The sequence below is a fragment of the Rattus rattus genome, chromosome 3, assembly GCF_011064425.1.
Source record: "Rattus rattus isolate New Zealand chromosome 3, Rrattus_CSIRO_v1, whole genome shotgun sequence".
NCBI classification, from domain to species: Eukaryota; Metazoa; Chordata; class Mammalia; order Rodentia; family Muridae; genus Rattus; species Rattus rattus.
Genome location: NC_046156.1, coordinates 199,781,369 through 200,042,170, shown reverse-complemented (window position 1 = coordinate 200,042,170; position 260,802 = coordinate 199,781,369). Strand labels below are relative to the sequence as shown.

General features: G+C 41.7%; 4 protein-coding genes across 5 annotated transcripts in view; 1 reads left to right on the top strand and 3 right to left on the bottom strand.

Annotated features, from left to right (window-relative positions):
• Positions 1 to 10,079, bottom strand: part of Ankdd1b (ankyrin repeat and death domain containing 1B) — a 64,611-nt gene extending 54,532 nt beyond the window's left edge. Inside the window, exon 1 of the mRNA XM_032896882.1 lies at positions 9,856 to 10,079. Within this exon, the coding sequence (XP_032752773.1) occupies positions 9,856 to 10,030 (175 nt within the window). The 5' untranslated portion in view covers positions 10,031 to 10,079. The remainder of the gene's footprint in view (positions 1 to 9,855) is intronic.
• Positions 10,080 to 19,489: 9,410 nt separating this feature from the next.
• Positions 19,490 to 77,924, bottom strand: Polk (DNA polymerase kappa). 2 transcript variants are annotated; one of them, XM_032899005.1, is made up of 15 exons: positions 77,553 to 77,924; positions 56,245 to 56,407; positions 54,465 to 54,584; positions 46,167 to 46,319; positions 42,268 to 42,399; positions 38,977 to 39,130; positions 35,039 to 35,278; positions 33,748 to 33,872; positions 32,168 to 32,334; positions 29,144 to 29,176; positions 27,688 to 27,784; positions 25,007 to 25,178; positions 21,892 to 22,809; positions 20,812 to 20,845; positions 19,490 to 20,624 (listed from the first exon to the last, which is right to left on the bottom strand). In XM_032899005.1, exons 2-15 carry the CDS (start codon positions 56,374 to 56,376, stop codon positions 20,540 to 20,542), a joined length of 2,562 nt encoding a protein of 853 aa, XP_032754896.1. In that variant the 5' UTR covers positions 56,377 to 56,407; positions 77,553 to 77,924; the 3' UTR covers positions 19,490 to 20,539. The 2 variants fall into 2 exon arrangements, with proteins under 2 accessions (XP_032754896.1, XP_032754897.1); XM_032899006.1 differs by lacking the exon at positions 35,039 to 35,278 and having other exon boundaries at positions 19,506 to 20,624.
• A 182-nt stretch (positions 77,925 to 78,106) lies between these two features.
• Cert1 (ceramide transporter 1) lies at positions 78,107 to 181,400 on the top strand. The gene is made up of 18 exons (XM_032899008.1): positions 78,107 to 78,481; positions 85,644 to 85,778; positions 113,573 to 113,689; positions 138,654 to 138,761; positions 139,786 to 139,924; positions 145,600 to 145,683; positions 152,570 to 152,727; positions 153,927 to 154,019; positions 156,141 to 156,227; positions 157,782 to 157,874; positions 158,309 to 158,386; positions 168,168 to 168,263; positions 170,322 to 170,454; positions 171,846 to 171,916; positions 175,272 to 175,400; positions 176,114 to 176,243; positions 176,788 to 176,924; positions 178,340 to 181,400. The coding sequence occupies exons 1-17, from the start codon at positions 78,386 to 78,388 to the stop codon at positions 176,913 to 176,915; spliced, it is 1,875 nt and encodes a 624-aa protein (XP_032754899.1). The 5' UTR covers positions 78,107 to 78,385; the 3' UTR covers positions 176,916 to 176,924; positions 178,340 to 181,400.
• Positions 181,401 to 191,892: 10,492 nt separating this feature from the next.
• On the bottom strand, positions 191,893 to 213,036 carry Hmgcr (3-hydroxy-3-methylglutaryl-CoA reductase). The gene is made up of 20 exons (XM_032899004.1): positions 212,661 to 213,036; positions 208,387 to 208,574; positions 207,751 to 207,862; positions 207,429 to 207,516; positions 206,396 to 206,480; positions 205,097 to 205,202; positions 202,297 to 202,403; positions 202,075 to 202,191; positions 201,400 to 201,560; positions 201,054 to 201,301; positions 200,783 to 200,958; positions 199,020 to 199,214; positions 198,403 to 198,561; positions 198,108 to 198,265; positions 197,411 to 197,516; positions 195,582 to 195,752; positions 195,042 to 195,182; positions 194,799 to 194,957; positions 193,879 to 194,033; positions 191,893 to 193,530 (listed from the first exon to the last, which is right to left on the bottom strand). Exons 1-20 carry the CDS (start codon positions 212,665 to 212,667, stop codon positions 193,476 to 193,478), a joined length of 2,694 nt encoding a protein of 897 aa, XP_032754895.1. The 5' UTR covers positions 212,668 to 213,036; the 3' UTR covers positions 191,893 to 193,475.
• Positions 213,037 to 260,802: the final 47,766 nt, after the last annotated feature.

Sequence of the window (260,802 nt, the reverse complement as noted above, 5' to 3'; positions counted from 1 at the left end):
TAGAGATACCTGGGAGAGATACCTTACTGCCTGGTCGGGTGGGCACTCCTGAGGCTGCAGAGCGGAAGAGACCACCAACACTGCCCACCCCTGCCCACATCCCTGACCCAAGAGGAAACTGTACAAGGCCTCTGGGTTCCTGTGGGGGAGGGCCCAGGAGCAGCAGGAGCCCTGCCTGAGACACCGCCGGATCCTGAAGGAAACAGACGGAGGAAAATACCGGAGGCCATCTGAACCCTGGTGCACGGAGGCTCCCTGGAAGAGGCGGGCGAGATCTTCCCGGTCGCTGCCACTGCTGGGAGAGCCCGTGGGCAGAACCCCCGAGCGAACCTCGAGCCTCGGGGCCACAGGTAAGACTAACTTATCTGCTGCAAGTGACTTGCCTGGTGAACTCAAGGCACAGGTCCACAGGAACAGCTGAAGACCTGTAGAAAGGAAAAACTACACCTGAAAGCAGAACACTCTGTCCCCATAACTGACTGAAAGAGAGGAAAACAGGTCTACAGCACTCCTGACACACAGGCCTATAGGACAGTTTAGCCACTGTCAGAAATAGCAGAACAAAGTAACACTAGAGATAATTTGATGGCGAGAGGCAAGCACAGGAACCCAAGCAACAGAAACCAAGACTACATGGCACCATCGGAGCCCAATTCTCCCATCAAAACAAACATGGAATATCCAAACACACCAGAAAAGCAAGATCTAGATTCAAAATCATATTTGATCATGATGCTGGAGAACTTCAAGAAAGACATGATGAACTCCCTTAGAGAACAAGTAGAAGCCTACAGAGAGGAATCGCAATAATGCATGAAAGAATTCCAGGAAAACATAAATAAACAAGTAGAAGCCCATACAGAGGAGACACAAAAATCCCTGAAAGAATTAAAGGAAAACACAATCAAACAGTGGAAGGAATTAAAATGGAAATAGAAGCAATCAAGAAAGAACACATGGAAACAACCCTGGATATAGAAAACCAAAAGAAGAGACAAGGAGCTGTAGATACAAGCTTTACCAACAGAATACAAGAGATGGAAGAGAGAATCTCAGGAGCAGAAGATTCCATAGAAATCATTGACTCAACTGTCAAAGATAATGTAAAGCGGAAAAAGCTACTGGTCCAAAACATACAGGAAATCCAGGACTCAATGAGAAGATCAAACCTAAGGATAATAGGTATAGAAGAGAGTGAAGACTCCCAGCTCAAAGGACCAGTACATATCTTCAACAAAATCATAGAAGAAAACTTCCCTAACCTAAAAAAAGAGATACCCATAGGCATACAAGAAGCCTACAGAACTCCAAATAGATTGGACCAGAAAAGAAACACCTCCCGTCACATAATAGTCAAAACACCAAATGCACAAAATAAAGAAAGAATATTAAAAGCAGTAAGGAAAAAAGGTCAAGTAACATATAAAGGCAGACCTATCAGAATCACACCAGACTTTTTCGCCAGAAACTATGAAGGCCAGAAGATCCTGGACTGATGTCATACAGACCCTAAGAGAACACAAATGCCAGCCCAGGCTACTGTATCCTGCAAAACTCTCAATTAACATAGATGGAGAAACCAAGATATTCCATGACAAAACCAAATTTACACAATATCTTTCTACAAATCCAGCACTACAAAGGATAATAAATGGTAAAGCCCAACATAAGGAGGCAAGCTATACCCAAGAAGAGGCAAGAAACTAATCGTTTTGGCAACAAAACAAAGAGAAGAAAAGCACACAAACATAACACATCCACGTATGAATATAACAGGAAGCAATAATCACTATTCCTTAATATCTCTCAACATCAATGGCCTCAACTCCCTAATAAAAAGACATAGATTAACCAACTGGATACGCAACGAGGACCCTGCATTCTGCTGCCTACAGGAAACACACCTCAGAGACAAAGACAGACACTACCTCAGAGTGAAAGGCTGGAAAACAACTTTCCAGGCAAATGGTCGGAAGAAGCAAGCTGGAGTAGCCATTCTAATATCAAATAAAGTCAATTTTCAACTAAAAGTCATCAAAAAAGATAAGGAAGGACACTTTATATTTATCAAAGGAAAAATCCACCAAGATGAACTCTCAATCCTAAATATCTATGCCCCAAATACAAGGGCACCTACATACGTAAAAGAAACCTTACTAAAGCTCAAAACACACATTGCACCTCACACAATAATAGTAGGAGACTTCAACACCCCACTCTCATCAATGGACAGATCATGGAAACAGAAATTAAACAGAGACGTAGACAGACTAAGAGAAGTCATGAGCCAAATGGACTTAACGGATATTTATAGAACGTTCTACCCTAATACAAAAGGATATACCTTCTTCTCAGCTCCTCATGGTACTTTCTCCAAAATTGACCATATAATTGGTCAAAAAACGGCCTCAACAGGTACAGAAAGATAGAAATAATCCCATGCGTGCTATCGGACCACCACGGCCTAAAGCTGGTCTTCAATAACAATAAGGGAAGAATGCCCACATATACGTGGAAATTGAACAATGCTCTACTCAATGATAACCTGGTCAAGGAAGAAATAAAGAAAGAAATTAAAAACTTTTTAGAATTTAATGAAAATGAAGGTACAACATACCCAAACTTATGGGACACGATGAAAGCTGTGCTAAGAGGAAAACTCATAGCGCTAAGTGCCTGCAGAAAGAAACAGGAAAGAGCATATGTCAGCAGCTTGACAGCACACCTAAAAGCTCTAGAACAAAAAGAAGCAAATACACCCAGGAGGAGTAGAAGGCAGGAAATAATCAAACTCAGAGCTGAAATCAACCAAGTAGAAACAAAAAGGACCATAGAAAGAATCAACAGAACCAAAAGTTGGTTCTTTGAGAAAATCAACAAGATAGATAAACCCTTAGCCAGACTAACGAGAGGACACAGAGAGTGTGTCCAAATTAACAAAATCAGAAATGAAAAGGAGACATAACTACAGATTCAGAGGAAATTCAAAATATCATCAGATCTTACTATAAAAGCCTATACTCAACAAAACTTGAAAATCTGCAGGAAATGGACAATTTCCTAGACAGATACCAGGTACCGAAGTTAAATCAGGAACAGATAAACCAGTTAAACAACCCCATAACTCCTAAGGAAATAGAAGCAGTCATTAAAGGACTCCCAACCAAAAAGAGCCCAGGTCCAGACGGGTTTAGTGCAGAATTCTATCAGACCTTCATAGAAGACCTCATACCAATATTATCCAAACTATTCCACAAAATTGAAACAGATGGAGCACTACCGAACTCCTTCTATGAAGCCACAATTACTCTTATACCTAAACCACACAAAGACCCAACAAAGAAAGAGAACTTCAGACCAATTTCCCTTATGAACATCGACACAAAAATACTCAACAAAATTCTGGCAAACCGAATCCAAGAGCACATCAAAACAATCATCCACCATGATCAAGTAGGCTTCATCCCAGGCATGCAGGGATGGTTTAATATACAGAAAACCATCAACGTGATCCATTATATAAACAAACTGAAAGAACAAAACCACATGATCATTTCATTAGATGCTGAGAAAGCATTTGACAAAATTCAACACCCCTTCATGATAAAAGTCCTGGAAAGAATAGGAATCCAAGGCCCATACCTAAACATAGTAAAAGCCATATACAGCAAACCAGTGGCTAACATTAAACTAAATGGAGAGAAACTTGAAGCAATCCCACTAAAATCAGGGACTAGACAAGGCTGCCCACTCTCTCCCTACTTATTCAATATAGTTCTTGAAGTTCTAGCCAGAGCAATCAGACAACAAAAGGAGGTCAAGGGTATAGAGATCGGAAAAGAAGAAGTCAAAATATCACTATTTGCAGATGATATGATAGTATATTTAAGTGATCCCAAAAGTTCCACCAGAGAACTACTAAAGCTGATAAACAACTTCAGCAAAGTGGCTGGGTATAAAATTAACTCAAATAAATCAGTAGCCTTCCTCTACACAAAAGAGAAACAAGCCGAGAAAGAAATTAGGGAAACGACACCCTTCATAATAGACCCAAATAATATAAAGTACCTCGGTGTGACTTTAACCAAGCAAGTAAAAGATTTGTACAACAAGAACTTCAAGACTCTGAAGAAAGAAATTGAAGAAGACCTCAGAAGATGGAAAGATCTCCCATGCTCATGGATTGGCAGGATTAATATAGTAAAAATGGCCATTCTGCCAAAAGCGATCTACAGATTCAATGCAATCCCCATCAAAATACCAATCCAATTCTTCAAAGAGTTAGACAGAACAATTTGCAAATTCATCTGGAATAACAAAAAACCCAGGATAGCTAAAACTATGCTCAACAATAAAAGGACTTCTGGGGGAATCGCTATCCCTGAACTCAAGCAGTATTACAGAGCAATTGTAATAAAAACTGCATGGTATTGGTACAGAGACAGACAGATAGACCAATGGAATAGAATTGAAGACCCAGAAATGAACCCACACACCTATGGTCACTTGATTTTTGACAAAGGAGCCAAATCCATCCAATGGAAAAAAGATAGCATTTTCAGCAAATGGTGCTGGTTCAACTGGAGGTCAACATGTAGAAGAATGCAGATCGATCCATGCTTATCACCCTGTACAAAGCTTAAGTCCAAGTGGATCAAGGACCTCCACATCAAACCAGACACACTCAAACTAATAGAAGAAAAACTAGGGAAGCATCTGGAACACATGGGCACTGGAAAAAATTTCTGAACAAAACACCAATGGCTTATGCTCTAAGATCAAGAATCGACAAATGGGATCTCCATAAAACTACAAAGCTTCTGTAAGGCAAAGGACACTGTGGTCAGGACAAAACGGCAACCAACAGATTGGGAAAGATCTTTACCAATCCTACAACAGATAGAGGCCTTATATCCAAAATATACAAAGAACTCAAAAGTTAGACCAAGAGGGAGACAAATAACCCTATTAAAAAAATGGGGTTCAGAGCTAAACAAAGAATTCACAGCTGAGGAATGCCAATGGCTGAGAAACACCTAAAAAGAAATGTTCAACATCTTTAATCATCAGGGAAATGCAAATCAAAACAACCCTGAGATTTCACCTCACACCAGTGAGAATGGCTAAGATCAAAACTCAGGTGACAGCAAATGCTGGCGAGGATCTGGGAGAAAGAGGAACACTCCTCCATTGTTGGTGGGGTTGCAGACTGGTACAACCATTCTGGAAATCAGTCTGGAGGTTTCTCAGAAAATTGGACATTGAACTGCCTGAGGATCCAGCTATACCTCTCTTGGGCATATACCCAAAAGATGCCCCAACATATAAAAAAAGACACGTGCTCCACTATGTTCATCGTAGCCTTATTTATAATAGCCAGAAGCTGGAAAGAACCCAGATGCCCTTCAACAGAGGAATGGATACAGAAAATGTGGTACATCTACACAATGGAATATTACTCAGCTATCAAAAACAACGACTTTATGAAATTCGTAGGCAAATGGTTGGAACTGGAAAATATCATTCTGAGTGAGCTAACCCAATCACAGAAAGACATACATGGTATGCACTCACTGATAAGTGGCTATTAGCCCAAATGCTTGAATTACCCTAGTGGCCTAGAACAAATGAAACTCAAGACGGATGATCAAAATGTGAAGGCTTCACTCCTTCTTTAAAAGGGGAACAAGAATACCCTTGGCAGGGAAGAGAGAGGCAAAGATTAAAACAGAGACTGAAGGAACACCCATTCAGAGCCTGCCCCACATGTGGCCCATACATATAGAGCCACCCAATTAGACAAGATGGATGAAGCAAAGAAGTGCAGACCGACAGGAGCCGGATGTAGATCGAACCTGAGAGACACAGCCAGAATACAGCAAATACAGAGGCGAATGCCAGCAGCAAACCACTGAACTGAGAACGGGACGCCCGTTGAAGGAATCAGAGAAAGAACTGGAAGAGCTTGAAGGGCTCGAGACCCCATATGTACAACAATGCCAAGCAACCAGAGCTTCCAGGGACTAAGCCACTACCTAAAGACTATACATGGGCTGACCCTGGACTCTGACCTCATAGGTAGCAATGAATATCCTAGTAAGAGCACCAGTGGAAGAAGCCCTGGGTCCTGCTAAGACTGAACCCCCAGTGAACTAGACTGTGGGGGAGGGCGGCAATGGGGGAGGGTGGGGAGGGGAACACCCATAAGGAAGGGGGGAGGGAAGGGGATGTTTGCCAAATGTACATAAGAAATACTCAAGTTAATAAAAAAAAAAAAAAAAAAAAAAAAACAACTGTCCTCTGAGCTCCACAGGCATACTGCAGCACACATGTGCCACTGTCACATCATACATTCAACATGTGCGTACACGCGCACACACACACACACACACACTCGCATGCATGCACATTCGCACACACACCCATTTGTACACACTAAATAAATAGATTTATAAAAGAAATGAAAACAAAGAACAAACAACTTTCTGCCCCCTTCTCAAAAGAAAAAAAGTCCCCCCTTGGTTAACTGTAAATAGAGAGAATTTCCTCATTTTGAAAGGGTATCCGCAAAGAATTGACAACCAACATTGTACTTAGTTTTTAAAATCTGGACTTCTTTTGTTCCTATGTTGAAGAATAAAATGATATTTCCACTCATCTCTTCGTTTACATGTTGTGCTGAAAGTTATAGTTGGTACGGTACGTGAAGAGAAGGAAAACGGCCTCGTCTGGCTTCAGACCACTTGGTGATTTACGTATAAAATCTCAAGCAATGCACAAAGCAGCTCCAGAACTAGCAAGTAGGGTTAGTAAGCTTGCTGACTACGAGATCAATGCATAACGATCATTCACATTTCTACATATTGGCAAATGAAAACTAAAATTTACAAAGCTCTATTTACAACTGATCAGAAACCAAAGCACATATAAAAGCAAGAAAACATCATATACAGTTTCTCATATATATTGTCTTCTTTTTTAGAGCTAAGGACTGAACCAAGGGCATGCATATTATATATAATATATATATATATATAATATGCATGCTGGAGAGCTGGCTCAGGGGTTAAGAGCACTTGCTGCTCTTGCGGTGGACTCAGGTTCAAATCCCAGCATTTACATGGCAGCTTGCAGCCATCTATAACTCCAGCCCCAGTGGACCCCAAGCCCTCTTTTGACTTTCAAGCACAGGAGATGCAAACAGTGGTGCACATACACACATTCAGGCAAAACATTCAATTGCATAAAATAATAAACTAAATCTACAGAGAAAGAGAGATGGTTGTCAAAAGGTCTCAAAGACTAAATCATGGGAAGATATAATAAGTCCCAGGGTTGGAAGTGTGAAGGTCATAAGCTGTTGACTCCCCCAAAATTTGTCTATTGATTTAATGCAATTTAAATGAAATGTTACACAAACATATTTGTATTGTGTAGTTCCTACTACCCTGCTTTAAGGTCTGGGCAGACCATACTACCAGCCCTAGGCAGCCCTCAGATCCTTAAATCACACACACACACACACACACACACACACACACACACACACACACTCACACACACACTTATTTTTATATGTTCAACGGCCAGACTCTCCTAAACCTCTCTCTGCTAGCCTGCCCTCTTCATTCCCGGCTCAACACCTCTAACGCTGCCCTTAGCTCAGCTGCTCAGTGTTGCTCAATTACCCCTAAATCTGCCTTGAGTTGCCTTTCTAATTTCTTGCCTGCACCCCAGGCCCAGTAAGGGAAGTGGCCAATGGCCACTCCACACTAGATCTCACAGGTCTGGTGGCTGGTGATCCCTCCAAAGCATGGCAAAAATCTTTTTTCCTCTCCCTTGTCTGTTAGACTTCACATGGGAAACCGGAAGTCCCACCTATTCTGCCCAGCTCATTGGCCGCTAGCATCTTTTTTGATCAACCAAGAACCAGTTGGGGAACAGGACCTTTCATGTTCTCATGCAGATGTCCAATCAAAGCATTAGAACTACCCCCTACACATATTGTAGCTATTAGCAAGTTCATTAAAAATATTTAAAGGCAAAGACAATTCTGAGAGACCATATTGACTTTGAAAAAGAGAAGCAATGTTGGAAGAGTCACATTATTTAATCTTCATGTATAAGAACTGTACAGTAGTGTGCAAGAATCGCATAAGTAGGGTGTTTAACAGATAGAGGGACATACATGTCAACAGAATAAAATGCATGCTCTAAAAATAAGCCCACACAAATATCAGCTATTTTTGGACAAATGTTTGTAGGTTTTGACAATGGAGTGGATAATCATTTCAACAAATGATATTTAAATATTTGGACACAATATTGAGGATCAAGACATTATGGTTGTGACTAATATTTCTGATAATGAAATACACCCAGAGTATTTACTTCTCAATGTTTAACAAACCAAATTAAAGACCTCAAGAGAAAAAGAGGAGCCAAAGTGATAAAATGTTACCACTACCCGGAGGCAGACACAAATTAAGACCACCAATGCAATACCAATGCGCATTGACCTAAATGCCTGAAATTGAGAGAAGTACAATACCAAGTTTGTTTCTTAAATGCTTCTCTCTTAGGGGGATTGGGCTGGTCCTATCTACTGTCCAGTGTTAGCAGAATACCTGAGACAACTGACCCAGAATGAGAAAAGGGTTACTTTGTCTCAGACTCTCAGAGGTCTGTTCCATGGCCACTTGGCCAGGCTTTGGGGGAGGTGGGGGTAGGGTTGCTGCAGCAGCACAAGAGAGCACAGTGGATACTGCAGTAGAAAGGAATCCTCTTTGAGGTTGTCCCTAGGTTATAAGAAAACCTCCTTCCACTAACCCCACCCACTAAAAGACGAACTAGTCTTAGCTAGTGCCGAGCTTTTAACCCTTAGGAGACATCCAAAGTTCAACCCTCTCCAATCTCAGTAGCTCTCAAACGTCATTCACCATGCTCCAGAATGGCTGGGCATCCTCCTCATTTTAAACATAGGGACTCCATGTCTGCATCTGCTTGTCTCTTGCTTGCCATGGTTTCTACCTGAACCTCCGACTGCTGGCTGTTTTCTCTCATCTGAGTACCTACCAAAACATGCTCTGTGTCCTGACCCAAAGTCCTCCTGTGCCCTGATACCACCCAGGTCACCTTGTTTCATGGCTTTTCCCTAAAATTGTCACCCCTGTAACTTCCTTGTTTATGACTCATCAGATTCCTTCACAACAGAAGTCGAGCTCCCCAGACGATGGAGCTCCCTTACCCTCTGCATCCCCATATCCGAAACACCTCTTGCTAGCTACTAACTGCACATTATACTAAGGAAACGATACACAGTTTCCAAGGTTGGGGCTTCAGGAAAGAGCTCATCTTCGTGAGCCCATGGTGTGCCGTTAAGAAACGTTGAGTCCTTTATTTTCAACTCCTGAAGACTTCCTCAGTGTAGCCTCAGTTTATGCTATTATTCCCAAGGTATAGCTGATCTATTCCCCGTGCTTTAGAAACTTAAACGCAACAGAGTGACTTAAAGGCACACAAATCGTGATTTAAGACAAAGGAACAAGGAATTCTTTTCTTATTTGGACAAGGGCTTACTCATTTCCTTAAACAGTCTCCTCGACTTGGAAAAGTGACCCTCCCATCCACAGTATAGGGTGTGGATCAACACTCAGTGGGAGAAGTCAAAGCTGAAAACCAGCCAGCAGGGGGGGGGTGAGGGGGGGGGGAGTGGGGGGGGGGGGGGTGGGGGGGAGCGTTGGAGAACATCCCAAGGGTCGCCAGGCACCTGTATCTTTCCAGGCTGCAGTGAGTGCTCTAAGTGTCTTGTCCTGAACCCACCCTCTGCCCATCAGACCCTGTCCCAGGACTCACAGCCCTCATGTCCTGCAGCTACTGCCTCCAGATCCTGCACCTCAGGCTTCGGCATCCTGGCCAGGCTCCTCCAGGGCCTGGCGACTGCATCCTTCAGGTTGGCCTTTAGGCCCCTGGTTGCCTGGAACATCGCAGGAGTCCTCGCTCCGTGGCCCGGGCCACTCTCAGGGTTCATGGTCACCCTCACTGTGGAGACTTCACTGCGGAGCTGGACTGCAGATTCACCCGGCAGGAGCACAGGACTAAGCCTGCTGTCTCTGGAGCCAGCGGATACGCACAGGCCTTTGGTTCTCCAGCTCTTCCCTGGCTTGGGCTGGTCTGCGGTGTCCGCCTTTAGGTGTGGTATGCCAGCCAGGTACTAGGGTTGGGCTGTACACAAAAGGAAACATTTCTAGAAATCTACAAGCCCTGGGAAATGCTCAGTCCTTTATACAATTTAAAAATGCCTGGGCTTGATTTATAGTCAATACTCACTAGTGGAAATTCAATATTAAATAATTCCTAGCTGGGATTCCAGAATTTCCTCCTTGATTAAAAAAAAAAAACAAAAAACAAAAAACAAAAAAAAACAACCTGAATTTCTCATTTGATAATCATGAAATTTTCAGCTTTCTTGGCTGGTCTGTTAGAAACTAAAATAATACAGAAACAGGTCCAACAAATCCTGACTCATCAAATAAACTTCAAAGAGGTATTTCATGAGATGTTTCATTTTAATATAATTTATATACTATTAGGGCTGGAAAGACGGCTCAGTGATTACGAGCACTTACCACCCCTGCAGAGGACTAGAGTTTGGGTTTCAGCACCAGCCCTGGGTGGCTCACTCCCAGCTGTAACTCCAGCTTCAAGGCACCCAAAGTCCTCTTCTGGCCTCCACGGTACACACGTACACTTAACGTGTACTAATTTTAAAATTGTATATCAATGTACATTTAAAGCATGCTCTCCTTTCTAATTATTGTGCACCGAATTTTAAGTATTAAATTCAAATCGATGTTTCTCAGTTTATCAAGGAAAAAAAAAAACCAAACACGGCAAAATGTCTCTCGAGCAGAGCACCATTTAGAACTTTTTAAAAAGAAAAGCAAATAGGCCTAATCTTATAGTAGGGTGCTACGATCAAAACAATAGTAGGTATTCAACAATGAACACTGATAGAAAGATAAGGCAGGACTAACTTAGTTAGTTAGGACTAACTAAGTGGAAAACAAGGATTCAAAACGATATAAATAAAATTCCAAATACCAGATGAAAATGCGCAGTAAAAGTGTCAGCATGTTAACAGTGGAAAGCAGACCAATTTCCACAGAATTCTGACCCACGTCATCCTAATAAGTTACAGCACACGACTCGCTTTCAAACTCCCAACTGGGCCCTCGCCTTATAGCTCTCAACAAGGTAAAAAGCGTTGTGATTTTATGCTCTGCACAAGGGATTCTCAGCCTTCCTATCCCTGTGACCCTCTAACACAGTTCCTCATGTTGTGGTGACCCCTAATCGTGATATTACTTCTTTGGTACTTCATAATCATAATGTTGCCAGTTACGAATCGGAATGTAAATACCTGACATGCGACCCACGGGTTGAGAACTACTGTTCTATACCCTTCTAGAAATGGAGTGAGGCTAGGCCTCCTCTAGCAAAGGACGAAAGACCCCTGCCAAACATCACATGGTGACTACTGCTTGATTTAGAGCTTGGACAAGAGGGGAGCCATAACGCATTTAATGCAATGTTTTCTTTTTCAAACTGCAAGTGGATGATCTCAGCATTCTGATGCGTCGTCGGACACCTGGCAGGGAATGGGGGTGTGGGGTGTGGGGTGTGGGGTGTGGGGTGTGAGGTGTGGGGTGTGGGGTGTGGGGTGTGGGGTGTGGGGTGTGGGGTGTGGGGTGTGTGTGTGTGTAGGGGTGGGGTGTGTGGGTGTGGGTGTGGGGTGTGGGTGTGGGGTGTGGGGTGTGTGGGGGGGGGTGTGTGGGTGTGGGGTGTGGGTGTGGGGTGTGGGTGTGTGAGGGGTGTGTGTGGTGTGTGGGGTGTGGGGTGTGGGGTGTGGGTGGGGTGTGGGGTGTGGGTGTGGGGTGTGGGTGTGGGGGTGGGTGTGGGGGTGGGGTGGGTGTGGGGCTCTTCCTATCCCTGTTGCCTCTCTGGAATCTCCTGCTGCAGGGCATTCAGTTTCCAGTTCCCTCTCCACAGAACCCATCCCCTGGAACTGCCCTTTATTTTCTTCTTCCTCATGCCCTCAAACTGCCACTTCCTCAGAGGAAGCGCTCTGATCGCTCTATTCTAGAATATTTTGAACACTTTCCTCCGTCTCCCTCTTCATTTCCTCATGCTTCTCTTCCCCGTATGTTACCTTTCCGGCCATAACGATTACTGTTTAGAATGTATCTGACATTAAACATTGCAAAGGCAGGAGGTTCCTCAGGCTTCCCCTGCTGTACCTCCAGTCCTTACAGTAGCACCAGGCTTACGAGCGATTTGTCTAATAAACGTGGAACACAGTTCAGCCGGGGAACACTGGCCACAGTTCAGTCCCGACATCTTTAATTTCTCTCTTAAAGCTTGGCCAGGCATGTGGCTAAGAATGGCTATGAATAAATGTGTCCTAGCCCCAAACCACAAACACACTTAACATGTTAGGAGATTTAAAACAATTTTTACTGCCCCCCCCACCTATGTTCAAGTGTGTGGTACATTTGTGTTTGCACATGTGTGGGCTTGTTTCTCACATGCACGTGCATGTGGAGGCTGAAGTTGATGCCAGAAGTCATCCTGGATTGTGTTCCCACTTTATTTACTGAGGCAGGGTCTCTCAACCCTGGGTTCACAGGACATGGCTAGTCTCTCTAATCAGTTTGCTCTGGGGAGCTCCTGTATCTGACTTTCTGTGACTGGGATTATGGGCAGGACACCAGGCCTCCCTGGCCCTGAGGCTCTGAGGACCCGAGCCTGATCCTTGCACTTTCCTGGCAAATACTCAGACCACTAGCACGTCTTCCCAGCCCCATCTGCCTGATTCTCAAGTGTGTACTTTGACGTCAGCATTGTGTGTCCGTCTGGACATGCCTGGTTATGTTCAAATGTGTAGTAAACTTTTAAGTCCAGACTTTCAAGAATTCTTTTCTCAACAATAACAACTACAAAAGCATCTATCTTTCCTTTACTGTCTTGTCAGATGTTGTTTCCTCAGACTCCCACACCACATATTTGGCCTGTCACAGTCCCCCTGTCATTGAGTAAGTGTCACCTAAAGATGTTCTTCAGTCCTATGAACAAAAACTATCTTAGTAATCTTTATAGCCTCTCTCAGGTAGGATTCAACTATGATAGGAAACTGTCTTATAAAAGTCTGGAAGCTAAAGTCCTCAGGAGCCAGCCCCTCCAGCCTGTCACACCATTGTCCCCAGGTGTACCCCCAACTTTGATGTAAGGTAGTGTCTGCTTCCAGGAAGTGGAGGCCAGAGGGAAGAAATAGGAGGACAAAGAGGGTGCTAGAGCTCCCAAAGAGGAGGTTCTAGTACACTGCCCAATATTCCTCACACAGTCCACTGGCTAACCTTTAATCACACATCCATACCGGCTGTAAGGGAGTACGTTACAAGCTTTGCTGGACTGATGTGGATTCTCCTTGAGATGCAATGGATTCACTTCTGCTCGTCAACAAATGACCATTAACCCCGTGTCAGGCCACCACACTGGGGATTTGGAGATAAATCAGAGCCCCACATCTCTACAGCCTCCAACCACCAAACAGTGACTGATTGGCAGTCACACCTTAGAGACAAAAGACTTTTCCTTCTGGTTTGTGCTGTTGCTCTGGGACCAGAATGAGCTTTCTATGACCTGCTGACCCCTTCCCATCAAGTGGAAACAACTCACTTTTCAATAGGCTCAAAGGCCCCTTGGGGAAAGGATGCTCCTCCCACTTCTGGAATCTACCCCGAAGCATTATTTGCTGTGGTTTTCTGTGTGGTTCTCTGCTTACCAGATTGTGACCCAGCATTAGAAGTACATGACGGACATTGCTACAAGGCCAGGTCTTATTTTTCTTAATAGCCATTATGTTTCCAGGAATTTTGACTGGTCAAGGTTCTATAGCTTGTGTCAAGGCGGGAATACTGCACCATAGAAGGTTCTAGACACAGACAGGTTCCAAACACAAAAACACCAATCTTTCCTTTATCATTTCTCCCAGACCTGAAGACTTAAGAGCATTTGTAAAACAGTGACAGGGCTGGAGCGATGGCTCAGAGGTTAAGAGCACTAACTGCTCTTCTGGAGGTCCTGAGTTCAAATCCCAGCAGCCACATGGTAGCTCACAACCATCTGTAATGAGATCTGGTGCCCTCTTCTAGTGTCTGAAGACAGCTACAGTGTGCTCACATATAATAACTAAAAAAGAAAGAAAAGCAGCAACAACAAAAGAAGCAACTCGACATGATATTTTGAAAACACTGCTTATGACTGATCCTTTAAATGGTACTCAAGTTGTTTTAGATCAGGGAAGCCGGGGAAGCAGTTGGAATGTCAGCATGAAGGCAACGAGTAAGTTTCACAGAAGGAAAGCAATATTCCTAAAAGGCTCTGCAAGGACAGATGGAGTTTGGTGACATATTTAGGGTTGACAGTAGAGCCAGAAATGGGGGTGGGGGTGGGTTGGTGAGCTGACACATAACCCATGGAGAATGAAGGCATTTAAAATGAGAACAGTAGAAGTGTCTCAGTAATTGATGTCTCTCTCTCTCGGCTTCATGTTGAGTATTGCCTATATTCTCTTAGCATGGAGTTCCTTCTTTAACTCAGCAACACAACTGTGATGGTTTGTATATGTTCGGCCCAAGGGTGGCACTATTAGGAAGTGTGGCCTTGTTGGAGTAGGAGTGTCACTATAGGCCTGGGCTTTAACATCCTCATCCTAGCTGCCTGGACTCCTGCTAGCGGCCTTCAGATGAAGGTTTAGAACTCTCAGATCCTCCTGTGCCATGCCTGCCTGGATGCTGCCATGCTCTTGCCTTGATGATAATGGACTGAACCTCTGAACCTGTAAGCCAGCCCTAATTGAATGTTGTCCTTATAAGAGTTGTCATGGTCATGGTGTCTGTTCACAGCAGTAAAACCCTAAGACAATGACTTTTACCTTTTCAGTGTAGAAACCTTTCTCTTGGAGATCACTTCTTATAATCCCATGCTAAATGCTAAGTCAAAGCACTCAGAGAGAAAGGTCTGGATTTACAAATGGCTTCTCATAACCTTCTATTATCACAACAGACTGAGGCAGGATGTCAAGCCATAAATTACCAGAACAATGAAACGGACATACTAAGACATCTTTGTCTTTCATGGAACAGACTGTTGTACAGGCATTCAATCACTAGGCCTGTTTGCCACAAACATATAGGCCAGAATCCCTTAAAAGGTTAAGATTTGAGATTGTTTTCTGCATTAAAAAAAGGCAGAAAAAAAATGTTACCCTAAGTGATCCTTATCTTTTTATTCTTTATTCAAATACAGTTCTGATGGACATTTATTTTGCAAGAAAACTATGAGGGTTATCTTGGTAGATTCAGGTTGCTCAACTCCTACATTTTGCAAAGAAAGACCTCTCTCTTCTAAAGAACCAGCCTCTGAGTCCTTGGCCTTTAGAAGTCTGATAAGAATGTTTCATGTCCAAAGCATTGGGCCGCATTGTATTAGTTTGAAGAGACAGCTTATGTTAACGACATGCTTACACTGAAAGCATGCCATTTGAAGATGGAGGCCTTGGGCCAGTAGCTCCCTGGAAGGTTTAAGGTTTAGTAGCTAAGGTCAGTTGGGATGAAAGAACTGCCTGCCTGTCACAGACTTCCAGGAAAAACCCTGAGTGGCAAGTTGGGCAAGGTGTCTTGGTTGGTGGTATTTTGCATGCTGGCATATGGTACTTATGGGAGAGTCATGTATACCTCCTCAGATGCCTCCCCTGGAAGCATGGGACTCTGTTAACCTCAACCCCATACTGTGCATGTATCACATCTAGGATCGTACATTTATAGACAAGCATCCTACTTCTGAGTTATGTCTAGCCTCTTTGCTTATATATATATTTTCACTCTTACAGACTATAATCTGGGCTGTAGTTTTTCTCAGTTATTAGTCCTTTGAGCAAATAATCAGACAGAGAGTGGTCTAGGGACTCCCAGCAGTTAGGCTCCATCAAATTTAACTTTCTTTATGAGTTATTAAGCACAGAAGGGCCGTTTACTTAACAGTCAACCCTTTTCTCACTGGGTTATTTAAAATGCCCCTCACATTTATTAGCACCACTGTTAATACTTTATTAACTGCTACAAAAAATTTAGTATCTACTTATCTCTTGAGACAGGGTCTCACCAACCTGGCCTTGAACTAAAAGATCTTCCTGCCTTTGCCTCCAGAATGTTGGTATTAAAGGAGTATGCCACCAAGCCTGACTTCACTTATCAGTTTCTCAGGGGTTTTGAATTTTATTGTATGTAACACTATAACTGTTGCGGGTGTGGGGGTTAATTTTATATAGCCATTCTTCCTGTTCATCAATAAGATTTTTTCATTTATTCACTTGTACCATTTTTCTTCCAATACTGTGACGTTCCCAAATCCCTGAACATCTTCTTCCTTCCGAGGGCCCCATGATCAACAGGGTTATTTTTATTCTATTTCCTAATTGGTTCTCACTGTTTTATAGGAATAGTATTGAGTTCTATAGACAGCTTTATTGAACTCTGGAAAAATGTAGATTTGTTTAAAAACTAGGCAACTAAAAATAAAGTTTCTCTTAAAAAAATAATGTCGGCAAACACAGTGACCGTATGTAGTTTTGTTTTTACTTGCTTCTGGTTTTTCCTCACTTATTTGTTAAACTGACTAAAGGACAAATTGTTTTCCAAAGTGATTATCCTCACAACGAGGCTTTAAGTCATGTTTAAAACTTGGTGACACTGGGAGTTGGGAATTTAGCTCAGTGGTAGAGCACTTGCCTAGCAAGCGCAAGGCCCTGGGTTTGGTCCCCAGCTCCGGAAAAAAAAAAACAAAAAACCCACAAAAAACAAAAAACTTGGCGACACTGAATCGTTTCTTCTCGTTAGCGTGGTAGGGATGTAATGATGCCTCTTCACAGGTTTGTTCCAGGCCCATATGATTGATATGGTTGAGACTGTTTTCATGGCTCTTGGTCATGCAGGTTTTCTTCTATGTGAGATGCTACTAAGTCTTTTGTATCACCTTAGAGAAACTATTCTTCTTCCTGAGTCTTAAGAATCAATTTAATATTGCAGATACTAGCTTTCCCCTACCAATACCAGGCATATGCGTCACAAACGTGGTCTGTGGTTTGACTCTCTAAGGTTATGGGTCCTCGTTTACTCTTCTAAGTCTCGTTATGCTTTTTCAAAATGGCTATCCTAGAGTAAACATATATAATAAGAGATAATAAAGGATTTGGGGGAGTCCAGACTGAGAGAACGAGGCTGAGATATCAGAAAGGCAGATCAGGGATGCAGAGAAAGCTGGGCATGGAGCAAGCAGAGAGTAAGGCAAGCACAGTGTTCCTCTCCAGGCTTTGCCCTTGGCTTCCTGCCCCATCTTCCCTCGGGATGAACTGTGACCTGGACGTGCAGAGGGACAGTCTATCAGCAACCAAGTGGCAGACGGCCCGTGGAAGAGGATGGTTTGTACGGTATGATTCGAACTTGAGAAGACAGACAGAGGAATGCGAAAGATGTGGCTCTTGCACGGGGACTGGAGAACATCAGCTTCCTTTCCGGCTTAGGAGTCTCTAGTGAGGAAGCAGCCACTCCTCTAAGACGCTGTTTTCTCCTTCTGAGAAGGGAATGTAAGAGTCCAGATGATGCTTCTACACCATAGCTCCTGCAACTAAGGCTCAAGAACACTGTGGGAGATGGGGTGATGACACGGTGAGCGCCAGAGGACTGGGATGTCCACTCTGATGGTGTCTTTGCATATGCCAAGGAAGTTATACTCACAAAAGCTCAGCAATACAGTCACTCAAACAAGATCTGCACAATGACAGTGCTAGTTAAACATGGCAACCTGGAAGGGGGAACCCCCACAAGGCTCCTCTCCTAGATGAAGAGCTATGTGTACTTAATGACTGCTGGGAGAGGGTGATCAGTATTTTCCAGGGACGAGCCATGAGTCATCTGGTTTAGTCAGCCGTAAACACAAATGCATATGAGCTACACCAAATGAGCCCAGCAGGTTACCGTATGTGTAACAATGTGTGCATATGCACACACACAGAGACACACACACACACACACACACAGACACAGACACACACACACACACACACACACACACAGACCCACACAGACAGACACACACACAGACACACACACACACAGACACACACAGACACATACACACACACACACACACAGACACACACACAGACAGACACGACACACACACAGACAGACACACACAGACACACAGACAGACACACACACACACACACACACAGACACAGACACACACACAGACACACACACAGACACACACACACAGACACACACACACAGACACACACACACACACACACACACAGACACACACACACAGACAGACACACACACACACAGACACACACACAGACACACACACACAGACACACACACACACACACACACACAGACACACACACACAGACACACACACACAGACACACACACACAGACACACACACACACACACAGACACACACACACACACACACATACACACAGACACACACACATACACACACACACACAGACACACATACACAGACACACACACAGACACACACACAGACAGACACACATACACACACACAGACACACACAGACAGACACACACACAGACACACACACACAGACACACAGACACACACACACACACACAGACACACACAGACACAGACACACACACAGACACACAGACACAAACACATACACACAAACACACACACACACACACACATGTAACAATATATAAAAAGAGGTCATAGATTTGAGAGGGATTGAGAAGACAAGGGTGGAGTTGGAAGACAAAGAGCAAGAGAAGAAAATAATACAATATGCATGAAAAAATTCTTAACTTTAAAAAATTTTAAATTATTATTAAATATTGTATGACATTCAATTAAATGTAGCATCTACATGAAAATAATTTATTTAATGTTGAAAACAACAAAAAATAAACTTCAGATGGAAGAAAATTATAAATACAGTAATAGCTATTTTTCAATACATTAAATCTGTTTCGTTGCATTTAATTTGATAAATAGTTTATATAAGTAAAAGACAATCAATAACAACGCACCACAGTTTGGAACTGTTGTGGTGTGTGATATCAGGTCAGGGTCAGCTATGTCAGCAAGCTGTTAGCCCATTTTTAAGTCATCTAGCAATTAAAAGTCAGGTTGAGTCTGTGGCATACAAGGTTGGTCCTAAGGTCCCTCAAATATTTCTCTGTCTACAATAAATGCATTAAAATATACAAAGAGAAAACTATAAAAGAAGAGTCAGGTTTGTTTCCTTTTTCCTTTCTCTCTTTCTTTCTTTCTTTCTTTCTTTCTTTCTTTCTTTCTTTCTTTCTTTCTTTCTCTCTTTCTTTCTTTTTCTTTTGGGAGGTAGGGTTTCTCTGTGTGGTTCTGGCTGTTCTTTCTGGAACTCACTCTGTAGACCAAGCTGTCCCCCAACTCCGAGGTCCTCCTGCCTCTGCCTCCCAGTGCTAGGATTAAAGGCCTGAGCCACCACAAGCCAGAGCCAGCAGGAATCAGTTCTTAAAGCAGTAGCAGGAAGGGCTTTTTGATAAGAACCTGTGGGTGGCACTCCATCTGCAGCAACCTCTGAACTGCTGCAAAGCTTTCTTCCACAACCATTAACAGGGGCACAGAGAAGTAGCTACGGCAAGGGCAGCGCCTCCTAGGGGGTCATCTTCAGAGCCGTCTATTTGTCCTAAAGAGGTGGATGAAAACCAAGGGACTTATCTTGTTTACTGCAGATCTGTAGCAAATATAGCCGGGAAGAAATTAAAGTACTGAGTTACAAAAACAATCTTGAGTTTCAGACTAAGCATTTCTCTATGCGAACCAAGTGCTTATTGATAAGTAAGACGATACAAATGACAATGGTTTGAGCCAGGCCTCTGAACACAGGTAATACTGTGCATCGCTTCCTGAAGGGAGCAGCCATGCCCACACCCTTTCTGTTAAGCTGAAGCTCTTCGTGGTGATCATGGCTAAATCTAATTACATCTGCTCACGAGCAGTACAGTCGCATAAACGGCAACACGGTGGCCAAGCACTGAGGAGCTGACGCTGAGGTCACTGCAATGGCTCAGAGTCCGTGTAAATATTTTATACTCATTATAAAATTATCTTCTGACCTCACTTCTTACGCTGTCTCTAATACGACTGATTTCCAACTGATTATATAAATTTCATTCCCAGTGTATGTATATATATATATATATATATACACACACACACACACACATACATATATATTAATATTCAGTCTATATTCTTAAAAAGGTCACGTGGGGGAGGTATTATTATTGCACTTGTCTTCCTTAAAGGAACATATTTAAAGTGAGGAAAAATAAATACATTGACTATGAAAATAATAACTACAATTAAAAATGTTGACAAAATGTTCAAAGTTCATTTAAAAAATCCATCAAGGGTGTGTCTGGGATCTCGGGGTTTTGTTCTCTTGGATGTTGAGCCCTTTGTCTTCCGGCCTGCCCTGGAATGAGAAAGAACACACAATTCCTATGCAGAAGGATGGAAATATTTGGAAAGAATTCTGTAAAAACAACTTGTAAAAAAGCTTTTAAAACAACGTTACTTGGTTTGTTTAAAAAAGCAGAGGTGAGTCCCTAAAGCTCGAGCAAAACACGAGCTCTCTTTACTGAAGCTCAAGCCCATCATACCTTTTTGTCTTTCCTGAAGCCTTCTGAAGTCTGTCTGCAGGGGAAAGAAAAGCCAAGAAATCCCATGAAGGAAAAGATAAAATCATTAAAGAGCTATAAAAAATTATAGATCTAACAGATATTGACTAACTTTTAAAAGTATCGTTACATTAACTAACTAGTGCACACACACACACACACACACACACACGCACGCACACACACACACACGTGTGCACACATGAACACATGTATAGAGTGAGCAGGTAACTTTCCGAAGTCAGTTCTTCCCTTCCATTGTGTGCTCCAGAAATGAAGCTCAGGTTGAAATGCTGGGCTGCGAGCACCCCACCCTCAGAGCCACACTGCCAGCGCCACAAAGTTGATTTTACAGTACTGTTTCTTTATAGTTTACCAGCTCTGCTGGCATTAGACTTAATTTCTGCAATCTCGGCGCAGTCAGCATTACCAAGAAAGAAGGGAAAAAGGCTTCCTGGTTCTAAAAATAAAGCTAATTTGTGGCAGCATCCTGGCAGACGTTCCCTGAGGGGATTTCTTTTTTTGATTGGGTCACTCAGATTCTTCAAACTTTTAACTTCATTCTATAATAAATCAAAACTAAACTGGAGTTTCCCCTCAATTCAAAAGCTCATTTTGACTTATTTCTAGCCAGGGTAAGGTAGGTAACAGTTCCTAAATGAGAGCAAACACAAGCTACCCTTTTAATAGAATACATTTCAAATGTAGAGTTTTAGTAATTTTAATAAGACATATCCCTAGAAAATCACATTCCTCTTATTTTTTAAAATTTAATTTTAAGTGTATCGATGTCTTACCTACACATATGTCTGTGTACTGTGTGTGTGTGTGTGTGTGTGTGTGTGTGTGTGTGTGTGTGTGTGTGTGTGTGGTGTGTCTAAGGAGGCCAACAGAAAAGAGGGTACCAAACTCTCTTGCCCTGGAGTTACAGACGGCTGCAAGTCACCATGTGCACTCTAGGGACCAAACATAGGCCCCACATAAGAGCTGCAAGTGCTCTTAGCCACTGGCCTGCCTCCCGTCCTCTCCCCAAAACATTCCTCGTAACGACTACATGCTCACCAGTGCTTCTCGTGCTCCCTTTGGGTTGCTTAACTGAGTTAACTTCGCTGTTTCTCAGTTCTTGGATGATGCCTTTATTTAAGCAAATGTCCACGTGGATGTTGAAGAGGGTGAGATCAGATGTCTCTTGTTCTAGGTTACAAACGGGACAAACTAGAGCTCGTCCTGTCACTACGTCATCTATACAGGGCTGGGCAGAGTCTTCCCTACTTAACGTGCTGACAGTCTCGTTTGCGGGTGACAGAGGGCAGGACTTGCCCTGACTATCAGGATATCCCTCCCCTTCGCTGTGATTATTCCCTACAGTGTCCATGCTTGCTGCTTTCGGCGATCTGTCTTCAGTCTCTGTTAGATCTGCACCATCTCCTGAGGTGATCTCTCCGTCTGCATGCCCCCGCTTCTCCCACAGTGGAACAGCACGGTGTGCATCTTCCTGCTGACCAATGTCCGCAGACGAAGCATGTGAGTAACTGGGCATCTCTGAGTTCTCACTGGTGGACGGTCCGTCGAGACATGCATCTACATGTTCATTAAAGGCTTCCAGACTGATGCCTTCTTGCTCCCTAAAGCAAACTGGACATATAAATGTCTGAGGGTCATTTGAATTCTCTGAGGTTTTGAAACTCTCGCTCATCTTCTTCAATGCTTGGGATGGTTCCGAGGCCTGCAAAGCTTGCTCACCCACGATTTTACATCTGGGTGGGTCTTGACAGTTTGGGATCCTTTCTGATCGCTTTTTATCAAAGAAACTCTTCTTACGAGACGTTTCTAAGGGCTTTACGAGCTCAGTTTTGTCAGTTCTGTCTGCAGTACACCCAGTGGGTGACAAGCCTTGGTTTCCAGCTTGTAAGAAGCCAATGATGCTCCTTTGTTGGTGCTTCCTGTCATCGTCGTTGGAGAAAGTAGACATCCGAACACCTAAATGAGACCAAAACCAGTCAGTCGCAAATTGTATAGACATTCACTCAAAACACGGACAAAGCATAGAAACAACACTATTATGACATGTCTAAACTAGAGAGAAATAAGTACCATGGGAGATGTACACACAAATACAACATACGTTTTTAAGTGCTAAGGTTTGGGCTCATATATAGTCTTTCGAATGTTAGACATATAATTTACCACTTAGCTACATTCTCAAACCAATATTTTTCAAATTAAAGGACATTGGCATCATGGCTGGTATTATGAAGAATAATTTACTTTGCCTTATAAAGCTGAGTATCAGTAAATGTTAAGAAGCTATTGCGTTTGGCATGATTATATAGAACTTTCAATGTCATTAACTAGAAAGTAATTAATTGGAGTCAACTACAGAGACTCCAGTGCTGATCTGTTTAAGAAGTGTTTCATTTTTATATGACAATTGAACAGAATATTCCCATATATCATCTGTTGTCATTCACAGCCGGTACCACACACACAAGACCATCACCCAAATGCTATCATTTACCTAAGAAATTCATCTTGATAGTTTTTATTCTATGAGTTTAGATGTAGTTATAAAGACATATATTCATCATAATGGAGGCATATACTGCAGAGGGATTTTAACCCAGCAACATGGCTGCTCTGGCTAGAATATAGACACATTGTGAGCACACACCTTTAATCCCTCTGGCTGGAATACAGCCATATCTTAGTACACACCATTACTCCCAAACAATGAAGGTGAAATTAGTCTGTAGAAGGAAGCACCCATGATTGAAAGTGATGTCTAACTGAGTGTCAGACAAAGTGATGAATCAGAGAAAGATTTGACAGGATAGAATATGCCCGCCTCTCATGAGAACAGAGAGCAAAGAAGCGACATAAGAGGGGGCATGGCTGAGAGAGGGAAGAGGCAGGTTACCAAGACTGGGTGCAGAGAGAGAACAAGCCGAGGAAACGAGAAGGAGCCAGGTCAGAACAGACTGCCAGACTGAGGCCCAAGCCGAGCAAAAGTCAGAGACCGAGACAGAAGCCAGGTTGACTCAGTCAGCCTGGAGAGGAGTTTGAGTCAGAACAGCTGAGTTGGGTGCCGGCTAGAGTTCAGAAAGAGCTAGAAAGGGTGAGCTTCTCTGAGGCTTACTGCCTCAGCCACGACAATACACCAGGGAATAAAAGTCACATCTACAATACACAGCTGTTTCACTAGCCCCCAGGCCTCTCTTTTCACTTTCCCCTCCAGCAGTACTGTCTTTCCTGCCTCTAAGGTTTTGTTTCCTTCAGGATGCCAATCATACAATACTGGCTTCTTAGACGTACGGTATTTCCTTAGGTTTCCTTCATGTCCTTTGTAGCTCATTCACACACAGAACATTATTCTGTTGTCTGGACATACCGTTTATCAATCCACTCAAGTATGTCTTGCTTGCTTCTGAGTTTTAGGATTCCACAAAAAGTCTCTATAGACACGTCTCTTTGGCTCTTTTTAATAGACTGCATGCAGTGGTCTCATTGTACGCTTTCTCTCATTGTGAAAGTAACACTAACGAACCCCTCTTGGCACAATCTCTTCCAGGTCACTAGGAAGCATGGCTTCCTGGTTTGCTCCCTACAGACAGTGGCTGGCAGTGTGGTTTCACAGTGCCATAATCTTGATTTGTAATTCTGAAATCCAAAATTTCTAAACCGTAGCCCAAAATGATAAAGACTAAATTGGCGTGATATAATTTAATGTCCCATAATCTAAATAACGAACTTGCTGTTGTTTAGTGACAGAAGCATCCACATGTTCTGTCACGGCGCTCCAGATCCCCGAGAGAGGATTACGGGATATAATCAGAACACCCCGGATCTGTTTCTCAAATCTGTTAAGTTCTGAGTCTTGAAACATCATGCCTCAAAGACTTCAGACAACATAAAGATAAGAACAACTGCCATTGGCTCAGACAGAATTGAAATTCCATCCCTCACATGCATCCAGTTCCAGGAAGCTCTTAAACAGTTTTAGAAATAAACGGAGGGAAAAGATTTCCAAGTTGAATGCTTTGTCCTTTTATAGAGGGGGGCATTATTAAACATATAAGGGGGAAATAAATAAACAAATAAATAGAGAGACAGGAAGGGGGAGGGGGAGGGGGAAAGGAAGGCGGGAAGGGGAGGGGGAGGGAGAGGGAAGCCTACCTACCCATCAGTCTTAGCCGCAGGGGCTGTGGAGAGCCTGCAGTGACTTCTGTCCTTAGCAGCTCCTTGGCAACGGCAAATATGTCCTCTGCAGTAGAAATGGCAGATGGGACTGTAGATGCGCGGGTTTTTACTTCAAAATCCACGTTCTTCAGCTTGATGGTGACAGTTCTGCCCTACAACACACGTGGCACGTTAACATGGAAAATTTCAGAGCTTGTAAAAGAAGACTGCAGGTTAGGGGAGTTTAGGGAGCCTGTTTGTACATAAGCATACAGAAGTGTAATCAGCTGCTTATAAAACTGTTATAATTATGAAAACTATCATAACTACAATCCATGTCTGAGAAATACCACTTAGCATATAATTACTATTCTCCCCCCAATTAATTAAAAATTACCTTTATATGAAGGGCAAGCTTAACTAATCACCTTTACTTTTTCTGTACATCTCCCTAAGGGTGATTCAGTGTTGAAAGTCGCAGAGTGATTAGCCCACACTTACTGCATGACAGCCACATGCCAGAGTGCTTCGCCAGACACCTGCAAAGGTCACCTTTATGGCTAGTGTCTGGAGGCCATGAGGTTTCAGTTGGGGAGGACTGATGACAACTGAGTGTTTCCTTGGGTGTGTGTGGAAGCAACCGGCAGCTGTTTCACTTGAGGGTAAGTTCAGCTCCTGACTCATTTCCTGACTAAGAATTAGTAACTTCAGACAGCACGGCCTGCCAAACGTTCCCTTCACCAGGTGATGACTGTGACAGGAGAGTATGGGAAGGCCACTTCGTCTCTGTGCTATTCTTTCTAAACACCCACAGCCTATGACATGGGGCAAAGGTGACAGTGGCATTCTATAGGCCACGTGGCCACTGGCCATCGAGACTGTCAGATTTACAAAGAGGGAAAGGCTATCACACTGGGAGAGCAACCTAGGGAGACAGGACAGTAGTCACCATGTGGTTCTCTGGGGAAGGAAATTGGTACGAAGACAAGAGCAAGCCAAATGCCGTCTGAAGTTTGGTTAATAGCAAGTGCTGATGTCACTTTCTAGTTTGACAGAATCTATGGTGTATGAAATGTTAGCAATCGAGGGAGCTGGGTGAGAGGGATAACGGAAATCTCTGTATTCTTTTGGAAACAGCCCAGTAAATGTGAAACGATTCTAAAATTAAAGTCCATTAAAAAACTCAAAGATAAACTATTTTACACTCGAGTTAGAGAAGAGTTAGAAGTAAAATCGCTCCTCAAACACTCCAATTTTCTGCAGTAACTTTTTAATATTTTTGTATTGCACTTTGTAATAGCTAACTCGGGCCTGAGGGGACTGAGCAAATAGTAAATGTGGACCTTTCTGAAAGGAGATGACAAACCCCGCAGTCCAGAGCATTCCTGGCTGCTGTTCACAGTGTGTTTAGCAACTACGATGAGCCCTGAAATACGGTGCCTGTAATAGAAGGCCACTGTCTCCGTGTGCAAAGCCTTCTAGGATGATCAGAAAAGGATTTCTGCTCAGAGGGCATCATAAACAGGCCTTCCCTTTACCTGCGTCTCTCCTGCCACATGACTCCAATGTAACAGCAAAGATCTAATGTGTGACTCTAATGTAGCAATGATCTAGTGTGTGACTCTAATGTAGCAGCAATGATCTAGTGTGTGACTCTAATGTAGCAATGATCTAGTGTGTGACTCTAATGTAGCAGCAAAGATCTAGTGTGTGACTCTAATGTAGCAATGATCTAGTGTGTGACTCTAATGTAGCAGCAAAGATCTAGTGTGTGACTCTAATGTAGCAATGATCTAGTGTGTGACCCTAATGCAGCAATGATCTAATGTGTGACCCTAATGTAGCAATGATCTAGTGTGTGACTCTAATGTAGGAGCAATGATCTAGTGTGTGACTCTAATGTAGGAGCAATGATCTAGTGTGTGACTCTAATATAGGAGCAATGATCTAGTGTGTGACTCTAATGTAGCAATGATCTAGTGTGTGACTCTAATGTAGCAATGATCTAGTGTGTGACTCTAATGTAGCAGCAATGATCTAGTGTGTGACTCTAATGTAGCAGCAATGATCTAGTGTGTAACTCTAATGTAGGAGCAATGATCTAGTGTGTGACTCTAATGTAGCAGCAATGATCTAGTGTGTGACTCTAATGTAGCAGCAATGATCTAGTGTGTGACTCTAATGTAGCAATGATCTAGTGTGTGACTCTAATGTAGGAGCAATGATCTAGTGTGTGACTCTAATGTAGCAGCAATGATCTAGTGTGTGACTCTAATGTAGCAGCAATGATCTAGTGTGTGACTCTAATGTAGCAATGATCTAGTGTGTGACTCTAATGTAGCAGCAATGATCTAGTGTGTGACTCTAATGTAGCAATGATCTAGTGTGTGACTCTAATGTAGCAGCAATGATCTAGATTCTAATGCAGTGTTAAGGGTACAGAGCTGCCCTTCATCACCCTGGAGCCACACATTTTAGCATCACAAACTGCCCTTCATGGAGTGGCCTCATCCCAGACCTCATACACAGACGTCAGATCTGTTGTTTCTGACTGATGGGGATAGGAATGTCCTACTTTATTCATCTCTAGCTTTAGTAAACGTGTGTTCTCTTCATGTAGAGTAGTAGCTCATAGTGAAAAACAAAACCAAGAACTAAAACCAACCCATCAAAATCCAGTACCTTAAGTCCTTCCTTCTGGAGATCGTGGGCGAGCTCAGTGCACAGTTCTTGGCACAAGCTGTACTGTTCCTCTGTTTTATTGATCTCACTGAATGTCCTGGAGAAACAAGAAGGATGTTGGTGCCCAACGTGAATGCAGCTGAATAAATTTGGTAATGACAGAGTACATTCAAATATCCTTGCACTGTAATTTCTTTGGCATAAAGTTTTCACATAACCTAATACATAATTAAGTAAACATATCTGAATGAAGCCAGCGTCTCAGACCTGATTGTGAACTGGGACCTGTCTCCCTAGTTCCATACCGAACTTGATGCCCTAACACATTTTTGAAAACCCAAGGCGAGTTTTCAGAAAGAAAAAAAAAAAAAGGAAACCAGGTAGTGGTTCTTACATGTCTCAATAGAATGTTGATGTTTTGAGGAAATAATTGAGGAACTTTAAAAAATACACACATTTCTCCCTAACCAAAGTTCCATTAAGAGTTCACGTGATTCCAAACAAGATTCTAAGCCCCCAACACTAGACACAACCTATGGGTTGTGACGCCTTTGGAGGTTGGTCATTCCTTTCATGGGGGTTACCGAGAACCATCGGAAAACACAGATATTTACTTTCCGGTTCATAACAGTAGCAAATTGAGAGTTACGAAATGTTAATGAAAACAGTTTAATGCTGCGGTCGCCACACTTGAGGAACTGTGCTCAAGGGTTGCAGCAGCAGCAGGAAGGCTGAGAAGTGCTGCCAGGCCTTCCTTTTCCAATACCGCCTCAGGCGCCTCCCTTTATCTGAAACACTTAGGAAGCCAGATTTGGACTGGGGTAGTTTTTGGTTTTAATTAGTTTTGTAATATCGGTTTGCGCACAGTGAGGTGTCCTCGGATGGCACCGGGCTTTGAGAACGGAAGTCATTGTTTTGTATACACCTTACACATACTGTGCCAATGATCTGTGTCTGACTGCGACCCGCCCCATAAAATGAGGAGCGAAGTTCCCTCATACAGCACAGCATCTCAGCACTCAGGAAGCCTGGGGACTTGGGACATTTCACACGTCAGAAATTTGTATCAGACATGCTCTCCTAAAACTTAAAACCTGTGCTCAGATACTGGCCATTATCTGAAGCTCCTGGAACGATCCCGTCTTAGGATTGTCAGGTAAACATCTAATTGTTCTTATAAAGAGATTAGAAGTCCCAAAGTGTTTAGTTTTCAGGAAACAGGAGTAGCATCGGTATTAAAAAATACAAATGCTGGCCATGTTGTCCTGCTGTGAGTACAGCAACCAAGGAGTGTGTTGAGCTTCGGTTTCCCTCAGGAGTGTAAGCGGCCAAAGCCTGTGGAGCTTTTTACGGTAGTGAGACTTTACTAACAATGAACTTGAAACAGTTTAACATACACCACATACATCATACGTCACGAACTTTATTTTTATTTACATAAAAGAACAAATATTACCTTTCAACGCTCATACTTTTCCTTTCTCCATCCCTTGAAATGAGAGAAAAAAAAAAAAGGTTTATTTCTATCTCAAAGAAAGCCGAGTGGCTTTTGGTCAACAAGAGAATTTGATATACTCGTTTTAACTAATTAATTTTATGTGTGTGTGAGTTTTGCCTGTACGTATGTCTGTGCGGCGTGTGTGTTCAGTGCTCACAGACATGAGAAGAGGACGTTGTATGTCTTGAAACTGGAGCCACCGCCCGTGAACCGCCATGTGGGTGTGCTAGGAACAGAAACCAAGACCTCGGGAACAATGGCCAGAGCTTTGAATGCTGAGCCGCCTCTACATCAACTCCTACCCCAACACTCTCCTTAAATGTGTCATTAAAACACTCTTACCTTACAAAACCCACTGAGGGTTTCTTTTAAATCTAAAAATGAGACTGTCACTATGACACACATAGATAAGATGCTAATTTGATTTCATGTTCATAGACCGAGTATGTACAGTAGAAAAAATTAAAACTACACCTTGCTTCTATTAAAGTCTGAATACTAGAATACACAACTTATGAAAATTGAGGCAAGAGAAAAGCAGTTGTCAGGCACAGCGTACATGTACGTCCTACATAATTCAACACTGCTTCATTCAGGGGCTGGCACACCAAGTCCTCTCCTACAGGTCACCCATGTCTCATTCAGAACTTGGTATAGAATGATGACTGGGAATCTAAATCAACTACTCTGACTGGACTCTAGCCACTCTGAAGGGGGCCACTGAACTAAAGAAACTGAAGTAGCGTGCTTTATTCATTGTCCAACTACTTAATGGATGTGCTCTGCCTAGAATGCTCAGGCACGTGGAGAGAATAATGAATAAAATATAAAATATACCCAGTGCTTGTCTTAAGACACTTACATCCCAGTGGATATAAACAAGGACGGATTAAACACGGGGCCCGAGGAGATAGCTCAGTCATACAGAACTTGCCCCACATGACCAAGGCCTTGGGTTTCAGTCCTAACAGCTCAAAAAATAAAAACAAAACAAACCCAATCAAGTGGAAGAAGGCCGGCCTGATGGCAGAGTTCTATAAAAATAACCCTCGTTACATGGGGAGCCAAGGCAAGAGAACCACAAGTTCAAGGCCAGCCTGGGCTATACAGTGAAGTTCTAAATCACCTGGTTAATTTAAGTGAGATTCTATTTCAAAATAATATGTAAAGAGAGAGGGCATGAAGCTCAGCGGTAGAGCACATGCCTAACACATATCTATTACAGATGAGCTGTACATGTTTTCATCTAAAAGCCTTACTGGCCTCTAGATACCACAGAGTATACTGTATCAAACTATGTTACCTTTAAATCTATCTATCTATCTATCTATCTATCTATCTATCTATCTATCTATCTATCTATCTATCTATCTACCTACCTACCTACCTACCTACCTACCTACCTACCTACCTATCTATCTATCTATCTATCTATCTATCTATCTATCTATCTATCTATCTATCTATCTATCTACCTACCTACCTACCTACCTACCTACCTACCTACCTACCTACCTATCTATACCTTTAAGCATCTCTTTGATGAACCTATTTGGATTAAATAAGAAACTGGATCATTTACAGTGTTGTGATTTTATCTTCCATTATGTGCTCTTGAGATCAAAATCTGTTAACTGTCACCTCAAGAGAGCAAAGGGGCAGGATGTGAGAATGGTACCACCAGCTTTGCTGTCCAGTCTCCTCTCTGACAGACAGGGTCTCACTGTGTTTGTAGCCTAGGCTAGCCTCTAACTCATTATCAGACTTTGCAGGGTTTTTGTAATTAATTTTATCCATATCCTCTTTGATTTTATTGATATATATACATATATATGTATATGTAGATAGATAGATAGATAGATAGATAGATAGATAGATAGATAGATAGATAGATAGATATGAGAAGCCAGACATGATGATATACATATCCAATTAACATTTAGGTAGGAGCATTGTAACCGGATCTCTCTACACTCTCCCCTGATAACCTGACATCATAAGTCTTCTGAAGGCTTGCTAACAGGACAGATAGTGAGAAATGCACTGCCTAGGATTGATGTTTATGATTTCCACTCTTCTCTCCTCCTTTTTATTCATCCACAAGAAGCCCGAGTAAGAAAGCGCAGAACTAAGTACAGGACTTTTACTTAGGTGTCCCACCTTCTAGGTCATGGTGGAGATGGTCACTACAGTTTGCATGGCCAATTCCTTCTGGCCTCCAACTCTGGATGACCTTCTCAACCCCACATTGACCTCTGATGTCCCTGATCATGCCCTCACTCTGCCTGACTTTCTTCATCTGTTTCTTTGGTCATTTTTTATTTCTCACACTGGTGTGTAGAGTCCAGCCAGGCAGGACCTTGCCCGACCCACTGTCACTAACTCCAGTGCCCACACCAGGGTCAACAAAGGCTCAGTGCTCACTCACTCACACACCTGGAGACTAAATGAACTGCAGCTAAGGGCTGTCAAAGAATCACGACATCTTGCTTACAGAATAAACTGTGAAATATAAGCCACCTGTCTTTCGTCAACAAACTGAACACCAACTGTCTCTTACAGTCTGGGAACAACGGGACAAGCAGGGGACAGAAGTAACCACCGTTCCTCTCACTCAACTTCCTCACTGCAGAAGCCCACATCTAGAAATGAGACATTATCTCTTTTTCCCACAGGCAACCTGATAACCTTGGCTAAGACAGAGACTAAATTAAAGCAGTCCGAATGAACTTAACATTTCTTTCTTTTTTTTTTTTTTTTTTTTTGGAGCTGGGGACCGAACCCAGGGCCTTGCGCTTACTAGGCAAGCGCTCTTCCACTGAGCCAAATCCCCAACCCTTTTTTAACATTTCTTTTTTTTTTTTTTTTTTTGGCCGAATGAACTTAAAACGCATTTTGAAATACCCTTTTTGTTGAAGGTTCAAACCAACACTGATAAATAATAATGAAAACGACAAAAGCTGAGTAAGTCTGTCCCCATACCTCGCCAGGTCTGTTGAACCCAGGCCCAGTGCGACATGAAGAAAATAGTGCCAGGATGATTCAGAGAAAAGGAGAGAAAGCAACGCTCTCTGTTGGTAGAGTTCTGTGCAAGTAACAATCCCGAGAGCCAGCAACATTTTCTCCGTAACTTTTCCTATTCCAGAAACCTAGAAGAGAATCCATATTTAGCGAAATCGAGTGTGGTACAGCATAGATGAACCCGTATTTATAACTTAGTGCGTGCGCGCATGTCTGAAGGGGAAGGTTGTTGGTGCTGAGGCTTGAACTCAGAGTCCTGAACATGCTAAACAGTCAGCTGCTGAGTAACAGTCCCGGGGAAGATTATAATCTTCCGTCGCTAACAAATGGTGTGATTATTTTCACATGTCGTGCAAGAAAATGGTCATTACTTTTGGTCACGTAGCCTAATTTGGTAGAATTATTTAAAGACATTTTTCAAAAGACTTCTGTGGTCATACAGATTTTGGAAATGGTAGAGCAAACAAATGAAACTTTTTAGTATAATATTTATGAGTCTTTAATATGCTAATTCCTACACTTCCAAGGAATGTAGGATTTTGTCTTTAACAAAGTTAAACCAAAGTATTTCACCATCTCTAAAATGATAAAACTTTCTATAATTTAACAATGGAACTGTACACTACATGATAGTCTAGGGCCTGTTGAAAATAACAGACAAGATTGAACTTCTCTAAGGTATCACTCAGTGTTCAAGCAAAAGGCTGCAGCAAAGTTCACAGTGTTAACGATTCCTGGATACTAGACACATGCAGTAGCTTTTTCTAAGACACGAATAAGTGTTCTGCTTTTTAAAGTTCTAGTTCAAGTATTAGGTAAATTCAGATATTGGCGATATTTTAAAATCTCATTTAAAAATCATTACTTATACAATAATAGTTTGAAAATCTTCACTATAAAAGTAGACATAGAATATAAAAATTCAGAAGTTATAAATAACAAAATGTAATTTCTGGAACCCTGTGGGAAAATTTATCTTTTCAGAGATGGTGAAGTACTTTGGCTCAATTTTGCCAAAAACAGAATCCTAACTCCCTCTGGAGTTCGCACCCTCTCATCCGTCAGCACCTGGACTGGAGGCTACGACGGCACAGGCTATGGCTGCGGGCACTCCTGCGTGTGCTCGTTTTATGTCCTCTCTCCTAGGTGGGGACGTACGTAAAGTCTGCCATCTCCTGCTTACGCCAAGCTCTCCCGCAGCAGAGCTTCTTGAGCATTATTTTCAGTGTTCCACAGGAAGTTTCACGTGCACATTCAACCACCCGGCAAAGTTCTCACATGCTACCTATGGTTCTACGACTATTCAGCCGAGGTCATTACTGTCAGCCAAGGGTTCTCAACCTTCCTAATGCTGTGACTCCTTATACAGCGCCATATGCTGTGGTGACCCCCAAACATATGCTACTTTTATAACTCGTAATATGAAGATCTTATATGCAGGATATCTGGTATGTGAGTCCCAGAGGGGCTGAGAGGCTCTGGGACTCTGGCTCCTCTGCAGAATTCAGGGTACACACATGATAGCTTCCCTAAGACCTTACCTTTCGAATAGGCAAGTCCTTGATGAAGTCCATCACCGCGCTCCTGCTGGGGACGATCTGGTACTGTCCATTTGGTTTATTCTTATCACTGCACACTTTTGCTAACATTGTATTAGGGGCGATGCCTTAAAAAGAAGAGCATTCCGGGGTTGGGGATTTAGCTCAGTGGTAGAGCGCTTGCCTAGCAAGCGCAATGGGTTCAGTCCCCAGCTCAGGGGGGGGGGGCATTCCATTCACCCCAGAAAGCTGCTCCAGGGAGTTAATTATGCGATAAGAAAACAAAAGGTGAAGCAAGTGCTCTGGATGAGACATTTGGGTACTGAAATCTCCCCAGAGCTCTCTGGGGCTTCAGGAAAGGGAATGGATTAGCTATGGCAGCAGGTGACATGAGAAATAGTTCAGCCCCCACATCTTAGAATCCAGGAGCAATTTCTGAGCCAAGTAATATTAAGCATCATTACTTATGACTGTACTAGGAATAAAGGATCGCTTTAGCGGATTTTTAACTATTTCTCAGAAAAGATCTAGAATATAGTTTATGATGTTTAATTTTTAAAACCTTTTTCTCAACGTAGAATTTCTACATCAAAAAATTAAGTATTCCGACTTACATTAAAAGCAATAACAATATAAAACCTTTAATCTTTATCGCTACAAAGCAAACACCACACTTGTTTTACAACTCTAGGAGTCTTATCAAGACAATTTATAGTAGGTGTACCTAAATACATTCATTAATAGTTCATTTCAGTTTTTATAGATACTTCCCTAAAGCCAATTATGGTTTGGAATAGAAAGCATTATGACTTTAAGACAAGCAAGCGGCTTTTGACAGATGGTGCGGCCATTGTTAGTCATGCTAAGGCCACGATGCTCCTAGGGCTTGTAAACATGGAGACCGGGGGACATGGTTGGTTGCCTTTCCCTTTTTTTCTTCTTTTTTTAACCAGATGGTCTTACGTTGCTACACTGCAAGTTGATCTTTCCTTGGTGGAAGCGAGGAGAGGTTTGCCAACCTGCATTTATGCTGGCTTACCTCCTCCAAAGCAGTCTAGGGCAAGTGCCAATCAAAAATGCTGTGGAAATCCAACGAAAATATATTTTGCACTTAAAGATCACAATTCTAGACTTAATGATGGCTTTTGGGCCTTGGGCACAGGCTTTTTTCTTAATTACAGCTTACCTGTGGCTGAGCAGGCCTCAGGAGGTGAAAGCTACCAGTCGTCACATCCAGTGCTACCATCTGCTTACAGTGAGAACAGCTAGCGTTAATATCCCTTTAAGTAAATACCTGCGCTGGCTGTTAGCGTTGTTTTCTGTTCAATTCTGAAGCGAATTTCCTTTACCACTTCCTCAGCTGATGTTCCAAAAACAACTGGATTTTGGGCTATTTGAGGATTGTTTTGTTCTTCAGAGTTCAGTTGGAAAGGACTTCCTTGGGGTTGCAAATCAGGAGGGCTATCTTCAAAAAGCAGTGGGGAGATGGAGCGCTCCCGCTCAGTCAGCTCATCAGCTTCCTGCCCGGGTGTGTCTAAATCACACACAGGAACAGCACGTCAGCTTCATTTTAAGAAGTGCACACATCTTAAGTTAGGTCTCACTCTACTCTTTCACTTCCTCAATGCTTTCCCAGCGCATCCCTGTCCACTGTGTAATTCTCTCTCTGCTCCCACCTCTCTGTGTGCACGCTTGTCTGTCTGCTTGCAACAGGCTACCAGCCCACACTGGCCCTGACTCCTGACGGTGGCTTCCAAGTCATCTACCAGTGGGGTTGCAGGCATCAGTGCCCCGCTCTCCCCACACCGCAGAGGACACAGCAGTTCAGTTGTCTTCCTAGGATCCATGGTAACAAACGCTACCTATCATTTATCTTTTGTAGCTATTTAATACAAACAATGCTGTCTGAGTTTGCTCAAAAAGAGCGGCATCCATTTCCTTAGCACAGGTTTTAAAGGCAACATTTTAGGCACAACCCATTAACTTACGACATTCACTGCTTTTTCTATAACAAAGGAAATATTTTTCACTTTACTTTTCTATAAGGAGAAAAAGAACCTTCTTAAGTTAGAGTTAGGAATGAGGAGGAAATGCATTAAACAGTAGGACTAATTGCAAACAAAATTAAACCTTGCTTTAGGAAAAGAGGGAAAAAACTCTGAGTCCCAGGACAGCCAGAGCTGTCTCTTAAAGAGAGAGAAGAGAGAGAGAGAGAGAGAGAGAGAGAGAGAGAGAGAGAGAGAGAGAGAGACAGAGAGACAGAGACACAGAGAGAGAGACAGAGAGAGAGACAGAGAGAGAAGAAGAAGGAGGAGGAGGAGGAGGAGGGAAGGAGGGAAAGGAAAGAAGAGAGATATTAAGAAAGTGTTTAAAGATAAGTAAATAACGTAACGGTAGACTTGATTAGTTTCGACCTTTAACTATGGCGTATGAGTTACTTTAAGGTAGAGTCATCTGAATCCACCAGCCAGACTCAGTACAGCCTATTCTTAACACATCTGTGCCTTAGGCCATTTTCATTTTCACATTCTGATTTTTAAATTTTAGAGTAAGGGATATCTAGAAGCCTTTTCTTCCAATCAGATGAACAGAGGTCAAGGAGAAGGGCTACAGCCAGAATGCAGGCCAGGTACAGCCTGGTCAGGCTCCCGAGCCCCTCTGAAGGAAAGGTGCTGTCTCTGGTGCACTGCCAGAGCCGCTACAGAGAGGGAGCAGCAGCCATCTTTTCACCCTCAGCTGTACTTTACTTCTGTGTGGCCTGGCTGGGTAACCTCCTGAAAGAAACACCTTTACACTCTCCATAACTGAAGCCGCCAGAGCAACGGACCCAGAATATAGCGCTCCATGTAAATTGCAAGCACTCAAGGGCGTAGCGTTTGAATTTCCTACACAGCCTGACACTTGCCAGCTAGATTTGTACGGCAAAGCAGAAATAAAACAATGCTTAATATTCTGCTTGCAAACAAAGACAGTAGTTCGCCACCTATTTCTAGAGATAAAGAATCTTTTATAAAAGGGCAAACGGGAAGACGTCTGACTTTAAAGAAAGATCCATCAATCACCTGCCACTTGCAACACCCTGTAAATACAAGGTTTGCTATCATAAGAGTGCAGCCCACAGGGAATTATGTCTAAGAGACAAAAGGCAAATCATTTCATCGGCTTAAGAACATGAAATAGGCGAAGAGAACACTATGCAAACAAGCAGACTGTTGTGACGTCACCTCAGTGTCGTCAGCGTAGACATTGAAAGAGCATCAGCAGAGGTGAGTCATTTACCTTAAGCCTAAAGCACTTTTAAACACAAGGAAAGAGTTAAGGGGGTGATCAAAATCAATCAGTGATTTCCCTCTCCCCTTCTCTCATAGATGCTAAGGAACTAACAGAATGAGGTTTGCAAGCGTCAGACTTTTTACCTCCTGTGCCCAAACAATAAGGTTATGTACACCAAAAGAGCAAAGTCTTTTTGTTGTTGTTCCAAGCTTCTGTGTCCAGAAACTATTATTGTTTTTCTGATGTTTCCATCAAAGAAGAAAGAGAGACCTCCTCCCCCCCCCCCGCCCCCAGGAAATAAGATAATCAGGCTTTGATTTGATGCTGTATTAAACTTGCTGCAAACAAGGCGAGCTCCTAACAGTGTTAGGCTTAGAATCTGATACTACTGGGTGTGGTGGTGCAAGCCTTTAATCTCAGAGTTTGAGGCCAGCCCAATCTACACAGTGAGTTCCAGGACAGGCAGTGCTCAGAACTATGTAGAAAAACCCTGCCTCAAAAAACAAAACAGAAAACAAACAAAAAATTGCGTTTCCATCGTTCACCCATTATTTTTGTTCAAGGAATGTTGCGAGCCTGTTTGCCCACCACTGGCTAGCCAGCCCCTCTGATGCTGTGAGTAAGATACACACATGAAATGTGGCTGTGGCGTGTGCGTGAATCCCCTTGGGTCACCTTTACAGCTGGGTAAACTTTATTCATGGATTCAAGACAGGTCAGGCATCTGAAGTAATAGCCCATTTGGCAAGGGTCTGGAGACAGAATGTGTAACATCTGAATGTTTCATGGTATCGTTTTGGATGAATAATACAAGGATTGCTTCAAAACTGAGGAGTCCTGAATCCTTTACTAGAGTAGAAGAATCCTGGGAGTCTGGGGAGACGTCTCAGTGGGCAAAGAGCTGGGCAGGCAAGCCTGAGGGCCTGAGTTCAGACCTACAATCCAGCATGAGAGCTAGGCATAGTGGACGTAAGGGTGACAGGAGGGACAATGACAACAGCAACAGATCCCCAGAGACCTTGCCTCAGAAAAAGATTAACATAGGAAGACATCCGGGCCTACTGCTGCCCCTCCCCTACGTGTTACAGCAAGATCTATGATGAAGAAGGGAGCGGAGTTCATGAATGCTTGCAGGGTGGAAAACGGCCACACGACTGTGTTAGAGTTAGATTATAGAAAACCTGGGGAAAAAGAACAAAATCACCAAAGGTTTTGGTGTGTTTGGGGCTAAACTTTTAAAAAATCTGATTCCTATCAACAATAACAACAAAAACCACTTTAAACAGAGAGTTTCCTTCACTTCAATGTAATCTAAATGCTTTGATGTTAAGAAAATAACTGTTTTGCAAATAGTCTGAAGAAGTCTGTAAATTCTTAAAATCTGGAGATCTAACATTTTCATCTGAGTTTAGAAGAGATTGCAGGGCTGGAGAGATGGCTCAGGGGTTAAGAGCACCGACTGCTCTTCCAGAGGTCCTGAGTTCAATTCCCAGCAACCACATGGTGGCTCACAACCATCTGTAATGGGATCTGATGCCCTCTTCTGGTATCTGAAGACAGCTATGGTATGCTCATATACATAAAATAAATAAACCTTTAAAAAAAAAAAGAGAGAGATTGCATATATTTAAAAAAAACCCGCGGTTCCTCTCTCCTGCTCTTCCCTTCTTGCTCCCGCGCTCTCCCCATTCCCTCCCACCCCATCTCCCTCCATGTGCTCATGGCCAGCCTCAACCCCCCCACCCCGCCTTTCTCTGCCTCTACTGCCCTCATGACTCCCCTTCTCGTGCCCTGAATAAACTTGTATTCTATACTAAAACAAAACAAAACAAAAAAAACCTATCGGTATATTTTGCTTCTGATTTTTCATTTTTACAAAGATTAATCTTATTATATAAGTTAGTTGGTTAATTCAAAGAGCTGCTTTCTATTAGTTGGTCGTTTAAATATATTGCTTACCAATTTTTCTACAGCTTCCCATTTTGATGAAATATCTTCTTTTGTCCTCAGGCCACCCTTGCCTTTCCTGTAAGTGCTGTGTTATATTCAAGTAGGCCTCGTCCAGACTCATGGCCATAAAATTGGGATCATATTCAGCGAGTATCTCCTTAACCTTCGAAAAGAACAACAGCAAGAAAGTCCGAAATGTGCTGCCACAGCAAAGCCTCCTGTCTTATATATCTGAAAAGAAGCACGAAATATTCTTACTTTGCAACTATATTAATGATCCTACAATCAATAGCTCGTGGATTTAAGGAATAAATAATTTACTACCAGTGGATATTTGTCAAATTTTCTCTTGCATTAAAATAGATCACAAAGGCAGAAGACCATGAAATAGCTTCATCTGAGGCAACCTGAATCCAGCATCCTATATCTAGAAACACAAGCAAGCCAAATCAATCTCAGACAGCATTCTGGTAGGAGCAGGAAAAAATGACTGAGCTTTAAAGTCATAGTCAGAAGGAGTGGGTGAGACTGTTCTCTCTGTGTCTGTCTGTCTATCTGTCTAGCTGTCTGTCTGTCTCTCTCTCATTTCATTTGTGAAGATGATTGTTTGCTTTAATCAGGAACGTAAAGCACTACCATACTTTAGAGAACAGTACATTTCAGTTAATTGTGATAATATGAACAATACTCATAGAAATAGAGCTATAATTCACAGTACTGTGGACTGGGAAAGATGATGGATCTATAGAATGATTCCATGTTCACTTTACGTGATAGACGAGGTTTGGACTTGCAGCATGACATGGAAAATATACACAAAGATTAGAATCATAGCTAATATCATTCAGAAATCCGTTTCCTATGGAATAGCGTTATGGCACAAAAGCATGGAGGAGTGTTTCTGCTGTTGGTCTTAACTACTAAAGAATTAGCTGCAATAAGAGGGAATGGTTGCCAAACTAACATACCATAGACAAGGTCTTTGCTGAATTCTTCTTTTTCTAACATTGAAAAGCTGTCCTATCTCTAGAAAACTTCTTGTTTTATATAAAAAACTGTTCTATCTGAACACAGTCATGAACAACGAAGGGCAAATTTAGAAAATAGTGATGTGAACTAGCATACTCTTATTCAGAGTGTCTTAAATAGCTTTGTTCTGGTAGAGGAAACCAGTCTGTAACAGATACAAACAGTATCTTTCTAGAGAAAGCGACATTCTGGAAGGTTTGTACCTGCAAGCCTTTCTGACTGACTGAGATGCTCCCTGGAGATGTCGCTCAGACCTCTCAGTGCCTGTTTATGGGGCACTGCCACAAGAACTAAAATAGACTGTTCCCGGAAACACCAAGCACTTAGCTCTAAGAACAGAAAAGTTATCCTGATGTTTGGACAAAACAGAAATGGACGATCCTTAAACTCACTAGCCAGGCCAGGAACATTAATGTTTCAATACAGGTAAAACTTACTTGGTATATTAACTAGATAGATACTGCTCAAATTTGAAGATTTTTTTCTAACTTACACAAATAATCAGATGACATTGACAGATAACTGAAAATCATTTAGCACCATAGTTATACCATCAGAAATTTTACTGTGTAGGATTCAAGAGCTTTCTTCCAAAGTCTTTTTATGATTTTTTAAATTACCAAAGCCTGTACTTAATAGTGTATTTATTTTAATTATAAATACAGAACAAACAACTATCAAAGGTATGCTCCTTTTGCCTGCCACTTTTTCAGAAGTAAGCATAAAGCAATGGATTTAACAGACTGTTTCAAGTGAATAAAACTGTCTTAATATAGGGATGATATTTCTAGGAAAATTAAGTAGAATAAAAGTAAGTGGATTTGAAGTTCCCCTGTATGTCTAAATGGTAGTGAGTACCGCGCCAGGGCTGCAGAGATGGCCCAGCAATTAAGAGCACACACTGCTCTCCCAGAGATCCAGAGCTCGGCTCCCAGCCCCCATCCAGGTGTCTCACAGCCACCTCTCAGTCTAACTCCAGGAAGTTCACTGATGTCATAGACATCTGCACACGTATGCCTACCACAAAAAGGCACACACACACACACATATATATATATGTAATTAAAAATTAATAAAATATATCTTTATATCAAGACAGATTCTTCATCCTCTCCCCCTCCTCTCTCCCCCTCCCCCTCCTCTTCTTCTTCCTCCTCCTCCGCCTCCTCCTCCTCCTCCTCCTCCTCCTCCTCCCTCCCTCCTCCTCCTCTTCCTCCTCCTCTTCCTCCTCCTCCTCCTCCTCCTCTTCCTCTTCCTTTTCCACCTCTTCTATTCTTCTTTGATACAATTTCATAGAGCTCAGGCTGGCCCATAATGACTAAGTAGTTGAAGCTGGCCTCCACAGAACAGGATTACAGGTCATGCTCACACAGTAGTCTGTGACCACTGCCATTTTATAAGAGCAATCTAAAAGTGGTGCACTCTTTGATTTTAACTCAGGGATTCAGTCTCCACTCTGTACGACAGATCAGTTTTAATGAAAATAGAAGAATGATACCTTTTCACATGGACAGTTCAGAGTTTTCCTGAGTAAATAAATCTCGATACTTTACTCTTTCCACAGTACGGAAGCATCCCCTTTCCTGAAGGTCTACTGGGCATTACATGGTCACATAGCTGGGAAGACTACGAAGCAAGCAAAGCCACTAAGCAGCTAAGTGAGTTTTGTTCAGAAGCAGAGACAGGCGTGGGGACCCATGCCTGCAACCCTAGCCCTCAAGAGCTAAGCTTAGTCTGAGCTACACAGTGAGTTCCAGGCCAGCCTGGAACAAAACAAGCAACAAAAAACAACAATTAGAAATTTATTTAGAATAGATTGAAGTTATTAATGATGAACATGAAGGTTCTATATATTAGAAATATTAGACTGTTCTAGAAAACATTTATACATGGAGAAAAATATTGAAAATTAACGTTGTTATAATTATTAAGGCTATGCAAAATTTTGAGGGATTATAGAGGTTTGACAGATTGAGAGTAGATGAAAAATACATGGAAGGCAAAGGGTCGGAGACAGACAGGGTGGTTTCTGCATACTGTACACAGCTTGACATTCACTATGGTAAGACCAAAAGGAAACAACGGTGTGTTCTGCAAACTATTCCCAGCTCACCATGCACTGTAGGTGAGACCAACAGGAAACAGGGCGGTGTGGTCTGCAAACCATACCCATTCACTATAGATAGGCCGACCAAACCCTGACAGGCTGAGGCATATGGAGTTGCCCAGGTGACAGAAAGGCATAAAAGGGTAGGGGTGAGACATCCTTACCTCCTTACTCACAGCTCTATACTTGTCAAAGTTTGGGGGCACTATAATAAGTTGTGGGCAGAGTCTCTTGGCAATAAATCCTGGCATGGCTGCGCGAACCCCAAACCTCCTTGCGTGGTAATTTGAAGTAGCCTGAAAGAAAATGGACCGCAGAGGGAAAAATAAACAACCCTAAGTGGACACATCGATCAGGGCATTCATAAGAAACACATTACTGATATGCATTCTCAATTCAAGGGCATTTCTTTTATAAGCCGCTGTCTTGAACCACATCTTGACTTTCTTGAAAACCGTGACCCTGTCTCACTGTTACTTCTAAATTTATGGCATGATATCAGGTAATAAGCAGGACTGAACAGTGAAAAACTCTTCAAAGTGGATGTGGGGGTGGATAGCTGTAATTCCAGCCATTAGGAGTCTAAGGCAGGAGAACGACTGGTTTGAGGTTCAAGGTCACCCAGGGACAGCAAATAATGGCTTTAAATAATTTAATTAAGCTTCAATGGTTTTAATATATACTGCATATATTATATATACACATATATTATATACATATATGTAATATAGTATATACCTAGGCCTGGATGGTAGTGGAACCAATATGGAACTAATAGTAAATAAAATGGAATGGTCATGAAGTGATAGGAAAAGACCAATAGCACACGTATTATGTGAGGTAACACGGATAGCAAGTATGAGTATAATATAATGCAGGAAGAGGGTCTCTGTTTAAACTGTTTTGGACTGGAAGCATTTCATATTTAAGTTTTTATATTTGGGAATATTTATATAGGTTTTTTTTCTAGTTAACCATCCTTGATTGGGAAGTCTGAAATCAAAAATGTTCCAAAACCCAAAACCTTTTTGTGCTTGTGTACATATATGTACATGTGTTCATGTGTATCCATGTGCATGTAGGTGAAGGCCCCAAAGTCAAAATCTTTAAAAATGTATTTCATATGTTTTGGGTTAGACACGCTCAATCAGTAGTATACATTTGTCCTATCTGAAAATATTTTTTTTTATCAGAACAAACAATTAAAGGCCTAAAATCTGATCAACAATATTATGTCTCTAAAACAAAATGCTTAAAAAATTAAAAAAGGACTTTAAAATTGAGTTTTTCTCTTTTTCTTTTTTTTTTAAGGCTTGATTTTTTTTTCCAAAAACACTTTGGCTAGGAAATGAGATTTAAAAGTATGAGAATCAAAAAATGAGAGTGTTTAGTAAATCCTGCTCATGATGGTGTTTGCCAGTGGTCCTGGTCAAAGTGCAGGACCGCAATATCATTTACAGCAAAGTTTAATAATGAATAGAGCCTTTGTTTGGAATCTTAGTGAATGCTAGAGAAATGCAGGCCACATCTATCAAATGAAGGAATTATTTCAGAAAAAAAATATCAGATTTCCTTTAATCATTTTGAAAAGCCATTAAAAAAACCTCTTGACAGAACTCCAAACTATTCTGATCCTTACCCAGTGCTCTGGAAGAGAAAGTGCAGATGGCGCTAGAAAGGCCAAGCAGTGCTTTAAATAAATCAGTCTTGAGGCCAGTGAGATGGCTCCGGACTCCAGTAAGAACCGGCTGCTCGTGAACAGAGTCTAGGTTCAGTTCCCACACCACGAACCCACACCACGGCCTATAACCATGGCTGCTCCATTTCCAGGGGACCCAGGGCTCTCTTCTGGCTTCAGGAGCCCCCAGCCACCAGGAGCAGTTAATTGTATAGGCATAGGTGCAGGCAAAACTCTTAGACACATAAAGCAACAGCTTATTAATTCTAAGTAAATCCCCTGCCACTGATATGGAAGCTGGATCTAATGAAGAAGCAAAGTTTTACAAGGTCGAGTGCCTCACATCTTGGGTTTGCACTGCAAAGAGCAGCCGCAAGACTTCTTCACTTAACTCTTCTCAGAAGGTGGAGTGTAGTTCCTGCCCAGCCTCCCACAACAATGAGGAAGGGATGGTGCTGTGGGTCCTGCAGCCTTCGTCTTGAGAGCGGCAGCTTCCACTTGGGAAGCTTACGGCTCTGCAACTACTGCAAAGTACTTAGAACATGTTAAAGGGTAAATCGCAGTACTCGGTGATGGGCTTCACCCAGGGACAAGGAAGTATGAGGCGGAAGCCATTCTAATCAGCACTGCAGATGTGCCAGACCTGAGTGAGTCCATCTTGGATTTCTCAGGTCCCAGATGACAGAAAACACAGAGCCAACTCACCCCTACTGCTCTTCGCATAAACTGAAGAATTAGGAGGACAAACAGAGTTGTCTATGAAAAAAGAAGCGTTGCTTATGCAGCCCTGGATGCTGCTATGAGGTCCAAGTGCTGATTCTCAGTGTCAACTCAGAAAATTTCAAAAAGCCCCGAAATTCACCAAAGCATCCTATGAGTAGCAGACTGAAGAATCAGACATGTAGCACTCCTGCTCACATACAAGCTTTTATGAGTCTACTAAATAAAAACTATTAGTTCAGCAATTTTGAACTTGAAGTTTTAATTTTTAGGTGGGTTTCAAAAGCACCAAGTTTAGCTCAAACACATATATGTACATGTACATGTACAAACACATATATACACATATATGTGCAGAACATGTGTGTAAGTATGCACATATACATATATGTACAGAACATGTGTGAGTATGCACATATACATGTATAATACATGTGTGTAAGTATGCACATATACATATATGTACAGAACATGTATGTAAGTATGCACATATATATGGGCAGAACATGTGTGCAAGCATGCACATGTACATATATATGTATAGAACATGTGTGTGAAGTATGCACATACACATATATATGTATAGAACATATGTGTAAGTATGCACATATACATATATGCTTTATTGCCTTTCTTTCAGATTTCATCAGTGGTTTATAGGAAAGGGAAATAACATTTTAACAAACACTGCTTTAGGACCAGATCGTTAGTCCCCTGCATGCTCATGATACATTACAGATACATAACGAAGTAATTGGAGGACCTAGGTTTATAGCTAACTACGGCGTTGGAAGGAGTCTGCCACAGGGAGCAACTCTCCTTGTTTCTCTAGCATTTTTGTGATATTGTGATACAAATGCCCATCTGTCCTAGCTGCCACTTTCAGAGGAGATGTGTTGCACCGAGTGCCGAGGCTGTATAGAGATGGGCGCCTCCGATTAATGAATGCGTCTTCAGCCACGGGCAAGTCTCCTGTCCCCTCGCTCTGATTTAGGAGAGCCAAAAGAAAGACATCTTAGTGGTGACAAGACAAGTGACTCTGAGCTGTGGAAACATTAACTACACTGTAAATGTATCAACACGCTATGGTGTAAAGCAGGGCTGGCCACGCCCCTGTGAAGCTCCGAGGCGTAATCACTGGGGGTTTTGCAGATGTGCTGTTAGCGATTATTAACTCTGTCCAGCTGTGTTCTTTGAGGTGACAGTACTAGTAAGTGCCATCGTCATTTGTCCTAACACGGTCTCTTTACAAAACGTGAGGACAGGCCAGACTTGGTCTGCAAGCCAGTTTGCAAACCTTCAAAACAAACATTTCCCTTGCCTTTTCTTCCACTCTCTCTAGAACATGTCTGAAAACTTGATTTGCAGTGGAAGAATGCAGTGCTACTCTGCGGTTTTACTGGGTTGGGAACTTTGGCACAGTCACCCATTTTCTCTCTGATTTTTTTTTGTTTTGTTTTGTTTTGCTTTTTGTTTCCATTGTCGTTGTTCCTAAGTGGAAATGAAAATGAGTGTGACCAGTTGTGGTGGCAGGATTCAGTAGCTGAGCGTACGTAAGCCACCTGGAACCACGAAGAAGTACTCCGCAAACCGGCAAGCCTCAGCCCTTGGGCTTAGCTGAGCATCCTATGACATTCCCTTTGCTTTTGGTTTTCACCTACTTACCAGCATGCTCATGGATCCTACGGCGATGGGCTTCTCCTTCAGTTCCGGGTTGTCCCTCATTTCTACAGCCGCATAGAAAGCATCCATGTCCACGTGAACTATGGTGTTGTTCAAATTCCGGTTCCGTTCTAATTCCATCGCAAATCTGTCAACCTAATTTTTAAAACATACTTTTAGACAATATGATATCAAAACATCATTAATCATTAATCTTAATTCAGAAGGTATCTTTCTATCTGCCAATCTTCTCATCTATCCATCCATCCACCCACTTACCTAGTAGGTATATATTTTCTTTTATCCATGGGTATGTAATTTATTGTTGTTTATTAGTAAGGTTAGTAGCTGCTTTTATTTTTCACACAGAGCCTATTCCTAGTCATTATCTTTGAGTTTGTGTGTATGTGTAAGCGTGATGCTTACCTATGCATGGGTGCTTGGGCTGCAGTGCCCTGGGTCTCTTCCTCTGTTGCTCTCCCCCTTGTACTTTGAAACAGGATTTCTCAGTGAACTTGGCGCCTGTTGCTTTGGTTGTGCTGGCCACTGAGCTCCTGGACCCCCCACCCCCAAGCTCCCCACCCAGTGCTGGGGCTACACACATGATGCCATACCTGACTTTCACATGGTGTTGGGGGTCCAAACTCAGATCCTCATGCTTATACAGCAAGGGCTTTACCCGCTGAGCCCTCTACCCAGACTGACAGCCTATGTTTAAATGGAACTTCCTGGCGATTCTTTCTGTTCTTCCAGGAATATAGCAGGAACTTGCCAAGTGTTTAACAGATAAGTGAGCTATCCCAGTCACCCACATCAAACGATGCTACTGCTGAACTAACTTGAAGAAACTCATTATAACTGAAAGTTTCTATTTAGGCAAATTAAACAATTCCCATTTGACTCAAAGTGTTAATGTCTTAAAACAGAACAAAGGAGATGCACATAAGAGATTACACCTCTGTGTGTGATGTAATGCCATGTTAGACAAGTGAACACGCTGAAGTACTATAGATATTCCTGCTGCAAAACTCCCTCTCAGGGCTGTCCTGGTTAAGGTTTCTATTGCTGTGCTGAAACATCAGGAAGGAAGGAAGCTTGGGGAAGCAGGGTTTATTTCACTCAGTTCCAGCATCATTGAGAGCAGTCAGGACTGGAACTCACACAGGGCAGGGACCTGGAGGCAAGGATTGACAGAGGCCATGGAGGGTGCTGCTTACTGGCTTGCTTCTCATGGCTTGCTCAGCCTGCTTGGTTTCTAGAACCCAAGACACCAGTCGAGGAGTGGCACCACCCACAATGGGCTGGGCCCTCCCTTGCCAATCGCTACCTAAGGAAATGCCCTCCAGGCTTGCCTATAGCTTGATCTTATGGAGGCGTTCTCTCAGGTCAGAGTCTCTCTTCCCTGATTCTAGCTGGTGTTAGGTTGACATAAAACTAGCCAGGACAAGAGCTAATATCAGAAATTGTTATTCTATACAAATATATAACAATGCAGAATTGTAATCTTTAAAAACTTTTGGCCTCTTCACAGAAAAACGATCGGATTGAACAGCAAAAAGAGAAATGAATATAGACAAAATAGGTGAGTCAAGAAAAGTTTACATAGCAAACATGCTCGTACCCTGTTTGTAGGGGCTGCCTGCACTCATGCTTTAAATGTGGGTTCCAGCTTACCCTGCAAAGGGTGACTGGGGACAGTGTTAATTTTAACAACCTATAAGATCTAACAAGAGATAGTGAAGGAAGAGGGAAAGGATGAGTCACACTGTGAGGCTTCCTCTGGGCAGCTGCACACTTTGCACCAAGTACAAGAGAGAACTTCACGGAAGAGACTGTCCCAGCGTTAATGGTGAGCATGAGGAGTTTTCCCTCCTGGTTTGCATTCTACATCATAACGTAAATCACAGCAGATAGCAGCTGTAGAGCAAGCACAGCACAAACAGAACATAACCTGCTACTGAAAGGATCGACAGAGGCAAAACACAGCAACCGAGTTGAGAGAAACCAGTGAGCTCTTAAATGAAAGCAACTGTGTCACGTGGAGAGCCACGAAGGTAGGCTGTGCCTGCCCACCTCCCAGGCCCATGCTGTCTGCAGCCGCGCCCTCATTTACAGAATTCTTGTCTCATGGTCTTCCCTAGAGCACACACACTTGCCACCCACTAGCTGGAGATTAAAATTGCAATTCTTCTCTTAGAAACAAGGCCTCCGAATTCCATCTGCCCGTAGCAGGCACTGACAGTGTACAGAAGGCCTATCTCCTGCTGGGTCTGCCACTCTCGCTGACCTGAGGGACTCTGCCCTCTTGGACTGCCCGTATCTAGAACACCTCTCTGAGCTCTGCCACACCTCTCATCGGTCAACTCAAACTTCCCGTGACACTCAGGTGCAGCCTTGTCTCTGTGCCAGAGAACCAGTGTTTTCTTTTTTTCTTGTTTCCATGTGGCCCTTATTGTATTAGATAAGCTATAATAATTACAACATGCCTAAAATATGAATGAAGTAAGAATAAGGGAGTGGCATCTGAAATATTTTGGCTTGGAATAATATAGGGAAGCAAAAGATGAGTAGAAAGCAAACCACAAGGGAAAACTCCTCACTCGTGATTAACGCTGGGACGGCCTCTTCTGTGAAGTTCTCTCTTGTACTTAGTGCAGCTGCCCAGAGGAAGCCCCACAGTGTGACTCATCCCTTCCCTCTTCCTTTACAACCCCTCGTTAGTCACCCACCCGTCCTGTCTGAATGCTTTCTGTTCTCCCAGATGCACAGTGTCTCAGCTTCCAACGTTTCTCTCCCTTCAGCTCCCATTCATGCCTCAGTTATCACACTTTCCCCTGAAGGCCTTTCACAGGCTACTCGGGGTTGTAACGTCTACCTTCTTCCTCCTGTTACTTCTGGGAACTTGTGTGTCACTGGGGTTAAAAATAGGGACTTTCCTCTGTGTCTCAGCGATGCCTCTCATTAGGCACATGACCATGGTTACAGTAGCCCTCTCTTAGATCCTTATTGATAATAGGCTAATGACAAAGGTTGCTGAAGGAATGAAGAGAAGCTTGTAAGTGTTCTTGGAGAGAGATACGGCAAGGGCTTGCTGACTTCCCCTCGTTTTAAGGTATTAGGGACAGTTAATGAGTATGTCATGTAATATGTTAAGTGCTTCCCATATAAACTCACTAGTCAAAATAATTCTGAGATCATAATTATTAGTCTGATGAATGAGAAAATGAAAGTTTACAAAGATTAAGAAATTTGTTCTGAGTCATAGAGCTGACAAATGGGAGAGCTGGACTTGAAAACAGGCTACTCTTTCATTGTCCTATGATCCTCTCTAACACAGGCTTTGGCTTTGTTTGTTTGTTTGTTTTTTGTTTTTTTTTTTGTCTTTGTCGTTGCTGTTGTTTGTTTTGGAGTAGTCCTGGCTGTTCTAAACCTACTATGTAGACCAGGCTGGCCTAGAAGTCACAGAGACCCACCTGCCTCCTGGGGTGAGAGGTGTGAATACCACATGTGGCTAACAGACTGAATAGTCTTCAACGCTGAACAAATTCAGACCAACTCTAGTCTTTTTTTTTTTTCTTTTTTTTCGGAGCTGGGGACTGAACCCAGGGCCTTGTGCTTGCTAGGCAAGCGCTCTACCACTGAGCTAAATCCCCAACCCCTTAGTCTTATAGTTTATATCTACACTCTATGCTAATGTAATTTCTGTTTTTAAAATCATCAATTTCTACTACATTTAGGACAATATTTGGAAATACTACTTTTTATTTTGACTTAGTTTCTCCATAAAGTCTACTGAGATGGTCCAAGTTAGTAGAGGCAGCTGTTGAAATGGCCAGAATGCACTGATTGGCTGTGCAGACTTCACGTAACGAATGCGGATGCTTGCTTACTCAGTTTATGAGCTCATTAGAAGATACTTTATATGACAACAGTCAGGTGACTGTGCCTTCCAGGAGTGTATGAGAGTGGAGTCCAGTGGAGAATATTCAAGGAGGGTCCAAATGGACGGCCCGGCTTCTGCATGCAAACTTCTTCCCTCAGTCCGACCAGCAGGCATTTACACTATCATGCCACACAGAATAAGATCTAGCATGTGGAAAATGGGAGTCCAAAATAGAAACATTTCCTGTGAAAATATCTCCGTTCTCTGAGACCTTCTTGTCTCCTTGGAACTTCCTCAGCCTCCTCCCCTGTACACAGCTTCTTTTAGAGGAAGCTCGACAAATGAAACGATTAAATAATCAACATAAAACACATTTCCTACCACTCCTGTTCTGAGAGATGCCAACGAGGCTCCCATCAAACACTCGACCCAACTGGAACCAAATCTGAGATTCTGCTGCTCAGTGAAAAGCACTTTCTGTTCTTTCAGGTTATCAGCAGCTTGAACTGCAAAAATCCGTACGAACCCCCAAAGTCAGAGCAAACACACCAGCTATGTTCCTCTGTGTCCGTAAAGCTTCTAGCAAAGGTACGTGTAGATTACAGATCAACAAAACTCAGCAGCCCAAAAGCAAACTGGTTACAGAATAAAGGCAATTTAAAGACAACATTGTTTTCAACAGAACACAATTGTTTAAACTTGGAAAAAAAATCCTTCACACTTTAACTGAAACATTTTGTATGTCTGCTCAGTGAAAGTTACTATTAAGGGAGTCAGTCAAAAGATAAGTTAAACTAGAAGAAAATATTTGCAAAACCAGAGCCAGTATGTGACTGATATCCAAAATACACAAGGGATGCTTCAAATTCAATAAAAAGCAAAATAAAACCCCATGATCTGATTTAAAACTAAGCGTAAGGCCTTAACAGACTCCTCACCAGAGATGTCTACATGACATCTAAGCATACGAAATGCGACCCCTTACTCTTCGCAGTGAGGACCTGCAGGGTAAAATGATGTAACACCACTGTCCTGCACATTTCAGGGTGGTCTGAACGGAGAACAAATAGCAATGGGGCCCTCAGCCTTCACAGTGAGAATGTCAAACATTGTGGTCATCTTGGAAGATAGTTTGGCAGTTTCTTATAAAAAGTGAACTTTTTTCTAATCACATGGCCCAGCAAATTATATTCCTTTGCATTTACTGAGTGGAGTTGAAGACGTATGCCTATACGTAAATGAGAGCATGGGCGTCTATGAGCAGCTTACTCACAACTGGCAGGACTTGGAAGTCAGCACAGCGCAGTAGGGACATGGACACTGTTAGACATCTAGATAAAGAAGAACATACAGCGCATGACAACAGTGAGCTATCGAGCCAGAACAACACAAAGTCACTGGAGTCAAAGAAGCCAGCCTGAAAAGGCTGCGTGTGTACTGTGTGGCTCCGATGCTGGCCAGGGTGACGCCTAGGACAGGGTGAATAGATCAGTGCAGACCAGGGATGAGTAGGAGACAAGGATGGAGAAATAGACCACAAAGGACTTTAGGGTGATAACTCACATTGTAATGGGGTTACCGATGTTGTAATGGTAAATGTGTAGCACTATGAGCTTGTCTGCAACTTTAAAGCATAAAACTTCGGTAATAAGTTTTTGATTTTGCATGATGAAAATATGCCATAGTAGGCTCGTTAATTACAACAAGTGTAGTGCACTTCTGGGAGAGAACGCTTGGCTGAGGCTAGCCCATGGGAGAGAACACTTGGCTGAGGCTAGCCCGTGGGAGGGCAGGGAGAGCTTTACTTTCTGTGTAGTTTTTCTGTGAACCTAAAACAAACATCTTAAAAAGAACAGCACTGGGTTTGACTAGGTAAGTTTTAAAGTATGTGATCAAAATTATAGATGTATTGGGAACACATTTAGGGTACATAGTTAAGAACATAATCTTAATACCTAAGATCTCATAAATGAAGAGAAATTGACAATAAACTCTAATATGGAAGGAGTAAGCATTGGACTGTTTGTTGAACCTCCAAATATATCTCTCCATTCTTTCCACTAGAAAGAACAGGCTGGGCAGACGGACGCCCAGCTAGAGAGTGCATTTTATAGCTTCTCTTGCAGCCATGTGTGGCCCTGTAACTGGAGTTGCTGCCAAAAGGACTTGAGCTTAAATATTGTTTACGACTTCTTTCTCGCCTGTTTAACAGCGAATTATTTGGTTTTAATCCAAGCCCCTACCCCCATCTTCCTCACCAAGAAATAGAGTACGGATTATTTTTGTCAGGCCAGTAATTATGACCAGGAGATAATAGAACAGTGTGATTTAAGAAAAATTTGTGTCAGAAATTACTATGGTAATCAGAGCCAAGGATGCTATGGAACTGTAGGCATGGCGTACCTAATAGTATCCTGAAATCAGAACAACTATGACTACAGGTAAGAGACCCTCTCGAGATCCACCCTACTGACATTCCCTCCCAGGAAGAGTGGAGAAGAGGTAGCTGGATCTCACTCTAGACCACAGCACTCACTTCTTGTGCACTCCGTTCCCCATCTGTATGAACTTCTGCTCAGCTACTCAGGGTCATGGGAGGTGAGAACAACAAAGGGGGTTAGCTGAAGGAGGGAGGGATTCCATCTACGCAGCATAGGCCATCGCCCCTGCTGGACCACAAGTCATTCACCTTCCCATAGGTGACCCCACTCTTTCTCCCTCGCTGGCTCACCAGCCCAGGTGTTTATGGGCTTGTTTCTTCTGTTTGTCAGCCATACCTACCTTAGGTGAATGTATGTCTGTTCCTCTCTCCACAGGAACAGTAATGTAACAAGTGATTTCTTCTTATTATATAAGAAGAAACTTACTTTGGGTTTTTATGCCACCCACTTAACCTGCCTCATAACAAACAGAATAAAAGAACACATCTCATAATGAGAGGGGAGTTTCTTCTCTGACTCAATAAAAGGCAGTTTAAACAAGCATGGACAGTAACAAAATGGATGAAGTCTGGTTTTAAAGGAGCACCTGAGGAAAGCAACACTTACACATCAAAATGTAAATCAATATAATTTTTGATGAAAATAACTATACCAGAGTGCAGAGATAGAAGACTATCGTCACAGAGGTACGTATACAAGACTGGAACCGAGGTTGGGTAATGTAAGCGTTGGGGTATCTCTACACAGTGGAATGCAGTGAAGTGTCAAAAATGGTGACTGAGCCAACACACGGGTCATCTTTTGTGAGAAAAGCAGCCACTTAAAAATTATCTTGTACCTGGGTCGGGTCCCTCACACCTGTGATCTAAGGACCCTGGAGGTTGATGAAGCAAGAGGATCATCAGGAGTCTGAAGCCAGCTAGGGCTAGAGTGTGAGATCCTGTCACATACAAACACACAAACAATAAAAAAACAAAATACCTACCACCACCACCACTACCAACAACAAATTAAAATAATACTCAACAAATTAAAATGATACAGTTCAGAAAAGAAAGTGCATGATCTCTGAACTCTATGTAAGATCTTTTTCTGTAGCATGCTATATCCATATGACAATTTTCTTAGTATGCTCAGCTCTGGGTTACATGAGTTACTTTGCTTTCTATGGCGACCTCCCCATCTGTAAAGAGCGTTTCCCTGTATCCAGTCCTTTGTTAACACTGAGTCGGATTTTAATAGAGAATGAACTCATCCACAGCTTTAGTCTGAACAGCAGAAACATGGTTGCCTTGAGCTGTCGGTCTCCCATAGGGTCCCCTGAACCCTGGTTCCTTCCAAACTTTTCCATTGAAATAACTTTTAGTAGCTAAGAGAACTTTGAATTATCTCTTACCCGCCTCAATTTCTGGAGAACACAAAACCTCTCGGTGTTTAGAAATCATTTCATTCAAAAAAAAAAAAAAAAACTTATGTACATTTGGTATTTAATTTGTAGTATAACTTTTTTTTTTCTTTCTTTTTTCGGAGCTGGGGACCAAACCCGGGCCTTGCGCTTGCTAGGCAAGCGCTCTACCACTGAGCTAAATCCCCAACCCCAATAACTTTTTATTATACTAAAAAACTGTCACTCTAATATAAAAAGTTATAGGAATCCTCACCCAGTTCCTCCCCCCTCAAATCAGCCATATTTGTCTTACGGCCTTGTCTAGCTGCAAAGCACACATACAATAAAACAACATATGCTGTGGGATGGTCAGATCCTGCTCCTGCCAACTGTCTGTCCTGTGAAGCCAGGCAGGTAACTAAGACTCCAGTTCCTTGTCTGCACAGGGAAGGTGCAGGGCAAGGCTAAGCGAGCATGCGTAGCAATGCAATGACCACTTCTGCCTCACTGTTTGCAGTTGTGAGGGGACAGTGCTGCCCTCCTGCTGTTAATTCCTATTCCACCAACTTCCCCAGCAACTGAACAAATACCTGTAGCTGGGCCTTCCTTAGTTGCTGGCTGGTAATTTGCGCCTTTTGCTGCATCATGTTTTCAATCCGTTGATTGACTTGCTTTTCCTTCTTGAGTTCATTTCCATAAAATCTGGACCCCTGCAGAGAAAGCAAGGCATACGAAAGCTTCAGAAGGAAAGGGTCAATCACTGTAGGATGTCACTTAGTGGCTAAGAGTGTGACTCTGGAGTCACACTGATTTCAAAAGTTAGTTGGGTAATCTGAAAATTACTTCACCTTTCTGCATCAGCTTCCTTGTGTGTAAAGGATGCTTCCTTAGCATTCACGAGGCCCTAAACACACACACACACACACACACACACACACACCCTAAATCATGTAATCCTTGGGAGACAATACTATATGGAAGCAATGCAAGTTAAGATTTGTATTAAAAATCGAACCAACGACAGCAAAGCTCCTCACAGTGGTGTGTCCGCATGGCATATTCGAGTCGCAGCAGGGAGCTCATCAGTTCTCTCTCTCTTCAGAGTGTTAGTGTTAAGTCATGAAAGAAACAGACAAGCCACTGAGTCAATTCTCAATGGTTCCACCACTGAACACAGTGGCTGCCACTTGATCAGGTTGCAGATGCTGAGTTATTATCTAATTTGACTCTCATGAAAATGCTGGGATAGAGCTTTAAGAACAGTTTTGCATGGACAGACATTGTCATTCCTCTCAATATGCATTCAACAGCATATTTCTGTGTCTTACGGCAATGCGTGTTTAGCCCTTTGAGGGACTGTCAAGCTGTTTTCCATGACTTTGCATATGAAGATTCCAGCTTCCTCATATCCCTGGCTACACTTCCCGTTGTCTTATTTATTGTAGCTATTCTGGCTAACACTAGTGCGGGTGGCATCTCCCAGGGATTTTTAAAGTTGCCTTCTCTTAGTAACTAATGTTGCTGGTATCTTTTTGTGTTTGAGACGTGTGTGTGCGCATCTTCTTCACTTGAACGCCTACTCATATCATTTGACCATGTTGACTGAGTTGTTAGTGCTAAACGGTTACCTCAACTTGGCAAATCCTAACGTTCAGAGCCACGGTCTTTTCTGGCAGTTTTGATATGGTGATATATAAATTCATATAAATAGACAAAGTGGCTATTTATCTAGCAACTCATAAAAATTGTATACATGTCATCTGTATCCTAGAGAGCAATTCCATTTCAAGATATTTCTTCTTTAGTTGCACTTGCACACATATAAAAATAGTAAATCTAAGACAGGCATGGTGGCACATGCCTTTCATCACAGCAAGGGCAGGAGGATCTTTATGAATTTAAGGCCAGTCTGGCTTATATAATGACTGCCAGGACTTTATAGGAAGACCCTGCCTCAAAAAAAAAAAAAAAAAAAAAAAAAAAAAAAAGAAAAAAAAAAAAGTAAACTTACTGTAGAACTGTTTATAAAAACAAGAGATAAGGATGACTTATTTGTCAATCAGTAACAATTCCGATTAGATCAATAAACTACATCCACATATATAAGCATAATCCCCCATCCAATTATAATACTCACTCACATGGGGGAAAAGGAAAGGAGGAAACAAATGTGCATCCTTTTGCTTTTATGTGTATATTATACAAATTCAAAGTAGAAATCATGGTAACAGGAACAGATTTAAAAGGCATTTACACATTTCATAATTTAATGCTACATTAAAATATTTTAATTAATAAAAAGGATAGTAAATCAAACTTAATGGCTTTATACTAAGTAGATCATAGATATTCAAAGAGGCAAGAACACACCTTTGTGGCTTCCATGATAATTTTGTTAATTTTCTCCTTATCCAACCCTTCCATGCCTGCCTTGTTATCATTTAGCCCCATGCGGAGCAGAAGGGCGTCTTTGAAGTTGTTCTTTTCCTTTGTGTTATCCATGATGCAAACGCAGCGATCTCTTCCTTGTGATCTGCAAAGGCACACACAATATACATTGCTTTTAACAGTGTCCACTGAGGGGCCAGAGATGACAACCATTAAGTAGAATGCTGGCACGGCATGCAAGAGGCTCTAGGTCCCATCCTCAGTACAGCATCCGAGAGAGGTGGCCTCCGAGAGAGGTGGCCTCCGAGGGAGGTGGCCTCCGAGAGAGGTGGCCTCCGAGGGAGGTGGCCTCTGAGAGAGGTGGCACACACTTGTCATCTTAGCACTAGGGCGGCGTGGAAGAACAATCAGAAGTTGAAGGTCGTCCTCGGAGATACGATAAGTTGGAGGATAGTTCGAGCTACATGCAAACCTGTCTGAAAAAACATTCCTTAGTACTTGTCGGCTGGAGACGGTGGTGCACGCCTTTGATCCCGGCACTTGGGAAGTAGAGGCAGGTGGCTGAATCTCAGTGAGTTCGAGGCGGGCCTGGTGTACAGAGTGAGCTCCAGCGGAGACATGGCTACACCGAGAAACCCTGTCTCGAACACAATCCCCACCCCCAAACAAAACCAAAACGCACTCGAATCTTTTCCATCGTTAGCCTAAGCTTTTTATGCTTCTGGAGACAAGGAGTGAACATGGCTTGCCTGTTTTGTGCCAGCTGAGCTGTTTGCTGCCCTACGTATACATGCTAAATGGCCCTAAAAGACAGATGTTACTACTCCAGATATAAAAGAGGAATCTCAGAACATGTCTGCAACGTAGACAAGCAAAAGACCAGCAAGACAAAAAAATGCCGGATCAAAGCCATTCGAAACTAAGTCCACAAGACACTTTGTTTTGTTGGCCATCTACTGCTGGGTGTGGGGTGTAGGGCCTGCCCTGAAGTGGGGTTAATAAACCCAGTGAAACTCCACTTGGAAAATGCATTTTCGGTTGGAAGCAGATATCAAGTACAGATAGCTTCTTGGTGAGGGTTGGGGACTCAGGTCCTTTCCCATTCTCAGCAATGGGACCATCTCGGCTTGAACCTGTATGGGCAGAGTGTGTGGCCACAGTTTCTCTGAATTTATATGTGAATCTGTCCAGTCCAGAGGACCCTGTTTTCCTGGACTCATCCATCCCCTTTAGCTCTTGCATTCCTTCTGCCTTCTCCTCTACCGAGTTCCCTAAGTCCTAAAGAAATGGCTCGATGAAGACATCCATTTACGACAGTGCTCCAAAATCTTTTACTTTCTGCACACTGTCCAGTTACTGTTCTCTGTGTCAGTTCTCATCTACTGCATGGAGTTGTTTCTCCGAGGATGGCTGAATACAGGACTAATGTATGGGTGTAGCACGATGTTATTAGGAGACGTTTACTGCTTTATAGAATACTTGGTTAGAACAGTGGTTCTCAACCTGTGGATCACAGTCCCTTTGGTGGCTGAATGACTCTTTTACAGGGGTCACCTAAGACCATTGGAAAACACAGATGTTTACAATTCATAACAGTAGCAAAGTTACGGTTATGAAGTAGCAACACAAATACTTTTATGGCTGGGGTCATTACACCATGAGAAACTGTATTTAAGGGTCAGAGCTCCAGGAAGGCTAAGGACGACAGCTTTAGAAGAACAGTAATATTAGGTTTTCCCTTAGGCCCAGGCCCCATCTAGTCTGGGGTTCTTGGCCACCACAGTGGTGTCAGACACAGGTTCAATTTCATAGAGTGTGCTTAAATCCAATCAGAGTGGAGGGTTACTTCCAGATGTTTGTGTCACTATTACAGGAGTGGTAGCTGATTGGTAGCTACCTTTCTCCTCTGGTAGCACAAAAGAATACTTTCCAGTTCCATGAACACCAGGCATTCAGCTTGAAGTCTTTAGTTACGCACCAGTTCTACTTTGCCACGTTTGATGAATTATTTAAGTGCTGTGTCAGCAATAGAGACTTACCAACAGTTTTGGAAAACAAATAGCTTTGGCAACAGCCTGAGATGCTTGGCAATTTCTTTGGTGTCACTTTGGCCAATGATTTAAATAGATGTAACCTATTCCTGGGACTGGAGGTTTTACTTGGTGACATAAGATTCTAGTTGGGGCATTGTCTCTTACTTAGTGACACCACTTTTGATTTCTTTCATATATGTATATATTTTAAGAAGCTTCAATAGTAATAAGTTTCCACATGGTCCCTCGAATGGCTTTTCAGTTGTCCCTCCCTACATTCTCTACTTCACTTCTCTTCTTTCCTCTTCCCATTTAGTCCTCCCACCCCAGAAAGGCTCCCTCTTACCACTATCCCTTTATAACAATATATCCTAAACTCCCTTCCCTGGGAGATCCTCTATTTCTCCCAGTCCCTTTCTAGGTGCCTAACCTCTGTGGTTATACAGACTGTAGAACACATATTGAAAGCTTAAAAGCTAAGACCCACATATAAGAGAAAACATACAATATTTGTCTCTTTGGGTCTCGGTTTCTAGATTCATCCATTTATCTGAAAATTTAAAAACTTTTCAAAACAAGCAGAAGATTCCATCCTGTAAATGTACCACATCTCATTATTTAGGGATCAGTTAATGGACAGCTTGGCTGTTGTACATCCCAGTATGATCAGAATATCCATGAACAAGTATCTCTGTGGTGGGATGTAGAGGCCCTTCGGGTATATGCCTAAGAGTGATCTAGCTGGATCTTCAAGTGGAACGATCTCCAGATTCCCGAGGGACCATCACACTGATTTCCACAGTGGCTGTTCAAGTTTGCACTCTCATCAGCAATGAGGGTTCACTGTATCCCACATCCTCACAAGCATGGGCTGTCATTTGTTTTACTGCTCTTGGCCCATGTGACTGGTGTGAGGTGGAATCTCAGGGTTGTTTTGATCCGCATTTCCCCGATGACTGAGGATGTTGACCGCTTAAGTGCTTTGCAACCTTTTGTTTTTCATCTTTTGAGAACTGTTTAGCTCTGTTCCCCATTTTCAAATTATTTTCAAATTGGGACACACACACATATACTCAGCTACGTCGTTGACACAGAACTTTTACATTGTGTAGACTACTGCTTTGCCCAACTGGCAGTGTCCTTGGCCACACAGAATCTCTTCAGTTTTATGAGGTTCTATTTATTGTTGGTTTTAGTGCCTATGTAGTAGTATTTAAGTGTTTTCCTGTGTCATGAGTTCAACACTACTTCCTACTTCTCTTATCAGAATCAGGGCCTTATATTGAGGTCCATTTGGAGTTGTTTTGAGCAGGGTGATAAATATAGATCTATTTACATTCTTCTACATGCAGACATCTGGTTTAACAGCACCATTTGCTGAAGAGGCTATCTTTTTTTTTTCTTTCTTCCCAGTGTGCACTTCTGGTTTGTTAGAAAGAAAAAAAAAATCAGGTATCCATAGGTGTGTGACTTAAACTAAGTCTTCGATTCAATTCCATTAATCAACATGTCTGTTTTTATGCCAATCCATGGTTTTTATTAATATAGTTCTGTAGTCCTACTTGAGATTGGAGATGGTGATTATTTCTAATAGTTATCTTACTAATCAGAATTGTTATAGTATCTTAGTTATCTTGTATTTTTTTTAGTTTCTATATGAAACTGAAAACTGGTTTTTTCAGTGTTGTGAAGAAAAGTGTTGGGATTCTAAGGGAATCGTGTTGAATCTGCAGTTGCTTTTAGTAGGACGGCCATTTCCATTCCATTGATCTCATCAGTCCATGAGCAGGAGAGATCTATCCAGCTTCTGGTACCTAATTTATTTCTTCAATGCCTTAAAGTTTTTATTATACAAGTCTTTCATTTGCTTGATTAGAGTTACCTCAAATATTTTCGAGGCTATTGTGAAAGGTATTTCCATTTTCTCAGTTTGATGGTTGTATATAGGAATGCTGCTGCCTTTTCTGTGTTTTGTATCCTGCTACTTTACTGAAAGTGTGTATCAGCTGTGGAAATTTCCCAATGGGGTTTTTTTAATGCCCATTATGTATTGAATCATATCTGCAAATAAAAACATTCTTTTTTTTTTTTCTATTTGTATCTCCCTGGTCTTCTTCAGTTGTCATATTGCTCTAGCTAAGACTTCGAGTACTGTATTGAATAGGTGTGGAGAGAGTGGGCAGTCTTCTTGTTCTTCATTTCGGTACAAATGTGTGACATTTCTGTCTAGGTTGGCACGGGCTGTAATATATTGCTGTAACATACCTTATTATGTTGAGGTATATCCTGTGTATTCCTAGTTTCTCAAGGACTTTTAACACAAAGGGATGATGGATTTTTGTCAACGACCTTTAGGCATCTAATGAGATAATCATGTGGTTTTTACCTTTTGGTCTGTTTATAAGGTGCATTATGTGTATTGATCTATGTATCTTGAACCATCTCTGCTTCTCTGGGTTGAAGCCAAGTTGATCAGACAATTGGACAATCATTTTGATATGTTCTTAGATTTGGTCTGTAAGTATTTTATTGATTCTTTTTGCACCTGTGTTCATAAAGGATATTGGTTTGTAATTCATTTTGTCGGTCTTTGTATAGTTTAGGTATTGGAGTAATTGTGGCTTCATAAAAAGAATCAAGGAATGTTACTTCTGTTTCTACTTTGTAAAATAATTTAAGGAGTATTGACATTTCCTTTTTGAAGGTCTAATAGAATTCTGCACTGAATCCCTCTGTCCGTGAGCTTTTTGGACCAGGAAACTTTTAATTACTGCTTCTATTTCATCAGGGTTTATGAGTATGTTTAAATTTCTCATCTGATCTTGATTCACCTTTGAAAGGCCATATATGTCAAGAAATGCATCCCTTTCTCGTTTCTTTTCTGCTTTCCAGTGTCGTAGATTACAGATTTTTTAAAGTATGTCATTATTCTCTGGATTTCACCGATGTCTGTTGTCCCCTTTCCATCTCTAACTGTATTAATTTGGATCTTCTCTTTCTTTCTACTAGCTAATTTGGCTATGGGCTTGTCAATCTTACTGATTTTCTCAAAAGAACCAACTATTCCTTTCATGGATTTTTTTTTTTGATATTATTTTGTTGTTGTTTCTATTTCATTGACTTCAGCCCTTAATTTATTTTTTGCCATTTTCTTTTGAGTGTTTTGTTGTTGTTGTTGTTGCTGCTGTTGTTGTCATTGTCGTTGTTGTTGTTGTTGCTGTTGCTGTTGCTGTTCTAGAGCCTTCAGTGCTACTAAGTTACTAATGAGATCTATCCAATTTTTTGATGTAGACACTTAGTGGTATCAACTTGCCTCTCAGAACTGACTGCATCCTGCCCACTAGGATAGGATGTGTTGTTTTCATTTTCACTCAGTTCTAAAAAGTTTTAATAGTTTCCGTCTTGATTTCTGTCTTGACTCATTTTTCATTCCATAGAGAGTTGCTCAGTGTCTATGAGCTTGTAAGCTCTCTGCTATTGATGATATCCAGATTTAATCCACATTGGTCAGCTAAGCTCCAGGGTCTTAATTCAATTTTCTTGTCTCTGTTGAGACTTACTGCTTTGTGTACAAGTACATAGTCAGTTTTTGAGAAAGTTCTATACGCTTCTGAGAAGAAAGTATATTCTTTTGTGTTTGGGTAAAATGTTCTGTAAATACAGGACTATTGATTTGTGACATTTGTGACATTTAACTTCAGCATTTATCTGTTTAGCTTTTGTCCGGATGGCCTGTTTATTGGTGAGAGTGGGGGTACTGAAGTCACCCCCATCACTGTGCGAGGGTCAGTATGTGATTCCAGCTGTAGTGGTGTTTCATTTATAAACTTGGTGCTCTTGTTAAGCCTCGAATTTTTATCCACGTGGAAATATTTTATATGTATATCCAAAATAAAATAACAGTACTATATATGTCAAAAGTTCTCTACTATCTATATACACACTAGAGACCTTCACACAAATCTTGATGCTCAACTCTCAATACGTACAAAGCACACCTGGGAGAGTTGGTTACTGGCCCTGCGGTAGGCATGTGCCTTCAGTGCCCTCCCAAAGTGTTAGGAAAACAGAGCTGCTCTCTCTAACGGCCTGCATCTGAAGGAATATAGGCTGTTTATCTGCTTTTATGATTTGAACTCTTTCCCCTCCAATGTTACATTCAGTCTAATATTTTATTTTAGCAATTCTGTTACTTGACATTGTTCTAGGAAAGCAGGCAAACATAATTCAATTATAATTTTACCATAACATGCAAAAGAATTCCATTAAACAAGCCTTGCCCTTTAAATGTTAAAGCACATGAAAACGTGCTGCATGACTATGATTTTATGTATACTTCACATACTCACATATGTATATTTGTTAGCTGGCCAAACCTTCAGAATTGCCTTGGGTTCTTAATTGTATCAGAACTTTGCTGTCCGCAGTATTGGAGAAAGGTAAAGTTGGTTAACAGCTCCCTCCCTGCCTGCCGATGCATTCCTTTCCATCAGGATACACTCAGTGTGGCTTACATGCCAACACCGTCCAGGCTAACAGTGCTGGCTCAGTGCCTGCCCGGCACCATAGACTTTAGTACATCCATGAAAGTGGGAGGGACTTGCAGGGGAGACAGCAGCAATCCGAGAGAACAGGACAGATACAGGAGAGTAAGCGGGGTGAGCACGACCCAAATCCATTATATACATCTATAAAACATGTACATGTATAGAAAACATGTATAAAACATGTATAAAAATGTTTCTAAAAGTTTAACATGTCCAGAATAGAACTTCCCTGCCCAAGCCAGCTGCTTCTCTCCTTTGAGGTGAGCCCAAGACCTTCCGACTGCCCAAGCACATGGCGTGGGAGTCCTTCCGGATCCTTTCCTTTTCACACATCCATATTCAAACTACCAGGAAGTCCTGTGGACTCTTTCAACACACATTCTGAGTGTAACTGCTTCTCACTTCCCTAACTGCTGAGATCAACTAGGAAGTCCAACGGATTCTATTTATTTCTCCTCCACCCTCTTCCCTGCAAGAGAAATGGGCATGTGGGTGTGTGTGTGTGTGTGTGTGTGTGTGTGTGTGTGTGTGTGTGTGTGTGTGTGTGTGTGTGTGAGAGAGAGAGAGAGAGAGAGAGAGAGAGAGAGAGAGAGAAAGAGAATGAATGAATGTGTGTATGTGTGAAAGAGAGAATGTGTGTGTGAGATAGAGAGAATATTTGTGTGTGTGTGTGTGTGTGTGTGTGTGAGAGAGAGAGAGAGAATCTCTCTCTCTCTCTCTCTCTGTGTAAGAGAGAGCGGATGTGTGTGTGTCTGATTTGAATGTGTGTCTCTGTTTTGTGTGTGTGTGTGTGTGTGAGAGAGAGAGAGAAGAATATCTCTCTTGTGTGTGTGTGTGTGTGTGTGTGTGTGTGTGTATCTCTGTGTGTGTGAGAGAGAGAGAGAGTGGATGGGTATGTGTGTGGATTTGAATGTGTGCACACACGGGCATTTTGTGGAGGCAGAAGCTGACATTAGGTATTCCTCTCATTGCTCTCTACTTTACTGAGACACAGTCTCTAGCTGAGCCTAGAACTCGCCATCTCTGGATAGTCTAATTAGTCAGTTTTCAAGCGTGGGGGGCCCTGTCTTTGTTTTCTGAGTGTTGGGATTATAGATGACCACCAGAGCTAACACCTCTCTGGCTTTTCATGTGAGTTTTAGGGATCTGAACGCTGGTCCTCATGGCCAGTGAACCATTTCCCCAGATCCCCAACAGGTTCTTTAAAGACACAAATTAGATCACACCACTTTTGGCTGAATAGTGTACAATGTCATTCTATCTCATTTCAGAATAAATTCTAATATCCTTAAAATGACTTCCTCTGCTCCAAAGAATCTAGATTGTTGCATGTGGTGGTGCACGCCTTTAATCCCAGGAGTCAGAGGCAGGTGGATCTGTGAGTTCAAAGCCAATGGCTCTACATTGAGTTCCAGGACAGCCATGGATATGTAAGATGCTGTCTGGAAACAAAGAAACAAGCAAACAGACAGAACACTTTCAAGGCACAACAAAAACAGCTAAGAATCTAGGCCCTTGCTTCCTCTGAGGCTTGCCTCCTCTCTCACTCTCTCTTTAGCCACAATGTCTTCCTTGCTGGTCCTCAATGAAGCCTGTCACATTCTAGTCTGGAGACCTTCGGCACTGTCTAGTCCTACATGGGACTTCGTGGATGTCAGAGATCATCTTGGTTAAATTTTCACCTCTCTTTCAAGCCTTTGTTGAAACATTGCCTTCTCATTGAGGGAAGTATACCCTGACCTCCCAGTTTTCAATTGAAACTACGTCTTTTTGATTATTTTTACTTCAAAGAGAAAGTTATTAGACCAAGCTAATAGTTATCCATTGTGTTCTGAGTATTCTCTAAAAGCTTCATCTCTGAGGTGACAGTGTGAAGAGTGGTATGACTTTTAAAGGAAAGGGGTCTAACGGCAGGTCCCTGGGGGTGGGTCATCATTATGTCTCCATCAGTTCCTAACTACAGCTACAGAACACAATCATGGACTCGACTCCCCGGAGCTGTGAGCTGAAACAATCCCTTTCTCCTTACAGGGTGCCCACCTCCAGTGTCTGTCAGGACAAGACAAAAGGCCTGATGAGTAAAAGCACACGAGGTTTTACTGTCTTTGAATCACCAGGAATTTTTTTTGACATCATCATCTACATTACTGGAGTGAGTCTGCTTTTGCATTTTATGAGTATTTGTCTAACTCTTCAAGTTTTCTTAAGTCTCTTATTAGTTCTGGTTATCATCTTTTTGTTACTTCTTCAGTGAGTGTATCTAGAAATTTCTGGTGAGGATGTTCATCTAATATCACAAGTATAATGACTTGCCCATTTCCACAGGAAGTAGGTTGTCTTATTTCAAATGCCTTCGTTAGACCAGCAGATAATGGTAAGGGCTCAGCATGGGGCCTGATATGTGATAGACTCCAAGTCACAGTTATTCTTGTTGTGTTATGACTCTTAAGCCAAACTTCCAGAGCCGTGAGGTCTACTAAAGTATTACTTCTCTCTAGGTAAAGACTATCAAAGGGCCTGGGTAGGCATCACCCAGGGAAGCTGAAAGCTCACGGATAACACAGGGGGGTTTTCTTTATACTCGAATGAGTATTTATGCTCTGATTACCAAGCACCATCAACAGTAGAATAAACCAGATGACAAATACAATGGCAGCCTTGAAAAGGAAGACGGTCAACATCTGTAAAGCCTGTAATTACAGCATATAGTCTGGTTCACTAAGAAGCAAATAGAAATGCACGATTCTCAGCGTGCTGACTAAAGGACAACCTGCTTCTGTAAAACAAAATAAAACAGAAGTGTGCAGCTCAAAGGGAAGAATCCTTGGTTCCTGTGGTTTGGGACAGTGGTTGAAGAGCACATTTTCTCTGGAAATCTTCGAATTCCCAGTCTGACTCTATTGCTGACTGTCAGATTACCTCTTAAAAACACAAAGCAAACCCTGTGCTTTTGGTGGGAAAAAGGATGGAAGCTCGCAGTGTTTCAAGTGGAATTCTAAGGAAGAGGTCTTAGGATAGGGGCTTCTTCTAAAAGGTACACAAAAGCAAGCAAACGGTATCATGCGTACTTGGCATACTGACCAAAGGAATCTGAATGAATTTATCAGCAAACGCGAGAATAACCTCACCCTGGGAAGCAGACGGTGGGAAGGGACAAAGGGGAAAGATATGAATGGAGACAGAGCGAAGGCGGATCTTGCGAGGAGCACGTTTTCACCTCCAATGTATTTGGATGAATCAAGGCCCATGCGGAGAAAACCTCGACATATATTAGACTATCATTTCTACAACTCCCAGGTGTTCAAGTGTTTATGTTTTCATCAACAGATTAAATACCTTGCTCAATACTGCAAATGACAATTATTCTTTTGCCATCTGATTTAAAATACAATGAATTGAGATTATTCTAAATTTAAGTCTTCAAATTAATAATCAAGGAATTATTAATAACTGTAAGTTCCCTCTTCGTTTTTATTTATTGTAAGTTATACCTTAAACTTTAAAGATAAGTCACAGCCCCGAGGCATGAACAGATTATTTTTCCATGTTTCTTTCAGACTATTTTACATACTCATAAATGAAACCATATGTCCACAGTTTTATATAATGGGAAGGAAAACACAGATGCAACACTGTGTTTTCAAAATGCAGAACACTTGGCATTTCGAATTCTTCTTTTAAACCTTGTAAAAGCTGCTGTGGATGTATGTCAGCCGTATGAGGCTTGCTTAACAAGCCCAGATCCTGGGTTTTGTCCTGAGCATTGAAAAGGGAGGGAAATAATTTGGCCTGAATTATTTTTCCCATCTATAGGTATCGTATAGAAATGATACAAATTACAAGCCCTGCATGTTCTAAACTAAGAATATGTATGTAAAAGAAAACTCAAGTTTTTACCAGAGACAGAAAACTGCTTTTGAGGACCTGTGGTGGTTTGGATGAAAATGGCCCCCAGAGCTCGTATATTTGAATGTCAAGTTCTCAAGTGGTGGAGTGGTTAGGAGAAATTAAGCTGTATGGCTTCAGAGGAGGTGTCACTGGGGGTGGGTTTTGAGGTTTCAAACAGCCAGGCCCAGTCTATCTCCCCACATCCCTTCTCTGACTGCAGATCAGACGTGGGTCCTCAGCTACTGCTCCAGGGTGCCAGGCCTGTCTGTCCGCTGCATCCTCCACACCACAGTGATCACGGACTCTCCCTCTAAACAGCCAGCAAGCTGCCCGTTAAATGTTCTCTTTTATAAGCTGGCTTGGTTACATCTCGTCACACCAATAGGTCAGTGACTATTAAGATACTCTTACTTATTGATTTAGGGCAGGGTCTCACTCACTATGTAGCCTGAATAACCCTGACTGGTGATTCTCTTAACGCCTGTACCTCCAGACAAATGTCAAACGTGCAGCCCCATACCTAATTCACATACTCTCTGATTGTCATTAGCCTATTTATTTAGCTGGTTCCAGTGAAGAATGAGATAGAATCCAGTCAGTCAAAATATCCACTCTTATCTACTTACCCCTACAGAGATAGGATTGGAAACTACCTTTCTGTCCCAAGCTGTCCTTGAACTTTGGATCCTCCTTCCTGAGTGCTGAGATTCCAGATAAGTACTAAGTCCAGGAAACCTATCTTCTTCAGTAAAGAATAAGAAATACTCTGGAACCCATTAAATAATGTGTCAATTCAAAAGTAAACTCCTAAGTCCAGTTTATGCCTTCCTATTTTACTAATGAGCTGCATGTTTTGTAAACGATTCCTGGCTCTCTCTGTAACAGTGAAAACGTACCCAGGAAAGAAGTAAACACAGTCAGAAAAATTTAAGGCTATGAAAAGCTAAATTTGTGCTCTGTGTGTATGTGTGTGTGTGTGTGTGTGTGTGTGTGTGTGTGTGTGTGTGTGTGTACGCATACACACCTCGGGTGCTATTTCTCAGGCACCATCTGCCTTCGTGCGTATATGTGGTTGTGTATGTGGAGGTCAGAGAACCATCACTCCTCAGGCACCTTCCAGCATTTGCTTCTGAGTTTCTGGTTGGCCTAGAGCTTTGGTCAAGCAAGCTAGATTGGCTCTCCGGCTTCCCAGAAGTCCCTCTCGTCACTGGATCCAGGCATATGGCACAATGCCTGGCAGTTCACATGGGGGCTGGGGATCTGAACTCTGTCCTCACGTGGACGAGGGAAACATGTTACCTATTGAGCCATCACCTAAGCCCTGTCTACCTCTCATTTGTGACAGGGTCTGTCACTGGCCCGGAGCTCATCAGCGATGGCTGGGAAGTGAGCTCCAGTGTTGACACCTGGTTCCTTTTAAAAAAAAAAAAAATGGTTTTTTAGGATCAAACTCAGATTTACTGATTGAGCTATCTCCCCAGTCAGCAAATGTATATTTTACTATTTTGAGGATTGTTGACTCTGGGGAAGCTAACATGAAGAGGCAGGCTGACAAGTTCTTAGCTATTAGATCATGACAGCAAAAATATCTGTCCATGGGCTGGAGAGATGGTTCAGCGGTTAAGAGCACTGGCTGCTCTTCCAGAGGTCCTGAGTTCAAATCCCAGCAACCACATGGTGGCTCACACCCATCTGTAATGAGATCTGATGCCCTCTTCTGTTGTGTCTGAAGATAGCTACAGTGTACTTATATATAATAAATGAATAAATCTTAAAAAAAAATCTGTCCATATAAAGGAAATGCTGAGTGGATGAATTCTGCTTTATCTGAGATTCATGGTAAGGTACACAAATTCTAAGGAATGTGAACTTATGTCCTTAGAAGAGGATAAAAAGAAAGCTTCTGCTATAGTACTTTTTCTGATACTGTATTGTTACTAAGTTTAATTTTACAATCTATGTTTACTATTCAAATATAAAATGACAAGTGAAGGCTGGGTGATGGGGCAGGGTTATGTTGTTAAGGAGGAGCTGAGTTATCTGTTACTGGAAGGAAACAAGTAGCTTCTAAACTCAAGCTTTAGATACAAGTTGTTCTTTTCTTGTTCTTTCAGGACCCCCTCTTGCAGACAGCTCCAAGGCTGCTTCTGTGTCCTAACCTTGACATGGCTCTCTGGTTCACTGTAGTTGATTTGAGTTTTCCCATAGCACTATCTGTGTACTGCAGAGGCGTCAAACTCCTTAACAACATACCCTTTCCCAAATGAGAGCTCAGACACAGCGTCAAATTGATGCCTTGGTTTTTAGTGTGCAGTGCTCTATAATTTCATGCATTTCCACCATTAACACAACAGAAAGCAGACAACTCAGCCTGACCTTTGCTTCCTTTATCCTCTAAATGCCTCAGCAAGGTCTGGATGGGGCCAGCGAGACCGTTCTGAGGGTAAAGCACTTGCCACATTAGTCTGATGATAGGAGTTTGATCCCTGGAAGCTGGGGTGGAAGGAGAACTGACTTTACCAACTTGTCCTCCGTGTATCACTGCTCCTCTGTAACAGAGGTCTCCCTTTTTGAATGTTAGCATTTTCTCTGGGGACAGATTCTTCAGTAAATGTATGCACTGCTTTAGGGCGTGAGCTCTTCCACCGACTACTTCCAAAACCACAGCTCTCGCAGAAGGGTCACTTCACAAAAATCAGCACATAAGGCAGTCCAAGGCAGACAATAAAGTCATCTGAAAGATTAAAGCAAACTGCCAAGGCTTGGGGCATGCATATACCTGTAATTCCAACCCCTGGAAGATAGAGGCAGAAAGGATAGCAGATTCAAGGCTAGCCTGGGCTACACAGTAAGAGCCTCCAAAACATAAAAAGTTTTTTTAAAGCAATATAAACAGTTCAGAATAACAGATTAAGACATGGAAACATCAGCACATACTACCGATAACAAGAATACATATTAATAAAAGAATCCATCAATCTAGATGAAGCGTGGGTTGTCAGATATAAAGGAAAAGCAAGCAAGGTAAAAACTGGCAATGCCTATTTAAAATGTCCACCTCTACACTACTAACCATCTAGTATCATAATTCCCCTTAAGTGACAGAAATATGACACTGACAGAGACTAGCTTTGAGAGCAAGGGCCTGGGAAACTGGAGGAAGGATTCATGAGCCCCTGGAAGACTGATGTGGGGACCAGGATGGAATTGAGAGTCTACAACAGGTGAGAGGATAGGGACTCACTCCACGTTATGGCCTCTGATTTGCACACAGGGCTCCGAGTGTCATTCCCAGCACAGAGAACAATAGAAAACAAAACAACGAAACCCACCCAATAGGCATGCATCCCCTCTCTAGTCATTTAATTAGGACACCAGGTTAGAGTTTTCCCACCAACCTGTCACTGACTGGTACTCGATGACCACAAGAAGGGCAACAGGGACATAATATACAAGACCTTAAACAACAGCAATGCAAGGAAAAAGGGAGTTATGAGAAATGTCAGCATAAGCAAAAAGGAATTCTGTAGCTATTGGGCTGTGGGATTATTCTTATGCTAAGATTAGAGACTGTAATGGTCAATGCTACTTTCAATCACATAAATTTTATGTTCTGCACTACAAAGGTTTATTTATCATTTAAAAACCTTTACAAATCCCCTTCAAATTTATTACAGATTACTAAACTTGGGTTGCTTAAACTGATTATAAGCCTACCTTCGTGTTAAGATCAAAGTCTAACTGAAAACCATTAGTTTGCAAAGCACACACACCACATGAAGCCAAAGTCTTTCTGTGTGCGAATACAGATGGCAAGATAACATGTAAGCAGTCCTTACACTATGCCCACGCTTACTTTTTATGTCTGTAATCAGTTTTTGTGAGTATATTTACAAGAGTATTATATTCTTTACAGTGTTATCCATGCTAAAGATAAATTACATGGGAGTTTCTTGAAAGACCTTTATTATTTTTGAAATTACACTTTCCATTACTAGAAATATAGGTAGATGGATTCAGTACATTTTTTATAAACTAATACCTACCTGCATATACTTATACATAAGTTGTCCTCACAACAGCACAACTGAGATACATGCAAAGTGAAGAAAAATTATTATAGCAATAGTGCTATTATTAATAGACATACAAAGTCATGGTTATTACAGATTAATCCAGTTAGGATTAATACACAAGACCATTCACTCACTTGGAACCTAAGGCAAATCACCATAATATTAGAAGATTTCGTGATTTTTAACGGGACTGAGAGGAACACTGACAGAGGCTACAGTGACTTATTAACCAGAATAGAAAAAATATAAAATAGTGCAGGTTGAATTGGAAAGTCAGAGAAACTTGGAGTGGGAGTTTTGTAAAAGTGTTTCTGAGCTTCATGCAGGGGCAGGGGCAGGGGGACAGAGGCAGAGGCAGAGGCAGAGGCAGAGGCAGGGGCAGAGGCAGAGGCAGAGGCAGAGGCCGAGGCAGGGGCAGAGGCAGAGGCAGGGGAAGAGGCAGAGGCAGGGGCAGGGGCAGAGGCAGAGGCAGAGGGGCAGGGGCAGGGGCAGGGGCAGGGGCAGAGGGGCAGGGGCAGGGGGCAGGGGCAGGGGCAGGGGGCAGGGCAGGGGCAGGGCAGGGGGGGCAGGGGCAGGGGCAGGGGCAGAGGCAGAGGCAAAAAGATCTCTGTATGAGTAAGGCCAGCCAGGGACACATAGTGGAGCAGTCTCAGAAAATTATTTTTTAAGAATTTCATCTACAGATCATACCAAACAAGCCACCGAGACCCGCAAGTTTTGATTTTTATTCTACTGTATGGTAGAATAAGACCTGGAAACACAAATCATCTTTTCTTAAAAATTCCAAATGAACACTGTTTTAACTAGGATGGCTTAGGGCAAGTGGCCAGAGAGCTCTCTTTAGATAAGAGAACTGAAGTAGTGGCTTTACCACTCTCTAGTAATAAGAGAAAGTGTAGGTAGCTTCTTTTAACTTACAAAACAGCAGTTTAAAAATTAGTGACATATGCACTTTTTTTTTTTGGTTCATTTTTTCGGAGCTGGGGACCGAACCCGGGCCCTTGCGCTTCCTAGGCAAGCGCTCTACCACTGAGCTAAATCCCCAACCCCATATGCACCTTTTAAATCTAGTTTTCTGCTATAATTTCCTTGAGAATAAGAACTCCAGTTCCTGTCTACATTTTTTAAACTTTACTATATTCAAATTCCCATAGCAATCAATATAATACCTTGTATGCATATGCTTTTTAAATTATTTGAAACTCTTACACATTTATTAATTATATTTGATAACCCTTATGTGCTCATTACTTATTAAATTTATTTTACAATTATAAAGTATTAAAATTAATTTAAAATTAATTTAATTTAAAAGTAATTTGATTATTAAATAATCAATTATTTAAAATCATTTAATTATTTAATGAAAGTATTAAAATTATTTTTAAATGGTTGAAAACAGAAATTTGTTCATCAACGGAACTCAAATTCTAGTGAGAGTATGTAACATATGCTGCTTGATGCATACATTTAAGTCTTTGTCATATGCTAGTATGCTTTTTAAAAGGATGATCAGTATCTGTGTGGACCATATCCATAGGTTTTTACAACTATGTTATTCCTTGGAACTTCCCCTCCCAGCTCATACAGTTAAAACCAGACAATAATGGAAGTAATACACACTGGATATGCTGCTGATTGCTTCTAGTCAAAGCCCCACTACCAACAAACCGAATGCACGCACACGCACACACACACACACACACACACACACACACGCATGCAGCACACACATCAGCCTTAAATACCATACTCTTAGGGAAAACTGATTACAGCATCGGCTGGCCAACTATCTGTTTCTCTTTGCAAGCTGAGAATTGAAAGACAATGAGACCACAAAAACTCACAGATAAAAGATGCCACTAGGCCCCGTAGGCGGACAGGAAAACACAAGGCCTCATTTTAAGTTTCCAAAACACGTAAAATGGGTTGAATATGAGATTTCTTTTTCATGTTGGAAATAAATTAAATCTATGGCTGCGTCTTCTGGTCAACCATAATAAGTTGTTTGACTGCTGTTCCCTCTGTGGCTCCTTCTGAACCATGACAGCCCGACACCATCTCCTTACAATTTCTTGTTCTGGAGCCAGTCTGCTGAAGTCACTCTGCTGGAAACCGTTTGGCCTGAAGCCATGCGGGAGAACTCAAACACACTATGATGGAGTGTGATCTAATACGAGCTTTATGAAGGACAATATTACAGTGTAAATTAAGAGTTCCAGTAGGACCGTTTTGAAAATCCAACCCCCAAAGAGATTCAGCCAAGTACACAAACAGACAAAGCGACATGGACAAATAACTAGGAAGGAAACTATTGGTTATTTTATTTTATTTTTTCACTTTAGTGTATATACATGGGAATGTGCCATATAATCTTTCTGGGTAGGCGGTAGTTGCAGAATAACTGTCATCACCTATGCATTATAACATAAATTATTCGGGAGAATAAGGCAGGAGGATTGGCAACAGGTCTAGGCCAGCTTGGGCTACTACATGAAGCGTTGACTCAAAAAAACTAAAAACCAAACCAACCAAATACCCACAGAACAAACAAACCAAGAAAACCCTACAAATGAAGATATGGACATCAACAGGGGGGCGGGGAATGCTACAATCGTTACTTCTCTCAATCATGAATAAGAAAATGTAGAGGATACAAGAAACTAATAACCCTAAGTTAAAAGTTAATTTACACGACTGAATTTGAGGTGCTAGGACACTTTAACTAGTAAAAATATCCACCTGCCCATGCAGGTATTGGGCGGGGGTGGGGGGGGTTTCCACATAAAATGATACAGAAGAAAACTTGAATGATCAATTCTATCACCTTGGTAATTACTCCAGTCATGAAAAGACAGTTGCCAGTACAGCTGTATTATTAACATGCTATATTCAGTTCTAAAGATTTGTTTACTTGGGTTAGTGAGACAGGGTCTTGGTATGTAGCCTAGGTGTGGCCTCTAACCCACACTCCCCAGACAGCCTCTTGAGTAGCGGGATTAGAGGTGTTGAGCACCAAGCGGCTGGTTTTGCCGCCACTGTTCATAGATTACCACCTCTGTTTCAAGTTAACAGCTTTAGCTCGAAGTTTGCAAAATAGTGGCTCTTCAGTTTTTAACTGGCCGTGGATTTTAGAGGTGGGAACAGCTTTAATAAGGAGCAATCAACTTTCCGGATTAGCTAAGAAGGCATTATTTAATTCAAAATGCATCTTCAATCTGACAATTACTGTAGTAATATGGAACACACAGGCTTTGTGGTGGACTGACCTGGCTTGCCTGAAACTCGTCTTTCAACTGTCTGTCATTGCTCTCTGTCGTTGGTCAGTAAAACGGCAAACATTTCTATTTCCAACACCTCTAGGGATCAGGGCTTCTGGAGGTTGGCGGTGGAGACACAAGGCTCAAGAAGACCTTGGGATTGCTCATGATTTGGTGTGGCTCCTATGAGAAGTAGGTGCGTTAGAAGAACCAGGAGAGCGAGTTGAGGGGAGCTCTGAAATCTGGATGCTTGGGGCTCAATCCCCAAATACATCTTTACTTTGACTTTTTGGAAAAAATGTTTAACCTTTCTGTGATAAAGCTTCTTCATCGAAAGTATTATAAGTAGAAGGTCATGAGCTCTAAAAAACTGATGGTGGGCAAAATAAGACAGCAGATGAGGAAAATGGGAAATGGTAAAAATCAGTGGCTGCATTAAAAGCATTGTGGCATGGACACCTTTTCTGTAGGATGCATTGTTTTATATAGTGGCTTGGAGGTACTCATCTCCAGAACCGTTTTTATACACTCCCTCCCAGTTAGGTATGAAAATGCACAGAAAAAGGTTTATATGGACTTGAAAGTAAGATACTTAGTATCAAAAAGCAGAAAAGGGTTTATATGGATTGGGATGTAAAAGAGACATAGACTTAGGTTCAAATCCTAACTCTGCTGCTTAGTAGCCATGAGACACAGGGTAAGTTACTTAACCTCCCAGTGCTTCAGTTCATCCTCCTTTGCAGGATAATAGGCCCAACGATGCTCCACTTACATGACTTTTGTGTCTGGTTCACACAAATAATACCATAAGTATGTATTGTCTTCACTAATAAAGTACATTCATAATTCAAATCTTCATACTTTTTTATTTTCTGTATACATAATCTGTCTCTTTAATGGCTGAACACTTTCACATGGATATGTGCATATGCACCAACAGGCGTGTGAATGTGTATGTACGTTGTGTGTGTGTGTGTGTGTGTGTGTGTGTGTGTGTGTGTGTGTGTGTGTGTGACTGTGGAGGCTAGGCCAACTTTTGAGTGTTTTCCTTAATTGCTTTCCACCTTGTTCTTAGGGACAAGGTCTCTCACACAGCTTGGGAATACATCGTTTCAGCTGGTTTGGCAGGCTCCTGAGCTCTTGGGATTCATGTGTCTCCACCCAGACAGCTCTGGAATTACAGATGTGCACCATACTGCCTGGCATTTCCATGGATGTTAGGGAACTGAATTCAGGTCCTTAAGTTTGAGCAGTATCTTTCCAGCATCAAAATCATCCCACAATTTCTCAATTAATTCGATAAGCTCTTTCATAGTCTTTTGGAAAACATTAAAAACATCCGAATGGAAAAGAAGACCAGGACAATTTCTTCATTGTCTATATAAAACCAAACAGCAATTAAATCAGTACAGTATTGGTATAGATATAAATATATCAAAGGAAAAGAATGAAGCCCAGTGGCAGGGCTATACATCGGGTTTTGTATATGTCATAAAGGTGGCATATTTGTGTAAGAATAAGAACAGTCTGTTAAGGGTGGTTGCTGAGGTGTATGCCTTTAATTGCACAGCACTTGAGAGGCAGAGGCAGGTGGACCTCTGTGAGTTCAGGGCCAGCCAGTCTACAGAGCAAGTTCCAAGATACCCAAGGCAACACAGAGAAACCAAATCAAACCACCAAACAATCAATATACTAAAACAACAATAACAACACCCCCCTACACACAGACACCCCTCAAATAAAGAATAGACTTCAATAAAATGCTGGGTCCAAATGCCCAGTTGCAAAAAAACAAAAACAAAAAACAAAAAACAAAAAAAACAAAAAACAAAAAAAAAACCCAAAACAACAAAAAAAAAAAACCCAAAACCAATAATTAATTTCTTACTTCATTCTATACACTAAAGTAAATCCCAAGCTATACAAGGTCTAAAACTAAAGCTAACGAAAATGTGGAGCACTGTGCAAGGATTCGAAAAGACAAGACAGCTGAGCAGCTATCGATTTTGTTATGGAGTAAAGAAAGCCGTGCCTTTATTCCTGCATGGCTATTCCACTAACAGTAATAATGCAGGCCATAATTTCTAACGTGGTAATCTAATCACCATACAAAAACCTTCCTGTGCTTAAAATATTCTGGCCTTTAGTACAATGGACCCACGTAGCAAGGCAGTTCCTCATACAGCAACACTAAATAGAAGGAAGCAATTTTCACCCGAGCAAGCGGGAGTTGGGTGTTGGTAGTCACAATTACTCAAAACCAAAATGAGTCACAAAATAAATTGAAGGTTTTATTTAAAAATTAAACATAACATTAACATAATTTCTGTTAATCTAAATGGCATTGTGAAGTGAATTCCTCAATGTTTACGAGCATGTTTATTTAAGAGCAGTGATTCTAAAACCTAGTACAAGAATCAGAAAGTCTTAAACATATTTGACTCAGAAAGGAAAGCAAACTATTCTAAATGTATACTCTTGTAATTTACAAAGTCTCTCTCTCTCTCTCTCTCTCTCTCTCTCTCTCTCTCTCTCTCTCTCTCACCTTGGGTTATGTTTTAACACCTTGACAAGGTATTCTTAAAAGATTTATCTCTTAAGATTTTAATCATTTGAATGGTTTTCAATTATGTTTGTCATGACTTTATGATGGAAACTCATTTGTATCTGACATACAGTAGATTTAGACTCTACTGCATTTAGTGTCTCCACTAACGCTTCTACACGAGTATTTCTCAGGGTTACTGCCTATCATTACATAGAGTGTAGGACTCTTCTATTGCTCCCAGAGTTTTTTGTTTGTTTGTTCGTTTGTTTCATAATCATTGTGCCTTAACACCCGAAACACTCAAAATTTCCTCTTACTTTCCCATCTGGGTAGCAAGCAGAAATTCTTTTTTACAATTTAATAAGGAAATTCAAAGTTGTAAATTATCAGTAATTTGATAGCTATCTATTGTCTAATTCCTTATTATTTAGTAAAACTCGCGTTTTGATCTTAATGATAGAAAGTTTCTATTCAAACTTTCCTGTCTTTCGGGGAGGAAGAAGATGGTTAACTCAGGGTCTCCAGGGGAGATACTTGCTTACAACTAAGAGAAAACTTCAGGATATAATAATATCCTTATATCTGCTTTTAAAAAGTTCTTTAAACGTCATTTGTTCTCTGACAATCTCAACATTACTTTCCACAAGATAAAAATTCTATAAATTAACAAAGCGAAAATAGCCTGAAGGAATTCTTCCTTTGACAGCAGTAAACCTCAAGTATTAAATCTATTTCCGAAGACACAGACAGTAGTCCTTCGGAATTAGCAGTGACTGTTTTAGAGAGGGAAAAAAAAATCTTCAGTTTGCGATTGGAGAGATCATAAACTCCTAACCTGAGTAAAGCGACTGAGCCTCTATCATTTTTTTGACCAGGCAAGTTGCAAAGATGTTCCCGGGCTTTCCGGAAAGCAGCGTCTCACCACCCAACATCCTCACCTGAGGGTTCTCACGTCCCGATTCGCAGGCTCGTCATAAACACGCAAGGCAGAATCGGAAGCCAGGCTGGACCGAAGGGGCACGCAACTGTCAAAAGAAGCCCACTTGCCCTCAGAAGGTTCCCCTAGGCAACCAGTCTTCCGCGCGCCCAGGACACACACACCAGTTGCCTAGGATTGCGACTACAACTCCCAGGAGGCTGCGCGGCGGACAGAGCGCCGGCCTTCCCAGAATGCAGCGCAGCGCTTTCCCTGTTCAGCTCTCTCCTTTCCCTGCTCCGCCTCCTTCCCTACCCGTCGTCACCCGGGAGGGCCGGAGGTAGGGAGCGTCGAGAGCCGCCGGGAGGGGCCCGGGGCGGGGTGGAGGGAGGATGGGAGGACGGAGGGGAGGGAGCTGAGAGAGGAGGGAGGGTAAATAGTGGACCCGGCAGGAAGATGGCGGCTGTAGCGGAGGTGTGAGTGGATCTGGGTCTCTGCTGTTGGCTTGGCTCTTCCCGTCTTCCTCCCCTCCTCCCTCCCTGACTGAGGTTGGCATCTAGGGGGCCGAGTTCAGGTGGCGGCGCCGGGCGCAGCGCAGGGGTCACGGCCACGGCGGCTGACGGCTGGAAGGGCAGGCTTTCTTCGCCGCTCGTCCTCCTTCCCTGGTCCGCTCGGTGTCAGGCGCGGCGGCGGCGGCGCAGCGGGCGCGCTTCGTCCCTCTTCCTGTTCCCTCACTCCCCGGAGCGGGCACTCTTGGCTGTGCCATCCCCCGACCCTTCACCCCAGGGACTAGGCGCCTGCACTGGCGCAGCTCGCGGAGCGGGGGCCGGTCTCCTGCTCGGCTGTCGCGTCTCCATGTCGGATAACCAGAGCTGGAACTCGTCGGGCTCGGAGGAGGATCCGGAGACAGAGTCCGGGCCGCCTGTGGAGCGCTGCGGAGTCCTCAGCAAGGTGAGCAGCCCGTGGGGCCATGGATCCACTGCCTGGACTCACCTGCCGCGAGACGAGGGGAGCCGCTCGGGACCTGGGGTGGGGCTGGACCGGGAGGCACGGACTGTCCCCGGGCGGGGGCTGCGGAATGTGCTGGGGTGCGGGGCCGAAAGGTCGTTTTGGAATGAGTGCCTCGCCAGGGATGGGATAGGAGGTGCTTGGGACTGTCCTTACTCCTAGACCCCCTAATCTCTGGATCTTGTCAGCTTTGGTCGAGGACCTTGGAAAGCTTGTGTTAAATCTACGATCTAGTTTGGAAGGCAAGGTGCATCTGGTATCTTGGAACCTAAGGCCGCAGCTGTCTGGGGTGTAGGAATCTGGGTTGGGCAACCGTGGTGTCTGAAGAAGTACTGGACACGGGGACAGTTAAATCGACCTTTAAAACTATCTTTTGGAGCCCCCCCCACCCCCCACACACACCAGAATGGGGGGAGGGGTGTTCAGCTCTAATGGGTGTAATTTAGGCAAACCAGTTGATTGGCTTTGGCCTTGAAATCTGAGATCGTAAACTTCGAGGTGTGAGTGATCTTTGGTGTAGAAAGTGTGTGCGGCACTTCTGTACTTTGCCCCTCCTTGTCCAAGTTCAGAAAGGAGCTATTGAATTGGCACGCTGTGGATAAGAAATATTAATAGTAAGTTGAAACGTGTCAGAGTGAAGACCGACCTTTAGTTCAGGAAAAGGAGCATTTTTTTTTTTTTAAGTAATTCAGTATTTGTGCAGAAAAGAAAGACATTTTTTGTTGTTTTATTTTCCCTCTGTACTTTTAAAAACTCTTCAATTTTCTTTCTTCTTTTCTTTCTTTTTTTTTTTTTTTAAACCTAGATTGCATTTATAGGGTTGAAAATGAGTGGTCTTGTTAATATTTCACAGTGTGTTGTATTTTACGTTTTTGTTGTGGGGAGACCCAGTTAGTCTTTTTGACTTCCCTGTCCTTTTCTGTTAAACTTTAAGAAATGCTTAGAGCAAGCAGTTAGTTTCCAGAGGGAGAGTCGGGGCTGGTCCCTTAGCAAGCTGGTCATAAGATACCAAGTCATGTGCTAATGGCCATTAAGAAATCATTGTACTTCTAATATTCTTGAACATCACTTCTGGAATTGTCTGAAATTTAGGCTATTACATAGTCTTTAGCTGAAAGGGCCTGGGATAGACTTAAGAATACAAGGCTTCTAAGTGTTAACTTATTTACATAGTAGAAAATTATGTTGTATTTAATACTGTGATTATTTTTGAAATTTTAATGTAATGCTTTAAGTAAAGTGAAGCTCTCCAGTGTTTATTTAGATTTAATGCATCTTTATAATTTAAGACTCTATTGAACATGATGTGTACTACGTTTGCATTTTCAAATGGTTATAAAATGGGTTCTTTGTCTCTCCTGATTGTGATAGTTTCCTTGTCTTCAGATGAGAGCCAGAATGCCATATTAGTATTTTGTTCAAGAATTTTATGGAGCAAACTTTACTTTTGACTTGTTTGTTTCTTTGAGACAGGGTTACTCTGTCAAGCCATAGCTGTCCTAGAACTCACTTTGTAGATCAGTCTAGCCTTGAGCTTACATAGATCCACCTGCCTCTGCCTCTGCCTCTGCCTCTGCCTCTCTGCCTCTCTGCCTCTCTGCCTCTCTGCCTCTCTGCCTCTCTGCCTCTCTGCCTCCTCTGCCTCTCTGCCTCTCTGCCTCTCCTGCCTCTCTCTGCCTCCCCTCTCTCTGCCTCCTCTCTGCCCTCTGCCTCCCCTAGTGCTGGGATTAAAAGTGTGGGCTCCTGATGCCTGCCTTACTTTTGACTTGCTGATCATCACTCTTTGGATGTTGAAGAATTGGAATGGTGAAAAAAATCATACGCTCTGTGATCTGTTGTACAGAGCAGGGCGTGACGTATAGTGTGACTCTGAACCTGGGACATGGCAGAGTTGGGTTCACTTAATCCTAGCACCCAGGATGCTGAAACAGGAGGATTGTGAGTAACCAACCTACCTATCTAGTAAAGCCTTTGTCTCCCAAAATCATTTTTGAAAGAAGGATTCTATTTGGCTATGTCCGTGAATTTTGACTATTCTGTATATATACAACCAATAGTAGTAAAATCTTACCAATAGCTGTAAAGAAAAATGTCCTGAAATTTATGGGAGGCAGAAGCAAGTGGATATCTGAATTCCAGGTCCAGTGTGTGTGTGTGTGTGTGTGTGTGTGTGTGTGTGTGTGTGTGTGTGTGTGTGTGTGTGTGACTGTGTGTGGTTATACATAATGTTCTATGGAGATTTTATTTTTATATGTATACGTGTTTGCATATGTACATGTGTACATCTGCTTGGAGGCCAGAGATCTAAAACTGAGTATCTTTCTCAATCTTCTGCCTCGTTCCTTGAGACACGGTCTCACTAAACCTACAGCTTGTGATTTAGCTGGACTGGTTTTAGTCAGCAAGCCTCCTATTTCCATCTCCCCACTCCTAAGATTATAGGCATATATGCCACCACTGTGCTTGGAATTCTTATGTGGATATTAGGAATCAAACTCAAGTCTTCATGCTTACTTAGCAAGTGCTTCACAGTCTGAGCCGTATGTCTCTCTTTTTTCTAGAAGGTGCTTTGTTTAGTTTGGGACATTGTTAGAGAGCACCAGTGGCATCATGCATGCTAGGCAAGTGTTCTGCTATACTATGGCTGTAGCCCCATTAAAGGAACCTTGCACTGAATAAGTACATGCACACTGGATGATACATGTTTTTTAAGGTTAATGTCTTTTGTAATTTGAACCCTTTGTAATTTATCTGATAATTTAAGCAAGAACTAGTTTTCAACATCTTTTCTTTTTCCTTTTGTTGAATTATATAGATAAGTTCCAATATTAATCCTTTTTTTATTGTCTCATAAATTTGGAATGGGTTTGGAATTGAGGGGATTGAAATTTGTATCAAAAATAGGCCCATCCAAACCTTTTTCTTCCTTTTAACATGGTAATCAGAAATACCTATAAGACAGTTCTTAATCATGTTGTTTCCAGAAATCCTTGATAAGTTGTAATTGTATGTAGTTATGAAATATAAGATGGAACATGGTTGAGGAAGGTTTGTACCTTAGCACGTTAGAGGAACAAATCCTGGGTAAATGAGAACTTGGTCAGCTTTCCTGAGTCTCTCCATGGTTACCTTACGTCACCACGAATTTGTTAGCTGCTTGTTGGCTGACTTGCTTGAGATGAAGTCTCACTAGGTAGTTCTGGCTGGCACAGAACTTGCTATTAAGAAAAAGTTAGCCTGAGACTTACAGAGATTTCCCTGCCTCTTGTCTTTCTAATGCTGGGAGTTAAAGTGTAGGCCACCAGTTCTGGTTCTTTATTTTGAGACAGAGCTTTGTTAAACATGCCAGACTAGCTTCTAACTCATAACCCAGCTCCCAGAGCTTCATGTTAGGATAGACATGACCTAGCGTACTTGGCTGTTTGAGGCCATCCCAAATGCTGTCCTTACAAAGCCTTTTATTACATAAATAGTATCTCTTTCCATTGGGTCCATTGTGTGGACATTTTGGTTCTGACTTTTTGTCGTCGTCCTGTTGTTGTTGAATTCGTGATTGTCAAACTTAGCAACAGGAAGGAGTCTTTGTTTTCTTATAATATCTAAGATGCAATCCTTGTTAACTTGGTGGATGGACCAAATATGGGCAGAAAAAAAGGCAAAGTCCTGCTTTCTTGGGTGTAATAATAGCAAATAACATTATTGAGTCCGGAAGCCTATGCCATCTGTTGATTCTGCTATAAGAAAATAATGTAGATTATAAATGTATACCAGAGTTCCTCTTTTACCTTAGAAAGGTTCTAGAGAGAGAGGTTGATGGCTAAGCTTCCTTATCTGTGCATAATTACACTTCAAACTGAGTTAATAGGACAAGCTGGGCACTGTTCTAAAATTTTCTTATGTAATCTTAACACTAAGAGAGAGATTTGATTGACAGCAAAACACAGAGAGGGCACATGGCCACAGTTACTGGTTCATAGAGGGTAATGATGGGCAGCAAGGTAAGATTAATCTATGGAGGGTCTTGATAAAGATTAGGAAATTGTCCGTGTAAGTTTCAAGGCTGGAGCCTCAAGTAAGGGGGTACGTTTAATAGTATAATAAGATTACTCTTAAAAGGAGAGGTTAAGAGGGGTAATGTTACTAAGAGGTCTCTAGAATCTAGGAAACTGAACATTTTATTGGACTCATTGAAAATTGGGAAGACAAAGCAAATTTAAGGTTGATGGCAAAGAAAGATTAATAAGATTTGGTGATAATCTCATAAAGATTAATAAGATTTGGTGAGGAAGGGAATAGTCAAGTCATGAGTATCCTGTATGACTTTGCTAGTTATTTTCATATTCAGCCATTCAAACAACATGTGAAAAAGAAAAAATTAAGTAACCTGCGTGTTCCCCCAGCTCAGGTAACAAAATTGGGTCTGTTTAGTTGTGTCTGCTGTTCTATTCATACATCTGATGCTAAGCCAGCTTTAGTCTTCATGACTGTAGTAATACAATCAAAGAAAACAGTAAATAGGGAGGAATCTACCTTACAGGAGATGATTTCAGTTGTGTTTGTTTCAAGTGCGTACGTAGCTAAGTGCTGGCTTAGTCACAAGCTGTTAGAACTAAAGAAGTACTGCCGAGAGACCCCTCAGAAAAGAGTGAGCTAAATTATCAGCATGGGTGAGCTCCCAGAAGTGGCTTATAATAATGAAGATTAGATTTAAAAGCAGAACCAATCTCAAATGTGCCTAATTTCGAAATAGAAATATAAAAGATTTCTCAATGGGTGAAGAGCCTCAGCTATACACTGTTTAATCCTCCAGCTTAAATTAGTTTGTAGAATTGTTTGTTAAAGCACCAGACATAAATAAAATTTAGAAAATCAAATATTCCTATGAAATTAAATTTCTACCTTTGTCAGTTTCTTTTCTTTTTCTTTCTTTCTTTTTTTTTAATTAACTTGAGTATTTCTTATTTACATTTTGAGTGTTATTCCCTTTCCCGGTTTCCAGGCAACATCCCCCTAACCCTTCCCCTCCCCTTCTTTATGGGTGTTTCCCTCCCCATCCTCCCCCCATTGCTGCCCTCCCCCCAACAATCACATTCACTGGGGGTTCAGTCTTAGCAGGACCCAGGGCTTTCCCTTACACTGGTGATCTTACTAGGATATTCTATGAGGTCAGAGTCCAGGGTCAGTCCATGTATAGTCTTTAGGTAGTGGCTTAGTCCCTGGAAGCTCTGGTTGCTTGGGGTCTCGAGCCCCTTCAAGCTCTTCCAGTTCTTTCTCTGATTCCTTCAACGGGGGTCCTATTCTCTATTCAGTGGTTTGCTGCTGGCATTCGCCTATGAATTTGCTATATTCTGGCTGTGTCTCTCAGGAGAGATCTACATCTGGCTCCTGTCTGCCTGCACTTCTTTGCTTCATCCATCTTGTCTAATTGGGTGGCTGTATATGTATGGGCCACATGTGGGGCAGGCTCTGAATGGGTGTTCCTTCTGTGTCTGTTTTAATCTTTGCCTCTCTATTCCCTGCCAAGGGTATTCTTGTTCCCCTTTTAAAGAAGGAGTGAAGGATTCACATTTTGATCATCCGTCTTGAGTTTCATGTGTTCTAGGTATCTAGGGTAATTCAAGCATTTGGGCTAATAGCCACTTATCAATGAGTGCATACCATGTGTGTTTTTCTGTGATTGGGTTACCTCACTCAGGATGATATTTTCCAGTTCCAACCATTTGCCTATGAATTTCATAAAGTCATTGTTTTTTGATAGCTGAGTAATATTCCATTGTGTAGATGTACCCACATTTTCTGTATCCATTCCTCTGTTGAAGGGCATCTGGGTTCTTTCCAGCTTCTGGCTATTATAAATAAGGCTGCGATGAACATAGTGGAGCACGTGTCTTTTTTTATATGTTGGGGCATCTTTTGGGTATATGCCCAAAAGAGGTATAGCTGGATCCTCAGGCAATTCAATGTCCAATTTTCTGAGGAACCTCCAGACTGATTTCCAGAATGGTTGTACCAGTCTGCAATCCCACTAACAATGGAGGAGTGTTCCTCTTTCTTCACATCCTCGCCAGCATTTGCTGTCACCTGAGTTTTTGATCTTAGCCATTCTCACTGGTGTGAGGTGAAATCTCAGGGTTGTTTTGATTTGCATTTCCCTTATGACTAAAGATGTTGAACATTTCTTTAGGTGTTTCTCAGCCATTCGGCATTCCTCAGCTGTGAATTCTTTGTTTAGTTCTGAACCCCATTTTTAATAGGGTTGTTTGTCTCCCTGCGGTCTAACTTCTTGAGTTCTTTGTATATTTTGGATATAAGGCCTCTATCTGTTATAGGATTGGTAAAGATCTTTTCCCAATCTGTTGGTTGCCATTTTGTCCTAACTACAGTGTCCTTTTGCCTTACAGAAGCTTTGCAGTTTTATGAGATCCCATTTGTCATTCTTGATCTTAGAGCATAAGCCATTGGTGTTTTGTTCAGGAAATTTTTCCAGTGCCCATGTGTTCAAGATGCCTTTGGCAGTTTCTTGATTGTTATCTTAACTATATCAAGACCTGAGCAAATCATTTTAAATATGCAGTCATCTGTTCTATAGAGGAAGAGTTAAAACTGATGTGAGCTTAGTAAAGATTAATGATGTAGACTTTTTTCTTTGCCGTAGTTATGACTATTATACTATTGGTATATGGGACTGGCTTACAACAAGAGTGGAATTTTGGTGATGACTGAAGTAGACGTCTTTAGGAGGCTGAGTTTGTGGTGTAGGAGAGAGCCTGTGTAACCGAGTTATTCCACGTTACTTTATACAGGGACCAGAGCAATTTAAATGTCAAGGTGATGAAGAAGGGAGCCTGAGGGGATGCAAAGATCACGGCAGAACTTTATAAATGTACAGGAAAATGTTAACGTTTTGTTTTCTAGCTATTAAAGTAAAATTACTGAAAGCCATCATATACTAGAAGTATCTTAATATTTTAACTAATTATTTTACTGTTTATTATAATTGATATGCCTTTTTCAAAGTTTTGTGTTAAAATTTTGGAAAGTTTCAATTTCTAAAATACTGACTTATTTTTTTTCCCCTTTTCCTTTTTCTTCTTTCTATCCCTAGTGGACAAACTATATTCATGGGTGGCAGGATCGTTGGGTTGTTTTGAAAAATAATACTTTGAGTTACTACAAATCTGAAGATGAAACAGAATATGGCTGTAGGGGATCCATCTGTCTAAGCAAGGCTGTGATCACGGTGAGTACCTGTCCCCATGCAGTAAGTGTTCACCAGCAACGACTGCATATCAGGATGGCTTTGGGTGCTACGAAACCTTCACCCTTCTGTAGAGTACTGCCACATGCTGCTGTTTTGTATAAACATAAAGGTTTTATTTATTCAGTTGACTTTGAGAACAAAGAGTAGTAGATTACTTCATAACTGATGAGATTGGGACAATTTATAGGTTATTTAAGAAGTAAAATTGAAAAATATCTGTTTATTTAAATGATTTAGCAAAGCACATATTCATTTGCCGCCTTTTCACACAGATACCATGACTATGGAGTTGAGGGTCTGTGCTAACTATATAGTTAGAATGCACGATCTGCAGTTCAGTTTCTATAACAGGATAAACTTTTGTTTGTTTGTGTTTGTTTTTGAGACAGGGTTTCTCTGTAGCCCTGGCTGTCCTGGAAATCACTCTGTAGAGCAGGCTGGCCTCGAACTCCTAAATGCTGGAACTATAGTCATTGCCACTACCTCCTGCCGGAAGAAACACTTGAAATAAAAGTATAAGTGCTTTCTAAATTTTAAGGTTTCCTTTGGTCTCTTTTAAAGGAGTGCCTCACTTTTGTTGAACCATTCTTGGTTTCCATAGACACACCTTTCTTGTCTTACAGTGTGTGGTCATGACGTAAATAATGTTAATGTAAATGATGCTGTACAGCGTGAGAACAAGTGCACTGGCACAGACCAGTCTAGAAGCTGACAGCTGACTGTTTAAGCATCTAACTCAACTTCTTGGGATCAAAGTATGTTATTAGAACACATTAAAAAGGCTTATTGGTTGAGTGTGGTCAGCCAGCATGCCATAGACATTTGTAATCAAAGCAAAAGAAATGTTAGCTATGGCAGGATAGTTAAATAGGAATTAGCTAAGAGAGCCACGTTGTAAAATCTAAAAATATGCTGAGACAAAAACAATTGAGATTTTATTGTTCCACTCAAAAGTCTAGTTCTCTTATGATAAAATTGCTTATAGAAGTAGAAGGTGCTCTTGGAATTCCTCTTACTGTCTACATTTGACTGCACATTGTTGATGTTTTATATCAAGAAAAAGCTTGCAGTATTTCTCCATCTGTTTTTGTATGTTCTATGCACCACTTTCTTGTGTATTCAACTTAGAGAACAAAATCTTAATTGAACGTCAGATTAGCTAAACGGGTTGTTTGGAAGTGTCTGACAGTCTGTCTGGTTTTTTGGTTTTTTTTTTTTATCATTATTTTTGTGGACAGACTAATGAGAGGAAATATTCTTCATAATCTTAGTCTTTTTATGGTCCTTTCCCATCCCTCTTCTTTTGCATATTAATTGCAGTATTGATTATTAAAATAGGATTTAAATTTTGTTTGTTTCCTAAGTCGCAGTATTCCCAGAATGGGTTTAGTTGTAGTTATTCTGTTTTGCACTATAGAATGTACTAACTGTATTTCTGAGGAAGGAGTAATGATAAGCACATTCATTCATCTGCTGGGGGGAACAGGTCACTGCAGATATCTTTGTTACAGCTGTATTTGTATGCAGAATGGCTAGGTTTACTGGGCTGCGCCACAGTAAAAAGACATAGTCATAGACTGGCCTTTAGATACTGTAGGTAGATACAGGAACAAATGCTAGCATTGATTTTTGTGGTTGTTTTCAACTTCAGTCTGTTCCTTGCTTTTAGGCCTCATGGTCTTTTTGCCTGTATTCCAAGGAGATTACAAAAATAGAAATACATATAAAAACTTCAGAGTGAAATTTACAAATAAGTAGTTTTAACTTTTTAAAAGAAAACTAATCTAATATTCTTCGTTAAGTAAGTATCCGTTGTCGTTTTTAGCCTTACTGTGCGTGGGCTGTTGTCTCTGTCACCTCCTCTCTGGTGATGGAGTAAATAGTGACATAGAACTTGTTGTGTGGTGCTGTTATGAAATTGATAGTAGTCATGTAAGAACAAATCTGGACTTGAAGAGTCATGATCTGTATGTGTGATAGTGAGGATTGAACTCAGAGCTTCAGTCTCCACCACTGAGCTGTTCCCAGATTTCTTACACACTTGTGTAGTGATGGTGTCACGGAGATACCCAGGCAGCCTCTCAACTGGGAATATTCCAGCATCAGCCTTCTGAACAGCTAGGATGACAAACCTGTAACACTAGGCAGACATGCTTGCACTGTAATGATTTTAAAATATTATTTATTGGTAGATGTAGTTTGTGAGCTTTTTACCTTAGTTATGGAGCCTAATCCATTATTGTCCCAATCCAGTCCATATAAAAAAACTTGGTCTTTGGCCTTGTGATACTTGGGTGAAATTATTTAAAGAAAGTGTTTTCTTTGAGAGGTTTTTGTTTGTTTACTTATTAGGTATTGGATTAGGAATATATGGTAAAAAACAGTGCCCGTTTACTTTGTAAAAAGGAGCTTTTTATGTATAATGTGCATGGAGAAAGATGACTTTCTCAGTTAGTAAAGCTTAATAGTTATTTGCTTAAGATCCAGCATGTCTTATAAAACTTGTCATATGTTTGTTATAATCAACAGCAAATGTTTGCTAGGCATGGTAGCAGAGTCCTGTAGTCCAAGCACTCAGGGATGACGCAAGGAATATCCTTAATTCTCTATCTAGCTGGACTGCAGAACAAGACAGACAGATAGACAGACAGACACACACACACACACACACTTAACTTTTAATTTAAAATTCTTTAAAAAAATAACTGAACATTATTTAAAATTATTTTGCTACTTAAAAGTTACAAAGTAAAAGCATAACCATTTTCCTTATTCCTGCAGTCAAGAAGCATCCAGAGGTCTGGTTTTGGTGGTCCTTCCTGAGACTGTAAATGCTTTTGCAGCATTTTTATAGTCTTGAGTTTTACTTTCACTGGTCTCTTATTAAACTTACTGGTGTACTCTTGATTTCCCTTATTGTAAGGAGTCCCCCTGCCTGCTGTGATGGTGCTCTTTCAAAAAAGCATTGCTGTCCTTGTAGATGCTCACTCTTGTAAGGCTCCCAGCACTGGGAGGCTATGGGAGGAGTGTCATAGAATTTGAGGCTAGTCTGGGCTACACAATAAAATCTTGTCTCAAAATACAACAAAACACTAAAAAAAAATGGAATGCTACTTTTACGTTAAGTATCAAAGTAGTTAGGTTTAGGAAAATATTAAAATACTTGTCAAACTTTTAGATTAATGATGGGACTTAATATTCTAAGTTGATTATTTTATTCATTAAGTTTAATGACTTTATATCTTCTAGATCATTTTTATTCTTCAACTTTTATTTAATTTTTTAAAAAGATTTATTTATTTTATGCATGTGAGTACACTGATGCTGTCTTCAGACACACCAGAAGATGGCATCAGATCCCATTATAGATGGTTGTGAGCCACCATGTGGGTGCTGGGAATTGAACTCAGGACCTCTGGAAGAGCAGTCTGTGCTCTTAGCTGCTGAGCTGTCTCTCCAGCCCTAATACTTTATTTTAATTTTTGTGTATGAGCATTTTGCCTACAGTATTATGTGCTTCATGTGTATACCTGCTACTTGTGGAGGCCAGAAGAAGATGTAGGATCCCCTGGAACTAGAATCAGAGTTGTAAACACCTGTGTGGGTGCTGACAGCTGGGTCCTCTGTAAGCAGCCGGTGCTGGCTCTTCATCAGCAGCTGTCTCAGCCCTTATAAGTCCTCACATGTCTGTTTTCTTTTTTCTTCCTATTTTAATCATTTTTACACTAGTGCTCTTACTCAAAGACCATATTGCCTCATAGGTACCTACATTTTCATGTTGATGTGATGTTTGAATTTTGATTATTTGTTGAAATTATTTTACATTCAAGAATGATAGGAATTGTAGCTTCTTATTTTCCCAGCTAACTAACCATGCATTTTAGTACCATTATTTCATACCCCTTTGAAATTGCTAGTTTTAGTATATATTATAAAGTGTGTTTTGAATTTTTTACTCTCTTATGTTCATTTGGCATATATATGCCTTTTTAAAATCATATTTAAAATTGCTTTGATATTATCTCATCAGTCAGTTCCTTAAACTGCTAGTAATGTTTGTGAAGAGGAAAGAAGTGGAAAAATTATTTATCTGTTTTTGTTTGCATTTACTGAAATTAGAAGATGTTTTGTGAAATATGTATAGAGATTTTTTGGTATGATGAAGCCTGTGATATCTTTAGAACTGGTGTATTTATAAGACTAGCTCTCATTTTGGACAGTTAACTTTGCAAATTAATAATCCTCAGACCTTTTAAATACCAAGTGAATGGAATTCCTGTTCTTTTCACCAGAGATTGCTTATAGGGACACTTATTACCAATTCCATGTTATAAGATTTTCAGAAAGAAACTGATAAGAAGTGAAAATATTTGCTGCTGGAAATAAAAATAACATTAAAGCCAAATAACTCCCAGGTCAATAGGGATTATGAGAGTGGGAGTTGAAAGATGTGGGCAAAAGTAAAGAGGTCGGGGCGAGCAGTAAGGCTCAGCAGGTGGAGGAGGAAAGGCGCTGACTCTGAGAGCCCCATGGCCTGACTTTACTCCCTGGAGCAGAAGGATGGTGAAAGTAGGGAGCCCAGTGTCACACAGCTGTGCTAGGACCTCCACACCACATGCCGTGCCGGTGTCTCCACACACAAACGGTAAAGTCGGGAGCTTTTCATCTTAAAATTAAAGAGACTGATTAAGATGTAAAAAGGTAAAACAAAGAAACATTAAAATTGAGAACATTGAAAATAAGTTAAATAAAGAGAGTGGTATCTCAATATTTTTTTCTTTTTTGTTTTGTTTTTGAAAATATACAATATTTTCTGATTATCGTTTTCCCTCCCTCAGCTCTTCCCAGATCCTCCACACCCATCCAAATGCATACCTTACTCTGCAGGCAGGTCACTAGTGTAAGTCAACGGCTTTGTGCCCGGGCCGATGTCTCCCTCTCTCCTCTAGTGCTCTGCACAGTACCTTTCTTTAGTACCATGAGCAGTACTTTGCAGGGTGAAGGCTTTAGGTAGGCATCAGCTCAACATCTCTGTGCTGAGTGAATTACCACCACTGCTTTTGATTATGCTCATTCTTTCTGCTGATTATGAGAGAAAACCTGTTCCATGCTTGATCATTTAATGTGTTCTGTGATCTTGACTTTTATGTTCATGAGACATTCTCCCTTTGTGTTTGTGTGTCCAAATTTCCCTTTTTTTAAAGGACACATATAGGAATAGTGACTTATTCTACTTCGGTATGAGCTCATTCTAACTAATAATAGTTTTGAATAAGGTCATGTGCTGAAGTTGTCAGTTGTAAACAAATGAGTTTGAATTGACATCATTCACCCATAACAGTGCCATGCTTATATATCTGCTTCCCAGTTATGTTTTTTATCACACGCATGAACATAGATAGGGAAAATGACTGTATGATGCATCTTGTTTCATGCAGGACATACAGGAACATGACTTAAATTCTTAAGGAATCTCTTTAAAATTTTAGTTTGATTCTTTTTAAAAATGTATGTTGTTTGAGAATTTCATGCATGTATACAATGCATTTTGTCCATATCTACCTCCGCTCACCCTTACTCTCCTTGGACCTCTTCAAATACTTTCTTCTCCCAACTGCATGTCCTTCTTAAAAATAGCGCATTCAGTCTGGTTGGTGCTACTCAATGGACATGAGTGTAGGGCCATCCACTGAGCATGGGCAGCACACTAGGGCTCACACTTCGGAAAAAATCCTCTCACTAACTCCTCAGGTAGCGCAGGCCTTAGAGGCCTCCCTCCCATCTATCATTTAACTTTGATTGGCTTGATCTTGTACAAGTCTTGTGTAGGCGACCACAGCTGCCATATGGGCATGAATGCAGTGGTCCTGTCGTCTTCAGAAGGCACTGTTGATAGTAATCTTCCTGGAACCCTGGCTCTTAAAATCCTTCCGCCTCTTTCATGAAGCTTCCTGAGCCTTCAGAGGAGGAGTGTGATGTAGATGTTGCGTTTAGGACTGAGCACTCCACCATCACCCAAATCCTGTTAATTAGTTAATGTCTTATTTTCTAGATTTTTCTGAAAATCATGTTTTATATTTTTTAAAAATATAAAATATCATGAATAAACTACAAAATCAAACCTCAGTTCAAAGAGCCAAATTCTACTTTTGAGATTAATGAATATTCCCAAGTTTCAGTTTCTTTTCTCCCCTCCCTTTTAAAAATGTTTTTTTAAAGTAATTTTTTGTTTTATACATGTGTACATCTTACTGGGATTGGGATTTAGCTGGCTGGTAGAGCACTTGTCTAACAAGCACATGGCCTTGGGTCCCTGGGGGAAACAAAGAGCTAGAGCAATGTGTGTTTCACATCTCCTTCCACGGTCTTGGAATTACAGGCCTTTGTACTGTACTTGGTTTATGTGGAACCGAGGATCAGATCAGCTCTTTGTACCTGGTTGGCAAGCCTTCTGCCACCTGACCACCGTCACTGACCTAACCCATGCCTCCTTAAACTGGGAGATAAGACCAAGCATGGGATGATTATATGTTTAAAAGAAGTATTAAAGTTGTGTGTGTGTGTGTGTGTGTGTGTGTGTGTGTGTGTGTACTGCACATAATTGATTATCAATTTTCTTTGTTTTGTGAAAGACTTGTATTAGAAGCAAAGCCTACAATTCAAAAAAATGATAAGAGAAACTGACTAATGAAGGGAAACAGATTCTGTTGACACAGTAGAGCGAGAATATGTTCTTTCATACCATGAGTAGATTCTCATGCATTTTTTATGAGTTCCTTTTATCAAAGAGTATTGTTTAATAACTTTATAAAGTTGTCTGTGTGCGCGCGCGCGCGTGTGTGTGGCATATGCACATTGATGTACAGACTTTTGTGTAAGCACAAGCTGACGTCACAGCAGTGTCCTCTGCACCTTACTATCTGGTATCTTCGTTAGGATTACCATTGGTGTAATGAAGCAACATGACCAGGGTTACTTGCAGATGAAACAGTTTATTAAGCTTCCTTACAACCATGTGTCACTAAAGAAAATCAGGACGGGAACTCAAACAGGACAGGTACCGGGAGACAGGAGGAGGCTATGGAGGAGTGCCCAGTGAATTGGCTTGCTCCCCATGGCGCTTGCTCAGCACCACCAACCTGGGGAATGGCACCACCCACAATGGGCTGGGCTCTTCCACATCAATCCCTAGTTAAGAAAAATACTTTACAGCCTTGCCCACAGCCCAGTCTTCTGGAGAAATTTCTCAATTGAGGTTCTGTTCTCAGATTACAACTCTAGCTTATGTCAAGTTGCCATAAAACTAGACATTGCACCAGGGGGCAGAATCTCTCACTGAACCAAAAGCTCAGCAGTTTGAGTAGGTTAGCTAGCCAGTGAGCTTCAGGGATCCACCTATTTCGCCTCACAGGCACATGCCAGCATGCTTGGCTTTACATGAGTTCTGAGTATCCAAGGTTGGGCCCTCAGATCTGCACAGTAGGCTCTTTACCAACACACAGCCTTCTATGCCTCTCCGCCCATTCTTTATGCAGAAGCTGGTGGCTGTGCTATTCCTTTCAGCAGTGTGAATGGACAGTAGGTGCAGAATGGTCAGACTAAAGGAAAAGGATCGTTATAATGATCGTTCAGAAGAGATGAACAGAGCAGCCCCTCTTCTAATCTGCTGCTTTTCTGACTGGCACTTTGACACTCATTGCTGATCATACAGTTTCTCATCTGGAATGCCTTTCCTGTTTCCAGTCTCCTTTTAAGACACAATTTTTCAATTGAACCATTCTAGGTGTATGTGCTTTTAGTATAAGATTTTCTAAAAACAAAAGAACCAGATGATGTTCATGTGCTTAGCAGTGCGCTAGATATTTTGCAATTTATTAAAAGGTGAAAATCATTATTTCTGTGGAAGGAAACTAAAGGTTAGAGAATAGGTACTTTTCAATATTATATTTAAAAAATCAATTTAGTACTTAAGTTGTATGCATGGCCTTCTGGATAGCTGAAGGTAATGGTTAACAGCTTTTCAAAAATTATCTCTTTAAAGAGAAAATAACTATATCTATAAAATTTTTATATACTACCACCTTCAACATTACTTGTAGACAGATAATGCCAAACTACAATATAATTACATTTTAATGTGGAAACAGTCTCCTACAGGCTTCCTTCCCACTGCTACAAGGCCTTGTGAGCAAAATTAGACATGTGTCACTGAAATAGAAGGAGCACTAGTAAAGGGAGAGTTTGAAGTGTTACCAGAATGACTATTCATTCATTCAAAATCTAAATAGATCTTCATCAAAGTCATGAGGTAGATCAATCTATAAGCCATTTAAAAGCCAGAGAACTGTATAAAGAGATTAATTTTTGTCCAATTTTTGTTAAGGCAGTAAATGTGATTTAAAGACATAGTTGTCTAAATAAAACCTTCCTAAGACCAAAACCAAACAAAGAAACAAAACAACCTAGAGTCCGTTAGACAGGATCTCTATTTAAAAATAAGACAGAAACAAAAGTTATAATGAGCTATTGCATAATATTGGGAAGGAATTTACAAATCAAGCGAGGGAAATTCCTCACACTTTTGAAATAACGATGAAACAAAAGAAAACTAATGGCCTGTATTTTAAATAGAATTAAGCACATTCATTGAGGATATGAAAATTAATAAGGATTTTCAAAGACTGAAAAGAGCCAAGAAAATAAAAGTAAGGCAAGGTTAATAAGGCTATTAGTAGGAATGATAGCCATAAGAGCAACTAACACTCCTGTTAAAGGAGAAAGTGTTCTAACCCAGGAGAACTTTGGGGGACTGGGAAAGACTTACTTTGCAAAGGCTCACTAGGTAAGTATCTTGAATGTTGAAGGTGTGCTATCTTTGCGTGTACCTCAAAGAATGAGCCAAGTAAGAACTGAAACTATTAAGTTTAAGTTGATTATTTCAAGTATTTCACCCCAGTGTCCGAAAATAATTCACCCAACAGAGTGAACTCTGAGACATATACTAGTAAAACAATTAGATTTGAAAGATAAAAATCCTTATAAAGGAATGAATATAAAAGCAAAAGAATTAAAACTATCTTAAAACTTATTTGGAAGCACAAGAGACCTCAGAAAGCAAAGGCAATCCTGAGTGGAGAGGAATGGTTGGCTGTAATACTGTATCTGATTCATGTTACATTACAGAGTCATAGTAACACACACACACACACACACACACACACACACACGCATGCACACACACACACACGCATGCACATGCATGCACATCAATGGAACAGAATAAAAAAGATTCAGACATAAACTCACAAAGATACAGCCACCTGGTGTTGAGCAAAGATACCAAAAGTGCTCACTGGAGGAAAAACAGTTCTCAAATAAACAGTGCTGTGAAAACTGTAACTTTCTGGATACACGAAACTAGATCTTTATGTCTCACCCTGCGCAAATGGTAACTCCACATGGCCAAGGACTTTAGCATAAGACCTGAACTCAAGGTTTGTGGATGAAAAAGTAAACTACTTGAAGATAAAAGCATAGATAAGATTTTTCTGATAGGACTGCAGCCATTCAGGAAATAAAGTCAGTGATCAAAAATGCCACCTCGGGAAGTTAAAAGCTTCTGACAGCAAATGAAACGCTTAGCCAAGTGAGGAGATGGTTTACACAATGGGAGATCTTTGCCAGCTCTGTAGCTAAGTGTTCCTATCTAGAGGAATCTAAAACTTGAGGTGGAAGGCACTCCAGTCTTAAAGAGAAAGACATAAAGACCTAAAATCAGGGTTTTCAAGACAAATGGCCAAAGAAAAGTTTTTTAAATGTTCAACATCTTTATCAGGGAAATTCTAAACAAAACTACTTTGAGACTTTTGTTACATCTCAGAATGGCTATTACAAGAAAGCAAATGAGAACACATGCAGGCGAGGGTGTCGGGAATGGAGGTCCATTATTCACTGTTGCTAGGAATGAAAACTGATGTGGCCACTTTGGAAATCAGTGTTGAAGTTTCTCAAAAAGCCAAAAATCGAATTACCCCATTGTATGACCCAGCTATACGACCTTTGGTTGGCTATACATTCAATGGATTCCACATCTTATACAGACACTTAGGAGATTCTCATCTATGGTTAGTGCTATTCTATTCATAATATCAGGAAGTGAAATCAACCTATGTGTCTCTCAACAAAGAAATGGGTAACGAAAATGTGGTACATATGCAGAATGAAACTATCCAATTGTAAAGGAAAATGAAAGGTGACATTTGCAGGAACATGAGTGAATCTGAAAAATACTACGTGAGATTTACTCAGGCTCAGAAGGGTAAGCATTATATGGTATCTCTCACATGTAGATCTTAGCTTATAATTTTTATATATTTTATTTTCGTAGGAGTAAGTGGGTATAAACAACAGAAAACTTTAGGGGAATTCCCTAAAGTGGAATTAGGGGAGGAAGGTTGATTTGACTCATCCGAGTAGAAGGGAAACACTGGGAGCAATAGGATTTAATTAGTAACTGATGACAGGGTCATGGGGAAGGTGAACCAAAAGTAAACATGAAAATGCCATAAAGAAGCCTGCTACTTTGTAAACTAACTTAAAAAGAGACAGCACAGCACTGGATGCTCTTCTGGAGGACCTGAGTTAATTCCTAGCACCCACATAGTGTCTCACACCATCTATAACCCCAGTCCTAGGGGATCTGATGTGCTGTTCTAACTTCTGTGGGCATCAGGTATACAAGTTCTTAAATCTGAAAAAAAATGTTAAGTAAATCATTTTTGAAAGATAACTTCAAGTTAGGTTTTTATATTTAGAGAATTAGTTTGGAAAGAATTTGTTTTAGGGGCTCCTTAAGGTCATTGAAATGTCTGTGATCAAGTAATTATTATCAAATAAGTTCTGTTAAGTTCTTTATTATTTCCAGTAGACTTATCATTTTAAGGATATATCTTAAGGACTCTTCAGTCATATTTTTAATGTAATCTTTACACATTATAAAATAAAAGGTGTCATATCTGACCTTGAGAATCACAATGCCTACCATTTTGTTTCAAGTTGAATAATAGCAGCAAACCCTTATATTTCCTCCATGAATTTGATTTTCAGAAGTAACAGGTCTGACTGAATATAATTTAGCTCGGTGCTAGATGCTAAATAGTTATTTTTTGGCCAAAATAGGCCAGAGTTAGGCAGAGTAAAGCATATCCAAGATGTGTATTTATAGTCATTTTTTGAACATTTTTGTTTTGGTTTTTATTTTTGAACAGGTGACATAGACCTTAAATGCAATGAGTTCCATATATAATTTATAAGCACGATGGAAAAAGTATACTGCATTTGTAACCCTGAAATGAAATTTGGCTTTTTTTTTTTTTTCCTTTTTAAATTATTTTATTTAATTACACTCCAGCAGTTGTCTCTCACCCACTGCATGTTCCTACTCTGGCAGTTCCTTATCTCATTCCTTCTCCACTTTGCCTCCGAGAGGGTGCCCCCCCCTACACACACACACACCATGCATCTCCTGTCCTGTCCCTAGAGCCTCAAGTCTCTCAAGATTATAAGGATCTTCTTGCGCTGAGGCCTGACCAGGCAGTTCTCTGCTGTATGTGCTGAGGGCCTAAAACCAGCTCATGTTATGCTGCCTGGTTGGTGGCTCAGTCTCTAGGAGCTCTCAAAAGTCCAGGATGGTTGGGACTGCAGGTCTTCATATTGGATTGTCCTCCCTTCAGCTTCTTCAATCCTAATACAATCATAGGGGTCCCCGACTTCAGTCCAGTGGTTGGGTGTGAGTATCTGTGTCTTGTCTCAGTCAGCCTCTGGTAGGGCCTCTCAAAGGACAGCCATACTAGGCTCCTGTCTGTAAGTACATCAGTAGTGTCAGGCCTTGGTGTGCCCGCAGGAAATAGATCCCAATTGGGCTCCTCCACTTGAGACCCTATCTAGCTCCTGGAGATAGACTCTTCAAGTTCCCTCTCCCCACTGGGCATTTCAGGTAAGGTCACCCCCATTGAGTCCTGAGATTCTCTCAGATCTCGTGTCTCTGCTACATTCTAAAGGATCCCTACAACTCCAAACCCAGAGACTGCATATTTCCATTCATTCTGTTGGCCCTCCGGACTTCTCTCCTGTTAGCCCCCATTCCTGATCCTTTTTACCCTTTCCAATCTCTTTGCCGTTTCCAACCCAGGTCCCTTCCTTTCTTGTCTCCAGTGATTATTTTCTTCCCCCCTTTTCATGGGATTTAAACATCAACTTTTGGGTGTTCTCGCTTGTTAAATTTCTTACAGTCTGTGCATTGTATCTTGGGTATTCTGTGTTTTTTCACTAATATTTATTTTTCAGTGCGTACATACCATACATGTCCTTCTGGGTCTGGATATCTCCTTTAGATAATCTTTTCTTTTCTTTTCTTTTTTTTTTTTTTTTGGTTTTTAACTATTGACTCTGTTGATAAATATTTAAATACTGAACAAAATAAAACAAATAAGTAGGTAAAATATTGAACAAGATAAGATCCACAGATCTCTCTGGCCATGTGCCAGTGTGACAAGGAGCTGCAGGCCCTGCAGTGCACAGCAATCCTTAGAGCCCTGAGTCCCAGCTGTGAGGGGTGGTCACCATGCCGCCTGGATGAAAAGACTGTAACTCAGCTATGATGGCATGTTTTCTGTATTAAAACTGTCTTTCTTCATTTATTCAAGTTCTGATTTATGTTGTCATTAGTGAGAAATTTCTTGAAAACCGTAATTTTTTTGTTAGAAACTTTTTTAAATTTACATTTCAAATGTTATCCCCTTACCTGGTTTCCCAGCCATAAACCCTCTATCCCATGCACCCTCCCCCTACTTGTATGAGGGTGTTCCCTCTCCCCAACAACCCACCCCTTCCCGCCTCCCTGACATTCCCCTACACTGGGGGTTCCAGCCTTGGCAGGATCAAGGGCTTCTCCTCCCATTGACTCCCAACAAGACCATCCTCTGCTACGTATGCAGCTGGAGCCATGGGTCTGTCCATGTGTACTCATTGGATGGTGGTTTAGTGCCTGGGAGCTCTGGTTAGTATTGTTGTTCTTAAGGGGTTGCAAACATGTTCTGCTCCTTCAATCCTTTGTCTAACTCCTTTCAAATGGGGACCCCATTCTCAGTTCAATGGTTGGCTGCTAGCATTCCCCTCTGTATTTGTCATGCTCTGGCACAGCCTCTCAGGAAACAGCTATATCAGGCTCCTGTCAACATGTACTTCCTTGACATCAGCAGTATTGTCTGGGTTTGGTGGCTGTGTGTATATGGTCTGGATCCTCAGGTGGGGCAGGCTCTGAATGGCCATTCCTTCAATCTCTGCCCCAAACTTTGTCTCCATATCCCCTCCTATGGATATTTTTGTTGCCCCTTTTAAGAAGGACTGAAGCATCCCCACTTTAGTTGTCCTTTTTTTTAAGCTTCATGTGGTCTGTGGATTGTATCTTGGGTAAGTCAAGCTTTTGGGTTAATAACCACTTATCAGTGAGTGCATACCATGTGTGGGGTTTGTTGTTGTTGTTATTGTGTTACTTCATTAAGGATGATATATTCTAGTTCCATCCATTTGCCTACGAATTTCATAAAGTCATTGTTTTTGATAGCTGGGTAGTATTCCATTGTGTGGATGTACCACATTTTCTGTATCCATTCCTCTGTTGAAGGACATCTGGGTTCTTTGCACCTTCTAGGTTTATAAATAAGGCTGCTATGAACATAGTAGAGCATGTGTCTTTGTTATACATTGGAGCATCTTTTGGGAATATGCCCAGGAGTGGTAGAGCTGGGTTCTCAGGTAGTTCAATGTCCAATTTCTGAGGAACTTACAGACTGATTTCCAGAGTGGTTGTATGAGTCTGCAATCACCCTAACAATGGAGGAGTGTTCCTCTTTTTCCACATCCTCCCAGCATCCGTTGTTACCTGAGTTTTTTATCTTAGCCATTCTCACTGGTGTGAGAATCTCAGGGTTGTTTTGATTTGCATTTCCCTGATGACTAAGGTTGTTGAACATTTACTTATAGAAGCTTCTCAGCCATTTGATATTCCTCAGCTGAGAATTCATTATTTTCCTCTGTACCCCATTTTTTAATAGGGTTATTTGACTCTCTAGAGTCTAACTTGAGTTCTTTGTATAGATTGGATATTAGCCCTCTATCATATGTAGGATTGGTAAAGATCTTTTCACAATCTATTGGTTGCCATTTTGTCCTAATGACAGTGTTCTTTGCCTTACAGAAACTTTGCAATTTTAAGAGGTCCCATTTGTCAATTCTTAATCTTAGAGGATAAACCATTGGTGTTGTGTTCAGGAAATTTTCCCCAGTGGCTATGTGTTTGAGAGTCTTCCCCACTTTTTCTTCTATTAGTTTGAGTGTATCTGGTTTGATGTGGAGGTCCTGGATCCACTTGGACTTGAGCTTTGTACAGGGTGTGATAAGAACGGATCGAACGTGCTGAACTCCAGTTGAACCAGCATCATTTGTTAAAAATGCTATCTTTTTTCCACTGGATGGTTTTAGCTGCTTTGACAAAGATCAAGTGACCATAGGTGTGTGAGTTCATGTCTGGGTCTTCAATTCTATTCCATTGATCTACCTGCCTGTCTCTATACCAATACCATACACTTTTTTTTTTTTTTTTGATCTGGGGACCAGGGCCTGTCTCTATACCTCTACCATATACTTTTTTTTTTTTTAATCACTATTGCTCTGTAATACAGTGTGAGGTCAGTGATGGTGATTTCCCCAGAAGTTCTTTTGTTGTTGAGAATAGTTGTCCCTATCCTGGGTTTTCTGTTATTCCAAATGAATTTGCCAATTGCTCTTTCTAATTCTATGAAGAATTGAGTTGGAATTTTGATGGGGATTACATTGAATCTTTTGGCAAAATGGCCACATTTACAATATTAATCCTGCCAATCTATGAGCATGGGAGATCTTTCCATCTTCTGAGATCTTCTTCAATTTCTTTCTTCAGAGACTTGAAGTTCTTGTCATATAGAGCTTTCATTTGCTTGGGTAGAGTAACACCAAGGTATTTTATATTATTTGTGACTATTGTGAAGGATGTCATTTCCCTAGTTTCTTTCTCAGTCCATTTATCCTTTGAGTAGAGGAAGGCTACTGGTTTGTTTGAGTTACTTTTATATCCAGCCACTTTGTTGAAGTTGTTTATCAGGTTTAGGAGTTCTCTGGTGGAATTTTTGGGGTCATTAAGTATAGTATCATATCATCTGCAAATAGTGTATTTTGATTTCTTCCCTTCCAATTTGTATCCCTTTGACCTCCTTTTGTTGCCCGATTGCTCTGGCTAGGACTTCGAGTACTATACTGAATAGGTAGGGAGAGAGTGGGCAGCCTTGTCTAGTCCCTGATTTTAGTGGGATTGCTTCAAGTTTCTCTCCATTTAGTTTAGCTACTAGTTTGCTGTATATTGTTTTTACTATGTTTTGATATGGGCTTTGAATTCCTGATCTTTCCAAGATTTTTAACATGAAGGGGTGTTGAATTTTGTCAAATGCTTTCTCAGCATCCAATAAGATGATCATCTGGTTTTTTTCTTTGAGTTTGTTTATATGGTGGATTAGGTTGATGGATTTCCATATATTGAACGAGCCCTGAATTTCTGGGATGAAGCCTACTTTGATCATGATGGATGATCATTTTGATGTGTTCTTGGATTCAGTTTGTGAGAATTTTATTGAGTATTTTTAAGTCATTATTCATAAAGGAAATTGGTCTGAATTTTCCTTTCTTTGTTGGGTCAAGCTGTTAGTGTGTGCTCTCTCCAATTTCTTTTTGGAGGCATTCAGAGCCATGAGTTTTCCTCTTAGCGCTGCCTTCACAGTGTTCCATAAGTTTGCGGATGTTGTTCCTTCATTTTCATTAAATTTTAAAAAGTCTTTAATTTCTTTATTTCTTCCTTGGCCAAGTTATCATTGAGTAGAGCATTGTTCAGCTTCCATGTGTATGTGGGCTTTCTGTTGTTTTTGTTATTAAAGACCGGCCTTAGTCCATGGTGATCTGATAGGATGCATGGGATTATTTCAGTCTTCTTGTATCTGTTGAGACCTGTTTAGTGACCGATTATATGGTCAGTTTTAGAGAAGGTACCATGAGGTGCTGAGAAGAAGGTATATTCTTTTGTTTTAGGATGAAATGTTCTATAGATATCTGTTAAGTCCATTTGGTTCATAACTTCTGTTAGTATCTCTGTGTCTCTTTTTAGTTTCTGTTTCCATGATTTGTCTATTGCTGAGAGTGGGGTGTTGAATTCTCGAAATATTATTGTGTGAGGTGTAATGTGTGCTTTGAGTAAGATTTCTTTTATGAATGTAGGTTTCCTTGCATTTGGAGCATAGATGTTCATGATTGAGAATTCACCTTGTGGGTTATTTGATGACTTTTGGTTGAAAGTCAGTTTTATTGAATATTAGATTGGCTCTTCCGTCTTTTCTCTTGGGATCATTTGCTTGGAAAGTTGTTTTCCAGCCTTTTATCTGAGGTCACTGAGCTGTGTTTCCTGTGTGCAGCAAAATGCTAGGCCCTCTTTTCGTATCCAGTCTGTTAGTCTTTTTATTGGGGAATTGAGTCCATTAATATTAAGAGATATTAAGAAATAGTGATTGTCGCTTCCTGTTGCTTTTGTTGTTAAAGGTGGAATTGTGTTTGTGTGCTTTTCTTTTTTAGGTTTTGTTGCAAAAAGATTAGTTTCTTGCTTTTTCTAGGGTGTAGCTTACTTCCTTGTGTTGGGCTTTACCATTTATTATCCTTTGTAGGACTGGATTTGTAAAAGATATTGTGTAAATTTGGTTTTGTCATGGAATATCTTGGTTTCTCCATCTACGTTAATTGAGAGTTTTGCTGGATACAGTAGCCTGGGCTGGCATTTGTGTTCTCTTAGGGTCTGTATGACATTTGCCCAGGATCTTCTGGCTTTCATAGTCTCTGGTGAGAAGTCTGGTGTGATTCTGATAGGTCTGTCTTTATATGTTACCTGACCTTTTTCCCTTACTGCTTTTAATCTTTGTTTTGTGCATTTGGTGTTTTGACTATTATGTGACAGGAGGAGTTTCTTTTCTGGTCCAATCTATTTGGACTTCTGTAGGCTTCTTGTATGTTTATGGGCATCTCTTTCTTGAGGTTAGCAAGTTTTCTTCTATAATTTTATTGAAGAATTTACTGGCCCTTTAAGTTAGGAATCTTCACCCTCTTCTACACCTATTTTCCTTAAATTTGATCTTCTCATTGTGCCCTAGATTTCCTGGATGTTTCATGTTAGGAGCTTTTTGTGTTTTACATTTCCTTTGATGATTGTTTCAATGTTTTCTATGTTCTCTTCTGCCCCTGAGATTCTCTCTTCATCTCTTGTATTCTGTTAGTTATGCTTGCATCTATGACTCCTGATTTTTTTTACTAGGTTTTCTCTCACCAGGGTTGTCTCCCTTTGTAATTTCTTTATTGTTTCTATTTCCATTTTTAGATCCTGGATGGTTTTGTTCAATTCTTTTACCTGTTCCGTTGTGTTTTCCTGTAATTCTTTAAGTGATTTTTGTCTTTCCTCTTTAAGGGCTTCTACTTGTTTACCTGTGTTTTCCTAACCTTCTTTAAGGGAATTATTTATATCCTTCTTACAATCCTGTGTCATCATCATGAGATATGATTTTAAATCCAAATCTTGATTTTCTGCCTGTGTTGGGATATCCAGTATTTGCTTTGGTGGGAGAACTGGGCCCTGATGATGCCAATCACCTTGGTTTCTGTTACTTAGGTTCCTGTGCTTGCCTCTCTCCATCTGGTTATCTCTGGTGTTAACTGGTCTTGCTGTCTCTGACAGTAGCTTGACCCTCCTGTAATCCTGTGTGTCGGCACTCCTGGAGACCAGGTTTTTCCCAGAAGGATCTGGATACAGAGAAGAGAGCTGTCACAGGCTCAGCTCTGGGTGCAGGTAGAAACAGAAACTGTACTTTTTTTTTTTTTTTTTTTTTTGGAGCTGAGGACTGAACCCAGGGCCTTGTGCTTGCTAGGCAAGCACTCTACCACTGAGCTAAATCCCCAACCCCTGTACTGTTTTTTAAATCCTGATTTAACTCTTCCTTTGAAAAAAATTACTGTTATAAGAATGTACATATAGATGTTTTATATTTTACATATTAGTACACCATATATCATTCGAAATGCCTCTCCTTTTGTATATGCAAATTGTGTTTTATCATATTTAATCCTTTTCGTAATTCAGAAAAAAGAACATATTATTATTAACATTATCCTTCTCCTCGATGAAGAATTGAAAGTTTATATTATCTAAGGTTAATATACCTGGTCTTAATAGGTTAAAACTTAACATGTAAAGGGAAAGTTCAGTGCATAGATATTAATCAGCTGTTCTAAGAAAGCCTCAGTTAAAGATTGATAATTGGTAAAAGAACACTAGCTTGCCACATTTGAAGTCTATTGTAACAATTCCAACAATGGGAGGCTAAGGCAGGTTGCAGTAGTTCAAGGCCATCCTGGGCTAAAGTGTGAGTTCTGCCTCAAAGGGAAAACTGAAAATTTAAGAAGAAAAAACCCTCTGGCAATAAGTTCCAAAGGGATTCGTAGTTACATGTAACAGAACAAAACAAAACAAAATGGATCTTTGGCAGTTTGAGAAAAAGTGACCCTTTCAGGTAATGCTCAACCACTGACACTATGACACATTGCTGTCTGCAGATCTTTTCATCAAGAACTTCAGAATTGTGTCATCCACCACCCCTCCCATCACACACTGAGAATCTTGGTGTTTTAAAGAGGCTTACAGTTAGGTTACATTAGTGGTTCTAGGCCACAGGCATGTGTCACCCCGTTTTTGTGAAGCATTTGGGGGAGAACTGATGGAGATGTTCCTTTCCATATATATTTTTAAATATGTTGAAAAGCCAAAGTGAGCAGTGAACAAGATTCAAGCATTTAAAAGGAAAGTTAGAAAAACACTTGCATTATGTTTGGTGCTTCTAGTCATTAAAATTAGGTCATCCAGCTCCTTACTTTAATTCATGATATTTTTTCTATATAGAATTATTACAAGGGACATACTTACCATATGATTGAGATATGTTTCTTGCCATAATTAATTTGCAATAGGATATGTTCACTGATATAGCCTAAAATCCCTTAGATGCATGGTTAGTTAGACTTAATCTCTCTGTATATGGGTCAATGATACGAACTAGTTTCTATATTTGAAGAACATTGTTTTCATTCCCTGGACTGTGGGGACTTTCCCAAGATGGTGATACCTGCACTAGGTCTCAGCATAGCCCTCTGACCTTCTTAACACCTCTGCTTTCCTGGATGTTACCCTGTACAGTGACAGTAAATTTATGTATTCTGTGAGAGGGCATGGCTTAGCCACAATGCAGCTAAACTTAGTCATTGGATAAGTACTTGGAATCATTTATTTTTAATAAGTTTCATGCTGCTCTACTGTCTTCTACCTGCTTAAGCTGTAGCTTCTACTCTCAAGTATATTTTCATTGCTCTTTTACTTGATCAGTGTGTAAATAGTATTAAAAGCTAGCACCTTTTTTTCGCTGCAAGAATAAGCTGTCCTTAAGACATTCTGCAGGAGTAGAATAGCTCCCACATATAATCTATAAAGGCCAGATACTTAATTTTCTCTCTCTACCCACCATCTCTCTATGGTTACCTCCCTGAGTAGCATATAGGCATAAAAATTAGCCATTTATACTGCTTGTTATACTGTGTGTGTCCCCCACACACTTTGATTCCTCCTTGTCTCCTCTTTAGACTTTTGATTCTAGAACATTACTATAAATAGAAGCAGAGAAGGAAGGCTGGGGAGATAACCGTGTCAGTAAAATGTCTGCTGTACATATGTGAAGACCTGAGTTCAGGTCCTAGTATCCACAAAAAAGCCATATTGACGTATTCCTATAACCCCAGTGTTAAGTGAGCAGGGCGTGGTGGCAGGAAAATTCCTTGGAGCTCATTGGCCAGTTAACTTAACCAAATTGATGAATTCCAGGTCTAGTCAGAGACTGACTTAAAAGAAAAAAAAGATAACAATAAAGGAAGGCACCTGACAGCCAATTCTGTTCCCACATTCAGGTGAGGACCACACACGCACACCACGCACAGAAGCAGCAGACGTGGGACATCTTCAGATTGTGCTGGCATGCCATCTTCTAGTCTCTGGTGTCAGCAGTGCCAGCATTGGCTGGCTTGTGAGCCAACAGCAAGTGGCCCTGCCATCCAAATGCCATAGGCAATGCAGTCTCAGCAAGAACGTTCTCTATTTTATCTAATTTGTGCTGGTTCTTTTCTGTGCATACGCATTGCAAGCTGCCAGATAGTTTCTCCATAAATTCCTCACGTGAACAAGAAGATCAGCTTATGTTGTCTGTAATTTACGGTGCTGATTGATTCATGTTATTTGAATCTAATTGGAGTTCTTTAACTGCCTTTGTGTTGGGCATAGCAATTTAAGTCTTGGTGTTTGTGGAAAAGAAGAAGATGCTAAACTTAGATAATTACACGTCTTTCATGAGTATTTGCCAAATATTTGAAAATTGGGCAGAACTTAGGTCAGATCTCTTGCAAAACCAAACCAAAACCCAGCTGTCAATCTTCCTGACTAACAGAACTGTGACCTTTTACAAAAGGAGGCTGCTGAAAAGTGAGACAGGAACCCCAAAAATGAACCAGAGAAGAGAAATCTCTCTGTAGGACAGATACAAGAAGCCAACCCAAGATCTACATGGTCTATTAAGCTTCCCGCACAGTACCAACTGGAGTCACTTGGCATTGCCAGCTAGAACAAAAGCAGTCTTTAGGAGAGTAATGAGACAGAATTCAGAGTTTAGGGTCCAAAATCCATGGTGCCCAGGATCAGCTCAAACCTTCACATAAGAATAAGCCTAGAAATTGCTATTGTCTCAAGGAGAAAGACCTGAACAAATGCTAGATTCAAGGTAAACCTTCTCTTAGAATCATTTGACAAGTATTATGTTCAATAAGACTTTTAAAATGTTCATTATAAATGAAAGACTGAACAGTTTCACCAGATAATTCAATGGCTAGTATTTCCACGTGACTTTTTCCTCACTAGAAAAATCCCTTTGCAAGCCTCTTGTCATATGTTCTAGTCTAGACTGTTGAACTTTCTCCATGACTTCTGCTGCTGCTCCTGCTGCTGCTGTTTTTTGATGTCTATAAGAAGTCCCTTTTCTTCTTTCCTTGGTTGTACTCTCTTCAGCTCAGACAAGAGAGAGAGAACTCTGTTGCTTGCGTTTTTAAAAGTCTAGTATCAGAACACAAGGAGCTTGTGCTCCTCAATACTTGAGCTAATAAGGATGAGTGGTAAATGTACAAGAATGTAATCTCAGGAGCACAGAGCTGCCACCAGGGTTCTGGTTGGGTGCCTCACAGGAACCCTCCGTGAAACTTCATTGCATATAGGATCCTAACTACTAACTACCCTTTATCTTTCTTAGTCTACTTCATTAGTTAGGAAAACATATCTTGAGCATGGGTCTAGTAGACCTTCTGGGAGGCAAGAAAGGAATCCTTCCTTCCTCTTACCTCACCCCTTTTTCCTCCTCATCCTTTTTTTTTCTTTTGAGTACTAGGCTTTACCTACACCAGACAAGTGTTCTACCACTGAGCTCTGTTTATTTTGTGTTCTGAGTTATGCTCTGTTTATTTTGTGAAAGGATCTTAATAAGGTACCATGCTGGCTTTGAACTCACTGTGCATCCTGTATCCCAGGAAGACCTTTAACCTCTGATGCTTCTGCCTCTATTTCCTAAGTGGCTGGGATTATCTAGCATGAATCCTGGCAAACCTTTTCTGTCTTTACCTTTCTGCTGCCTTCAAAATGTTGCCACATTGCTGTTTAAAAATATCTGATTGAGGATACAGAAAATGTACATCTACACAATGGAATATTACTCAGCTATCAAAAACAATGACTTTATGAAATTCATAGGCAAATGGATGGAACTGAAAAATATTATCCTGAGTGAGGTAACCCAATCACAGAAAAACACACATGGTATGCACTCATTGATAAATAGATATTAGCCCAAATGCTTGAATTACCCTAGATGCACAGAACACATGAAACCCAAGAAGGATGACCAAAATGTGAATGCTTCACTCCTTTAAAAGGGCACCAAGAATACCCTTGGGAGGGAATAGGGAGGCAAAGTTTAGAACAGAGGCAGAAGGAACACCCATTCAGAGCCTGCCCCACATGTGGCCCATACATATACAGCCACCAAACTAGATAAGATGGATGAAGCAAAGAAGTGCAGGCCGACAGGAACTGGATGTAGATCTCTCCTGAGAGACACAGCCAGAATACAGCAAATATATAGGTGAATGCCATCATTAAACCACTGAACTGAGAATGGGATCCCTGTTGAAGGAATCAGAGAAAGGACTGAGAGCTTGAAGGGTCTTGAGACCCCATGTGAACAACAATGCCAAGCAACCAGAGCTTCCAGGGACTAAGCCACTACCTAAAGACTATACATGGACTGATCCTGGACTCCAACCTCATAGGTAGCAATGAATAGCCTAGTAAGAGCACCAGTGGAAGGGGAAGCCCTTGGTCCTGCTAAGACTGAACCCCCAGTGAACGTGATTGTTGTGGGGAGGGTGGTAATTCGGGGAAGATGGGGAGGGGAAGCCCATATAGAAGGGGAGGGGCAGGGGTAAGGGGATGTTGGCCTGGAAACCGGGGAAGGGAATAACAATCGCAATGTAAGTAAGAAATACCCAAGTTAATAAAGATGAAAAAAAAATTCTGATTCAAAAACTGGTATAATGGCTTGGTGGATAAAGTTCCATGGAGTGTGGAACTGGCATTTGGATCTGTAGAAGCCACATAAAAGCCAAGTGAGCTTGTAATCCCAGCACTCCAAAAGCAGAGATAGGAGATGTCTGGGTTGAGCTCTGGATTCATCAAGAGACCTCTGATGATGACATTAAAGGTCATGCTCCTTCCTTAGTTCCCTTATAGATAAATTAATGTATTTTATTTGAGTATTTGCATATGTGTGGGCGCACATGTGAAGGTGCACCTGTGTAGGAGCAGAAGGTAGTTTGTCACCATGAGCAGTTGCCCCATTCTCAGTTCCATTCGTGGTTTTACCTTCCAGGATTTCTGATAGCCTTAATATCTTTGTTTTTCCCACATTACATATCAGTTGCCTTGGTTTTATCTTTTCCTTGATTTTTAATTTTCAGCTTTGAGGGCTTACAGTTACTGGGTTCCATGATTTTCTTCTATAATATCTAGTGTTTATGTGTCTTGTTCTTATAACGCTATTCTTAATAATTATGTAAGTCCTATCTATTTGGAAATTTCTTATCTTAAAAGCACCATTGAAGTGTTTAATTTACCTCCTTTTTCTATTCCTAAGTAATATCATGTATTACTTAAGCAAACACAATTTGAGAACTTTCAACTCGGTGACATCTGCCTTCTGTGAACAGCCCAGAGTACCTTTAATGTTAACCATTCAGTGTAATCTAGATGCTATCATGTGATTCAGGAAACAAGACGCATGAGATTACTGCTAACTTAGCGGACTACTGTAATAAACCTTTTATTAAATAAGTAGATGAAATATTCTAAACTAACATTAGAACTATAGTTCAAGGACTGGGAAAATGGTTCAGTGGTTCAAGGGTTTGCTGTGCAACATTAGGACTTGAGTTCAGACCTCTGCTGTCCATGCAGAAATATGACATGGCAGCACACAACTGTATTCCCATCTCTGAGAGATGTAAACGATAACCTAGAGGCTGGCTGGCCAGCAACTCTAGCCATTTACTGAGCTCCAGAGTCAGTAAGAAACTACTAAGAAATAAGGTGGAGCTGGGTGGTGATGGTGAATTCCTATAATCCCAGCACTTGAGAGGCAGAAACAGGTGGATCTGTGAGTTTAAGGACAACTTGTTCTACAAAGTGAGTTCCAGGACAGACAGGGCTATACAGAGAAACCAAGTTTTGAAGAAACTGAAACCAAAAGAAAGAGTAAGAACTAGGGTAACATGAAGTGATAACACATTTGAATTCAAAGGCTGGGTCCTGGGCTCAGCTCAGCTCAGCTTTGGAAAAAAATAAGTGGATAGAAAAAGATATCCATGTCAAACTCTGGCCTGTGCACACACACATAGGCATTCATACTGACATATATGTGCATTCTACACACAAAAAGGATAGTATGGTAAATAATAAACTAGTAGCATAATTGTTTATGAAGTATTATGTTGTTAAATCATTGTGTTATATAACTGGCAGCACCATCATAGATTTGTTAATTTTAGGTAATATCACTGTACCCATAGTTACATCATCACCAAGCAATAGGAATTTTTCAACTCCATTAAAATTTAAGGGGCCACCATAATATATGCAGTGTAGTGTTGAGCAAAGCATACTTAACGTTAGCCAGATGGTTTGAATGACAATGGCCCCTATAGGCTTATAGGCAGTGGACTATTGGGAAGTGTGACCTTGTTAGAAGTAGGTATGGCTCTGTTGGAGGAAGTGGAGGACTTACTTTTGGTGTTTTCAGAAGCTTAAGCCAGGCCCAGTGTCGCTCTCTCTTCTTGCTCCCTGACGATTCAGATGTAGACTCAGTGCCTTTTTCAGCACCATGTCTGCGTGTGTGCTGCCATTTCCAGCCATGATGGTAATGAACGTAAACCTCTGAACCCATAAGCTAGCTCCAACTAAGTGTTCTCCTTCATAAGAATTGCCGTGAGACAGGCGGTGGTGATCATCATGAGATCTTGATCTTCTGGTGTGTGTGGATATCCAGTACTTGCTTTGGTGGGAGAACTGGGCTCTGATGATGCCAAGTAGTCTTGGTTTCTGTTGCTTAGGTTCCTGCGCTTGCCTTTCGCTATCTGGTTGTCTCTGGTGTTAGCTGGTCTTGCTGTCTCTGACAGTGGCTTGACACTCCTATAAGCCTGGGTGTCAGCACTCCTGTAGACCTGTTTTTCCCCAGCAGGATCTGGGTACAGAGAGCTGTGGGACCAGGTCAGCTCTGGGCACAGGCAGACACTGGAGGGGCTCTGTTCCAGACTGCTCCTGGATTTGTGTGTCCTGAGGGCTCCAAGCGGGTCGCTCAGAGCAGAAGAGTTACCTCTGCTCTCAGGCATGTCAGTGCTCCTGGAGACCGGCTTTCAGGTCTGGGCACAGGCAGAGACTTAGAAACTTCTAAGGGGGCATCAGAACAATTCCTAATCAAGGAAGAAGTTTTGATACAGTTTTTAAAATAAAACTAGCACATGATGACCAAGACTCAACAGTCTCGGTGAAGGGCAGCCTGCCATATAGGCTGAGGAGCCTGAGGCAGACGGCACGTGTGAGACCCTGCCTCAAAAAATGTTTAAATGAAATGAAGCAGTGTGTTTTCCAGTGTGCACAGGGATGTGTATACAAGGATGCTTGATTGAAGCTTCATCAGCATTTTTCCAGCATTTTCCCTTACCAAATCTATCATTTCTTTTATTCCATGGACTCAATTTCTCTCACCTTGTAAATTTTCTTGGGATTTAAAGACCCTGTATTTGCAAGCATCTATGTATCAAAATTTGGTGTCTTATATGTGCCCCCTATTTCTTAGATTGGTGTTAGAAATGGCTCTCTTTTATTCATGGAAAATTTTGCTGGAGAAAGTAGTGAATTGTGAACTGTATGTGGTTATTTCATTTTTCTTAAACTTTATTGAGTATGTTAAATCCAATATAAAATACAAATAAAATGAAAGTGATGGCGGAATCCACATTGAGAAACCTGTGCCAGTTACAGAGGTGGGGTAACAGTCCATTCACTTTCCTTGTTTGGTTCTTATTGTAATACTGTTTGCTCCGTCCCTCCTTTTACTGTTTAGATATCCATAGTCCATTTCTCCTGCTAACATCTCTGAGTCCTTCTGTGTCCTGATGACTCAGACAGGCTTGTGTTGACTCAGACAGGCTTGTGTTGCAGTCCTTTCCACTCTTGTCCCTTTCAGTAGCTCTTTGCTTTGTACCGCATTTCTATGGTGTCGAAGGCACAGTAATCCAGGAAATATTTAATTTGTTTGTCTTTTTGTCACTCAGAACCATGGCATACTGTTTTAAAGGAAAATTGTCTCATAGATTAAAGAGTATTATGGAATTATATTGTTTTACTACATAAATGGATAAAGAGATCACAGGATGAAGTTTAAAAAGAGGGACAAATAAGCAACAAGCCCTGAGAGCACAATATGTAAAGTTTTAAGAGATTTCCCTGTAGGGGAAGACTGATCAGAGGAGAGGGAATTGACTCTCCTGTCATCTGACAGAAAAAGTAGTGAATCTGCTGTAATCTTGTCATATTTGACTTCACTTAATGGAGGGGGAATGGCATATAAAGTTTTTATGTGTTTGGGGTATGTAGAATATGCCATGCATTCCCATGAAGATCAGGGGACATCTTTGCGGAGTCTCTGCACAGGGGTTACAGGGAACACACTCAGGTAGCCAGCACCTCTTATGCAAGCACCCTACCCATTAAGCCATCTCACTAGCCCACTTTATTCTTTTTTTTGTTGTTTGTTGTTTGGTTGGTTTTGTTTTATTTTTAAAATCACTTTATTTACATCCTGACCACAGTTTTTCCTCCCTCACCCTTCCATCCACCAGCACTCCTTTCTCTTCCCGACAGGGGAAGCTTCCCACAGATACCAACCAGCCTTGGCTCTCAGGTTGCAGTTAGACTAGGTGCATCTGTTTCTCCTGTTGAGGCTGCACAAGGCAGCTGGTAGGGGTCAAGGGTCCCAAAAGCAACAGAGTCCGAGGCAGCCCCTGCTGTTAGGAGCCCCACCTGAAGATGTTGCTCTACAGCTGTTACACGTGTGCAGAGGGCCTGGGTCTGCCTTCTGCAGGCTCCTGGTTGCTTTTAGGCCCAGGTTCTTTGATTCTTGGGTTTTCTTGTTATGGCCTTGACCCCTTTGGCTCCTACAATTCTTCCTCCCCATTGTCCGCAGGATTCCTCAGGTCTGCCTAATGTTTGCCTGTGGGTCTCTGCAATTGTTTCCACAGTTGCCGAGGTCAGCCTCTGAGAACAGTTATGTATGACACTTCATTTATGTGTATATTTTATCACAGTGCCTTCGGTTACCTCTTTCATCCCCCTTCCACACACCATGATCTCTTTCCCCTTCTCAGCTACTGAACTACTTCAGCTTCCATGACTTTCGTGTCTGTGAGATCCACTGAGTTTATTCGAATTGTTTGCATGATCGTGGGTGAGAGACATGAGCAACACTGACCCCTAGCAACCATTAACTCCCAGTAGCTCCTCCACCGGGAAACAATGTTTCCTGAGCCCCTGGAATTCTCTTTTGAGCAATAAAGAGCAAATGTTTTCTCTAAAGCTTATTTTAACCTTTTTAAAATTATGTGTTTTGGTGATATTCCTACTACTTAAGCTAACTCAAATCATTTGATGAACAATATTCTGTGTTTTTTAAATAGATGTCTATAGATTATGTCAAATCATTTGTGTGAGTAGTGAGTGAAACTTGGATTTTTGTATATAACTGACAAGTGTCAGAGACATCTTGAAATACGTTATTTCAGTAGAAAGATTAAAAAGTAAGAGAAGTCTTCTAGGATAGAGTATGCTCACAGTTTTTGGTCAAGGGAATGACACTTCTAAAAATATAATTAACTTGGTTTTCCTTTCTGTTTTGTTTCCACAGCCTCATGACTTTGATGAATGCCGGTTTGATATCAGTGTGAATGATAGTGTTTGGTATCTTCGTGCTCAGGACCCAGATCACAGACAGCAGTGGGTGGACGCCATTGAGCAGCACAAGGTAAGATCCCCGACGCTCACCTGGCTCCTGGAGGTCTAAGTAGTATTCTAGTTGATAACTTCCTCACTCCTTCAGTCATTTGGCATGTTAATCCCATAATAGGAGAAAGGCCACCGACCTAAATCATCATGGCCAAATTACTTAAAGCAAGCTTTTTTTATTCATGTATCCAGGCTCTTATATAAGGTGGGGTTCAAGAGGTCAACATTGGATGTGAGGAAGACAAGGCTTTTATGGCTCGGGTGGGGGTTTCTAAATAGAGGGTTTGGCAGGCAAAAAGGTAGGGTTACAGGAGCTGAACATCATAACAAGTTAGTCATAGTCACCTGAAACAAAGGCATGGCTGCAAGGTGGGCATAACAAGGTGGGCATAGCAAAGGGAGTTAGAGCAAGATGGTCATAGAACCTTTGGAAACAAAACCGTGATTGGATTGTCATTCCTGGAACATAGGTACAGAACCATTTATAGCTAGTTATAAGTGGGGCAAGGTTACAAATTAGGCACAGCCAAGAACAGGTTTAATCATAAGCAGAAATGAACCGAGTTCCTCTTTACTATGGCTTTAAGCTTAAGATGGAGGCAGACTGATTGATCAATGTAAAGAATTATGAAGTATGTTACTGAAAAATGGAGCCTTGTTTGATGGAGTGGTAACGTTTTAAAGCAGTCAAATATTGTAGAACATTTTTTTAACACCACAATTGCACAACGGTGTTTATTACAAAAAAAATTATTGTTAATTGAAATAAAAACATAATCTGCTTCATAAACTAAACCTTGATTTGATTTTGTTGGTCGATGTGTTTGTTTGTATTTTAAGAGATTCTTTCTGTGTAGCCCTGTCTATCCTGGGACCCTCCGTGTAGACTAAGCTGGCCTTGAACTCAGAGAGACCTGCCTAATCTGTCTCCCAAGTAGCGTGATTACAGGTGTGCATCATTGTGCCCACCTGATTTCTTTGTCGTTGCCTAGGATCTGCTTTATCAGTAATATTAAATTATCTTGTTAAAATGAATTTAAGAATAACATCAAATTCTAAGATCTTAATGCTTAAAAAACGTCAGTGTTCATTTTTATAATCATTTAAGCAGATCCACAGTAAACCATTTGAAAATCATTTGAGTTTTTTCTTTTTGACTATGAATTTTGTAGAAAGCATCCACAAACTGATATTAATGTTTAGGCCATGTTCTTATAACGTAAAGCTAATCTTTGTCTTCTGTTTTCACTGATTAGTAGTCTAAAGAAACATAGCAGTTCTTCCTCATTCCTGTTACCTAGGGCAAAGCCTGGGCAAAGTTCTGTAGTCGCTGGACCATCCTTAAGTGGCTTAAGAGAACTGGTGCCTGTTTCTATACTTGTCTGTTCTTGTTCACACGAGTGTCAACACATTAAGAGTTGAAATACCTGTTTTATTTTTAACAGCCACAAAACACATAGGCAAGAAAACAAGAAAAACCAGTTTCATCTGATATGCCATGAGAACATTCTTCTTGATACTAGTGATTTGTTAGCTCCTTTTCCTTTCTTGGCTTATTCTGAGTTTAGAAAATTATGATAAACATCGTTTTAGTTTTATGTTAGTTTGAAATGTTTTCTAAGTCTTAGCTGTCTTGGCTATAACTTCATAAGAGAGATATACATGGAAAATTGTGTCCATTTTTATTATTTAAAAACAAGATGAGGCGGTATTTTAGAATCTCATTACTTTGAAACCAAAGCCCCTGCCACATGTAACTTTGGAAGTTCTTTGGAAAAAGTAAAAAGACATGCAGCTATTTTTAAAACAAGTAATTTTTGTTATTGTTGTTCATGTTTAATGTACAAAGGCAAACTTCGTGATGCACGACAACTGAGCAGCGTCTCAGTTGATGTGTGAATTAACTGAATTCTAAGTCAAAATCACTCTGATTTCATTAACTAACTGAAGGAGAAATTTCAAATGTTACTACCTGTAATCTGCAAATTATCTTTTTTCTTTCCCTAATAACCAGATAGAGTAATGGATTTCCTGGGTCAATATCATTAAGGACTATTGACTATTTGACTTGGAAATTTTACTAAAGTAAATTTGAAGTTAACTTGATCTTTAGAATTAATGCCAAATTAAGGTGATGATGGCAACAAGACATGCAGATTTCTAGAGGTCACTAAGTACCAGTTTATGCGTGTATTTCATGCTTTATGTGGTTCATTTTTTCTCTGCCACCCTGAAAAGTTAAGAAAGTACACTTTACAAGGAACTGACATATTTCTAGTAAAATTAAATATTTTGTGTATTATGCTGCTATCTTCTAGTTCATTCCGATTTTGCTTGTGGGGGGGATTTATTTTGGTTTTTTGTTTTGTTTTCTTAATTCCACAGTGTTTCTCTCTCCAGCTATCCTAGAACTCACTCTGTAGACTAGACTGGCCCTGAACTCTGAGATGGGCCTACCTTTACTGCCCGATACTGGGATTAAAGGTGAATACCACCACCATCCAGTTAGTTCATTCTGTTTTAGTGTTTGATTTTATATTAATTCTGTTTTGTATCAGTTACCACTGGTAAACTGATTGCTGGAACACAGTTCTCTTAAGATCAATTCTTTTTTTTTTTTTTTTTTTTTTTGTCAGAGCTGGGGACCGAACCCAGGGCCTTGCCACTGAGCTAAATCCCCAACCCAAGATCAATTCTTAAAAATTAGTATATCACCTGAATCCTTCTAGCCTATGCATATAACCTAACTGAATTCTTCTTGCTCTTGGGTTGCCATAAAAGGCAGTGCGTGGTATGGACTAATGTTTTAGTACTACTATAATCAGATCCATACATTCGAGTGCTACTACTATGTACTAGACACATAAGCCTGGTAATTTTCAATAAAATGAAATATGATAGCATGCTATATGTTACCTCTCTCTCCACCTCCAAATAAAAACAAACAGGTGAGCAATGTAACCTCCTTGGGATAAACAAAAAATGTAGGGCATAGATGAAGTGGACTGATGATTTCAGCTCATTCAATTCACAGTTACTTTCTCTGGCTATTCCCTGCCCTTTGGAAAACTGGGTAAGAGTAGAGTATATCTACTCTACTACATTAGAGTACTACTCTTACTACATTAGAGTAGTAAGTATATCTTTCTGTCCTGATGTCACTAGAAGATTAATCTGTGTATGTGTTTGTTTATTTGTTTGTTTGGGTTGGGTTGGGTTGGGTTGGGACTGGTTCTTGTGGTGGGTTGGTTTTATTAGAAGTTCCAGACAGGTTTTGTTAATATTTGACATCCGGAAGGACTGAAGGCTTCTGTTCCTTCCCAGGATGCTCTTATACTCATTATGCAATAAGCTCTATATTAATACATACAGCACATGCCTTCCCTCTCTATCTCTGACTCTCACATGTGCATGTATAAGAAACATGTTCTGTATTATAAGACTTAGTGATAGAAAAGTAATGATGATAGCTAGTCATTTTGAGGATGAATGTGTACCATATATGGTAATAATTACATCATGTACTTAGCTTATTTTACTCATATATTTATATGAGGATAGCATTGTGAATCCAGGTAATTGAAGTACAGAAAGAATAAGTAGACTGTCCAAGTCTAGACACTAGTTAGTAAAGGAGTCAGTCTTTCCAACCCAAGAGTGTATTCTTTTAGCCAATAATTTCTTCTGCCATCCTATATGTATTTACATGAAATATTTTATTGACTTAAATCACAAACTTCTTTAATCAGGCTATTCTCATATTTTAATACATCTTTCATGTTTATGATGGTTTTTTTTTTAAGACTCCAAGGTCCTTAAGGGCTCAGATATATTAATTTGTAAGAATTATCATAAATTGGGCACATAAAATTTACAATTTCTTAAAGTCTCCCTAACTCTCCCTTTAACCTTTTATGCCCAGAGTTAGAATGATTACTAATTATCAATACAGTAGGGTCCTGTACTCAGTGTCTACTTATGTTTTCCCTTCCTTAGTATATTCATCCCAGAATTACTTGTTCACTGTGAGCAGGGTCTTTAGAGATGACTCATTTTTTGTTATATTAGATATTACATATTTTAATGTGCTGTTACATAATAACTGCTATTAAAAGAAAATACTCAGTTCCACAGTCACTTTTAAATCAGAGATGTGTTTTCAAAATATATAGAAAAGGAGAGCCATGTATATATGAAACCAGTTTTATTTGGAAACAATGCTTTGGCTTTGGTTTTGGGTTTATGTTTCATACTTCTGTTATGATTTGAGATAACACTGAATAGGTTACTTACTACGATAGAAGTTTTATTTTATATTTAAATCCCTTGGCATTTTGCCTTTCAAATGAGAATGACTTGGTCTTTGTAAACTAAAAACTGTGTGAAGGTGACGTTTGGGTGACTGGTTTGTATTTGGATTAATGAACGTTTTCCGCTATTTAAGGGCCTTTGTGTGCATTTTTTGTGTAAGTGATTTATGAAAGAAATGTATAAATGATTTATCAGTGTTATTTTAAAAATTGTGATACCTACCATCCCTGGTGTCTTTTACAGTTAAAATTCTAATGACTAAACATAATTGCAAAATTTTAATCTCAACAAATAAAAATATCAAAAGAGAACATTTTATATGAGCAGTGAAAAAGAAGAAAACTTTTTTAATAAATTCTTAATTTTCCATTTTACCAATGAAGACTCAGGAGTCAGATGCTGGAGTGAAAGCCTGGAAGTTCAGTGAGACAGAGAAAGCACCCGGCTTTCCTCCTCATCAGAGGTCCCACAAACAGTCTCTCTCCATGCCATCTCACACACCTCTGGAACTCAGTGTCCCTCCGTCCTACTTCCTGTGTACCTCTCTGTCCTCCTCCTGACTTTCACTAGTCCCTACGTTTACTTCCTGTTAACTAGTTGCTTGCCTTTCCTCTTGACCTATGGTTGACTTCATTTAATCCTGTTTACAATATTCAAACAGAAAGCTCTTGGATTAAAAGTGTGTGCTTGAGATGAGCCTCACCACAACTAAAAACCAGGTTTCCCAGTAAATAACACAATCTCAGGGTTCAGTGTGATCAAATTTCTGGTAACGTTTCCACCTTTTTGTCTAAATAAAAAGGAAAGCAGTAAAAGCAGTAAAGCTAGTTACAACAATGAAGCCATCTCTGCCAAGCTTTCCCCCTATCTAGCATTTGGCAGTTATATCACATTACAGTTATATTAGCATTACAGATGTATTTATCATCCGAGCAGCTGAAGACACTAACTTGACAAGAGTTTTTGTCTAATCATAGAAATTCTTATAAATCAGTTTGAAAAGTTCAGAAAGTTTGTCAGGTATGTGTGGCCTTGGGTACTTGACTCTTCAGTACCACAGAGAACACATCCCAAGTACCAGGCGTCAGTGAGAGAGAGCATTCGTCTGCAGGAAGTCATTCAGTGCTGGTAGAGCAGTGAGTGTGCAGATATTTGAAAAGACAGTTTGACAAGTTGAACATAGATGTCAAATGAATATTAAAAGTTTGAAAAAATATATTGATGTGAAAGATACATTCACTTTAATTGTGCTCTTTAGGGTTATGAGACTAGAGGCCAATCTGTGTTCTACAATAAGTGATAAAGTTGTCCTAAGCCCCAGAGAGTATAGAATGCCATACTTGATCAAAGGAAGTTTTAGCCGAGCACTTAACTTTTAAGTGCTCTGATTGTTGACAAACTCTGATTCCCCTCCAGATTTTGCCCTCAGGTACAGTCTATGCAGGCTAATTGTATCCTCCTCTCTTTCTGTCATAATGCTTATTTATTTGTAACTTATGTTCCCTCTCCAACTCTTCTCCTTGATTGTTACATTCTTTGCTGACTTTGCTTCAGTTCAACTTGGACTTCTGCTCCCCTAAGCTCTTGATAGTCCCTAATTGAAGGAAGGAAGGAAGGAAGGGAAGAAGGAAGGGAAGAAGGAAGGAAGAGAACTTGAGTGACTGCTTTTTCATATCTATTAGTATAAACTGGACCCCTGGTCCAGTCTCAGTTAACCATACAATTATAATTATTTTCTTTGAAGCTTATGAATGGGATTAACAGTTATACTCGTGAGGCCATTATGCTGAGATCATCTAGGGATATAGGAATGGATTCTTTTTCTCTGCCAATTTAAAGAATAAAAAATCAGGAAAAGCAAGGTCTCAGCACTCCGCCAAGTTTTATTAAAAGCAGAAGTGCAAAAGAGACAGACTCCCTATGTAGAAAGGGTTCCAAAGATGGAGTCCAAGTTTGTCTGGCAGAGCCCAAACTTTTCTGTTTTGAGGTAGGATGGTTTCTCTTTCTGCCCCAGAATTGTCTAGTTTAGGCCATTGTATAGGAGTGCATAAGCCATACAAAGAGAGGAAACTGATTTGTTCTCACCCCAGAAGCCCTGGTGGGAGGTTTGAGTCCTCTGGCAGGAAAAATCCCATTCTTTGCCTTGGAGAGGGAGAAGCAACAGGAAGTGAAGTGCTTGGATGAGAAGTACATTGAGCTGCCTAGAGCTCTTTTCTCCTGGCTGCCCTCCGGGGTTGTACTTCTAGTCCTTCATGGTGTAATGTCATGAAAGGAAGTCTGACACTGTTGTATGGTTTATTAGATTTATAAGTGTTTAAAATGTTTAGTCACATATTTTCCAGGAACAGTGTATGTGACTGTTACTTCATTTTCAGCTTATTTTTCCTACTCCTGTCTGTCTAGAGTTCACGGACGTGTCTTTAGCTAAGAAACAGGTGAGGGCAAAAAACATTGTTCAAGTTCTATCTCATATCGCAAATACAGAGGACTTTAAATATGAAATTACACATTACAAATGCATGCCATTTTGTACGCTAGCTTGGTGTTGTATTAGGATTGTTGTTTGTGAGGGAAGACTTCTGCAGTCACTGGAGCAGATGGGCTCTGCCTTTCTGTATTGATATGGAGCAGTAATGGTGGGCGGCACTGCTTACACGTATTGACACAGTCGACACAGTGTGCTAATTTTATGCATGTATTGAACACTAACTGAGAAAAATGTTTCTTTTAAAAAAATCAAAGGATATGAAATGATTCTTTTTCCTCCCTGTCTCTTAGTGGTAGTCTAAATAGCACTTTATTTCTATTGCCTTTATTCTCTGACAGATGTTCTTGGTTCATCTGATAGCGATGGATGAGTGGTAGCACTGAGGCAGACTAGGTACCAGAGGGAGTGAGTATACCCCAAGCTATTAATATTTTCGTTACAAATCTATTAGTTTTGGACACATGAGACATATACTAAATAGTCTAAAGTAAGGCTAGTGCTGGGAATACTTATGTTACTCTAAAGTTCTTAGCCTTTAGTTGTTCTGATACTCAGTCCTACCCATCTGATACTCTGAGGGATAAGAGGAGTAATTGCACATTCAAGTGTATTGTTATGCGAGTATCTTCAAATCTAGGTGTTACTCCCAGATTACATACAGATGAAACCTAATGGGTCATGTGACCATGGGTCAGTCAGTGGGATGTTATCTAAAACACCCTAAAATGTTTATAATATTTTCTATTTCTGGTTGATTTCAGCCTTTTTCAAGACACATAGTTGCAAATCTTTCAATATGCTTAAATGACAAGTCTTATGATGTGTTTTTCCCAAATCCACCTGAAGACTTTCTCTCTTTGCATATATTTTACGGCCTTATGGTATTTTTTAAAAAAAAAAAATAGGAAAAAAACCCCTACTTTTCATCTTACAAACCTAAACAATTACTCTTCATTTAAAAGCATTTCTTATTTTATGTACATTTTCCCTTCAATCCATTATTTATGGGTAAGGATTTGGTGAGATCACAGAGCAGAAATTCTTTTGCCAACTATAAAAACATTGTGCTACCAAACCTGCCTAATAGAAGTAACAACTTTGACAGTCTGAAGTTCCAGCTTCAGGCTGAGGATAGGCATACATGGTAGAATATTGTTAATTTGGGGCTAGGGTCAGCCCCTGCAACAGTAACAGTTACCCACCCTCAGCCCTATAGCTGTCAGGTGTGTACCTAGTTTGTGAGAGCAGTTGAGGACAAGACCCTTATCTTATAATATACAGATCTGTTTGGTGATTTTTTTTCTGTTGTTTTTTGTTTGTTTATTTGTTTTTGGTTTTTTTGCATTTATTGGATTTTTAAATTTACATTTTAAATGTTATTCTCTTTACTAGTTTCCCTTCCAGAAACCTGCTATCCCATCCCCCTACCCCTGCTTCTATGAGGGTGCTCCCTCACTCATCCACCCACTCCCTCCCACCTTCCTGCCCTGACAGTCCCCTACACTGGGGCATTAAGCCTTGACAGGACCAAGGGCCTCTCCTCCCGTTGATGCCCAACAAGGCCATCCTCTGCTACATATGTGGCTGGAGCCATAGGTCCATCTCTGTATATTCTTGGGATGGTGGTTTAGTCCCTGGAGCTCTGGGGGGTCTGGTTGATTGTATTGGTTGATAGGTTGCAAATCTCTTCAGCTACTTAAGTCCTTTCTCTAATTTCTCCACTGGGGACCTGTTCTGAGTCCAATGGTTGGCCAGCATCCACCCCTATATTTGTCATGCTCTGGCAGAGCCTCTCAGGAGACAGCTATATCAGGCTCCTGTCAGCATGCACCTCTTGGCATCTGCAATATTGTTTGGTTTTGGTGTCTGTATGGAATGTATCCCTGAAGTGGGGCAGTCTCTGCCTCACACTTAGTGTCCATATTCCTGATGTGAGTATTTTTGTTCCCCCCTTCTAAGAAGACTAAAGCATCAGCACTTTGGTCTTCCTTCTTCTTGAGCTTCTGTGGGGTCTGTGGGTTGTATTTTGGGCTAATATCCACTAATCAGTGAGTGCATATGATATGTGTTTTTTGTGACTGGGTTACCTCACTCAGGATATTTTCTAGTTCCATCCATTTGCCTATGAATTTCATGAAGTCATTTTTATTGATCCATTGTGTAGAAGTACCACATTTTCTGTATCCATTCCTCTGTTGAAGGACATCTGGGTTCTTTCCGCATTCTGGCTATTATAAATCAGGCTGCTATGAACATAGTGGAGCATGTGTCTTTGTTTTAGGTTGGAGCATCTTTTGGGTATATGCCTAGGAGAGGTATAGCTGGGTCCTCAGGTAGTGCTATGTCCAATTTTCTGAGGAACCTCCAGACTGATTTCCAGAATGGTTGTACCATTCTGCAATCCCACCAACAATGGAGGAGTGTTCCTCTTTCTCCACATCCTCGCCAGCATCTGTTGTCATCTGAGCTTTTTATCTTAGCCATTCTGACTGATATGAGGTGGAATCTCAGGGTGGTTTTGATTTGCATTTTCCTGATAACTAAGGATGTTGAACATTTCTTTAGGTACTTCTCAGCCATTTGATATTCCTCAGTTGAGAATTCTTCATTTAGCTCTGTACCCCATTTTTTAATAGGGTTATTTGATTCTCTGGAGTCTAACTTCTTGAGTTCTTTGTCTATTTTGGATATTAGCCCTCCATTGGATGTAGGATTGGTAAAGATCTTTTCCCAACCTGTTGGTTGCTGTTTTGTCTTAATGACTGTGTCCTTTGCCTTACAGAACCTTTGCAATTTTATGAGGTCCCATTTGTCTATTGTTGATCTTAGAGCATAACCAAATGGTGTTCTGTTCAGGAAATATTCCCCTGTGCCTATGTATTTGAGGCTCTTTTTCTTCTATTAGTTTGAGTGTATCTGGTTTTATGTGGAGGTCCTTGATCCACTTGGACTGGAGCCTGTACAGGACAACAAGAATGGATCGATTTGCATTCTTCTACATGCTGACCTCCAACTGAACCAGCACCATTTGTTGAAAATGCTGTCTTTTTTTTTTTTTTTCCACTGAATGGTTTTAGCTCCTCTGTCAAAGATCAAATGACCATAGGTGTGTGGGTTTATTTCTGGGTCTTCAATTCTATTCTATTGATCTATCTGCCTGTCTCTGTACCAATACCATAGAGTATTTATCACTATTGCTCTGCAGTGCTGCTTGAGGTCAGGGATGGTGATTTCCCAGAAGTTCTTTTATTGTTGAGGATAGTTTTCACTATCCTGGGTTTTTTGTTTTTCCAAATGAATTTGCAAATTGCTCTTTCTAACTCTATGAAGAATTGAGTTGGAATTTTGATGGGAATTGTATTGAATAGATTGCTTTTGGCAAGATGGCCATTTTTACAGTTTTAATCCTACCAATCCATGAGCATGGGAGATCTTTCCATCTTCTGAGATCTTCTTTGATTTAAATATTTTGGTTTACAACAGCAAAATAATTGTAATTCATACAAAGAAACAGGAGTGTATGATGCTTTCAGAGAAATAAAGAATTAGAAACTATCCCTGAAAAAAAATCTGAAGGCTAATCTAGTAGAGAAAATATTAAGTCAACTGCTAATGGTGCTTTACAAACTAAAAAAAAAAAATCTTAAAAAATAAAATGATCAATAAAGCATCTAAAAAGAATCATAAAGAGATTCTGTAACTGAAACATGCAATAAATGAAAAAGTCACCTAGAGAACCTAAAGTCTTCAGTCTTTTTTGGAATCCCGAAGAAGCAGCTTCTAAAACCAGTGACAGAATGCCTCAGAAGAACATATATGAACTTGACAAAGAGAACAAACCAGTGACAGAATACCTCAGAAGAGCATATATGAACTTGACAATGAGAGCAAATGGTAAAAAGGAAAAGCTCCTTTTTCATTGTCCTTTTATATGTGGGCTTCCACCAAAAGGTAAGGTCCAGATTTAGGGTAAGTCTTTCCGATTTAAACCACACAGACAACTGCTCCCTACAGGCATGTCCGGCTGCTTGAATTTTAGTGGATAAAGTCAACTTGACAACCAAGACCATCAATCTGTATTACCCTCTGAGCTTTCTGCGTGTGGTTGAAATGGATGCTGGTTGCCTGCTGCCATGCCTTCCTCACCATCATGGACCCTCTCTCAGGAACCGTAAGCCATACGAAACACTGATGTACAACTTGGTCTTCCTGTTTCATCAAAGCAACCAAGAGGGAAGTTGTTAGGGATTGGTTCGTTAAAGGTTCCTAATGAGTTGGAACTCTGGATTCCCACAGTGCAGTAGGGTATTGCAACAGAGTGCATTGCTGCCACTGTTAGGTTCCTGGAAGACAGTGCACGCTGGAGGCCTGGGTAATGGGAAGCAAGGACTATATTGAAAACTAGGTTGGGACAGCCATATGAAATTTTGGTAAATCACCTGGATGCTAAGACCAGAATCTGTGCGCTAAGATCTTTTCTGAGACTTAAGTTAAAAAGTAATTTGGACAAGGAAATTTCAAGATAGGATAATATCAGATCTATGGCATAGTTATTACTTACAGTTCTTATGCACTGAAATATAATGAAAAAGTGAATGAGACAGAAAGAAATAAAAAAATGTACATTTTGGAGAGAAAAGGTGCACTAGGGAGCTTAGTATTATAACCAAGGTAATGACTTTGAGGCGGTAACAGTTAAGTAGATTGACACCTTTAAGGAGAGGCCTCATTCTCTTCACGAGAACAATGGGAAGGATTCCTTCTTGGCAAAGCCTCACCCAGCTAAGCTTCCAGCTTGTGAAAAAGAAATCTCAAGAAAACAGTTGCTTCAGATAAGAAAGGTGCTGCTAATGTAGTCAAAGAGGGTGCCTATCCATTCCACGCGGCAGACAAACTTGAGCGTGCATTGGATTTGTAAATGTGAGAAACACAAGAGCGGGCTGGGGTGGGGGAGGGTCATGAATTCTTCCTTCTAGGTTTCAGAGATGCTGAGACCAAGCAACATGTGACCACGGGTAGATCTGTGAAAGCCAAGCATAGCACTTCAAACATAAGGACTTGGAGGAATCAAGCTAAAACTGGCCTGGAAGCCTTCTTTTTTTGTGTTTACTCTCATAGTTTTAGAAGATTCCATGCACAGATTGGGAAAAGATCTTTACCAATCCTACAACTGATAGAGAGCTTATATCCAAAATATACAAAGAACTCACAAAGTTAGACTGCAGGAAGACAAATAACCCTATTAAAAAATGGGGTTCAGAGCTAAACAAAGAATTTACAACTGAGGAATATTGAATGGTTCAGAAGCACCTAAAGAAATGTTCAACATCTTTAGTCATAAGGGAAATGCAAATCAAAACTACCCTGAGATTCCACCTCACACCAGTCAGAATGGCTAAGATCAAAAACTCTGGTGACAGCAGATGCTTGTGAGGATGTGGAGAAAGAGGAATACTCCTCCATTGTTAGTGGGATTGCAGACTGGTACAACCATTCTGGAAATCAGTCTGGAGGTTCCTCAGAAAATTGGACATTGAGGACCCAGCTATACCTCTCCTAGGCATATACCCAAAAGATGCTCCAACCTAAAACAAAGACACATGCTCCACTATGTTCATAGCAGCCTGATTTATAATAGCCAGAATGTGGAAAGAACCCAGATATCCTTCAACAGAGGAATGGATACAGAAAATGTGGTACATCCACACAATGGAGCACTACCCAGCTATCAAAAACAGTGACTTTATGAAAGTCATAGGCAAATGGATGGAACTAGAAAATATCATCCTGAGTGAGGTAAGCCAATCACAGAAAAACACACATGGTATGCACTCATTGATAAGTGGATATTAGCCCAAATGCTCAAATTGCCCAAGATGCACAGAACACATGAAACTCAAGAAGGATGATGAAAATGCAGATGCTTCACTCCTTCTTTAAAAGGGGAACAAGAATACCCTTAGGAGGGGATAGGGGGGCAAAGTTTAGAACAGAGGCAGAAAGAACGCCCATTCAGAGCCTGCCCCATATGTGGCCCATACACATACAGCCACCAATAGATAAGATGGATGAAGCAAAGAGATGCAGGCTGACAGGAACCGGATGTAGATCTCTCCTGAGAGACACAGCCAGAATATGGCAAATACATAGGCGAATGCCATCATTAAATCACTGAACTGAGAACAGGACCCCCGTTGAAGGAATCAGAGAAAGGACTGAAAGAGCTGAAGGGGCTTGAGACCCCATATGAACAACAATGCCAACAAACCAGAGCTTCCAGGGACTAAGCCATCACCCAAAGACTATACATGGACTGACCCTGGGCTCCAACTGCATAGGTAGCAATGAATAGCCCTAGTAAGAGCACCAGTGGAAGGGGAAGCTGGCAACCGCCAAGGCTGGACCTCCAGTGAATGGGACGTTGTAGGGAGGTAGTAAAGGGGGGGGGGATGGGGAGGGAATACCATATAGAAGGGGAGGGAAGGGAAGGAATGTTGGCCTGAAACCAGGAAAGGAATAACATTTGAAATGTAAATAAGAAACACCCAATTTAATAAAGATGAAAAAAAAAAAGAAAGAAAGAAAAAATAGAAGGTTCCATGCAAATTACCAAGCAAAAGTAGCTATTAGTAGTCCTACCCAAATGGAAAGTCTGTGAATCACAATGACTGGACCAGCAAGGTAGCCACAGTAGTACAGTAATGGCAGTAGCATCTTAGGGATAACTACCAATTATCTAATAGGCTTAGGCCGCTCATGAGGAAGGAATTTTGATATATGCTGTAAAATTAGCGACTGGAGAGATTATAGACCCTAGAGAAGATCCCACTACTTTTAGGTCCTGAATGCAATATAATTTCTGTTTTCTAGATATGTATATGTATACGTACAGATTAAGTATAGGTCTCACCCCTCATCAAAGAAGCTTCTTTTTGTAGTACATAGCCACTGTTACAGAGGCCTGCTAGTCAAGTTGCTAGTCAACTAGTCAAGTTTTTGAAAATTAGTGACGTTAGGGTTTTCAATCCCTAACTGATACATGTGGAATGAAACTTTCTACACCTGAGGCTCAGAGAAAATCTTGGAAGAGTGGCTGAAAAGATTGAAAGGACCAGAGGCCAATGATGTCTACTGTTAGATAGTGTCTCCTAAATGACATGGAAAATGCACCCATGAATTCAACAGTATGGTACCTGAAAAGACCAGCATAATGCCATTGCCAGTTGACATGTCAATGCAAACAGAAGAATTACATCTGATCCCACCACTTGAAGAAGAGCTACACGTGGTCATTGCCCTGCTGAGAAAGGGATAATCAGTTTACTCCAGGGAAACACTCCCCACTAGGGTGTCCAGCCCCAAGTGCTCAGCCCTGCACAGATGAATATATAAGCAAAGCTAATTGGTTAAGTAAGTTGTATATACATGTGTATGTGTGTATATATTCACATATAGATGTGTATATAAGTAGCAATAATAACTAAACAAATTATTAATTTGGGAGGGAAAAGAACATAGTAAAAGCTGGAGTTGGGGAAGGGAGATATGGAAATGATGTAGACGCAGTACTTGTGTAGCTTGTGTGTGAAGCAATCAAAAGCAAGGGGAGCTTAAATAAGAGTGAGCTCTGGCTTGAGGAGGAGCCCCCAGATGAGGGAGATGTCAGAACCACAAGACATTGTCTGAGAAAAGCTGCAAATAGGAACATAACTAGCTCAGGAAATGTGGTGGTTGTGTTTTTAATTTTTTATGAGTGTGGCCATTTTGTTTGCATGTATGTCTGTTTACCATGTACATGTACATGTCTGGTACCTAGGAGACTAGAAGAAGGCATAGTATCCTCTAGGACTGGAATTACACATGGTTGTTAGCCACCATGTTGAGTGTTAGGAATTGAACTGGAGTCCTCTAGAAGTGCTTCTAACTGCTTGGCTATCTCTCCAGCCTAAAATGTCATTTAAATGAGAAATGTCCCCCATAGTCATCACGTATGTGAGCATTTAGTCTCTAGTCACTGGTGCTATTTGGCAAGTTTATAATACCTTTAACATCTCTGTATAACAGTTAAAATCTAAAAAGGAAATAACAAATTAAATTCATAATAGCATCAAAGAGAACTAGCCTCAGTAGTCGTGAGCAGTGAAGACTGTCAAAAGAAGTGAGAGGTCTCTTAGAGCACTTGCTGATTTTATGAAGGACTGGAGTAGAACGGCTTGGAGTGTTCTCTGCATCATAGTGGCCTGTTGATACATAATGTGAAGTGTTTGTAGCAGTCTTATAATTCTAAGAATTGCATTTCTGAGAATTACAGAGCACATGACTTATGTTCATTCAGATGGTATATAGCAAAGCCAAAGGAGACACCTCCCTGTCATAGTTAGTGTTTTACTGCTGTGCAGAAACCATGACAGCAACAGTAGAGTAGCTGTGGAATCCTCCTGGAAGTTGAGGAAAGCGGCTAAGACTAAGGCCAAACCTGTAACAGGAAGTCCGAAGATCTCTTGAGATCTCTTGAGGGCTTGTCCAGAACTCCATTCAGGGCTTCCCTGCTCAGGCTTGGCTCCAACAGTATATTCTCCTGGGCTCTTTTCTCCTTAAACTATACGTTTTTTATCTCCCCCCCCCCACTTATTATTTTTCATTGTAAATCTGCATAAGAGTGACCTCTAATATCCATGTTACACCTTCATTACTAGGTTAGCTTGAAATCCTGTCAATATTAGTCTATACTTTTCAGTTTTGCTTTGGTTAGATTTTAAGGACAAGGCAAAAAACAACCACATTCTTTGCTAAAATATCACAAGAATGGTCTCTATCTAGTCACTAATATTATTTCCCTCTGAAATCTTGAGCTAGGCCTCCAAAGTATACATTGCTTGCAACAATAGTCTTCCACACTTCTACCTGGCTTGTCCATTAAGTCCTGCCTATAACATTCAGCTGCCTGCCTGCCTGTCTGTCTTCCTTCCTTCCTAATCTAATTTTTTTAATGTATTCACTTTATATCCCACTCACTGCACCCCTCCCAGGGAACTCCCCACACACAACACAATCCTTCACCTATGCCCCTCTCCCCTTCTCTTCTAAGTGGATAGTGGCTCCCCTGGGTATCCCCTCTACCCTGGCACTTCAAGTCTTTGCAAGTCTAGGGCACTTTCTCTCCCACTGAGGCCAGGCAAGGCAGCCCAGTTAGAAGAACATATCCCACATTCAGGCAACAGCTTTGGGAGAGCCTCCACTCCAGCTGTTCAGGACCCACGTGAAGAACAAGCTGTACATCTGCTACGTATGTGCAGGGAGGCCTAGGTTCAGTCTGTGTGTGTTCTTTGGTTGGTGGTTCAGTCTCTGAGAGCCCCAAGGGTCCAGGTTAGTTGACTGTGTTGGTCTTCCTGTGGAGTCCTAATCCCTTTGGGGTCTATAATCCTTTCTGTTCTTCCATAAGAGTCCCCCAAGCTCCATCTACTGTTTGGCTGTGGGTATCTGTGTCTGTCAGAGTCAGCTGCTGGGTGGAGCCTCCCAGAGAACGATTATGCTAGACTCCTGTCTACAAGAACAATAGAGTATCATTAATAGTGTCAGGGACTGGCACTTGCTCATGGCATGGGTCTCAAGTCGGGCTGGTTACTGGTTGGGCATTTCCTCAGTCTCTGCTCTATCCCTGGTCTCTGCATTTCTTGTAGACAGGATAAATTTTAGGTTGAAAGTTTTGTGGGTGGGTTGGTGTCTCTGTCGCTCCTCCAGGGATTCTGCCTATCAGCTGCTTTTCTAGTCCAAAGTCCCAAATTCCACATTCCACAACAAACAGATGGTCAGGCCTGTTACTGCAGTGAGCTACTCTCTGGTAGCAGCAACTGTTTTAGTTGCTGTTCTGTTGCTGTGAAGAGCTGCTATGACCAGGTCAACTTAGAAAAGAAAGCATTTACTTAAAGGCTTGCTTACAGTTTCAGAGGTTTAGCCCGTGACCGCCGTGGTGGAGACCTTGCAGCAGGCAAGCATGGTGATTGGAAGAGAAACTGAGAGTTTACATCCTGATCCACACACAGTAGGCAGAGATCTCCAGACTGAGCCTAGCATGTGTGTGGGAAACTTCAAAGCCCATCCCTAGTGGCATACCTTCTCCCAAAAGCCCACACATCCCGATTCTTCCTAAAACAGTTCCACCAATTAGGGACCAGACATTCAAATTTACGAGCTGGGGGGGGTGGGACGCTGTCACCCTCATTCAAGCCACCACAATTCCCAAGTTATTATAGGAAAATTTAACCATTGAAAGAGGAAAGGGAAGGAAGGGTGTGGGGCTGGAGAGAGATGGCTCAAAAGTACTTTGAGCTCTTGCAGAGCTTCTAAGTGTGGGTCCCAGCACCCACATCTGACAGTTCATATCACATGTAACCCCAGCTTCAGAGGACCCACACCTCTGTCCGCCACAGTTGCCTGCATATACAAGGTATTAACACACAGTCGCACACATACACATAAATGAAAAATACTTGAAAGGGTGAAAGAAGATGCAAAAGGCAACTTGTGGTCTGTGTTTGCATAATTTAATATTGCTACTATTTCTGGTCTATCTAAAACGTGCTGTCTAATGCAGTGCCATCATATTCCTAATGGCATTTCTGTGCAGAGATAGAAAATCTACCCAATGTTTATTTGTAGCCGGGAGAGACTCCATATTACCAAAACAATCTTTAAAGTGAGCCAAAGGAGACCATGCTTCTTGATTATCCAAACTTACTACAAAACCATATAATTAATTATTTTAACATGGATCAGGATCTAGCTGGTATGTGTGACCCACAGGCCATGGGCTACATGCACTTGAAGATAGCTATGAATGTGGCCCAACACCAAATACTAAACTTCCTTCAAGCACATTATGAGATTTCTTTTGTGGCTTTGTTTTAAACTCATAAGTGGAAGCTTTGTAGATGACGGCAGTATCATGATGTCAAAAAGTTGGCCACTGTCTTAGAGTTTTACTGCTGTGAACAGACACCATGACCAAGACAATTCTTATAAGGACAACACTTAATTGGGGCTGGCTTACAGGTTCAGAGGTTCAGTCCAGTATCATCAAGGTGGTAACGTGGCAGCATCCAGCAGGCCTGGTGCAGGAGGAACTGAGAGTTCTACATCTTCATCTGAAGGCTGCTAGTGGAATATTCATTTCCAGGCAGCTAGGACTAGGGTCTTAAAGCCCATGCCCACAGTGGCACACCTACTCCAATAGGGTCACACCTTCTAATAGTGGGCCAAGCATATACAAACCATAACAGGCATCCAGGAAGGAAATACCTAAAATCATCATGAAAACTTGGCAAAATGTTCACAACATTGGTTCTGGCAGTCATTTATTAGGTGTAACTCCACTTTTAAAGCAGTAAAAGAAACAGACAAATTCAACATTATGAAAATTGACAGGTTTACTGCATTAACACTTAATAAAGCACAAGAGCTTATAGTTGGAAAAATATTTCATTTTTCTAATAATATTCATTTTATACAGAGAACTTCTAAAACTTAACTATAGTTTTAAAAACAGTTCAGAAGTAGACAAAGCACTTAGTGATGGTTTTAAAGAATAGTCTTGAAGATCAGTGTGTAAGGAGATAAACTTAGAGCCACGGTTGTAGTTATCATAGTTGGAAGGAAGGAGAAATGTTAAGTTGCTATTTAACATATACAGAATTTCAGTTTCACAAGATGAAGTGTCTAGAGTTTATTGGTATAACAATGTGTGTGGTGGAAGGGAAGCCCTGGGTCCCTGCTAAGACTGAACCCCAGTGAACTAGATTGTTGGGGAGGGCGGCAAGGGGGAGGATGGGAGGAACACCCAAAGAAGGGGAGGGGGGGAGGGATGTTTGTCTGGAAACCGGGAAAGGAATAACACTCAGAAATGTATATAAGAAATACTCAAGTTAATAAAAAATAAATAAAATAAAATAAAAAGGAAAAAAACTGTATAAAAAAACTGTAAAAAAAAACGTGTGTGTGTGTATATATATATGTATGTGCACTTATAAACGTTCACCTTGATTCATATTTCAAAATGAATAAACTCACAAATACATGCTAGAACAAAAGACTTCTTTATTGTATTACTGATGTAAAATATTTAAGAGTAAGTAGTAAATGAAAAGAGGTTACCATTCTCTGCAATTGTGTATCTGTGGCTAGCAAGACCCTATAAGTACTGTGTGGAAGACCAGATCGAAAACCCTGAGGTCACTCTATGTTGTTGTGTATCTGCTGTTAACAAGACCCTGTACGTACTGTGCGGAAGGTCAGGTAGGAAATGCTGATATCGATGCTGTTTAACAAGAAATGCATTGCTATTCTTCAGCCTGAGTACTCAGGAGAAATTGAAGGAAGACAAAATCAAAGCAGTCAGAAACCTGTGTCATCAACCTAAATTGTCCCCAGTCCACTGGATGAGAATTCTTTTTTTCTACCTGTGTAGGGATTATGGATACTCAGGCTGGACAAAAAAATACTGGTGTCTAAGAGCTTTTGTTTCCTTCCTTGCCTTGACAGTAACAGTTTATGACAGTAATATGAAAAAGCAGCAGCAGCAGCAGGAGATCCTTGACACCCTTGCAGGCCTTGCATACTGGGACTCTGAACTCTAAGTGCAACTACCATCTTGAGCAGGCAGGCCTTGGGTATTAGGATCCAGGGTATTACAGCACTTGGCTTGAGGTCTGAGGGTCGGGGCCTGCACTCTTCTTTCTCCATACAGTATTTTACCAGCTCTTGTCTTTCCCTTGCTTCTTTCCTCTTCGTCTTTCCCTCATTGCCCCACCCCTCATTTTCTGTCTCCCTCCTGCCAAGTTGCACTTCAGTTGTTCAGCTGGTCCTTTGTCAGTCTGCCAGGACGTCTGATACCGCCTTTGTCTCGGCGTGTTAGGGATAGGCACTGGATGTGTAGACAGAGAAGTTAAGTGAGATAGTAAAGCATTAACAACGCTCATGTGCTAGTACAAAGGAACCCTACCCCTTTGCCTTTACTGTTGTTTTCCGTGCTCTCTCTGGAGTAAATTTGTTAAAGCATACTATCTACAAAGATTTTTAATTATGTGAGGGTTGGGTATGGCATGTTAGTGTGGTGTCACTGGAAGCCAGAAGAGCTGGATGGCTGTTGACTACTAAAACATGTCCAGCCACTCATGTCCGTAGGTCCCTGGAGATAGAGCATCTTGCTTCCTTCTCATAAGCTTTCCTTTCACGACATGGGTCCCAGTCTGACTGAAGTTGCAGTGAGCTGCTTGGGCTTTTAAGAGTCTCCATTTCAGAAAAAGTCCTATATTTTGATGTTTTTGTATTTTCTTTTACATAATTAAAATCATGACTACATAATTTATGATACCATATGGAAATTAATTTTTGCCAGCTGTTTCTTTGCTGTGTTGCTTGCTAGTGATTGTTACTAGGAAAAATTAATTATTCAAAGAAAATGCTTTAAATTTTTAAATCCAATATTTAGTGTATTTATATGCCACATTTAGGGTTTAGATGGGTTCAAGGTGCAAAACAATAGTTAAATTTATCTTCCATATAGTTAAACTATCAAATTTACTAGTAACTCTAAGTTAAGTAAGTTGGTAGGCAGTTCAGTTTTATTAAGTTCATAGCTTTGAACTGAATGACTTAATCATAATGTTCTGAAGTCTAAACTCCCCAAGCACATAGGCTGAGGGAATTAGTGTAAAGGTTACTATAGTTCTTTGACCAATAGTAACCCTGCAGCTTTCCAAGCAAACCATGTGCATGGCATGCTAACAGCTCCCTCTACTGGACAGAAGAGCTATTTTTATTTTATTTTTTTGTTTGGAAGTTTTCGGTTTTGTTTTGTTATTGTCATTGTTTTTCTGTTTTCTTTTTGTAAGGAATGAATGTTTTAATATGATATAGGCATAATCTCATACAGTGACATTTAGAGAGAAACCATTTCTTGTATATGACATTTGTAATGTGTACCCTTAGCCAGATGTCATTTTCTATCTATGTAAAAAGCATGTTCAAGAATCCTCCTTTTAAACTCAAGCAAAGTTGAGAAAGATGAAGTTTGTTGCAGAACAGTGAAAGGGGGACTTTTCTTTTTAACTGATTCACTGCCCGCCTCCTGGGCACTCCTGGGCACTCCTGGGCACCCCCTCTAACAATCCTCACCCCTTCCCCTTCTCCTCTGAGCAGGTGGGCCCCCTTCCAAGTACCCCCTGCCCTGGCACACACATCGAGTCTCTATGAGGCTAGGCGATTCCTTTCCCACTGAGGCCAGACAGAGCAGCCCAGCGAGAAGAGCATATCCCACAGCTAGGCAACAGCTTTAGGGATAGCGCCTGCCCCAGTTGGAGGCCCACATGAAGACCAAGCTTCACATACACTACATATATGTGGGAGGCATAAACCCAGTCTGTGTGTGCTCTTTGGTTAGATGTTCAGTCTCTGAGCGCCCCAAGGGTCCAAGTCAGCTGACTCTTTGGTCTTCCTGTGGAGTTCCTAGCCACTTCAGCCTGTCATCCTTTCTCCCCTTATTCCATAAGAGTCCCCGAGCTCCAGCCACTGTGTGGTGGTGGGTGTCTGCATCTGTCTGAGTCAGCTGCTGCATGGAGCCTCTCAGAGGACAGCCATGCTAGGCTCCTGTCTGCAAGCATAACAGAGTGTCATTAGTAGTGTTAGGGACTGGTACTTGCCCATGGGATGGGTCTCAAGGTGGACTGGTTATTGGTTGGCCTTTCCCTGGTCCCTTCTTGTAGACAGGGTAAATTTTGGATCGAAAGGTTTGTGGGTTGATTGGTGTCTTTGTTGCTCCACTGGGACTTCTGCAAGGCTGCAGGAGGTGGCCTCTTCAGGCTCCATATCCCCAATGCTGGGAGTGCAGGGAGTTTTTGTTTTTGTTTTTTTAACTTTTTGAGTCTTTGTAAATCTTACATCATGTACCCCAATCACATAGTCATCTCCTGGTTCCTCCATATCCACCCTCTATCTTGCAACCCCCCCTCCAAAGGAGGTATCCTAAAACAAATATTGTGAAAAGGGAAGGCATCCCTATGATAAGTATTTGTATTCTGGGTGAATAGTCTGGCTAGTATTTGGAATTTTCAAAATATTCGTGGGTTGGTGGTTAAAGGTTGTGAGTTCATCATCTTTCACGTGGGGAAATGAGTGAGAGTAAAAGACCAGCATTCCTTTCAAGGGTTAGCCCCAAACCAGCACCAATCACTGAGTGTGACACGGTATTGTGACTATCGTTTCTCCCCATTCCCATCTACCTCTACCACACTCTGCCCTCTAAAAGCCCAGATACTTCACATTCAAATTAATGCTGCTTTAACTGCTGTGCTCAAAGTTAGTTCATTTAGAATCTGTTCTTGTCTAACAGCTTTTCTTCTCCTATGTACATCTTTGGTAGTTTTGACTGGAGAGAAGTACAGAACCATTTTAGAGAACTGCACTTGTGTATTAAAGCGGCTCTCTAACTATTTAACATGTGACTCGTTTTGATATTTTATCCTGCAGCTCTCATTTTTGTTAAAACTATTGCAGTTAGCAGATCTAGAACAGCAAATCTTCATTCTTTACATTGAGTAACCATAAAATTAAGATTGGTTTGTTTACTAGACCGATTTTCATAATTTATCTTGGAATTTATTTAAGGGAAGTTATTAGAGTTAAAACATACTCTGATCATAATGAACATTCTTCTGTTATTCATAATTTAGCATATATTCCACCAGTATTGTAATAGAATCTGTGTATCACGTCCTGTAATAAGATGGTGTTGCCTGTTTTAAGATACTAGAACTTGAGAAAGCCAGGCTATTGAAGCTGTAGTGTAGGAAACCTTCAGTAAAGCTTTTCCTTGTTTGATTTGTTTTAAGGCCTTCAAAAGCATCACTAATACTGACTTGCTCTGCACAAGACTTCTGGGTGTGAGCAAGTAAATGAGAGAGTGGATACATTTGTATTTCAAGGCCAAGTTGTTGAATTTTGAATATTTTTAAAATGTCTATAATTCATATCTTTAAAATTGGACTGTAAATTGTAGGGAGCTGTTTTATTTCATTTCTGCTTAGAAATGACTCTCTCATAGATATCTGAGATACTTAATTTCTGAAAGTCCTTCAGGGTTTTTTTTTGTCTGTTAACAGGGGTTTTCTTATTTCTAATTGCAGTCTTTGGCGATTACCAAACCCATTCTGTTAAAATATAGAAATACTAGATTTACAAGTTAGCATCTTTGTGAAAGAGAAGGAAAACCTCAAACTGCTCTAAGGGCAGTGGAGCACCTCCCTGTAGGAGTTCCAGTGGATAGCATTAAAAGACAAGAAATTTACTCTTTCGGCACATGACTGCTGTAATTTCATGTCCCTTTTGCTGTGACCCTGTGATACTGAAATGGACTTACAGGCTTATGAGTATATTTATATTCTCAAATTTTACTGATTTTAGTTTTTTCACAGTTCGTATTTTGATAAATAGACACCCTTAAAATTTTCTTCTACCTTTTTATAGTCATCACCTTGTGTATACTCTGTTACAATGTTAAACTCTGTAGCCTGACATCCACTCTCATCCTAGTTCTGCTGTGTGCGTGCCTGTGCGTGCGTGCTTGTGTGTGTGTGTGTGTATGTGTGTGTGTGCGCGTTGTTGTTGTTGTTATTGTTGTTTTACAACAAGACCCTGACTCAGCGAAGAGGAAGGATAGAGAAGGTAGAGGAGATAGGGAAGGAAAGGGAGGGAAAGGAAGTGATTAGGGTACATAATCTAGCTTCTGTTTCTCTCAGTATTAATGTTTGAAAAAGCTGTGTGATTTTCCTCAATTCAAATAAAGTACAGTTAGTAAGTACAAATACTTGTTTAAAACCATAATAGGTGTAATGTGATGTTCTCTCAAATAATGCAGTACAGAATCCTGGATTTCTCTAATAAAAATAGTTGATTTAGCTATAATTTATTTTATTATTAGGTTTATTTATCCTATTTTATGAGTGTTTTACCTGCATATAATTATGTGCACCACATACATGCCTAGTGACCATGGAGACCAGAGAGGGTATTGGATCCCCTAAGACTGAAGTTACAAAGGGTTGTAAGGTACCATGTGGGTGCTGAGAATCAAACCCTGGGTCCTCAGCAAAAGCAACAAGTGCTCTTAACCACTGAGCCAACTCTGCAGATAGAATTCACTATAATCAGATCCAAAATCTTTGGTTTCAGGGACTTGGAAATTTTTCTGTAGATGATTGCTGTGATGACATTACTAGCATTTGGCTGAGAATAGAATGTAAAATGGATGTTATGAAAGGTATCCAGCTCATTAAAATAAAACAAATGTATTAAGACAATGCTGTCATAATGCATTTACAAACACCCAGGAGTCCAAATTACCTTCCATCATGTAATGGACTAGCAAGGTTGGAGTCCTCTTGGTGTCTTGAGCTGTCAAGATCACTAAAACCATGACCATTTACAGTTGGCTTTCAGAAAGATCTAAGTCACATAGCAATTTTTAAATATGACCTATTAAAATTTGATGCTAGACATATAATTATAATAAGAAAAGTTGAAATGCAGAGACAAGGACTCGAGAGATGGCTCATCAACTAAGAGCACACATCTGCCCTTCCAGAGACCTAAGTTCATTTTCCAGCAACCATAAGCAGCACACACCACAACTCCAGGAGATCGGGAGCCTCTGGTCTTTGTACATGTACACACACACACACACACTTACTTAAAAATAATACAAAATCTTTTTAGGAAGAAAATACTGGAATACTAGAAAATTTCACTGTAGCATTATATTTAAGTTTCCATGACTTTAGAGGGAATCAGTGACTTTCCTCTAAAGAACAAAAACACCATTTCTCATGCAGCTCTGACATTTTCATCCTCATTGAAACCCTCCCCAGTTTCTGCTCACCACTACTCTCTTTACTTGTGGATTTGACCTCTAAATCCTGTTGTTAAATAACTTCTTTAACCTATAGTGCAACATGTAGCATTCTAAATGAAAATTTCTTCGGAGACTTGAAAGGCAATTTTTGCATCAGTGGGTTGGCTATTTTTAATATAAACCCAAATTGGTAATTACTGTTATTATAACCTTACTGATTTTTCATAATCTTAAATATTTCTATTTAATATTTTTAATGTAGACTTTCTTTTACTTCTTCAGACTGAATCAGGATATGGATCTGAGTCCAGCTTGCGTAGACATGGCTCAATGGTGTCACTGGTGTCTGGAGCAAGTGGCTATTCTGCTACGTCCACATCTTCATTCAAGGTTTGTGTTATAATGCTTTAAGGAATGCCGTGACGTTTAGCATTGGACATTGTGAGCACAACTTAGGTTTTTATGTTTATTTATTTGCATGTGCATGCATGTGCGTGTGTGTAAAGGACAGTTAGTGGGAATCAGTCCTCTCTTTTCGCCATGTGGGTCCCAGGAGGTATCCTCCAGTTGTCAGGCTTGGCAGTAAGCATTTTTCTCCTGAGCCATCTGACCAGTCCTTGATAGGTTTTTTGTTTTTTTTTTAAAAAGAACTTTTCCACAATGTAATTTATTTGAAAGTTTGTTAAAAGTTTGTAAGGGAGGAAATCATGGTGCACATATACAAAATGAGTAAGTTAGATATTATTAACTTTATTTATTAATGACGTAAGGTACAACGTTACAGCTTGGTTCAAAGAAGAATCTGGAGAATATTAAAGTGCTGTGTTGATGTAAAACTGACCAGCATCCACAGATTAATAATCAATGCCTTGAGGAATGTGGCTCAGTGGCAGAGTACTTGGCTGGCTTGCAGACTTCCTGGAGTTAATCACTGCGCTGCAAAAATAATCAATGCTTCTGCACATAGCAAGGCTTATTTCCATCTCTCAAAACAGATGTCACATGACACTATTTGATTTTCTATTAAAAGATTTGCCACATAACTCTATGCAATGAAAAGGAAAAACTTAGGTGGCCTGACTTCATCTTCCCCTCAGGGTTTCCTTGACAACACTGATCAATACTACTAAATTACATCCAGTAATAATGAATTTGTTCATTTTGAAGTCTGTCTATGTCTCCTCACAATGTTTTAGCAGATTATCAGTCAGTATTGCTTTCCCGTTATCTATGGGTTCATCACTTTCAAAGCCCTCTTCAAGCCTGTTCCTGGAATATTACCTTGAACTTCATAGCTCTAATGACCCCATCCCCTTGAAGATAGGGTGCCAGCCTAAGATGACCAAATATCATAGGGCTGACAGCCCAGACTTGTTTTACTTGACTATCATACCCTCTACTTTGTGTTTTGCAGAAAGGCCACAGTTTACGTGAGAAGTTGGCTGAAATGGAAACCTTTAGAGACATCCTGTGTAGGCAGGTTGATACCCTGCAGAAGTACTTTGATGTCTGTGCTGATGCTGTCTCCAAGGATGAACTTCAAAGGGATAAAGGTTAATTGAGCTGTTACCACTGTTTTCCTTAGAGAATGAGTGGATGTAAGGCTGCTGCGTCTTGGTGGGCAGTGTCTTTACGTGATAAAGGAGTTCATAGTCACGTCTTTCAGGAACCACCAGTATAACGGACTTCACGGTGCTGTGACTCGAGTACTTGAGTAACATACCAGAAGCCATTTAATGATGCTCTGTTATGTTACAAGAGATATCTTGGTAATATAGAGCAAATCATATCATTTCTAAATAATTTACCCCCTGAGGGCTGTTAGAAGATCCTCTGGATGCTAAATCAGTCATGTGATTAATTTCTCCTACTTTTCCCCCCTTGTTTCTTTTTTCATTTCTCTTTAATTTAGCTCTTTTGCTATCTCTTCCTTCCCCCTTCCTCTCTATGCCTTTTTTCTCATAGAAAAGGAGGGGAAAGTTACGTATTTTAAAAAATAGCTTAATGGGTTCTTACTTTTAAAGGAAAAATATGTAATCTTCAATTAGCTTTTTTCCTTCTGGTTTTTTTCAGACAGGGATTCTCTGTGTAGCCCTGGCTGTCCTGGAATTCACTCTATAGACCAGACTGGACTTGAACCCACAGAGATCCATCCCCTGTCTATCTCCCGAGTGCTGAGATTTAAGACATGCACCACCACCACCCAGCTCAGTTAGCTTTTAATTTGAAGCTTAAAGTTATTTCTCCTTTCTTAGTGCTGAAGATACTGTTGATATAGACACGTGTACAGTTGTTCTCACAATTCCCATCAAAGTGAAAATGAACTCTGTAGCAGTATTAGCAGCTAGCCCTGCGCGCACTCCTAGTGTAAGTGCATTGTAGGGCGTGGCTGAATTTCTTGGCCTTATAAAATAGGTTTGACTTCAGGTGTTTTTGGTCTTTTTTGTGTTGTGTTTCCTTTTCCTGCCTTCTGTATTAACATTTTATAATTTCATTTTTTCACCTTCATTTTTTAGTTATAACTCTGTTACTTTAGTGGCTACTTTAGGGCTTATGGTTTACATATATAACTTACCACAAATCTGCCTTCAAAGTAATACTGTAATAGCCCTTCATGTATAGTATCCAAAACTTCCAGTAGTGTATTTCCTTTTTGCTGCATGTAGTGGCTATTCAATTCAAGTACACTCCACTCCACTACTGAGGCAAGATTTTCTGAATTTTCTAGCCAGCTCCCTATGAGCTTTCCCATTCTGCATTGTAGGAGTAAGTAACTTTCCTTACCCTCCCACATAAGAACTGGGTACCACTCTCTAAAGTCCTTTCAGAAGGATTTCCCCTGCTATCAGTACTACCATTTCTCTGCTAAGTAAAATGCCTGCTGGTTTCTGGTGGTTTCTCCATGTAGTCCTTGCTACTTATCTCCCTGTGGAAACCATTGTGTGTTGTCTCAGCTGCCTCTCAGGAGTCTACCAGGTTTCCTGTCTTTAATGCATAGGCAACTGGAGACATCATAGAGCTCATGCCGTTTGTCTCAGCTGTTGGGGATCACGCTTTTACTGTTATCTAATAACCAGTGTCCATTGTCTTGTAGATTCTGCCCACTTTTTAGAATTTATGATAAAGAATAAATTCTGTCCCTATTATTCACTTAAACAGGAGCAGAAATCTTGTGCATTAGCCACAACCATAGCCCATCTTTATATTTTAAATAGCTCACTGAGGGACCCCATCACAAAGCTCCTCCAGAGAGTGATTGGGGATGATATGACATTGACCTCTGACCTCCTCAAGCACATAGGCTCAATAGTAGAGTACTTGTTTAGCCTGAGTGAGGCATTAGTTTCAATTCCTATGCCCGAAAAATAGGGTGGGGACAATAGCAACTTGAAGGCTGTTTAATCTGTTCCTATGTAAAATGAATAACAGGGACTAACTATTATCCATTACCATAAATCTCAGAAAACAGTAGAAGATAGCGCACGCTCATAGGTGCATGCACACAGACTGTATCACAAACCCTGAATAGTCCTTTCAAGTGTCTAAAAGGTCTTATTCCCAAGGAGACAAGAGGTTGCTCTTACTGAGCAACAGCAATTCTTGTTTGCATCAGTTGTATAGTTAGGCTTGAAAACCAAAAGGTTGAAAATCCCTATTCGGTGCTGGCAGATGATTAGGTGGAGAATATTAAGCCTAAGAAATATTGGAATTTAAGCTAAAAATCAATTTCCTGTCAGTGCCTTACCATAATTTTGAAAAGACACTGTTTAAGCAGTATAGAAGTTGAGGTTAATCCTTTTATTTTGATCATTTTTTATTTACATTTCAAATGTTATCCCCTTTCTCAGTTTCCTGTCCATAAACCACCTATGCTATGCCCTCCCCCAACCCTACCCCTGTTCTACCCACCCCTTTCTGCCTCCCCACTACCTCCCCGCCTCCCCACCCTGACATTTCCTTATGCTGACAGCGGGGAGGGGGTCCAGCCTTGGCAGAACCAAGGGCTTCTCGAGAACTCCCATTGGTGCCCAACAGGGCCACCCTCTGCTACATATGCAGTTGGAGCCATGGGTCTGTCCATGTGTACTCTTTGGTGGTTTAGTGCCTGGGAGCTCTGGTTGGTTGGTATTGTTGATCTTAAGGGGTTGCAAACCCCTTCAGCTCCTTCAATCCTTTCTCTAACTCCTCCAATGGGGACCCCATTCTCAGTTCAATGGTTGGCTGTGAGCATCCGCCTCTGTTTGTCATGCTCTGGCAGAGCCTCTCAGGGGACAGCTATATCAAAACTCCTATCATCATGCACTTCTTGGCTTCAGCAATAGTGTCTGGGTTTGGTGGCTGTGTGTATATGGGCTGGATCCCCAGGTGGGGCAGGCCCTGAATGGCCGTTCCTTCAATCTCTGTCCCAAATTTTGTCTCCACATCTTCTCCATGAATATTTTTCTTCCCCCTTCTAAGGACTGAAGCATCTACACTTTGGTTATCCTTAGACCTTCTTATTGAGCTTCATGTGGTCTGTGGGTTGTATCTTGGGTAATCTGAGCTTTTGGGTTAATATCCACTTATCAATGAGTACATACCACATGTGTTTTTTTGTTATTGTGTTACCTCACTAAGGATGATATTTTCTAGTTCCATCCATTTGCCTATGAATTTCATGGAGTCATTGTTCTTAATACCTGAGTAGTACTTCATTGTATAAATGTACCACAATTTCTGTATCCATTCCTCTGTTGAATGGCATCTGGGTTCTTTCCAGCTTCTGGCTTTTATAAATGAGGCTGCTATGAACATAGTGGAGCATGCGACCTTGTTATATGTTGAAGCATCTTTTGGGTATATGCCCAAGAGAGGTATAGCTGGTTCCTGAGGAACCTCCAGAGTGATTTCCAGAATGGTTGTAGCAGTCTACAATCACACCAGCAATGGAGGAGTGTTCCTCCTTCTCCACATTCTTGCCAGCATCTGCTGTTGCCAGAGTTTTTGACCTTACCATTCTGACTGGTATGAGATGGAATCTCAGGGTTGTTTTGATTTGCATTTCCCTATGACTAAAGATGTTGAACATTTCTTTAGGTGTTTCTCAGCCATTCGGCATTCCTCAGCTGTTAATTCTTTGTTTAGCTCTGAACCCCATTTTTTAATAGGGTTATTTGTCTCTCTGCAGTCTAACTTCATGAGTTCTTTGTATATTTTGGATATAAGCCCTCTATCAGTTGTAGGATTGGTAAAGATCTTGTCCCAATCTGTTGGTTGCTGTTTTGTCCTAACGACAATGTCCTTTGCCTTACAGAGGCTTTGTAGCGTTATGAGATCCCATTTGTCGATTCTTGATCTTAGAGCATAAGCCATGGGTGTTTTGTTCAGGAAGTTTTCTCCAGTGCCCATGTGTTTGAGATGCTTCCCCACTTTTTCTTCTATTAGTTTGAGTGTATCTGGTTTGATGTGGAGGTCCTCGATCCACTTGGACTTAAGCTTTGTACAGGGTGATAAGCATGGATCAATCTGCATTCTTCTACATGTTGACCTCCAGTTGAACCAGCACCATTTGCTGAAAATGCTATCTTTTTTCCATTGGATGGTTTTGGCTCCTTTGTCAAAAATCAAGTGACCATAGATGTGTGGGTTCATTTCTGGGTCTTCAGTTCTATTCCACTGGTCTATCTGCCTGCCTCTGTACCATGCAGTTTTTATCACTATTGCTCTGTAATACTGCTTGAGTTCAGGGATGGTGATTCCCCTGGAAGTCCTTTTATTGTTGAGGATAGTTTTAGCTATCCTGGAATTATTGTTATTCCAGATGAATTTGCAAATTGTTCTGTCTAACTCTTTGAGGAATTGGATTGGAAATTTGATGGGGACTGCATTCAATCTGTAGGTCGCTTTTGGCAAAATGGCCATTTTTACTATATTAATCCTGCCAATCCATGAGCATGGGAGATCTTTCCATCTTCTGAGATCTTCTTCAATTTCTTTCTTCAGAAATTTAAAGTTCTTATCATACAGATCTTTCTGCTCCTGAGATTCTGTCTTCTATCTCTTGTATTCTGTTGGTGATGCTCACATCTATGACTCCTGATCTCTTTCCCAGGTTTTCTATCTTCAGGGTTGTCTCCCTTTGTGATTTCTTTATTGTTTCTATTTCCATTTTTAGATTCTGGATGGTTTTGTTCATTTTATTCTCCTGTTTGGTTGTTTTTTCCAGTAGTTCATTAAGAGATTTTTGTTTTTCCTCTTTCAGGGCTTCTATTTGTTCAACTGTGTTGTCCTGTATTTCCTTAAGGGAGTTATTTATGACCTTCTTAAAGTCCTCCATCATCATGATCAAATGTGATTTTAAATCTAGATCTTGCTTTTTCTGGTGTGTTTGGATATCCAGTGTTTGCTTTGGTGGGAGAATTGGGCTCTGATGATGCCATGTAGTCTTGGTTTCTGTTGCTTGGGCTCCTGCGCTGCTTCTTGCCATCAGGTTGTCTCTGGTGTTAGCTTGTCTTGCTGTTTCTGATGGTGGCTTGACTTCTGAGGACCTGTGTGTCAGAAAGACCTGTTTTCCTGTTTTCTTTCAGCCAGTTATGGGAACAGAGTGTTCTGCTCTCAGGCGTGTAGTTGTTCCTGTCGTCTGACTTTCAGCCCTCCATGTGGGCAGGAACCAGAAGGGTCCTGCCCCTACTTCTCCTAGGTCCTTGTGCTCAGGGGGCCCAGATGGCACTAGGTGTTTTCCTCTTGAGTTGGGAATGTGGGCAGAGAGTAGTGTCCTCTGATTTCACAGGGCTGTCTGCCCCTCTGATGGTCTAGCTCTACCCGCCCCCCACGGGATTTGGGTGCAGGGAGCTGTTTGACTGGTTTAGTTCAGATCCGCGAGCGCAGTCTCGACTGCGGGGCTCCTGCAGCTGACTGCTCCTATCTTCCTGTGTCCAGAGGCACTGTGCAGTTTCCTCTTGGGCCAGAGATATGGGAAAAGGTGGGCAGAAGTGGCAGTCTCTCCTGTCCTGCAGTCTCAGGATTGCCTGCACTTCTGGGTGTTCAGCTCTCTCTCCCATGGGATTTGGGAGCAGGGAGCTGTGGGCCAGGATCAGAGAGGTTCAGGCTCCAGCTAGAAACCGGAAGTGCCTATAAAGTATATCTTGATAACCAGCGAAAAAGCAAAAGTTGGATAAGAGCTTATGCTTTGTTAAATGCAAGAATAAACCAGTTCTTATTGTAATATCTTTAAATATTTTTTATTTAGTGGTAGAAGACGATGAAGATGACTTCCCTACAACTCGCTCTGATGGAGACTTCTTGCACAATACCAATGGTAATAAGGAAAAATGTAAGTAATAACTTTTCTCCTTCTATTGGATGAAGTATACTTTGTAAAGTTATATAGTTGCTTTATGTCAAAAAATAACTTATAATTTTCAAAAGCAATGGAACTCCTGAAATCTGAAATTAAAATATCTTTGAACAAAAGTTGTGTAGGTAAAATTATGAATGCTAATATCTTGCTTGTAATGACCTGCTGTCTAACTAAGGCTGGCTCTAAATGCCAGATACTAATCCCATTTCATTAGTATTGGCAAGGCTGGTGGCTAGCACTGAAAGAGTTATTCTTAGCTGGAAAGTACTGGTGGGATTGGATTTCAGTGTTTCATTTGAGGGTAATTTCTCTCTGTTTAATGTACTCTTCTATACTTGATATAGGGGAAACTTCTTGAAGAATTCCAATTTTAATATGAACAATAAATTATACTCTTTTTTGATGTCTACCAAAAAAAAAATCTAAAGTGGATTCCTAATTTTTTAAGATGAATGGAAGTTTTGTGAAAATTTAAGTATTTATTTTTGCTGAAATTATAAAAGAATAAAAAGTAAAATCAGTATTGGTTTTTTTTTTTGAGCTTTTTATATATGTAATTTTCTGTTTCATACTAGAACACCCTATTATTGATGCTAAAATTAACTGCTTTTCTCCTCCCACATTTCCCTTCTTTCTTCCTCATTTCTTATTTCATTTTAACTCCTTTCTTCCTTACAGTGTACTTCCCCATCCTTGTGCAAAATTCTGACTTAATACTAAAACTTACTATAAACATCTTTGTAATTTAAAATTAGAATCTTGAAGCCTATCAAGTCAACCAGTGTCTTTATAATATTGAAGGACTCTTTGGGACATTTCTTTGGGTTATTTAATGTCACGGTGAATAATAGGCACTAGAAAAGGTACTTTATTTGAGGGTTGAAAAGTCATTAAAAGAAGTTTTAATCATTCATTCCACATATACTGAGCAATGTCACTTACTTTCCAAAAAATAAAAAATAGGTCGTTTTCTTTAGAATTGAAGTTACGATTTCTAGATTCATGAGGTCATTTCCTTTAGCTATTGAAGTGGAAATTTCTACATTCATGAATACTGGGCATGGCAAAAGGTAACTATATAGTGCTGTCAAAAAAGTAATTAATGGAGCTGACAAGATGGCTCTGTCCTAGTTGGGTTTCCATTACTGCCTTGAAACACCATGACCAAGAAGGAAGTTGGAGAGGAGAGGGCCTATTTGGCTTACACTTCAATGTTCATCATCTACAGAAGTCAGGACAGGAACTCAAGCAGGGATGGCAGGAGCTGATGCACAAGCCATGGAGGGGTGCTGCTGACTGGCTTGTTCAACCTCTTTTTGTTTTTGTTTTTATAGAACCCAGGACCTCCAATCTGGGGATGGCCCCAATAGATTGAGTACTCCCTAGTCACTAATTAAGAGAATGTCTTACAGGCCTGCCTGTGGTTCTATTTAATCTTTTTGCTTTTTTATTAATTATTCCATTCGTTCACATCTCAAGTGATATCCCACTTCCCAGTTACCCCCTACAAACCCCCATCCCACATCTGCCCTCTCCTCAGTCCCCTTTGCCTGTATGGGGGTGCTCCTCTCCCACCCCACTGCTCAAGCATCCCCCCACATTGGGACATCAAATCTCCACAGGACCAAGGGCTTCTCCTCCCATTGATGTCAGCCAAGGCAGTCCTCGGCTATATATGTATCTGGAGCCAGGGATCCCTCCCTATGTACTCCTTGGTTGGTGTTCTAGTTCCTGGGAGCACTGGGCACAGCATACCATGACAGGGGCTGTCAGCAGTAGGCCGAGATGGAGACATCTCAGTAGCCTGTGGCAGCTCATGTAAAAGACAGTCGTTCCCATTTCTCCTAACCTTAGCTCTGGACAAATGCTCTGTAGATTTCATGTGTGCCTGACTGCCTTTCAGTTGACCTCAGTGTGCATAATTATTCTATTATATCTGACTTTCCTATTTCTTCCTCCTTCTGCTCTGATGAATTCTGTGAAACTAGATGTTGCTTGATGTAATGATTCTTATACAATTGGAAATTGAGACATAGGGGCACAGCACAGCACAGCCCTAATGACCCAGGTACATGCTGTGTGCTCTGATCTTGGAAACAGTGTAATGACTGCACAGTGGGAGTTCCAGATCAATGCTTGACTTGCAATGAAAGCTTGAAGAAATCATTAGAAAATGAAATAGAGCCAACATTGGGACCCCAAGAAAGGAAAAAGTTATTGAAGTTATGAAATAAGGTTTGCACAACATTTGTGAATGGTTCCTGGATAATGAAGTATAGAATACATAAAATTATATACTAGTAAAACTAAGTCAAAATGCTGCAATTCTTAGGAGAGTCATTGTGTACAATGTAAGGAACAGAAAGCTAGCAGAACTACTGAGTTAAGGGTTAACTTGATTCTTTTTGGCTACTGCCTGGAAGCTTTGCCTATGTCATTTATCATTAGAGCTTCACAGGAAAATGCAGGTAGCTGACCTTGGAGCTCTGAGCTCTGAAGTATAATACGTCAAAAGTTAAAGTTTACATAATGATAAGTTTGCAATTATTATTATTTTGACCACAAGTCTGGAAATAGGGGAAGCTTGAAACTTTGGGGAACAATTGTAATTCTTACCTCTTTGTGGGATGTGGTTATTCTTTTGAATTTGATTTAGTAATGATTATACAATGTCTTCTTTTCTACTTTTGGAGAAACAATAAAAGACTGGGGCAAGAGAAAGGCTAGGGAGCGAGTGAGAGCATTGAGAGCATGTGTGAGCATGTGAGAGCATGTGTGAGCATGTGAAGAGCAAGTGCAGAGCGAGTGGAGAGAGAATGAGCTGTACATGAGCGTGTGTGTGTGTGTGTGTGTGTGTGTGTGTGTGTGTGTGTGTGTTTGTGTGTGTGTGTGTATGTGAGAGAGAGAGAGAGAGAGAGAGATTGAGAAGAGCATGTAAAGAGAATGTGAGTTGTGTATGAAGAGTGTGTGTGTGAGTGAAAGACTGTGTATGGTGTGTGTGAGGTGTGTGCGAAGAGGGTGGGAGTGAAAGGGAAACAAACAGAGGTGTATATGAGTGTGGGAATTCGAGAAAAGAAAAGTGCACAGGAAAAAAACAGCACAAGAGAATGCAGAGCATGTGCAGCCTCAAGCTGCGGGTGAGCAAGCAAGAGAAAAAGAGAGAAGAGAGAAGAACTTTGAGCCTTGAAAAATTGCCTGTCAGTTTGTACCCAAAAAGTAGTCTGTGTATATTTATTATGCGCCTTCCGGATATCCCTGCTTCCAGTTGAGAACTCCAATCCTGTGTCCAGACTGGACCCCAACACAGCCAGCTGACATTGTTCTTCCTGTGGGGTTGCAATATCCCTCCTCTCCTCTAGTCCTTCTGCCTACTCCCCAACAAGGATCCCCGAGCTCAGTCTGATGGTTGGCTCCAAGCATCCACATCTGCATTGGTCAGTTGCTGGCCAAACCTCCCAAGAAGCGGCGAAAACAGGTTCTGTCCGCAAGCACCTTGTGGCAGCAGCAACAGTGTTAGGGTATAGTATCTGCAGACAGGTTGGATCCCCAGCGGGCACGGTCCCTGGATGACCCTTTCTTTTTTGTCCCTGTCTTTCCTTTGGACAGGAACATTTCTGGGTTAAAAACTTTGAGATGCGTGGGTGGCCCTATCCCTCAACCAGGGGCCATGCCTATCTACTGGAGGTGGACTATTTTCCCCTTCACTGAACATTTCGGCTAAAGTCATCCCTGTTGCATCCTGAGAGTTTTTCTCTTCCCCAGTGTCTGGGACTTTTAGGGGAACCACCATCCCTGACTTCAAAATGTAGTATAGAGCAACAGTGATAAAAACCACATGCTATTGGTACAAAGACAGCAGGCAGGTTGATCAAGGAATTGGAATTGACAATGCAGAAATGAACCCACACACCTATGGTCACTTGACCTTTGACAAAGGAGCTAAAACCATGCAGTGGAAAAAAGATAGCATTTTCAACAAATAGTGCTGGTTCAACTGGAGGTCAGCATGTAGAAGAATGCAGATCGATCCGTTCTTATCGCCCTGTACAAAGCTTAAGTCCAAGTGGATCAAAGACCTCCACATAAAACCAGATACACTCAGACTAATAGAAGAGAAAGTGGGAAGCCTCGAACACATGGGCATGAGGGAAATTTTCCTGAACAGAACACCAATGGCTTATGCTTTAAGATCAAGAATTGACAAGTGGGACCTCATAAAACTGCAAAGCTTCTGTAAGGCAAAGGACACTGTCATTAGGACAAAACAGCAACCAACAGATTGGGAAAGATCATTACTAATTCCCTATCTGATAGAGGGCTAATATCCAAAATATACAAAGAACTCAGGAAGTTAGACTTCTAAAAACCATAACCCTATTTTAAAAATAGGGTACAGAGCCAAACAGAGTTCTCAACAGAGGAATCTCGAACACTGAAGAAATGTTTAGCATCTTTAGTCATCAGGGAAGTGAAAGTGAAAATGACCCTGAGATTCTATCTTACACCAATCAGATGGCTAAGATCAAAAACTAAAGTGTCAGCCAGCACATGCTGGCAGTGATGTGGAGAAAGAGGAACACTCCTCTATTGCTGGTGGGATCGCAAGCTGGTAAAACCACTCTGGAAATCAATCTGGTGGTTCCTCGGAAAATTGGAAATTGTTGTAGCTGAAGACCCAGCTATACCACTCCTGAGCATATACCCAAAGATGCTCCATCATCCCACAAGGACACATGCTCCACTATGTTCATAGCAGCCTTATTTATAACAGCCAGAAGCTGGAAAGAACCCAGATGTCCTTCAGCCAAAGAATGGATACAGAAAAAGAAACATTTTTAAAGAAAATGTGTAACAAATCCATTAAGAACTATTAGAACTATAAGTGATGGAGCAAGTTTGCAGAGTGTAAAACCAGTATATAAAATATCAATTATATGTGTACATGATATGAACAATCTGAAAATTGTGAGTGTGTGTATGTGGGTGTGCACATGCTCATGTGTAAATGTGTGTGTTTGTGTGTGTATATGAGCAGACTTCCTAAAGGCCAGAAGTTGGTGTTAGAGCACATGGATCTAGACTTATAGGCAATTGTGGGTACTAAGAACTGAATGAACTCTGAGCCTCTGGAAAAACAGAAAGTTCTCTTAACCGTCAAGCCATCTTTCATGTCTATTTATTATTTTTGAGACAAAGACTTACTGTATAGCCTTGTGAGTCAGCCCAAACTGGCCTTGAGTTCCGTGGTCCCACCATTTTAGCCTCCTGAATGTTAGAAGTATAGGCATAAGCTACTGTGCCGAGCACGCGGGTAAACCTTGCAAATGATCAAGTGGACTTTGTCACAGTACTGCTTTTATATTTGTTATATGAAATGTCTGAGAACTGTATTGTAGAGGCAGAAAATAGATCAGTAATTGCTTAGAACCAAGGATTGGGGGAAAATACAGAGCGATTTCTAGTAGACTTAAGAGTTGTAGGAAAATGTGACTTCTGCAAATGATTATACAACTCTGAGTATACTAAAAACTTTAGTTTTACAGGTGAACTTTTTAGTGTGGGAAGTTTATCTTAATAAAGCCATGTTTTTAAAAAAAAAAAAAAAAAAAACTATGACTGAAGATAAAGCCAGTGTCAGAGAACTTGCCTTCCAGAGGAATGTGCAGCCAACATGAGTGAATAGGATTCTATTTTCTAGTGAATAAGTGAACTCCTGCTCTCTTCTGATTTGGCTTTGTAACTTAAATTTTCTAATTGATATATATGTGTACCGGGAGTTGATTCGTTCTCCTTGCTGAACAATGTCTTTCGGTATGGATACACTACAATTTGTTTGTATATCGATGAACAATTGAGTAATTTATGTTTGGGGGTATTATCAATAAAGCTAGGTAAGCATTCGTATACAGGCCTTCAGTTTTATGGGCATCTGTTTCATTTCTCTGGGTTAAATGTCTGCATAGTTTTTGAGAATTGTATGGGAGATGGACTTTAAGCTTTGAAGATGTGCAAGCTCCCTCTTGTGGTTTAATGGAGCTACATCCCGTCCCTAGCTCCCAGTCCTCCTGGGCTATTTGGCGTTTAATATATATAGTATAGCATACTATAATGTATAGTATACTATACAGTGTATAGTATTTTTAGGTTACTTGATGTGTTATAGATATGGGTCTATGATTAATATAGGCCATTCATTTCACCCTGTTTGTGGCTTATCTTCTTACCAATGTCTTCAAGTTTGAAATTTTCATAAAATACTTCATAATTCTGTCCTTTACAGATCCCTTACTGTTGTGATTACGTGCAAGTCTCTTAAGTCACAGTGTCATTGTTCTCCTTATAAATGTTCTATCAGGACGATTGCATATTAACTATAGAATAAGATATGTTCTTGTTTCTGTCGTAGGAGTTTTTAAGATCTCTCCTTTAATCCAGTTGCTAACCATGTATTAAAATTGTAAAGCTAAACATAAATGTGACTTAATATTTTGAATTTCATGCTGCTTTTCAAAATTCTACAGTTTATTTTGTTATAGTTTTGAAATTCTAGATTTTTTAAAATGCAGTGTCTTGAGCTAATTAAATCCCCTCTGAGCTTTGACCCGTCAGCGTGTTAGCATTGCTCCTCCTCTCCCTTGACTTACTGAGTGCAGCTCAGGAAGGAAGTTCAGCGAATAGACTAGAAACCGGTTGTAAATGGATGCTGCCTCAGAGCTTTGCTCACAGCATAGCAGGGTCCAGAGAAGGAGCGGTACTGTCCAAACCATGCTTGAATTTGCTAGTTCTGTAAATGCTTGCTGACCTTAGTAGAGTGAGATCTCTTCACTTTACTGACCTTCTTTGATGATTTTCTTTTCAGTATTCCCACATGTAACTCCAAAAGGGATTAATGGCATCGACTTTAAGGGGGAAGCAATAACTTTTAAAGCAACTACTGCTGGCATCCTTGCTACACTGTCTCATTGTATTGAACTGATGGTGAAACGCGAAGAAAGCTGGCAAAAACGACATGATAGGGTAAGACTTTTGTTTTCATTTTTAAAATAATCATTTTAAGCTTCCTGTGTTCATAGAACATTAAAACTAAGCTACTTCTGAGGTGAAGGACCTCTCTGGATGAGGTGATCGGACCTAAACTGGCTACCAGGATGAAATACCAGGTTATTCCCTTTGGTTTCACATCCCCTCCCTCCCCTTCCTTATGGGTGCCCCCCATCAGAGTCCTAAACTCACAGGGCTTTACCAGTGATTTACTAGGATATTCAGCTACGAGGTCAGAGTCCTAGTCCATGTATAGTCTTTTGCTTACCAGTGATTTACTCAGCTACTCTACAGCGCGCCTACCTGACTACATCTAATATAGAATTCTTCACATATTATAATTGTTTGGCATAGAAATAATATAACATCTGGCATTAGTGTCTTTTATTGTATTAAATTAGAGTCTGTGTGTAAGTTATATGAGCTGCCTTGACCCTTAAAAAGTCTAACAGTTACCTGTCACATCATGGCCATTAAATTTTCTTTGATCAGTGTGATGTCACACACATTATATTATTCAAATATTTGCCCTATTCTCCATTTTCCCACCTTTATTTAGTCACCAGCATTGCTAATAGTTTTGTAATATGAATTTCTAGCTTTTAATGTGAACTGTAGTTTACTGAATTTGCTTAGTAGGGAAACTCATGTTTAAAATCCAATATTTGTAAAATAACCAAATACTAAAATTAAAACATAACTTAGAAAATCTAATTCTAGCTCAACACCATCATTTTTCAGAAGGAACGAAGTCAAGGACCTATTAAAAATTGAGTTCTTTTCATTCCTAACATTTAATTCTTGCTTTTTCTCCGTCCGCAGCAATGGTGTGTTGGGTCGGGGAAAGGCAGGAATCTGTAGCTGGCACCTTCACTGGTGCTGACCTCCACACCTCGGTATTAGCCATGAGCAAGCACATGGCATGTCTCAGCCACCCCAGTGCTGAGCATGCACACAGATGATGGCAGCCGGCATTCAGACGCTCCTGTACAGTGCACATCCTACAGGAAAGCACTTCCTAGGCAGAATAACATTTGACTTTTACACAGGAATAGTTGTTTTTTGGTCACATTATACAATTTCACAGAAAGTGACCTAACAGACTTTTTATGGTAATTAAAATGCCCACTTGAACTGATACATCAACCTCTCTCTCCCTGCCCACACCTGCTTAGGAAGTGGAAAAGCGGAGACGAGTAGAGGAAGCATACAAGAATGTGACGGAGGAACTTAAGAAGAAACCTCGCTTCGGAGGGCCAGACTATGAAGTATGGGCTAGATTGGAGTCATCTGTCCCAGAAGCTACCTTTAACACTTTTCCAACCCTAAAATGGTCTTACATGTATAACTTGTTTCCAGGGTTAACTTAATTGTGTGTGTGTGTGTGTGTGTGTGTGTGTGTGTGTGTGTGTGTGTAAATTGATTAACTACTTCTTACCATTGACAAAGGTTTTAAAGGCCCAGGCGTTTTCAAGTTTTATTGAACTAAACATAGTTACTGGATTACATGCCTATAATCCCAGCACCAGAGAGGCTCTAAGGCGCTCCTCCTTGTGGAGGTCACCATGAGCCATAAACACTAGAGTAAGAGTCTGCCTTCAAAGTCCTTTTTGATTACTGATTACTGATTATGAAAGTTTTAAGCTTCCTTATAATGAGAATTTCTTTTGATAGACTTAGTAAATATTTATATTTAATGGTTTCTTCTAAATACATTAAGACATTCTGAATATTTTATATGTTGCTTTAGGACAGTGTCTGTTGTAACCCAGGCTGGCCTCAAACTCCTCATCTCCCTGCCTCTCCTCTGCCTCCCACCTCTCCCTCTGCTTCTTCAGCTCCAGAGATCCTCTGCCTCCAGGACTCCAGCTGTATGCCATCATACCAGCCCATTTAACTTTCTAAACATTGTGATAGGATATAGGAATCTATATTTTATTCCAGTGTCGTTTGTTGAATGGTCTTTTTCTTTTAAAATTTAAAGATTTATACATTGTACGTTTTTATGTGGAGGCCCATTTTGACTACATACATTCATGTGCTCCACATGCCTGCCCATGCTCATGACTTCTTAGGAGGTGCCCTGAGTTGATGTAAGCTGCAGTGTATGGGCTTGGAGAACTGCACCTGGATCTTCTGTGAGATCAGCAAGTGCTCTTAAACACTGAGCCATCTCTCCACCCCCCATTTGTTGAGTATTCTTATTCCACCTATTTAAAGTACACCTTCAAAAAAAAAATAAAGTATACCTTCCTCTTTTTTTTTTTTTTTCTTGATGAAAAGTAGTGGACAAGGCGTGGCAACCTGCAATCCCAGTACTCAGAAGTTAGTAGCAAGAAGATCAGGAGTTCAAGGCTGAGTTGGGCTACTTGAGACTCTAGCTCAAATAATCTTTTAAAATATATACACATAACATGTTTTTAAATTTCCTGTGAATTTTAATTCTAAACTATACAGTTCTTAGCAAAGGAGTAATTCTTTGGTGGACTGCTTACCTAGCATGTACTAGATCCCAAGTTCAAGTCTCAACATTACAAAAGCAAAACAAAATTAAGAAAAGGTAAAGTTCTCAAGTAAATCATCTATCTTTTCACTCTCCTCATTCCTTTTGAAATTCTAAGCTATCTGTCCTTGTCAGTTGTGTGTGCACAGGTGTGGTGCCAGAGGCTGACATCAGGGGTCCTCTATCAAGCTTATATTTTTACATCAAGTTTCTCACTGAACCTAGTGCTCACTATTCTGGCTAGACAGGCTGCCAGCAAGGCCCTGGGACTGACCTGTCTCTGTCCCCTAATGCTGAGGATACAGACTTATGCCTCTGAGCTGGGCTTTTACACAGTGCTGGGGATGCGAACCCAGGTTCCCAGGCACGCTTTATGCACTGACCTATCTTTCCAGCTGGATTTGGACAGTTCGGTAATCCCTGCTGTAGACCTTTACCTTGAAACAGTGTTAACCAGTTCACAGTAAATGTGCCTGACATGATGGTTGGAGTCTGTAATTCTAGTACTCAGGAAGCTGAGACAAGAGGCTGCTGCCAAGTGTGAGGCCAGTGTGTGCAACAGACTGAGTTTTAGGACAACGTAGAGAATAAATGAGACCCCGTTTCACAAAAAAAACAAAAAAACAACAGAAAACAACAACAACAACAACAAAAAAAAAAAAAACCAAAAAGTATGGTGGATGAGGCAGTCGTGATTTTTCAGAGTGTGTGTTACCATTGTGTAATACTATGCTTGTATACTTCGTGGTCCACAAATGCTTGCTCAACAGATGTGTATTAGGTCAGTTTTCAGCTTTAGCTTTCTTTTCTCAGGTAATATCAAACTTGTCAGTGTTTTCTGTTTCTCTAAATAAATGGTTGCTTTTTGTTTCCTGTCTGTTATCAGGAAGGTCCAAACAGTCTGATTAATGAGGAAGAGTTCTTTGATGCTGTTGAAGCTGCTCTTGACAGACAAGATAAAATAGAGGAACAGGTACATCTCCTCACATTCCAAAGACACATGTGTTCTAACACTACCTTGGCATGTGTTGCAGAATTGGAAAACTGATTGTAATCAAAATGTTAGCCATCATAAGTGTTAAAGATTCTTTGTAAATCATGTCCTTTATATTTTAATTTCCAAACACAAAGACAGATGATTAGTCAGAAGGGGTATGCATGGTTACCTTGGACTTAAATGGAAGCATTCTGCTCATTACTCTTGGGGCATTCAGCCTCAACCATGCTGATATCCAAAGGGTCTCTCTTAAATGTTTTCTCAAATGCCATTGAATTCACAGATCATAGCGGGTTTGGTTTAGCCCTCGTACCACGCAGCATTGTTACTGTCTCATTTGTTGTTTTCCAGCCTTCCCCTTCAGTATCCCCTCAGTTTTACTTTGCTTACCCCATTATAGTCATCTCGGGAGTCTCAGAGTGTATGCCCAACTCCTTTGATGGAAAGTGACTCAGACATTTTTAAATTTTTAAATTCTGATTTCAAGATTAATTTGATTCCTGGCTTCAATTCTATTACAATGTAGTTAGTGTACTTACCACTAGATGGGACCAAGGGGTGAGTTTTGCTTTCTTACCTCTCCTTTAGGCTGTACTGTTGATGGTAGAAGTTGCCTCCTGGGACAAGTGTGACTAACCTGGATGTGGGGCATTCATGTGCATTCATACTACAGATTGACGTCTGTTATGTCCGTCTGCTAGACTGAGTAGCCAGGAGTAACTCCTGAATAGTACATGACCTATCTGCTTCTCATATTTATATTAAGTCAATGATGTAAAAGTTCTTACCATGCTTATTTGTAAAGTTCATTGCTTGTTTTTGTCTTTACACACTGCATTAAGTTAAGAGTGGGAACTTCCAATTCCCAGTTAATCTGTGATTTTGATCTGTCAGTATGTCAAAGCTAGTGTGAGAATACTATAACAAAGTAAGCATGGGGGTCCTTAAGATCAAGCACGAGAGGACTCTTAGTGACTGTTTATTTGAATGTGTGAGAAGTCAGTTAAACTGAAGAAGCAGTGGGACGTCAGGGGCCAGGATAGCATGAGTTAAATACTTAGATGAAGGCAGACTGTCTTCATGGAAAGGAGATAAACACACACACATGAAATGATCTTAGGATCCAGAAGGGAAGCAAATAATGGTGCTGGTTCTGAGGATGTGAGTCTCTGGGCCAGAACTGCTGGTTCTAGGTGCAGCAGATTGAGATGATTTGACCAGAGTTTAGATAAAAGAAATTTAGCAGAAATAGTAACCTTGATGCATGAGAACTGATACTGTCCAAGTAGTGGGAACAATAGAAAAGAGGTTATCCCTAATCTAACGCGGTGTCTGTAGAAAGAAAGAGACTAATTTGGGATCTCTGATCAGGTGTCAGGATTGAGCAAAGCTGTGTCTGTAGATAGCTTCCTCATTCAGGTAGTTAGAGCTAACCTGCTTATGAGAAAATGTTAGTTTCAGGCTATGGCAGCCATTTGTAGACTGCAGAGTCTACTTAGAAACATGTCATGTTGATCTGTGTTTTCCCAGTCACAGAGTGAAAAGGTCAGGTTACACTGGCCTCCGTCATTGCCTTCTGGAGATACCTTTTCTTCGGTTGGGACTCACAGATTCGTACAAAAGGTAAGCGGCGCACTTCACTAAAAGATTTCTCTTTGTTTGGGGGACTGTCCTGTAGGATAGATTTTTCTCTCCTCCTCACGAATTTAAGTAGTACGGGTTTTATACTGTTATAGTCCCTACTTGTAAATCATTTTATGAGCGTAGGTTCTTTGTTTGTCTATTTAAGGTGAAGCGGAGGGGTGAGGAGAGGGAGTGGGTAGTGGGGATAGTTTCTCTCTCTTCCTTCCATGAGGCTAAGTACTTTGTAGTCTTGGGAGTCTTCGTTCTCTCTGGAATGGGTCTGGAGCATGATACATAACAGTCAGCACTCGCTGCTGTGCCTGCTTATACAGTGCTTGTTTTCTCCTCTTTATCTTGTGTGTGCAAGTTGGTACTGAATGCTCTGTTGAGCCTTTGTTCTGACTCCTTGGTTTTTCTTTGTCTGTCTCTGGTAGCCCTATAGTCGCTCTCCCTCCATGTCTTCCATTGATCTAGTCAGTGCCTCTGACGATGTCCACAGATTCAGCTCCCAGGTACTGTATGAATATATAGAGTGGACTTGACTCGTTTTTGCTGCATTTCCGCTTGCTTGCCCAGTTCTAAGCCATCTATTGATCGGGCTACTTGTTTTGGTTTTGCATTTTAAAGTCACAGCATTGAGAAGGCTTTTCTTATCTACTAAATAGTTCTCCTTTGTCAGCCTTGCATGTGCCCTTTATTTTGTGTCCTCCACTAGGAGTAGCTTGAAATTTGTTAAGGAAGGTTGGAGAAAATTTTCAATTGAATTAAAATATATACAAGTAACCTGGTTGTTCATTCATCATGTAATGGCTGTATTTCTTTAGCTTCAACAACCTTTATGGATTATAGAATATTCTCTTTCATAAAAGTGGATTTTAGCAGTCTCATTTTTCTCTAATTTTAAATGATTTCCAGTTATGTTCAGCAAAGAACTAATACTGTCTCATTACTGTTATGATACTAGATGTATTGAACAGGCTGTATTTCTTTATTCAGATTACCTGTGGATGCTGTAGGGTAATATCCTTGGACACTGCTAAGACAGTAGAAGTTGGTCCTAAGTTTATTTCTCATCACTAGGGGGTTGGGAATGTAAGACAGTAAACTGAATGTGTGGGCTCTGCCCTTGAAATAAGATTAGTTTGGCAGAGAGAAAAGAATTTTTTAGTGTAGACGTTTTTTAAACACTTTTGTTTTTCTTGGTACTGGGGATTGAGCCCATAACTGTAACATGCTAAGCGTTCCCTGCGCCTCTCAGCTGCATTCCCAGTTCTGAAAAAGGTTGTTTGTTTGTTTTTTAATTTTCAAATCTTTGCAATTCAGTTTTGTATTTTTACAGCGGTTGCATTTTTTTCGACCATGTTATATTGCAAACCTGAACTTGTAGTTGTGGTTGTTGGGTTTAAACCCTGGTTAATTTTGTGTGTGTCATCTGAGTAAGCTTTAGAGGCTAAGAGCGTATTAAGTGTTAAGCACAGACCCTTTACTGGAGTTTTAGCAGCATGACTGAGCTAGTCAGACGTAGTCACTGTCTTCCCTCTCTGTCGTCCAATAAAACTTATTAAAACAGGTCTCAGTTGCATTACACATTCAAGTTAAATCTACATTCATTTTTAATGCAATAGAGAAAAAAAAGACTTAGAAATGTGCATTTTCACAGCTTTTTGCCTTGAATATCTTTGAGAAAATATTTAGCAGTTCCTGATCATAAATCACCTATAACTGGGGTTGGGATTTGGCTCAGTGGTAGAGCACTTGCCTAGCAAGCGCAAGGCCCTGGGTTCGGTCCCCAGCTCCGAAAAAAAGAAAAGAAAAAAAAAACACCTGTAACTATGTCTATTTTATTTATTATTTCTTTATTTTTGCATGCCTTTTTAAAAGTGTATATTCACATGAGGAACAAAAGCAGATTAATACTAGGGGACTTTGGTTTATTCTGCTAAACCCCATCTTTCATTAAAACAGTAATTTTAGAGATGGTGAGACAGCACAGTTGCCGAAGTGCTTGTTTAACAAGTATGAGGCCTTTGTCCACTCTTCACATTCCACACACAAAGGCAGGTGTGGTGGCTTGCTCTTAGGAGTCCCCAGATTCATAGGGCTCACTGGCCAGCCCTTCTAGCCTACATGGCAAAGTCTAAAACAGTGAGAGACCCTGTCTCAAAAAAAGGTGGATAGGAACTAAGGCATAATCTGTAAAGCTTGATCTCTGGCCTCTACAGCATATATACATGTATACTTATACAGACAAGTAATGAAGAAAAGTAAAGTTATAGCCTAACTGAAACCCATCATTATAAAAGTGTTGGTACAGTAGGCTCTAACGAGAGCACCTGAGGGGTTGGGGATTTAGCTCAGTGGTAGAGCCCTGGGTTTGGTCCCCAGCTCCTGGGGGGGGGGATGGGGGGGGAGCACCTGAGCTAAGAGCAAGGAGAAAGGAGGGTGCCCAAGCATCCGGTCTTCAGAACTCAAAGTGCAGCCTTACTACAGACCCACACAATCACTGAGAGCCTTTAAGGGTATTTAAGTGTACTGTTTTCTGTAAGATTTTCCTGAATTTTAGCTTACTTGTATAGACAACATTTTTTTTTCGGAGCTGGGGACCGAATCCTGGGCCTTGCGCTTGCTAGGCAAGCGCTCTACCACTGAGCTAAATCCCCAATCCCTAGACAACATTTTTAACTCGTGTATATGAAGTAAGAGAAGTTAATTTTGCTGGTAGAATTTTTTTGCAAACATATGGTGCTATATGATTAATCAGGTCCTGTTTCAACTTTTGATCATATACTTCTTTATATAACAAAAGAAGTAAAAGAAGAAAATAGTATTGAATTTTTAAAGTATTTGTCTTCGTGTTTGTTGTCATTAGCAAATATGGGTTCTAGAAATTAAACTGTAGCTCACGTTCTCTAGCATCTTTAGAATAAAGAATTCTAAGTTCACAAGAGTACTGACTTTGAATCTTCATTTTGTAATTAATTGGGGAAAAAAGCCAGTATATGCATGAATACACTTGCATACACACATGCATGCACACATACTCCACACATAACCACACACACAGCAAGCATATGTTGACAAATACACACTTTAATAAGTATCTTTTTCCTACCAACATAGATAATTCCAATAAACACTTTATATCCTTTTTAAAGATACACTTAATAGGTTCACTCCCCATTAATATAGGTCTATACATATACACACACATATATGTAGGTGTATATGTATACATACATGTATATGTGTGTATATATATATTTGAATGTGTGCACACTGTTGTTTGCCTACTCAACCTAATTTTGAACAGTTTCAGTTTTCTCATTATAGTTATTACAGTGAGGATCCTGGGAATGCTTTCCTTATCTACTTTGTATACTTACAGAAACGTTTGCTTCATTTGTATTCCTAGAAGTGACATTGTTGGGACAAAGGCCATGAAAATGTCTAAGTTATATTTATTCTAATTAAAAATTGCTCACCAGGAAAGTTGGGCCACTTTGTACTTCAGGCTAGTTTTGTTGTGGACGTTTATTTGGTTTGCTGAAAACACAAACAGGTGAAGGAATTGTTTTTTTCTATACTGACTCTGAATACTTCAGCTCCTTCTTCCCAGTCTTAGAGGCTAAATGTGACCTACTTCTAGCTATTTGTATTTCTTCAGTAAATCAGTTATTAATGTCATTGGCTATTTTCTTTGGGGTAACAGTGCTGTTAATTTATCAACATTCTATTCAGCAAGACCCTCTGTCATCTTCTGACTATATAACAATAAACAAAATGGTTTTCATCTGGCATGAGTAAGAAAAGATCAGAAGTATGTTTGACCCTTCTAGGTTTTTGTACCAGCAAAGGACAATTTTCTCTTTGAAATCGTCTAAACAGTCCCATAACTCCTAAAGAAATGGAAGCAGTCATTAAAAAAGTCTCCCAACCGGGCTGGGGATTTAGCTCAGTGTAGAGCGCTTACTAAAGGCCCTGGGTTCGGGTCCCCAGCTCGAAAAAAAAAAAAGAACAAAGAAAAAGAAAAAGGAAAAAAAAAAAAAAAAAAAGTCTCCCCAACCAAAAAAGCCCAGGACCAGATGGGTTTAGTGGAGAATTCTATCAGGCCTTCATAGAAGACCTCATACCTATACTGTCCAAACTATTCCACAAAATAGAAACAGAAGGAACACTACCCAATTCTTTCTATGAAGCCACAGTTATGCTTATACTGAAGCCACACAAAGACCAAACAAAGAAAGAGAACTTCAGACCAAATTCCCTTATAAATATCGAAACAAAAATACTCAGTAAAATTCTCGAAAACTGAATCCAAGAACACATCAAAACAATCATCCATCATGATCAAGTAGGCTTCATCCCAGGTATGCAGGAATGGTTCAATATATAGAAAATCATCAACGTAATCCACTATATAAACAAATTCAAAGAAAAAAAAACCACATGATCATCTTATTAGATGCTGAGGAAACATTTGACAAAATTCAGCACCCCTTCACGTTAAAAGTCTTGGAAAGATCAGGAATTCAAGCCCATACCTAAACATAGTAAAAGCCATATACAGCAAACCAGTAGCCAACATTAAACAAAATGGAGTGGAACTTGAAGCAATCCCACTAACATAAGGGACAGGACAAGGCTGCCCACCCTCTCCCTACTTATTCAATATAGTACTCGAAATTCTAGCCAGAGCAATCAGACAACAAAAGGTCAAAAGGATACAGATTGGAAAGGAAGAAGTCAAAATATCACTATTTGCAAATGATATGATACTATACTTAATGACCCCAAAAATTCCTCCAGAGAACTCCTAAAGCTGATAAACAACTTCAGCAAAGTGGCTGGATATAAAATTAACTCAAACAAATGAGTAGCCTTCCTCTACTCAAAGGATAAACAGGCTGAGGAAGAAATTAGGGAAATGACACCCTTCACAACAGTCACAGATAATACAAAATACCTTGGTGTGACTCTAACCAAGCAAGTGAAAGATCTGTATGACAAGAACTTCAAGTCTCTGAAGAAAGAAGTTGAAGATCTCAGAAGATGGAAAGACCTCACATGCTCATGTATTAGTAGGATCAATATTGTAAAATTAGCCATTTTGCCAAAAGCAATCTACAGATTCAAAACAATCCCCATCAAAATTTCAACTCAATTCTTCATAGAGTTAGAAAGAATTTGCAAATTCATCTGGAATAACAAAAAACCCAGGATAGCAAAAACTATCCTCAACAATAAAAGAACTTCTGGGGAATCACTATCCCTAACCCCAAGATGTATTACAGAGCAATAGTGATAAAAACTGTATTGGTACAGAGACAGGCAGGTCTCTGGAATAGACTTGAAGACCCAGAAACAAACCCACACATCTATGGTCATTTGATCTTTGACAAAGGAGCTAAAACCATCCAATGGAAAAAAGATAGCATTTTCAACAAATGGTGCTGGTTCAACTGGAGGTCAGCATGTAGAAGAATGCAAATCAATCCATTTTTATTACCTTGTACAACAGTCAAGTCCAAGTGGATTACATAAAACCAGGTACACTAAAATTATTAAAAGAGAAAGTGGGGAAGAGCCTCGCACATGGGCACAGGGGAAAATTTCCTGAACAGAACACCAATGGCTTATGCTCTAAGATCATGAATCAACAAATATGACCTCATAAAATTGCAAAGCTTCTGTAAGACAAAGGACACTGTAATTAGGACAAAACAGCAACGAACAGATTGGGAAAAGATCTTTACCAATCCTACAACTGATAGAGGGCTAATATCCAAAATGTACAAAGAACTCAAGAACTTATACTCCATAGAGTCAAATAACCCTATTAAAATATATGGTACAGAGCTAAACAAAGAATTCTCAGATGAGGAATATCAAATGGCTGAGAAGCACCTAAAGAAATTTTCAACATCCTTAGTCATCAGGGAAATTCAAATCAAAACAACCCTGATATTCCACCTCACACCAGTCAGAATGGCTAAGATCAAAAACTCAAGTGACAACAGATGCTGGCAAGGATATGGAGAAAAGAGAAACACTCCTCCTTTGTTGGTGGGTTTGCAAGCTGGTACAACCACTCTGGAAATCAGTCTGGAGGTTCCTCAGAAAATTCAACATTGTACTACCTGAGGACCCAGCTATACCACTCCTGGGCATATTCCCAAAAGATGCTCCAACATATAACAAAGACACATGCTCCACTATATTCATAGCAGCCTTATTTATAACAGCCAGAAGCTGGAAAGAACCCAGATGCCCTTCAACAGAGGAATGGATACAAAAAATGTGGTGCATCTACACAAAGGAATACTACTCAGCTATCAAAAACAATGACTCCATGAAATTCATAGGCAAATGGATGGAACTAGAAAATATCATCCTGAGTGAGGTAACACAAACACAAAAATATACTCATGGTATGCACTCACTGATAAGTGGATATTAGCCCAAAAGCTTGAATTACCCAAAGATGCAATCCACAGACCACATGAAGCTCAACAAGAAGGACGACCAAAGTGCAGATGCTTCAGTCCTTCTTAGAAGGGGGAATGAAAAGTATTCATAGGAGGAAATACAGAGACAAAGTTTGGAGCAGAGACTGGAGGAAAAGCCATCCAGAGACTGCCCCACCTGGGGATCCAGCCCATAGACTTACAGCCACCAAACCCAGTCACTGTTGTGGATGCCAAGAAGTGCATGCTAACCGGAGCCTGATATAGCTGTCTTCTGAGAGGCTCTGCCAGAGCATGAGGAATACAGAGGTGGATGCTCACAGCCAACCATTGAACTGAGAATGGGGTCCCTATTGGAGGAGTTAGAGAAAAGATTGAAGGAGCTGAAGGGGTTTGCAACCCCATGGAAGGACAACAATACCAACCAGCCAGAGCTCCCGCAGACTAAACCATTATCCAGAGAGTACGCATGGACAGACCCATATGTATGGGTCAGCATATGTAGCAGAGGTTGGCCTTGTTGGGCACCAATGGGAGGAGAAGCCCTTGTCCTGCCAAGGCTGGATACCCCCCCCCAGTGTAGGGGAATGTCAGGGCGGGGAGGTGGGAAGAGGTGAGTGGATGGGTGGGGGAACACCCTCATAGAAAAGGGGGATAGGGAGTATAGGATAGATGGTTTATGGACAGGAAACTAGGAAAGGGGTAACATTTTAAATGTAAATTAAAAATAACCAATAAAGAATTTCTGTCTTTAACTGCTTCAGAAAACTACAAATTTAGAAGTATTCTAATGTAACATTATATTGAATGATTTGGAAGTGAGATGGGAAGAAAAAAGGTTGGAGCCGGAGCAGTGCCCCTTCGTGCCCTTCCCATATTTTATATCTACTTTTTCACAGGTCATTGGTAGGGTTTGATGGTGGGTAAGATTTGGTGCCCACTCTAGGTAAACAGAATAAAGTGTGTGGCTGAAATTATACTTACCTAGTTAACTTGGGGGCCAGAGGTGAGGTGGCTCAGCCAGCAAGCCTGACAGCCTGCGCTGCTACGAGCTGTCCTCTGACTCCCAGTTATCCCCTTACACACACACACACACACACACACACACACACACACCATGCAATAAAAGAACTTGATGTGTTTGAGGGTGAGGAGGCATGATAGCATTTATTACTAATCACAATATTTCCTGAAATGTCAGTCAATCAACTTCCCATCAAACTTAATTATGTCTAGGTCTCCATATGCACGCATAGTAAACGGGACAGGTTGTTAAGTTCTATCTGACGTCTTGGTGTCACAGGCACAGCTTTTTTTTTTCTTTTCTTTTTTTCGGAGCTGGGGACCGAGCCCAGGGCCTTGCAGTTGCTAGACAAGCGCTCTACCACTGAGCTAAATCCCCAACCCCCAGGCGCAGCTTTTATAGTCATATTGGCTACTTTGTGTTTTGCTGCAGTGAGCCTGGAACATGGTTTAGTGAGTGAGGATGTTTTTAACTCCTGTGTCATTACTTTAAGGGGGACACAGTGAAGAAGGTTCTGTAAGAATAGCTGTGACACTTTCTCTTGCTCTTGCTCTCTCTTTGCTCTCTTCTCTTCCCTGCTCTTCCCCTTTGTCCCTGTCCCTTCCCATTCCTCCCTCCCTCCCACGTGCCCATGGCCAGCCTTCTTTCCTCTCCTTTTCCCTTCTCTCATTAAACCTCTCCATGTAGTAAAAAAAAAAAAAAAAAAGACTTGTTTCTTTGTTGGATTTTTCAAGCCCTCTTTAGCCAAAATAAAACGAGTTTAAACTGTCTGTAGACAATAGTTAACTTTGATTTAAGTGCCATTTCTTTTTGAAATTTTTGTTATAGCAATACCATTTTTAAAATTTATCTAGAGAGACTCAGTTTAATTTCTCTATATTGTGCTCCTCCCTCACAGATTATATGTGTTAAACATGAGCATAGAAAAATGCAAATTAAAATATTTACAAGCATTTGGAATACCTACTTCAGAAATAATCCATGGAAAACCCAGAACTACTTGCATGCAATATGACAAAAGAGCATTAAACTGAACTCTTTGTCTTTACCTCAGTAGCATGTGTATGTGCCGCTCCTCCTTCACGTGTACTTCTGGGAAGTAGGCTTTCCTTATGCCTCTAAACCCATGGTAAACACACACCTGAGTTCTTAACTCCCGATTTCTCACCCCAAGTCAATACCTTTCAAATCTAAACATTTCTAAGATTTGAAACCTCAAGAAAAGTGAAGTGTTCCTCTAGTGACAGGCCAGTGAATCCAGGCAACATGGGGTAGCTTTCTTTTCTGTACTTAGTGGGAATTACGTGCCTTCTGTGTATTTGTGATTTGGAATTCTGCATTAGCCACACTGACCCACACAAAGCTGAGTTCAGAGTTCAGAATCACATGGCTTTCTCTAGTCAGCACCTAGAGTTGTCTTTCTGTTTTTGCTTTTTTCTAATTAAAGTTTTGTACAATTTTAGAATATATCACTGGCAAGATGGATTGGTTAATTAATACTAAGGCTTACAACTAAAAGGACAAACTTATAGAATGTACTGTTACATAAATTATTAAGTTCCTCAACTCTAAAGTCTATGGTCACTCACATTGTCTTAAGAATTATTAGTAAAGTACTAAAATGATTTAGTATCTAGTATAAAATTAGATTTCAGTGTCAGTATTAACAAATCGTCAAAATTGTTGGATGATTGCCAAATAAAGATTGCTATAACAGAAGTGTACATCTCTATAACATATTGATGGCATCCTTAAGTATAGGAAATTAACTATTATCAGTATTTGAAGAGTTTATGCCTCAAAACCATTATTTCAAATGTATAGATTAGCTGCCTGCTCAGTATGCCTGGAAAGCACAATACACGTTATGGGAAGTTACTAGTTACACTCAGTGAATTTTTAAATGTGAGTGTAGTAAATATTTTGACTCTTTCTTCTCTCCTTTATGTATTTATTACTAAGATTATTGTGTTCCACTGATTCAAAACATCGCAAACTGTGTAACTTTGTAAAGCTCATTTTTAAGTGATTTTCCAAGTGAGCGCTTTAGGGTTCTGAGATACTGAGCTGTGTACTCTGCTCTTTTGCTTCCCTTGGTTATTATGGATCAGTACTAAGATTTAGTAGGCCTAGAAACATACATGGTCAAGACCTGGCCAGGTCAGTCCTCAGTAGCAAAGGGAAGGTAGACATTTTGAAGCAATAAATTTAGATGTGGTTATGTTTAGTACTAATGTACGAATGTTATTAATACTATTTATAAAAGAATTCCGAACAATGAATTAGAATAAAAGGGTTATTTTATATTGGTTTATGTTCAAAAGAGGTTAACTGATGTAATAATCTTTTCTCACTTTAACACTTAAAAAGCTTTCTCATCTCTACAGAGCTTTAAATTTAAGTATAGGGACATTGGGACCAGATAGCAGTAGTAGAGAGAGAGAGAGAGAGAGAGAGAGAGAGAGAGAGAGAGAGAGAGAGAGAGAGAGAGAGAGAGAGAGAGAGTCCCTTTTGTTTTCAGTGTTCCATGACTTTTGCTTTAGGACATCATCTCTGATTTTTAGTAATGGGTGCATAACCCAAGTTGATGATACTTGAGGGAAGCAAGCTTATTCCTACATTTTTCTCTCCATTAGCCTGAATGTGTGGAATGTGGCTGAACTGATCATTCCTATGTAAAACTTACTAACACACGCTTTGAAAATGTGCTATGCTGAACTGAAGTAAACGATACCCTTCTGTTTTAAACATGGCGACTTACTTAGACATGTCAGTTCTCATGGCTTTCTTCTTCTTCTTTTCAAGGTTGAAGAGATGGTACAGAACCACATGAATTATTCATTACAGGATGTAGGTGGTGATGCAAATTGGCAGCTGGTTGTAGAAGAAGGAGAAATGAAGGTAATTCCCACACAACTCTTCAGGTTGCTAAGTGAGGGCTACTAACACCAGGATTTAGTAAAATGTGAAAACAAACTATTACATCAAAGAAATACCAAGTTCTGAGAAGTAAATCATCCTCTATTTTTTCATGGCTTTGTTTCTATAAACTGATTTGTGATTATAATATAAGTCTATAAGAATAATATCCTGTTTTACCTAGACAACAGAGAAAGTTAAATTTGAGAGTTTATGAATAAAATAGACTACAGTTTGATGTTGGCCCTTTATTTAGATATTTCTTTTTTTTTTTTTTTTTGACCTATGTATATATCTATGTGAGGGGCCGATATGGACCGGACCTAGTTAGAGACAGTTGTGAACTGTTGGGTGCTGGGAATAGAACCTAGTCCTTGTGAAGAACAGCCAATGCTCTTAACTGCTAAGCCATCTCTCCAGGCACTAGATATTTCTTTCAGTCTTAGATTTAAATTTGGTAAATGTTGTTCCCAGGTTTTACTTTGTTTCTTTTCTTTGTTTTATTTTTTTCTCCCAATCTGATGTCTGATCCTTGCCCCATACTTACTATTCAGATAAATCACTGTCCTTTGGACATGCGGATGTGAAAGAATGGAGAGAAACCAGGAGTACTTAATAATCTAAGTGAAATTCTTCTACTTATGAGTAAACAAAAGGCATTAGAGACAGACACTGGGGTTAGATATCAGAGTCATGCATAACCCACCAGTGAAAAAGTTGATTTTCTGTAGCTGTAGGTTTTCTGCTTCATGTAGCACATCATTTAAAGAGGTTAAACGGATGTGGAAGAATTAAGGAGCGACCTGAAAGACCAGTCAAGAGCATGGAGTCCAATGTGGCCTTGATCTACAGTAGGATAGATAAGCAGTTGTAGGAAAGCCAGGCCAATGTGTGTTCTAGAAAGGATCAGGAGTACATTTAATAGTTTTGCAAACTTAGAATGTATAAATTTTTAAAAGTTCAACTTCCAGTTACAGTGCTAGTAGAATTGATTGTCCTGATAATATGCATAAACATGTCAAGAAAAGATGGCACAAGACAGATTGTGTGCACACAACATAGCAGGCAGCTTGTTCTTGCCATATTTCCTTATTCTTGAAAGAACTTACCACAGATTTCTCTAAAGAGCAGTTTTTTAAGTCTGTAACAACTAGTCATTCATAATATATATTATATATGTTATATATATATTACATATATATAATATATATGATATATATATATAATATATAATTTTTCATGGTTAAAATTTACCTTGTAACTGGGCATGATTGCACATGCCTTCAAGCCTAGTCCTTGTGAGGCAGAAGTGGATGGATTTCTGTGAATTTGAGGCCAGACTGAGCTACTAGTGAGTTCAAGGACAGCCAGAACTACACAGTGAGACCCTGTCTCAAACAAAAGGAGAGCAACATAACAAGAAGAAAGAAGGGAAAGAAGTTACCTTGGGTTTGTCAGTTTGAAATATCCTTGCCATGTATAAGAAATTTTAATTTCTTGACAGAATGTTGTATAAATAGTTCATAACTATAATTCTAAAAAACGTGGCATTTTTTTTAGGTGGGGCCTTAAGTCTGGCCTCAAACATGCAATGTAGGCCGAGCTAGCCTTGAGCTTGCAGTCGTGTGCTTTAACCTCTCACGTGCTGGGATTACAGGCTCATACTGCCATAGCTTGCAAAATCAGCACAACTTCAAAGCATACTTTCAAGTTTGTACTTCAAGACTCTACTTTTTTTTGGTTGTTTGTTTGGTTTCTTTTTTTTTTTTTTTTTTTTTGGTTCTTTTTTTCGGAGCTGGGGACCGAACCCAGGGCCTTGCGCTTCCTAGGCAAGCGCTCTACCACTGAGCTAAATCCCCAACCCCGGTTTCTTTTTTAATACACTAAGAATTCTTTTGTTTTTCGTTTTGTTTTTTGTTTCTAAAGGACAGTCCTGGATGCACTGCATGGGAGCAGTGAGCTACCTGATCTGAATGCCCAAGAGCCAAGGGCTTCAAGTCTTTTGATTTGTTTTGGTTTTTTTTTTAATGTTTTCCTTAGGTGTACAGAAGAGAAGTTGAAGAAAATGGAATCGTTCTGGATCCTTTGAAAGCTACTCATGCAGTTAAAGGTGTTACAGGACACGAGGTCTGCAATTACTTTTGGAATGTTGATGTTCGCAATGACTGGGAAAGTAAGCTATCATCATTAATATATTACAAAATAATTATTTTCATTTCAATTTAATGTCAAATCAAACCCAATTGACTATATCCGATAGTTTACCCAATTTTATAGAGACTACCAAGATTCAGATATAGGCGTAATTATACTTTCACTTGCAAGCGGTGATGGTGGGATCAAACCTCACATGTGCTAGGTAGCTACTCTACCCCTGAGCAGCTCCCCAGACCCACACTTCAACATCAGACCTCACCATGTCGCCAAGCAACCCTAGCCTATTTGCCCTACCTTATCCTTCCAAGTTGTATGTTACAGGTATGTACAGCTGCGCCTAGTAGGACCTAACTTTTAAATAGACCTTTTCCCTGCTGTCTTGGGGTGCTAGTGCTATGAAGAGATTCCATGACCAAGGCAACCCTTATAATAGGAAACATTTAATTGGGGCTGGGTTACAGTTTCAGAGCTTAAGTCCATAATGATCGTGGTGGAAAACATGGCAGAGTGCGGTCAGTATGTTGCTATAGGAGCTGAGAGTTGTACATCTTGATCCAAAGGCAACAGAAGGAAACTGTGTGCCACACTGAGTATATCTTGAGCGTAGGAGATCTCAAAGCTCAGCCCGCACCACCTCCACAACAACACACTTCCTCCAACCAGGTCACACCTACCCCAGCAAGGCCACACCTAGTGATGCCACTCCCTGTGGCCAAGCATTCAAACCCCCACTGCTGGTTAAAATGCTTAAGATATTACATCATCTATCACCAGATCCAGAACTTCAATAGTATCTTATGATAGGATGATATTTTCCCTACAAAGAAGTAAAATTCATTCGTATCAAATGGTTTATCAGAGGTGAAGAGCAAGTGAATAGAAAGTCAGGATTGCTGTGGGAGATTCTCATTCATCCACTCTTTTCTAAACTGTCCTGTTTATGTGATATATTCCCAGATGAATCATGCTGTAGTTAGGTTACAGTTATTTTCATGTGTATGTTCTTAGTCTCATTTCATAGATAGAGGTATTTCTGAACATCATCAGGTATTTGTCATTAGCATTTTGACATTTGTCCCTCACAAATATATTCACCTGTGCCTAACTAGAGCACACTAGCCCAGGAAGTTAAGTGAGAGACAGGAGTTGCAATTAGGGACTTTGTCGCTAATGCAGTGATGGTGACAGTTTCTTGTCTTGCTGTGGAAGGTACTGTACTGGAGAAGATTTCCTGCCAGTCAGACCTCCTCAGCACTGCCATCTGCAGAATGAAAGGAAACTCAGCCCTCGCTTCCAGCACTAGCTGTCTTCTGTTTAGATGTAGCGGAGGCGAGGAAGGGTTCTTTTAGTTACCGTAATGCTCTTTAGAGTCGTTTCCAGCTGCTAATACGATTCTCTTCATTTCAGCTACTATAGAAAACTTTCATGTGGTGGAAACATTAGCTGATAATGCAATCATCATTTATCAAACGCACAAGGTAATGGTCTTGTCATCTGTCCCCAAAGATGTAAATAATTCACACTCGAACATACATATTTGCTGCAGTAAATTATGGCAGGAATTTAAATTTAAATCTCACAAAATATCCAAACACCTTTTTTGTTTGTTCTGTTTGTTTGTTTGTTTGTTTGTTTGTGACAGTCTCTCTGTATAGCCCTGGCTATCCAACTATGTAGACTGGGCTACCCTTGAACTCATAGAGATGTGCCTGCTTCTGCTTTACAAGTGCTAGGATTAAAAGCTTATGCCACCATGTCCAGCTGAGACTTAAAAACTTTATTCAGATTCCAGAAACTGAACTGCCAGCCAGGAGTGAGCATGAGCCAGCCCTGGGCCCCCAGTGTATGTGTAGCAGATGTGTGCTAGGTCTTCATTCAGGTCCCCCACAACTGGAGCAGGGCTGTTCCAGAACCTGTTGCCTGCCCATGGATCCTGTTCCTTGGCTCACTGCCTTGTGTGGCCTCAGGAGGGCAGTGTATGCCTGGTCCTACAGTGACTTGAAGTGCCAGGGTAGGGTGGTGCCCTGCAAGTGGGGGGTTCCCCTTCTCAAAGGAAGCGGGGAGTAGAGGAAGGAATTATGGGGGACCTGCAGGAGGTGAGTGCTGATGTTGGAATATGGAATGAATAAATTAATTACTGAAAGTTATTTTAACTGGTAAACTAAATAATGGTAAATGAGAAAAAGGATTATTACAACCTCAGGAATGTCATTTATTTGAAAATTATATCAGTCCATTTAGAACAGAAATGCATGTAAGACTATGAGGAATACAGTCGAGGCAGCAGTGGTTAAAATCTGTAGCTAGTTTCTAAAGTAGACTGAAAAAGAACCTTCTGGACTTGATTTAAATACTCACCCTAAAAAAGATAGCTCTGAAATGCAAATGAGGGAGCGTTTCCTATGAGAACAGTAATGAGGGTAAGAGTGTGATGGATTAACTGTGGCCAGATAGGAACACTACCTCAGAGCTTCTCTGGAAACAGAAGCTTAGGGACTCACTGGATTCTTAGAGCACAGAGAAGCATTATCTAAATTGGTTCTCTTTATAATATTTCTCCACCGCCGTTCAGTACTGCTGCTGAGTTATAGTATTTCTCTTGCTTGTTTGTTATGCTCTTTAACCTTTTTCAAAACACCATTTTTTTTTAACTTGGTGTGTGGTTATGTGTGTGCATGTGCATATGCACACAGGCATGCTCACATGAATGTGTAGGCACACACGTTGTGTGAGTGTGTCTGTGTTTGTAGTTCACAGAACAACCCACCAGTGTTGATTTTCTCTTCTACCATGTGGACCCCAGGGATAGAAGTCAGGGCATCAGACCCAGCAACAAGTGCCTTTATTCTCTGAGGTATTTAACTGCCTCAAAAACTGTATACAAAGTATAAAAGTTATAGATAAATCCACCTAAAGCAATGCTGTTTAATTATGAACAACAGTATAATAATCATGGTCCCTCATTTCCCTATTCAGTGGAGTATTTCTGACTTGTAAAATTGTTTCTTGGGGTGGAGATTTAGCTCAGTGGTAGAGCGCTTGCCTAGCAAGTGCAAGGCCCTGGGTTCGGTCCCCAGCTCCGAAAAAAAGAAAAAAAATTGTTTCTTGATTGATATGAAAAACAAACATGAATTCCAGGGCTAGTGTCGTTATGAGACATCTTCTGTAAGAGTGAGCATGGGTCACATTACCTGACACTCGCTCCACAAACATTTAGCGATAGATACTCTGTATCAGCATACAGGCCTGGAGTCTAATGTGAAATCTAAAGTGTAGGAAACACTAATCAAATATTAGTATATAATTAGTATAGTATATAATGAAGATAAATGGCCAATAATGTAAGCAGAAGAAATTTATTCCTAGAGCATAGTTGCTCCTGGGAAGCAGTCTTCTAAAAGCATCATTCCACCTGAGAAACACAAAGCCAAGGAAAGCACCATACTTGCATTTGGACTAAGAACTAAAAGTAAAATTCTTAAATGCTACATAATATAACAAAAATTAAGGTATAATTACTTTCAACTTGCTAGACAAGGTTTTACAATAATCTTGTTTGGCAAAATCAGATAACAGTCTACAGCTTTTCTGAATTTAATTTGGCTTCTTTGATGATGGATGAAGGAAGACCACTTGTCCCCTGAAATGGAGTCACTTTCGTTCTTGTCCTTATATCTTTGTATTCATTTCTGGTTTTGTTTGACTTTATTTCTTGAGACAGGTCTCCATAGTGCTCAGGCAGTCCTCCTGCCTCAGTTTCTTGAGTGACTGAAACTGTAGGTGTGGCACTGTGCCCAGATGATGATGGCCTCGTCCTGCTTTATGTTTGTTTTGGTTGTTTCTTGTTTTCTGAGATACAGTCTCATGTATCGAGGCTGGCCTGGAACTCACCATGTAGTTAGATGTTTGATCCTCAAGCATGCAGGACCACACCTGGATTATAGTGTACTGGATAGTGAACCCAGGGATGCATGTGTAATAGACAGACCCTGCACATCCTACCTTGATTCTCTGCTTCTAATGAAGTGCTCAGTGACAAGAAACAGATAACAGCCATTCTTCAATAGTAGCCTATCTGCATTTGCCCAATTTAATGAAAATTTTAGATCTTTAAAGGTAAACTTTGCAAATGTATTGACATTGAGGTGTTGGCCAGTTTTTGTTTTTTTTTTGTTTTTTTTGTTTTTTTGCACGCAGTAACTAAGAAAGACATTATATAATAAATAGAGAGTTCAATTGCATTACCAAATACTCAACGTAAAGTAACCTGTATAGGATAAAAGTTTGTTCTCTCATTTAAAGTAGATAGGTTCAATTATAAGCTGCATGTCATTTCTATAGAAATAGTTTCTCTTTGCCCTTAAAAATAGAAATATTAAATATTAAGTTCAGAGGCTTTATATAGAAGATGTAGTCCTATTTGCTTTTTAAGTCTTAGAGCACTGACAGAGGCTGGGGAACTGGATGAACTATTGTTGCTTCGTAGCTTCAAAGTTTCTGTCAGAAGTGAGAGCAAATTTCAGAAATACTGTAACTATAGATATTGTGACTATTCCTGTACTGTACTAAGTTGTGCACTAAAAATAGTTCACATGGTGAATTTATAGTAACTTTAAAAGTAAAAGAATGGTGCGCCTGTGAATATTCTGGAAAGGTAGTGACTTCATAGTACCTCTCTGCAGGGATTCTGATGTTTCCCTCTTAAAGTTTGACAAATTTCAGCTGCAGGATATTTTAGGTGGCTCCTCATTTGTTTGCCTCTTTCTTTCTTTTTCTGTATGACATGAATAAAAAATAATTCAAATTATCAAAACATTTTTAATTCTTTCACAGAGAGTGTGGCCCGCTTCTCAGAGAGACGTGCTGTATCTTTCTGCTATTCGGAAGATCCCGGCCTTGACTGAGAACGACCCTGAGACTTGGATAGTTTGTAATTTCTCTGTGGACCATGACAGTGCTCCTGTGAGTATAGTAGAGAGATGAGAAGTCTAACGTAAAGCTAACTGTGTAATACAGCCACATGTATACATGTACTCCCCTCCCACCTACACAGACACCTGGCTTGACAGGCTTTACATTGTTAGATTGCTTGGGACAGCCTTGTGTCTTCTGAAGACACGTGTCATGGCTGTCAGCGCCCCCTCTGGAGCTGGGTAGCTTTCCTTCTGAGTAGCCCATGTCCTAAAGTTACCTCCTAAGCCATCACAGATGCCGCACACCTGTTGTCTCTCCCTTGCTTTAGTTTTAGTTATTAGTGCTTTGAAAGAGGGAAGCGCCTGGCACCTGGTCTGTCAGCTTGGCGTATGTTAAGTTGGTGATTATGAGATTAAATGGGAGCTGGAAAGATGGCTCAGAAACACGGGCTGCTCTTCCAGTGACACAGACAGGCTCAACTCCTTGCACCCGGCTCATGTGGTGGCTCCTAACTGTCTGTAACTTATCTCAGGGGACCTGACACCCTCTTCTGGCCTCTGTGGGCACTGCACATGCATGGTGCTCAGACAAGCATGCAGGGAAGCACCCGTGCACATAAAATAAAAGCATGCATCTGTTACTTTAGGGTGTTTTACCGGAGGCTTTAGAACAGAGTTTAGACTAATGCAGTACTAAGCAACAGATTATAAACTCAGGAACATTCTACAAACCAACGCTAGTCTGTGTGTTTGCTTTGACAGCTGAACAATCGATGTGTCCGTGCCAAAATCAATATTGCTATGATTTGTCAAACTTTGGTAAGCCCACCAGAGGGAGACCAGGAGATAAGCAGAGACAACATTCTGTGCAAGATTACATATGTAGCTAATGGTATGTAGTTCTTCTTTGTTCTGATTGATAGTGTGCAAGTTCTTACCATTGTCTACATAAAAATATCCAGTTTACTACTCTTTGACCTGGAGATGAGTCATATATAGAATTGTGTGGAAGACATTAAAAGTATACATACCTGAATTTCTAAAGGAGAACTAGTATATGAGACTCTTTAAAGATATGAGTACATGCATACATTTTAAATTTTTACCATAGGTCATATACCCTTGGTTTTAAGAGCCATTTTATTAATAGTTGCCTAGTAGAATGTATTTATAATTAGCGTCTTCTCTGCCAGTCATTAATAGCTTCCAGCATGCTTACTTCATTATGACTCACTGCTGGGCATCCCTGTCTCTCACTTGTTTTGGTTTCTTTCTGTTAATGCCTGATGGGTTGACATTAGGGAATGAATAGTTTCAGCTTAAGAAATGTTAGCTCTTCCAGCAGGGAGAGTCTGAAAAGCAAAGGAATACAGTAGGTACTTAATGTGTAGGTGGAGACTCACATCTTAATTGGTTCAACTTTCCTTTATTTACAGTGAACCCAGGAGGATGGGCGCCAGCCTCGGTGTTAAGAGCAGTGGCAAAGCGAGAATACCCTAAGTTTCTAAAACGATTTACTTCTTATGTCCAAGAAAAAACTGCAGGAAAACCAATTTTGTTTTAGTGTTAACAGGTATGGAGGATCTATGAACCTTGAGACTAGTAGGACTCTGCAGTTAGTAAAATTCAATCAGGTATTGGAAAAAGGTGTTGAAATGTTTTATGTTCCCAAATAGAGGATTATAGTCTGTAATCTTTAACATATTTTGTTATTTATTTTTCTACTAATATAAAAGAAATATCAGCGTTACATATATAGAGAATACAAGAAGTGCCTACTCTCTGTTTTATGCTTTGCCAGAAACTAGTTACTTTTTGTATGTGGTCTTCTAGACATTTCTATGTACATATTCATCTATACTAAAGGTCAAGTAAATGTGTGTGTGCGTGCATGTACATCTCTGTGTGTATGTGTGTGCGTGTGTGTGTGTGTGTTCATGTGTGTGCATCTGTGTGTGCACGCGTGTGTGCGCACGTGTTCATGTATGTGCATCTGTGGGATATACACGTACACCAGCATCATATTGGGTATGTTATTACACATTTGCTCGTTGTTACGTCCTTGAGTGTCTACTAAGGAGTTTCCTGGCCTTGTTTTCTTTTGCATGAGTGCACATCGTGTATCTAACCAGCCCTTCACTTGACACATACTGAAGTTGCAGCCTTTACTAATACAGTGTTAGAATTTTATCTTTAGTCACTTTGAACTATAAAGTTTCTGTGTGTGAACTATATGTAGTACTACTGCCTAGGGGACCATATACTTGCAGTTTACATATTATCATCCAAAGAGGTTTATTAACTGATCTCTCCAGCAAAAAATGTGTTTTATTTCCACATAGGTTCTCATAGATATATCAAGTAAAACTTTCAGATCTTCTTTATCTTGGCAAACCAAAGTTTTTTTTTTTTTTTTTTTTTTTTTTTTTTTTCGGGGCTGGGGATCGAACCCAGGACCTTGCTTCCTAGGCAAGCGCTCTACCACTGAGCCAAATCCTCAACCCCAAAACCAAAGTTTTTAATGTAGTTTTAATTCTCTTGGACCACAGGTTTGGACTATGAGCATATTTATTTCATAAGTAAGACACACACACACACACACACACACACACACACACACACACACACACACACACACACACACACATACACACATACTCTGCCCCCACATAACTTAGGTAGACTTATCAAGTTCTTGGACATAGGCTAATATTTGAGAAACCTCTTCATTTACAGCCCATTGTTCTCCATGTTTTCCCCATAATTTCCAAAAGATCCCTTTATACTTTCTGTTGCTTACAGAGGATATATTCTCAAATGTGTAAGGTCAATAATTTCACATTTGCAAGGGTGAAATCTTTTAGAGAGAAGTGAGATTCCAGATACCCCATGAACGGAGAGGGTGGGAGCCGTCCATTCTGGTAGTCTTTGTTCTTTTCCTGATACATTGCTATTGCTTAGGTTTTCCTTGTCCTTTTCCCCCTGCAGTGACTGAAGCAAGGCTGTGTGACATTCCATGTTGGAGAAAGAAGGAAAGAAAAATCCTCTAAGCTGGAACGCAGGATCTACAGCCTTGTCTGGCCAGGAAGAAACGTTGCAATAGTAAAGCTGGGTACCCAACACTAGCCATCTCCTGCTAGATCTCCTCGCTCAGCGTGTAACTATAAATACATGAGACTCACATGTATATGGCTATATTTTTATTTGCTTGCTCCTAGGAGTGAAAAAAAATAACTTTGAATTACAACTAGGAATTAACCGATGCTTTAATTTTGAGGAACTTTTTCAGAATTTTTTATTTACCATGGTCCAGCCTAAGACCCTCAGCTGCATCAGGTTTTGTGCATAAAAGAAAAGCACAAAAGTTGACCGCACCTGAGATGTGTGCTCTCTGTGCACCAAATATTCAGATGGGCTTCTTTTTACAGGCCTATGTCTGTGTGTCTGTCTGGAAGTTTTTGACTTTTTTGCTTTGTATAATCATAGAGTCTATTGCTGCTGGTTTCTACATGGACTCATGTCGTGTGTTTCTTCATAACTGAGGACTGTCAATAACCTGTGATTTTGCCTTTTCTATAGTCTTACTCCCATGAAGAACGTTGGTTCTGATGGAGGAAGAATGAAAAGCTTTATCCCCCAGATATCTTTATATTTTTATTATATATTTTAGTTGTGTACTATGTGCTACCAACTTTTTTCAGTTTGTTACAAACACAATTTGGTAATTTTTAAATTGGTTCTGCCTGCCTCCAGTCAGACAACTGTACATCTCTTATGGTATAGAGTACTTTATATACAGAGGTCAGGATAAAGTGGGTTCATATTTTCCCTGAAATTTGTAAGAGAATATATGGTATTACTTGTTAAACCAAATCAGACTGTTTGAATTTGACATTTGATTTAATATTTCTAGTATTCTGTAACAAATATGGGAGTTTTTCTAGCTTGGATCACTTTAAATGATCTATCGAAGGTATGTATAGAAATCTGAACAATGCTCAATTTTCCTCTTGATCATAAATTTCAGCAGAGCAGTAAAATTCCACACTATTCAAACTGAAATGCTGTCTTTAGTTGCTATGAGAAGCTAACATGTAAAATACCTGATTTAGTTGTAGTCCTTTATGAAAAACTTTGAAGCATGGAGTTGAGGCAAGGAATGGTACTCACTTCAGCTGAGATGACTGCCCACTTCAAACTCTTGATTGTGTTTACAAGCAGATGTATTTATGTAAATCAGGCATTTTGTAAATGCTTTGCTGACTTGTTCCTCTCCTTAGAAACACAAAAATCAGACCCTTTTGTAAAGCAGAGAGTCATGTCATGTAAAACATGACCTGTATATATTCCATCCATCGAAATGGAGTCTAAAGATGAATGCAAGGTGTGATAATTTAATGATGGGATTAGTCTGAACACTTAGTATGCACAATCCTGGAAGTGAATCACTTGCATCAGATAGAATGATATTTATTACTCTGTACAGAGAGAAAAGTACATATAAAACATAGAGCTTACATTACATGCACGCAGTTTCATGTCCCATAAATCTTTTATATTTTTTAATTTACCTTCTCTAAATGATGTGCATGGAATATGCCTTATTACAGAAATGCTATTCATAATTTGTCTCTGTGGAAAAGTGCCTATACGGTGGTAAAGCTAGGAAGGCAAGGAAGATTATCACACCAGTTTACATCACCAGTTAGCATTTTATATTATGACGTTTAAAAAAAAGAAAAGTTTATACCTCAAATGTGTGTTTTATTTTGCAATCAGCTGTGGGGTTGGGATGGGAGAACGGGAGGGTTGGGAGGGAAAGTTTATTTGCCATAGGCACTGGTGGGAATCTTAGGGAAAAAACAAGACAAAAACAAACAGCCAAAAAAAAAACCAAAAAAGCAAAACAAAACTCTCTACACCCACTATAAATGTTCCTCTGTTTGCATTTGTGGTAACTCTGATGAACCAGGCAAATAACTCTTTCAAAACTAAATTGAATAGCTTTATTTTACAAACATGCGCAGTTTATGAGGCAGGGTCTGCATCTAATTATCACCAGTTGCATTTGCACCAAATGGGGTGATAATCTTTTACAATTTATTCTGTAAATAAAATGTTACACTAAAAATGTTTGTGGTAAAAAAAGATAAGCAATGACCATTTTACCGCTAAGTAATTGACTGGTACTTTATTGGAGCTGTCCCTGCCTAGTCAGATTTAGAACTGAGTTCAGAAATTTTGAAAGCAGTCAAAGTCAGAGTCAGGAGGAGCACTGGCCGTGTTAGAATATTCAGGCCCTCAAGGGTTACTTCCATTAGGCTGAGTCCTACATACTGAAGATTTATTATATTTCTTCTCACCTGGGTATTTATCTTGGCCCAAGTCCCCATCCCACACACCCCCAAAACAAGCCCCTTTACTCAATTCTGCTGGATTATTTTGTGATGTTAGACACCTGAAAAATACTGGTGCTGCGGGGATTTGTCCCTGCGTGTGAGTGAATGCCATGGGAGAGCACAGTGCTCCTCTAGAGACTGAGGACTCCATATTTGAGGTGGAGAAACTTGATTTGGTGTTGCTATAGGAGGAGCAGCAAAGGAAAGAGGGAGGAACCGGAGAGAGGTGTGTGGAGGCAAAGAAAGATAAAGGAGCCATGGTTCTCATGTGTTGGTTTCCATGACAACTTTATTAAAACACCTATACAGTAGCAGTGTCGGTGGCTACAGAACGTTAGCTGAGCTGAGCTGGTTCGCTGCTGAGACTGCTGGTTACCTTGAAGCTTACGGTCGTTTGTCGGCTCAGACGCTGGACCAGTACTTAGTCCAGGCTGCACAGACGGTGTATTGGATCGTTGTCCTTGGTCATCTACAGACTCAAAACATAATCATTTTCAAGTACCTTGGGAGTGTGTAGAGTGTAACTATAATAGCTTTATGATTCTGATGATGTTTTTTAAAAATATAAAAGATGGATCTTCCATGTTACAATCACAAAATTAAAACCAGTATTTAAAAGTGGAGAAGTATTAAAATATTATGGACAAATATGCTTGCTTGCTTCATGTGTTTTTCTTAATCCCAAGGTACTGTTCTAGATAATTTCCTGGGTAATTTTACAGGTTTCCCTGAATTACTCCAATTCAGTAATTCTATTTGTAACCTCATTAGGGATCAAGAAAACTCTGAGGGAACAACCTAATATTTGTTAACAAATCAGAACAGGCACATGTTGCAGTTAAAAAAAGGCATTGCAACCGGTTCCCTCCAGTACTGCTCCACGCTTCTCTCCCAGGCTCCCTCTGACCTGGGTGGTTGCTCTCTCGATAGTTCCATCGGGCCATTGGAATTAGCGCCAATATATCTCAGCGACTCCACACAGCCGCCATGGTACTCTTTGACCCGGGCAGTCCGAGAGCCATCCCAGTGTGACACCTTTGTTTCACTCACAGTTCCCTTGGCAGATTGTTATCATGCCAGGCTCACACATCCCAATTCCATGGCGGGCTTGGTGTGTCCCACCACCACACCTTCTCTTGAACTCAACTAAGTCGCCACATGAAAGAACACACCACACGATAACCTCTGATCCAATTGATAAGATATCATTTGCCCATCCAGACAGCACAAAGTCCTGTACACACCCATCCCTTAGAAACATTCATATCAACCTGTATCTATGCACAGAGAAGAGTCTTAACATCTGCCACCATGTTCTCCCAGCTCTTGCTCCTCGCTCCGGCTCCTTCTCCTCTTTCTAAAACCTTTCTCCCGCCAATCCTTCCTTCTTGTCATTTGATAGACCTCGTTCTATCCTGCACCTGCCTTCCTGCATAAAGACATCAACCTACAGGCACGTACTAAGGTAAGTGTTCTTGTCTGTCTTCTGACCTGTGTATTGTGCATGTGCGTGTAATGGATTGCAATTGAAATGAAGTTATTACATGAATTACACTTAAAAGTCTTAGAGCCGGAGAGTGAAACCACCTAACTTTGAGTTTCTAGAAATGCCACACCTGTGACTCACATACACATGATGTATATTCACTCACCCATGTGCTCTTAATTTTGGATACATAATTTCTCATTTAAGAAATATCTTCTCTGCTTGTTGCAGTCCTAGAACCGAGTTCAGTAGGTCACCACATCAAGTAGGCCTCTCCAGAAGTGCTTTACACACACAGAGGTTTGCCTGAATGCCCTGTAAGTTCATTAATCCAATCGATTATCAGAATCAGTCATCACAACTACCATTTGATGCCTTGACTTCTTGTCCTCCCACTGAAAGATGAGACAAGAAAACAAAACATCACTACAGAAAAATCAAAAGGGAATATTTCACAGATTCTTAAACTCATGGGCATGTTCTGATACAGCACTTTTGTGGGCTACCTCCCAAGTTCAAAATAGCCTCTGAGAAGATAGCAAACTTTGGTTCTATCCAGGTTGGTTTGCTGTGGTTGTTTCTACTATGTATTAGAATGGGGAGTATGAGTGGTCACAAGATTAAACAGCAAATGCAACTAAGTCAAGGTATAGTTAGTAATAGTAATAGTAACCATTTTAGCAATCTGAGTGCTTACCAGTAATTCTTCAGAACATAAAACACTTCTCTCAGATTATTATGTCCATTATTTTTATGGTGTTAAGTTCAAACTCAGGCCTTGTTCACACTTAAAAATTCTATGCCACTGTACAGTGAATATTTACTGAGCGTGTATAGGCCATGCAGTGTTTCCAGGATTTAGATAGAGCAAGAAACAGAATGACTGGCATTCGTTTCTATTATAACGAAGCTTTTGAGGACTATATGAAAATTAAATGGAAAATGGACTTTGAGATCATGGGCAGTTGAGTATACTTCACTCTTAAGTCACATTGAGACACGCAGAGGTCTTTTTCATTTACTTGGCATTTTGGTTGTTGTTGGGGAATTTGTTTGTTTGTTTGTTTGTTCTATAACAAGTTTCTCCGTGTACCCCAGGCCGGCCTTGAGTTGACAGTTCTGCCTCAGCCTTCTAAATTGAGGAAGTTTGGGGTTGGGGATTCAGCTCAGTGGTAGAGCGCTTGCCTAGGAAGCGCAAGGCCCTGGGTTTGGTCCCCAGCTCCGAAAAAAAGAACCAAAAAAAAAAAAAAATTGAGGAAGTTTGTTTTTGATTTTTGATTATGTGATCCAAAGGTTATCAATCAAACCTCTAGGCCTAGCCTGGATCATATAACCTGTCTACCACTCCAGTCTGGTGAGTCTTGCCTACACCAACCATATCTACTCTCCAGGCCTAGCCTGGGTCTCACATGCTGAGCTCCTTCCCAGTCTAGTGAGTTTCCTAGACTCTAGCCCCATGTACCTTCCCAAATCCCAAGATTGAGCCCCAGGTTGCACAGCTTGTATGCTGTCCAATCTGGTAAGCCTTTGGAACCTCACCTACTTATGCCACCCCTACCCTTTAGAGCTAGCAACCTTAGTTGCACAACTCAGCCTGTATATTGGCCTAGCCTGATGAACGCCCAAGACTCTGGCCTATACACACCATCTGGCGTTGTAGCTCAGATCACACAGCTTGTACATCAGCCCAAGCAGACCCATCCATTTGTTTCATGTACATACTTCTTTTTTCTTAACAGTGAATTGGGATCACTACAACCCCTTCAATTCAAAGTCAGTACTACCTGAACGATTGCCTACCAACTACTCATACCTGATGTAAATGGTGGGGGGAAGGGGGACGGGGGAAAAAACAAAACCTGAACCAACCTTCCACTCAATAGAAGCAGCCTAGAATTTCACATCAAACACACAACTAGCAAAAGATGTTCACATGTCCAGATTATATTGCAAAACCACAAGCAATATGAAAGGTCAAGATAGCATGCCCCTCTCCCTCCAAAACCCCACCACTACTAACAGTGTTCTCAAATGAGAATTACCTGGATGGACAACCAGGAGACCGAATGTGAGAGAATAATTGTCATCAAAGAATGCAGAGAATTTAATGAAGACACTGACAACTCAGTGAACTTAGAGGATAACAATAACAGTGACACAAGAAAGCACAAGCAGGGCTAAGTGTAGACATTAAACAGGCAGACATACTAAAGAAGACCTTAAATGAAGACGGAATTTTAAAACTCAACTGAATTATAAAACTCAAGGGATAGAAGCTGTATATCATCAGGACTTGAAGACAAAGAATTAGACCACACAAGCAAAAAGTATGATTTTTTTTTCAAAAAGAATCACACACAAAATCAGCATGCAGTGACTGTGGGACACCAGGAAAAGATAAAAATCTAATTGTAGACAAAAGCAAGAGAGTCCTAGGTCAAATATTAATAGGACCATAGAAGAAACCTTTGCCTAATTAAGGAAAGATGTACCCATTCAGATACAAGAAGCACACAGAACCTCAAATGAGACCAGAAAAGAACTCACAACACAGTCAAAACATTAAATACACTGAATGTTGAAGAAAAACCACCACATCTAAAGAAAAACTCACCAGAATGTAACACCTAATTTCCCCATGGAAACTTCAAATGCCAGAAAAGCCTGGAGCAATGTACTTCAGGTTCTAAAAGGTTAGTGATGCACCAGGCAGTGGTGGCATATACCTTTAAACTCAGCACTCTGGTGGCAGAGGCAGGCAGATCTCTGAGCTCAAGGCCACCTTGGCCTACAGAGCAAGTTCCAGGACATTCAAGGCCACACAAACCCTCTCACAAAAAAACAAAGCAAAAAAAAAAAAAAAAAGTTGCCAACCCAAACTGCCCAATAAAACTATTTGCCATGGTTGGAGAAAGAAAATTTTTCCATGATAAAAACAGGCTAAAAGAATTCATATCCACTGAACCAGCTCCACAGAGAATATTAGAAGCAATATTTTGAGAGACTAAAAAGAAAACAAAGTTATGATCACTGAAACACAAACTAGCACTAGAAACACACACACACACACACAAAACAGAAAAAAAAGCTAGCATTCCAAATACTAAATGGCCTCAACACCCCAGTCAAAACGCAGGTTAGCTGAATGGATTAAGAAATAAAATCCACTTCTGTTGTCCACAAACTGCTTTCTTAAAAGATATAAATCACCTTAAAGTGGAAGGATGAAAAAGTATACCAAGCAAATGGAACTAGGAAGCAACAAGGTGTATCTGACAAAATAGATTTCAAACTAAAGTCAGAGAAATGATACTTCATTCTAGTCAATAGAGCAATTAACCAAGAAGATATACTCTTAAACATGTGCACCAAACTCTAGTAAATTCACTTATCATCAGAAGTATATACTTAAAGGTGCAAATTAACTCCCAACTGAGCAGTAAGGGATGATTTCAGTATTGCACAGTCATTTAGGATAAAATTAAATCACAAATCAAATGGATATAGACCTAATAAAAGTATACAGAATATTTGGCCCAAATAACAATATACATTCTAGTCAGCAACCCATGGAAGCATCTCTAAAGCACATCCTGGGACACAACACCTTAAGTTGAGAAAGTTTTAAATAACTGCATCCTTTATGACCACATTACAGCAAATCAAGAGCAAGGAAATCTCTAGTAATAGACAAAGTCAAGGAAATTAACATTATTGAGAGATGACTGAATCAAAGAAATTAAGAAAGAAAAATCCTGTAACACGTTAACAGTGCAACAGAACCTCTGGAATATATAAAAAGCAATCCAAAAGCTCTAAGTGTCCACACTGAAAACAAGATGCAAGATGGTGGCAGTCTCCTCAGAGCTGCTCTGAGGAGCCTGAGAGACCAACAGAGGCTTCAAGGGAAGATGCATGGAGGAGGACGAGTCTTCAGAGCATGCAGTATCTTTGGAACAACTTAAAAAAGGTAGGTCTTATAGGAAGATGCTTTTTTTAAAAAGTGGTTTCATGGAATTAGAAGAAGATATGGCCAGTATTCCTGGTGAACAAAGATTCAAAATATTCATTAAAATGCATACAAACAATATGGGCATATATTAAAAGATCACCATGACTAAATTTGCCTTATGCCAGAGATGAAGGGATGGTTTGTCATGTGTGAGCTCAGTAAATGTAGAAGCCAAATAAGTAGCTCAAACACAAATATCATGTGATCATCCTAACATGCAGAAAAGGCGGTGGCAAACTCCAACCTTACCTTCATGAGAAAAATCCTAAAGAATGACCAGAGGGAACATATCCCAACATTAAGACTGTAACGAACCCACAGCCAGCATCACTCTAACTGGAAATAAAACTAGAAACAATCCCATTAAAATCAGGGGCAGGACTGTCCACTATCCCCACTCCTTTTCAACATTAGTGCTTGAAGTGCTCACTAGGAAAATAAGCCAATTGGGTACTAATAGCAAATTAAGTCAAATCCCTATTTACAGAGGATATCTTACACGAGAGAACCCCAAAATCCTACCAGAAAACCTAAGAAATGACCAACATTTTCAGTAAAGTGGCAAGGTGGAAAAAAAATCAACTTAAAAAGTCAGTACACAAATAAACAGAGAGATCGTGGAAGCTCCCTTTGGTGACAGGAAGAAGATAGTGGGAAGGAGAGACAAGACCAAGGAGTGCAAGACATGTACAGTGAATACTCCAGATCCGGGAAGAAGAATGAAAGAGACTAGAAAATGTAAAGACACCCTATGCTTGTGGGTTAGTAGAATTAATGTGGAAATAACCATTCTATCAGAAGCAATTTACAGGTTCAATGTAATGCCAATCAAAATCCCCACAACATTCCTCACAGAGAGAAAAACCCACACTAAAATGTAGATGCAAACACAAAAGACAGCCAAAAGAATCCTGAACAACAAGCCAGGAAGGGTTGCCCATACCAGATGTCTCTTCAGATACTATTACAGAGCTACACTAATGAAAGCATCACAAAGAGATGCTTTGGCACACACAGAGACACCAACATGTAGATGGAACAAAACAGAAAAGCATGGGTGAAATCATCTCATATTTGATAAACATACCAAAAAATACACCCTAGGGAAAAAGTATCATCTAGTGGCGCTGAATGAAATTAGACCTGTATCTCCCTGAACAAAATTAAACTCCAAATGGATCAAAGACCTCAACAGGAGACCTGAAATTACTAGAAGAAAACAGGCAAGTCCCCTACAAAACATAGACGTAGCAAAGGACTTTCTAATTAGGACTCTATTCTCTCATGAATTAAGGTCACCAACTGACAGATGGGACCTCTTAAAACTAGAAAGCTTCTGTACTGTGAAGAAAACAAGTGTGGAAGATCATAGAGTTGGCAAGAATTTTTGCCAACTAGAAGAGCAATATCCAGAAAATAAAAAATTAAAAACAAGAAAACAAACGAGCCAATATTTTGCTTTGTTGTTTGGTTTGGTTGATTTGGTTGGGTGTTTTTGTTGTTGTTGTTGTTGTTTTGGGGTTTTTTGTTGTTTGTTGGGGGGGTTGTTTGTTTGTTTGTTTGTTGGCTTGTTTTTTTGGACAGGGTTTCTCTGTGTAGTCCTGGCTGCCCTGCAACCCGATTTGTAGACCAGACTGGCCTTAAATTCAGAGATCCACCTGACCCCACCTTTCCCCAAGTGCTGGGATTAAAGGCATGCACCACCGCCACCTGGCTACATGAGCCAATTTTAAAATCGGCTATGAATCTAAAAGGCTAAGAAATATCCCTAAAAGTGTCCAATACCCTTACCAATAAGGAAAATGCAAAGTAAAACTACTCTGAGATTTTATCTTATCCCAAGTAAGAACACCTAACAAATACTGGAGTAGGTGTGGGAAAATGGGAATTCTCATTCACCAGGTGTAGGATTCCAAACTGGTGCCACCAGACTGAAGTCAGTGTGGAAAACACTCAGAAAGCTAGCAGATCTACCGTATGCCCTAGCTCTCCTACTCACCGCCATATGCCCAAAGGACTCAACACCCTGTTCAATAACATAACGTGCTGAGGCACGTCCATCTCCACTATTAACGATAGCTAGGAAAGGGAACAAGCAACACATCCTTCAGCTGGCAATAACGTGGAATACATACGCAACAGAATTCTATTCCGCTGTAAAGAAAAATGAGATTTGTAAATCAACAGAATTAGAAAACTTAGTGAGTGAGGTAATCCAACCCAGAAAAACAAACAGCCCAAGTTCTCTAACCTGTGGATGTTAGTTCTGAATGTTTAGATGTGAATATGTAACTTGGAGTAACAGCAGGTACCAGGAGAGTAAACAGGGACCAGATGGGGTGTGGAGAGGCAGAAATTCTAGAGAGGGTCGACAGTAAGTCCCAGGAACTGTGAAGGGAGACATAGAAAACTTGCTGGGGGTCTTTGTCTGTGGAATGGGAAGAGGACAGATGAACACCAAGAGTTACTGAGGAAGCCATGGCGGACATTTTATACTGTTGGCTGCCATGGGGGTTGCTGGAAGCTGGGCCTGGGTCCTCTGGAAGAACAGCAAGTGCTCTCATCACTAAACTCTCTTTCCAGCCTCCATTAGTGGGTGTTAAACCTAGTACGTTACCCATCCATGTTAAGTCATCATTATACTACCAACCTCTATTTGTACATCTTTTCTTCATTTTTATTTGATAATATGCATGAGTATAATTCACCAAAAATCAGAAATGTATAGGGATGGGGATGTTTTTGCCCTTGTCAGGATGCTAAGGGTTTGAATTCTACTGGCCCAGGTACATTCTGTCCTGCAAATGTTAGCCGGGCTTTCCACCAAGCAGAAATCCCAGGGTAAGGGCAGCAGGTCAATGTTAATCCGCTTTGGTTACCTAACCATGTGATTGTCAGCTTTCAAAAGGAGCCCTGCACAAGCTGGCAGGTGGGCAGGCTGGGGTGTGTGTGTGTGTGTGTGTGTGTGTGTGTGTGTGTGTGTGTGTGTGTGTGTGTGTGTGTGTGTTGCACAAAAATGTGTGGGCACATGTATTGGTATCTTCCTCTGTATTTTTTTTTTTTTTTTTTTTTTTTTGGTTCTTTTTTTTTCGGAGCTGGGGACCGAACCCAGGGCCTTGCGCTTCCTAGGCAAGCGCTCTACCACTGAGCTAAATCCCCAACCCCTTCCTCTGTATGTCTTATTGCCTTGAGACAAAAATCTCACTAACCCAGACGCTGGCTTTTCTGTTCGGCTGCCTGGCCAGCAAACTCCTCATAATCTATCCTCTCCCCTAATGCTGAGAAGTTCTAGGTACCCTGATTTCAGCTTTCCCCATGGGTCTGGGGGATCTGAATTCAGGTTCTCATGCTTCCAAGGAGTGCTTTCACCCACTCAGCTGTATTCTTGATCTTGAGAAAACACAAATTCTTATATTATCCTGTATACTAGAAAAGACAGGCCAGATATGCACCAAAACTTGACAGTTCTCTTAGAAGCATTTTATGAGGTCATGGCCTGAGTCATATGAACCAGATCTGCGTTATCTCTGTAGGCCTCACCTCCTGGGCGGGAAAGCTGGGAAATGAGGCACTTCCATTACACAACACAGGAGATAGATGAATCTCCTTTATAGGGTCATGCTTTCAAGCAAAACTAAGCCGCAATTGTTTACCCTCAATTTTCTGCTACCCCAACTCTTTCGTCAAGGTAAGAGTGACCGAAGAGAATTTTCATACCCGTCACAGACTGGGTAGCTTCCTTTTTGGATCATTTCTGATGGTTTCTTGTCAGGTTTCCTCAATGAAACCTAAAACACTGTTAGCAGCTGACAGTTTCCCCACTCTATCATCTTTGCCACCTAAGTGCACCAAAGCGAGCTTCCTGCTCATTTCAACCCTAGCAAATGCAACAGAATAGGTTATCCACCTTTGGTGTGGCCAGACACATGGGGAAGGATGGGCAGTGGAGATTGGTACATGCCACTCTTCAAGAGTTGGCATGCCACCTGGCTTTTGCCTCTCAACACATATGCAGCAGATACGCACCTTCACCTTCAAGTGGGTCCCCTACAACTGGAACGGAGGTTATCCTAAAAGCTGTTGCCTGTCTGTGCGATTTGTTCTAGCTGGGCTGCCTTGTCTGGCCTCGGGAGAGGAAGCACCTAGCCTCACAGAGACTTGGTGTATGTGTGTGTGTGTGTGTGTGTGTGTCTGTGTGTGTGTGTGGTGGGGCGTGAGTCGGGGAATACCCAGGGGGCTCCCCCACCTGCTCAAAGAGGAGGCGGAGGAGGGAAAGGATTGTGGGAGTGATCAGGAGAGGGGCAGTGTGCTGGACGTAAAGTGAATACATGAAATTTGTCTTTTGAGAGAATGCCAAGATCAATGGAAAATTTGTCTAGAAGTTGGTCCACATGTGTGCTTGCTACCTGTCGATTTGACACAAACTAGTCATTTTGAAAGAGGTAACTTCAGTTGAGAAAACACCCCCACCAGATAGGTCTGTGGTCTCAGCCTGTAGTGCATGTTGTTTATTTTGGAGACAGGGTCTCTATGTAGCCCCAACTATTCTTGGACTTGCTACACAGACCTTGAAATCATAGGTCTACTGTATTCCTCAGGGGCTGGGACTAAAGGCATGCACCACCAAGCCCAGCCTAAATGCAGCACATTTCTCAGTGACGGATGTGGGAAGGCTCAGCCATTTGTGGATGGTGTCACCCCTGGCTAGTAGTCCTGGGTGCTGGAAAGCAGACTGATGGGGCTGGAGAGATGGCTCTGTGGTTAAGAGCACTTCCAGAGGTCCTGAGTTCAACTCCCAGCAACCACATGGTGCCTCACAACCATCTGTAATGGGATCTGATGCCCTCTCCTGTCATGCAGGTGTACCTGCAAACAGCACTCAGGTAAACTTAAAAGCAAGGCAGTATGGAACATTTCTCCAGTCTCTGCCTCAGTTCCTAACTCCAGGCTCTTGCCTTGACTTCCTTTGAAGAGGGACTGTGGCCTGAGTTAAATGCCAGGATGAACCCTATCCTTACCAAGTTATTTGGGCCACAGTGTTTTGTCACAGCGATAGAAACTGTAAGCAAGGCATGTGAATAGAAACGCTGTTGTTCAGAAGCCTAAGAGTCCAGTCATATTACTCTAAATGTTTGCTGTCTGTCGCCCAGGGCTACCTCTGACTTTACTTGCCTGCATTTGCTCTTCCCATGAGCACTTCCTAACTTTGTGCTTCCTGTGAATACAATTCTCTCACGCTTCACCTTACAGCAAAAGTGGAGTAATTAAAGACGAATGGAAGTCAGTTCTGAGGAAGACCCCTCCTACCCCACCCTCACCCCCTTCCCCCCCTGCAGCTAAAACACACTTGAAAGGGCCACCGTGTGGGCCATGCATCTGATCTTCCCTCCCTCTTAACTCTCCCCAGCTGATAGCAAACACAACCTGGTTGAGACTATGGATCTGAACCAGGAAACCTTAGTGTAAGAAAGATCACTGAAACACACAGCCCTGGCTGGCCGCTGGTGTCACAGTTAGAGCGGAACAGAGAGAGATGTAATGACCTCAGCAGAGGCCAGGCTACCACTCGGCCAGACTTTGCTCACTTCTGGACCTCAGGCTTAGGGTTAATCCTCAGTTTTAAAAAAGCCACTACTTACACTTGTCAATGTTAACTTCCTTTCATAATTTACTCAACTGGAAAAAGTATTCTATAACAAAATGTATACAATTTAGTAATTGTACAAAACATGGACTTAGCAAGATGACATTGATCACAGTCACCAGCATCAACACTCAACACGGTTTACTGCCACTTCCATGACAAGCTCAGGTAAATAAAATGGTACTGGCTGAAAGTCACAAGAGGAGCAGCTGGAAACTTTACATACAACAGCAACGTCAACCTTCCACAATAATACTGACACAGTCACTGAGCTCCGTGCCGCCGCCGCGCTCGGAATGTCTTTCAGAGTCCGTCTTCTACACAGACGTCAGCTTCCAAGACCAAACGAAGCATTAGATAGAATACAAAATAAGGAGCTCTTTATTATTATTTATACAAAACTGGTACATTAAAAAAAAATTAAGATTCAACAACTCTGCTGACCCCCTGAGGAAGCTAAGAGCTTTTATGGGTCCACCAAAGGAGCCCATAAATGATTCAGTCACCCAACTCCTGGCCACAGGAACAAGGCACACAGCTCCAGGGCCATTCATGTGGCTCCATCACTGGCTCTGTAGGTTGACTTCCCTTCATTAGGCTCGGCAAGCAAGCCAGGCTTTCCCGGACCAATGCTCCTGAGCGAGGTCTTCTCTGGCCCAAGCTAGAGCATTTTATCCGTGTAAAAGTTGAGTTCTTTTATTTCTTAAACACTTCCAATAAACTCCTAGCATTAGACACTTTATTACAACATATACAGATTTGATAGTTTACCAAGAAATCTAGAATTCAGCTAAATAAGTTAAAATGTCTCCAAAGAAAGTTGGCTTAGAGAAATGGTCGTTTTCTTTAAAAACTGCTCCCACACTCTAAGTTCTGAGATGTCCAACCTGCTTGTACTCTGCTCTAACACTAAGAGCTCTGTGTCTTTAGTGCAGACTATGGCACAGCTAAAGGCCTCTCTGAACAAAGACTGAGATGAACGCAGCGACTCTTTTCTTCGTCGAGAACTATTTAGCACTACTTAGCACATTATTCTGTAGTTTGAGAATAAAAGTAATTCTTCCATGAAGAAGTAGGTCCCCAAAAATCAATAGACCAGCACCAAATGAATTATTAGTTTACAAAAAATAAACTTAGATTGCAAAGTTCTACAACCCAGACTGAATAAATAAAAATCAGAAGTTCTGTCAGCTACAGTGTCATTTAAAACTCCATTTTAACCCATTGGGAGGTGAGCCCCACACTGATCACCAGGAACTCCATCATTTCGTCAGAACACCAGCTTCCAGCTTGTGGCAGCTTTCAGAAACGAGCTGCAGGTCACATCTGTGGTGCTCAGAGCACCATGACATCCACAGGAGCTCGTTCCAGAACACGGCACGGAAAGAGCCACAGTTCCCACGTCTGAGGAGTCTGTGCAAAGGACCGCAGACGTCTCTAAAGAGCCAGAAACCAAGCAGGCGCCTGCCTCACTCATCACGTTCATCTTCCACAAGACACTGCACTGACATTTTTAATTCACAGATTTCATGTTAGTCCTTGAGAACCCAATGCCCGTGTTTCAGTCCAGTATGTCAGGATGCTCAAGCTGCCTTCTTGGTGCATGTTCCCTGCAGATCTTGTAAGTTTATCTTTGATCTAGTCAGGAAAGACAAAGTGACAGAGTATCAGCACTGCACAGTGGGGGTTGGGGTGCACATGTGTGGAGGGCAGAAGACAGGAGGGCGCCCGCCACCCACTCTCTAGTTTGACACAGGTGTCTCTCAGTCTGGAACTTGCCAGGCTGCCTGGTAGGCAGGACCTGCCTGTCTCTTCCTGCCCAGAGTTTGGATTTACAGACTGTACCACCACACCTGTTTGGTTTTTTTTTAAAAAATATCTGGATTCCAGGGCTTGGACTCAAGTTGCCCAAACATTTTGGTGGTTAACTCCCAGACCAGGATTATAAAACTTTATTTGGGAAAATTTCATGTGTGGAAGTCTTACCTGTTGTGAACCATGTGACTTCTGACAAGATGTCCTGCTGCCAATGCTGCCATCAAGGACAACTCACCAGCCATCACAGTGCCACACACAATTCGGGCAAGCTGCCGTGCGTTTTCTCCAGGATTGTCTTTGCACGCTCCTTGGACACCCAGCATCTGTAATCAAGAGAGCAGCATGAAGATCAGTACCTGGAGAGGAGCAGAGCTGGGCTTCCGTAGAAAGCAGTCAGGCTGAGCTCACGGCAGCAGGCGCTTACTTGCTTATTGTATTTCCTTGTGACTTACCAGGCACACACACCCAAACCATATGTGTGCGTTTATTTTGTTTCTGAGGAACCCTATACTTATTTAGACATCCTAAAGCTAGACTTGCTGAAAGCCAGGGTAAAAAGATCAGCTAGGGGTTGTGGATTTAGCTCAGTGGTAGAGCGCTTGCCTAGCAACCGCAAGGCCCCGGGTTCGGTCCCCAGCTCCAAAAAATAAGAAAAAAAAAAAAAAAAGATCAGCTAAGACGCAGAGTAGAGTGAGGCACCATCCAGGAGACACAGAGTGCCCCTGGCCTGATGGCTAAACTTGGTTGTCAACTTCACACATGGAGGAAGAGGGAATCTCAAGAGATAAACTGCCTCTAGCAGTGAGACCCGTGGGCCTGTCCACCGTGCACTTTCTTGATTGCTAACTGATGAAGGACCCAGCCCAGGAGCCTGGGCAATAAACGATTCACAGCTGAATGTGAGGCTAGATCAGGCGGACGTCCACCTCAGTGCCTGTCAACTTCCCTTAGCAATGAACGTTTACCTACACGTGTACGTTGAGATAAACCCTTTCCTGAGTGTGTTTTAGTAAGAAACAGAAAATAAACCAGTGTAAAATAAACCAGTCAGTGGCCCGAGAGCACGAGGCAGGCTGAGACAACCATACCTGCAGGCAGGCTTGCTGAGGTAGAAGGTTGGTCCCACCACCCACGGTTCCGATCTCTATAGACGGCATGGTACAGCTGATATATAAGTCTTCATTTGTGGGACCACTTGCTTCCATTAACGTAATACAGTTTGAACTCCCCACATTCTGTGCTGCATCCTGGAAGGAGAGAAGGATGGAGACTGCAGAGCTCCTCCACTTGGAGCACCAGAGCAGGAAGGACCGCGGGAACAGAGAGCTCACCTGGCCACATGCAATGTAGATGGCAGTGACAATGTTGGCAGCATGGGCGTTGTAGCCTCCTATGCTCCCAGCCATGGCAGAGCCCACAAGATTCTTGTTAATGTTTACGTCAACCATAGCTTCCGTAGTCGTCTTTAATACCTAGACCACATTGTGGAGAATTAAGTAAAAACCACCTGCATCTACCTCTGTACCTCTAGAAAGCAAGGGTATACATGTGACCCCATTTAAACTATCCTGAGAGTGCGCTCGCTGCGTGCAGACAGGCATGAACAATAAAACAACCATTTTAATAGAAAACAACTCTACAAATGTAATCTTATTAAAGATGGTAGTATTCTCTTAATTTTTTACTATTTTTAAAACTTTCTTTCAGCCCTGGCTGGCCTAGTCTGTAGCCCACCCTGGCCTCAGACTTCCAGGGATCCTCCGGCCTGAGTCCCAGAGCTGGGATTACAGCTGTGGGTCACCGCCCTGGCCTCAACCCAACTAGAGACACTAACGTGTAAAACACAGGATAGAGCACCCATGCTCACTCACTTCTCTCACCACCTTGGCTGGAATGACAGCTTCACAAACCACAGTCTTTCCTCTCCCTTCGATCCAGTTTATGGCAGCAGGTTTCTTGTCGGTGCAATAGTTACCACTGACCGCCAGAATCTGCAGCTCAGGAAAGAACTCTTGAAGCTTCAGAAGTGCTTTCTCCGTACCCTAGTGAGCAAACACACATAGTGCATGATGGAGCTGCCATTCTGACCACCTTAACTGTAGTAAGCACAGTCATCCTACACATCCAAGGTATTAGAAATGTCCAGAATTCTCTGTATCTGCTAATGCTAATGTTCCATACCCTGTTAGAATATCAATTCCCCCTTTCTGGCCCTGCCTGGCCCTACACCACTCTACTGATGTCCACAAACTTAGCGACTAGTTAGCTCGGGTAAGTGGAACCATGTAGAATTTGGTAATTGGCGATGTCACTTAGTTCTACTAATGTTCTACGTTAACGTATCTCTCCTCACTTGTGCATGTATCCACCCAATGAACACTTAGCCTACTTCTGCCTATTGGCTAGTACGGGTAATGCTGTGAACATGGTATACAGGGATCTCTGAGATGGTTTTCAATTCCAAACGTAGACTGGGAGACAGATGGCACAACATTCTTTTTTCAAGCTGTTAAAAAACCACCATACTATTCATTGAGAATTTTAAAAACTGGGTTGGGGATCTAGCTCAGCGGTAGAGCACTTGCCTAGCAAGCACAAGGCCCTGGCTTCGGTCCCCAGCTCCGAAAAAAACAAAACAAAACAAAACAAAAAAAAAAAACTTAGGCATTCTTTCTGAATAATGTTTATAAATAAAAAATTGTAACCTGACTAGATGATTTTAACATTTTCTATTTGTCTCTGGTAAAAAGTTATCTGCAAAATAAAATGTACACCATACAAAAGTCTCTCAGGAAACAAAACGAATAGATTATATAAACAAACTCGTTATGTTGACATCTTAAAGACAGTGTTCAGAGCACGCCAACACCTGCCTGTAAAACCAACAGTCAGAGTCAGACACAAACCTGACCACAAGCTGCAGACTAGCTTGGTCTGCACATGTGCCCCAGGCCAGACAGTGAGACCCTGTCACCCACCCACAAAAAGAAACCAAGAAAAAAGCCTCTAGAAAGGGTCAATTTCAAGATTGGGAGACAAAGCTTTTGGGGGGCAATGGGTATGCTCAGAACTGACCTGGGGCCCTATGCACCTCCCTACACTCTCAAGCTGCACTAAGCTGAAGCCCCAGGGCCACTCCTCCTTGGGAAGGACCAGTTACTGGGCAAAGTTCTGAAGGGCTAGCCCAGAGCCCTCCCAACCCTTGTGAGGACATTTAGGACACAGATGTCAAGTCCACGGCAGGCAGCGCTGCATGGCGGGATTTCTGGAGTTAAGAGCTCTGGCTGCTCTTCCTGAGGACCAAAGTCCAGCAAAGTGCAATTGCCAACACCCAAACTCCAGTTCCAGAGAAAGCTCATGTCCTCTTTGACCTCTATGGACAGACATCAGGCACACATGTGGTGCAGAGACCTCCATGCAGGCAAATACCCATTACACACAGCACATTCTATCTCATTTAAAAGGCAGAATACTACTAACCCACGCTATGCTGAGCAGTATTTAGCCTTTAACAAACATGAAGTCAGTCAGCTAACCGTGAAGTACATACTGTATGGACATGGTGTATCAACAGGACACACTGGGTACAGCAGCACAGCTCCAGTCCCAGCACTCAGGATGCAAAGGTACAGGAATCGTCATGGGCTAAGGCCAGCCCAGCGTGCCCACTGCTGAGCTCTGAGAGTGTGTCTGCGCTCACCTTGGAAATCATGTTCATCCCCATGGCATCCCCTGTCTTGGACTGGAGACGGATGTAGAGGTTGCGTCCTGCCAGCGTCACGTGAAGTTTCTGTAGACGTGCAAATCTGTAAACACAAGGGTTTTATTTTAATCCAAGGTGAGAAATTTTAAATTTTAATCCTTGATTCAGCAGGGAGTATTTTTTCTTTTAGACACACGAAGGCTTCTACTGTAGCCGAGTCTCATGCTCAGGCACTGAACAGGTGAGCCAACACTTTAATACACGTTAAGTCCAAATATAAAAGCAAACACGTTAGCCTGAACAACACAGGAGCTCCCATCTACTGAGTAGGCTTCTGTGTGACTGTAACAGGCTTCAAAGTAAACCTACGGCCTATCTAACACCCACCATCTGTGTAGGAATCCTCTCCAGGGCAGAGCAGCAGTCTACTCTCAGTGACGACTTTGTCTTCCTAACTCACTGTTACTGAGTGGCTCAGGCCACCAGAGAGTACTTTTACCTGCTGAGCCATTTTACCAACCACTAAACCCAGTGTATTTCTATGAGGTAATTTGTCTGCATCGACATCTACCCTAACCAGGAATATTTCTTAGACTAAATGGATGGACTCGGGGTGCTGCTGCATTATCCTAAGCAGGCAAGGCATTTAGCATTCACGGAGAACAAGTGACTGTCCCTATGCACGTGAACACACCTGCTGGTGCTGTCGAAGGCCTCCTTTATCACTGCAAACCCTTCAGGTGTTTCAAGCCAGGTCTTCACCTCTGCAGAGTCACAAGCACGAGGAAGACGCACCACTGGGCCTCGGGTCATCCCATCTGCAAGGACCCGGCTGCTGGCACCTCCACCAAGCTAAGCAGAAGATTGGGGGAACATATTAATCCACTTCAGTTTCTCCCAAAGCCCTCGTGTCTGTCCCCGAATCTGTCCTGCTTGTCTTCTCCCTAGTTCAGCGTGGAGTATGTTAAAGTAGACAAACTCCAACTTACACTGATCGCTCTGCAGCCTCTGTTCGTGCTGGCCACAAGACAACCTTCTGTTGTTGCCATTGGCACCTGGTACTCTTTCCCATCCAGGCACAGAGGCCCTGCCACTCCAACAGGGATGGGCATATATCCAATCACGTTCTCACAGCAAGCTCCCATCACCTATGAAACACAGGTGGGCAACACGTGAAAACCCACCCTGGAACAGACAGCAGCTCATGTCAGTCACTGTCGCTAACAGCAGTGCTGTTGACCAAACCAAGGGCTTCACCAGTGAACATTCTATCGCTAAGCCAAACCTCAAATTCACTAATATTCAGTTAAAAAATATTTAAACTGGCTGGGTGGTGGTGGTGGTACATGCATTTAATCCCAAACCCTGAAGAGGCAGAAGTAGGTGGATCTCTGAGTTCCAGCCTGATCTATACAGATCAAGTTCCAGGACAGTCAGGGAAACACAGAGAAATCCTATCTTTAGAAATCAAAATAAATAAAATAAATAAGCAAGCAAGCAAACTGTTGGACTCTTCCAGCAATGATTATAAAATCATGAAAAGCATTTCCTAAGTAGCAGGTCGGCTACAAGTTACAGAGCAAGGCCTCCTAATCAAACAGCATACCAAGGAGTAATTATAGTCTCTGTAAGGCAGGTACTGTAGAGAAGATGGCTCTGCAAGCTTTGCGGAGAGGAGCTGCCGGCGAATAGACACACCACGCTCATGCGTCTCCATGAGAGTTTCCAGTTTGTAGGCTGGGATGTGCTTAGCATTGACCAACTGGATGATCTCTGCATCACTAAGGAACTTTGCACCTTTCTGAAGAAAGGAAACAGAAAATGAAGAGATGGGATTAGAGTTAAGAACTGTAATTCATACGCAGAAGACCAAGGAGCACAGTGCAGAGCAGCTTATGTGACTATAAGGCAGTGTCTATCAACCCTGGGAACAGAACACTTAGCCAGAAGAACAGAACTTACGAGAACGCCTTGCCCTCAGTCCGCACCCCCTGCCCTCTGTACAACAGGACCCTCACTGCACACTTAAATGTCCATGGACTGATCAGTGAAATCAGTACATATCTGCTTATACAATGACAGTCAATATATACACTCTTCAGTAAAATTTTTTTTGTGGGTACAAGTTGTGATCCTTAAATAGGATATATTCCAGCTAAGGATACCAACTCTCAAAAGAGCTAAAGTACAAAAAACATTAAGAGAAAAATTAAAAAGCCTTTGGGTTTGTAAAGGGGTTTGAATATCAAGGAGACCCAGGGAAGGGCTTGCTATGCAGGCGTGAAGCTGAGTTCAGATCCCTAGCAAGCACATAAACGCCAGACACAGTAGTATACATCTGCACTCCCAGCACTGGGCAGGAAGAAGACACAGGCAGTTTCGGGGACTTGCTACGTACAGTTTGACCAAAATGACAAGCTCCACATTTAGTAAGAGACCCTGTTTCAAAAAAAAGAAGGTAAGGCCAGGAGCTATCACATGCCTTTAATCCCAGCAGTGGGGAGGCAGAGGACAGGACTTCTGAATTTGAGGCCAGCCTGCTGCTCTACATGAGGAATTCTAGGCTAGCCAGGACTACATAGTAAAACTTTTTATTTAATTAGCTTGACTGTGTTGGTTATTCATAAAACTATGCATTCTAAATATCTGTAATTTCCTCCGTCAATATATCTTAATGAAGTGGGGGTAGAATGGAACTGTATCTAATCAAACATGGAAAAAAATTGGTAGACCAGGAAAACATTCTTATTACAGAAAGAATTAGATTAAGCTGATAAGGCTGGAAGCATAAATGAACATATATAAACATACAAATGAACATATATAAACATGGTGGGAGAACACAGCGTCCAATGCAGCCCACTTCAACACACACGGATTCAAAAGTCCCCATCTCTACAAGACAGTGACTCACTGCGAGGAGGTTTTATTCTAGAACAGAGAGCAAAGAACTGCTGCTGGCTTTCCAACTCCCTCAATGGTTAATATCTTGGGGACATCACTGAAGGCTCTTGAGCCTGGGCTGCTCATCTGAAGGGTAGGGAGAACACCCCCAAAGGCTGTAGGGGAATTCATACATGTCACTAAGCCACATGATACAGGGACTAGGACATAGTAGGCCTCGGTAGTACCAGTTTTAACTTCCTTTGATTAGAAAAAAGTACCCAAAAACATCCTTTAAAAAAATAAAATAAAATAAAAAGTGTGAGCCCACCCTTGTCCCTCTCTGCATTCTCCCCAGTGAGCCCACCCTTGTCCCTCTCTGCATTCTCCCCAGTGAGCCCACCCTTGTCCCTCTCTGCATTCTCCCCAGTGAGCCCACCCTTGCCCCTCTCTGCATTCTCCCTAGTGAGCCCACCCTTGTCCCACCTCTGCACTCTCCAGTATCTGCAGACATTCTTCATTAGGTCGAGGCTCGCTGGGGAGTTCGATCCCAGGCTCCTGTGCCCCCAGGGCCAATGGAGGGCTGGCTGCAGAGGCGCCAAGCACAAACGTAGCTCTGCCCGCAGTCTCGGCTTCTGCCACTAAAGGTTTTATAACCTCAACTGTGTGAGAGGCAAAAAGAATCACTTTCAGATGAAGTCCACTTGTGGGCTCGGGGGAACAAGAGGAACTGAGAACGAAGAACATGGCGAAGTACCTTTTCTGTCTTGGTTCACTCCTGGATCCTCCTCCACTGACGAAAGCTTCTGGTTCCTCCTCACAAGCAGAGGCTCACGTCTACAACAGTTGTCTTGAGCTTTCTTTGGGGTCACGACAGGAGATGTGATAGGATTTTTTAATGAGAGTGTTGATTCTGTCTCTGCTTGTTCAAAGAAAATATACTTGACAGCCAAAAGGAACGCTAAACTCAGGGTAATCACTTGCTCGATGTCCATGCTGATCATCCTGAGTGAGTGAGAGCACAGACAAATGCTCAGTTCAGAAACAGAAAAGGCACAGCACAATGCTGTGAGAGCACAGTACCCTGGGCTCCAGTCACTCACTTGGAGAGGTAAAACTGCCAGAGAGAAACACTCGGCTCAATCCTCTTGGACACATCTTCAGCCAGACCCAAGGAAACCTTAGACTGTTCTGCTGTGCTGTTCTGAGGAGAAGGATCAGCTATCCAGCGACTGTGAGCGTGAACAAGAACCAGGCCTAAAGACTGAAGGAACATATTTTAAATTGTGTACCCTCTGCTTTCTCATCCCTCCCAAGTCCAGAACCAGACAATTTCCTCCTCATCCCCTCACCCCACTCCCACTCCCCCACCATGGTAAGAAAGGCCCCAGTTTGCGAAACAAAAGAATGGACAAAAGACATTCCAAAGAAGAGTCTTTCAAAGACAGAGGAACTTGCAAAATCTACTCAGGAGAGCAAGAAAAACAAAGACCATAAGGCCCAGTGGGGCAGAGTGGCATGCACGGGTATCCCAGCACTCGGGACTGAAGCAGGGTGGTTCAAAGTTCAAAGCCAGCCTTGGCTAGCCAGTAAGCTCCTGTCTTAAAACATCAAACTAAAACCCCCAACTTCAAAGCAACAAAGAACAAACTCAGAAAAGGAGAGGACTGGAATATCACCAACCAGATATTCTATAAACAAGACAAGAAGCTAAAAACACAAACAAAACCCCCAAATACCCGAGGCATAAGACACACTGGAGGAAAAAATGCCATTACCATGATCATCTTGACCCTTTGGGTTACTGGGTTTGGTTTATTCTCTTCTTCTTCTAAAACTCTAGCAAAATGGCTGAGCTGCCAAATTGGACGACCCTCACGGCTTTCCCGAGAAAGCTACGAAGAAAAGGTAGGTGTTAGGAGGAATGCAAGGGACTTAGGTAAAGGGCAGCATGGGAAGTCCTACTTCATAACTGACGACACCAGCAAAACCAGTCTTACCTCTAGGACCAGGGACACGCAGGCTGGGAAGAATGTCATGAAGACAAAGTAGTTGGCAAGCACGGACATACAGCCAAAGCAGCACATGATCTCAAGCTGCCGAACCCCTGGGAGAGAACAAGATGCACAGCTGGTGAACACGCGGTCACCTTAGCCTCTTCACCGCACAGCACAGAGGTGACGCTAGGCTTCAGAACAGCAGTTCTAAAGCTCAGCCCCGAGGCCAGAACACAGACGTCATGACCTCTCTATGCCCCCAACATCACAATGTTGCACAGAACGGTGGTGTTTAATAAACTGCCCGACAGACACCTCCAGTTCTTTATAAAATGCTGTCACTTTGGCTGAGACAAGGAGCTGTAAGACCACTACTCTACAGGAGTCACTTCGTCCTCCATCTGCTCTACTCCCCAGACTATGACAAAGGCAGCTGGGTGCTGTGTTCAGGTCATTTACAATACACACATCTGTAGGCAGTTAGGCCTTTCTGACACAGCGTCTCAGTAACCAGTTCTTACACACCACTAAGTGCAATTTTCTATAATCCCCACGGTGCCTACTGATGTTCCCTAGCATTTTACTTCATTGACCTATCTGAAAATGAGATAATGCAAAATGTTAATAAATCAAGAGTGAAAATTAACAAACATTTCACCACAAAATGTTTCAAGGGTCATTTGGTAATCTCAAATAGAAGGTACCAGAATTGTAGAGACCAGAAAAGAAATTAAGATCACCAACTCCTACTCTTTGGCTCAAATTAAAATAAAAAAATTGTATTACATTATTTCCTTTCACAACCAAGGGCATTTAAGAACTGCAAATTATATTTATACTTAAACACTAGATGAACAGAATATTTTCATACTCAAGGCCACTGAATCAATATTTAACCAATGCTTTTCACAAATTAATCATCAATGATTTTCTTTTCTAAATTCATGTTGCCATCATTCTTCCTGACTGTCCCAAGAGAAGCTTCTCTGACACTTGGGTACCACACAGGGACACAGCTGCAGTCCAGTCTTCTGAGTAGCTGTGGCTTGTATGTGTGCTGGGCACTGGACCTTCACATATGCAGAGTACACACCGCCACCGAGCTACACTGAGCCAACCCTTCTCTGTACCGGCCTTTCCTAGTTAGTCCAGGACTCGGTAGAATGTGCCCAAAGTACGTACGAGCTCCAGGATCAAACACCATGCAAAAAGGCAGGCATCGGGGTTACTGCCTAATCAATTTTAAGCCGCATCCCTATTTTCTGCAGATAAAGATGACTTTAGTGGCCTCTGCAACTACACATCTGATTCTTCTGTTCATCTCTCTAATGACTCAAGACAATGCATCAACCCTACTGCTTTCTACATCAGCGTCAAGCAAGCAGCCTTTGTTTCAAGGCCTGTAATCTCCTGGCCCATCTTCAACATCTCAAATTCTAATGCTTGAAGGAAATCCCATACCTGTGTTTTCACCTCAACATTTTATTTGACTTAGGGGTGGTGACAGGACAGTATCACCACTCAAACTCAAAACTATCTTTAAGAAGGTAACTTTTCAAAGTGTGTGTGTGACTGTGGGGCACGTATGGAGTCAGAGGTCACCATCAGCTGTCCTCCTTGTGTCTTTGTGATTAGACACTTGTGAGTCCACAGCAGACCACAGGCTGGGGAGGCCTTCAACTGCTGGAAACTCTCTTTGCCTCTGTCACGTCATAGGAGCGCTGGGATGGCAGGGACACCCTTCCTACCAAGGCAGGCTTACATGGGTCTCAGAGACCCCAACTCAGCCCTCACACTTTCATGGCAAGTGTTACCCGCCACCTTCCTAACTTACAAAAAGTACATTTTAAAGTTTGCAAAACAAGTGCTATAGGCCGAGCCACTGAGCTTATCCCTATTGGTAGGCACGTAAATTTTGAAACGATTTTTAAAATGTTTTTTCTTCCCTAAATAAAAACCTTTGTTGAATAGTAGAATATCTGTCATTACTATCAGAAATTTAAAGAAATATATAATAATTAATAAATGAATAAATATAGAGACAACCAAATAGTCTCCCAAAAGAAAGATAATTAGGGGCTAAAGTGTCAGATAACTCAACCGCTAAGATATCTTGGGCTCTTACACAGGACCAGAGTTTGATTCCTGGCACCCTCAATCCATGACTCACAACCACCTCTAACTCCAGGTGACACGATGGATGGACGGACAGATGGATGGACATGGACACACAAACACACACACATAGAGAGAGAGAGACCAAAAGAAAAAAAATCTAGTCCAATACCAAGAAACCTCATAATAGCATGATGTACTCATTCTGGCAAATTTCCATGCCAGGTCCTACCTTGTCCACAATGGGGTCCTATTGAATGGTCAGTATTAAGTCTCTAGTGTTTCTTTAAGGATGAGGAGGAGCGTGTTGAGGGTGGCCCTGCAGACATGCTAGGTGTATGACCTAGTATCTAATTAAACCACCTGACTAGATCTAGACTCCTGCACCACCTCCAACATGGCAGTTAAAATGCAAGGAGACAAGTTACTGATTCAGCCCAGGTAACAGCAAGAGTCTCCAGCCCTGCACTACGGCCTTGTTACCAACAGCAAAGCCAAGCACCACTGGCAGACACTCAGAGAGGAGAGAGCAAGCACGGAAACAGACAGGAAGGTCCATACATCCACATGCTAACAACATGTGCAGTTCAAGTCACTTAAGTCAGACTGTAAGAAGACTCAATGTAAACAGAAGACCTCCTACTTCCCTTCAATGACAGCTGTAGTGTATTAGAAACTGTTTACAAACCTGACATGGTGCCAACTCCAATCACAAGACATTCCACCAGAGCGTCAAGGGTGAACGTGGGGCCCAGGATCGCCATCCCACGAGCTATATTTTCCCTTACTTCATCCTAAAGCACAGACCAAACACAGCAGTGACTGTAAAGTGCAAGTCAACCTTAAACACTGGAGAGCACCCTAGGTCCTATACACATTTTATTTTACTATGCAAAGGACAAATATGATAGATAGGATGCATTCCATAGGCAGAGTGGGCAAGGAGAGACGCGGTCTGAGGGCTATTCCTGTGACTGACAGGCTAATCACTCACTTAGACCCTACCTGCACATAAGTGCGCCCTCTCACATTTTATGTCACATTCCGGCTCCCACTGACAAAAGCTCGGCTGAGATTCTCTGAGCTCACATTAGTACAGTAAAGCCTAGAGAATTTTCTTATCAAAATCCTCAAATGATCATAAGCAGTATCCAATATATATATATATATGGGACAGAACTATGAACTTTTTCAGTTTGGGGTGGCGGGTAGATTGATGACTGAGCTCTTGACAATCCTGCAAAAGGACCTGAGTTAATGGCCGGTCACTGGAGGACTAAGTAGAACGTGGTGCTGTGTGCTTTTGATCCCGGCACTCAGCTGACCACAGCAGGAGGGTCCCTATAACTCAGGCTGTTAGCCAACCTTGATGAACATCAGGATGAAACAAGATGGCAATGTTAATCCGAGGGGCTTAGAAACGATGTGATCTGAGCTGTCCCCACAGCCCTGTGCATTCTGAAGGTGAAGTGCACAGGCCCAGGCTCTTGTGTCTGAACACCTGACCCCAGTAGGTGGTGCTCCCTGGGAAGGCTGAGAGGGTGGAACATCACTGCAGGAAGTCGATGACAGGGTGTGGGCTTTGTGGTTCCTTAGCCTGGCCCAACTTCCTGCACACCCTCCTCTGGACTGCACTCCGCCTCCAGTTCCTGCTTGCATGAACTACCTCCTGGAAACACACGCCCAAACGAGCCTTTCTTCCTTGTCCCATGTCAGGCATTCAGTCAAGGCAATGAGAAAATGACCTGAAACACTCACTCTTTCCCCTAAGTGCCTCAATACGGGGCTTATCCATCTATGTCACTGTGCTGTAATTTCAGAAGACTTTCGAAGGGAAAAATGGGGACGTGAGACACACAAACCAGTCTTAAAACATTGTCTAGTGTGAGACAGTGGTTACATTTTGAACAGTAAAGAAATCTCATCTTGTTACTAGACAAATGTCAGGGAGATCACTTCACACTCCCAGGTTATAAACAACACTCACCTGTGAGTTTGAACTCAGGGCAAACTTGGCCAATGCACTCGCTCTAGAAAGGTCAATCAAGAGCAGAAAAAAGGGCAAAGCTTCACTGGGGAAAAAAAAATCAAGACAAGTTACATTTAACACAGGGAAAATAGAGTTTTAGAAACTTCTTAATAGAAACCCTCCTACACCACACACGCGGCAGGATCACTACTTTTATGCTAGTATTTTTAAGAAGCCTTGAAGCTAAGACATAGTTGCTAAAGTTTATTTTGTTTTACTTTTTTGAGACAAAGCCTCGAGAAGCCCAGACTGACTTCTAATTTGCTGTGTAGCTGAGCGAGGCCTTGGACCCTTGATCCTCACCTGCACCCCTGGAGTTACAGGCACTGACATGATGCCCATCATAACCAAAATCCTCCACAATGCTAAAATGCAAATGAACACGCACTGAAACACCTATCGGTGTTTTCTCAGCTACTCTATGTTTATTAAAAAATCCTGAATTAACATTAAGAAAAATGTACAATATTCAAATGAAGCCTCTTCCACCTTCCCCCAAGGCAAGAGGCTAAAAAGTAAAAGCTTTAAAATGCGCCTCAGCTGCTATGCTACTCCTGGAATGGATCTCTAGGGGACAGCGGACACACGGACACAGAGTAATCACTGCGGTACCTATGGGGAAAACGTAACTTAGCCAACGTTAGGACAACAAACTTCAAGACACTCGCAGAGTCCTACATAACTCTCACTAGTGACTCACTTTGACACCAAGGGCATGAAAAGATGCAGATGAGTGATGTTAGGAAAAGACTTGACACAGCGTACACACTCAGCATGGACACAGCGTACGCAGTATACACTCAGAAAATATGTTGAAAATCAATGGGAAAGAATATATTCAAAACGTTAACAGAGCTAGCTAATAGCAAGTACATGACAAATTTCCCATACTCTTTAAACGTTTACATTTATACATCGCCTCTAATTAGTGCAGGGAATAAAGGGTCTTACACACGTACTTCGGGAGAGCACACAGCCGGGCTTTACTTACTTTAAGCCTGTCAATTCTTTGTCGAGGAAATGAATGACGACGGTGCTGAAGACGAAACTTGAGAAAATTGTGAAGAGGCCGGCAATACCTGAACACCAAACGCCACAGTTAAAGTCTGGACTCCTTATTACACGGGCTGGCATTCAGTCTCATTCAACACTCTTAAGAGCAATGTCACGTTCCTCCACAGTACAGAGGCCTCGCATTCAGAGTATTAACTCCTTGCTGAATGGACTCAACACTCGTACAGCACCACACACTCAGAAGAGTCCCACATCAACTCAAAAGCCTGACAGCATGCAAAGACGGTGGCCAGCCTTACCCAAAATGTACTTTGACCCAAGCTGACGCAGGTTCTGGAACTGGAAGTAGATGTACAGGATGGCGATGCACCGGGTTATCGTGAGGATGATGATGTCGCTGCTCAGCACGTCCTATTAGCAGAGAGAGCTTTCAAACAAGTACCAACGAGCAAGTGCTTATTCTGCCATTGGTTCACGTGTCAGCACAATATAAATGCCAGCACAGTACAACCAAATCAAAATGGTCAACAGAGAAATCAAAAACTGAATGCAACTTTTAAGCAATCTTAATTTTTTGAAATCGTTTTTTCTGATAGTCCTTACAAACACTGTATTTCTCAAGAGAGTCAACTATACTCACTTGTACTTAAAAAAGCATTTTTTAGTGTACTCCATGTATACATGGAGCATGTATACAGCTGAAAATTTGAGGTAAGCCTACAAGACTACTCAGAACTTTTTGTTCATATATTCTCTAAAAAGGAGACTTTTACATCCCAGGCATAGCCCCTTCTCCCCTCCCAGTCCCACCCTCACAAATCCATCCCCCCCCACTAACCCCTCCCCTTCTCCGAGAAGGGGGAGGCCCTAAAAGGAGACACTCTTTAGAAACTGAAGATGAAATTCATTTTAGTCAGTTATCAAAGTAAACTAACCTCTTCAAATTTTGGGCACTCATAATTCCAACCACAGATCTTGTTGTTGCCAGTGAACATGTTCATGGACATCATACAGATAGTAAGTGTCACCGTTCCCACAATTACCTCCCAGGGATGGGAGGCCACAAAGAGGCCATGCATACGGAAAAGTCTTGACAACATTGTAGCTACACGGTCCTTGGATCCTGCAGGGAAAATACATAGAACACTTAGCATGCGGCTCATCCAAGAGGACAAAGGGATGCTGCCAGTCCCATGTGCAGCATCTCACATACAGGACGAGTTCAGCGTTCTGCATCATTCTGGAAAGGGATCATAACGCCCCATTAAAATGATGGCGGCTACTTCTGTAAACACCTCAACCTTTTATTACTAACTGGTAAACAACTTTCATGCAAATGTTCCTTAAAAAGTAAGTTTCAGGGGGCTGGAGAGATGGCTCAGTGGTTAGAGCACTGACTGCTCTTCCAGAGGTCCTGAGTTCAATTCCCAGCAACCACATGGTGACTCACAACCATCTGTAATGAGATCTGATGCCTTCTTCTGGTGTGTCTGAAGACAGCTAGTGTACTTGTATAAATAAAACAAATAAATCTTGAAAAAAAGAGTAAGTTTCAAGCATAACTCCTTGTACTTAGGTGAGCCAAGGAGTGGCAGAACAAAGCACAGAGCACGCATGAGTTTGCTCCCATGCTTTAGTTAGGTGAGTTGAAGACCCACAAACACCCTCTTCACCATCCACCCATAAACACCCTCTTCACCATCCACCCATAAACACCCTCTTCACCATCCACCCATAAACACCCTCTTCACCATCCACTGCGTAATAAAGATAATATCAGAGAAGCCTCTTCCTGAGTACCTTGCCATAAATCATGATATATGATCAAGAATCTGTTAACATTTTCATTCTCTAGGATACAAGGCAGAATGTCACCAACCCAATGTGTAACAAACTTTTCTAAGGTGGCTGTCACCAGGAATCTTTTCTGTGTTAGTAAAAGGGGGCCTGCATTTCACTAGGATGACTGCTTTTCTCCTAGCAAACTACGGGGCAAGAAGACCAATTTAAATGTGCTAGATGTGGAAGGCTCCTAAACTTTTACAGCCAGCCAAGACTGGAAAGGCAGTAGAAGCAGATGCCGGGTAAGACATGTGTCTATCGTACAGAAAGACCTCCCAAGGAGCGAAGATACAGCCCAGTGTAAGGCTCTCTGTTCAAAAAACAAAAACAAAAATATGACTTCTTGTCTGACAAAAGCATTCTCAACAGAATAGCATGAAGATCCAAGCTAATGACTACCACTCTTCTCATAGATGCTGGCTAATTAATAATTTTGACATTCCTACTTGAAATGCAATCTTATAAAGCCTCTGATGGTCTACAGAGATATTTCTCATGGTAAAACTAAAGAGCACAATGAAAAATATTCCCCATAACAATCAGTCACAAAAACTAGGTCCCATGAGATGGTTCCGTGGATAAATGCACTTGCATCTAAGCCTCACTGCTTCTAACACTGCAGACCAGACTCTGGCCTCCACACTCAGGCCTTGGTACACACCAGTGCACGCGAACGCACACAACATAATACACATGATGAAACGAAAACCAATAAACTAAGCCTACTGATTGTGAGCAAGAATTCAAACAGACCTCACACATTCACTAGGAAAGTGATTATTTACTGATGACACCAATTAGCCAGGCAGTTGTGGCTTGAGAGGCAGAGGCAGTCAGATAGCTGAGTTCAAAGCCAGTCTGGTGTACACAGAGAAACCATCTGGAAAAACCAAACCAACAAAACAAAAAATGCACCACCATCCACAACAATAGATTAAGTAAAGAAGGCAAAAAAGTATCTGGGGGTGAGGAGTGTATAAGAAAAGTACGGGCTTGGCTTTTTTTTTTTTTTTTGGAGCTGGGGACCGAACCCAGGGCCTTGTGCTTGCTAGGCAAGCGCTCTACCACTGAGCTTGGCTTTTAAGAATGAAGCCAATTAGCAAATATAATCTCAGAATCCAATATTCCATTTTTCCTCTACATTTCAATATGCCAGACTACAGGCCAATATAACTGGTTTTCAAGATGTCACCAACACATTAATTCAATCATAAAATCAATTTTGTTGCTAAGAACAGTTTTAAGTAATTAAAAATAGAAAATAACATGAAAGCAGTTGACGGATAAGCCAGGGAGCATGGGTAAGTTCAAGTAAATCTATGCATCAGGAAATTATTCACAGCCATCTCACTAGACTGTATGTTTCTTCCTGTGGGTCTCGATTTTTTTAAATAACAACTAGTAAGGCATCAAGACCTGAAAGGCATCTGTATTTATCCATTGTTTTCAGTACTGCATCATGAGTGTTACCGTTTTCTCTCCAGCATCTTGCCTTGATGTATAGCACTGACCAACAGAGACCCAAGAAACAAAGTACGTCTATGGAGGGCCAGGTTTAAAGGATGAACACTTTAAACCTGTCTAGCAGTCTCATGAGAAACACATGTCCCCTGGCTTCTCTCATAGAACTCTTTTTAAAGTCAGAAACTAAAGCAAACTGGCCAAAAAGATTGGCTTTAAGGTTTCAGAAGGTAAAGTAGTTTCAAATCAAAATCACTTCCAGTTCTCCACCCTTCATGACCAAAAGTTTCAACAGTCTTCCCTAGTGAGTCAATTTTATTCATCACTATTAAAGGTGATTCCACTGGAAAAAAATCTGAATAGCTATGGGCAAGGGCCCCCATGTGATTGCCAACGAGTAATCCCTGACCCACAACCACACTGCACCAGGCACACCAGACCTCCCTCCCAGTTCATTCCTGGGCTCACCAATCCTGACATTCTTCCCTGCAGGAGCAGTCTTTTCTTTTTTTTAAATATTTTGAAGGAAAAAATTACACAAAATCCTGTGCCTCAATCCAAGCAAGTGCACAGAACCAACCACACCTATATGGAACTGCAAACTGAGCAGTGTTACAAAGGTGTGTCAAAGTAACCATAATTATACTGTCTCTCAGGAGCACCTCCTACTTCTGTGACTATGCAAAGTGACCCCAGAGGGTCTATGCGGCAGTTTATGAAAGCTCAGTAGATAGCTTTTCTGCTACATTACAATAATAAAAGAACTTGCCTACTTATCCAAACAGAGTATACAGCAGACATTTCAGACTCTTCGGATGGTCTTACTCTTCTTAAATTCCAATTCTATCTAGGGCTAGACCACCGAGCACTGCAATCGAAGAAAGGCTTCTCTGTGATGCGTTCATTGAGCACTCTTCCTGTGGGACACATCCCACTGATCTGATAGTGTCTACACTGACCTCAAATTAATAAATGTGTGCAGGCTGTCCCTTTGAGGGTAAGAACCCTATCCTATACTGCAGCCACTTACAATCCCAACAGGACGTAACATTCTGCTTTCTTAACCTACCCTCAAATAGGACCACGACCACCACCACCACCATCTTGCACTAGAAAACAGGTTCTACACCCAACTTTACTATACATTCATTACCCCTTTCTAAGTCCATCTCCTTTTCATTTCCAAGTTCTCTGACCAAAGAATTAAGTGGAACCATAAAGAACTACTATTTTGAGAACTTAATTAGAATTGTACAATTTCAGATAGGTTTAAGGGTGTAGAAATTGATCCCAGAATACAGTTCTCCACCTACAAGTTAGACAAAAATATAGCAGTGTGTGCATACAGGACACACTCCCCCCCCCCAGACACACCCTTTATCTTGAAACAGCTGTGACATACAAGTTTTCGTGTTAATCTGATAGTTTATGCATGGTCAAGTTCTAGAAAGGCGCTACAACAAAGTAAGCCCATGGAACACAGCCCAACCTCACGGTACATCCAAGACTTTGCCCTACAATAAAAAATAAAAATGAATCACAAATAACCAAACAAATGTATATCCCTACTTTGTGTGGTGCTTTAATTTACACAGGGACTTTGTTTGTAAGTAAAAGGCCAGTAACATACATTTCCTGTGCCTTTACAGGAATTAGCCCGAAAAGGCACAATAACTTCAAGAAAAGGAAATACTCCATCTGACCACTTAGGATGAAATACATTAACCTCCCCCACCTCAGAAGTCCACTGTTTTAACTTGCGAACCTCGAAGGTCCGGTTTTCCTCGCTCACACCAAATAATCCCAAAAGGTAAAGGACATCACTATCAATGAGACTACGCCCCTTAGGAGAATGACATACAGGCCGACAGACCGACTTCGCAGGGCTAGCCTTGCCTGTACCGACCTCGCATCCTCCTCCTGGTCCACTAGGAGGGGCACAACCTGCCGTATCTACGCGGATCTTGGCTTTAGATCAATCTGCAGCCTGTATCTGGCTCTTCTCCATCACTTTAAATAAGGGTCCTGCTTTGCGGTAGCACCTGGGCGTGAACCCTTGTTCTTTAAGGCTCCGCGAACATCGCTCCCGCTGTCCCCTCTGCCTGACACTCGCTCTACACAGATGACCGTGACCGCCCGGTCAGCACAGCACCCTCCGGACTGGACCCACGGACGCTCCGTCGCTGCACTGGCCCTCAGGCCCAGCCGGCCCACCGGTTCCCTGGCCGCCGCCCTGTCGCCCGGCCTCAAGGACGTGTCCTCGTGGTCCCCTGGGTTCGCAGCCACCTCGTGGAACCAGGTGGAGCGCGAGACCCGCTGCCCCACCGGTCCCCAGCGTCCGCCCGCTCACCTCCGGATCTCAATGGAGGCCACCAAGCCGGCCCTGCCGCCGTCTCCAGCCAACGGAGCCCAGGGCGGAAGGAACTGCGCTTACGCACGCTCCGGGCCGCCAACCGGCCGCCAATAAGGAAGGATCGTCCGATCCCCTAGCCAATCGGCGGGAGGCTGCTCAGCCTGACGGCCTACGTCACGAACGGTCGCCCTAACAACCGCCCACTGCTCGCACCCGGGCGGAGAACGGGCACCGCACCATCTCTCACCACGGCCGAGCCAACCAATGGCTAGTCGGGTCCCAGCATCGCGGCCTTCCTATTGGTCCCCGAGCCGTGGGGGCGCCTGCCGGACGCCGCCCGCGCGGGGGACAGGGGATTCCGTGGGTGGAGTACCCCGAACTCAGAATTTGACCTGCAGGGTGTTTCCTGTGGGAGGACCACAGGAGGCCACCGTGTCAGAGTTGGAGCGTGGGGATGAACGCGGGTTCAGTTTGAAAAGGAAAAGCCCAGTTAGTAGAGAGATCTGCGGGGAAGTAGTAGAGTTCTGGAAAAAAGAGGAATTAAAAAGACGGAACGTGGCAGCGAGTTGTAGCCCAAACCCCTGTGACATACCCATTAGTGCTAATGGCTCCGGCAATCTAGGTCCCCTGTCACACACTGTGGATTCTTGCCGAGGAGTCTCTCTCTCGGTGTCCTCTCTGGAGTCCCTCTGCTCTCCTCCTAGCTGCAGGCCTTTATCAGCTCTTACCTCAAACTGCAATAACCTCTCCTAACTGGTCTTCCCACTCTCGGGTGCTTACACCTTCTGCTTCTGGCATTTCTGCTGCAGTAAATCTTCCTCTTAAGCCATACACCTGCCCCTAAAATCATCAGCCTTTTGCCTGCGAAGAAGCTGACACTGCCGGTATGGCCCCACCCCACTTCACCTACACAGTTCTACCCCTGTTTTAGCCTAGAGTGACTGGTCCTTCTATAGTAGTGAATTGCTTTTGACACCCCTGCTTATGGTTTTAGTTTAGCCCGGATATACCTACCCACTTTAAATTTTGAAATCCTAATTATATCTCAGGGATCATTCATATGCCACCTCCTTTCTTGATTCTCTCAAACATTTGTCATCTCTCTGTGTCTCTGTCTCTCTCCCTCTCTCTTTCTTTCTGTTTGCCCATAGCACTTCCGTAACAGTCTATGACTTGTCTTACTGATTATTGTGGAAACGTGTCCTAAAGAGAGGAAGTGGTACATAACTCCTTTGATTTTGCTCGCTCCCCCGCCCCCCCACCCAGTGTGGTGTGTGTGTGTGTGTGTGTGTGTGTGTGTGTGTGTGTGTGTGTGTGTGTGTGTGTGTGTGTGTGTGTGTGTGTGTGTGTGTGTGTGTGTGTGTGTGTGTTTGTGTTTCACCTATATGCTGCTGTGCACCACGTAAGCAGAGCAGTGCCCATGGAAGCCAGAAGAGGGCGAGTGATCCTCTGGAACTGGAGTTCACTGCAGTGTAGGTGCTGGAACTGAATCTGGATCCTCTGAAGAACCGAGGTGCTCTTAACTGACGGACCATATCTTTAGCTTTCTTAACTCAAAATGTAAGGCCCTATATTTTTTAAACACAGTACTGAGAAAACACTATATGCCCGGTAGTACGTTAATAAACTTAAAAAGTGCCTGATTAGAGTCTCATAATGGTTATAAAATAGGGACTGCTCCCGTTTCACACAAAGACAATGCTAAACAAATTGGATCAATTGGAAAACTAAGATTTCCTTCCACATCAAAGGTTTGGGCCGCTTCAATTGCCTCCCATTGCCCCAGTATAAAGCCTTTGTTCGTATCTTTAGGAAACACTCCAAAAAGGTCATTATGCCCAGTGTGTGGTGATTAGAGCTGTAAGTGTAACACAAACACAACACACTTGGTACCCACCAAAGTGAGGACAATAGAAGTGAAGGGGGCCATCGATGGCGATATTCCATTGAGGACTTCTTAAAGGGGGCAGGGGAGGGAGAGGAAATAAAAAGAAGGCAAGAAAGTAAGTAAAAAAAATGGTGGGGGTGGGGGTATAGATAAGTCCAAGAACCTAGAAGCCCTGTCATATTCTTTATGCTTCTAAAAGTCTCAAGGGCTAAGTATCTCATGTTATGGATTATACAAATTGTTACTAATACAGATCTAAAGGCAAATGTGGTGGTGCACCCATGTAATTCTAGCACTGGAAATTTAAGGAAAGAGAAACCATGAGATCGAGGCCATCCCAGGCTACAGGGGAAAACCATATATGTGTGTGTGTGTGTGTGTGTGTGTGTGTGTGTGTGTGTGTGTGTGTGTGTGTGTGTTTAAATTTCCTGAAAGGAAATGTCCTGAAAACCATTGCAGCAAAAGACAAAATGAGGTTTGAAAACTTTTGTTCCCAAATTCTGTCTGAGATTCCAGAGGACATGTGAGTTCAAAACCAAGCAAGAAATGGCTGTGGGTATAGTGCAGTGATAGGTTTGACCAACATTTCTGAAGCCCTGGGTTTGAGCTCCAACCCAGAAAAAAAAAAAGTAATTAAATTCCATCTCATTTTACATTCTTAAAACAAGAATCCGTATCATTCTCAATGTATTCCAAAAGAACTATTATTTTTGTCTCACTGAGAATTCGTGCTTTACAAATTGAATTTTTTTTGGCATGGGTTATGTGTAAAGATGGTGAATTATAGCAAAAGTAACAAGAATATGACTAAATCTTTCCGTGTTTATCCGTTTGTTATTGAGACAGGGTTTCATGTACCCCAAACTGGCCTCAAACTGTCCTCAGTAGCTGAGGATGACCTTGAACTCCTGATCCTCTTGACTCCTGAATGCTGGGATTACGGGCATGCACCACCATGCTCCATCCTCTGTCTTTCATACACCATGTCCTGCCACCCTCCCCACATGCCCACATCTCTGCTACTGCTGTCAGGGCTTCTGGTGTGCCTATGAACTCCCTTAGTTAGCTGTCCTATAAGAACAATAACAGAATCTGTCGTACTGTACCTCTCAAGTGGGGAAAGAAGAAATTATAAATTTCTATAGATTATAAATATATATAATATATGTATCATACATGTTATGTAATGACAGCGACTTGCCTGAGTTCTCACTGCAGAAGTAGCAAAGCAGGAATGTGGACTCTGGAACCTGGCTCCCGAGCCCGGGCTCTGCCCCACGGTGCGATGCGACATTATGTAACAAGGCCGACTTTGCTCTAGCACATCTCGTATTGATTGTTCAAGCTTCTGGATCTCCATCACAAAGGACGTTTCAGACCGTTTCAGACCGTTTTTAGGTTCCCAGACTGGGAGAGTTGTCACAGGTCCTGACTCCATTCAGGGTTATGGAGTCCAGCCTTGAGTGGTTCTCTCTCACTCTTTGCCCTGATATTTATTTTAAACCTCTTTGAAACTTTTCCAAACAAGACGTGGGCTGTGGGTATGAACGCGTGCAAATAAATAAATAGAAAGCAAATAAATGTAACTTAATAAGGAAATAAATAAAAGGTGGGGAAGTTGCAGGAGGTTAACAGATGTCCTCCTGCGGGTCCTCTGACTATTTCTGTGTGAGCTGAAAGTCTCACACATTGTTCTTCCGTGGCAAAACTAAACGCTCGGGCCTCTTGGCTTTTAAAAGTTTACTAGTTGAAATCAACCGGTGACACCTTTCTTTAAATTAATGGCAAAAATAATCAGGGTGTGGCGGGGCATGCTTGTAATCCCAAAACTTTGGAGAAAAAAACAAAAACAAAACGAAACTAGGGATGAAAACCTCTGCAGGAGAGTGCACACAAAGACCTCTGTGTCCCTCGCCCAGTTGCACTGGTCACTGCTTTCCTTTGCTGCCTTCCTCTAAGCCTTGTTGGATGGCGCTTCTACAAAAGCGACGGAGAAAAGGAGGACGGAGCAGAGACAGTCTTGACATTGTGGCAAGAAATTGTCATCTACAAAGAATTGCACAATAAGAAGACTTGTGAACAATCCTATACCACTAAATAAGTTTACAATTTAATATTGGGTTGCATGCATAGCTATTCTGGGCTGCGGTAGGATTTGTTTTCCCATAGAAATTACTTATATACCTGCAGATGGCATGTCCGTGGGGTCAGAGATGAGTGTTTTTACCTGAGTTTGTTTTGTTCTGAGTTGTCCTTTGAAAAGAGACCTCACTAATAACTCAGGCTGCTTTCCAACTAAAGAGTCTCCTGCCCCAACAGCCCCTAGGCTGGGGGGGTTCTTAATGAATTTTCACCAAGGTGACTTGTTCACCGGGTAATTAATGAAATAACAGTTGGAGGCAGAACAAGGAAAAGCCAGTTTTGACCCAAACATGAGCCTTGCTTCCCTTTTGGTGCCAACTTTGTCCTGTCCCCATTGAATGAGTGCGGGCATTTAAAGACCCTAGCCAGCTATTTTTGCAAAGAGCCAACTCCCTTTCTTTTACAGACCTTCCTTCTTTCTATCCCAGTCTCTCTCCATGGCATGGCTCAGCCATGCCTCACGAAAGCTCCTGATAAAATAATGAAGAGGCCTGAATCCAGAACAAGCTTGTAGAGAACTGGGTATGATCTTGTCAGGTAAGAGTCAAAAAAGACAGCTGTTTCATAATGGTCCAAGGGGCCCGCCTCAGGTTTTCCTGAGCAATCCCACTGAGAGAGAAACTGAAGAGCAATGGCTTAGGGAAATACACAGGCAGAAAACGTCTTAAAACAGAACTACTGTTGCAGGTAAGTCCAAGGCCCTAATTCTATGAATTGCAAAGTATAAGGAGATTGTCTACGCAGAAGCAGGGAGCCCCAAATAAAAGTAGGGTAAGCAAGGTTAGCACTGACGGCTTTGGGGGTAAAAGACGATCTACGCTTAGCTGGGCAGCTCAGGTGCTGTCTGGATGGATCCCTGCACAGGCAGAACCGGAAGAGGCCTAAGAGCAGCTATACTTCTGACAGTAAAAATGACCACGATGGGAAAAGTCCGGCTCTGGGCTGGTCATCATGGAGTCACAAACAGCATCTGTCACCATGAGAGGTCACCTTGAACTCATAGTTAGTGACTGCAGCCCCCACACACATATGTTTTAATCCCCTTACAGGAGGAAAAAGGAAGGCAAATAGCAATGTGGAGCCAGAGTCAGCTCTGGTTTCAGTCTACATCTTGAACTACAATTACGTGTATCTCTGGCTAGGATGTGTCCAGATCAAAACCGAAGAGCGCTCCATTTCTGTAGCTCCCACGGTACCCTAGGAGCGGGAAATACCCACCGAGAACCCAGTAGAGTCACGAAACAACGGTACCGTCAGGATCTGAGACAGTCAACAAACAAACAAGACATGAAATGACATAAACCCATTATCAAATGACTATTATAAACATTAGCTTAAAATCACCTAGAATTGACTTAAAGCTAAATATACTAAAAAAAAAAATGTATAATGTGATACATGGTCCAACACAAGGAAGTATCCGGGGAAACTAACAAAAGACGCTCACAGTTAAGCCTTAACGGCATGAAAGGTGTCGCCGGCCTCGTCCATCTCTCGCTCCTGTGCTCTCAGATGAGAGCATCTCCTTGGGCAGTCTGCAGGTTCTGACTTCTGTATCGTACTGACTCCTTCCTTGTTCGTCTACATTTTCCCAATACCAGGTTCTCGGAGCTAGTGAGGTTCTGTCCCGTGAGCTGCCTGCACTCTGAACTTTCTTACATCCGTGAGGGTTCCTCAGGGAAGGACTCTGGTTCTTTACACATCATTTGTCCAAGCTGGACTGAGCTCAAGCTGCAAGTCCCAGTGCTTCCTTCCCAAGCCCCAGGTTCCAGTCAGCCCTGCCCAGTCTTCTCATTCCCAGAAACCGTATTCCTCCCCAGGCTTCTGCACCTACTCTGTGCTTCCCAGACTTAGGAAGTTTTGCTTCTTCCACAGGAATATGCTATGAACTGTTCTTGGGAAAACACCCCCAGTTGCCTGACAGCACTCCTAAATGCTAACTTTTCCCTTCTGTGGCAAATGAATGGGTTACAAACCTTGTCAAGCCAAGTATTTAACAGAGGAAGGTGGGGAATGGTCCGATGGTCACAAGAGCATTGCTTTTGGACAGGGTTCATCGATTTTCACAGAACCTAGGTTTTTTTTTTTTTTTAATAGAAAATTTCTTATTTTTTCTTTATTCGTGGTAGCACTACTGTAATTTACAGGGTATATATCTGAGATAATAAAAAGAAAAAGCTTCAAGAGATAAAAGGCCCCAGGAGTGCACATCCAATTGACACTACATTTGCACTGCAGAGTCAGGGAACTCTTTGCAGACTGTGGGTGGGATAGTCCTGAGCAAGGAGAGATTCCTGTTTTAAGTGACATCAACCTTCCTAGACTCACAGCTCCTTCTGCGGCGGACTTTCACAGTTTGGGAGGATGTCTCAAAGTCACCTGCAGCCCTAACACCTCCTGGTGCATGCTGTAGCTCTTTCTCTGGTAGTCTTAGAACCATCGTTACCCTATCCACCACTTGTACCACCAGATCCATAACCGTCACCATAGGGTCTATCTGACTGACTGTCCTTCACCCCCACGGCCCCCTTCCCAAGTCCATTATTTAATTGCTATTGTCCACCATAATTTCCAAATGCAGCATAGCTGTCACCGCCACCTTTGTGGAGGAAGCCAGTCACCGTAGGGGGTGGGCTCTGTGCTCTCCTAGGCTCAAACTCCACCCAGCATGACACACAGTCTCCTCTGCTGCTTTCCTATCAAGACGTGGAAATCTCAGCTCCTTCTCCAGCGTCACGTCTGCCTGCCTGCCACTACGTGTCCTGCCACAATGATGATGGACTAAGCCTCTAAAACGGAAATCCAGGCCCCAAGGAAATGTTTTCCTTTATGAAAGTTGTGACCCATACATATACAGCCACCAAACTAGATAAGATGGATGAAGCAAAAAGAAGTGCAGGCCGACAGGAACCTGTTGTAGATCTCTCCTGAGAGACACAGCCAGAATACAGCAAATACAGAGACAAATGCCAGCAGCCAACTGCGGAACTGAGAATGGGACCCCCATTGAAGGAATCAGATAAAGGACTGGAAAAGAGGTTGAAGGGGCTTGAGACCCCATACTAACAACAATGCCAACCAACCAGAGCTTCCAGGGACTAAGCCACTACCCAAAGACTATACATGGACTGACCCTGAGTTTCAACTGCATAGGTAGCAATGAATAGCCTAGTAAGAGCACCAGTGGAAGGGGAAGCCCTTGGTCCTGCCAAGACTGAACCCCCAGTGAATGTGATTGTTGGGGGGAGGGTGGTAATGAGGGGAGGATGGGGAGGGGAACACCCATAGAGAAGGGGGGAGAGGGGTTAGGGGGATGTTGGCCCAGAAACCAGGAAGGGAGAATAACAATCGAAATGTAAATAAGAAATACTCAAGTTAATAAAGACGGAAAAAAAAAAGTTGCCTCTGTCACGGTGTCTCCTCACAGCGATAAAACCCAAACTAAGACATCAACCATCAGGCAGGCGATGGTAGCGAATACGTCTAATAACAGCACTGGGGAGGCAGAGGCAAACAGGTCTCTGAGTTCAAGGCCAGCCTGGTCCACGCAGAGAAATCCTATCTCAAACAACAACAAGAAAACCACTAGTCCCGGGTGATCTGACGCCCTCTTCGGTGGTGCACAAACTTACATGTAGACAAACTTCCACACACACAAAATAATTTCAAAAATCTTTTTTTTTTTTTTTGAGTGTAGGCTGTTAGAATGGGAGGCTGGCCTGTGTGTTACCCCTGGTAGGTGCTCTTCCTGCTTTGTCCCTGTACTGAGATTTGGCCTGAGTTGTGTTGTGATATGGTTTTCCAAACTGCCAGAATCGAGAACCGCTTAAACCTCTTTGTCTATCACCAAGTACTGGGTGTTCTGTTATGGGAATAAAAATAGACAGAGAAGGGCATCTTGACTTTGCTAGACACACTTGGTTCCCTGACCTGGTGGCTAGGCAGTTCCCTGGCTAACCCACGGAAATCGATCAATACACGTATTTGCTGATGGTTCTTAAAATAACTGACCTTTCACTCTTTCCACGAACATTACTGGCAGGAACGTGTCCAGTGTCGTGAACCCAGCAGAGCTTCTGTCAGGGAGTTTTTCAAAGGAAGGACAAGGGAGCCAGAGCACGGCTTAGGTAGGAATTCATGGAGCCCTACACACAGCTGGGTTACCGTTCCTCCAATGTCTGGCAGCTCATCTTTCCCAAGAGAGGAGACATATTGTTTGTGGGAGTTACGTTCTAAAATAAATTCAGAAAGAGAAAGGCACGCCAGCAGATCACAGGCTTGGGAACAAAACAAAAACCCAGGATGGAAAATGTCAGAGTGAAACATACCCTGGAAATCCCTATTTCTCAAAATAGAGTATGCATATTTTATGTGCGCAGATTTGACAGAAGTTCTTATTCACACTAGGTCTGAAAAATTGCCTTAGTACCGGAAGGAATCTATCTGTAGACGGCTCAGCATTCTGGCCTTCCTGCTTTTGAGGCATGGCTATTAATTCCTTAAATGAGTAGAGCAGGGCAGGAAAGGCTACTGCCTGCTGCTACCATAGACACTGCAAAATCACAATGGTCCATTGCCGCTGCCATTCCTCTCTATATGATGGGTTTGAGATTTTCTTGTTGTCATGAGTATTGGCCTACTATTTGGGGTATATTTTGAAGATATTTTCTTCATGTCTATCTCTTGTTTTATTTTTGATGTGGAAGAGGAAATGGCTTTGTGGTGCTAGGGGTGGAATCCCAGGCTCACAGACATGCTAGAAATTCTACCACTGAGACGCATTCCAAATCTTTCTTTTTGAGTTTTCTTCATGGTGGTTTCTGTCTCTGCTGTCTCTGTCTCTGTCTCTGTCTCTGTCTCTCTCTCTCTCTCTGTCTCTCTGTCTCTCTCTCTCTGTCTCTCTGTCTCTCTCTGTCTCTCTGTCTCTCTCTCTCTCTCTCTCTGTCTCTCTCTCTCTCTCTCTCTCTCTCTCTCTCTCTCTCTCTCTCTCTGGCGTGCGTGATGGCCCACTTGTGCTTATGTGCATAAATAAATATGTGGAGATCAGAGGCTGGTGTCAACTGTGTTCTTCAACTCTCCTTAGGTTTTTAGACAAGGTCTCTTTCTCTCTCACTGAACCTGGTACTTGCAGATTCTGCTAGACTGACTTGCCATGGTGCTGTCTTTGTCTTCCTAGCACTGGGATTACAGGCACATGCTGCTAAGCCTGACTTTTATGTGGGTTCCAGGGATCCAAACTCAGGTCCTCACACTTGTGCAGAAAGTACATTACCAACCAAGTGATTCTCTTAGCCCCAGCGGTTTTTTGTTTTGTTGTTGTTGTTGTCTTAAAGGGTAGAGTTTCCTCTTGTTGTATCTGACTTTTGAATTATGGTTACCCTTTCTTCACACTCACTAATAATTTCTTTCATCTCTGTTTTATCTTAGTACTTGTCTGATTTCATTCTTTATTATAATTTCTCTGTTCCCTTTGGAATCTATTCTTATGTGTATTGTGGGGTGTGGACCCAGTTTTATTTCGTAATAATTGGCCTTTACCTGGTTTATAGACACAAACCACTCTGTTCTCTGCAGCCGGGTTCTAAATTTACCTACTCATGGTGAGTCATTTCTGTCCACAGTGAATCACAGCAGAATTTTTGTTTGTTTGGTTGGTTTCAAGGGCACAGATTCTCCAGTTGTTCTTGATTTGAGGCCAGGATGACACATCAAAAGTTCATCATGCTTAACAGGCACTTTTCAGTTTACCTAGCCCTGCTCGGGGGCTGTGAAATTTCCGCTGTTTTCCTGATCAAACAGTTCGACTCCCAGAAAGAAGAGGGTGCAAAGTGGTTAAAAATTAGTTCCAGGCAAGATAACACTTGCGAGGTTTACAACGTAAGTTATTGCTAAATGCGTTTTCTCCAGTCTAGAGTCGAGACTGATCTGGGTTTCATGGAAAAGACACTTCGAGGTTGTTCACTTCAGCTGCAGGTTACAGATTACCCAACCCGTGTCATGTCATGTCTCCACTCATCAACTCTGGAAGCGTCATGGACTACTGGTGCCAGAACATCGGCTCCAGTATCAAAGGTGGCACCTTTACTGCTTTGGCTTTCCCTAACTGGCTCCAACATGGCTGCTGACACTGTGACTGTTACATTTGAGGTTTCAACGTAGGAACACAGCAAAGAGGTCCACCCACCGCGCTATCTCATTTACCAAAGGGGGGGAAAACTTCCTCGAAATTCTTAGAAATGTCTGCCTCCATCTCCTGGAACAAAATCACCCCCTAGATGCTAAGAAATAGGATATTTAAGCTTTTGAACCAATATCCAAGAAAACGGCAGGAAACAAAGGTCTAGGAATGGCTACTCATCTACTTAACCACTGGAGTCAGCCCATTTCCAAATTCTGTTTGCCAAATGGAATGCCCGGATGGTACAACTCTGAAAATCCATATGGTAATGTGAGCTAAGAAAAATTTGCTTCAACGGGCACCGAGGAGGAGTATGGACCCCTACAGCACAAGTGTAGATATCCTGGGGACAGGACTTAGTCTCCAGAAAGATCATGGACTAGGTAGGCATCCTTAGAAAGTTGAGGCACAGCCCAACCCCCAACTCTACACATCAGAGACAGGTTAGCAAGTTACAAATGGCTGAGGTTTGATCCACTATGCATGTTGAACAAAAGCTACATAAAACCCACTGAACGGAGTTGGGGAGTCTAGGTTAGTAAACATTGATGGCCTTAGGAGGGTAACGGGCCTGGAGGGTGTGGAAGCTCCGCCCCTTTTCCCACATGCCTTGCCCTAAGCATCTCCTCCATTTTCCCGGTTCTTCCCTTGCATCCTTTATAATAAACCACTACTGCTAAATAATACACTTGCAGGAGTTTCCAGAGAATAGTTAATAAACCTGAAAAAATAGGTTTAAAGTTTGTAGCCAGTCAGTCAGTAGTCCCATTGAAGACTTGGGGTTTGTAACCAGCATCCAAAGTGGGGTTAGTGAGGGAGGATTGAGAAACCTTTATTCATGGGATCTGGAACTAACTCCATGTAGTGACAGATGCATCAGAGTGTGTATGAAGGGGAGGTGGTGTTGGAAGGCACTGCACCTTTGACACTAGGCACGTTATGAGCACAAAGCTCAGAGGTTCTAACAGAACACAGTGACACTGGAGGCCTCCCTATGGTGAAGGAAGTCCAGCTTATTCAGCCAGAGGGGAGCAACCTTGAACTAATGGCTCAAGGAGACAGACAGTGGTGGATATTGAGAAACAGAGCAAGGATACCTGGAAGAGAACAAGTCAGTAGCTCCGAATTACAGAGTTTAAGGGCTTACCCGGCGGTAGGCAAGTTGATGACTATCTCTGAAGTATACATTGTTTCTGTCCAGCTGTGTAGCTGAGGCCAGAGTAGACTAGGGCCTCAAACAGGTTAGCATCCTCAGAGGCTCAACAGCGTCAGAGGCTCAACATGGATCCCACGCCAAGGACAGAAATGGGTTTTAGGTCATAGTCTTAAAACATTTTCATTGAAAGCCAATTTTTAGACTGGTCATGGTGTCGTGCTTGAATCCCAGCGTTTAGGAGGCTGAGGAAAGTAGATCTCTGTGAGTTTGAGACCAGCCTGGTCTACCTAACAAATTCCAAGCCAGGGAGAGTTATGTGGTCAGACCCTTTCTCAAAAAACCAAAACAACAACAAAAACCAAATACCTGTAAAGACTTAGCAGCTCAGAGGCAAGAGTACTTGTCTTACTTACATGTAGAAGGTTTATAGTTCAATTCCTCGGCTCTCTCTCTCTCTCTCTCTCTCTCTCTCTCTCTCTCTCTCTCTCCCTCTCTCACACTCTCTCACACGTGTGTGTGTGTGTGTGTGTGTGTGTGTGCACACACACACACACACAGAGAGAGAGAGAGAGAGAGAGAGAGAGAGAGAGAGAGAGAGAGAATCAAAATCATTTAGATCAGGCATGGTGGTATGCAAATCTAATGCCCACATTAAAGAAACAAAGCCAGGCAGATCTCAGTGACGTAGAGGCCAGCCTGGCCCACACGGTCAGTTACAGAGCATCCAAGGCTAAATAGAGAGACTCCATTTCAAAACAAACCAATTTGTTACCTGACCAACTTACTGATAGTTACTTGAACTATGTATGTCTTATACAAGTCAGCAGCCTGTCAGTTCCTAACTTTGAGAAACAGAGGTTGGATATTGTGCATTTGACTATGGGATTCAGCCAAATCTTGACCTACAAGTGAGTTAGTCCCTTACTAGACTTCAACACTTAGACCTTCTAATTTATGCTAGTTTACTTAACTATACCGGTAAGCACACTGAGAAAGTCATAGAATTTCTTGAAATTCTCAGAGACTCCTGGGAACCCTAGTGGTAGGGCACAGGTTGGGCAGGCAAAGAATGCTGATGTATTTCCTGTCTCCATCAGGCTCACTGGGTCACACCCGCCACAAGTCTCCATCTCCGGAGGCAGCGTTCAGCTCCCTGAAGAGCTGCAGCCTTGACAGCAGCCAAAGACAGACACAGACAGGCAGACATTTATGGAGCCCAGCCCGCCCACTCCTGGCTGAGAGAAAAAAAAAAATGGAGTCTTAGAGCCACTAGCTCTGCCTATTCAAATCTCCCAAAGTGGCAAGTACAGGGACCACAGGGACACGGTGGAAGAAGCTGCGGCTTCTTCCTGCACCAGGTTATTTTGGCTCTTGACTGAGCTTGTCTGTAAGGCACCTCTCTCCTCGTCTCCTCAACTGCCTTCTCTGCTTCCCCACCCCCAGCCCCTCGCGCACGCGTGCGCGACCTTGAAGATGAAATAACTGAGCCTGGGACACAGAGGCATGTAGTCCCCTTAATGTTTTGAAAGCGGTATTTGAGTAGTAAGTGAGTTGCCTCCTGCCCAAGAGACAAAAATAGCAAGCAAGGGCGCAGAGGAAACATCACCGTTCAAACAGAAACAGAATTAGGAGCTGGATAGAAAGCATGAACAAGGAAAGGCCTCGCACGTTTGTCTTCCTCTTAGCCGGTGTCATTGCTCTCTGAATAGCTGAGAAAGTTAGTTGGCATTAGACAGAGATGCTCACGGAAGCAGACATGATTAGCGACAGAGGGAGCATGCGCCTTAAAGGAACCCACTAACAGTCTCTGGAGCTGCTGCGATCCAAAGTCAATCACTAAACACTGTTTCTACTACTTGCCTTGATTTGGGACAAAAACAAAACAAAACAAAAAAACCAAAAAAACCCACATCTTGACTGGTTTTTACAAAGCTGTTTTCTCCCATTTCTTCCTAGCTAGTGGGGTTTGCAAGTGTTTGCTAGGAAATGCTTCATCCGGTCCTTACTTAGAACCTGTTTCTGTTAGCCATGGGTAAAATTTCAAACTTAGTGCTTTCTGTCTGGCTTAATTTCATAAGCATCCAAGATCAATGATAAAGCAATATCAAAGCAATAAAATGCTAGCTCTGAGTAATTGTAGTATTTGTTGCAACCAAGACCTCTTCAGACGTTACCAAATGTTTCTGAGGGCAAATTTACCCTAAGGCAAAAGCAACCGCTCTAGAAGCTACACAGCCTCTTTATGAAGTAAGAAAAGAAATGGCCTGGAAACCAGGTAAGTGTACAATACCAGGTTGCACGGTGACTTAAAAAATTAGTAAGTCATGCAGTGACTTTTAAAAAAATCACTAGTATTTAAAGGACGGAGAGTGAACATGTTCCCAGAGTTAACAGGCCCTCTGGGAGACAGTACCACCTGCCAAACAGAAATCAGAGACCTAATCCCCCAAAGTCCATAGTTCTGGGGAAAGCTCTAAATGTACTAATCTTGCTTTTTGGCTTCTGTTGTTCTGCTTCTAGCTAACGGTTCTTGCTAAACGGGTTGTTTTGTGCTTAAAAGCTCACCCTGAGGAAGGTCTACACTGGGATTCCAAACACCCAGTGTAATCTCTGGCCAGCTATTAAACACTTTCTATTGGATTAAACCCATGTCTGAGTAGTCTTCCCACAATACCGAGAGAAAATATAACTCCAGGAGAAAAAGATAAAACATTTCCCCCAAATTATTTTTCATTATAAAGTCCCTCCCCACCTTAGGATACAAAAATCATCAAAACAGGAGCTCAATGGCTGGTTGTAAGATCACGGGAAAACTGGGGAAGAGTTTTTAGCACTAAGGAACTGATTCCCAATACAACACCAATATAAAGCCAATAGATCACAAATCTTATGGAACTGACCAGACAGGTCTGAGTATAGAATTATGAACAAAGAGAAAGGCTAAGACATTTTAGGAAATGAAGGAAGAGGAGGGGGAGGAGGAGGGGAAGGGGGAGGAGGACAATTGAAATGATTTCATTGTAGGTCACACAGGGTTAAGTTGCAGACATTGATGTAACAAGTTCTTCAGATGGACAGCGAATGTTCAGAACCGGTTGATCGTGGTGCTTAGTTGGGGACATGAAATTATGGTGTATCATTCCTATATATGTGAGTGTCCTTTTATAATCTTTATTTTAAAGGTTAAAAGAATCAAAAGAATATCAGAGAGTCAACAATGACTGACCATTGAAAGAGGTCAGAAAGATAAAAGACAGGATGGTTACAGTTAATATGCTATGGGGGCCAGAGATATAACTTAGTAATATTTGCCTAGCATGTGTGAAACCTTGGTTTAAGTCCCCAGGACTGAGAAAAAAAAATAAATGCCATTGAGTTTGTTTGCTAACGTTTCTTATCGAAAGAAAGACTTGTTTAGGTTCTTGGCACAAAAAACACAACGGGGAAGAGAGTCACCGTCATATTCTGCTGCTAAGATTTCTCTGTGGTCACATTAATACCAAATGACAACAAAGCCACGTCTATAATCTCTGAACAAAAGGATGACAGCCAAATGTAAGCATCCAGCCACCCTGAGCTTCTGCTGTAAACACACCCAGCAGGCATTTATAGGCAGGAAGATATTGAAGGAATATAGCGTTCATTATTCTTGGATGGATGATGAGTCTAGCCCACAAAAAAAGATGGTTATGGAAGTCAGTGTTAAAAGGACACCAGCAAAAGCAAACGTGGGAAGAAAAGGCAGAATGACTAAACATTTTTGGAAGAAAAATGTGTGCGTCTGACCCGAGTCTCCTAACACCAGACAAATGGGTCTTCGGTACGAAGCCTGAGGAAGCTTTAACAAGGGCAGAGGATGCCTGGGACCCAACGCTGATGAGCACGCTTGAGAATGTCTGAGAAATTCAGTGAGCCAAGAGATGCATGAGGACACAACTCTCAAGTATGAGGACAGTGCAGTAAGAAGACTGGTCAACTTACACAAGTGTAAACCCCGAACTCAGGTAAGAACACGGCAGAGATTGTGATTTATAAAAAAAAAAAGCCCTAATAATTAAAAATAATATAACTAAGGAAAGTGAGGCGATCGGTTTGAAATATCCTCCCTCCTATTTGTTTCCAGAAGGGAAGTCTAAATCAGTGGTGTGTTATTTTTAAAAAAGCTTTTAGATTTGTGTGTGTGTGTGTGTGTGTGTGTGTGCTTTGCCTGCATTAGTGTGTGTGTACCGTGTGTGTGTGTGTGCATGGTGCCTTTGGAGGTCAGAAGAGGGCTGAATCCCCTGGAACTGGGGTTACAGACACTTGGGAGCCACCATCTGAGTGCTAAGAACCAAACCCAGGTCCTCTGCAAGAGCAAATGTGCTCAAAGCTAAGCCATCTCTCCAGCCCCAAATCTGTTTTGGTTTTATTACCTTTAATTTGGTTGGGAAGATATTTATATGGATCCCAGAGCTTTGGTTTTTATGTATGTATAGTTAATTATTCAAGCACTTTTTCATTTAATTCTTTCTTAATTTTTTTATTCTTTAATCTTATTTTTTCTTTTACAATCCAGTCTTTATCCCTCTTCCTGTCCCCCCTCTGACTGGTCCTCATCCCATATCATGCCCCCGTCTCTAAGAGGATGTTCCCACGCCCCAGTAACCACCCTACCAGACCTCCTGACTCCCTGGGACCTCAAGTCTTTTGAGGGTGAGGTGCATCTTCTCTCTGACTAGAGGCCTCTGCTGTATATGTGTTGGGGGCCTCATACCAGCTGGTGGATGCTGCCTGGATGGTGGCTCAGTGTCTGAGAGATCTCAGGGGTCTGGGTTAGTTGAAACTGCTGGTCTTCCTATGGGGTTGCCCTCCTCCTCAGCTTCTTCCAGCCTTTCCCTAATTCAGCCACAGAGGTCCCCGACTTCAGTCCATTGGTTGGGTGTGAGTATCTGCATCTGTCTCAGTCAGCTTCTTGTTGGGCCTCTCAGCGGCAGCCATGCTAGGCTCCTGTTTGCAAATGCACCATAGTATCAGTAATAGTGTTAGGCCTTGGTGCCACCCTTGAACTGGATCCCAATTTGGGCCTGTAACTGGATCTCCTTTCACTCAGTCTCTTCTCCATTTTTGTCCCTGCAGTTCTTTCAGACAGGAACAATTCTGGGTCAGAGTTTTTGACTGTGGGATGGCAACCCCATCCCTCCACTTGATGCCCTGTCTTTCTACTGGAGGTGGACTCTACAAGTTCCCTCTCCCCACTGTAGGGCATTTCATCTAAGGTCCCTCCCTTTGAGTCCTGAGAGTCTCTCACCTCCCAGGTCTCTGGTACATTCTAGAGGGATCCCCACCTCCTACCTCCTGTTGCCTGTTTGCATTCTTTCTGCTGGTCCTCAGGGCTTCAGTTCTATCCCCCTCCCAGTACCTGATCATGTTCTCCTCTTCCCCTCCCTGTTCCCTTTCCTACCCTGGTCCCTCCCTCCTTTTCCCCCGTCCCCAGCATTTATATTGTGTAGAAACTGAGAAGATGGTCCTAAAATTTGCATGGAAACACAAGGGTGCTCGAACCGCCACCATAATCTTGGGAGAGAAGAAAACCGAGGGGCTTGTGCCACAGTTTAAAAAGTACTACAAACTTCCAGTGACCCATATATAATGATACATCTATGGAATAGATGTAAGAGTCCAGAAATAAATCTTTATATCTATGGTCAATAATATTTTGACAAGAGTCCCATGTTCATTAAAAGAAAAAATAGAACAGCCTGGTGGTTTGGAAACAACTGGACTTGGGAGTCGAATGGAGTCAGTGCATGCCTTTAATCCCAGCGCTTGGGCGACAAAACCATCCTGGCGTTCAGAGTGAGCTCCAGGACAGCCAGGGCTATGTAAAGAGACCCTGTTTTTAAAAACCAAGGGAAAGAGGGATGGATTTAAACAGGTTCCTCACCCATCACACCAAAAGTAAGCCCAAATGGACCACAGACTGAATGTAAGAGTTACAACTGTACAGCTCACAGAAGCGACAGAGGAGGAAAACGTCGGTGTGCTTGAAGTAGGCATAGCATGTGAAAATGTCACATGACAAGCTGCACTGGCTATATTCAGAACATGTCTTTCTGTGGTTGCGAGCTTCGGTTTCCTTTGGGCTTCACATGGGAAACACTTGCTTAGCTTTTCAACAAACTGTCAAGTTGTTTTTCAAGATGGGAGTCGTATTTTAAGTCTTTGCCAGAAGTGTTATAAAAATCTCAGGGGTTCCACATGCTTGCCAACCTGCTAGAATTAATTTTACACGTTAGTTGTTGTGACAGACATGCAGTGACAGATTTACATTTCTGTGATGTGCAACAGCATTGGGTGTTTTTTTTTTTTTCCTTTTTTTATGTGATTTTTTTTTTTTTTTTTTTGCATTTAGGATTTAGGGGAGTGGCCAGTTTGAGTAGTCTGTTCATTTTTCTCGTACTCATCTTGTCTTGATTCTTGATTGATTGACAAATTAGCTGACCCTCCATGTGGAGGTTAGTCTTCAAACTTTATTCTGTTATTGATGACCGGGTCTCTCCAGCAGTCACTTGATCACTGAGCCATCTCTCCAGCCCCTTCCAACTGCCGTTTTCTGTTATAAAAAAGACTCCTTTTCATCTAGCTTTCTATTTCTGGACCTTGATGAATTCATGTACGGATTTTCACGGTTGCTTGTATAATCTTAGGGATTAAAAATAAATACAAACCAGCCTGGTAGTGATGACTCATACTTTAATCCCGGCACTCAGGAGACAAAGGCAGGCAGATCTCTGAGTTCGAAGCCAGCCCTGTCTATGGAGTGAGTTTCAGGACAGCCAGGGCTACAGAGAAAAAGGCTGCCTTGAAAACCAAAACCAAAACCAAAACCAAAAACCAAAACCAACCCAACCCAAAGCAGTTAAACAAAGCATCCCATCACTCCTAAACAAGGGCAGTTTGACTTCCTTTGTGATCTTACTATTTATTTATTTATTTATTGCACTTTTTAATGTTTAGAATCTCCAGTGAAATGTTGAACAGTATGGTAACGACAAACTCTCCTCCTCCTCCTCTTCCTTTTCCTCCTCCTTCTTCTCCTCTTCCTCCTCCTCCTCCTCCTCCTTCTGGTCTTATTCTTTCTATCACCATTAAATATGACATTAGTCTCTCCCACCCCCTGCTCCCCCACGTCTCCCTCTCTCTCTAGGCTATGCTTGCATGTGTCGTGTAGCTCAGACTGACCGCAAACTCCCAAGCACATTCTCCTGCTGCAGGCCTCAACCATTAGGCTTGCAGATGTGGTGTAATATTACGATACTCATTGCAATTTTTCCTTAGGCATTGTTTAGGTGTTTTACCTACGTCCAGCGTACTAGAACATTACTATTTGATTATGAGAAGCTGACGTGCGTCTGCTCTTTTACACGCATATTCTACTGCTGGGAGCTTATCCTAATTTTTGTACCTGCATTCAAAAAGATTTGTGTGTAAGGTTAACTACTGTGTCGTCATCTGTAATAGTGAACTCTTGCAATTGTGTTCTTCATGGCATTCTTGCAAGAGAATGCTGTGCAACCGGGGTGAGGAAGGCACTTTCTGTGCTCTCAAGGACATGGTCTGCCAGCTTAGCTAAGTGATGTCATGCCTGAAGTCTGGAGCCAGAGTACCTGGTTCCACCTCCTGGCTCCGTACCTTACTTTCCTAAGCCTCATTTTCCTCATCTGTAAAGACTGTAAATAACACCTATCCACAGAGCCCCTGTCACAAGTCAACACTCCATATTCAAGAAGCTCTAGTGTCTAGCATCAACCAAGTCGCTTACAAAGATGTCCTTCTGTCACCTTTACTAGGACTGCAAGCCTTCCAGTAACAATGAAGTATCACTGGGAAAAGCTACTGGAGGAAATATGACTTGAGAGCATGCATGGAATTTTTAAATTTTTTAAATTTGCACTCGATTGCTTTTCTTACATCAACGTATTTATTTTGAATGTGGGGATGTACATGAATATGGAGACCAGAGAACAACTGTTGGGAATCTGTTCTCTCCTTCTGTCATGAGTACTCTGAGGATCAGACTCTGACCATGAGGATTTGTGGCCAGCATCTTGACTGGCTGAGCTATATCTTGCTGGACCGTAAACATGTTCCTTAAAAGTAGCTTTCCTTTATAAGGCTGTAGTAGCAAGGAAAGGGAAATTTACTCATGACAACACCAGACACATCTAAAGCATCGTGGCTACCAAACTGAATGCCAAGAAGAAAAAAAAAAGGCAAACTTTAGGAATTCATACAACATACAAATAAATAATCACTTCCTATTACCTTTTAAATTTCTAAGATGATATAAATAAACCGTCCCTCCTTGTAAATAAATATAACAGTTACCTGTAGATGAAAGGACTGAAGTATGGCCATGTTAAATGCAGCATACATTAATATGTGACCGGTATTAAATTATATATTTGTGGAAGTGTTTAATAAAACAATTCCAAAGTTTGTGAAGAAGAATTAGGGAGGCTGTGAAAAACTTTTTTTTTCAAAGAACATGTAAGGTGACTAGGCATTCCAAATTCCAAACTATAAAAATCATACTAACTGAAAGTTTATAAACAGTACAAGAACGTTAAAAAAAATAATGCAATGGAAAAGGAGACTCCCAAATGATCTTTGCATAAATAAAAAGAATATGCCATCACAGTTTAATATACACTATAAATTCAATAGGGAAGAAGTATATTATTAAATACATAAATGGCTCATTCTACAAATAATTGGGAAGTTGGGGGTAGAGTTCACCCAGTTCATGAGAAATGTGCTTTTCAGTCTTATCTCTGCTAAAACTAAGAAACCAAAAAGGACAAATTGTTTGTTGGGATCAAAGTAAGACATTAGGGGGGAAATCGGTCACTCACAACTTTAATGCTCTTTGTCTAACATACCAAGTACCGTGAAACTGGAAAGCACTTCTTACCTCCTACCTTAGACCCAGCCCTAGTCGCTGAGGACATACTTGCTGTTTAATGTAACAAGCTGCAGTCATCGGTTCACCTGTCACCTGTCCCTCTCACCATTTTGACAACTTAATCTGAGGATTGCCTTCCACACATGCTCTCCCTCCTGAGTTCAATTGCTCAATAAATGTAGAGTTAATGTCAGGGGAGAGGAAAGGGCTCTGGCTAAGGCAAAGACTCCATCAAATAGCTTTCATTGCCCAACCAACGACTGACGGTTGCGTTTCTCAAGAGTTCCCTTCAGCTGTCCAAGTCTAGACAATAGCGTTTTAAACCCAAGTCAGGGAGGAAAGCTGCACCCACATCTCGAGGTATAGATAGACAGATCCTTCCTTAGATTTGACAAACCAGATAAAGTGGGGAAATGAAGGCAAACCCCAAGGCAATGGAGACATGTGCAAGCTTCAAGGTGAACACAATCTCTCACTTCTTTGCTCCACAAAGAATAATGTGTCCCCTCGAACAGTTCTCACTACTACCTCTCCTCTGCTATTGCTTCACTGGTTAATTTAAAAAGGAAAATGAGAGATTTTTTATTTTATTTTTTTCTTTTCTTTTTTTCAGAGCTGGGGACAGAACCCAGGGCCTTGTGCTCGCTAGGCAAGCGCTCTACGGCTGAGGTAAATCCCAACCCCGAGATTTTTTATTTTACTGTTGCATATTAATTCCCACAAGGGCTGACAATATAAACTGTTCAGCTTATTTTAAAATAAAATTTTCACTTTTCCTGATATGTCCAAGGTCATGTCTGGAACCCAATCCTACGATGCGGACATACCCATTGTGCAGGGTGGACTCGGGGCAGGGCAGGCTACAGCGAGGCTCACATGCCGTCAGTTCACGCATGTTTCACATGTCTATTGAAAATTTCAGATATAGCCGATGGAACACCAGAAATAGAAGCAAAGAGATTTTCTTTGGAAGGGCCAGATCTTGCTACCAAACCTAGTAACCCGGGTTTGGATCATGGAACCCACATGCTACAAGGAGAGAAATCCACTCCTCCAAGTTGTCCAGTGACCTCCACAAGTGTATTGTGGTGTATGCATGCACAAAAGCAAATAAATGGGGGAAAAATGTGGTTTTTGTGTCTGAATCAGGCTCGATGGTGCGCATCTGTAATCCCTGTACCCGGGAAGCTGACCCAACAGGTCCCTGACTCTTTTCTTGCTAGTCCATGAACTACACAGTGTAAGAACTATATATGGCATTTACTTGATGTGTCCAGGATATACACAGCTTCTTCACACATAAAACGCTGGTTTCTCTGGGGGACGTGAGGAACAATGGCCCTCACTTCACAGTAAGAGAGCTCTCATTTCGTAATAACCTGAGTTGGGAAATCCAGGCAGTTAATTTGAGAGTTTAAGAGGTCAGTCAGCCTAGAATGGCAGGTGGACTGATTAAAGTAGAGAACAATTGTTTTTTAAAGTTAATTAGTTAAAAAAAAGGTGTTAGGGGCTAGAAAGCCATGTGTCCATGGTTAAGAGCACTTATAGTGACTCAGTATTCTGTAACTTCAGTTTTGGGCGATCTGACACCACTTCCGACCTCTGCAGGCTCCGGTTTGTACACAGTGTACAAACACACATAAAATAGACATCTTTTTAAAATGTTAAAATTGCATCTCTCTTTCTCTCTCTTTCTGTGTGTGTGTGTGTGTGTGTGTGTGTGTGTGTGTGTGTGTGTGTGTTCAGGCACCCTCAGAGTTCAGAGGTGTTAGATTTTCCTGGAGCTGCAGTTACAGGCACTTGTGGGCCGCCTGCTATGGGTACTAGAAACCAGTCTCTGGTCCTTCAGAACAGCAGCAAGTGCGGAGCCATCTCGCAAGTGCAGCAAGTATGTGTGTCATGTGGATAAACCACCAGTAGAGACAGTCCAGAAAAGCAAATCAGAGCAGCCAAAGACTTCGCTCTCATGCACCGTGGTCTCACAGTCTCCTGAGCACGGTGGGTGAATTTTCCTTCCCTTCGTCTTGGAATCTCATTGATCTCTCCCACAGAGGACACACTTAAGGAGCAAAGAGGGCTGCAGATGGAATGTGGAAGCTGAATAAAAGGCAGGGCTGGGAGCTGAGAGAAAGGCAGGAGACAGCGTCCTGAGTTTTCTAGGAGGCGTCATGAACTGAGATTTACAGCCCTCACCCTTCGCTCCTACCACACAAGAAAGTCTGGAACGATACTGTGGTGTGTAGATTTTTTTTTTCTTTAATGAAAATGTGAAGATAACAGACATGGATCACAGGCTCAACCCGGCTATGCGCTGGGCTCCACCCAAGCTCTTTGCTGACACTGTTCTCAAGATGGCCAAGGATCTGACATTTCTCCAGGTGAAAATGGAGGAGTGGGGCAGGTGGACGATGGTTCCGAGCAACAGAAGCCGTTTCGATAGCTGTTGTAGAAATAAAGCCATTGAAATAGATTGTTTAAAATGAGCTCTGTAAAATTAAAAATAGCATTACAGGCTGGTATCTGTAATCCTAACACTTGGGAGGTTGAGGTAGAAGAACACACACACACACACACACACACACACACACACACACACACACACACACACACACACACACACACACACACACCAACACCACACACACATTGGCAAACATTAAAAACAACACACACACACACACACACACACACACACACACACACACACACACACACACACACACACACACACACACAAAAAAACACAAAGAAGTGGTTTCCAAAAGAAGCAAAGAAAAAAGAAGCAGGCAGTTTGGCCCCCGACTGACATGTGAAGGTGTTAGCACTTACAGCAGTTGGAGCAGAAATTAGTCAAGCCCATGTACAAAGCAATTTGGGAAGTATTTATCATAACATAAATATCTAGGGGCTGAGAGATGGCTCAGTCAGTGGCTAAGAACACTGGCTGCTCTTCCAGAGGACTGGGTTTGATTCCCAGCACCCACATGGGAGCTTACAATTGATTTTTAGCTCCAGTCCCAGGGGAACCCAACGTTCATTTCTGGCCTTTATGAACATTTTATGCACATGGTGCACAGACATGTGGCTAAAACACCTGTACACCCAAAATAATAAAAAAGAAAGAAAGGAAAAGAGGGGAAAAATGGAGTTCCTACTTTTTGCCAAAGAACCCTGCCCCCTTAAGTATACCGTAAACCACTACAGATAAAAGGCAACATGAGGACATTGACCTTGAGGTAGCATAGAGCAGTGATCTGGAGCATGGGAAATGATCCGTCCTCTCTGCTACAACTCATTGCCTAGAGACAGGGTCCCTGCTCCACCCAGGAAGACAAGAGCAGCTGGGGCCCAATGCTTTCCCTGTGCTGAGAAATGGAACTTGGAATTTGGAAGGCCGGGACAGAAATAATTGCAGGCAGGGTATCAGAGAGGAAGGGGTACAGAGAGAGCACTCAGAAGTCTACAATGAAAACCCCTCTGCCTGAGAATCCCTCAGTGCAAGTGAACATGTGAACACCACAAAGGGGAGGCTTTATTCTCATACTGGCGAAGTGGCCCATTGCACTGCTAGTCACACTATAAAAGATGTCCAGTCAGAGGCTCCTTAGACCTGGTATGGCTACCCAGCCACATACTGGGACTGGGATACTAGAGGACTTTAATGATGGCCAAGTCCCCTATATGCTGCTAGGAACAGGTATCTTATTCGGTCTGGTGAGATGGCTCAGGAGGTAAGGGTGTTTGCTGCAGAGTCTAAAGCCCTGAGCACTATATCCGGATCCGTAAAGTGGAGGAGAGAACTACCACAAGGTGTCCTCTCACCTCCAGGGCATACTGCAGTACATGCGTTCCCCACCCTCATGAATAATTGATACATGAAACAGGAATAAAAGAAGATGCCTTATTTGACAAAATCAGAAAGTTTATCATAACGCGCTCTCTCTATAGGGAGAAACATATGTGTGTGTGTTCTTATGCATGCTTTAAGAAATGTTGCCATGGTAATATAGAAACCATTAAATAGTTACTTGTGTTTATAAGGGAGATGAGGGACAGGGAATACTGGGACCAGTGTTGAGAAGGAAGTAATTCCTCATGCACACACACAGACACACACACAGACACACACAGGCACACACACACACACGCACGCACACATGCCGTAACATTCAGAAATCTGCACATGCACACATGTGTAGCATATACACGCCTACTCACTCCAATAATCTTTCCTGCAGCTGCACTTCTTCCTATACCTTTATCCTCTCGCCTCTCACCCACTTTCTCATTCTCTATTACGTAGCCATCAAGCCATCAAGTCTATTGTCATTCTTCATGGCTTCCCTGAGGTTACTCCCACTCCCATGTCACAAACCGCACAGACACTGCACAGGTCTCTTGTGACTCCGCCTCTGGGCCTCTTTAATCCTGTGGCTCAATCTCCCTCTTTCCCTCCGTCTCCTCTCATCACAGCTGCTCTCCCGCACAGCGGCCCAGCTCTGCCGTCAGATTGTCCCTTCGTACGGATTGTCTTCAAAGTTTCTACCTAAAACATCGTTTTCCCACCTCTGGCTGTCACCCACATCCGGTGACGTCTGACTTCTCCATCACGCTTGAGCCTAGATGAGTTACCGGTACCCTGCAATTCTTCCGTTACACTGCGTTTAATGCCACACTGCACTCACGTGTCCTACCTCCTGCCTCAGCTACTAAACTATGAGTTTGCCGAGGACAAGAGCCTTCTTTCTCCTTTGCTCACCACTAATTCTCTACTTTGCCCCCAGGAGTTTGTGCCTCCACAGTATAAACTCTCAAAACTACACATTGAATGAATGAATGAATGAATGAATGAATGAGTGGAGCATGCCTTACAACAGGAGTCTATAATATCCAAAGGATTTTGGAGGTATAGAGTGTTAAGCATCTCATTAAAGCATCTGAAGAGGATCAAGGGTAATCTTTTTTAGTGAAGACTTTAAAATTATTATTTTTTTAAAAAATTGTGTATACACATGTGACTACAGGTATGTGCAGATGTAGATCACCGTCAGAGCCTACCATGGTTAACTCCCACTATCAACTTGACACAGCCCAGAGTCATTTGTAGGAATCTCAGTTGGGGGATTGCCCAGATCAGATTGACTTATGGCAGTATTAATGATTGATGTGAAAGGGCCCGCCCACTGCAGGTGGTGCTATCTCTCGGTAGGTGGTCCCGGGATACATAATCCAGAGGTGGGCAAGGCTGCATCTCAAGCTGGCAGTTTGATTTGTTAATATGTAAAAGTCTCCCATGTGACGCTGGTTTTGGCCACATTTAATTTTACAGGATTTAAGGGGTAATGGAGAGAAACTGAGGCTTGGCGTGGCAGCTTCACGGTTGGAGTCCCCGAAGCAAGGCCAGAAGAAGTCACTAGTCTTCACCAATGCGGCTTCAGATACAATGGAGACCTTAGCATATTGGAGATGTCAGGACTCTAGGATGATCACCAAGGACTTTGACAGATGTGACACGGGGCCTGTATGAACCTGTGAGTGAAGCTGTGTCCCAGGAGTAGCAGAACTGGAGAGGCGGTGCTGCCCAAGCTCCTTGGAGCCCAGAAGATTGTGAGCTCTTGATGTTGGATACTGAGTTTTGTTTTGTTTTCAGATTTGGATTTCGATTTTGCTTTGATCTGATTGTAATTGTGCCTGGTTCTGAGAGAGAGAGAGAGAGAGAGAGAGAGAGAGAGAGAGAGAGAGAGAGAGAGAGAATTTTTATAGGAGCCCATAGTTAAAAGACTTTGGGCTTTTAAGGAAGACTTGGACTTTTAAAGTATTGAGAATTGTAAAGAATATGGGACTTTTAAGAGTTGTACCGTGCTTTACATTGAGATACTAATATTAACATGAGATCTTGGGGAAAAAGAAACGGAAGATTATAGTTTAACAGTAATGTATGTGTTTGTATATCAAATTGACAAGGAATGAAATGTCCTCTTCTGCTACACCTGTCAACTTGACACAGCCCGGAATAATTTGAAGGAATCTCAAGTGCTCAGATCAGATTGCTTGAGGCCATGCCCCTAAGGAGTTGTCTTGACTAATGATTGATATGGAAGGCCCTGCCCTCCTGTGGGCGGTGCCAGCATGGGCAAGCGGGCTTCCTCTGTTTAAAACAGATACCGGAACAGAGAACTAGAGAGCAAGACAGCAAGCAGTACCCCTCCGCGGTCTCTGCTTCGGTGCTTGCTCCGTCTCTTGCCTTAGCTTTCTCGGTGATGAACTGTACTCTTTAGACAGAGGAAACCCTTTCTTTTCCCTCAGCTGTTTTCAGTCAGTGTTTTACTGTGGCAACAGAGAGCAAACTAGAGCCGATCCAATGGAGCTAAAGCGAGAAGCAGTTATGAGCCAGTCAAGGACTGCGTCGCCGCAAACTGAGCGCAGGTCTTCTGCGGAGCAGCTCGGGCTCTTCACAGGGAGCCATTTCTCCAGCCGCCTTTAGAAGGCGTCTTAAAGTCCTGAAACACGCAATCTCGTACTCAGGAGTAGACATAAAGAGGAATTGCACTGGATATACAGAATTTCACAGCGGGTAAAAGGACCACTGCTCCCTAGAGCGACACTGTGGGATACACAGCAGAGCTTCTAAGTGGTCTGGTGCTGAGGGGGTCACGCCGCGTGCTCGCTTTATTGTTACTGAGGTTAAAGTGGAGCGTGAGTGCCTGTCATAAGGTGACAAAAGAACCTTACCTTTAGATGCCACTGTGGGCCACATTGTATATTCTGGTGAGGCAGCTGTCTCACAATGTGGCTCTCTCTCTCTCTCTCTCTCTCTCTCTCTCTCTCTCTCTCTCTCTCTCGAGAGAGAGAGAGAGAGAGAGAGAGAGAGAGAGAGAGAGCGAAATGGAGGAACTTCACCCTTAGACAGACAGGAACAACCTGACTAATGTGTGGTATTGTCCCTACAATTGATGGGAGAAGACAGTAACATCCTACAACAGGGCTCTGGGATTTTCATTGTTTTGTTTGTTTGTTTGTTTGGTTGGTTTGGTTTTTGAGATAGATCTCACCCAGGCTGGCCTCAGACTATGTACCTTGAAAGTCTGGTCCTCCTGCCTCCGATTTCTAAGAACTGAGATTACAGGCGTGTACCAACACACCTTGTTTATGTGGTGCTGGGGTGGAATCCAAGGCTTCATACATGCTAGTCAAGCAGCCTACTAAACAACCCACATCCCAGTCCAGTCCCTGTCATTCGATGCCCCAATTTCTGTTTTATTGCATCAGAAGAGTCAGATTATGGTTTGCCCGTAGAAGAGAGGCATCTCTCGTTCTTGCAGGTTATAGACAATTTCACTCAAAAGGCCAAAGCCTAGAGAGAGAGCACTGGAAAACCTGGGCTGTGTAGACACTGGAGCGTTAATATGACTTATTGAAGTAAACCCCTTTCATAGTTATATGCTCATTTTGCTCCACTCCTCAGAAGAACCTATAGCAATAGACTCTACCCTTCCTGATGGTCAATCCAGCCTCATCTCTGACCAAGTAAATGTTACGTCTTCTGGAAAGAGATGCAGCTTCCAGATCCTTTAATGCAAACATGTAATGCAGCACCCACCATGTGAGGCACGCTACAGAGCTGCGTGGGGTGCCAGCAATAAGTAAAACTTTCCTAGTTTCCAGTCCAGGTAGAAGGCAGACACCGTTTAAAACAAGGCAAAGGCCGTAATCCAAACAGTATTTACTGCTTAGGCACCATGGCCTGGTTTCTACATCATTCTGGTCATATGGGTACATCATGTGTTCTCTCTGCCACCTTATCCAGTTGTCAGCTCTTGCACAAGTGATTTAATTCATTTTTTTATTACTTTTCTTTTTTACAGTTCAGTCATTACCCCACCTTCCAGTCTGCCCTCCCAGAGCAGTTCCTCATCCCATCACCCCTCCGCCCCCTCCCATCTGCTCCCACCTGGCCCCTCCCCCTCCTCGACTCCCTCTGCCTTCCCCCATCCCCATCTCCAAGAGGATGTTCTCCACCCCCCACCAGGCCTCCCCATTCCTTGGGGCCTCAAGTCTCTGGAGGGTTAGACACATCTCTCATTGAGGCCAGACCAAGCAGTCCTCTGCTGTATCTGTGGCAGGGGCGTCGAATCAGCTCTTGTATGCCGCCTGGTTGGTGGCTCAGTGTCTGAGAGATCTCAGGGGTCTGGGTTAGTTAAGACTGCTGGTCTTCCTATGGGGTCGCCCTCCTCCTCAGCTTCTTCTAGTCTTTCCCTAATTCAGCCTCGAGGTCCCCGACTTCAGTCCAATGGTTGGGTGTAAGCATTTGCATCTGTCTCAGTCAGCTGCTTGTTAGACCTCAAAGGGCAGCAATGCTAGGCTCCTGTCTGTAACACACCATAGCATCCGTAATAGTATCAGGCCTTGGAACCTCCCGCCTTGAGCTGGATCCCAAGTTGGGCCTGTCACTGGACCTCTCTTCCCTCAGTCTCTTCTCCATTTTTGACTCTGAAGTTTTTTAGACAGGAACAACTCTGGGTCAGAGTTTTTGACTGTGGACGGCAACCCCATCCCTCCACTTGATGCCCTGTCTTTCTACTGGAGGTGGGCCCTACAAGTTCCCTCTCCCCACAGTAGGGCATTTCATCCAAGGTCCCTCCCTCTGAGTCCTGAGAGTCTCTTACCTCTCAAGTCTCTGGTACATTCTCCCCACCTCCCCCTACCTCCCTCCACCCCCAGATTGCATATTTTCATTCTTTCTGTGGGCCTCAGGGCTTCTCTCCTGCCCCACCCCCAATACCTGATCATGTTCCCCTCCCCGTCCTCTCTCCCACCCAGATCCCTCCCTCCTTCTGCCTTCCTTGATTGCTTTCTTCTCCCTCCAATGTGGGTTTGAAGCGTCCTTACTTGGGCCCTTCTGCTTGTTAACCTTCTTGAGTTCTGCGGATGGTACGCGGGGCATTCTATACTTTTTTTGGCTGATGTCCACATATTAGTGAGTAAACACCATGCATGTCCTTTTGGGTCTGAGTTACTTCACTCAGGATGATATTTTCAAGATCCATCGATTTGCCTGCAAAATTCATAATGTCCTCATTCTTAATCGCTGAATAGTATTCCATTGTGTAATGAACTACATTTTCTATATCCATTCTTCCATTGTGGGACATCTGGGTTGTTTCCATCTTCTGGCTAACACAAATAAGGCCACTATGAACATAATGGAACACATGCCCCTGTGGCATGGTGGGACATCTTCTGGGTATATGCCCAAGAGTGGTATAGCTGGGTCTTCAGGTAGATCTATTTCCAATTTTCTGAGGAACCTCCAAATTGATTTCCAGAGTAGTTGTACCAGTTTGCAATCCCACCAGCAATGGAGGAGTGTTCCTCTTTCTCCACATCTTTGCCAGCATCTGCTGTCACCTGAGGTTTTTGTTTTGTTTTGTTTTGTTTTGTTTTTTGATCTTAGCCATTCTGATTGGTGTAAGGTGGAATCTCAGGGTCATTTTGATTTGCACTTCCCTGGTGACTACGGACTTGGAACATTTCTTTAAGTGCTTCTTGGCTCTTCTAGATTCCTCTGCTGTGAATTCTCCGTTTAGCTCTATACCCCATTTTTTGATTGGGTTGTTTGTTTGGTTTTTTTTTTGGAGGCTGGATTCTTGCGTTCTTTATAGTTCTTTATATATTTTGGACATTAGTCCTCTATCGGGTGTGGTGTCAGTGAGGATGTTTCCCAATCTGTAGGTTGCCAATCTGTCTTATTGACTATGTCCCATTTCCAGTTTCATAAAGTCCCATTTATCAATTCTTGATCTTACAGTTCTGTTTAGGAAATTTCCTCCATGCCAACGAGTTCAAGGCTTTTGTCCACTTTCTCTTCTATTAGATTCAGTGTATCTGGATATATTGAATTCCTTGATCCACTTGGACTTGAGCTTTGTGCAAGTTGACAAACATGAATCTATTTTCATTTTTCTACATACCAACTTTGTGGGTTAGACCAGCACCATTTATTGAAGATGCTTTCTTTACTCTATTGTATATGTTTTTGGCTTCTTTGTCAAAGATCAGTTGTCCATAAGTGTGTGGTTTTATTTCTCAATCTTCAATTATATTCTGTCGACAAACATGTCAGTCTTTGTACCAAGACCATGCAGTTTTTAATCCCTACTGCTTTGTAGTATAGCTTGACATGTCAGGCATGATGATTCCCCCGGAAGTTCTTTTATCTTAACATTGATGTTTTAAGAAGAATAATGGTAAGTCACATCCACTCACTGCACACGGCTTAGAAATGAAATCGTTGGAAGTAGTCGAGCACGTAGCACAGTGGCTGTGAGCTGTGGGTGTGAGCTGTGTGTGCAATGTGTAACATCAGGGAAGTGTTGCAGATTCCGTCTGGAGGGTAGAGCTCTCTACCTGAAATAGAAAGGCGTCTTCTATGTGTTGAAGTCTTTGTGTTTTCATTAGCATGGTCTCAAGACAGCAGGCCTCCGTGAGGCATTTTCACACGACTCTATCATGTATTTTGCTCATATTGGCCACCCATTCACCCTTTTGTCTCTCCCCTTTCCTTTTCCCTTCTACTTCCATGCTGGGACACAGAGGGGTCTTGCACTCACAGAGAAGCACTAAAAGAGCCAGGAATGTTAGTCATGCAAGCTGTCTTCCCAGTGGAGGAGAGGAAACCAAATACCTGCCTTCCATCCAGGAAGCTGCGAGTGGATTTTGCTATCTGGAGGCAGACCTCACCTGCCTTTTGTTACAGAGGCAGTCCTCAAGCCGAGTCCCCAGAATGATTATCCCAGACCCTTCCCTTCCCAGACTGTTACCATTAGGGGAGGTATCGCGTGCATTTTATGACCTGCTGACCTCTATACTATTAGTCAGAGAGCACACTAGATTCTAGTTTTTTTGAGTTACAGAATTCACCCTCAAGGTCACTTCGTGAAAGAGTTTCTATGCAGTCACCATAAGCTTTATTGTGTGCCTGGTATTGGACAGATTGGACTGATTGTGACCTGGAAACTTTCCCCCAAATTGTACTGGGTTTTAAAGGTGCTGACAATGAGCCGCCTGGCGTCAGATTTCCTGAAGTCCGATCCAAGTGGACAAAGTCAGTCTGCACCAAGTTTTCGTTCTTACCTCTTCCTGAGCACTGCCTGCACTGACACTTGCCAGGACCCCTCAGTTACACACACACACACACACACACACACACACACACACACACACACACACACACAAACTCACAGCAGATCTCTAGTGTTTGTTTGTTTGTTTGTTTTTGTGGTTTTACTCGTTTGTTTTTGGTTTTATTTTTGAGACAGATCTCATCCAGGCTGGCCTCAAACTTACGATGTTTTGTGGTGCTGAGGGGAGGAGGATGTGACGTTCTATTTTTTTTTTTTGACGGAGCTGGGGACGACTCTGAATCTTCCTAGGCTGGCGCTCTACCACAAATTTCAGAACAGGATAAATTTAGCATGTTCCCATTTCTCAATTTAAAACTAGAAGCCAATCTGTGCATGAAAGCTCTTCCGATCTTTTATCCGTCTGAGAAAGGTTCCCCCATGTTGCCTCCTCTAACTTTGCTGCCTATCTTATATTTATGATTAGAGAGAGAGGCCTGATCCATTGGACAGGCATGTGCTACCGATTTCAACCATAAAATCATTTTGTCGCAACGCTGAGGATGTCTGATTTTTTGGAGCAAGCACCTACCAGGCTGTGACTAGGAAGGACAAATTATGTGTATATGTGTGTGTATACATACAAACATATGTGTGTATACGCACATATGCACATGCATACACATATACTATGTATATATTGTGCTGGCCTGCTACAGTGCCCCCCTCAATCATACAGATAAGAAAAAGCTATAAAGGACGGAAGGGTGGAGATATAAAACGATGGACCGACTGGCTGCAGAGGAAGGAAAGCCGGGCAGAAGTAGAAGAAATGAGACCGCTGATCTGAATGTTGACTCCTCTCCTCGGCTGCTTAGTCTGTGCTCCTGGTCCGGGCTATGTCCCACACTGTGTTCAAATAGTCCTATTCTTCTTCTGTGGTCTTCTAGCTTCCACAGATTTCAGAACAGGATAAATTTAGCATGTTCCCATTTCTCAATTTAAAACTAGAAGCCAATCTGTGCATGAAAAGCTCTTCCCGATGTTTATCCGTGACTAAACTGAGAAAGGTTCCCACTTTCCATGTTGCACTCTCTCTAATTGCTGGGTTTAAAAAAAAATGCAAGCCTATCTTATATTTATGATTAGGAGAGTAAAGAGGCCTTTAGGGATCCATTGGACCCATGGTGCTCAACTGCCCTCATGCTTTAACCCTTTAGTACAGTTCCTCATGCTGCGCCGACCCCCAACCATAAAAATCATTTTGTCGCTACTTCATAACTGCGATTTTGCTACTGTGATGAATCCTAATGTAAATATTTTTGGAGATAGAAATTTGTCAGCGGGTGGAGACCCACAGGTTGAGGACCGCTTCACTAGACAAGTCCGCTTGTACAAGAGGAAGCCTACACCATACTTGAGGTTCAGGTCTGAGCAACTCTGAGCTTTGAGGAAGATCGGCCATGGTTTATGAAGCAGGTAATGTCAGCCATACCTCCTAGAGTAATGCTATTAGAAAGACCATTTCTTATCTGCCCTGTGGTTTTTTTTTTTTTTCTATTGTTAGCTGTCGGGTGGCAAGAAGGGACATCAGGGTTCAAATTTGGGGAAATGCTACCATACCAACATTTGAAGAAGTGTTTGTATGGTGACTCACACCTGCAACCCCAGCACTCCAAAGCAGAGGCAGCAACCTCACGGCAAATTTGAGGTCAGCCTGGGTTACCAGGTGAACTCTGGGTGAGTCTGAGCTACAGATTGAGGCCCTGTCACACATAAACAAATGGACAAATGAATGCACCAAGGAAGGGGCCCTGGGGGTCCTCTAAGCTGAAAAACCCCAGTGAACCGGATGGGGAATGTCAAAGGGAAATAAGGGGGTAAGGGATGTTTGCTTTTTCCAGAAACAATCTCTACATAACAAAAGATGAAAATGAAGTTAATAAAAAAAACATTGTTCAGAATCAAAAAAAAAAAAAAAAAAAAAAATAAAAAAGTATAGAATCACAATCAACCAGGGTAAACAAACTCTATAAAAAATATCTACCAATGAATTTTAACATAACCCAAAATTATCTTTAGAATGTCTCAAATCTTGTAACAATTCTATCCAATGAAGGCTAAATTACAGTTTCCACACCTGTGTCATTAATAAACATTTCTGAAATAAATTAGGCGGTGCGTATTTTCCTTAGAGGTCACAAGTACCAAGACACAGGGGTGAAACATTCCATCAGTCCCTGCTTGTCTCTGGCAGAGGAGGAAGGAGAGATGATGAATCAGGAAGCAGCCTGAAGGAGGCTGAGTCCTCTTAGGAAAACTGGCTGTGTCTTCTAAGTTACTAGACTTCTATTTCTCATCCTCTCTGACTCTCTCCCTTCTTCTCTCCCTCTCTCCCTCCCTCTCTCCCTCCCTCCTTCCTTCCTTCCCTTATGCGGGCATAAGTTCTTTTTATATATTATTTAGCTGGTTCCTAATTAGGCCCCTTGGCATAACAAATATAGAAGTAAGGATAGTAAAATATTAAGACTGACATCCGTATGATCTCTTGCATTAAAATCCCAACATCACATTAGGAATTTGTATCAATTTGCTATTTCTATATAATAAACTAACCCAGACTTTACAGCTTACTTATTATCCCGCATCTCTATAGGTCAGATGTCTGGGTCAGGTTCAACTGGATCCTCTCAAGTCTCTCCTTGCTTCTCTCTCTCCTTGGGGGTTTTTCTCCCAAATACTGTGTTCTTTTACCTATATTTTTATTCTGGTTCCCGGACCCCTTTTCCTAAAATCCGAATTGAGGATATGGCTGAAATCAAAGGTCAGGCATTGTAACTAAGGCTCTTCCTGCAGTGGGGCCTGGTTCATTGTTCCTAGGGTAGAAGAATACTGTCCTGAGAGTTGTCTAGGTTCTTGGATGTCTTGAGACTATTAGGTGGAGGGCATTTTCGGCTCCTACAAGCCAGCCTGCACCTTTCTGCCTTGTGACTGTCTCTATAACACACCCGTTGGTATTGTTGGGGCCAGCAGGACTGCTGTAGCTTAAACTCATTCTGCATTCCTGCATCTCCAACCATTGGTCCTTCTTTCAGGTAGCCTCATCTGATGTGATCACATTCATCTGGGATAACCTTCATTTTCTTTAATACAAAGCAACTGATTAGGGATGTGAATTATATCTGGAAAAAAAATCCCTCGTGGCATGTAATGGTAACATTCATCAATTCTTCCTAACGTCGGGGTAAAGGTTTATAAAAAGCACATTTCACTCCAGAACAAGACTATCAGGGTCAGCTCAGAATTCTACCTATGGCTATGCTCCGTTCCTAGCTCCCTGATTTCCTCTCAGGTACAAAATATATTGGGCCAGTGAGATGGCTCTGTTGGCAAAGGTGCTTGACACCAAACCTGATGACCTGAGTTCAATCCCTGGGATCCACAAAGTATAGGGAGAACTGACTCCCTCTGACTTCCATATATGTGCTGTGGCATGTACAGGTGACCTGAGTTCAATCCCATACATAAACACATGCATAAAATAAAAGGAAATAAAAATATAATAAAATTAAAATACACAACACACACACACAAACACACACACACACACACACACACACACACACACATATATATATATATATATATATATATATATATATATATATATACCTTTCAAGATTTCCTAGGAGTATCACACCAGCAAAGTATTATTAATTTGATAGCTTAAATCTCACCATCTCAAAGTAAAATCTCTCCATAAAAAGTATCTCAGTCCGGAGCACATGAGGCTCCCAGTACAAGCAGGAACTCGGGGCTACAGTTTAACTAGGCTCTCATACTCCATTGCCTCCTATTTGTTGTATGTAATTTCACTTAATGGTAGATTGCTGCTGCGTGCCCAGCTTTTACGGGCAAGATAACATCTAGGGTCCAGTGGTAAGACTCAGATTTCAAAATCACTTGACCTACAAGCAGTTAGCTTTCTGCAGGATCTAGTAGCAAGCCAAGAAACTATTTCTCAAAAGGATAATATGCACTATAGAGGACGTGGACTTAACTTCCCGTCTTTAAAAAGGCGTTCCACATCTATTGGTACCTGAAAGAGACTCTGATGGACACTTTGAGTGCCATGGTCATTAGCATCAAGTTCATGAGGCCTATGTGAAAGAGAAACCTGTAAAATACATTTATCACTTATGGTCTAGATTCATTTCTGTGGTGCTAAAACACTATGAAAATCAACTGGGGGGGGATCAGGTTTATTCTGGCTTATGATTCTAGGTTACAGCCCATTATCAAGGGCAGGTCAAGACAGGAATTTAAAACAGCTAGTCACATTATATCCACAGTTAAAACCAGAGAGAAACAATATTTTCATGCTTACTTGTTCTCATAGATTTGCCCAATTTTATATCGTTTAGGACACTCTTCCTAGGGAATGGCATCACCCACAGTAGACAAGGGCTTCTCACATCAGTTAATTAAGTCATAAACAACCACATCATAAACAACCCAAGATAACCTTCACGACTTACTCAAAGGTGCCAGATAATATATAAAAAGCAAACACCCCCTGTGCTGACTAGGTTTTTTTTTTTTATGTCAACTTGACACAAAAGAGTCATTTTGGAAGAGGGAACCTTGACTGAGAAAATTCCTATACCAGATTGGCTTGTTGGCAAGGCTGTGGTGCATTTTCTTAATTGATAGTGTGGGAGGATCTAGCTGACTGTGGGCGGTGTCACCCCTAGACTGGTGGTCCTGAGTTCTATAAGAAAGCAGGTTGAGAAAGCCACAAGGAACAGGGACGTAGGCAGCACTCTCCTTGGGCTTAGCTTCAGCTTCAGCCTCTGTGTTCTTGCCCTCCCTGACTTTCCTCACTGATGGACTGTGATGTGGAACAGTAAACTGAAACAAACCCTCTCCTCCCCAAGTTGCTTTTGACTATGGTGTTTATTATAGCAATAGAAAAGTAACTAAGACACTCCTACCCCCATCCCCGATCCTCACAAAATAAAAATAAAAAATAAAACAATAAGAACAACATCCCAAAAAACTAGATGATTCAGGAAAAATAAGAGCCTTGTACCTTGCTTCTTGTCTCAATGTCCATAAGAAATTCAGTCTATAGGATGATAAACTAGCTTCACTCCATATGTCGAATAGATCTTTAGTTCCCAGTAGAAATGGGTAGTTGAAAACTCAGTTTAAATTACGACGATAAAAATTTTAAATGGAAACCTTCCCAGTTACTTAGCAAACAGATCTGCTTAACACAAGCCCATGTTCCTCATCCTCCAGATCAAAGCTGCCTGCCTTTCCAAGGTACCTAGATACCAGGTGACAACCACAGTTAGCATTCTGGGACAGTGTGATGTTTCATGGAATCCAAGACAGTCAAGATTTCTACCAATTTTGGCAGGATATAACCATGAGGCAAGACGAAGATGAACTGCAGGTCCCGCCAAACAAGAGTAAAGAGTTTCTGGCAGCCCTCAGTGATTGGGAAAAAAGCATCTTTCACGTCAATAGCCATAGACCAATAGGGGCTCTGTCACTAACCTTTCCTCACTAGGAGGAAATGTAAACCTCCTCTCGGTGTCCTAATGCAAACCCAGATACAATTCCACCAAATTTTACCCTAGGGAACAAATGAACTTATTAGTCCTTTACAGAGCAATCAATGAGGTGTTACAGGAAGGAACATGGACGTCCCTACAGCAGCCACAGGAGAAACTCTGTACCCAGCATGGACGATGACTCTTCATAGCTGCTTAGTGGGAGGGCTTTTTATCATAAAAGGATATTGAATTTTGTCAGAGATCTTTTCTGCGGCAGTTGAAATGATCATGTGATTTCTGATCTTAGGTCCATTTGCAAGATACATTATGCTTATTATTTGTACGTGTTGAAAATCCTTCAAATAAAGTCAAATTGACCATGATCTTTTGCACGTTCTCTTGAATATGGTTTACAAGTATTTCTACTAGGAATTTTCATGTCTTGGGCCATTGGGGAGATCAACCTATATTTTTAATTTTTTTGTTAGATCTTTATCTCATTTTGATAACAGGGTAGTACAGGCTTCATTAAATTGCTTGGAGCCCTGCCCGCTCCTGGCAATGGACAAAGACACCCCTTGTTGGTGGTGGTGTTGTACTTATCAGTCAGGGGCAGAGAGGATGGCGGTCCTTTGTTCATCCTAGCTTGATGCCTGGTTTGGTGGCCAAAGCTGTCATATGCCTAGGTCTCATAGAAATCAAATCAAATCTAAGCAGTGCAGCACACAAGGAGGAAGCCAGAGACCTGCAGACGGCCATGCCACCCACAGACCTGCCCTCCAGTGCCTAGCACAGATGGGCCACAGACACCTGCTTGCTGCCCTGTCACTCAGCATAGATGGAGGATGTCATGCCATGCAAGGACCCACCAGCCTTGTGGCCAGCCAGCAGTGGGAGCCATCGCAGTGTGCACGTATGTGGCAGTCAGATGGGAGAGAAAGAGAAGAGGTGCAGCTTGAATATTAAGAAGAGAGATGGACTGGAGACTCGATGGTAGAAAGGAGTACCCTGTTGTGAGAGTCCCACCACATGAAGCCATGCTGAGGTCCCAGCCTGAGCTGCCACTGAGGACCATGTCAGAGTTCATGGCTATGCAGAGATCATGGTCAATATCCAAGGCTCATATCACCACTTGAGAACAGTTTAATGTTCCTTGTCCGGGGCAGCCACCAGGGTCCAAGTAAATGTCCAGGGGCTGTGCATAACTAGCCCCACCCATGACTGGATGCAGCACTCTGGAGAGTTTGTCCCATCTTTCACCATTGGCAGCACTAGGGAGAGTGGCCCTGCACCTTTCCTAGGCAGCACAGCAGAGCTGACATTGGTAGTAGGAATGTGGGTTAGCTGGCCCCAAGGGTCTGAGGATGGGAGAGCTGACTTCACTATTCATCTGCCATTGATGGCAAGGTCACATATGATGATGATGACAATGATGATGACAAAGAGGACAATGACAATGATGATGATGTATGCATGTACGTGTGCCTTTGTGTGTCCCAGTACCTCTCGCCTCTGGCAGTCAGGGAAGCTGCCCACGTGGTCACGAGCTCAGGAGAGCTAGCCCTGACCCTCACCAGCTGCAGAACTCAGGAGGGCAGACCCCCTACCTCACCTGGACAGCACAGCGGAGTTGACCTTGGTAGCAGGGACATAGGTGAGTTGGCCCTGCCATCGTCTTCCATGAAGTGGCCTGAATGCAGTTGTGATGCCTTCCCCCCACTTGCCCCTCACCACCTGCTGGTAGTGTATAGATAAGCTATTGATTTATGCAAATTGATTCTGTATCCTGCTACATTGCAGAATTTGTCTACCATTTCTAGAAGGTTTCTCTCTCTCTCTCTCTCTCACTCTCTCCCTCTCTCTCTGTAAAAAATTATCCTAAAGTAGGGATAGTTTGGCTTCTGTCTCTATTTGTATCCCATTAACTTCCTTTTCTTACCTTACTGCTCTTACCTTATTCCTTGAGCACAATATGGAAGAGATGTGGGGATAGTGGACATCCCTGTCTCAGTCTCGACTTCAATGGGATCGCTTCAAGCTTTTCTCCATTTAAGATGATGTTATCTGTGCGCTCCTCATATATAGCTTTATTGTATGTATGTATGTATGTATGTATGTATGTATGTATGTATGTATGTATGTATGTATGTATGTATGTATATATGTTCCTTCTACCCTACACTCTCTAGGACTTTTATCATGAAGGCGCAGTAGATTGGGTAAAAGGGTTTCCCTGCACGTATTGGGATGACCATCTGATCTTTCTCTTTGCGTTTCATTATATGGCTCATTACATTTATTGGCTTAAATGTGTTGAACCATCACTGATTGCATTTGAGGATAATGCCAACTTGGTTATGGTGAATGTTTTTGATGTATGTCTGTATTCTTCCTGTTTGTAAGTATTTTTATTGAGCATTTTTGAGTTTATATTCATCAGGGACATTGGTATGTAGGGTTTTTTGTTTGCTTGTTTGTTTGTTTGTTGTTGTTGCTTTACCTGCAGCTGAATGGAATGTGTATTGTTTGATGTTTGGGTGGAATAATTTGTAGATATCAAATGATTGATGCACAACACCAAATAATTCTGATGCTTATCTATTTATATTTTGTTCAGATAATCTGTCTATTGGGAAAACGGGATATTGAAATTATCTAATATTAGTGTATTGATGTTGATTTATATCTTTAAATCCATTTTTTTTTAAAAAAATGAAATTGAGTGTCCCAGAGGTTTGTGCATAGGTGTTTAGAATATTAATGTCTTCTCAGTTAGCTGTTCCCTTGATCAGAGTGAAGTATCCATCTTTATCTCTGGTTAATTTTAGTTTGAAGTCCATTTTCTCAGATATTAGAACACTGATGCCTGCTTGCTTCCTGGTCCCATTTGATTGGAGTACTTTTGTCCACTCTTTTATTCTAAGGTGGTGCCTATCTTTAAAACTAAGATAAAACTAAATCTTTTAGACAACAGATACATGGATTTTGTTTTTTGATCCATTCAGTCAGTCTGTGACTTTTGATTGGAGAATTAAGGTCATGGTTATTTAAAGTTATTATTAAAATGTGCATGTTAATTGTGGTCATTGTATTGTTGATTTTGGTATTGATTGTGTTCTAAGTGGTACTTTCTGTTTTAATAATTATGGTTACTTATTCCTTTTCATAGTCTCTGTGCTATGCTTATTCTCCTGTTCAGAACAAAATATTTCTTGCTGTACTTTCTTTAGGTCTTGTTGTTGAACTCAAAATTTGTTGGTCTCTTTACATCATGGAAAGTTTTTCTTTTTCTTTCAATGATGGCAGATAGTTTTGCTGGGTATAGTAATCTAGCCTGGCTACCATAGTCTTTTAGGAGTTGGAATGCTTGTTCCAGGCTCTTTTGCCTTTCAATGTTTCCATTGAGAAATTAGCTTTTATTCTGTTGGGTTTCTCTTTATATGTAACTTGTGTTTTTTCTCTTCAAACTTTTAATATACTTTCTTTGTTTTATATGCTTAGGGGTCCCACACTTCCTATATGTTCCTTTTGTACTTAAAATGTTTCTATACCTTGGTTATTTGGTTTAGATCTTCTAATTTATCACTGAGTTGTGATATTCTATTTTCTGCTTGATTCATTCTACTTGTAAGGCTTTTCTTTGAGTTTTCTAGTTAAGCTATTGGGTTTTTCAATCTGATCCTCATTTCAACTTGAGTACTCATCAATGTTTTTTTCTCCTGATTGAATTTTGTTCTCAAGGCTTGGGTTGTCCTCATCATTTCCATCAGCTTTGGGTTTGTGTTTTCTTGGGTGTCATTCAGGTGTTTATTCTCCTTAATTTTATTATTTCTTTGTGTCTTCTTTAAACTCACTGAATTTGTTGATCAGCTTTATAACTGTTCTTTTAAATTCTGTGTCTTGGGGCTCATTTAGGCAATTCTCACTGGCAAACATTTCTATAGGACAGGTAGATATTGGAGAAAAAGTCCCAGCTTGCTCTCTCATATTGTTGATATTCTTAAAAGGAGATCTGGGCATATGGACTTATTTTATTGGTTCTAAGTCTGGTATGGACAGAGCAATTTGGAACAGAAGAGAAGATTGTGGGTAGTTAGGGCTAGAGATGTTGGACCTAGAAAATGACTTGGATGAAATAAAGTCAGGTGGATAGAGGGAACTTGGCTGGTATACCAGATGTACCTCCTGGTCCAAGCCTGGAGTATGGAGGTATGTCTGATAGGATGTAAAGTTGAATATGGTGTGGGAGGGGCCTGTGGGTTGGGGGATAGGTAGACAGGGTTCTGGTGAAAGCATAAGAATAGTTGAAATTCAAGCAGGAGATACCATACTAGGGTGGAGGCACTGGATGTGGGACCCAGGGTAACCTGGCAAGCTGGGGAGGGTGAATGGATAATGAGAGTCAGGGACACCCAGTGGACTAGACCTTAGAGAAGGATATAGGAGATCAAGCTGGGTGGGATTGTTGGGTGCTGACACTTGGGACACAGTTCCTTTTGGGAAAGGCTTGGTAGAAGGTTTAGAACATGTGTCCATGTTTGTGCTGCTGTAGTTTCCTTTCTCAAAGGAAGCTAGCCCATACCTCTACCCAGGAGTTCTGAGCTATGAACTCGATTTGGTTTGGGAAGTAGAAGAGAAGTTGTGATGTCCCATTACAGTGACCCAAATCAGAGGGCTGGTCGCCAGACCTGTAGTTTTTCCTAAAGGAATATGTTACTAGACCGTCTCTATATTCTATTCCTGCATATAGGTTGAATACCCTGACTACTGAAATCTAAAATGTGAAGTGCTCCAAAGTTAAACAGTTCACAACCAACCTTACGTAACAGGCCATAGACTAATAGCACATTAATAAATTATACTGCATCACCCACAGACTAGGTATGTTATATATGTGCATAAATAGGAATATTGTTCAGATTTATATTATATGAGTTTCTTGGCTGGTAATGAAGCTAAGGTTATTAAAACAGGGGGACATGGTGGGGCCTGATCCAGTGGGGAGAGGAAAAATGAAAATTATTCAGGGTCAAGCTTGAAGAATGTATCTAAAAATTAAGTGTGTAAGGGGTTCTGGCACTTTCTCGGGATGCCAGAGATTGCCGAGAGAGCGAGCTGAGAATATTACAGATTGAGCTGAATCCTATTGTTATCGTGTCCATCCAGGGCGCAGTGCTTTTTAAAAGATGAGTCTGTGTTCATATTGGTTGATGTGGGTCCCTGGAAGTTTACGGTTGCCTGACTTGGATTTGCTCAGAGATGTCTACTCTAAGCTGGATTCTGACTTAAGCTCTTTGAACCCAGACTTTAATTCTCCAACACAGGCTGTTGCACACTCAACTGTTGCAGCTAAACTGTTACTCCTCTTAAAATATGCTCTGTCGGAAATCAAGAAAACGCTTTGTAAGGGGGATCTTAGGCAGGACGCTGCCAGTTACATAATCACTGCAAGTATGTTATGGCTTTTACCTCCTGTTCTTCCACAAGGGCTCAGTCAATGTCAGCTGGACACAGTCATTCCAAGGCTGGTGGAAGGAGACACTTCTACTTTTGTGTTGCTGGTAGAGTTTGGGTTCTCTGTGATAACTGTCCGAGGCTTGTTTCCCATCAGCTGCTTGCAGAAGGCTTTCTTTGATCCCTTACCATATGAGTCTTTCATGGGGCATTGCATAACAGAGCACTGGTGCCATCAGAGAGCACACGACGTAGCCCCGGTAAGAAAAAGTCGGCTCGAAAACGTGGCACGCGTATCCTTTTGCATTAATTCACCCAGGAGACAGACCCTTCAGGCAGGTTCTACTCACATGCCCTGGAAGGCTATTGAAGGGCAGGGACATTAGGATCCATATGGGTGTTCAGAACAGTCCACCTAGCTGCACGCTCTCGCACCTGTAATTCCTGTAATTCCAGGACTCAGGAGGTTGAAGAAGAAAGGCCATGAGTTTGAGGCTATCCTGGGCTACATGGTGAGTTCCAGGCCAGTAATGGATATACAGGGAGACTTGTGTTTAAAAAAAAAACAAAGCAAAAAGAAACAAAGAGTACATCACTCTAAGCAGGAAGATTTTGGTACTACACTCCTTACCATGCATCATTATTGATGAGTGACTGTTGCCAATAGCTGATTATAAGGAACTTATAGAAAATAAATAATCAGAATATCAGGTTTCATTTTGTAAAAATAATACTAATTATCAAACTCCTGAGTGAATTGCTCTTGGTCATGCCTCACTCTTATAAAGGCTAAAGACTGTGATTACCATTCAGATATGCCCAATGTGTTCAAAATTTTTTACTCTAAACATTATTTTGCCATACCTATATGCTTTATGTACTTTGAAGTCAATATTGGCTGTTTCTTCTATGACAGGCCCCATTTCAACAATTTTGTGTACAGAATGAGGCTTTTACCTGTCAATATACAGCGTGCAATAACCTCTCTAAATAATCCATACATTAAACTATGGAGTTAGGTTGTGCAAATCAGTCTGTTTCTACAAAGGAAAAGACTTTGTCTCTATTCTCTTATGAGAAAAAATATTGAAAATTTTGATTCTTCTCTTTATCCTCATCATCCAGAAAAACAATGGTTCTCATATTTTTCTAATAAATTTGCTATATTGTTTTAAGCATGTAGCTTTTGCCTATGACGTGTGCACACGTGTGTGCACTCTCATATGCATTTATATTGAAATAGGAAGGGAGAGAACGGCTTTGCCTGGTTCTGAAATATTCTTGTCCAGACAGTTCTATCAGTGTGATATGTCTTTCAACCTACCCCTTAGCTTTTCCCAAGAAAGATGAAATGACCCAATAACTTGATAGGACAAGCAAGCATAAACTGGCTATAATCAATACTCCTTTACTTACACGCAGAGGCCGCCCATCAGAAGCATAAATAATGTTTTCTGCAATCCACATGCTTCTTTCAGGAGAGCTTGGAAAGAGTGTGTGGATGTGATAGGTTCAATTTGTGCCCCTTTTAAATTCTGTAATTCTTTGTGTGGTATCCCTTTGGTAGTAAACATAAACCTTTTTTTTTTCAATATTAGATTTATCACCAGAAAAATCTGGCACTGAGCCAGGGTTATAGCTCTGTTCTTAAGTGCCTGCTTAACAGAAGACCCTGGGTTTGGTCCCCAGCACCACAAAATAGGGGTGTTTATGTGTGCTAACTGGTTTTCTGACATCTTTCTAAGCCTTACTCTTTAAATATTCAGAATATGATTAAAGAAATCAAGAATATCTTTTGTCGAGCTTCTCCAAATGCCTCTGTGAAGTTTTTGTTGTTGTTGTTGTGTTTCGTTTGTTTTGGTCTCACAGTCATCTTGGGTGGGGACACGGGGAGTCAGAAATGCATATTCAATTCGTAGGGGATAAAATGTCGATTTGAAGGGTTAAGTTCATGATCTAATAGATATGGCTTTTTGTTTCCCCATAGAACTAGACAGGCAGTAACTAGTCAGAGGGAGAAGTCCAAATGATTACCAGAGAACTCTGCTGGGGAGAGCTAGGACTGGAAGTACCAGGTCAGTGCCGTGACACTATGACTCTCTCCTCTCTATTCAACATGGGTTGTGACCTGTATTGCTGAAGAACACGTTTTAAATAAAACAATAGAAAAACCCTGGGATCGGATAGATCCCCGAATCAATTTCTTCCCGCTCTGCAGGCTCTGACATGGCACATTCTACTTGTAAGTCCCCAAATAAAGGAATTTGTAGTGAACATTCAGAAGATGCTTGGGTAATACCAGAACTTTGTTTCCTTTGTTTTTATATTTATGTGTATGAAATGTCTTCCCACATATATGTATGTTCACCATATGCAAGCCTGGTGCTCAAGGAGGTGAGAAGAGAGAATTGGTTTTCTTGAGACTGGAGTTAACTAGAGCTAGAGAGATGGCTCAGTGGTTATGCTCTTCCAGAGGTCCTGAGTTCAAATTCCAGCAACCACATGGTGGCTCACAACCATCTGTAATGAGCATGGTGGCTCACAACCATCTGTAATGAGGTCTGATGCCCTCTACTGGTGTGTCTGAAGACAGCTATAGTATACTTATATTCCAATTAATTAATTGATCAATTAAAACAACTGCAGTTACAGATGGTTTTGAGCCACCACGTGTATATGGTAAACTGAGTGCCAGTGCTCTGCAAGAGCAGCACGTGCTCTTAATCATCGAGCTGTCTCAGCAGCCCTGTTTACTTATTCCTAAAACAATAACTCAGTGACAGATTTTAAAATAGTATGTAGTATTGGGGTTCAGAAAAGAATGTTTCATGTGTCTCCGTGGCCTTTATGTGTCCTCTCGTCTCTTCTTTGTTTCTCTCCTAAAGGACAGTAAAGTACACTCTTGACCTGCTTTGGCCTGTCAGAGCCCTTTCACTTCAAAAGGTCTTAATCTGGCAGCCCTGAGCTTCAAAAGACAGGAGCTTCAAAGTGGGGTTTAGTCACTGTTCCTACCCCTAGGGAAACCTAGTCCCCTCTCCCTTACTACCTCTGATTTGGAGCAAGTTGCTTAACTTCCCTTAGCCCCTTTCCTCATCTGCAAAGTCACGTGATGTGCTTTACAGTGTACCTCACAACGGTGTCGTAAGATGCGTGTCAAGTAACTGACAGGTCGGTTGGTGCTCAGTACATCTGTAACTGTGTCTTAGAACTTCTGTAATCTAGTCATTCCACCTTTAAACAAGCAATGTTTGCACTCGTTGCCTCAGTTTCTTCAGGATAGCCTATGCAGAGCCAGAGCCAGAGCCAGAGGGATAAGCTAGTTTATTCCAGGTTCAAGGACAGCCCTGCAGGGTGGAGTATAGAGTCTTGAGTGAACACATTTTGATTTGAAAAACAAACAAACAAACAAACCAACCCTCAGCCTAAGGAATTGGGGCTTTAGAACTTGGTCAGAAAGGATCTAGCTTCGTGAGAAGAGGTTGTTCGAAGTCTGCAAATATACTAACCTAATCATACCTGAGGAATTATGGGAGAAGGGTAAAGGAACAGAGAAGTCTGACTGACTTCATCTTCGCTCTCCCTAATCTGTAAAACTCAACTAAGGTGAAAGGATAGCTCCAAGTGTGGGTCAAAGACACTCCAGCTGTGGTTGTCACATCTGTACAGGTAACAGCAGGAGGCTGAGAAGTCCTCAGAAGTCTGAACTGTAGCCATGCAGTGGTAGACAATGTTAAGATTGTCCCGGGACTCTTCAGCCTACATCCAAGGCAGGCAAAGGCACCCCAGACAATACTCTGCATCATTTGAAAGGGATTCAAACAGACAGAGAATAATCCCCATTTGCCAGAGGGAGTTAAGTGCTCCTAGCTAACGCCGACCAGCCTTTCTCCTACCTGGCGTGACTTGAGGAAAGGTGGGTTTCACCATTAGCCAACAGCAGATGAAAACAGGTACAAACCGCCTCACCATGCTCCTTTCTTTATCGCGCTGAAATCTGTCTCGCAGGCATCTCACAGATGTGCAAATCTATGTTGCAATGGAAACTTGGACGCTTGCCTTCACTCTTACCTGAATAAATGTAGAAGTGGAATTATTATCTAAACTGTTATTGTCTTCATCAGTTTTCTCCACGTTTTCTTAAACTGTTTGAAGATTTAAAAAAAAAAAGTCACATGGAATGCTTGTGCAAACCACAAAGGAATTCCTCTCCTCAACCCCTAACCCCCTCCCCGTGCTGAATTAGGATTTACTGAGGGAGGAAAGATAATTCCATATTTTTAGGTGCTTTCCTCAGATCCAATCTTTGTACCTTGACCAAAGGGGTTTTTCAAAGCTACAGAGACAAAGAGACACCAGAAACTCAATAGAATCACTCTAGAAAAATATTACCTCCCCTACCTTCACCCCCTCTCAAAGACTCAAAATTACATGCAGTCATATCATGTCTTAATATAGGAGGAGAGAGAGAAAGATTGTGTCTATTCTACTTTGGTCTCAGTCTGGGATTGCCCCATATCTCTTACATCTTTAGTTGAATAAAAAAAAATCTAGTTGATAATTTCCAAATGGATCACTTAAACCACTATTTCTTTTGGACTTCGGGCACGTGACTGCCACAAGTCCCTACCCTTGAAAAGCTCAAATGCAGGGATATATATTAGGGTATCTATAAGTATATTTACTTCAGAATAAATGGGAAAATGAACCTTCGTTATTTGGAGCCATTGCTTAAAACAAAACAAAACCTTCCCCAACCTTTTCGGTCCGACATGACCAGGATCCAGTGTAAAACTGTAATAGTCAAACCTTGAATTAGAAGAATATCACGCAGACCCCCCCTCCGATTCTCGTATCTTCTTCTATCTCTCAGATACATGTTAGTTTTATATCTAATGGTGACTACACCCATGCTGAGGTAGAAGTGGGTCATGCTGAAATTGGCAGGCCTTGGACTGGGGATTGCTCAATAGCAGAGTATGTGTGAGAAGTCTGCTCCCTACAGCTAGAAGAGAATGAGAAGAGAGAAAGAGCAGGGCTTAGCGTAGCCAAAGATATGCCAGGGGAGCAGTTGTTTAATGGGTACAGTCCTCTGTCCTCTTCCCAGAGGCCTGCCGAACAGATCTAAGAAGAGGTTTGAGTCATTTTCACTTTTAACAAAGCACCCAATGATTTTGGCACCCGCGATCAGTGCATCAGACCCGGAAAATAGTAACCTGAATGTCCATAGGCAGATAAGCAGAAAGACCACA

What these genes read in the sequence shown, in the direction of transcription:
- Hmgcr (XM_032899004.1), bottom strand. An exon ending in TGGGTCAAAGTACATTTTGG is followed by an intron (nt 207,517 to 207,750) that starts GTAAGGCTGGCC and finishes TTTGGTGTTCAG; the next exon opens with GTATTGCCGGCCTCTTCACA. An exon ending in TCTACATTGCATGTGGCCAG is followed by an intron (nt 194,958 to 195,041) that starts GTGAGCTCTCTG and finishes CTCTCCTTCCAG; the next exon opens with GATGCAGCACAGAATGTGGG.
- Cert1 (XM_032899008.1), top strand. Translation starts at nt 78,386, where the DNA reads ATGTCGGATAACCAGAGCTGGAACTCGTCGGGCTCGGAGGAGGATCCG. An exon ending in GGCAAAAACGACATGATAGG is followed by an intron (nt 152,728 to 153,926) that starts GTAAGACTTTTG and finishes ACACCTGCTTAG; the next exon opens with GAAGTGGAAAAGCGGAGACG. An exon ending in GATTACATATGTAGCTAATG is followed by an intron (nt 176,244 to 176,787) that starts GTATGTAGTTCT and finishes CTTTATTTACAG; the next exon opens with TGAACCCAGGAGGATGGGCG.
- Polk (XM_032899005.1), bottom strand. Translation starts at nt 56,376, where the DNA reads ATGGATAACACAAAGGAAAAGAACAACTTCAAAGACGCCCTTCTGCTC. An exon ending in AAAAGTATGAGCGTTGAAAG is followed by an intron (nt 27,785 to 29,143) that starts GTAATATTTGTT and finishes TTGTTTCTCCAG; the next exon opens with GACATTCAGTGAGATCAATA. An exon ending in CCTGCGGCTAAGACTGATGG is followed by an intron (nt 22,810 to 25,006) that starts GTAGGTAGGCTT and finishes GGTCTCATTTAG; the next exon opens with GTGTTCGGATGTCTACTTTC.